General features: G+C 36.3%; 3 protein-coding genes across 11 annotated transcripts; 2 read left to right on the plus strand and 1 right to left on the minus strand.

Annotated features, from left to right (window-relative positions):
• Positions 1 to 13,304: 13,304 nt before the first annotated feature.
• Positions 13,305 to 22,052, plus strand: USP1 (ubiquitin specific peptidase 1; the record flags this gene model as incomplete). Its single annotated transcript, XM_079698726.1, has 8 exons — positions 13,305 to 13,474; positions 14,747 to 14,867; positions 15,426 to 15,530; positions 16,310 to 16,470; positions 17,717 to 18,396; positions 19,053 to 19,223; positions 20,134 to 20,335; positions 21,317 to 22,052. 8 exons carry the CDS (start codon positions 13,305 to 13,307, stop codon positions 22,050 to 22,052), a joined length of 2,346 nt encoding a protein of 781 aa, XP_079554852.1.
• A 3,206-nt stretch (positions 22,053 to 25,258) lies between these two features.
• On the minus strand, positions 25,259 to 224,692 carry DOCK7 (dedicator of cytokinesis 7; the record flags this gene model as incomplete). Of its 9 annotated transcripts, XM_079728568.1 has the most annotated exons (51): positions 25,259 to 25,710; positions 28,438 to 28,605; positions 35,062 to 35,168; positions 36,359 to 36,502; positions 36,858 to 37,094; positions 37,208 to 37,297; positions 38,856 to 38,981; positions 46,896 to 46,910; positions 48,461 to 48,592; positions 50,927 to 51,070; positions 52,452 to 52,644; positions 53,737 to 53,837; positions 54,494 to 54,652; positions 60,248 to 60,400; positions 61,649 to 61,783; positions 62,124 to 62,220; positions 64,740 to 64,836; positions 69,210 to 69,345; positions 69,455 to 69,637; positions 79,908 to 80,062; positions 81,053 to 81,222; positions 87,534 to 87,673; positions 89,668 to 89,838; positions 98,315 to 98,428; positions 98,514 to 98,654; positions 101,388 to 101,483; positions 102,067 to 102,102; positions 102,439 to 102,528; positions 103,717 to 103,809; positions 111,089 to 111,258; positions 113,919 to 114,083; positions 116,932 to 117,163; positions 121,350 to 121,436; positions 128,814 to 128,915; positions 129,853 to 129,991; positions 133,786 to 133,856; positions 137,093 to 137,210; positions 166,854 to 167,016; positions 167,697 to 167,790; positions 171,640 to 171,782; positions 176,082 to 176,247; positions 178,569 to 178,649; positions 184,213 to 184,362; positions 185,269 to 185,335; positions 185,909 to 185,994; positions 186,312 to 186,524; positions 186,616 to 186,745; positions 191,768 to 191,836; positions 192,026 to 192,201; positions 202,541 to 202,646; positions 224,655 to 224,692. In XM_079728568.1, 51 exons carry the CDS (start codon positions 224,690 to 224,692, stop codon positions 25,668 to 25,670), a joined length of 6,432 nt encoding a protein of 2,143 aa, XP_079584694.1. In that variant the 3' UTR covers positions 25,259 to 25,667. The 9 variants fall into 9 exon arrangements, with proteins under 9 accessions (XP_079584694.1, XP_079584696.1, XP_079584693.1 ...); XM_079728570.1 differs by lacking the exon at positions 102,067 to 102,102; XM_079728567.1 differs by lacking the exon at positions 102,067 to 102,102 and having other exon boundaries at positions 69,183 to 69,345.
• ANGPTL3 (angiopoietin like 3) lies at positions 148,014 to 155,860 on the plus strand (the record flags this gene model as incomplete). Its single annotated transcript, XM_079728575.1, has 7 exons — positions 148,014 to 148,508; positions 149,154 to 149,264; positions 151,683 to 151,797; positions 152,790 to 152,903; positions 153,332 to 153,427; positions 155,041 to 155,307; positions 155,676 to 155,860. 7 exons carry the CDS (start codon positions 148,014 to 148,016, stop codon positions 155,858 to 155,860), a joined length of 1,383 nt encoding a protein of 460 aa, XP_079584701.1.
• Positions 224,693 to 288,358: the final 63,666 nt, after the last annotated feature.

Genomic DNA, 288,358 nt, shown 5'->3' on the forward strand with positions numbered 1-288,358 from the left:
TCCAAAATATAAAAAGAAGTCTCATAGGAAGAAAAACAGCCATTAAAAAAAAAAGGGGCTTAATTCTACAATAGAAATGTCATTAAAGAAAATATACAAATGGAAAATTAGCACATGAAAAGATGCTCAGCGTAATTAATCATTAGGAAAATACAAATTAAAACCACAGTAAGTTACTCTTTTATATCTTTCAGTTTAGGGAAAATTAAAATAAAGAAATTTGACAATATCAAGTGTTGGTGAGGATGAAAGAACCAGGAATTCTTGTACATTGCTTGTGTGAGTGTAAACTAGTATAAACACTGTGGAAAACAGTTTGGCATTATCTGGTAAAGTTGACATATACCACAAAGAAATGCACGTCTATCAGTAGTCATATATGGATATATGTGATAATACGGAAAAAAACTGGAAATAATTCAAATGTTCATTGACAGGAGAATGGATAAATAAATCGTGGCATAGTAGCACAACAGAATACTGCACAACAGTGAAAAATAAATCAACTACTGCTACATGCAACAGCATAGCTGAACTCCTCAAACATAAAGCTAATATAAAAACCAAGTCAGAAAATGTTACTACTTATATAATCTTTAACATCAAACATAATGTATCCCAACACACACACACACACACATATATATATTTGACAGAATTATAAAGATAAGAGCAGAATGAAAAAAACTACTTAAAATAGTGATTACCTAGAGGAGGGAGGCAGGAGGATGGGAGACGGAAGGGGTCCAATGAGAGCCTTCAGTGCTATGATGCTCAGTTTTTAGGTTTGTTGGTGGTTCCGTGGGTACTCATTTTATTATTATGCTTCATAACTTACATTTATGCCTTGTGTATTTTTCCATATCTCTCAAATAGTTCTTAATGAATAAAAGACATTTGGAAAGTTGACTCAATGGGTAAGAAAGAAGTAGTCTAAGATGGTAACAAAAGTTACTAGAGTGGGTATAAATTTATTATGGGTAGTTTTTTGAAAATTCTCCAAAACTTTTCTTGCTCTACCACATATATTTTTTATTTGTGTGGAATCTTCCCCTCTCAAACAAACTCTAGCTAAATTTGTGTTAGCTAAACTTGTTCTAGGTCTGTTTTAGGTCTTTTAGGCTTGTACGAGGAACATGAGGGATTTCTAATAAATATAGCTGCTTGATGGCAATGCTTGTGATAGTTGTAAGCTTCAGATTATCTCATGCTTACTTAAAAGATTGAAATGGAGAAAAAAAGATTGAAATGGAGAAAAAAAACTGAAGTGGAAAAATGTCAAAACTATTTCTTTTATGTGACTTTTTCACTGTAAAAATGTGTCTGTCTTGCCTCTAGGAGTAAGAGACAATTTTGATTATGCAGATGTTCTCAGTCCTAATCGTTTCCATTCCTTCCCCAGCGATTATTGAAGTGCTGGCCAAATTAAATTACTGCCCAGCAGCAGATCTTAACAAACAGTGTGAAGCCTGGTATATTTCAATAATTTATGGTCCCTTGATTTGAGTTACTTTGTTTAATAGATGGATAGTTGGATGAATATTCAACACTGACACCAAAAGCCTCTGAAATCATTCTTGGGGTCTTTCCACTGAGAGCTGCCTGACAGCCTAACTCTAGTCTAGGATCATGCCTTTTGCCGACAGATCACAGACTCAATTTGAGCGTGCTGCTCCCCTGTGAGAATTGAGGAAATACCCTGGGTAAACCAAGACTGAGTTGTCCAAGGTTCTAAGCGAGAACTGAGAAAGAGGGCAATTCCAAGGACATGTCCATTAACATATTACATGTATACATAAATGTTCTTGATTCATGAATGTTGGAAACTGGCATACCATAGGAAATTTGTGACGAGATGTTGCTATCTTAGGGATGCACTTGAAACTCAAGGGAGCAGGACACTCCAAGAAAGCCCAATGGAATGGACTGGACTTTTTAATGTATGAGAAAACAACGAAGTACTTGTAGAAATCTCAGCTGGGGAGACTTAAAGAATAAAACGGCCAGGGTCAAAGTTCTTCAGCAAAACTGGGGAAGTCAGCCCAACCTACTTCTTATACCCCACTGACAAAAAGACAAGAGAGTGACAAAGAGATGGCAGAAATTATTACAGATTTTATAATTCAAAATGAGAAATTTTTAAAAAATTATACTTATAATTAACTTTTAATATAAGTTAATAAGTTGTTTGCTTTTAAGGAGGAGGCATGACCTAAAAGCCATGTAATTTGTGCAAATGTTCTGCAAACTAATTGAGTTTTTAAGAGGTTTTTAAAATGTCTCAAGATCTCAAAAATTATTGCTTAGGAAAGGTTCCTTACAAGCAGCCAAATAAAATCCTTAATTGAAAACATCTTCTATTGTTAAAAGATGTAAAAACACAGTATTTTAAAATGTCTATTTTCAAGAATGGACATGCATAAGCAAATTTTGTGTTTTGTGCACAAGTCTAAAGATACAACTTTTATTGGTATTGTGATTAAATTGTAATAAATCCATAATCCTAAGGTGGTATGAATTAAATTGTTTTAACTACTAATTTTGTGTTTCAGCATAACCCTACAGGAGAAAAAGAATGAACTTTTAAGCTCCAAAACAGTGGCAGCATCCATACAAAAAATTATATTATGGTGTAATAATTATAAAATGCCTGTATACCCACATGTGTACACACTTAGCTACACATCTGGTAACAAATTCCTCCATACTTCACTCTTAAGTGAGAAAAAAAGGTGTCACTTTGAATCTTGACTCCAAAGACCTTGGTTTCTGGGCTGATAATAAGGGAGTTTAGCTATTCCTTTATCTTTTTTTGGTAGAGAGGAAAACTCAGAGTTTTGAGGGTTTTGATTTTGATGTAAATTTTAATTCCAAATTTTAGAACTTTCATATTAAATGTTGAAGTTCAAAGGTAATAAAATATATGACATAATGAATCTAGGAACATTAACATTTCTTACTGTGGAAATTTCCTTACTTAATGTTAATAAGTAAAATTATAAAGAAAATCTATGGGTAAAAAAACGTTTTAATGAACTTTAATTTTTTTTTTTTTTTTTTTTTATAAATTTATTTATTTATTTTTGGCTGTGTTGGGTCTTTGTTGCTGTGCGAGGGCCTTCTCTAGTCGTGGCAAGCGGGGGCCACTCTTCATCGCGGTGCGCGGGCCTCTCACTGTCGCGGCCTCTCGTTGCGGAGCACGGCTCCAGACGCGCAGTCTCAGTAGTTGTGGCTCACGGGCCCAGTTGCTCCATGGCATGTGGGATCCTCCCAGACCAGGGCTCGAACCCGTGTCCCCTGCATTAGCAGGCGGATTCTCAACCACTGCGCCACCAGGGAAGCCCCCCTGAACTTTAATTTTTTAAAAGTGACCTTATGGTTCACACCTGAAGGGAAAGTATAAATCCTACAAAATATAAAATTAGGAATACAGACATGGTTTATTTTATTCCTTGCAAAGATTAGGATCTTTTCCTAAAGCTAAAGTAGCTAAAATATTTTATGGTGGTAAAAAGAGTAAAGGTAAACATATTACAGGTGAAATGTAATATAATCCATATACCCATTCTCTTATAAATTCATTCTTTTCTATTGAAGCATAATTGTCTTTCAATATTATGTTAGTTTCAAGTGTACAACACAGTGATTCAGTATTTTTATACATTATTAAAATGACCACCATGATAAGTTTAGTTACCATCTGTCCCCATAAAAAGTTATTACAATATTATTGACTATATTCCCTAAGCTGTATATTACATCTCTTTGACTTATTTATTTATAACTGGAAGTTTGTGCCTCTTAATTTCCCTCACCTATTTCACTCATCCCCCCATCCACTCCCTTCTGGCAATCACATCTTTGTTCTCTGTATCTATGAGTCTGTTTTTGTTTTATGTTTATTCGTTTGTTTTGGTTTTTACATTTCACACATAAGTGAAATCATATTGTATTTGTCTTTCTCTGTCTGATTTATTTCAATTAGCATAATACCCTCTAGGTCCATCCATGTTGTTGCAAATGACAAAGTTTCATTCTTTTTTATGGCTGTGTAATATTCCATCATATATTTATATGGTATAAAATGGATAGATATAGATATATCATCTATCAGTGGACACTTAGGTTGCTTTCATCTCTTGGCTATTGTAAATAATGCTGCAATGAGCATAGGGATGCATATATCTTTTCAAATTAGTGTTTTTGTTTTCTTTGGGAAAATACCCAGAATTGGAATTACTGGATTGTATGATAGTTCTATTTTTTTATTTTTTTGAGGAAACTCCATGCTGACTTCCATAGTGGCTGCACCTATTTACATTCCCATTAACAATGCAAGAGGGTTCTTTTTTCACATCCTCACCAATACTATTCGTTGTCCTTTAGATAATAGCCATTCTGACAGGTGTGAGGTGATATCTCATCATGGTTTTGATTTGCATTTCCCTGATGATTAGTGATGTTGAACATCTTTTCATGTTGACCATTTGTATGCCTTCTGTGGAAAAATGTCTATTCAGGTCCTCTGCCCATTTTTTTAATAAGGTTGTTTGTGTTCTTGGAGTTCAGTTGTATGAGTTCTTTGTATATTTTGGATAGTAACCTCTTTTCAGACTTATCACTTGCAATATCTTCTCCCATTCAGTAAGCTGCCTTTTTGTTTTGTTGATAGTTTCCTTCACTGTTCAAAAGCTTTTTAGTTTGATGTAGTTCCATTTGTTTATTTTTTCTTTTGTTTCCCTTGCCTGAGGGGACATATCAAAAAAAAAATTGTTAAGACCCATGTCAAAGAGCAAACTGCCTTTGTTTTCTTCTAGGATTTTTATGGTTTCAGGTCTTATATTTAGGTCTTTAGTCCATTTTGAGTTTATTTTTGTATATGGTATGGTAAAGTAGTCCAGTTTGATTCTTCATCATGTAGCTGTCCTGTTTCCCAAACACCATTTATTGAAGAGGCTGTCTTTTCCCTATTGTATATTCTTGCCTCCTTTGTCATAGGTTAGTTGACCATACAATTGTGGGTTAATTTCTGGGCTCTCTATTCTGTTCCATTGATCTATGTGTCTCTTTTTGTGCCAGTACCATACTGTTTTGATTACTGAATCTTTGTAGTATAGTTTGAAATGAAGGAGTGTGATACCTCTAGCTTTGTTCTTCTTTCTCAAGATCGTTTTGGTTATTCAGGTCTTTTGTGTTTCCACACAAATTTTAGAATTATTTGTTCTACTTTTGGGAAAAATTCCATTGGGCATTACCATAGGGATTGTATTGAATCTGTAGATTACCTTGGGTAGCATGGTCATTTTAACAATATTAAATTAGTTCTTATAAGTCCCAGATGAAAAATATAAAATACAACATTTCTTTAATCTTATTGGGTAGTTTTTTTTTTTGCATTACACGGGCCTCTCACTGTTGTGGCCTCTCCCGTTGCGGAGCACGGGCTCCGGACGCGCAGGCTCAGCGGCCATGGCTCACGGGCCCAGCCGCTCCGTGGCATGTGGGCTCTTCCCGGACTGGGGCACGAACCCATGTCCCCCGCATCGGCAGGCGGACTTGCAACCACTGCGCCACCAGGGAAGCCCTATTGGGTAGTTTTTAAACTGTGATATTTGTGATAATTTTTAATTACAATATTAATTTTATTGTATTTATTAAAATTAAATTACTTTTAAAATTCTTAATTGGCTTTTGGGGCTGTAGATGAAATACACACACACACACACACACACACACATCTATGTATAAAGACTTTTTAAAGGTAATGTTCAACAGTGAACTGCCTTAGATAAAAGATTTAAAATGACACTAGGGAATATATATTTGTATATAAAAACCACCTATAGTTAAGGGGATATTTAGACCAAATCTAATATAAAATTCTGTGTCAATATTAGGTCGTCTGTCTGATACATCCATGAGAAGTAGGATTTATATTTTAAGATAATATTCACAGAAGAGTGGAGTAGACTGTAACATTAATGACCCCAAAGATTCAGGCTCCCCACCCATATCCATGCCCTTGTGAAGATCTGCCCTACACTGACTTTGGGCTTGGTCTTGGGATTTGCTTTGGTCAAAGGGAATGTAATGCATTAATACAGGCAGAGGCTTGTTAACACGCTTGCACACTGGGTCCTGCCTTCTTGGAATGCCGCTGTAGATGCCTAATGGCGAAGCCCCATGCAGCCTCTTTGAGGAGAAGCGACCACAGGGAGTGGGTGGCCCACGGGGCCTGCTGGGCCCAGCCCCCAGTCGACTGATCAGCTGAGTGCAGCCACCAAGGGAACCCAGCAGGAGAGCCAGTGTCCAAGCCATAAAATGGTGAGAAATAAGAAGTTGTTATTTTAGGCCACCAAGTTTGGGGGTGGTGCCATACCAAGGGCTGTTTAAAATCTAATTCCAAATTAGCTGGTTTGAAAGAAGGGGAAACTACATCACAGTTATCATACATTCTCCACGTTAGAACCACTTGTATTCTTGTCTGATTGAAAAATACATGGACTCTTTGCAAAGCCCGAAATGAAATGGTAAAATAATGTATGGTGAATAGTTTAGGACATAAATAAGATTTTTTTTTAAAAAATTAAAGTTTATAAACCTTTAATAATATTATGGTAAAACAATGTATTACACTGTATACTCAAGTTAGTTAGAAAATATTTTTAAAGAGGGACCTGGAATTTTCCAGGAGGTAAGGATGCTTTTGGAAATGTTGAGAGGACCTGGAAGTCAGTTTAAAAAGAGTCCACACTGGTTAAAAATGTGAAAGGTTTTGCTTCAAAAAGGAAATAAAAATTATGCTTAATTTAATAAAAGACTGTAAAAAGCCATGAGTCCATAATGATACTCAAAAGAAAAGAATTAGAACTTATTTTCCCTTCAAATACTTAGTACTTTATTCAAGTAAATTTTATTCAGAGAAGGAAAAATATTGTGTTGAAGTTTACATGTAGGGCTCTTTACAGGATGGGTTAAACATACAAAAGATAAGAGAATCTTAGTGGCATGAGAAAGACAAGACTCTCTTCCCGTGAAATATAAATAGGCTCATAAATCTTCCTGCCACCTCCTCAGCACCCACCCACTTACCGGACATTCATCTACTAAATTACTACCAAACATTAAGGAAGTGGGGCAAGGCATTCCTTTCATAGGTATGGGAGGACCTCCCACCTGACCCTGGGGCTTTAGATTGTGGAAGAGGATTTAAAATTCTGAAGCCAAGTGGATTTTGCCTTTTAAATAGACTTTAACTTGTGGGAATATTTTAAATTTAAATTTAACTACTGGATGGAGGTTTTACCAGCTGTTTTGAGGTTGATTGCTTTTTGCGATTACTAAAGATGCTGGATAAAGGCCAAGGATTCACATACTGAGCCTTCCTTTACCTTGTACCTGGAAGGTGAGGGCTGCAAGAATTGTCAACCCAAACCCACATAATGCACTCCTGTTGAGCCTGTTTGCTCTGACCATTCCCAGGGGATGAAATCAGAAAGCAGTTCATTTACCACGCTTGTTTAAAAAATTTAAGTTTTTTGCTCTTTTCAAAGTTGTACATGATTTGAAGAGTTAACTAGTTTCAACAAGACTTCCCGTTCCCTCAAGGCAGCCACTTTCAATTTTTAGCTCATTCTTTGGTATTTACCTCCACCTGTCTAGATAACATGTTCATATTTCTACTTCTTGATATTTTGGTTAGCCATCATCTATTGAGTTCCCAATCGGAAGGTAAGGATTTAGCACACTCCTCTGCACTTCCACCGCACATGTACACTCTTAGTCCTTTAATCCTGAGCAAAATGACATATTTTGCTCAACCTGCCCAATCAGCAGGATGTCATTGATGTAATAGATTAATGTGAAGTTCTGAAGGATGTCCAGAAGGTCCAGATCTCTCCAGACTATTTTATGACAGAGGGCAGGAATGTTAACATAGCCTTGGGCTAAACTGTAAATGTACACTTCTGTTTCATGGGAATGCCAACTGTTTCTGATCTTTTCTTATGATTGGAACAGAAAAGAATGCATTCACTAAATCAATGATGTGTACCAAATACCTGGGGCTGTATTAGTCTACCCTAGCAAATATGCCACATCTGAGCATAGCAGCTGCCATCAGGGCTACCAATTGGTTGAGCTGGCAAGAAGGGTGCTTGTTAAGCAAGGATTGCTTAGGGGAGAACTTGAGACCATAAGGTAGCAGCTGGCAACTGCTAGAAGATATTATTTTGAAAACATGTGGTGTCCTTGAGTTTGCTACAGTTCAGAAAATTCAAGTTCTCTGTGATGCAGGAACATGTCTGAAACCACATCCACAATGGCCACCCGGCTCCATTTTGGTTGCTTGAATACTAGTTACTTCATTTTGCTTTTTAAATGATCTTAAATATGTCATCAGGAGCTTTATAAGTCTCTCTTAAAATGAGCATTTGGGATGGATATTGATTCTAAAATAGGTAGATTAAGGAGCAGTTTTCTGGGTTTAGAATTCCTGGCTTGGCAAGGGTAGAGGTCATCAATGCCCTGCAGATTTTTTAGGATAAATATCATTCTAGGTGATTGATAAATGGGTAGGTTAAGGAGCAGTTTTCTGGGTTTAGAATTCCTGGCTTCGCAAGGGTAGAGGTCATCAATGCCCTGCAGATTTTTTTAGGATAAATATCATTATAGGTGATTGCTTAAAGTCTTGTGTATTTAAATACCATTCGGTGACTCTCAAATTATATCTCCTGATCTCAATTCTCTACTGACCTCCAAACTTGAAATCTATTGGCTCAGTATCTCTATTTGCATGTGAAATATGCGTCTCAATCTTTCCGTCTCAGAACAATGGCCCCTCCCACCAAACCCATCATTACCTCAATGTTCTCCATTTTAACAAGGACAAACCACTATCCAACTGCTTTGGTTAAAAAAAAAAAATCCTTGTCTTTTTTTGTCTCTTTTTTCCCCATCAGCAGATCCTGTTGGCCTTACTTCAGAATATATCCTGAATCCTACCCGTTCTCAACATTTCCACTGCTACCACCTTATTCCAGGCCACCCTAATTTATTCCCTGGGCTGCTGGAATAGCCTCCTAGGGGATCTTACAGCTTGCACTTTTGAAGGTCAACAGTCTACCACCACAAGCAGCCGCTTTACAAATTACGCCACTCCCCAGCTCAAAACCATCAAATGACTCCCATCTCCTTACCCTGTTTAATCAGAGCCCCAACCATGTAACTAATCTCATTTCCCACAATCATCACACCTAGACTCACTGTGGTCTAAGTACCCTGGCTCCTTGCTTCCTCCCAGAACACCAAACACGTGAACCTTGAGGACTTTGGTAGCTTTTGCTCTTCTCCCTGTCTGGACCGTTCTTCCTGATTCCTGCAAGGCTGGCTGCACTTTCATTCAGCTCTCTACTCAAATATCAAGACTACGTACCTAAAAGAGCATACTCCTTATTTCCTCTCCCTGTCACTCATGTCAAGCCCCTATAGAGCAGGGAATGCCTGGCACACACTAGGCACCTCAAAACAAGCTTGGTTAAATGAATTTGGACTGAACTTATTGTGCTTCACTGCCACCCTTGCTTTGTGAGGTCACCTCACCGAGGTAGGCATACAACAGACGGAAGCAGAAACCAGGTGAGGCCTGCCTCGCCGTTTTTGAGCCCGTTAGTAAGGGCTCGTACAGGAACCCCTTGCAGCTCCCCCAGCCAGAGCTGGGCCCTAAGAATGCTCTTTCGTTTCCTTGTCCGGTGGGGAAGGGGAAGGGGTAAACGCGAGAAAATGAGGCGTGGAGGGGCTGAGGAGGGAGCCTCAGCTCCGCAGCATTCGGTTGAGAGCTGACTGTCATCTATGGCGGTGCTTCTTTTTACTGGATGGCCTGGGGGCTGAGGCTGCGATTCGGTACAGAAAGCTCAAGCGCAGAGAAGGAGGCAGGGCGGTCAGCCATTTTCCGAAACTAACTCCCGGGTAACCCCGCCTAGTGTGTACTCATGGAACGGGGGCGGGACCTATTGTGACGGCCTCGCTCCGGAAACCCCACCCCCGCTGACGTCCCACCTTCGAGGATTCACAAAACGCAGAGCAAGACTTAACAGTCGGCAGCGAAAGCGCGCACTCGAGCGCCAATGAGAGCGGAAGGAGGGGAAACGCGCCTGAGGAACACTCTGTATGCCCAACAATGATTGGCTGGAGCCTTCCTCTCTTCTTTTTGGTAGTGGCTGGACTGCCTTTCCCCCCAACCAGGTGGGTTTTTTTTGTCTAGGTACTTCTGACTGGCTCCTCCTGGGCTGCGGGGGGCAGGGTTGGGGATTGTTCATCACGGATTGGTGGATTTGAGCACCTGGCGGTAACTTCCCGAGCAAGAAGCCCGTCCCATCTCTCTGTCCCGTCTCCCGACCCGTACGCTATCCCCTCAACTGTCGCGCACGGGTGGTTAAAAAAAAAAAAAAAAAAAAAAAAGGATGTGAGGCTCGAGCCCGCCAGCCAGGCCTCTAGCTTCTAGCGCGCGCCCTCCGCGAGGACCCGCGCGAGCTGCCCGTGACGTTGCCTGCGCTGTTTGAAACTGCAGAACCCGTTACCAGCTTGGGGCAACTACCGTTCCGGCTGGTTCCGGAGCTCGTGCCTGCCAGGAGGGCTAGTGGCGGTCGCGGGGTGGCTCTAGCCTTTCGCGTCTCTGCAGCCTGGAGACTAGAACCGGCACTTTCGTAGGACGCCACCTCCAATCGCAGCGCTGGCGCGGGCGGAGGCTAAAACACAAGGGTCCTGAGACTGAGGAAAACGCGCCAAGTTCCCGTCGGCGGTGTAGTGGGGAAGACCCCAGCGGTTCGGGCGCCGGGCGAGCGGAGCCGCTTCTGGCGCTCCTTGCCGTCCCGGGGCGGGGACGGGGGCGGGCGTGTTCGGGCGCCTCTTTGGGGATGTAGTCGGTGCCGGCGCCAGGCAGGACCGAGCCGCAGCCCGGGTTCCCGCTCTTGAGAGCGAATGGTCACTCCCCTGCGGGGAGGGCGATCCGGCCAGCGTTTCCGTGGGTCGCGGGCCCCCGCAGGCTCGGGGCAGGGGCTCACCTGTCGCACCCGCCCTCAGCCCGGTTAGACTCGTCGGCGTCACCGCCGCGGACCTCGCTCTGGGCCATGACCAGGTAAGGAGGGCCCGTGGAGGAGGGGCCGGTGCCTGGACGCCGCGGCAAGTTCGGCAGGAGTCCGAGGGGGCCGCGGGGAGGACCCCGGCTCCCTCGGTGCTGCGCCCCCGCCCAGCTGCCAGCCAAGCCGTCCGCGCAGCGGGCGGCGCCCCCTCCCGCCGCCGCTGGGGACTCAAGGCAGGTGCGGGCTGGGAGTAAATAGGCCAACTCCGCGAGCTGTGGTTCTGCTTAAAGACGCCGCCCGCCGGGCCGGTGCCGCGTTTGACGGGCACGGACATCATCACCGTCCCGTCATCTTCTCACTTTCTTTTCCGTTCCTAGAGTTTGCGGGATAGGGAGAAGAAATGTTTGCCCTCACGTTGTTCTGTGTCGGTGATTGCTAAATTTTACCGAGCAGTTTAACTTACTTTTTCTACAAATATTTAGAACGGAACGTGTCTTAAACCTTTGTCGAGGATGTTATTCTTGTTTTACATTTTTCGTGAAAAGTTGGGATTGAGTCGTCCCATCTTACAGAGGAAAAAACTTGAAACTAATGAGACTTAGTGTTCACACTGTCATTTGTCAAGAACATTTAATGTTCTGTTGTTTTTTCTGCGAAACTTGATTTAGAGTTAGGGGAGAAACATTTTTGATGTAACAACCCCCAGTGATACGGACAGCCAGGAGCAAGAAATGGTATAGCAGAAGATACGGCACCTGGTAAAATGTTATATTCTAGGTAATGTTAATGTTTAATCATTGCTTTGAGGAGCCTGGAGGGGTGGTTTATTGATTAGGATTGATAATGTTATTTCAGGTGCTTGGTCATTGTTTTTTTTTAATATTTATTTAAGTCCGGTTACTCTGTTAGAGAATCCAGTTTCCATCATTTATTAGAATTGGCTCCCAAGAAAAAACGTTTTACAAAAATCGCTAGTGCTTAGAGATCCCTGACACTTCAGTGCAGGCTGGTTTATCATTCGTGATAGCATTTCATCAGTAGCATTAGTAGCCAGGAGAGTAAATTGAGTTGGAGGGGGGATGGGGAAATTGGTCGGCTTTCCAGTTATTCCTGAGTTGTCTCAAAAAGGTGGTTTTACTGCCGAGTTCAGTGTTGTGAATTCCCAGTTCAGAGGCAGCCGAGTTTTCGCTTATGCTTAAGGATGAAATTTAGTTCGTCCTGTTAGTCTCTACCTATATTATATTTTAAAGTCATTGCTGAGTTTTTGGACTCTTAGGTGATTTTCTGGTAATACTCGGGTCAGATAGTAGTGTCTTCCTAATGAAAAATAGGACTAAAATGTAAAATAACTACCACAAATAGAGCCATTTTTTTTTAGTCCAAAAGTTTTATTTTAAAACAGGGAATAAAGTTTGCACAAGGCAAACTTCTTTCCTACTTAAAGCAGTATCTTAAAAAATTCTGTAGTTAAAAGAAGTTTGGAAAGTCAGTATATTTTGGTTTCTAGTGCATAAGAATTTGATATACACAAAGTGCAGCAATTTTTTACACCATTATCCCAACTTTGCATATGGTTTATTACTTTTCACACAAGTTTTTAGGTGTAAACTTAACACTAGATCTAGGCCTTTCCTTGTATGCAGATTATACTTTAAATAGACTTTATTTTGTATAACTAGAAAAGACCTTGGAAGGAGAACTCAGCCACTTCTAGCACTCCTTTGATTTCCCATTCATCCCTCTGTTTCCCACCTTGTACTTCAGAATTAGAGATGATAGTTGCTCAGTGTTTCCTGAATGAACTAATAGATAATAAAGTTTTTACCCCTTGATGATACTACTTTACCATTACTACTACTACTACCAGTACAATGGGGTCTACTACTAAAGTGGGGTATTTTGTGATGTGACCCTTAATCTAATAGCAAGCTAGTAAAAGTTCAGTATCTTTTTTTTGTTGTTTGAGAAAGTTAAGGACAAATGGCAGCTCCTTCCTATAAGCAATAAAACACTGACTGCCTGTTACTGGCAGGCATTAGATTTTCAAATACAAAGTTCTAATTAATACCATTCCTTGGTAAATTTGTTTTCAGAAATGATGATTCTGTTGCCTACAGCCAATAACTGAAAACTAATAACCTTTTCTCTGATTAACAGATATGATTGGTGATTACAGGGTCCCTGTATAAATTAATTCTCGTCAACTCCTTGGGATTTGAAGAGAAAATGCCCAGTGACATACCTAGTGAAAGTAATGGGCTTTCAAGAGGTAGTCCATCAAAAAAACCCAGACTTTCCTTGAAGTTTTTTCAGAAAAAGGAAACCAAGAGAGCCTTGGATTTCACAGATTCTCAAGAAAATGAAGAAAAAACTTCTGAATATAGAGGATCTGAAATGTATGTTATTTTCAGTATATTTCTGTACTTTTTAAAATTCCACATCAGTGAAAAAGCAGTGAACTTAGATTGATATCTGCAGTCATTCTGACCTGATAGTCCATAGAGGGAGATAAAAAAGCACACATTAGTGAGACAAGTCTAGCAGTGTGTAATAGTAGAAACAGGATAAAACTGGTGGTTCCCCACAGGGATCACATCACAGTTCACATTATAACTCATTTAAATTGTGCTCAGCCGATTAGGCTAACTTCGAGAAATACTAATTGACTAAAATTATTTTTCAATTTAAATTTGATTTTAGTGCAACACACTTTATGTAAGGGTAAAGAAATTCATGGGGGACAGTAACCTGGCATAAACTTCGTCTTTGTAGTCATACCTAGTATATGAATTCTCAAACCTGTTGGTGTACAATTGCAAATTATATTTAAAATAAACTTAAAAATAAGAAATGCTTTTGATACAAATAAATCCTTCAGTGACTGAAAAGAAATCAGAACAAAATGGAATGCTTTACTCCACCAATAGTTGCTCTAGTTGGAGTCTACACTTGCTCCGTATTCAGCACATAGGCACTCTGCTATATGACTAATGTAGATTTGCTCCCCTGTATAATTTCCTAATATTTACCAATAATCAGTTTAGGAGATTGTGTGTGAACCTTTTGCTTACCAGCATTCGTGCCTATAAACACTTTGAGGTATTAGAGTTATAGCTAGCAGCTGTAAAATAAATAAAAATGCTGTGAGGACTGTTTGTTAAACTGAGGTAAAAGAGTTATAAACTTGAACAATTCATTTTTAAGTGAGGAACAGCTGTATAAGTATCTTCATAGACTCTGTTTCCTTTTAATCTTTTGTAAACAGAATCTGACTTAGATAGTGCAGCCTCTCCCAAATATTGTCATATTCAGGTTATTTCCAGGTTTCTATTCAGAGTTAAACTACTTGATTAAAATGTCCTGTTGGCTTAACAAATCATAGTACCAATTCTGCAATTTTCTGCTCTGTAGAATGGGATTAACAGTCGTTTAATGGAATTGTTTTGAAGCTTGTTGAGTGTAATATTTTTAAAGTGCTTGTAAAACTTTTATTCTGGGTGTGTAGCAATTTTTGCACCTGTACAGATTAATTGTCTTAAAATGCCATCTGAATAAAATCCATATACTTTTCGGGTCATACAACTTTTGGGAAAAGACTAAACCTAGGGAAGTAATATTTCCACTTTAATTCTACTTCCTTATCCCTTTCTCTTCTTTGTACTTAATAGTGATCAAGTTGTTCCTGCAGCACAGTCCTCACCTGTCAACTGTGAGAAGAGAGAAAACCTGTTACCGTTTGTGGGACTGAATAATCTCGGCAATACTTGTTATCTTAATAGTATACTTCAGGTAAGTTGACAATTTTGCTATATAATAAAACTTTAGCAGGCAAAGAATGATGTTAACACTTAATATTTTCTGAGAGTTCAGGTTATTGGAGGATTTCAGTTGTCCATAATACTGTCTTTGTCTTTGTAAGTAAACCAGAATGGGGTAAAATAATCATGATTCTAAATTGCACGTTACAAATTTCCGTTGAGGTAAGAGAAAATGATATATTAAATAAAATTGGGATAGCAAAATTGAGTAGATGTTGATTAAATTGAAGATAGCAAACTTAGTTTTTCTGTCCGATTCCTGATTCTATGGTGATATGTGTTGTAACCCTTGTAACTATATCTGTTTCGTGTTGTACTCTTGTATCTGGTCAGGCTCAGTGCTTTGTTGCACTGAGGGAAGACAGCAGGCTACTATGATGAAATAGAGAACAATTTTTGACACACATCTTAATCTCAGAATTTTAAGTAATGCACATATGAACATACTCTACAGAAAGCATGATAGTGTTTTAATGATTTTAGGTATATTGTTTGTTCAGTAAATACTCAAGACAATCTCACTTTATAGGTATTATATTTTTGTCCTGGTTTTAAATCTGGAGTGAAGCACTTATTTAATATTATTTCAAGGAAGAAAGAAGCCCTAAAAGATGAAGCCAGTCAAAAAGATAAGGTAAAAAATAAAATTAATGGAAATTCACTTGCTTAGAAATGAAAAAGTAATAAATACAGAGAGGATTTGGGAGGAGAAATGACAAAGATTATTTCTCTTAACAAATTACATCTGAGAATTAAATTTCTCATTGGCAATTATTTTTCATTCTTGTGGGGTAAGGTGCTAACTTGATTATTTCATCCTTGTGGGGTAAGTAGCTAACTTGATTACCCCCTTTTATAGTGTTTTCTCCAGTCCTCTAATTTACTGTTTACCAGTAAACATTGTCACACACACCACTGTCACAACATATCATATCTTTTTTTTTTTTGCGGTATGTGGGCCTCTCACTGTTGTGGCCTCTCCTGTTGTGGAGCACAGGCTCCGGACGCGCAGGCTCAACGGCCATGGCTCACAGGCCCAGCCGCTCCGCGGCATGTGGGATCTTCCCGGACCAGGGCACGAACCCATGTCCCCTGCATTGGCAGGCGGATTCTCAACCCATATCGTACCCTTTTACCCTGTTATTTATCTGCTGTTTTTAAGTTGACTCACTTTTACTACTTAAATAAATTTAAAGAAACCTTTGACTTACATAATTAGAAAACCATTATAACCCACATAATAGAAAGTAACCAAAAATATGCTTAAAATTTTTTTAACTTTATTTTGTATACCTCCAGAAAATTAGTGTTACGAAATTAGATTTAGAAAAGCTAGTGTTGTCTAGTGAGAAAAAGAAGGGGGAAGGTACTTAATTTGTTCAAAAATTAAAATGTTTGTGTGTTTCTTGACAGGGAAATTGCAAAGAAGATTCTTCAGTAAGTTATGAACTAATATGCAGCTTACATTCCTTGATCATTTCAGTCGAACAGCTTCAGGCTAGTTTTCTCTTACATCCAGAGAAATATACTGATGAACTTGCTACTCAGCCAAGGCGACTACTTAACACACTCAGGTATAGTGTATTATATAATTTTAGGATTCCAGTTTAGCTCATTCTCTCTTTGGAGGAGAGTGACATGTGAACAAATGGGGGGAATAAAGGGCAAGGAAAACAGACACTACAGATCTACAGTCCTTAATATCCCAGAGGCTCCAAAGACTGGAAATTTTTTCTTACAATTGGTACTAAATTCATTAAATGTGAATTTGTGTGAGGCTGTTTATAGTCTTTATTCATATTTTATAGTCTTTATTCATATTTATCTGTAATGTGAATATTCATACTCTTTTCTGTAGTAGTAGTAATGTGTGTAATTATGGGATACTGCCCCTATTATGTTGGTGATACATATTTTAACTATGTGCCAGATTCTTTTTTAATCTGAAAATTTCTGTATTACCAAACACATTTGGTCTAAGGATTTCAGATAGGGATTATAGGTCTATATTCAAAATACGTTATATAAAAGAACTGTAAATTCCAAGTTTTCTATTTTTGTTGTATGTACTTAGAAGAGAAATATTAGTTAACTGGATTAGATTTCTTTGTAGTATTATCTTTAAAAATGAAACTTTATCCTATATACAGAATAGCCGTATCCAAAATACTACAGGGTTTAAGTCTTTAAAAAATTATTTAATAGTTTAGGTTAGGAATAGACCTAGATGTAATACATTGCCATACATTTGTTAAAGAGGCAGTGTAGCGTGGTGTCCAGGAGCAGGTTTGAATCCTGACTTTTGCATCTCTGTGACCTTGAGCAAGTTATCTGTAAATAGTGGTGATATGGTACTTACCTCACAGGGTTATTGTGAAAATTATACAGATAATATAAAAAGCATTTTGAGGGAATTCCCTGGTAGTCCAGTGGTTAAGACTCTGTGCTTTCACTGCTGAGGGCTGGGCTTCAATCCCTGGTCCGAGAAGTAAGATCCCACATGCCATGTGGCAAGGCCAAAAAAAAAAAATTATATATATATGGCATTTTGAATAAAGTATGGTACACAGTAAATACTGTATACACATTAGCTATTAACAATATTTAGAAGATCAAAGTATTTGTGATAATGAAAATCAGGTTAAGTTTGTTTTTAGTTACACATTTAGGAGTTTCAAATTAGTAGCTGAATTAAATGTTTTTGGATTTTTAAATAATTTATGATATCCCCATAAATGAATTCATTTCTGTATGGAAAGGTGGTTTTTGGTATTATATCTTCAAAACTGGAATAGATGAAATGGAAATTTTTATTTATAGGGAACTCAACCCTATGTATGAAGGATATCTACAGCATGATGCACAGGAAGTATTACAGTGTATTTTGGGACACATTCAAGAAACATGCCAACTCCTAAAAAAAGAAGTAAAAAATGTGGCAGAGTTATCTACTAAGGTAGAAGAAAAACATCAGAAAGAGGAAATGAGTGGTAATAACAGCATGGAGATGGACAGTATGAGGCATTCTGAAGACTATAAAGAAAAACTGCCAAAAGTACATGGGAAAAGAAAAAGTGACACTGAATTTGGTAACATGAAGAAAAAAGTTAAAGTCTCTAAGGAACACCAGTCTTTGAAAGAAAACCAGAGACAAACCAGATCAAAAAGAAAAGCTACAGTTGATTCATCAGATATTCTTGCTAAAATAATCCCCAAGTACATTTCTGAAAATGAGAGTGCAAGACCCTCACAAAAGAAATCAAGAGTTAAAATAAACTGGTTAAAGTCTCCAGCTAAGCAACCCAGCATTATTTCTAAATTCTGTAGTCTGGGTAAAATAACAACAAACCAAGAATCCAAAGGACAGTCTAAAGAAAATGAATATGGTCTTGAAGAGGACATGGGGAAGTATGAGAATGATAATACAGCTAATCGTTGTGGACTTGAATCTCCAGGGAATAATGTTATGCCTGTTAATGAAGTTAAGCCCATAAACAAAGGTCAGTATAATTTATTCTTGGACATTGATAGGTAGGATTAACAGCTGCCGGAATTTTCTCTTCTTAGATCCATATACAGTATGATACCTGGCTAAAGTTTTAAGAGAAATTTAACACAATGTGAACTGGCATTTCAAGCACTACACTTAACATGTATTTTGTGTGTGTGTATAAATCTCACTAATTTTAAGGTAATAGTAATTTATGTTTATAAACTAGGAGAGTTCATCTTAATGGCAAGAGAATATTTTACCCCTTTATATATGCAGTATTTGACATAAACTCATGAAAGAAATTGCATTTGCTAAGTAGTTATACCATACTGGATTTCTGCTTAGGTTCACACAGATCTCAGGGAAAATTTGTAGAACTTACATGACTAAATTTCATCCTTTGGGGTATCTTTAGGAAGGGAGTTAAGAAGACACACATGTGTTGAAACTGTCTTTTTTTAGAGATAACAGTAATTAATTTCAAAATTATCTTTACAGGGAGTTTATATTTCATGAATAAGTCACCTCTTAATGCTAATAAGCAAGTTTGAGATATGAAAATCAGCCTTTTAGCCATGATATACTTTAAATGGAATAATGGTTATTTGGGCTGTACTGAAGAATTCATCTGTATAGATTTGTGTTTTCCTTTTTTTGTTTTAGGTGCAGAGCAAATTGGTTTTGAGCTAGTGGAGAAATTATTTCAAGGTCAGCTGGTATTAAGGACTCGTTGCTTAGAATGTGAAAGTTTAACAGAAAGAAGAGAAGATTTTCAAGACATCAGTGTACCAGTGCAAGAAGATGAGCTTTCCAAAGTAGAGGAGAGTTCTGAAAGTAAGCAAAATTGGAGGCTTGCATGGACTATGGAATAATTAGAGTTTTCCTCAACAAAACACTGTCTAATAAGTGGCTTATATAATTATTGAGAAAAAACTCTTTTAGTGTCTTTGGTATAATAACATCTTTCTGCCTATATAGCTACACTTGTCAATAGTTATTAGCATTTGGAAAATTCTGGCATCTTTTTTTTTTTTCTTTTTTTTTCGGTACGCGGGCCTCTCACTGTTGTGGCCTCTCCCTTCGTGGAGCACAGGCTCCGGACACGCAGGCTCAGCGGCCGTGGCTCACGGGCCCAGCTGCTCCACAGCATGTGGATCCTCCCGGACCGGGGCATGAACCCTTGTCCCCTGCATTGGCAGGCGGACTCTCAACCACTGTGCCACCAGGGAAGCCCTGGCATCTTTATTTTGATGTGTAGAGTATGTTATAATGGGAAAATGAAATGCTTTACTAAGTTAATTTTTGGGTACCTGAATCTCAGAGCTACTGAGGATATTTTTGTTAACACCGTATTTGAGCCAGTGTTTTTTTTTGTATAAACCACAAAAAGTAGTAATGCCATGGGAAATGATCATGAGACTGGTTTACTTGTTCAGATAATGTAAATTGACTATTAAATATAAAGTCTTTCTCCCATGGAGTCAGAGGGTAGGGCTTACATTGATTTTGCTGTCCCTGACCTCAGTATTTTTTGGCTGACCAGATATAAATATTTAGAGGTATGTGCACTGTCGAAGATGAACTTACAAGTTTGTGAAACTAAAAAAGAAATCTCTTTAGTTATTATTTGGGGAGGATTAGTCAATTAAAATTGTATGCTAATTCTGAACATAAAAATTTGTGGCTTAAGTTTTTAATTTCTGAGAGATTTTTCATTTGTGAGTGACAGGATTCTCTTGCGTAGTTTCTCCAGAGCCAAAAACAGAAATGAAGACCCTGAGATGGGCAATTTCACAGTTTGCTTCAGTGGAGAGGATTGTAGGAGAAGATAAATATTTCTGTGAAAATTGCCATCATTATACTGAAGCTGAACGAAGTCTTTTGTTTGACAAAATGCCTGAAGTTATAACTATTCATTTGAAGTGCTTTGCTGCTAGTGGCTTGGAGTGAGTATTCTAAAATTTTGTTCAAAATGCTATGATAGTAAGGAAACAGTACAATAGTGTAATAGAAACTACTGAAATGAAGTAATTTACAAATATTACCTTAGAAAAGTTTATTGTTTTATTAAGTTTCCCTGTAAAAACGCATCAGTTTAAATCCTTCTGTATGAATGCGTATGATTTGTTCAAACATTTTTCATTTTCATTCTTTATTTGATTATTTTAATTAATTGATTAAAGCAGGGAACAAATTTCGTACATACATCAACATTTTTTTGAGGGGAGCAAAAAAGCAAAATTATTTTACTTTTAAGTAAGCCAGGAAATAAAACTAGTCTGAACAATTTGAGAGATTCTTCTTTAGTTGAAAATTTAAATATCTGAAAGCAGTAATAAATATAAAAATGCCAGTTACATTTTAGATAGTCTGTCTTTTTCTGACATGTATACATGTCATTGTAGATTTTATTCCTTTCTATATTAATGAATTGTTTGAAATTACCATGAGAGCTTACCAGTAGCTCTCCACACATTTTCTCATGCCAGAAGATGACATGGTCCTTTCTTTCAGTGGCTTTTTCCTTTGCTACAGTACAATTTTATTTTTTGTCCCCAAATCTTGGTTGTAGAGACAGACTTCACATTAAAATGACTTACTAAGTATAAAGGAAAAGGATTTTGAAGATCAGTGTTTTCTTTTACTGCCATTTATTTTCTTATTGCACAAAATTAGGAAAATAAAGAAAATTAAGGGGGGAAGTGCCATATATCCTTCACAGAAGCACCTGAATATTAGTACTTATTTCAGTATTCTTTCTGTAAGTATTATACAAAATTGGGGTCTTGTTTTTTACTTTGTGTTTTATTCATATGAGCAGTAAATATTAAGGGTTCATTCAGACTTACTTGGTTTCACACTGGGTGTAAAACTGAATATATATGAAGTGGAATCCCAGAAAACCTTTTTTTTCCCCCCTTCCAAAGGTTTGATGGTTATGGTGGTGGACTTTCCAAGATCAACACTCCTTTACTGACACCTCTTAAACTGTCACTAGAAGAATGGAGTACAAAGCCAACCAACGACAGCTATGGATTATTTGCAGTTGTGATGCATAGTGGCATTACAATTAGTAGCGGGCATTATACTGCTTCTGTTAAAGTCACTGACCTTAACAGTTTAGAACTAGATAAGGAAAATTTTGTGATCAACCAAATGTGTGAAGTAGGTAAGCCAGAACCATTGAATGAGGAGGAAGCAAGGGGTGTGGTCGAAAACTGTGACGATGAAGAAGTGTCGATTGGAGTCAGTGGAAATACCCAGCCAAGTAAAGTTTTGAACAAAAAAAAAGTAGAAGCTATTGGACTTCTCGGAGGACAAAAGACTAAAGCAGATTATGAGTTATACAACAAAGCATCTAATCCTGATAAAGTTGCCAGTACAGCATTTGCTGAAAATAGAAATTCTGAGACTAACAATACTAATGGGACCCATGAATCTGATAGAAACAAGGAATCCAATGACCAAACAGGCATTAACATGAGTGATTTTGAAAACAAAATTTCATATGTAGTGCAAAGCTTAAAGGAGTATGAGGGGAAGTGGTTGCTTTTTGATGATTCTGAAGTGAAAGTTACTGAAGAGAAGGACTTTTTGAATTCTCTTTCCCCTTCTACATCTCCTACATCTACTCCTTACTTGCTATTTTATAAGAAATTATAGAGTGAGGGTATTTTCCTTGTGTGTATATTAAACAGACCTGGACAAACATTGGTAAATTGATTACATCAAAAAGTCTTTATCTTTTGAAGCTATTGGATATTATTGGTCTCTCTAGGTTTTTATATAAATAGTGAAATCTGAGTTATTGAAAACCATGTTAATTTTTAGAATTCATTTTCCTTAGTGGAGACTAGTGATTGATGCATTAGCTTCTGGGAACAAACTTGTATAGGTTCTTAACTGAATTACTCAAAATGGAAGCATTTAAACACTTTGAATTTACACCTATCTTTTGTGTTTGCTTTTTCAAATAAAGTGCTTGTATTTTTATCTCCATATTTTGGAGTAATTATCTACATGATGTTTATAGGTTCTGTGGTTTTTCAGCTAAGAAGCAGAATCTCATTTCAGTACATTTAGTTTTGTAAGTCATGAAGCCAGACCTTTGATGGGCTGTATTAGAGGCACGTGTATGTATTCACAATAGTGCACATTTTGTGCCTTCAGTCACTTTGAAAAGTGTCTCAGAAAACCTGAAGAGTCAGTCCTCTTCTATCTTCAAAAGAATTTTATATGTATTTATGAAAATGATCCTGTACCCTAGTAAATCTTTTTCAGTGTGGACTAATTTGTATCTCTTCATAGTCATACTCTGCACGATCTGTATATAATGCATCGAACTTAGAGGTGTGACCTTAAATTTAACTTTTTTAAAAAAACCAGGAGGTCAATAAAATTTAAACTGCTTAACAACTATGTATACAAATGCTTGAGGATTTTTTTACTTGCATATTTTTTACCATAAATATAGCTGGATTCTCTTAAAAAAACTTGTGTGTATATACACATACTATACACACATATATACACAGAAGAGAATAAACATGCATAATTACCTTTAATAGTACTTTCTGACATTTGGAGGCGAAGAAATTGAATTTCAAATAGGAGAAATTGTGCTTAGTCCATCTAAATTGTCATACCTAGTCATACCTTTAGACATATAACTATGGAATCCAAAACTGGAGAACTTAAGGTGAGGCTTTGGGTACACAAAACACTTGATCATATTTTCACTTTAAATATATTAAATTGGTAAATGATTGATTATGACTTATTAAATGGACATTCTTGGTATTAAGAATATGAAATATACTTCCAAAGAATACATAACTCTTGGAATAACGCTGTTATACACCACTTCAACAAATAAAGAGTACCTGTCAGCTAATAAACTACACAGTTAATGTCTTACACATTCTTTCACAAGATGGTGTGACATAAAAAGTCACAGTTCTTGCCACTTTCTATGTTCAGGATGACTAATGGAACTTTTAAAAAGGAACAGTCCTGAACACTACCCATAAGCAGCTGAGGGAGTAGGAGTCACTAACAGAACTTTTAAAATGAGCAGCCTTGAACACTACTCATAAGCTTCTGATGGAGTAGTTCTAGGATAGAACTTGGGCTTCTGTAACACTCAAGAGACAGCCTAGAACTATACTAGTTAAGAACTAGTGTAGATTCCTGATATGAGAAAGTTTGTTTTGAGAAAATTGAACACGGTAAGTTAGTTAGGAAGGAAGTGTTCAGTTACACCAGTGTTTTAAGAGAGGAATCCTCTTCTGATTTCACATCAGACAATTATTGTCTGATAATTAAATCGTAATTATATAAATCTTAAAGTTCTTGGTATTGTCCCTGAGATAGGTGACAATCCAAACTCTTACACAGGTGTAACCTTATGAGAAATGACCTAGGAATTACTTAATATTCTTCCCCCTACCCCCACCCTAAAGAGGGAGAGAGTATGTAAATAAGTTACCTTTTCTGTTTGCTTTAAAGAGTTTCCGTTCTTTTTTTTTTTTTTTTTTTTTGCGGTATGTGGGCCTCTCACTGTTGTGGCCTCTCCCGTTGTGGAGCACCGGCTCCGGACGCACAGGCCCAGCGGCCATGGCTCACGGGCCCAGCCGCTCCGCGGCATGTGGGATCTTCCCAGACCGGGGCACGAACCCACTTCCCCTGCATCGGCAGGCGGATTCTCAACCACTGCGCCACCAGGGAAGCCCGAGTTTCCGTTCTTGACTGCCTTTCCTTATTGACCATCTGGATCCTCTGTTCCCAAATATATATTTTTGAGGTTATGCTTTTCTGACTCCTAGTTCACCTGTTTTGGTCCACCTGTAGACTCACCTGAAAAACCTTTCTGTGATTCAGTCTTTGAATTGATGTAGATAAGAGGAATCTGAGATGATACTGCCTGTTGTAAAGGTAGGCTGGAGCGGGGAATATCAGCCATCACATCTACGCTGTCAGGAGAATGAACGTGCCATATTATATTTGATCAGTTCGTAAGTGATTCATGTAAGTGATCAGTAGATCAAAGGGATGGAACAAGTGATACCTTTCTATAAGTTACAATACTGTACAAAGAAAAAAATGTTCAAACACTTCCAGAAATGATTATTATGCACTTCCTTGGAAAAACTTGCCAAATAATTGAAATATATGTTGGAAAAAAACCTGCATTAGTCTTTCATATCATAAAGTTACAATTTTAAATTAATTAGCTCTTAATTAACAGCTAATTTTACCTTTTATACATACACTGTAAAATCTATACAAGTATCAAAAAATAACTATACCTTATTCAGCTGGTAAATTAAAATCAAACATCAGCTCTCTGTTATTTTTATGGTGATGCAAGGTAAGTTTAAAGCAGATTTCTAATTTACCAGTTTAGAACACTAAGAACTGATGAAGTGACTGTCTTGTTTAATTTAAAACAGAGGAATCATTCATTTTAGTTGCTACGGGTCAGCTTATACTACTATCATTACTATAATAAGGTTGAGAGTCAAACTACTGTCACTGGTATTAGCTATCCCAGTATGTAATCGTTATTTATAGACAGAAGTTATCAGGTAAAGTTTCTTCTGCAATTCTAAATCCCTTTTTTGTGTGCCTAAATGGAAAATACCTTAGAAACCAGTTTTAAGGCTTTACAAACCAGTTATCAATAATTTATTTCCACCCATTAATTTATTCATTTATTTAATTTGGGGGCTATTATCTGGGCCCATAAAGTGACTGTCAATTATGACTTTCATTTTGCTATTTTTGGAACTGTTTCTTGAATCAACTAACTTATTCTCTGCTTTTGTCAGTAAAAAAATTTTTTTAAGTCTCAGTAAAATTAGTGTAAACATTCACATATTTAATAGTACCTTTAAAATAAGCATTACTACATTTAAAATGGTTCCAAAACGAATCTATAAATGGTAATATAAATTAAAAAATACAAACTTAAAGTAAATAAATTTAACATTAGCTATGGTATAAATAATGGTAAATGTAAGTGTACCTTTGAGTCATTAAAATGTCTTAAAAAAGATAACAGCATATTACCAGAACATTAGAAACCACAGCCATGATTCTCAAACTTCAGCGATCGCCATTTGATATTGTTTGGCCACTGCATTCTTCCATGAGTAAATTAATGCTATAATTTCCAGAATTAAGTCCCAAGTCTTTTTCAAAAGTTCTTAAATTCTTTTCACACTCAATGTTGAATACATGGCTTTTTTCAAATGAATAAAAACAAGTGCATTTATATTAGAGATCCATTTTGCGCAGGCTCATTCGACTGAAGGAATCCCTGGAGAGAAAATGAAAGGATATAGTTATAAGTAAACAATTTTTATATAATCCTGTAAAATATGTCTACATGCTTTCTGCCAATTATCTCAAAGTTTTGCCACCAAAAGCTTACTGACTTTAAAACTTTTTTGCCACCAAAGCTCTTTTAACACTTCAAGTTACATGCTCATCCTACACACTCTGCCTTATATATTCTAACTTGTAGAGTTCTCTATAGATTAGAAGTATATTATAGTATAGTAACCACTCTATCCAAGTCCATTGATCATTTATTCATTTGTCCAATAAATATATTAAATATTGTGATTAAACAAGAACTAAGGGATAATGGGAGAGATTTCAGGAAAAGATTTACTTGGGGTTATTAAAAGGCAAAAGGCAAGTGTTTTACTTAAAATATTAAATTCTAAGCCTTAAATCTGGTTCTCAAATTTTGGGGATTTAGGTCCTTTATACACTCTTAAAAATTGAGGACCCCAAAGGAAGCTTTTGTTTATGGATTATATATTGATATTTACCATATTAGAAATTAAAACTAAGAACATTTTAAATTATTTTATAAAATAACCCATTACATGTTACTGTAAACAGCACTGTTTATTAAAAGTAATTTGCAACAGTTTTAGAAGAGTGGCATTCTTACATATTTAACATCTGGCTTAATAGAAAGCCTAGATTCTTAATATCTGCTTCTGCATTCAGTCTTTTACATGGCACATAGTCTCTGGGAAACTCCACTGTACTCTCATGAGAGAATGAGCGTGAAAAAAATAATATTTGGCATTAATATGAAAATTTGTTTTGACTCAGGAACCTCCTGAAAAGGTCTGAGGGACCCCTCGCATGGGTCCCAGATTATACCGTGAGAACCACCATCTTAAAACCTAAGCTTTCTGCAAAATAATATCCCAGATTTTGTAAATCAGCAAAATAAAAAGTTCAAGTTCTATGGGAATTTTATTTTCTAAGTGCTGAGAAATTAAGAGTGAAGAGGATAATTCTTCAATACTTCTTAATGTATTTTCCTTTTTCCTTAAGCTGGTTTGTTTTGCTTATCTTTCCTGCCGTTAACGTTAATAGTCTCTTAAGGTTTCCAATCTCCAGGAAAGGAGAGGACAGGTACAAAGAGATCATGTTCAGCTTTGAATCTTGAAGCTTGGTTTTTTCTTGGAAAATAGCAGTCTTAAAAGAGTGTTCATCAAGAAAAAGGATTTTCTAAATTCCAAAAAACTGCCTGCAAATATTAAGAACTAAAGCTTGGAGGAATAACCATCAGAGAGGAAGGCAAAACTCAGGGTAATGGTGTAATGGAAAGCTTCCTTCAGATAGGAACAATATTGTCCGTTGAAAGGAGTTGGAGAGATTTGATGGAAGTGAGACTACCATTAGGAGACTTCCTGACTACTTCAGGGACCCAGCACCCCATCCCAGGACCTCTGACCAATGACTGTAAGACTGGTGGAGGTGGGCAGAGCAGCAAGAAGTAAGAAATTCCAAAAAGACTGAAAGGGAAGCCCAAAGTGGAGGGAACTAGTGTTGCTTCCCATCAAGAATTTCAAGAGGAAACCACCCAGGGTGTCTTGCATCACCGTAAGAATGGTGGAAGCAAATTATAATATATTCTGCCAGAGAAAGGATCTAAAACAGGCCTCCTGGTCTCCTGTTCCTGTAGATGGTCTGTCTACATGCTCCCTGTAGGGGAAAAGACATACAGCGGGCACTTGGTATACATTTTCAGAGGCCTAGAAGTACACAAATATTAGATCACTGAAGAACAGGGAATATTCTCATTTGATCAAATAGCCAGTTAAACTTTCTTCTGTAGTATATTATACTTTGCATTTACATTCCATTTATATAAGCAACTTCAAAAACCTTCCAAATATTAATTGATCAGGTAAGTACAATTTAATAGCTTCACTGCCATAATTCAAAGAAAAGGGTAGTAAAATATTGGTGCCACAACAATTCAATAGATGTATGTACATTTGGATTTCAAAATGCAAAGAAGGCAGTTTACTTTTAGCAGTTAACATGCCCTGTCCGGGATTCAGGGGTTAAAAGGAAAAATGTTAATAAGCACTGTCCTTGGAACTTCACATGCCATTTAATTTCCACAACAACCTCTTCAAGGTATTATTTTACAGAGGAGAAATCTAAAATTAGATTAAATTATCTGCTCAAGTAGAATTATGGTCAGTTGTAGAAAATTCCAAGTTACTTCCACTTCTAATTTTATTTGTCACAATTAGAAAGTGAAGAAAAATAGTGAAGTTGTCTTGATACTCAGTGGGGTTCTCTGTTTTAATACAAATCTAGAAGAACATACTCTGTACTATTTACTGTCAGGGATAAGGGAAATGAATACCTGGCTTCAAGTATATTCTAGCAAATTCTCTCATAGAAATGAGAATTTCTCTCACAGAAAGTGTGACAGGACATTAAAAGGAACAGTTCTAGGAGGCCAGACTTATGTGTGGTGTCCTGGTTAGTATGAGTTCTTAAAACAGCTTTATTATTCTCTTTATTACAGAAAGAACTGACTTTTATCTTGTAGGCTGATTCAGGTACAGATGATGCAAGGCTTACATAAGTTGAACTTGTTAGGTTTCAGAAGACAATATTTGAAATTATTTAATAAAAGTTAAATAAATTCACTTTTAAATAGTTCAAGCAGATTTCATTTTTCTGAAGATATCCAAAGTAATAGAAAAAATAAGCATACCTGTGGCAGGTAACAGGTAATACTGCCTTGTATAACTGAGGGATCTTTCTGTTTATCAGAGGCTGTAAGGCCTCTTTAAGGCGATGATAGTTTCTCTCCAGTTCCCTTTGATACTCCTTTTGATCTGGCCCAATTAAGCTCTTATTTTTTCTTAAGGCATCCTCACACCTAGGAAAAACAGTGTGTTATCAAAAGAGTTCTTCTGGCAAACTTTTAGGGCATGCATATATATATGTATTCACCATGACAAGGACATTCAGTTTTTCGGTTGTACGTAAAACATCCTCTCTTGCAATTAGGTTTAAAGCAGGGAAGAGATGATCAACAGAGTTTCTTTAAAATCTAACATCCGCCTCCAGTTTTCAGAATTGAAAATTATATATACTTTAATATTAAATCTGACACCCTTTTTTCCCCCACATATCACCACTAGACTAAAAGTTCTTTAAGGGATGTAACCGTACTCATTTATGTAGCAACAATGGCATCTCGTACAGTGGTTTGCCTTTATCCAAATAAATGTTTCTTAACAACTGAATAGATCTGATAATATCTTTTATCCAACTTAGATATTTAAGAAAAAATATCTGGACTCCAAAAGGTAAATGGAAAAAGCGTGTTTAAAAAAAAGTATACATATCAATACTTGTAGAATGCATCTAGAGTGATACTTAGAGGAAAACATATAGCCTTAAATGCTTATATTAAGGAAAGAAGACTAAAACTGAAGAGCTAACAAGCAACTTAAAAAGAACAGAATAAACTCAAAGTATAAGGAAGGGAATAAAATTCTAAAGTATGATAGCTCTATATTAAAAAATGCAAAAGTTGGTTGTCAGAAAAATCTAAAAAAATAGACTAAGCTCTGGCAAGAATAAATGAGAAAAGGCCAAGTATCCTCTTCTAGAAATTAAAAATGGGACATAAAGTCAAATACAGCATAAGTTCATAAAGGCACAGAGGATACTACGTACAATTTAATGCAAATAAATATGAAATTCTACTTTTCTAGATCAATTACCAAAAATATTAAGCAAAAAATATGAATAAAATTTATTAAGCAAAAATATGAATAATCCTAAAACCATCAAGTCAGTCAAATCACGAATCTACCCACAAAGAAAACATAAACATGCAAATTCTACTAAACATTCTAAGGACAGATAATCCCTTTGTAACACAACTATTCCAGAGTATATAAAAAACTATTCCAGGGTATAGGGGGAAAAAAGAACTATTCCTGAGAAGAGTTTCAAACTCATTTTTCAAGGTTGGGACACCAAAACCTAATGGGGGCTATAAGAAAATACTTGTAATTCAATCTCACCCATGAAAACAGTTGCAAAACTCCCAAACAAAATACTATGAAACTGTTCTAACACCATATTACATCCCTACTCCCCACGTACAACCCACTTGATAAAATTTAAAAATCTGTCGTGATAAACTTTTAGCATAACTACAAACAGGTAGGAACTTCTTTCACCTAGTTAAAAATATCTACAAAAACATGAAGAAAACATTATACTCAATGCCGAAAAAATTTCTTTTAGATCAGAAACCAGAAAATGATGCCCTCTATCACTATCCCCATTCAACACAGTAATGGAGGTCCTAAACATTACTGTAAGAAAGAGATTCTACAGACAAATTATTAGAATTAACAAGTGAATTTGGCAGTATTCTCATGTAAAGCATATAAAATTCAACTGCATTTCTGTATGCCAGCAAACAGAAAATATAATTTTAAAAGATACCATTAACAAAAGTATAAAAATATTAAATACCAAAAAATAAGTCAAAAGATATGTAAGGCCTCTACAAAAAAAAAAAAAAAAAACAACAACATGCAGAAGATCTAAGTAAACGGAGAAGTATACCGTATTAATGGACTTCTTGGAAGAGTCAATTCTCTTCCAATTGATCTATAGATTCAGATTCAGGTTATTATTTGGGGTGGGGTAGAGGGAGAGATACATTGATTCTAAAATTTGAAATTTGTATCAAAAGGAAAAGGGCCAAAAGTAGTCCCTGAACAAAATGAGAGGAACTGCTCTATCATATATGAAAGTTTATTATAAAGCTGCAGTAATCAAAACACCATAATATTAGTTCAAGGAGAGATAAGTAAACAGTGGAAGAAAACAAAGATCCTAGAAACAGATGCACACAAAATGAGCACTTGATGTGTAATAGTGCAAAGCAGTGGAGAAAGGGTAATCTTTGAAATAAATGGTGCTGGGTCAACTGCACATCCATATGGGAACAGAAAACTGACTCCTATCTTACATCATATTCAGTTACCAGTATAGACAAAAATCAAACTGATCCCTACCTTGAACCATATACAGAAATCAAATTTAAGCAGATTTTTTTAAAAAGTAAAAAGGCCTTTTTTGCCTTCTTGCCCTTTTGTTTAGGCTATATTGAATTTTAGAGATACCATTATATTGACTTTTAGAAGTCAACATAGAATGTTACTCTGACCTCAGGTAAAAAATTTCTTAAGACACAAGAAGCAACAGTCATAACAGAAAAGACTGAATCATTTAACTATATTAAATTTAACAACTTCTGTTTATTAAAAAAAAAGGTGCTAAAGCCCCAAATTCAGAGAAGGTGTCTATGATATTTACAAATGATAAAGCATTACATATCCAAGAATATGTAAATACTCCTAGAAATCCGTAAGGAAAAGAATCCAATAGGAAATGGCAAAAAAAACCCCAAAAAACAAACAAAAAAATAACTTGAACATATAACTTTACAGAGAGGAATAAACTTGAACATATAACTTTACATCTTGCACATGACAAGATGTCCAACCTCACTGGTAATCAGGGAAACGCAAATTTAATCCATAATCACATAATCATTTCACACCCACCAGATTGGTTAAAAACTGTCAGACAATATCAAATATTGGTGAGGTTACATAGCAATAGGAACTCTCTCAAACACTACCGGTGAGAATGTAAATCTGGCTTCACACTTTGGAAAAAGATGTGACATTATCTGGTTGAAGTAGAACCTATGAACCAACAACACTACTCTTAGGTATATAAGCCCTAGGCTATCTCTTGTACATCCAGAAGTAGGTAAAGAAATATTTGAATAGTATTCTTTGTAACTAAAAACAACAAAAAACAAAAACCAGGAGACAGCCAAGATATCCATCAACAGAAGAATGAATAAATCATGGCACATCCATACAATGAAACATATAAAATAAATAAAGCAACATTTATTATAGCAATATCTCACAAACATTAAAAATAGCAAGTCACAGAAGAATATGTACACTCCATTTATATAAAGTTAAAAAAACATGCAAAACTAAATAGTGTAATAGGGATATATTCATTTATGATAAAACTATGAAAACAATAAGGAAAATGACAAATATGGAATTCATGTAGTGGTTACCTCTGAAGGAAGGGAGGGTGATAATATCAGAAAAGGGCATGTGAGGAGGGATCTCAAAGCAATGCTAATGCTCTATTTCTTAAAAGCTGGGTGGTAGGTACATAACTTTTTTCTCCCTACTCTTTAATAGCAAATGTTATAAATACTATTTTGAATCTACTCAAGATTTAATGAAAACAAGTTTCAAAAGATAAGCCCCAAAATATAAAGAGTAAATACAAGAAAAAGTGTTTATTGTTTTTAGGAATAAAAGAATGCAAACTGAAGTACCATTTAAACTGATTAACAAGAGACACCCTATTTAAATGGCATTACTTAAAGTAAGGTGTACTGTGACTAGTACACTTGCATTCTTGGCACTGTTAATATTTAGAAACTTTTTGGAATAGACTACATATTAGGGGCCAATAAAAATGTTCATGTACTTTGGCTCAGTCATCTCATGCTTAATATTTTAATTCAACAAAAGAAAAAAGATACATTTGTTAACTATACCACACTTAAATTCAACATAAATTCAGACATTTGATGAGATAATATAACTATTAGAATAACAGTTTTAACTTTAATTGAAAAATAAGAATTTAAGATAATATGTATATTATAACTGAGCTATGGTAAAATATATATGCATATTGGCATAAAAATATATACACACAAAAATTAAAAAGGCAGTATTGGCTATGACTTGTAAGGTTTATATCATGTAGTTTTGTTTTTTGCCTTTTTGTAATTTAAAAGGAGAAAACCTTCTCTGTGGTAACCCTTAAGAAGACCTGCAGACTACAGGACTTCATTACCCTATAGTAAATATACACAAAGAGGAGGACATTTGTGTTAGAATCGTAGTCACGGTAAAAATTCCAAAACAATAGCAAGAAAATAAGCATCTATTATTAAATGTCTATGACCTAAAGAAGTATGTATTGTTTCAAGATCATCTGGCTCACAAGCACAGCAGGGATATTTTGGTTCTTATTTGAAACCTCCCAAATAATAAAATTAATGCTAGAAATCAGTCCATTTAAAAAAAAATTTTTATTGGAGTATAGTTGATTTACAATGTTGTGTTAGTTTCAGGTGTACAGCAAAGGGAATCAGTTATTCATATACATATATTGACTCTTTTTTAGATTCTTTTCCCATATAGGCCATTACAGAGTATTAAGTAGAGTTCTTTGTGCTATACAGTAGGTCCTTATTAGTTATCTGTTTTATATACAGTAGTGTGTATATGTCAGTCCCAATAGAAGTCAGTCTATTCTACAAGTACAAAACAGCTTTCTTTCTTTTACTACGGCAGCTCATCTATACCATACATTAGGAGCTATGTTTCCTATAACCAAACCTATAAGATTGTCTAGCTCAATAATCAGATTATAAAATCCCAGACTTCCAATGAAGCTATCTGAAGTTTTTAAAAGACATTTACCATGTTCACGCAGGAGAAACTGACAGAAATTCATGACAGCTATTGCAGTGAGAATAAGGAACATACTGTCTCAAGAGACTTGAACAAGGTAGCATGCCTCATATTTTCCTGACGACAAAACTGATATAAAGTAAAATTATGTCTACCCCAATAAACCCTTTCAATGAATGATTTGATAAGGGAAACCACAGTTCATAATTTGATAAGAGAAACCATAATAGGGAGTCAAAGACTGGATTCTGACTATGGTTCTGATGCTGCTTTGTTAAGTGCCAAGTCATTTACTTAATGGTACACAAGGCCCTTACAATCTAATTCCAACCTACTTTCCCAGTGTTTGACTACTTGTTTTCATAGATTGCACAGTTCCAGCTTCACTAAACTATTCATCTTTCTCAGAACAGATTTTGAACTTTGCTCATGCTGGTTTGTTTGTTTGTTTGTTTTTAGCATACCCTACCCCCTCTTTTCTGTCTGAAAAACTAATATTCATCCTTCAAGGTCCATATATAATGTTAATTCCTGTGTGAAATCTTCCCTGACATCATCAAGTAAATTATCATTCCCTCTTTTGTGCTCATAGTGTTAGTAAAGCAGGAATCAGTATCAAGTTGATGACTATTTTCCCCTATTGTTTCAAAATTTAGTATTTACTGAATACCTATTTATTACGTGCCAAGTATTATTTGTGAAGAAAAGAGTTAACAGCAGGCCTGAGCCTGCTATCCTTAGGTCCTATTTGCAAGGCTGGCCCTTGGTTACTGTCTGGGAATTTGGATTTGGGAAGGGTTCCTATCATACCCAGAAGATAAGAGTGGCTCACTGTGCCTGAACCATTTATACAAACACTATAGTTTCTGCTAAATACCTGCTTTCCTTTTGGGAGTCTGGAATTTTGGTACCTGTCAGGGAAAAGGTGCCTACGTGACCAGCCTCCAATAAAAATCCTGGTTGGCATTTGAGTCTCTACTGACCTTCCCCGGTAAACAACATTTCACACATGCTGCCACAACTCTTTCCTGGAACAATTAGCACCTTCTATGTGGCTGCACTGGGAGAGGACCCTTTGAAGCCTATACCTGGTTTCCTCTAGACTTCACCCGCTGTGCCTTTTCCCTTTGCTGATTTTACTTTGCACTCTTTTACTGGAACAAATCATAACCAGGTCTACAACTACATGCTGAGTCCTGTGAGTCCTCCTAGCAAATCATCAAAACTGGGGGTGTTCTTGGGGACCCTGACACCCATGTATTATTTCACCTAATTTGCACAACCTCCCTGTGTGAGGTAAATATTATTATCCTTACTTCATACATTAGAAAACTGAGGATCATAATAAATAAGTGACCTGGAAAAGAGACATAAAATGATAAGGATAAGATCTGAACGTAAATTTTTTGCTTCCAAGTTTGCTGCTTGTATATTTTCTGAGGGAAGGGAAACAGAAACTCTCACATTGAATGTTCACAATAAATAACAGCTTTCAAGTTAACAAGTTAAATGTTAAACTAATAATAGTTTCAAGTTGAAAAAATTTCCCGAGTCTAGGCTTTTCTAATCTTTAAAATTTAAAACATGGCATTATATACAGTACTGGGGGACAGGGATATATATACATAAGGAATAGTAAGTTATACACAGACAACCTCTCATTGTGAACCATTTTCCTATAGTTTCTCTTTTCAATAGTCCCTGAAGACTCTCACATCAAACTGTGTATTGGACAGTCTCAATTTGAGTATCTTTATGTAGGAAACCTTGAATACCTTTTAGTAAAATCTTTGAAGCAGAGTCGCAATTTATTATGATGTCTGAAGAGCTTTGGGTCACTGGGTATTTCGGACAGGAAAACCTGGGCAACTTCCAAAGGCCCCTGTAAAAAAAGAAAATAAAAAGTGTGTTTTTGTTTTTTATATATTCACAGAGATAGAATTTGCCAAAACCATTTTTCTTAGCACTAAGCTTGATACATATATGTCTATGCCTATATTAAAACTTTTCAGAGATGGATTCTGATAATACATTTTTAGTTTTTCCTTATGTCAAATCTATATTCTTGCCCACAGCAGTGAACTTACTAGTTCATATTTCAAAGAAAAAGAGTAGGAGCTAAAGGACTGACTCTTGTATTCATTAATGTATTCTGCCTTATATTTTTTATATTCTTAAATTTATCCTAGATGTAAAAGTTGTCAGGCTACTGACAATCAGTTGTGAGTCCACTGATTATTAGACACTTGATTTTACTAAAACAGCTTCCCTCAGCATTCCAAATGTGTTCCTATACTGCGAATTAAAGGTGATCTTTTCTAAGTTATGTCATTTGGAAGTAAAACCTCCAAATCACGTATACTTTTAGGAGGTAAAGGTCTTAAAATCTTCATTTCAGTTTTGGTAGGGCGTTTTTTGGCTTCATTTCTTTAACCCCAAAAAAGGTAAGACATATTACATGAAATCTTACTTGAAGCTTTTTTGGATTTTCCCTTACCTTGGACTATTCACTAATCATCAGCAAAAGAAGCTGAATGAACCCATTACAAGGAGATAATGGGGATGGCTTCTAATCTGCATATGACAAAACAACAATATCTTGTGTATATACATTATTCAAATTTTCAAAATGATTTCACATTACTTATTTACTTTTCTCAGCTCACTGTGAAGGAGACCTGGAGAAGATAACATCAGGGAGTATCTAAGAGAGTAGATACACACACATGCATGTAACACGTAGCTCTGAAAATGAGCCCTTCTTTTTAGACCACATTCTTTCAGTACAAGCTTTTAAAGGAAAGGCCATTTTGAGTGAAATCTATCCCTTCTTAATAGAATGTTTCAGAACAGATAGTTAGAAAAACAGGCAGCATAAAAGGCAGGTGTGAAAATTTTTTAATAATTGAGATTATACTAAAAATTTTGTTTTTCAGTTTAACTTTTGCAGCTACTTCTAACATATTTTCACTTGCTTTGACACTTATTTGTGATCTCTGTAAAATATAATAATGAAATCATTCAAAATTCCATTTATAACTTAAATCGCACAGTATTAGCAAATGCTCCAACCTGATTCACTGTTGTGCCTACAGATCCCTGGAGTACCATCTGAAGCATTTTGGGGTCTGCTGGATCCTGATGTGTTGCAAATGCCAACTCCTGAGTTTTTTTCTGCATGTCTTCAATAGCAACTTCAATTGGTGTTAAGATGATCTGGGTCAAATAACATCTATTAGGTCAGTGTATTGATTGAAAAATATTTAGTGAGCTTTATATACAATCAATTAAAATAAGAAAAAAGTGGTGACCAATTGTAAACTATTATCTAATAATAAAATTCCAAAATTTGGATCACTAAATGAAAAATTTTAAAAATCAACCTTTTAAAGCATAAGCGAAGGGTGAATTAGGGACTTAGAAAAGAAGCTGAAAATTAATGACTTAAAAATGGGTAAAGTTCTAGTATCTTACCACGTGAGGAATGATACACAATGCTATATCCACATTGTTTTCACATGGCTCCAATGTATTTGCTCCACTAATTCTATTTTCCTATTTGGAGACTTACCTCCTCTTTGTGAGTGACATTGACCCTTGTCTTAATATAAGGAAAGGCATGAGAAGTAGTCAGAATGGTCTTCCGTTTGAATTGTTCATGAAGTTCCCCATGGGCACGGCCATCTAAAGTGAAGGGTGTACAGTACATGAAACGACGAAGATTATAATTTTTGTCAAAATATGTGATTCTGTCCTTCATCTCATATGTGTCAAAGTATGGCTCCACGTAGGTAATCTGAATATATGCCTGGGAAAGGAAAAAGTCCTTCATTTCCATTGTGAAATCATCATTCAGTCTTTCCCCAAAAAAATCAGTCTCAAAGATATACCTATGTGCCATTACAGTCTAATCAACCATACCTTGTTAGGATCTAATTTACACTTGTCTACAGGATTAGAATCCTTGATTACTTCAACCACATCCTCTCCGAATCTTTCTCCATAAAATCCCTAAAATAAGAAAAAGAAATCTTTCACATGAAGTTAACAGTAGCAGAAAATAGAGGAGGTCTCTGAGGGAGACTCCTGAGCAAAATCAGGCCATTTAGTAAGTTCTTGTACAACCATGTCAATAATTACAAAATAATAATTATTTGCAGTCACAAAAGTTAAATTTAGTCTATCAAATTAGCATGGCCTTAGTCCATACTTATTTGATATTACTGCCATTTACTCATTTTAAATAACACAAAATACAAAAAAAAAAAAATTTCACCACTGAAAATACAGCATTCCATAAGAGGTCCTCAAAAAAAACCAAAAAGGGAAGAGAAAGCAGAGACAAAAGAAATTCATGATACTTGATGTATAGGATATTAACTTTTATTGAGTTTGATGTAGCCTAATTTCTTGCAGTCAATGAGCAAACATTCATTTTTCTGAATGATTAATGTAATGTTCAAGAATTTTCAAATAAAAGCATTGAAAAGTTCAGATTTTGAAAAGGTAACCCTGGGTCAAGAACATACTGACTTTTCCATATGACACTGAGTAGCAGCATGGCCAAAGGATGGAGCTATTCAAAAGGAAAAATTAAATCTCAATCCTCAAAGGAGAACAGCCACTCCTCCCCCTAAGATAATTTTTATGACTTATTAAGTTTGGGAAATACTGTCTCAGTATTTCCCAAGGCTTACTTAATAGGCTCTTGAAAAACAAAAAGTCCAGCTTAAACAAATTTATGGAAGTTGAGCCCTGTGAAATCACCAATAAGAATACAACATTGAGAAATTAACATCAGCTGAGAATAAAAACTAGCCTAGAGCACTACTTCTCAAACTCCTATGTCTATATAAATAATCGGGGGATCTTGTTAAAATGCAGATTTTGATTCAGATGGTCTGGGGTAAGGTCTGAGATTCTGCATTTCAAACAATCTCCCAGGTGGTGTCAATAAAGATTCTGTCCATGGACCACACTTGGAGAACCAAGAATAGAGAAAAGTTGGAAAGGATAACTATAGCAGAAAAGATTGGTTAGTTTCATAAACATTAAAATTAATTATTTATTGTGAAAATTAAGTAGCTGCATAAAGGTTAAGGGATTCTAAGCAGTGTTTTTAAAGTATAATTTCAAGCTTTTAAGTTCTAAAGATTATCTCACTGGGAATCAGTTATGCCAAAAAGATAATGCACTTGGGTCAGAAATACCTTGGGGTTCTAATTCTAGTTCCATGCTTATTAATACCTTATACCTTTTTCAAAATGTGGATAATACTATACATTTCTCCACAAATCACAGTAATTCTGAAAGATATAGGATTTCTAAAATATGTGTGAAAATACACCCTCAAAAAAAATCAAGTTAATAATATTATTTTACTGTTGCCATAAAAGATTTGAAAAATTCAAAAGACTATACTGTACCTATCAAAAATCCTTATACTCTAAAGGAGTAGTTTATTTGGCAGGATCTGGCTTATTAAATGATTAGATCTGGATCTGAAAGTCTATTCACCACAGAAAATACAAATTAAAGATGACATTTTGTGAACCACCACAGCATTCACCTCCAATCTGTGAGATATCTCTGCAAGTTTGGTTATTGCAGGCTCCTTGTAAACAAATTCCTGTTCATCCAAATCCCCGAACTTGGTTCCATAAAAACCAACACGAAAATAGGTGCCAAACATCCGCTTACCATCCTAGGTGTAGGAAAATAAAGAAACTTTAATACAAAGTCTTTTTGTTTTACACATTTTGTTTAGATTGCTATGGTATAAAATTCTCAAAACATTGCAGAAGTTTTAATTCAAAACTACAGTATTTTATTATTTTTCAAATGAAAGTAAAAACAAAGTAATCTTTCTTTTTTTCATTATTTCTAATAAATAACATTGTGCAATTAGGGCTTTTACCGAATCATATATGGCATATGTTTTTCAGGGACTGTACCAAGTGATGTCCTCACATAGGTCTATGTTTTTTTTTTTTTTAATGTCATACAATTGAGATAAATTAACTCATTTTCCTTATTGCAAGAAAAGTTGCTTGGTATCAAACAAACTGTTCTAATTATCCTGAAATTAGAGCATACTAAAGTTAAATTTAAAAACAACACTAATGTTTTTAGTTACCATTAGCCTTTATATTATCTCTTTACATATATTAAATGAGATCGTAAAAGTTAGGAGCCAAGTATAGCACCTGGCACAGAGCAGACGGTCAGTAAATGTCAAGACCATCCAGAAGCACTGAAGCAAAATATTTACAATTAGTATCCCTCTGCTGATAAAAATATTGATATGTGGAAGAGTAATTAAAAATGGAATAGAAAGAAAAAAATGTATAAATGAAAGATAAAAAGAAAAAAAAATTTGAGAAGAGTTGGTTTTCTAAAGTCCCCAAACCACCCACTGCATACATTAACCACACATTCATCCCAAGTACAATGTACACTAAGGTCACCTGAACTCTTACACAGCACATTTGAAAACAGATTCCCTCAATAAAGATAAAATACTTGGAAGCTTTCTATGCAATTCTTACAATTTAGATACAAAGATGTTTCAGAAGGATTTTGGGGTAGCGCCCATATACACAGCCATACATGAGTGTTTATATACCTCTGAATTCTCTTTAAGCCTAGTAAGTTTGGTACTTATTTTTCCTATACTGACTTCTTACTGCAAAGGCAAAAGGGTACGTAAAATAAGTTACAAATGAAACAGATAATAAAGCAAAATGGGAAATTCTGATCCTCAATTTTCCAGCCTTATAATAATAATTAAAAAAATACAGTGACTAAAAATATCCCCCCCCTTTTTTTTTTGCGGTACGCGGGCCTCTCCTGCTGCGGAGCACAGGCTCTGGACGCGCAGGCTCAGCGGCCATGGCTCACAGGCCCAGCCGCTCCGAGGCATGTGGGATCTTCCCGGACCGGGGCACGAACCCGTTTCCCCTGCATTGGCAGGCGGACTCTCAACCACTGCGCCACCAGAGAAGCCCCCATATCGCCACATTTTTGTCCAGAAGAAATACAGTTTTAAAGAAAAATGTCTTTGAGCTAAAGAAACTTGAGGTTGCTAATAAAAAAATTTTTTTTCAGTCGCTTCAAAATTTAACATAAAAATTAACTGATTTCTATAGCAAATGAAATCTCTCTAGAGATTCAATGTATTCACTGAATTTGACTGAAATGTATTCAATCAAAATTTTGATTAAAACCATCAATAAGCCAATGGAACAATATAATAATAGCAAATTCTGATATAATCAAGAAATGAAGACCCCACTACCTGGAAAATAAAAAAGGCATTTGAGAAAATTAACAATTTGTGATTGTTTTTTTCCAAAAATGCCATAAATGTACATATTTATTTATTTTTTAAAACCACAAATATTAAAATTTGTTATTCTGGCTGTATTCCCCTCAGAGTGTCCCAATTTAAAACCCTATTCTAAATCTTCAATATTATGATCTTTTAAATATTTGAAGACTGCTGTCAGAACTCGTTTCCCTTAAACTTTCCAGTTCTCAATCATCTTCATATGATAGGAATTACTATGCTGTTTTCATTTTATTAGTTTTTCAATGCCACCTTTTAAAGTGTGGTATCCCAGAAATAAACACAATATTGTTGATGTGATCTGATCAGTGTAGAGATCAGTGGGCTCACTGCCTCCCTGGATGTCGACTTAAATTTTATTAATGCAGCTTAAAACTGAACTAGTTACTGAGCAGCCATTTTAAACTCTTATTTACTTTCTCATACTGACAGTCAGTTCAAGAAAAAAAATTATTGAGTGCTTATAATGTGTTAGCCACTGTTCATCCTCAGGAATAGGAAAATAAAAATAAATAAGACTTACCTCCCCAAGAGAGTAAAAAATGTATTCAAATAATTACAATACAAAGGGTTATATGCTATAATAAAAAGTGTATTGAGAAAGGAAAGATAAATCTTGTTAGAGCCAGGTCACAAAAGAGGTGACACACAGGCAGGATTCTACAAGTTAAAAGAATGGCTAAGTGGATATGGGAGGGAAGGAAAGGAAAAAAAGATAAGAAGTCATTAAACAGAATGTATGTGAGGGAAACCATTCATCTATTCACATATTTATTGAATGCCTACTATGTGTCAGCAAACTGTTCTAGACATTGGTGATAAATCAGTGAACAAAACAGAGTGGTCAGGGCAGGTGTCACAAAAAGGTGACATCTGAGCAAAGATGTGAAGGAGGTGTGAGAGTTAATCATGTGGATCTTCTGGGGCAAGTGCATTCCAGGCAGAGGAAAGAGCCAGTGCAAAGGTCCTAGGACAGGTGCCTACCTCATGTGTTTGAAGAATAGGAAGGTGGCCAGAGTGGCTGAAGCAGAGTGTGCAAGAGGGAGAAGATCAGCGGAGATAAGATCAGATAGGAGTTACTGGAATTGAAAATGAATGTGTGTGTAGTGGCGTGGGGGAGGGAACAGTGATTAAATTTATTTTCAACTTACAAAGAGTTCTCTAGTGTAAAACCATTGACTCTATCATGTTCATGAAAGACTAATCATATAGCTGTACCTTCAAGAAAAACATCACTTCATCTTATTTTCTCTTCAGAGTTTTGGACCACGGGATGATACTCATTTTTCCTTTGAATTAAAAAAAAGTATACTTTCCTACAATCTAGCCTATATTCTTCTAGCATTACCTTCCTTTAATGTCATGAATTCTTTCTGAACTTCCCATCATTCCCACACTCCAATTTATTCTTCCTTAGCAGTTCTACTTACTGGGTCCACCATCTTGTATTTGATGAAACTATGTCCCAGACAAGGAAATCCATCTACTCATCTATCCATGTCTCTAGTGGGTGAAATTGCTTATGACAATTATCTTAAGTCTTTTCTAGTTTTATCTTTATTTAGCAGGAAACATTCAGTTGGGCTAGTTGTATATTTCCACAATGACATCACTTCTAAAACTTCTTTCATCTTCACCCATAGCTCTCCATTATGCTTCTGACTCCATGTTGGATCTTTTACTTTAACCTTTGCTTTTTGTTGCTCTTGTTATTATAATCATACATAATGGCCTGCCTCAAGGAACCCTGACCCTCTGCATGAATGTTAAACTGAAGTGCCTCTGTTCAGTTCACAGGGAGACAATCTGACCCTGCCCACCTGTGAATGGCTGCAGAAAAGAAATTAACACATGCCCTCCCTGATGCTGGCCAAGCCAGGAGATATTTTGCAAAACTAATGGCCTTTTAACTTTACTTCATCACCTCCTCCCCCTCTCTGTTCTATAAAAGAAACTGGCATCCAGACCCTGATAAGATGGTTTTTGGGGACACAGGTCCACCATCTTCTCGGTCTGCCGGCTTTCCAAATAAAGTCGCTATTCCTTGCCTCAACACCTCGTCTCCCGATTTACTGGCTTGTTGTGTGGCAAGCAGAGTGAGCTTGGACTTGGTAACACCTCCTTCAAGTTAAGTGACTGCCAGATAGGCATACCAGTATTTCACACAGTGGTAATCTCCTTCTCTTCTATTAGATTTATTCCTCTTAAAGAACATATACTTTTATCAGTTTATTTAATCACAGATCTCGACCTGGGAACATAACACCTCTTAGATTTCACAGCTAAATTGTGTTAAGATTTCAAGTAACAGTAATGATAATAATGATGATGATGATATAACAACAACAATTAAAAAAATAATCTCCAACATTTTTAAAGTACTTACTATGTGCTAGACACTGGTTACCCACTTTACATGAGTTCTGTCAATTCTTAGCACGACTACGAGATACCATTTTTTTTACCCTCTTTTTATAGATGAGGAAAAGTAACTTGCCCTAGGTCACACTGCCAGTCAGCGGCAGAGCTGAGAGTTAAATCCCAATATATCTGACACCCGAGTCCAAGCTCTTAATTAAGCTATTTAATCCCCATATTCTATATACTGGTATACAAACACTAGAACATAAGTATGATCTCTGAGCCATCTTTCGCTTCTCTGATGCTTTCCTTGAGAACTTTTGAGGATTTCCTTGAGTAACTGTTTGAGAATTACTGGGTATCTCCCTCCCTATATTTTGTCTTCCTCTATATTACAACACTGTCCTCTACTGTAATTGTTACTGCATGTTTGCATCTCCTTCCTGTAAACTTCAGTATGAAAATTAGGTTGGTGGTTTACCTACCAGATATATTCTTCTGATATATCCTACTGCATTTCTTATCAGAAGTTCAATTTTAACCATTATATGTTCCAGTCCAGAAAAAAACAAATCATGTCCAGTATCATCTACAAAGTAAATGTTTGCTGTCTGTATCTTTTTCTCATCAAAAGTAACATAAAGGGCAAACCTGACCAGTGGTACAGCATTATCAGGTGCTCAGTCATGGGTCTATACCAATTATTAGGGAGTCACCAACTATCAGAAAGTACCTCCTCACAGAGAAGTTCTTCTCACTTTCCCTAATTTCCTTAACTTTCTTCATATCTAACTTCACATCTTCACCTTTCCTGAGGTAAACAGTCATGGATGTTTTATACCTACACTGGTCTAGTTTCTTCTTTAGAGTGTCACATTTTTCCACTCAACTACTTGTTGTAAAAGTGCTTGTTTTGACTATGCTCTTGGAATTATTTTCATGCCCTTCTTTCAGCCCCCCACTCCCCAATCACCTATTAAAATTTGCTGTTTCTCATTCTGCTCTTTTACTGGCTTGGATGAGTTAAGTTATCTCACGCAGCTTTAGCGTGGATTAAAGCTTATAAAAATTCAACAGAAGCCACTGCACCAGAACTACAGCTAGTATTTCTCAGCATATAAAAACCAAAATATTGGATGGACATGAATATGGACATACTCATGTCCATCCAATACAACAAGAGTTATGATACAGTTATTTTGCATGCTTCAATCTCATAAATTAGGGTACCCCACTTTTCTTTAGTGACTTAGTAGAGAGAATTCAGCTTAAAAAAGCTAAGCCCACCTTCTCAAGTCTTCCTGGAGACTATAATATACGCCTACTAGGGTGGTGATATTTCCCCTAGGATGGTGAAATATGTTGTAATCTTTTAAGGAAAAAAAATGGAGACAGTATTATGTGACTATGTTATCAATGGTTGGGGAATGACTGTTCTAAAAAATATAAACTTGCATTAATCTACTTCTGAATACAAATTGTTCACTATTCGATAAATGGATAAATGTATCTTTTAAAATAAAATATATAGACACAAAATATGAAATGGCTGTAAGTTTCCATATAGAAATTCAATATTTCTCTTTTTTCTAAAAATAATTTTAAAATGCAATCATAAGAGAGAAATTATTAAACACACTTTATTTCCTATTATTTTAAGAAAAATAAATGGGCTTGAGAAAAGAGAAAATAAAGGTAAATACTAAACAGTCATTAAGATACTGGAATTGGCAGATCACCATTATTTAAGAAGGGTTCATGATTTGTTATTTTGAATGGTAAATACTTTACCAAATTGCTAAATATCAAGTTTTAGAGTTATCTTTTACACACACACACACACAAACCCCCACACACAGTCCTAAAAAGCTTTGCCAACTCAAATAATTTGTACCAAATCAAGAAGCACAGTAAAAAATGAAATACAATGCTAATATATAAGCCCAGATAGCGTTCCTCTAAGTCAGGGAGGGAGTATCAATTCAAAGAGCCTTTCTACAGTGTATCAGTTATCCTTATTGGATCTCAATCCAGTGAGAGTTCTTTGAGAATACTAGGAAATTAGCTAGGAAACATAGCTTTTAGAAAAAATGAAATTACTGAAGTTTTCCCAGAGTCAAAAAGAAAAATATTCACAAGATAGGAACTTACCACAATAGACAATAGTAAAAGTAGGGAGTAGGGTCAGCAACCAGGGGCAAGAGAGAAGAGAAAACAGAAGCATTTTAATTAGGGAAATTTCAAAACAAATAAGCAGCAAATGGTAGCAAACATATTTTTAAAATGCAAGCATCCATTTAAGTTTTACAAGGGAAAAGCAAAAAACAAACGTGCAACAATTTTAGAAGCTACAAAGCTAAGGGTCCAGTGAAAGGTAGTGACAAGAATATAAACAAGAAAATAAAGTCTGTGCGACTTTTACCATGCAATAAACATGATGACAGAATATTAATATCATAACCAGTGAAAATTATACCTTTCAGGGGTCGATTTAGCATCAAGCAGACTAGTAATAAACTGCTCAGAGGTTTCAATGTATCTTCTTTTATCTACTTTTCACCTACTTCCATTTCATGTTGGGAAATCCATAAGGAACTTTATCACTCATAGATAACCATGTAAAGTCTCTTTATATAAGTCTTAATTGAGCCACAGAAATGAGAGGTACTATACTAGGTATTAATAAGGTCACACACATTTAATCTGGAGAACTAAGGTAGATGTAACTGTACTGGCTTCATCTGAAGAAAAATGAAAGGTGGCAACTAATTCAGAAATGGAAGAGAATGCAATAGTAACACTTATTCTGAAGGTTTCTAGTTGGATCTCAAAACAAGGATTGAAATGCAAAACCAAACAGAGAAAGCCTAAGCTGTTTAATCAACATAAACCTGACTACAAAGTGAGAGGCAAAGCAGAAAACTTTACAAATATACTTAGCTTTAAATAAACCTGGTTTATTAATACCTTGCTTTATACCTCATCAAAATAAATTATTTTGTAGAATTTTAAATTTTATAGAATTCTTTCCTTTACAGAAGGATTTAAAACAAAGGCAATCAATTCTTCCTGGCACTTTTCAGGTAAGATTTAACTTACATATAACTTCATGAGCCTAACGACTCCATAAAAGGAAGCACACATAGTCTTCATCGAACACTAATTATCAAACATTGTCAGAATATGAGGTCAAATTAAATTTCCAGTTGTCTCAATCTCTTTATCCCTCCCTCCAACAAAATTCAAATGACAAAAGTGAATTTCTTTCCTCAGTAGTGCTTATACTCAAGGTTAAGTGACTCAAGATCAAATTAACACATTCTTTCATCTATTCTAAGATGCACATTTCTGGCCCATATTTTAGTATCTCTGTAGTTGGCATTCATCTTTTGACTGATAGAATGTTGTAGTTTAATACACAGGGTATTTTTTTTTCTTTGTTTCTTAAAGGCATGGAAAATAATGGGATGTCTTACAATTGATGGCATCTTAGATCAGATGAAATATTTTTTATTTACACCTCTGAGCAATAACATATAAATCGACCTCTGTAAAATGAGGTGAAACAATATGGTTAAAAAAAGAAATTTGTGTGTAAATGTTGATGAAAGAAAATGCTTCAAAGGATAAAAACAAACTAAGTGATGACAAAGTGGCTCATTTACCAAAGAATCTCATTAGTGTAACATATGGATTTCCATGCACTGCCTACAACCTCTTAATAATAAATTTCTTAACATAACTTACAGTATTTTAACAAAATTTCTTTGGTTAATGAATTCAGTTGACAGCAGACAGCAACAGAATGCCCACAGCTAGCACATGTGGGCAAAGCATTGGCATAAGAAATCTGATCAAATCAATCTATTAGTGTCTTTAACTAACTAAAACATTACCTACCTCCCAGCCAGTACTCTGTATAATAAAAAGTAAAAAAAGGGCAAAGTCATAAAAAAAAAAAACTGTTTAAAAAGAACAAAAAAAAAGCCAAAGGAAGTTCAGTAGTGTAAGGCACCATATACCATAAATTCTTCTTCGTATAGAAAACACCAGGGTACTTTTAACACCATATTCCTTCACTTAAGACCTGTGATAATATTATAAATTCCTTGTTCAAAACCTAGAAGCTAAAATTTCACCTTTTAAAACTTTAATAAGTGAAAAGTACAAATTTGGGGGAAAGAAAGCCAACTACTTGTTTCATTTGTGTCTAAATTAGATCACTAACTAATGTGAGCTGCACTTCACTGAAGTACCGCAGGTAAATTGGAATAGACATTGAAATTTCACTCAAATGTCTTTGATACAAATGGATGAAAGTTTCTTGGAAGCTACTAGCTCTAGATGTTCCGGACCTGATGTGTAATTTGCAATTTATAGCTCTGGAAGCTGGGATGAGATTTCCTTAACAGTATATGTACAACTGATTATAAAAAGACCCAACTGTTGTGATCAAGAATCCTAATGATCTTTTGCAACTTCAACATTTTAGTAATGATAATAAAATTCTGGCTTAACAGTATAGTGGCCCCATTTAAGAGTTAAAAATTTTCAGATTATATCAATTCATCCAGAACAGCTTAGTCCATGGCAAGAAAGAGGAGGTCAAGTTGATAGACAATAAAGTAGGACTAATACCGAACGAAAAAGTGGAAAACCAGTACTCCACTTCCTTCTTCGATGATGGCAGTAGCAGACAACAGCATGGGTAGCACAGGGAAGGGAAGAGAAAAGTGGAGAAAGAGGAGCCTTGACAGGATACTTCAGAGTATTTCAATGGAGCCAGTGACTCAGCTTCAGGGAAATCAACTGCTGGTAGTCTACCTCATTTCTAAACCAAGTTTATTTTAATTTTAGTGATAATATGTGGATTCTATGAACTATAAACAAGTACTGAAGTCATACTATTATAACTGAATAAACATGACAACCATTTATTCATTATTTTTACTAAACATTATTTTCATATTAGAAATATGTCAAAGGATGATTGAATAAAAATATATGGGGAAAATAGTTAAAAGTTCAGTTGAAATCATTAAAAATGTTAGGACTTTATTAAACTTTCACATCATTTAATAAAAAGTTAAACATAAAAACTTTTTTGGCAGCAAATGAATAGAAATCAACTTAAAAATCAGATTCATAACTATAACCCACACTGTGAAACAGAAAATAACTCACAATTTAAAAAAATTTAGCAACTAGTAATAATTCAAAAAAAGTGAAGGAAAAAAAGAGAAGCTACGTGGAAAGATTATGATGATCATAATCTACTTTAGGTAAATTCAGTTTTGTTAATGAGTCTTGCTTTTGGCCATGAACCATCATTTTGACACTGTTCGTTTGTAACCTCATTAGAATGGTCATTTCATGAGATCTAGTTTGACATTAGTACAAAGCAACACTAATGCTTGTAGACAGTTTTCTCCATTTATACTGACGCTAGAAAGTACAATCATTACCTGATGAACAATTTTGCTGAATGCTTCTTGAAGTTTACCATGAATCGTGGACAGTTTCTTTGCATCCCGATTAGCTTCATGAATAGGAATAAGTACTTTGTAAACCTCGTTAACTGCTTCATACATGCCAGCCTATAAGAATAATAAGATATTGCTTTCTTTTACATCAATAAGAAAGTGAATTACAATTTATGAACTCACAATATTTCTACTAAGACAATACTACTGTTTTCCAACAGGACATAAAACAAACACTACTAATTTTTAATTTGATTAAGGCCTAAAAAAATAATTTTGCACAATGTAATATTATCTCTTCTAGATAGATGAATGGATATGTATGCATGTGTGTTTGTGTCTGTGCATTTAAAATACACACACATAATATATGCATATTTATATTTCTATATAATTTGAATTGGACATTTTGCTTTTATCTACCCAGTAATTACTTAACTAAAATAAATGTGTGTATGTGTGTGTCCTCATATACGCACATAAACTTTTGCAGAAACTAATTCTGAGCAGAGGAATAAAAGAAACCCAATTATTACATTGGTCACAGATACACAAATATCAGATAACCTGTGGCCTCCTAGGACACTGAAATTATTAACTTTTCCAAAATATTAAATTGGCACAGGAAATCTTATTGGAACTCTCCTATGAAAAAATCACTGATTTTTAACAAACCATAAGAAGGTTCTGAACCACCAGATTTTATTCAAATAGGGGATAGTTGGTCAGTAGGTGGCCAAGGGTTGCTCTGGTTATAATCAGAGTAAGGGACAAAATGTGTTTACACTGCTACCCACTCTCTTGCCTTTAGTAATGGATTGATGGCTGTAGTGAAGGAAAGGAGAGATATTTTCCAAGAGCCACTGAGTTCCCACTGCCTCATACATCAGCAAATATTATTTTCCCAAGGAAAACATATGGTTCTCATATTTTCTAGTCAGTTCACAGGAGTATATTTAAGCAACATATAGCTGTAATAGTAAAGTACATTTAGTGTAACTAAAATGCCCAGTAATTGTTTTACTTAATATTAAATAGATTAATTGAAAAAGAATGAAATTCACAATTATATGCTCTTGCAAAATATAGGCTTCTGTAATATAGGCCACTGTACCCCAATCTAAATTCACTGCTGTGAATTATTAAAATTAAACACATATACACAGAGAATGTATATTTATTAAAATATTCCATTAATACCAAAAAACTTTTTTTCCCTGCTAGTTCAGATCACTTAAACTGAAACTCAAGGAACAGAGATCCGGGGTAGGAATTGGGACAATCAAGGTCTTCAAAAACAAGAAATTTTAAAGTGGACCAATGCCTAACGTTCTTTGAATCTCAGAATCATTATTAAATGAATTGCTTCTAAGTGCCAGTAATGATGAGAGGATGATAATAGCAAACACATTAAAACTTACTTGGAGCCAGGCACTGTGATAAGCACTTTACATAGGTTAACTCATTTAACCCTGATAACATTCCTTGAAGTAGGTACTATTATTAGATGCATTTAATGGTTAAGAAAAGTGAGGCACTGGTAGGTTGAGTAACTTGTGCCTGAAGTGATTTAACTACTAAGGCAGCAGAGCCAGGATCTGAATTCTGACTGTATGCCTTCTAAATCTATACCCATAACCAATATATTTCTGGGGAGGGTTAAGGCCAGGAGAAGCAATAAACAATTCCTAATAATAGTACAATGGGGAAGGTGGGAAACACTATATATTACATCAAGCTTCCCTTTTACCTTAACATGAACCTCACTGTCTCCCAAACCTTGGTGCTGGGATACTAAACACTCAGCAGAAAACTCATAGAAAGTAAGTGACCATATCACCATGGTTCAAGAAAGTAAGCAGGGATTTGGCTGGCTGTTTTTTCCTTCTCCAACAAACATCCCATCTCAGATCCACATGACTGCTTTAATTCTTCATATACAGATGGGGAGGGACAAGGATTAGAGTTATAGCATGGTAGGGTAGATCAGACAAGGGATCTAGGATGCAGTTCATAAAGCTCCTGATAACACTTCAATATCTACCTAATAGAACTCACTATGCAACCAATGGGATGAGTGGCCATAATTTTCCTGAGTACCACAGGCTTTCTGTTTTGCTGGGTTTTTTTTTTTTAATTTTAAAGTTTTAGAAAATGTTTGGTGGTAAAGTTTTGTAAAGCAAAAAAAAAAAACAAATCTCTTATAGACTAAGTGTTGGTTCACAAACAAGCAGATGAAAAACACTGGAGGAAGCGACAGACTATTAAAATAAAAAGGAATAAGCAATGATGAATCTAGAAAGAAAATGTTACTACATGGTTCTTAAGGTACTTAGAGAAAACTATCATAAAGGAAAAGCAGGGTCGTAGGCAGAAAGCATAAATATACATGTCACTAATAATTAAGAAGTATGTAATTGTGGGAAGAAATGAATAAGAGTCATCTACCATAGAGAAAGAAGCAGCTGCTTGTTCCAGTAATCCCACAAGTCCTGACTCAGTAAAGTACTTTCCAGAGCAGATACCTTCTTCATCTGGAGATACCACATCATCTGAGACTGCAGATTCTTCTAAAACATTAGATGAAATATTCTAGGAGGAAAAAAATGTTTAAGGCTTGTGAAATGGAATTAATTTCTTAACATGAAAGATGTATATGAAGAAGTAATTGACGATGAAATATAGCTATCAGCTTAAGTTTTTTTAAAAAAAGGGTAGTCAATGCAAAGATAAAAGACAAATCTCCAAAAACTTTTTGTACTGTGAAGATGACAATAAAGTGTAACACCACTGCTAGATAACTTTTCCATTAATAAAAAGTTGCAAGAAAGAAAATTAAGAAAAATCATGGGCTAAGGAAAATCATAATATCACAAAGAACACCTACAGAGACTTAAACAATCTTTACTTTTAATTTAATTGATCTTGCTAAAACTCTTTCAGGGAAAATAAGGTACAAAAATGGTACCTTGGCTTGCCTAACATACATCAAGTTAATGAGAAAACTCAGGTATATTAAAAGCCCTCTTACCCAATGAGATTGGGATCAGCCATAATTTCTAAAAAAGAAATGATACCTACATACCTTAAATATTTGATTTGAACCTAAATATTCACAGTAGATATACACTCACTTGTCAATTTCCTGAAGTAGATCTAAGGCCTTTTCTTTGTGTATGGGTCTCGAGATCAGAGTTCCATGTAATCTCTCTTGACTAAATACCCACAATGCAACCCTTATTTAAGATTTCCAGTTTTGGTTTCTTTAGAGTAAAAACTTGAACTTAAAAGATTATCAAATTATCCTAGACTTCTTGGAGCTTTTCCCCCATTCTTTCTTTATTTGTCTGATCTCTTTGCAAAACATTCAACTTGGTTTTCCGAGAAACAATAACTCACTTTCTTTTTGCATTTAGATTTATCAGAGAACATAATATTTAATTAAATTTTGTAACTTCCCAAACCTGGCCTTAACAGGTTTTAAGAAAAGCAAAGCATAACTAACTCTTGGTAAGTAAAGAATTCAACTAGTGAGTAAGGGGGATGTAACCGTACTAGAGCATAAACTATCATCTCTGAGTCATATATTAGCATATTTATACAGGGAATGGAGAATGTTGGTTTACCTGGTATTTTAATTAAAAGCCAATTAAGAGTTTCCACTGAATTCTGATTCTCAATATTTTGAATGTATTTCATAGATGCTACAAAGTCCACAGCAGTATAGGCAAAGAGAATAAATATACACAGCACTGATAATGCAGAGGTAAGAAAATGTGGAAGAGAATTAACGAGAAATATACTTTAAAAATGTATTAATGAAAGTGATAGTGAAATGTTAATTCATCTACTGAAGTATCACCTTCAGTCTTTATGCTTTCCTTACAAGCTGAATGAATCTAAACACCAGTGAGAAAAGTTAAATCCAAAAAAGGACATACCTTGATTTAATGTAAACCTGGCAGATTCCTACCTGAAATGTTACACATCCCACAGGAAGATATTTCCGGTCCTCCAGCATGCTCAGATATTCAGCAACAAGTGCTGCTGAGTGAACGAGGCACTGGGCAGCTTCAGCATGATTGCTGCGTTCCGAGTGTTTGCCAGCCATGTTCTGCAACCAGGTCAGCCGCAGGTCTGGAGAGGTCTGGTACCCCTTGGCAATTCTAGTTAGAACAGAAATTCTTCTCAATTAGCATTTGCTTCCCAAGCTGGAAGGGAGTTCAAATTGCTTGTTCAGTGTTTAGGTTTCTGTTATTGAACACAACCTATTAAGACAAGTTTTTGGGTAGTATGAAAATGTCTTTGAGTATGCTTAGAGAAATAACTGTGGGCCAATGGAATGGTAATATCAGTTTTTTGCAGTGGGGGGCTAAAAAAAGAACATTTTATATGAAAATCTGGACACTAAGGAAACAATCAGTAAGGGAAAAACTGGGAATTTACATGTTTATTATGGGAATATAAACAAGTTTTGTATTCAAGGAAAAAAATTTATAAAAGATTGTTTCACTGTATCATCTTTGTGCCTTTAAGGAACTCCAAAACTGTAAAAAGAGAAGGTCATATGGCAAAGAAAAAGTCAAGTTTTACTTACATCTTTTAAGATGCAACAGGAATTACAAAATTCTCAAAATACCCTATAAATATTATCCTATAGGCAAAACCATATTTAAAATCAGCAAAATTAATACTGTAGTAAAATGTTAATACACTGTATTTTCTTCCTAAAGAACTGATGTTTACATTTAAAATATGGATCTTGGGCCTTCCTAGGAAATCTAGGGCCCAGGATGCCAAGGTGTTAAATGTGTCATTATTTTAAATAATCCTCTTGTTTTTGATAATCAATAAATATACCGAACAATTATTCATAGTTCTTAAAAGAAGAAGTGACACAGGGGATCTGATAAAGCACATTTTGACTTTTCAATTACCATTAGAAAATGACAAATAATTTTTTTTTTTTTTTTTGCGGTACGCGGGCCTCTCACTGTTGTGGCCTCTCCCGTTGCGGAGCACAGGCTCCGGACGCGCAGGCTCAACGGCCATGGCTCACGGGCCCAGCCTCTCCGCGGCATGTGGGATCTTCCCGGACCGGGGCACGAACCCGTGTTCCCTGCATCGGCAGGCAGACTCTCAACCACTGCGCCACCAGGGAAGCCCAATTTTTGTATTTTTTTAATCTCATGTTTTCTGTGTATTGGACTAATTTAAGCCCCATTATACAAGGTATAAGTGAATCAAACAAATGTTACCTGTACATTAGATCAATCAACATTTCAGGATCCTCCTGGTGTTCCTTCATTTTAACAGTATCAGAAAGGATCATATGGAGATTGAAAACCAAATCTTGGACCTGTAGCAGAGAATTGTATGAAAACATCCTTCAACTGTTATTCATTCATAATCATTAAATTAATTTGGAAGATATTTCAGATAAGCATCTAAAGATTTCAAAACAAATAATATGATTTTGATATAGTTCTAAAGAGTCTGGGTATGCTGGGGTAAGATGCGTGAAGGGTAGTAAACTTTATACAAATTGCTCAGCAGACTGTTTTTTCAGTTCTCTCACCCAGAAACAAGTAGAACTGTAAGTAGAAATAAAATACATACAGGGATATAGGGAATACAGGAAAAGAACACAAAAGGAAATTTTCTCCTATGTTTCAGATTTTCCCAAAAGGTAGTTTGTAGAAACTTTAGTTTTTGAGGCAAATTACATTAATCAGCGGGAATAGTTTCATCATAAAGCTTTTTGTTTGTCCATACTGCCTAAGTCTAATATTATTTTGGTACAAATTCACAGAATTAAACACCAAAGATATTAACCATGCTGAGAAGGGAGGGTGGTTTATTAACACAAAGAGATTCAGCCCTATCTATGACACACATGGATGAAAGAAAAATACAGGTTCCTCCAGTTAAAACCAAAGTTTGATCTAACAATTTGGAAAATGCCTATTTACAATTCCTTTTTCAATTAATGCTCTAAAAAGTAGCATTTCTGACCTGATCAGGAAATGTTGTCTCCCTCAATTCCAAGTCTTCTTCAGCATATGTCAGTATAGTCTTTAGAGAACGTCTTAAGAATTCTTCATTAAAATTCTGAGATGTGCCCACCAAGGAAGACAGTGACATGGTTACCTGCATTTTAACCCTGGCAAAGTTCTGTAACAGAGAAATTGCCAGGTAAACATTTAATACAGGAAAGCTTAAAGTGAAAAAGTATTTTTTTTTTTTTTTTACTTCCTAAAAGGAAAAGGTTAGTAAAAAAAAAAATACCATTCTATGCAAAATATTTTTGAAAAAGTAATGAAATGTTTATATTGAAATCTTATTTTTAAAAGGACATAAAGCTTAGAATCTTGCTGTAATAATAGCCTACAAAATGGGGTAAAAAATTAAAATGTGTGTTAGACTCGAATTAGAAGTTGTGCCTAGGGCCTCCCTGGTGGCGCAGTGGTTGAGAGTCCGCCTGCCGATGCAGGGGATACGGGTTCGTGCCCCGGTCTGGGAGGATCCCATATGCCGCGGAGCGGCTGGGCCCGTGAGCCATGGCTGCTGAGCCTGTGCATCCGGAGCCTGTGCTCCGCAACGGGAGAGGCCGCAGCAGTGAGAGGCCCGCGTACCACAAAAAAAAAAAAAAAAAAAAAAAGAAGTTGTGCCTAGACTTTACATTGATCTATTATGAGGTATATGTTATTAATAATAATACCATTTTTACAGATGGGTTAAAGAACTTGACCAGCATCACAAAATTCTTAAGTGTTAGATGCGGTCTTTGCATTCTAGCCCCTTTCATTAGGTCCACTGCTATGAAAAAATAACTCACATCCTGTATAAAGAAACTTAAAAGGTAGAATCTTTGGAGTGATGCCTATAAGAGCTTACATTCTTCCTTTTCTAGCGAAAATTCATTTCCGTTGCACCATTCCCCATTGTGAAACCACTCTTAAGAGGTTATCAGTGACAACCTAGTAATCGCCAAATCCAAGATACTTTTTTGTCAATATTCTACTTGACATCTCTGTATATTTAAATGTATTGATTACTTTTGCCTTGAAAATTGCCTGCCTTATCTTCACTGGTACCACTTTATCCTGATTTTTCTATTCTTTATCCACTCTTTTTCTGTCTCCTTTATTCCTCAGTTGCCCTTCTTAAATATCACTGTTCCCAAAGATTCTGTCAAGAAACCTTTTCACTTGTCATACTCTAAACAGCCTCATCCATTTCTCTGCCTTGGACCAGTACAGATACATGTCTATGTCTTCAGTTCATATTTCTCTCTTGAGCTCCAAGCTGTTATATTTTACTAGATGGTTCCTTATGAATGTCGCATGGGTACCTCAGTTTTAACACTTCTAAAATACCTTCTTGGAACTTCCCTGCTGGTGCAGTGGTTAAGAATCCACCTGCCAATGCAGGGGACACGGGTTCGATCCCTGATCCGGGAAGATCTCACATGCCGCGGAGCAACTAAGCCTGTGCGCCACAACTACTGAGCCCATGTGCCGCAACTGCTGAGACCACGTGCTGCAACTACTGTAGCCTGTGCGCCTAGAGCCCATGCTCCGCAACAAGAGAAGCCACTGCAGTGAGAAGCCCATGCATTGCAATGAAGAGTAGCCCCCGCTCGCCGCAACTAGAGAAAGCCTGTGTGCATCAACGAAGACCCAGTACAGCCAAAAAAAACAAAGAAACAAACAAACAAAAAACACCTTCTTTTCCTATTGATTAAATAAATGGTGCTACTATTCTTGTAATCAGTCACTCAGGCCAAAAATCTAGGAGTCATTCCATTGTCATTCTCCCCTCTCATTATTCATACCATAAATCCAATCCACACTATCCTCTAATCTGTTCCAATCTGTTCTTTCTCCATTCCCAATGCCATTTCTTTAGTTTATGCCCTTACCATTACTGTAATAACTTCTTAATCAATCTTTCGGCCTTTTTCTCACCCCTTTTTCTCTCTCCCTGATGCTATAAGTAGCATCAGGGAAATTTTTGTAAAATGTAAATCTGAACATGTCAGTCTTCTTCTTAAAATACTCCAATGGCTGTTCACAGCTTTGAGGATAAAATTCGAATATCTGACCAAGTAAATATGTCAAACTATATGGTGGGAACTGAGAGTATAGTGAGAAACAGTGTCTGCCCTATGACAGCTTAGTACAGACATGTCAATTACAATTTTATCTCTTATTATTCTCCCTTTGAGCCATAAAAATTAAGAAGTGCTAGGGCTTCCCTGGTGGCGCAGTGGTTGAGAGTCCGCCTGCCGATGCAGGGGACACGAGTTCGTGCCCTGGTCCGGGAAGATCCCACATGCCGCGGAGCAGCTGGGCCCGTGAGCCATGGCTGCTGAGCCTGCGCGTCCGGAGCCTGTGCTCCGCAACGGGAGAGGCCACAACATTGAGAGGCCCGCGTACAGCAAAAAAAAAAAAAAAAAAGAAGTGCTAAAAAAGTTTCCTTCTCTGCCTGTTTTCTACTCTCATCTCAATGCCTTTCTAATTATCTATGTGCCATTTTCTTTACCTACAAAGTTCTACCCACCTACTTACCCATCTGATTGGGCAATTCTTCATCCTTAGTTCAAGCATCTCCTCTTTCTGAAAACCCATCTTTGAGAGCATAAGCTCTTCTTTTTTTTTCCAACGTCATTTTTTTTTGAGAGCATAAGCTCTTTTTCTCTGTGCTTACACAGTCCCCTGTGCTTACCTCTCAGTATATTAATAGCAAACACTTATTGAGCATTTGCTCAGAGCCAGTTACTGACATAAGTGTTTTACTTAATTTATATAATCCTCACAAAACCATGTGAAGTAAGTACTTACTATTACAATTATTAGCTGAACATCAGCTGTTCATCTCCTACCCTAGTAGATGTTAAGCTATTTGAAAATAAGGACTGTCCTTTTATCTATGTTTGCCCAATGCCTACCACAGTACCTAGAACACAACTTAATACTTAGTTCTACTAGTATTTCTTGATTCTATAAACTATATAAAATCACTGCCAGTTAAAAAACTACCTATTCCTTTTTAGAGGCACTACCTCACACTAAGATGATAAATCACCTATTTTCATCCTATTACATAAAGCTTTCCTAAAATAACAGAAGACTGAATCAAGAAAACTCCAAGTGTAGTCAAATTTTAGGGACTTTATTTCAAAAACTAAACAAGATCCATAAAGTAACTAGATTCTTCTGTTCTGAATTAGGAAAGAGGACTTGGCTTCCAGTAAAAATAGGATAGTGTTAGACAGCAAGTTCCTACTTCTCCTGGATTTCATATAAAAATAAAAGATGGGGCTTCCCTGGTGGCGCAGTGGTTGAGAGTCCGCCTGCTGATGCAGGGGACATGGGTTCGTGCCCCGGTCCGGGAAGATCCCGCATGCCGCGGAGCAGCTAGGCCCGTGAGCCATGGCCGCTGAGCCTGTGCTCCGCAACGGGAGAGGCCACAACAGTGAGAGGCCTGCGTACCGCAAAAAAAAATAAAAATAAAAATAAAAGATGAACAGAAAAAAATCCATAAACTGTATTTCAGCAAAATGAGGAGACTGATACATAATCGATATATTAGAAAAATGCATAAGGGTTGCCAAGACAAGCTAAATAGGAAGCAGTTTCAATGGAAGGCAAGGAGGGGATAGTAAAAAGTGAGGAATCCTAGGGTGCAGATTTAAGAAATAATGGGAAAAATACTTCTTTTAAGTAAGAAACTCACTTTGAAGTGATTAAATACTATCTGTCTTGGAAACAAAATGACCTAAAAATCTGGAGGGACTGGTTAGAAACAGATTGACCAGAAACTTTAGGAAGTTAGGTAAGATGAGTATACAACAGCAAAATCCCATGACAGACACATTCCTGAAGGAATGTCCTATAAATACCTGGGCCAATATAAACTATCTCATTCTATGTAGAGTAACAAAAAGGTAAAGAAGATCAGTGGAACACCAGGTAAGAAACACTTAATAGGAAAATATGGTCATGAAACAGATGAAAATTCTAATAAAATATTTTACCTTAAATTATAAAAAATTTATGAAGCCATTCACTTTAGAAAGGAAAAAAAATGGCAGAAATAAAAGAACTCAAGGAAAGCCACTGTGATAGCTAAGATTTTCTTTCACCCCCCAAGAACCAATATTCACTAGCTTGGTGACAATACTGCCTCCACTGAGAATGCATGATTAAAGAAATAGAGGGCTGAAGGTATTATATAATTATAAAGGTAATCACTAGAACAATACAAAGTTTCTTAAATGTAATAAAGACTACACCAAAAAAATAAGGTGAACAGACCATAAGTGCAAGATGAAAACAACCAACAAATTTTTTTAAGGAGAGAGGTGGGGAAGCGTAACAAAATAATACAACACAACTCTAGGATGTATCTGACAGAATAACAAGTATGAAAAGGTTTAATTCAACTTAGAGACTGGATTACAAGGCAAAACCCAACTCTATGTTGTATATGAGAGGCATGTTTAAAATAAAGTGATTCAAAAAAGTGAAAACAAAAGAATAGGCAAAGGTAACCGAAGACACGTTCAAATTAGAAAGAAAGCAGAGGTATCTTAATACCATACAAGACAGAATTCAGGCCAAAAATATAAAAATTTTAAATGAAACCAATTCAGGGTCTTTTTCAATTTTAAAGGGAATAATTCATAGTAAGATATAATAACTATGAATAGTAGTTATAAATATACCAAATAGTTATGAATATCAATTTACCAAATAAGACCTAAAGGAGAAAGAGACAGTGTATAGGCTTTAAATCATCACCTTCAGTGCACCAAATGGACCAAAAATAAAGAAAAACAGAATAATGTAATTAAAAGGTATATCTGTTTAACTCAATACTCTGAAAATAAAGAGTACCCCTTCTTTTTAAATGCTTGCATAACATTCATAAAAAAATTACATGATTGGACACACAAACACACACATCCATACTACCAAAAAGGAGACACAGTATATTAATTGTATGATCATTTTGCAATAAAACTAAAAATTATCAGGAATTCCCTGGTGGTCCAGTGGTTATGACTCCACACTTTCACTGCTGAGGGCCCGGGTTCAATCCCTCGTTGGGGAACTAAGATCCTGCAAGCTGCAGCACGGCCAGAAAAAAAGAAACAACTAAAAATTATCATCAAAACTTTAAAACTTTGGGTTAAAAAGAAAATATAAACTGAAATTACAAATATCTACAAACCAAGAATACTGAGAATACTACATATCAGAACCATGAGATACCAAAAACAGTGCACAATGGAATATTCTAGACCTTAAATACTTACATGATTAAGAATAAATGAACTAAATATTTGACTCATAAAGTTAGGAAAAATACAACACAAATCTATTATCAAATAAAAAAACATAAATGAAAACATGGAATTCTTCAAAGACTGGCATATAATCATAAAATATCAAGCCAAGATATTTAACTTTTAATTTTCCTTATGACTTTCATTTCACTTAATGATAATAATTAAAATTTACAATAGCTCAACATTTATATTCTAAATCTGTACTACTACACATTGTTTTTAGTATAGGAAGTAAAACTGAAGATTTGGACTTTTATAAGATGCCCACAGAATGAGAAATAGAAAGACAAATATTAGACTCAAAACATACCAAAAAAATTCCATGCTCCCCCCGAACCCATTTAATAGTTATCTACAGAAGTTATATTTCCTAATGAATCAAAGATACAATCCTGAGATGAAACACTTACATTCCCAATCTCAAAGTTCTGTCTCATAAGTAGGTAAAGGGAGGCACTAGCATGTGACCGTATTGTACCGATGCTACTGCTACAGTGCCGGAGAAGCCGGAGGCATAAATCAGCACACTGCTCTGTCTCCTCTTCAAACAAGAGTTCAGGAAACTGTAAAGAAACAACACCAACACTGAATTTATGCAGTAAAAGTCCCAGAGATATGTCAATATAGCCTGATGTGGAGATTTGTTGGTGTAGCCCAGGAATTAAAAGAATGTTAAGGGACAATATTTACTAATGGTTAATAACATGGCCCACAGAGCCAGACAGACTGGGTTCGAGTATGGATTACACTAGTAATACGGCCTTGGACATGTTTTCTCATCCTTAAAATGGGCCTAATAATGTTATCTATGTGGGATTGTATGACTACCTTAGATTAGATAATGTGCATAAAACACTTACTACTATAGTAACTAACACATAATAATTCTGTGAAATGTTTTTATTATCACAAAATAGTATATAAGTTATTTTCACTGGCTCAGTTTCATCAACAGCTCTGCATTCCATCTTATAAGATGACTAAGATGAAATAGCTACCTTCAAGTATTAAGAATACACATTTCCAGAGGAAAACAAACATAGGAAATAAATATTTGAAGTAGTTGAACAAACAGCAAAAGCACCTTCCTTTCCATTTACCATAGGATAAGCTAATTTCAACAGACTGAACAACTTATACATTGAATTCTTGATAAATCAAGTCAATAAGGGACAGCCAAAATAAAATGAAGAGAAAACACAAAAAGCCCCGTATTTAAAATAAACTATTGGGCTTCTCTGGTGGTGCAGTGGTTGAGAATCCGCCTGCCAATGCAGGGGATACAGGTTCGAGCCCTGGTCCAGGAAGATCCCACATACTGCGGAGCAACTAAGCCCATGTGCCACAACTACTGAGTCCGCGTGCCACAACTACTGAGGCTGTGCGCCACAACTACTGAAGCCCACGCGCCTAGAGCCCGTGCTCCGCAACAAAGGAAGCCACCGCAATGAGAAGCCCACGCACCGCAATGAAGAGTAGCCCCCCCTGCCATAACTAGAGAAAGCCCGCATGCAACAACGAAGACCCAATGCAGCCAAAAATAAATAAATAAAATAAATTTATTTAAAAAAATAAATAAAATAAAATAAGCTAGTAATTTCAGGCCCTTTTCCACATCAGAACTACTCTTAGAAATTCCAAAAGGTAAGCAGTAGAGAAAAGGCAAAGAAGAGTCATGAGTCTTAGGTTATTACTAAAATTTTAACTATAAGTATATTTAAAATATGATCAATGTATGTGTCAAATGATCTTAGACAATGTTAATAAAGAAAGCAAAGTCTGACAAAACAGCAGGTTCAAAAATAACCCACCTTTGAAACCAGGGCTCTCTGGGTAGCAAAACAATGTTGTAGATAAACTGCACTTTGATTACAGGCCATGCTATGTAGTAGCACTTTCAGCACCCCACCAAGGATGCTCTCTTTGGATTCTGTTACAGAAACTGTCTGCAATTTTAAAATAGATAAATAAAATAGAGATGTTAACTGCAATCTGGTTAGAGAGAGAGAATATGTATAAGTAACAAATAAAAATTTTAATAGGAAAAAGATAATGTAGGATCTAGGAAGACCTCAAGGAAAAGAAGCTGAGATGGATTTGGATAAAAAAAAAAGAGGTGGAGGAGAATGAATAGGTTTTAAATGAGAAAAGAAGAGAAGCAAGGTCATAACTTCTAGGATCTACTGATATTTAAATGTAACTATATGGTTCAATAAATACTTTTCCCCCCCAACCCTAACTTATCAAATCTATACTACTTTAAATTCCTCTAACTTGTGTTCTTACCTGGACAACAATCTCTAATGTATCCAAAATGATTAGATTTGCTTCAGTAGCCAGATTTCCATCAATCAGTGCTTCATGTTCAATCTCTGCTCTTGACCTAATACAAAATATTATAAGAAATTATATTTATCTTTTAGAAAAGCCAATAGATCTGCAATTCAAAAAAGACTTAAAGATGCACAGAAATAAAAAACCTTGGAACCCTTTTGCTTTTTCAGGGGAACCATTTTTCAATATTTGCCTGAATGCAAAGTTACAAGAGAATAAGGAAAAAGACAGTATTTTGCATATTTTAAAATGTTTTGTTTTAACCTACATTTTTTCAACCATGCCAGTACAGACTTTCTCACCCCATTACAGTGCTACAGTGCCACTAAAGGCATAAATATTTAGTTTTCAGAGATGCAGCAAACACAGGAAAAAACTTTTATTCTGAATGGTATGTAGACACTAGGTGGTGCTATGTGGGCTTGTATTTAGGGCTGCTTTCATGTAAAGCAATATTCAAAATGTTTAGTATTCATATTACTATTTCAAGGATTTTCAACATATTTATTTAAGATAAAAGATCTTTTTAAAAATAAAGTTTTGTCTAATTTCCCTAAATTTTTGATACAAAAATTTTAATACAGAAAATGATTTAACTCTTCAGTGAGACTCTGGATGGAATCACTCATTAGAAATAAAACAACTTGATGTAATGAAGTGGTTTACTTGAATACTAATATTTACAAAAGTATTATTTAATGAAAATAAAAAACTTAATAACTATATATGATTTATGAGTAAAGATGACATTTGTTTTAGTTGCAATACATATACAGAATCTATATATTACATCCAAGTAGACAAAAAACCCATAAATCAAAGCAAAAATAAAAGGATATATTAAATGCTAACTTTTCAACGTTCTTAGATGTTAAAGTCTGAATCTTTATTACTGTCACTAAAGAGAACAGTTCATGAATTTACATTTTATAAATTAAAGGAGAAAATACAGTATAGTTAGAATTAAATTGGACAACAAAATACATAATATTCAAATTTAAAATTCCAGCAAGATTTTGTGAAGAAACATGACAAAACAAGATGGTTAAACAAAAAGAATCAGGAAAACACCAAAAAAAAAAGGGCTCCCTTAAAACGTAGTAAGGTAAGCAAAGAGAACACATTATACAAACGCAGAAATAAAGCAACATACTAATAGCATAGTATCTTGGTGCTTTTTGATTTCTAAAAAACACAACACTTGGAAAAATAATAAAAGAAACGAACATGGACAGAGAGGACAGAAATGCAGAAACTCAAACTTTAAGAATTTTTAACACAGTTATATTCAGTATCTGCATTCCCTAACAAATTCATACATTGAAAACCTAATGCCCAAGGTAATGGTGTTAGGAGGTGCAGTTTTTGGAAGGTGATTGGATAATCAGGGCACAGCCCTCGAGAATGGGATTAGTGCTTCTATAAAAGATGCCCCAGGGAGTTTGCTTGCCCTTAAACCATAAGGGGACACAGCAAGAAGTCTGTAACCCAGAAGGGGGCCTTCACCAGACACCAAATCTGCTGGTGCCATGATCTCGAACTTCCCAGCCTCCAGAACTGTGAGGAATAAATTTCTGTTGTTTAAAAGTGACACAGCATGTGGTATTTTGTCATAGCAGCCTGTAGAGACTAAGGCTGTTTCTGACAATGCCAAACTCATCTATATGGTACTGACCCTGCTACTGCTCTCTCTGCTGGCTCTCACAGGGACTTGTTTCCTGTGTTTCATGATTTTACTGTCTGAGAGCTAATATTTCTTGAAGTTCAACTGTGAGAATCCTCTAAAGCTTGGGCTGAAGATGGTTCTCAGGGTGGCCAACCATCCAGGTTCACTTTAGGACAGGACTGGGAGGTTCCCTGGGACGTGGGACATTCACTACTAAAATGAGGAGTACTAGGCAAACCCAAATGAGTTGGTCACCATATGCTCAAAGCTGTGGGGGCCAATCAAATTACTTGAGAGCTAACTTGTAATTACAAACTATCAGGAAAAAATGTTAGCCCCATGACACCTGTAATGCCAAGTGTCAAGCCGAGCAACTTTACCTGTGGTTACCTGGGCAGTCAGAAAGGTTTACTTCCAGTTCCCCTTAGGCTGAAGATGCAGTCCTTTAGGATTGTTTTTGGCGGTAGGGTGGTCAGTTAGTGTACCTAGTTTGCCTCCATGCTAGAAACAGAAGACTTGTAGAGTGTTTTGTCTTTCTTTATATTTTAAGCTTTAAGAGGGCAAAGATTAGTTTTCTAATTTTTTGTAATCCCTGAAATATTTAGTTCAGTGTGACACCCAAAATATATTTAAAAAGTAGTTGCCGAATGCATTTTCCAAAGGGGATTGTTGGAGGAAAATAGAGTAACATGTGAATACGTAACCTTTTGTTTTACTATACCATATGAAAAATTCTTCTCTCAAATCATTTTTAATCTAAAATTTAAAACTAAAATATAACTATTTTGTGTTCTAAGATTTGAATGCCTAATATATAAAAAATAACACTAAAAGTAATCATTTTCCTCTGTATTTGAAACTCAACAAACCCATCAGTAAGATAAAACAGAAGGTTAAATTACTTGTCAAGCTTCTCATTGTTTTGACGCCAGTGAGTCATATCCTTCCTCCACCTCAGATTTTCTTGACTCCCAAAGGCACTTCCAGATGGGCTTCTCTCTGTCAAACAAATTTCAAAACCTTTTTTTAATGTTATTTCAGTCAGACCACATACATGTATATTTGCAAACATATAAGAAATCCTACATAATGTTATTAATTTTATATACAGCCACCTTATCCTCAGTACAAGTGGAAAAACCAACCAGACAATGGTGCTTTTTATTAAAATTTTTCACAACAGTTGCAGAAGAAATATATTTGCTAAATGTAATATACAAAAAAAACCATGCTTTTAAATAAGCAAACTTTCTAATACTGACTTTCCCAAAATCCTAACCATGGTTTATAAGAACACGCATGATATGATCTTATTTCCTCCCACTCTTGTTTATACTACCATTATTGTGTGTGTGTGTAGTTTCACTATATATGCTACTGATTTAGGATGTGCGCAATGGTGGTTGTTCCTTTTACCTGATTGTTTTTCCCACAAATTTTCACTGGCCAATTATTCATCACCTCTGCAGAAAGGCCTTCCTCAACTCTCTACCACTTCCTTTCCTCTTAATTTACTTTCTTTCTCTCCATAGCACTTATGACCACAAGAATATAAGCTACTTAAGAACAGAGATTATGTTCATTTTGTTCACCCCTTTATGTCAGGTACTGACAAAGTGTCTGGGACATCCTGAGAACTCAATAACTTTTTGTTTAATAAATAAACAAATTAAGAAGGGATTGAGGGGCTTTCCTGGTGGCGCAGTGGTTAAGAATCCGCCTACCAATGCAGGGGACATGGGTTTGAGCCCTGGTCTGGGAAGATCCCACATGCCGCGAAACAACTAAGTCCGTGCGCCACAACTACTGAGCCTGTGCTCTAGAGCCCGCAAGTCACAACTACTGAAGCCCACGGACCTAGAACCCGTGCTCTGCAACAGGAGAAGCCCCCCAGTGAGAAGCCCGTGCACCACAACGAAGAGTAGCCCCCACTCGCTGCAACTAGAGTAGCCCCTGTTCACCACAACTAGGGAAAGCCCACGCGCAGCAACGAAGACCCAGCGCAGCCAAAAATAAATAAATAGAGATAGATAGATAAATAAATAATTTAAAAAAAAAAAGGATTCATAAAGTATTATTTCTTTTGGTCCACAGAAGGCAGGACAGGAGGCAGATAGGGGCTTTCTCCCAAGCGGTTTCTAGAATGGAAGGCAAAATGAATGGTACGGGCTCCTTAAGGGGCAGCAGCAATAGAACTGATTCATACCAATCCAGCAGAAGTGGAGAAGGCATTGAGAATTGTGGAGAAATATAAACAATAGAATCAAGTCATGACTTCAAGCTTTCAACTAGAAAACTAATGCTCCTTTTTGAAAACCATGAGGCTTTAAATTGGCTGGGAAAATGCAAAGAAAAATGAAAGTAAAAATTCAGAGTTCAAATAGAAATTTTAAAAATATTGAGAAACAAATATAATTTGACACACAATAAAGGACATGTCTGGATACTCCTTGTGCTTTCTCTCCCTTTCGTTCCCTTTCTTTCTCTCTTTACCTCTTTGATTTTGAAACCTCAGTCTTTAAGAAATTTTGTGAAAGAAAGCAAAAAGATATGTCTATATTAAGACAGTTAACAAAATAAGTAACTGTGATCTATTTTCATTTTTATCATTAACTTTTTTTCCATGAAATTGTCTCTCATCTCCTTAGTTAAGAATGTCTATCATTAGATGACCTAGCTTATTAAGTATCCAAATATATAAGATTGCAAAGGTTTAATTTTTCAAAGACAAGAATTTCAATTCTTTTTTTAAAATTGAGATACAATTGACATATAACATTATATTAGTTTCCGGTGTATAACATAATGATGCAATATATGCACATACTACAAAATGATCATCACAAGTCTAGTTAACAACCATCACCACACATAGCTTCAAATCTTTTTCTCTTATGATAAGAACTTTTGGGCTTCCCTGGTGGCGCAGTGGTTAAGAATCCACCTGCCAATGCAGGGGACACGGGTTTGATCCCTGGTCTGGGAAGATCCCACATGCTGCAGAGCAACTAAGCCTGTGTGCCACAACTACTGAGCCTGTGCTCTAGAGCCCACGAGCCTCAGCTACCGAGCCCACGTGCCACAACTACTGAAGCCCGCCCGCCTAGAGCCCATACTCCACAACAAGAGAAGCCACCGCAACCAAGAGTAGCCCCTGCTCGCCACAAATGGAGAAAGCCTGCGCACAGTAACGAAGACCCAATGCAGCCAAAGATAAATAAATAAATATATATATATATTTTTTTTCGGTATGCGGGCCTCTCACTGTTGTGGCCTCTCCCGTTGCGGAGCACAGGCTCTGGACACGCAGGCTCAGCGGCCATGGCTCACGGGCCCAGCCGCTCCGCGGCACGTGGGATCTTCCCGGACCAGGGCACGAACCCGTGTCCCCTGCATCGGCAGGCGGACTCTCAACCACTGCGCCACCAGGGAAGCCCCAAATATTTTTTTTTTAAAAAAAAAGAATTTTTAAGATGTACTCACTTTGCAACTTTCAAGTATACATTTGCTAACTAGAGTCATGGTGCTATAAGTTACATCCCCGGTACTTACATATTTTATTACGGTAAGTTTGTACCTTTTGATCCCCTACACCCATTTTGTCCACCCCTACCCCCCACCTCTAGTAAACACCTATCTGTTCTCCGTATCTATGAGTTTGTGGGGTGGGGGTGGGGGGTTAAGATTCCACATACAGAACTTCATTTCTTACATTTAAACAGTGGTAGCTGTCCAAAGGCCACAAGTTTAAAAATGTAACAAACATATCGGTAACAGCTCCACTCTTTCCAACAGTAAGCCTCAGAAAGAGCTACTGTATAATATAAAGAACACTAAACTGGCAGTCAAAAGATCTTGGTTCTATCAGTTTATAATCTTAGGCAAGTTATTTACCTCTGTGAGTTTTATTTTATCTTAAAGATGAGGATAATTATTCATTAGGCTTTGGTAATAATTAAATGACCTAGAAAGTTAATTTCCATACTTTATAGAGGGTTGTTGTACATACTAAAAGAGTTAAAAGAAAATCAATAGGTACATTGTAAACTGTATATAACTGAAGTGAACAAACAGTGCTCTATTAATTTCAAAGGCAAAGACTTTGTCTTATTCATTATTAAATTCCAAACACACATAGCATATAAAAGATATTTAAGTTTACTTAAGAAAACAATCACTAAGTTAAATGGCCTATCAAAAACAATAATTAAAAAATATTCATGTAAATGTACATTCACATTTTAAGTCAACAAATATATATCGAGCTGTTAGCGAATGTCATGTACACAGATGACTAAGTCACGTCCCTGACCTTAAGGAGCTCTCAGCAACAATATTACTTTAGAATTTGCGAAATGTTTACACACACATGGTCACTACAAAGATGATAAGATCAACACTACCTTTTTTTTTTTTTTTTTTTTTTTTTTTTTTTTTGCGGTACGCGGGCCTCTCACTGTTGTGGCCTCTCCCGTTGCGGAGCAACAGGCTCCAGACACGCAGGCTCAGCAGCCATGGCTCACGGGCCCAGCCGCTCCGCAGCACGTGGGATCCTCCCGGACCGGGGCACGAGCCCGTGTCCCCTGCATCAGCAGGCGGACTCTCAACCACTGCGCCACCAGGGAAGCCCAACACTACCTTTTAAAATCTCAAAACAATCACAAATGGATGAGGAAGGGGAAAGTGGGGAGATTAAGTGACTTGGCCAAAGTTATACGGCTATTGGGTAGCAGACCAGGGATTAGAAACAGGTTTCAAATGCTACAAAATTGTCTTCTCTTGCTGATATTTGAGTTTAATGGGCAATATCTTTGCCTTATATACAGGGTATATTAAATCACTGCAAAACTAGGAAACTTTTAAGAGTAAAAAGTGATGCTACATAGAATGGATGACCAAGAGAACCATAATGTAAACTATAGACTCTGTATGATAATGAGCATCAGTATAGGTTCATCAGTTGTAACAAGTGTACCACTCTGGTATGGGAGGTTGATAACGAGGGAGGCCATGCATGTGTGTGGGGACAGAGGATATATGGGAAATATCTGTATCTTCAGCTCAATTTTGCTATGAACCTAAAACTGCTCTTAAAAAATCTATTTTTAAAAATAAAGGATGCTATTAATCACACAAGGGCAAGAGAAACAAACTGAGATTATCCAGAGCAAATTGTAAGTATGCTCACCCTACTTAAATAGGAATTCTAACGTGCAAAGAAATGGCTATTCAAGTTAATTCACAGTTACATTTAAAACACTATTTTAAAAGTGTAGAATTGTCACTGAAGACTTGCAAAAATGGTCACTGTAATAGTGTTCAAGGAAACTGAAAAAAATTCTCACCAGAAGGAGAAGATACTGTGTACATACCAAGCTGTCCTCGGCTTCGGCGCACCATTTCTTGCCTGGCACCTATGCTTCCAAGAATAGCTTCCTCAAGCTTTGCTCTCATGTCCTTTGATTTCTTAAAGGTCAAACTATTCATTCTTTCAAACACTTTCTTTCCCTAAAATTTAAACATTAGAAAAGAAGACACATTGAAGAAATTTTCTTCTTCTTTTCCATATTATGTTTCCCCTCTTGTTCATCTTTGCAATGGCACAATGATCACTTACTTTGTACTCAAAGCAAGATACACAAAGATAAAGCAGATCTAATAGCCGGTTTAGCTGCAGGACTGAGAGATCTGTAAACCACTTTTGTAAAACTGTCTCATCTGCATTCTTGAGAACCCAAAGCAGACAGATCAAAAGACTCCGACTTGATTCTGCTGAAAAGGTAGTGTGTTGCCTGCCACTCTGAAAATAAAAAGCAGTAGAATGAGACACAAAATGATCAAAGACCATTTCTTTTTTTCAGTTGTCAGTTGTTTTCTTCTAAAAGCAATACAACAATTACTTTAAAATTAAATATTTCAAAAGAACAATCTGGGGCTTCCCTGGCGGCGCAGTGGTTGAGAGTCCGCCTGCCGATGCAGGGGACACAGGTTCGTGCACTGGTCTGGGAAGATCCCACATGCCGCGGAGCGGCTGGGCCCGTGAGCCATGGCCGTTGAGCCCGCGCGTCCGGAGCCTGTGCTCCGCAACGGGGAGAGGCCACAACAGTGAGAGGCCCGCGTACCGCAAAAAAAAAAAAAAAGAACAATCTGATTTAGACAATACTTGTGTAACTCATATAGAACCTTAAACTTAAGGTCCTGACATTTAATGAACCTTTCCTAGCAATAGAAGATTGCTTTAATCTATGACAGGGCTTCCAGCAGACTATAAACATTAACAGAAAACATAAAGGGAAAAACTAAAAGGTCCTATTATTAAAAACTAAGATATATACCAAAGACTATCAGACACGATATAAATAAAGGGAAAAAAAATTGACTCTATGTAAGACTATTTTAAGAGTATTATGTGATAACAAAATGTTTATCAGGTTTAGAGAATCACTATTTCCTATCAAGGGCCACTGACAAAAGGAAAAAGTCTTAGACCACATATAAGTAAAAAGTATTTTTACTTAGAGCATATAAATTTAAGGTAATATTCCCAACCTTCGATTTGTATTAGTATACAGTGTGTGAAATACAAACAAAAACTAAAACTAAGAACTTGTTTACAGTACCATTTATTGAATATTTACTCTCTTCCAGTCATCATACTGAGCTCTTTGCATATATTATTTCATTTAGTCCTCCAACAACATTACTAAGCAGGTTGTATCATCTCAATTTTACAGACAAGAATGCAGGATGACAATAATAATAATGATGATGGCAAATAATGATGATGGCAAAACATAACAAAATTTGAAATGTGCTAGACACTATGCTAATTGCTTTTTCTTATTTAACTCTCTTAACAGTTTTATGAGATGGTATTAACTATTGTTATTTCTAGTTTAAAGATAAGGAAACTAAAGGCTAGAGATTAAGTAATTTGCCCTAAATCACATTCTAAGAAAAAGTAAAGCCACAATTTTAGTCCAGGTTAACCAGACGCCTAAGCTTATACTCTTCACCATTATACTACATTCTAATATTTGGTTAATAAATATACTAAATTATAATAAGAAAGCAGTGGATAGGATGTTGAGAGGAATTACAAAGGAAAGCCATGACCTCAACTACTACCCTAATCTCCCCTCTATCATGCATGATGGTTTCCCTTGAAACCATCTAAACAGATAAATATTATTACTTACTCCATTCTACAGACAAGAAAACTGAGACAAGAAGTAGTTAAGTATCAATATTTTGTGAAAGTATTTTGCAATAAATGGTGGAACTGGTATTCAAATGCAGAACGTGTGGCTCCAGAAACCAAGCCCGTATCCACTATGTTTACTGCCTTTAATGGATGCACACACATGTAAATAAATTCACGTACATAAACTCACTTAACCACTATGCTATACTGCACCTGACCTGGACACAAATAGCTTTGACTCCCACCCCCAAATCCACAGTCTCTCTCATAAGGAAAATGTTTCTTTATTTTAAAAGTAAGCACTTTCTACAGCAGAACTTTCAGGTATGGATAAATATATTGACTAAATTCTCAGTGGCTGATTTTTTAAAACAAAATTTTAAAATTATACCGAATTCGACAAACAGGTACACACTAACATTTCCTATACCCCCACATAAACTGCAATAACACAGTGACACAGTCTGAAGAAAGTTGGACAAACATGAAAAAGACTCAGTAATGCAAAGATGTCAGGTTTCCCCCAAATTGTTTTACAGGATCAATGCAATTCCAATCAAAACACCAGCCAGGTTTTTCCTGGAAGTTGACAAACTAATTTTAAATTTAATGGGGAAAAGCAAAGGGCCAAAAATAGCCAAGGCACTCTTGAGGAAGAATCAGGTAGGATGGGGGACAAATTTGCTCTACCAGATAGCAACATTTACTAAATAGTTAGAATAATTAAGACAGCTTGATATTGGCATATGGATAGACAAATAGTCTAATGAAATAATAGGAAGCACACAAAAAAATCCTATGCATATATGAAATTGTGACATATAACAGAGCTGGCACTACGAATCAGTGGTGGAGGGATGAATTATTCAATAAATGGTGTGAGATAACCAACTTCCCTAGGGGAAAAAAAGTAGACTCCTACCTTGCACTATTGTACAAAAAATAAATTCTGGACAAAGAAAGAACTTAAATGTTAAAAGGAAATATAAAAGAACATATTTGTAATCTTGGGAGTAGGACAGAATTTCTTAAATAATACATAAAAAGCGTAAACCATAAACCACAAAAAGATGATCATATTTGCTTACACTGAAATTGAGAATGTGTGTTTGTTCATTCAATTAATAAATAAATAGATACATAGAAAAAGCACACCATAAATTAGTAGAAATTTGTTGCATATAAAACCAACATATATACACTACCAAATGTAAAACCGATAGCTAGTGGGAAGCTGCTGCATAGCACAGGGAGATCAGCTCAGCACTTTGTGACCACCTAGAGGGGTGGGATAGGGAGGGTGGGAGGGAGATGCAAGAGGGAGGAGATATGGGGATATATGTATATGTATAGCTGATTCACTTTGTTATAAAGCACAAGCTAACAGACCATTGTAAAGCAATTATACTCCAATAAAGATGTTAAAAAAATCACTATGTTAAAATGTAAAAAACAACAACAACAACAACCTGAGATTTGTATCCAGAACAGTCTTTCTCAATCAAGTTTCTATGAGAGAATTAAGCCCTACAAAAAACTGAGGGGCTGTTTTCTCCATTCTCTCAAAGCATTAAAAAAAAAAAAAGAACCTTCTGGTTTGGTATTACCCATCAATGAATCTTCTGTGAAGGAAGAAACCACAACCCCAGGACTCTTATTATACATACAAGTAATACTGCAAATACAAAGTCTAGTACAGAGTCATGAACTAGGCACACAAAGAAGCAATACATCATGAGTGAGAACTGACAAAACAGATAACAGAAAAAGGTACATTAAGACTTGAGGTATTGACATTATCAGAGACTATAAAATAACTACACTTTCTATCCACCCTTGCCCAAAAAATAAGATTAAAAATCTTGACTGGAAACTTGAAAATATAAAGAGAAATGTTTTATTGAAAAGAAACAGCAGAAACAACAGAATTTAGAAAACTGAAAAAAATTTACCCAATAACCAAATGAAGAACTCAGTGGGTTGGTGTAATGTAATATCAGGTATAGTAAGGAGAGAATCGGTAGACTGAAAGATAGATCAAAAGAAAAGTTCCAGCATGAAGCACAGGTTAACAAAAAGATGGAATACACAGAAAAGTAGAGACAAAGATTATTCAATAAAAAGGACTAACATAAGTTTAACTGGAATATGAAAGAGGAGAGACAGAATGGAGAAGAGGACATATTTGGACACATAACAGCTGAGAATTCCATAGAACTGAAGATGCTGAATCATAAATTTAAGAAGTCAAAAAAAGCTACCAAGCAGAATAAACATAAAGAAATTCAAAATTAGTCTCAACAACTGAAACCACAGAAAGCCAATTTTAAGGAGACTATCAAAGAAATGACAGAAAAAAAGACAAGTTATTTTCAAAGAAGTAACAGTTCACCACAGCTGGCTTCTCAAAAGTAGCAACAGAAATGAGAAGACAATGGGAACAACGTCCTCAGCAGACTGAAAGAAAACAGAGGAAACTCAGATGCTACTTCTTAAAAAAGGAATCCTAATGAAGGTCAAATAAAGACATTTTTCAAAGAAACACAGAGAGTTCATCACCACAGAATAGAAAATTCTAAAGGATGTATTTCACAAAGTAGAAAAACATCTCATAGAAGGCACAAATTTGAGAAAGAATCAAGAGCAAGTAAAGTGGTGAACACATGGGCAAATCTAAAATAATTGATTCTATATAGCCATAAAAAAAATGATGATGTCTTGTGAGGTTTAATGATACATAAAACTAAAGATAGCATTTAAGTAGAAAGAAAGGTAAATGAAGTCAACCTGTTTTAAGATCCTTCTATTAACCAATGTGAAAGTAAAGGTAATGATTAATATTAGATTGAAATTTAAGAAAGCATATTCTTATTTGTAACACAATCACAAAAAGAATAGAAACAGAATGTATGACTTCCAACCTAGTAGAGAGGAAAAAGTGGAATGAGGAAAAAATAGAATGAGAAAAAAGTGATCCAAAAGAAGATAATAAATGAGACAAAAAGAAATACATAATAGGGGTGAGAAAACATGAAGTAAAATTAAAATGTTAAGTACATTAATTTAATTATACTAAATGTAAATGGGTTTTAAAACTCTAGTGAAAGACAAAGATGAATAGACCAGATTTTACAAATATAAGACAAACTCTAAACATATGCTGTTTATAAAAGACACATTTAAAACATGAGAAAAAACAATGGAAGTAAAAGGATGGAAAAACTCATGCCACACACACACACATATACACACATACACGCTAAGCAAAAGAAACCTAGCATAGCTATACCAGTATTATACAAAATTGACTTGAAGGCAAATAAAAAATAAGCATTACAGTTCATGTTGACAAAAGGTACAATCCATCAAAAATATAACAATTTAAAATTAGATATTTCATAATAAGGCCTCAAAAGAAATAAAACAAAATCTGACAGAATGACAAGAAGAAATTACACCACCACAGTTGTAGTGGGATATTAGAAAAAGTGAACAGAATTCAGTAAAGAGAAAGAAGATTTAAACAATAGGATTAACAAATTTGATGTAATGCATGTAATGAATAAATATAGAACATATAACTAACAAATGAAGAATATGCATTCTTTTCAAATATGTGAGATATTTGCAAAAACTGACCACGTACTAGACCATAAAACCAACTCCCACAAATATAACAGATTATGTAGAGTAAGTTCTCTGATCATTCAATTAGGCCAAAATCAGAAGCAAAAGGATTACTAGAAATTTTCGTATGACTGGAAATTCTCAAACAAAAACAATTTAATAGCCCAAAAGTCTAAAAAGAAACCATAATGAACTTAAGATATATTTTGATGACTAATGAAAGTGTTACCTATACACTGTGGTATGTAACTAAAACAATAATTAAAGGAAAATGTTTATGATTAAAATATGTATCAGAGAAGAAAGGATGAAAATTAGTGAGTTAAGCATCCATCTCAAGAATTTAGAAAAAAGAACATCAATATAAACCAAAAGAAAGTAGAAGACAGTAAATAATAAAGATAAACATTCAAAAGTGAGGATCAACACTGACCCCAAATTGGTTCTTTACACAAACTAAAGAAATATACAAATTTCTGTTGAGACTGATTTAAGACAAAAGATATAAAAAGCCAGTCACAGAAATAAAAATGTTTATTTCTACTATAGATGTTATAGACATTAAAAAGATCATAGAAGATATTTGAAACAATTCTGTATGCCAAGAAATTTGAATAAATTTCTGCTAGAATAAAATTTATAAAAACCAGTGTAAAAAGAAATAGAAAACTTGAACAGCCTTACAATCATTAAAGAAATTATACAGGTAATTTGAAAAGTTTTAAAAAAGAAAACTGCAGGTATAGATGGCTTCACTCACAAGTTCTCCAAATATTCCAGGAAGAAATAATTTCAATTTTAAACAAGTAGTTTCAGGGAACAGAATAAAAGGGGAAATTCCCTAGCTCATTTTAATTGGCTAAACTACCCCTGATTCCAAAATCTGAATAGAACATCATGAGAAAGAAAAAAAATCTTACTAACATGGATACACAATCTTAAACAAAATACAGCAAACCAAATCTATTAATATACAATCATGAAAAAGTTGGGTTTAATTCAGGAATTCAAGGTAGGTTTAACACTAGAAAATCAACTGAAAGGGGTCACAGTAAAAGATTACAAAGCAGAATAAAATGACAGTCTCAATGGTGCAAAAAAGCATGATAAAATTCAACAACTATTCATAATTACAAAAATAAAACTCTTAGCAAACTAGGAACAGAAGGGGACTTCCATAATATAACAGAGGGTATCTTAAAAAAAACCAAACCCCCAAACCAAAACCTTTAGCACCTATGCGTAAGAATGAAATGTTGCAAGGTTCCCCTTTAATGATGCCAACTATCACTACTTCTATTTAACATTGTACTCAAGGTTCTAGCCAGTAAATAAGTTATGGAAAAAAAAGAGAAAGGAAGAAATGAAACTGCCAGATGATATGATTGTGTATGCAGAAAAAAAAATCTATACCTCTGTTATTAGTTTAGCAATTCTGCTGGAAATAAACATTATTGTTCAAAATCAATTCTATGCCCACATAAAAGCAATCAACAATTAGGAAGTTCCCTGGTAGTCTAATAGTTAGGATTTGGCACTTTCACTGCCGTGGCCCAGGTTCAATCCCTGGTCAGGGAACTGAGATCCCATAGCCACGTGGCACGGCCAAAAAAACAATAGCAATCAACAATTAGGAAACAATTTTTGAAAAAGATGACATTTATGAGACTATAAGAATATAATGTTATATATATATAATTTATGTGTATTATACATTATCATATTATATAATTTTATAATATTACTAAAATATTTTTAAAATATCAATGACCAACAATACACCTACAAAAGATGTTCTGGGCCTCTGGTGAAAGCTATAAAAGTTTATGTATGTGTAGACATTAAAGAAAGCCTAAATAGTGGGGAGATCTAACATATTCAAGGATTTGGGGATTCAAGCATGTAAAAATATTAATTTTCCCAAAAACTGATCCATAGATTCAATACAATCTTACTTTAAAATAAGACACTTATCACCAAATTCACAATTAAGTGTATGAAAAAGCAAGCCACAAAAAAAGAAAGAAATCTTTGAACCACTTATAATTGACAATGGGCTTGATCCAGCCATATAAACTACTATAAATTACAAGCAAAGGCAGACGATCCAATGGAAAATGGGCAAAAAAACTCTAGATACTTCAAAAGAAAAAATCGAAATAGCCATTTATATGAAAAAGTGCACACCCTCATAAGACATCAGGAAAATGAATGCTAAAATGAGATATAATGATATATTACCAAATTGACAAAAATTTAAATGTTTGAATATTCTAAGTGCAGATGAATGAACATATGAAAGAACAGAAACTCTCATACGGCAGGTGCAAATAAAAATTAAGACAAACCTTTTGGAAAACATCATGGCATATCTAGTATAGAAGAGGGTACACATATATGACCCAGCAAATTCCACTCCTAAGAAATACCCTAAATAAAAGTGTGTACATGCAGACAGGAAATATACAGAAGAATCTATAAGACTGTTATTTGTAACCAAAGATCAGAAACCATTTATGCATCTATCAATAGAATGGGTAAATAAATTGATCTATAGTCAGACAATGGAATATCATGCTAAAATGAAAAATCAGTGAATTACAGCTATTTTTTACAACATGGAGAAATATTAAAGACATAATGTAAAACTAAACTATAGTATTTAGGGATGCAAACTTAGATGGTGAAACTATTAACAAAATTATGCAATTACTTCGTTAGTTAGGATAGTGGGTGGCTTGGTGGATAGCTGTGGTGGAAAACAGCAGGCCAAGGATTTCTGGAAGGCGGTCAATGTTCTATATTTTGTCCTGAATTGTGGTTGCAAAGATATTCATTTTAAAATCTTTTGTAAACATTTACATTTATGTTTCATGTACTTTTTCATCTGTGGTATATTTCACATAAGCAAGGTTTTAAAAAATGAAAACCAAGGTCAACAAAACTGAGAATAGTGGTCATTTTGAGGGGAGAAAGGGATTGAACTGATGGCAAACTGGGAACTTCCAAGGAAATTGCAATGTTCTATTTCTGAAGCTGAGTGGTAGGTACACTGCTGTTTCTTCTATTATTACGTTTTAACTATACATGTACTTTATATATTATTTTGTATCTACAATAGCAAAAGCAAGTAAAAGAAAACACTGAAAAACTGGAATTCATCAAAATTAAATACTATTGCACTTCAAATGACACCATCAAGAAAGTGAAAAGAGGGACTTCCCTGGTGGTCCAGTGGTTAAGAATCTGCCTTCCAATGTAGGGGGATGCGGTTTTGATCCCTCGTCGGGGAACTAAGATCCCACATGCCGTGGGGCAACTAAGCCCGTGTGCCACAACTACAGACCCCACGTGCTCTGGAACCCATGAACCACAACTACAGAGCCCACGCGCTCTGGAAGCCCATGTGCCGCAATGAAAGATCCCATATGCTGCAACTAAGACCCGACACAGACAAATTAAATAAATAAATAAATAAATATTTAAGGAAATAAAAAGGGAAAAGATAATCCACAGGAGAAAATATCTGCAAATCACATATCTGATAAGGAATTTATATCCAGAATATATAAAAAACTCTTTCAACTCAATAACAAGAAGATGAATAACACAATTTTAAAACATTAAAGGATTTGAATGGACTTTTTCTCTAAATAAGATATACAAAAAGATGTGCCAATAAGCAAATGAAAAGATACTCTCAGTATCAGCAGACTTTAGGGAAATGCAAATCAAAACGACAATGAGATACCACTTCATACACACTAAGGTATGAAGTATATATAATAAAAAAGAGATAATAGTGTTGATGAGGATTTAGAGAAACAGGAACCTTTATTCATTGCTGGTGAGAATTTAAAATGGAGCAGCCACTTTGAAAAAGTTTACAAGTTTCTCAAAATGTTAAAGATAGAGATACAATATGACCCAGCAAATCCATTCCTAGGTATCTACCCAAAAGGAATGAAAGCATATGTGGACACAAAGACATGTACACAAATGTTCATAGCAGCATTATTCCTAACAGCCAAAAAGTGAAAATGATTCAACTGTTCATCAACTCATAAATGGATAAAAATCTGGTCTATCAATATTTAGGAATACTATTTGGCATTAAAAAAAGAAGTACTGATACATGTCACATGAATGAACCTCAAAAACATTATGCTTAGTGAAAGAAGCCAGACATAAAAGATCACAGTGTATAATTCCATTTATATGAAATGTCCAGAACAGGCAAACCTATACAGAAAGAAAGTAGGTTAGTTGCTGCCTAGGGTTGGTGCTGTGTGGAAATAGAGGGTGACTGCTAATAGGCTTCAGGGTTCTTTTGGGGGTGATGGAAATGTTCTAAAATTAGTTTGTGGTGATGGCTGCATAACTCTGTAAAGATACTAAAAACCATGAAATTGTACACTTAAAATGAGTGAATCTTTTGATATGTAAATTATCTCAATAAAACTTTTAAAAAAGTTGTCTAGTAAGCTAGCTTCCATAAATACGATTGCAATTTTCTGAAAGAAGTCATCTAAAACTTTTAGAAGTTGATCTTGTTTTATTAACTTTGTTTACTCCCTGCCTCCCTGTTCTTCCCTCTTTAAGAGGGGAAAATTACAGGGCTGAATGAATATCAATTTATTTAAATATGAAAAAGTATAAATCTTCACAGATTAAAAATAAATATTCTCAACTGCTAAATAACTGAGACTATTTCTTAGGGCTGACAAAGAATAAAATGGGATTTAAAAATGAAGAAAATAGGCTATAAGTAAGGCAACCTTCAAAATTCTAAATGACAGAATATAGAGCTTTATACCGAAAAGCTTGAGGTAATTAATAATTTTAAAAACAACTTAGGGGCTTCCCTGGTGGCGCAGCGGTTGAGAGTCCACCTGCCGATGCACGGGACGTGGGTTCGTGCCCCGGTCCGGGAGGATCCCACGTGCCGCGGAGCGGCTGGGCCCGTGAGCCATGGCCACTGAGCCTGCGCATCCGGAGCCTGTGCTCCGCAACAAGAGAGGCAACAACAGTGAGAGGCCCACATACCGCAAAAAACCAAAACAAAACAAAAAGAACTTAGTACAAGATAGGCAATATTCTCAAAACCTTAATGTTTCCACAAAATAAATAAAACTCAGAGTACTTCTGCATCAGCTAGTACAATAATCTCAGTTATTAAAGGGTATATCCTTGGAAATATCTGTCTTTCCAGATAAAACTTCTGTAGGGTTGTTTTTACCGTTGATGTGAGGAGGAAACTGCCGGGCCTTGTTAGCTGAGGAACTGATGTTCCTGCAATTGCCATGGCAACTGTCTGGCTTATCATGCTTCCGCTCTCACTCTCATAATCATCGGTGGCTATACAGATTGGTCTTCCTCGTTGATTGTGAGTTTCTGGAAAAAAATCACCCAAAAATAAATAAAGAAAACTTCTGTTTAGCTTAATTAACAGCTATTGAGCAAGCAATTCCCTTTCTTATTCTCCTTTACTCTTTAAAGAAAAACCTATTAACATATACTGCTTATCATTATATTTACTTCTTATAAAAAATAATTTAAATATTTTAAACGTTAACTCATTCCTGTAGTAATATTTATAATTTTGTAGAGAACTTTAACTTGCTAGTAAAAGAAGATATAATAATATAAATTTCTGCCTTCAGATAAGGAAACCCGCTTTAGTGATCAAAATACTGGGAAAACTATTCTACTATTAGTCTCTCAAAGGGAAAGAGTTGCTATCTTTGTATCACCAGCACCTACTGATAATACATATTAGATACCAGTAAAAATTTTTAAATTGAACTGGAAGTACTTTTATCAGGTTAACTGCTAGTTCAAATGCAACCTACAGTGTTTTCTCTAAGGCAAATGAAGGAATTTAAGTAAATTCTAAAAATGGAAAGCAAGAGGAATAAAACTTTGTGGGTTCCAGTTTTTAAAAAGTAACAAAACTTCAACTTATTAAACCAGTATTAGCAATAAACATCATTGTTGTTATTCAGGTGAATATTAATTTCAATTTTATGTATATGAATAAAATTGAGACTGAGGGTGGTGGACATCTGGCAAGTTTTCTCATATTGTTTTTTTCAGATGAACAGTATACACTCACACAAAAAAAACCCTATTTCCTAATAGGTAGGTATAGAAATGCTATAAAATCATTATTTAAAAATTTGTCATAAGAAATGCTTACAGAAACCTTGCAGTGAATTTTCTCACACAGTCAAAACTTTTTCAGAAATATGTATTTACAGTGTACCTATGTCAGTGTAAGTTTCCTTATATTTCTTTTCCTAAAATAAGGTCACCTTTGAGATATTTTCTAATACTTTTAAACACTGAGATTTGCCTTTAGTTTGTCTTAAATATACTAAGTACCTGTAAAATCATACAGCTGAGGAACAGTTTCCATGATAATGCCAATCAGAGGTAGATACAACATAGCCACCCGAGCCTTTATCTGGGGGTCAGAGTACCGTGGGTCTGAGTCGTGACTGGATAGTAAATTGTGTACCATATTGATGACTTTCTTATGCAATCCAAACAGTCTATTTAAAAAGAAGATGAAGAAGCAGCTGCAGTCAGGTCACAGAGATTAGTTAATATCTTTAGAGCAAACAGTAAGTCATGGTACTGAACCACTTTATTCAGCTTCTTAACTTTGCCACATATTTGCATGTATTCCTAAAAAACACTTCTCATTTTAAAATTAATCAATGTCCAAACAATAAATAAAATTAATATCTCGCTGTACAAAATAAGAACTGAGGGAAAAGGAAATACTATACAAATTCACTTAAGAGTAAATCTGAATATTTTTTCATTAACTCCTTAGGCCATTTTAATATTAAATAACTTAAAACCAGTTACAGTTATATTTTAAAGCAAAAAAAGTAGGGGCTTCCCTGGTGGCGCAGTGGTTGAGAGTCCGCCTGCCGATGCAGGGGACACAGGTTCGTGCCCCAGTCCGGGAAGATCCCACATGCCGCAGAGCGGCTGGGCCCGTGTGCCATGGCCGCTGAGCCTGCGTGTCTGGAGCCTGTGCTCCGCAACGGGAGAGGCCACAACAGTGAGAGGCCCGAGTACCGCAAAAAAAAAGAGTAAATTTTAAGTAGTTGTAAATTTTATTACATCAAATAAAATCTTTTCACATTTAACCAAACTAAACTTTTATTTCCTTTATCTAAAAGAAAAATCCTCTACCTAATGGGTTATGTAGTCCATGGCTAGGGTTGCCTTCGACATCTCTATTTAAACTGAACTTCCTTGCTCATTTGGGCCCTTACAACTTTCTAGACTCCCAATCCCAAGTTGCAACTGGCTAATACACTAGCAAGGATCACTCTCATCTTCACACTTTTTTGGCTTCTCTTCTTAGACTGAAGCTGCTTTGACTATGAAAACCATTCTAAAGAAAAATTCATCCAACTTCAACTGCCCTTAATGCTGTACCTGGCAGCTGTTTCAGATCTTATTCTCTCTCCTTAAGCCTCTCATCATCAATCTCAACAGAAGACCCTACCTCCAACTTTCTTTTAGGAAAGAAAAGCCGTTCTGAATTTGCTCTGGCCAGGTCTTTTAACACATCTCCATCTTTATAGCTACCAAATCATCTTTCCTTTCATCTCAGAAAAAATTCTTTCTTCAATAGCTTCAATGTCTCTCTTCACTAAATTCTTCCCTTCTTTCCTATCTTGAAAATACATGTTCACTTGAAACTAGTTTGCTCTGGCTTATTTATAGGATTTCTCTAGTAATAAACTTCCTGAATGTGCAGTATATATCAAGTGTTTTTTTCCATTTACTTCCTAATATCTACTCTCTTTCTCTGAAACTAAAAGTTTTTGAATGCTTACCACATGGTATTGTACCCCTTTCATCATTTAATAGCTAAATGATTTTTCAAAGATACTTAACCTCTGTTTCCCTATCTATGCATGAAGGTAATAACCTACCTCATAAGGTGGCTGTGAAAATTAAGTTACATAATTTATGTAACATGCTTATTAGCACAGTGCCTTGCACACTGCCTTTTCCAGTAAATATTAGCTTTTCTCTTTTAAGATCACACAGCATATTTAAAAGCTAGGACTGGAAACCAGGTATTCTTCCTCTGGGGCTCTTTAGCTTATCTACCATTTTATGTAGCTATATATGAAATCTACTTGGAGATTCTTCTTCCTTCCAGTTTTTATTCAGAAAGTATATTTTTAAATACTGTCAAGAACTCCATCTAATAGACATATCTCAGATTTCATTTTCTAGCTCTCTACTTGACACTTTGTCATCTTTTATGTTTTCTTCTCAGTATTTTCTCCAAAGAGTTCCCATTATTCCTCATATTCTCCAACATTCTTCCCAAGTCTCAGATTCTGATCATTTGCCTTTTATGTTCTCCCTTTCAACTTGTATCACCAGTGATGATTCCCAAACCTGGGTATATATTTAACATCTCTCAGCAGCTACCAGTGCCAGACTTCAACCTATCTAAACTCTACTCACTGGTCTTCATGAAGCCTTTTCATGTGTCTACATTACTCAATCACTTTCAGCCATTACACACACACACACACACACACACGCAGGACCTGTCATATCCTATGCTAGATGTTGGAGATAAGACATTGTCCCTGTTCTTAAAGAGCTTGCTTTAGCAAGAGAGAAACACAGACACAAAAATAATAATTCAGTTTTACAAATGCTATAATAAAGGTGCTAATCTTCTTCAAAACTAGGTCTGTACTACAAAATTTGCATTTAACCATAGTATCCTGTTTCAACGTTGTAACTTTCTAACTGCAATGAAAATTTCTAGAGAGCAAATCTTTGGTCATTATTAGAACATATGGGGCTTCCCTGGTGGCACAGTGGTTAAGAATCCACCTGCCAATGCAGGGGACACGGGTTTGAGCCCTGGTCCAGGAAGATCCCACGTGCCGTGGAGCAACTAAGCCCGTGCGCCATAACTACTGAGCCTGCACGCCACAACTACTGAAGCCCGTGCGCCTAGAGCCCGTCCTCTGCAACAAGAGAAACCACCGCAATGAGAAGCCCACGCACCACAATTAAGAGTAGCCCCCGCTCACTGCAACTAGAGAAAGCCTGCACGCAGCAACAAAGACCTAACACAGCCAAAATTAAATAAAATAAATAAAATTTTAAAACAATATTAGAACATATTATTGCTACTCAAGGAATTATTTTTGATCACTTAGCAAGCAGAAGGAATAAAAAGAAAAACAATCCTCTTAACGATCTATCTAACCAATGTATGTTGCATTTTATCTACGTAAATACAAGAAGAGGGCTTCCCTGGTGGCGCAGTGGTTGAGAATCTGCCTGCTAATGCAGGCGACACGGGTTCAAGCCCTGGTCTGGGAGGATCCCACATGCCGCGGAGCAACTGGGCCCATAAGCCATAACTGCTAAGCCTGCGCGTCTGGAGCCTGTGATCCGCAACAAGAGAGGCCACGACAGTGAGAGGCCCGCGCACCGCGATGAAGAGTGGCTCCTGCTGCCACAACTAGAGATAGCCCTCGCACAGAAGCGAAGACCCAACACAGCAAAGATAAATAGATGAATTGATAAACTCCTACCCCCAACATCTTCTTTAAAAAAATAAAATAAAATAAAAATATAAGAAGAATTTAAAACTTAGAGATGTGAGTCTCTCATAGTCAATCATTCGTTCACTGAATTAACATATACTTATCAAGTGTCCACTCTGTACCAGACACAATTCTAATGCAGTGGGAATACAGCAGTGAATAAGAAAGAAAGTGCCTGGTCTCATGAGCTCACATTCTAAGGGAAGGGGACAGATAATGAACAAACAAGCAAATTTCAGGTAAGTGCCTTGTAGAAAATAAAACAGGCTTATCTGGTTAAGAATAATTGTGGCAACGACAACACAGCTATAATTCAGATTGGGTGGCCAATGACAGTCTCATTGAGAAGATACTCTTTGAGTGGAGACCTGAAGAATCACAAGGAGGAAATGCCTATGTGGAGATCTTAGGGCAATTGCAGCATTGCTTCAGGCAGAGAAAAGTCCTAGTCCAAAGGCCCTAAGGTGGGACTGGGTTGGGCCCATTAGAGAAACAAAAAGAAGGCCAGGATGGCTAGATTTTAGTATGTGAGGAGGGAAGAGAGTGGCAGTGTAGACAACAGCTAGATATATAGGGCTTTGAGGTCCATTATTAAGTCTGAATTTTATTTTAAATGTTATTTTAAAAGCACACACTTTTAATTATTTTAAAAGTTAAGTGTGCTTTTAAACACATTAAAGAGTTTTAAGCAAGGAAGTGATGTAATTTAGTTTTCATTTCTAAAAGACCATGTAGGCTGCTGGGTAGAAAAGGGATTTTAGGGAGGGAAGAATGGAAGCATGATTAGGGGAGCAGCAGTAAAGACGAAGAGAAGTAGCTAAACTTGGGGTATATTTTGGAGATAGTATTAAGGCATTTGCTAATGGACTGGGTGCAGGAAAGAGTGAGAAAAGGAGGAAACAAGCAACAGTAAGAGCTTATAATCCTGTATATTACTATTTAAAGCTCTTCCAGTTATCTTTTTTAACTCAATAGACAAAGTAGTAGTGAACACAGTTATCACGGCTTTCAGACTTGATAGAAAATCTTTCCAAGTATCAAAGAACCAACTCTGAAGACCAGCTGGAAGAGACAAAAAAGAAGTAAAGAAGTCTTTCATAGGTCCTATATTGTTCCACAGAAATGTATCTATTTTAATAGAACTGATCCTTCATGTGAGAAAGAAACCTCATCACAAAAATAGTTGACTGTTAGAATTCTCTATTTTTTATCAGACACTGCTGAACACCTACACAGCATCTCCTCCCCCTGTCTTCCTTCCTAATAGAATGTAAAATTTTTCAGGTATACGTTCCTGCCCCTGTGACTCAGGGGAAGATGACTCCATTCCCCCAGTTTCTGAAGTAGATAGATCCAATCAGACTAGCCCTGCTACTTAAAGCAGACAGTTAGTAAAGCTGTTTCATTACCAGTGTGAGAAGAGATAAATGTTAATTAACTAATTGCTTCCTTAACTGAGAAGGTCTACAAAAAAATATATGATATGAACCAAACACTTTTTAGTGACAGCTGATTTACATTTAGGCATGAGGTCCTTACCTTCTGCTTTGTAACAAACCACCCATGAACCAAAACCAGTCTAAGCACCCCATTTGAGTAGAAGTGATCTAATCCATCTAGGAACCTGGCATTGCTCTGGTGACTGTAACAGTACAGGATAGGCAAGTGAGCCAAATCAGTCCAAAGAAAAGATGTGCATTGCATGCTTGAAAGAGGGTTTTTTCCCTCTGTCCTCTGCTGGACATGAACAAGTAATAATCTAAGCTCAACTGCCAGAGCAACTATCTTACAGTCATGAGAGGCACACTAGCCTCAGGATAAAGCTGAGGGGTTTCTAGTAGAAGTAAGAGATATAAAGGAACAGAATCCAGACAACATTATTGAGCTGCTGATTATAGTGTGCTAAAAACCTTACCTTTCTTCCAATTATGAAAAAATAAATATCCTTCCTTTAATAAAGCCAGCCAGTATGAAGAAAGGTTTTCTGTTTCTGGTAACCAAACTTATCCTGATGTATCAAGTAAAAATACTGGAAATATAGAGTCAAATGATTGAGATATAACAGTTATTAAAGAAAGGTGGTATGTTTAGAAGTTGTTTTCAGAGTGATTTTTTTAAAACAATGGATCCTTCCCCCCAATGACTTTCTATTCATTTATCAATCGCAAAATATAAGAGTGGTGGCAAGCAGGGGTGGGAGACCCAGGGTTTCACCCACTTAGTCTGTCCTCTCCATACTCCAGTGTCTACACCCCAACCCCATCCTACATGGAAGCACATTAAGGACCTTTTCAGAACCTTACAGTTCTGCAGAGCACAGTGTGAAAAACTGCTTCTTAAAACTATATTCCTAACGTGAGAAGTTGCTGTTATGAAAAAAACTCATGTCTTTCATTTGCAGAAGCTTTAGCCTTTGACAGTTTACTAAGCATTAACTATGTCCCTATCGCTAAGAACTTTACAAGCATCCTTTTTCATTCGTTCAACAAAAACATCATAGGATTCTTTAAAAACCTGCTCAAAAGTATCTCCTTTTGTTCTCTGGAGCGCTTACTTCAGGTTAAACTGCATTACAAACTCCTAATGATACTATCATGGAAAAAAAAAGCAATTATTACCCAAATGAGTTACAGTCATTCAGATTTTTGAAAATAGCCGTTAAGATAGAAATACCCTATAGGGATCTTAGATCACAACACATTTACAGAAATGCTATTTCTATAAATTCAAGTCATCAGACAATATACTCTTCTTACTATATCAATTTCCAGTAATTCTTTAAAAGTATACACAATTTTGGAAGTTTCTAAAACCTAAGTACATTTGTTTATAGAGCAAATTTTGAAGTACATGCTACAGAGTATGATGGCAAATTATAAATTTTCCTCACAAGGAATCAAACAGATTAGTCTACCTAACTGAAATATGCCTGCTGTATATCAGCAAATCTAAAAGTCCATTTACTAATATGCACAAATATTTTATGTACTACTAAGAAGGAAAAAAAGGCCACCAACCAAACCATGATACAATGTTGATTTCAAGACAAACATCAAATTCAGAGATGACAAAAAATGTCTTTCTTAAAACTGATGAAATATAGAAATAACATGAGTATGGAACTTAGTGAACACAGACGTAGAAGAGTGGTAAACAGTATTCTTTTGATTCCTAGGAAGTTAAGTGGATACTTCTGTCCCATTGTCCAAAATCAAATTGATACTCTACACGGCAAAAACTGGTCTACTCACCCTTCAGCATCAGGGTCTAAAATGACAGCCAGCTCTGTTAACACAAGTCCTGCCAAATAATGTTGCTGGCGGAAAGGCACAGACAATTCAAACATATTTGCAATCTTCTGGTCTTGCACAGTGGTGGAAAATCCAGAACTCTGTTTGTGAGTGAGGTAGAACAAAACTGTAACAGCTATGCAACAAAACATTCTATAGACAGAGCACTACAACAAATGAGATGTGAGCATTATCTGAAAGTGAGATAAACTTTTTAAGTTTACCTTTACATTACTATTATTAACATTGGAGAAAGTAACTGCTCTTACTTTTGGTATAGGAAACTATGATGAAACAACATTTTAAATTATTTTCAATTTCCTTTTTCTCATATTAAAATTTTTTCATCTGCTTTTTCCTTTATACTTTTAGCCACTTAATGTTTCAATATCATACTCTGAAGGGAAAAAAGTAACTAAATCCATATGATACATTATGTACTCACTGCTGAGTACAAGAGGAATATTCATAGTCAAGGCTATCTATCGGTTTCCAGAGAAATTTCAAATATTATGAAGTTGTTTTTCAGGGAAAACACTATCTCCAGAAAATTACTGCCTTTTTTTGTCCGCTCACTGAGTTTTTAAGAGTTTTTTAATACTGTAAAATAGCATCCCCCCCAGATACAGCTTAAGGCAAGAATGTCCTCAATCTCATCACCCTTCATCCATATTCAAGACCGCCCATGAGAGGTTTCTTAGAACAGACTTCAGATTTCTCTATGGAGAAGTCATCTTCCTAATAAGCATATAAAACTATCCTTGCCCCCACTTCCCAAAGAGTGATATCTCTGTCATCTATTAGAATCTGAAAATTCTGCAGTTAGATGAGAAAGTAGGGAACGAGATAATGCAAGAAATTCTGTTAATTTCTTGGCTGAATGAGATGTTCAACAGGGAGTCAGATGTAAACAAATGTGTTTCATTAAAGGTTTTAGGAACTGTACCTTTGATTAATTTGTACTTGACTGTGCAGCCACATCTTTGACAGAGGATGGGGGAAGGGAGCAAAAGACTAGCCTCATTTGTTATTGGAAGAAGTGTGTCCTAGCCAGGTAAAAGTATATGGAAACAGGCTAATCCTTAAGAATTTTTGCAAAGGTAAAACGAAAAGCTGGGGGTGTTCTCTGATGTTTTCTAATCTTTCTAAGTAAAGTTTAAAATTTTCTTTATCAAACATCTGAGATTGATCTAGTGTAGGGAATTACTTTCATGAATTAAATATCTCAAAAATAAACTTATAAAGAGTTCATATCAACTTTGACTTTAGACATTAAGAGCTTAAGGAAGTAGCTTGTTTGCCTTAGGAATTATATAGCAAAAAGATGTTTCACTAGGAGGGAACATCCAGGCTTCTCTGATACGAAAACCACAAAATCGCTTCATTTCAATCTGTTTGACAGGACACATAATAATTGCTACGATAACCCTTTGTCATATTTAGAGCAACTACTAGGCACCCTGTGAAAACCCATAAACACCCATCTAGTTTCCTTTGGGTTCTCTGGATTCAAGAGAGGCAGGTAGGGCTTTGCCAGACTGCACTGCAGTTTGACTTCTTTCTCTGCTAAATTATGCTTCATTCCCCTTCCTTTCACAGGTATTGATATCTAATAAATACCTTGTCCCCCAAACTCAGTGTGTGTCTGCCTCAAAAAAACCCAACTTGTGAAAACATCAAGTGAGTTTATGTAGCTGAATTCACTCCCTTGTGCCTGAATCGGTAAGAGGGGTACAACAAAGTGGTTAGAACTTGGGCCCTAGAATAAGCCAACACGTGCCATGGTTCAAAGCCTAGCTCTGCCAGTTTTTACTATGTGACCCTAGGTAAGTTACTGACCTTTCTGTGTTTCAATTTTTTTCACCTGTAAAATGGGGATAATAATAGAACTTACCTCCTAGAGTTCCTGTGAGGAGTAAATGATTAATACTTATAAAGCACTTAACCATTTAATACTTATAAAGCACTTAGCATGGAGCCTATCACACAGCTATTATTCAACAGTGTTACTTTTCATGTTTTCCATGAATGGAAATAGAATGCTTTTTCCACAAGTGTGGACTTAAAAAAATTTGTTTTCATACATTTTGCATACCTGAGATGTTGCAGAAGAAACAGAAGGTGATGGTGACGCAGGTGGAGTTAGCAGGCTGCAGGGTAAGTTTAAGGTAACATAGTGCTCATGGCTGCAGATGATGCGCAGAAAATCCAGCCTCAGGGACACCAAGACACTTGGAGTTGGTAATGAATAAAGCTTTGAAGATACCTTGTAAGCGATGCATAAATAAGAAAACACCAATTGAACATATCATTTCTCTACTACCAATACCAGAATGATGGATTAAAGAATTGAAGAGATTTCTAAATTAAAGGGAGATGGCTAAGAAGGAGGAAATAGCTTTTTCCTCTTAGTCTAAGTCATTGTTGAGTGTGAGAAACCGTTGTATTCGACAGAATAACTGCTTTGGGGAAAAACATTACTACCTTTAAAATAAGGCGCTGAGACAGAGGGGGAAGATGGCGGAAGAGTAAGACGCGGAGATCACCTTCCTCCCCGCAGATACATCAGAAATACATCTACATGTGGAACAACTCCTACCGCCACCAAGAAGCCTGTGTGTGAGCACAGGTCACTATCCACACCTCCCTGCTGGGGAGCCTGTGCAGCCCGCCACTGCCAGGGTCCCGGAATCCAGGGACAACTTCCCTAGGAGAATGCACGGCGCACCTCAGGCTGGTGCAACGTCACACCGGCCTCTGCCGCCGCAGGCTCGCCCCTGCATGGTTCCCCTCCCTCCCCCCGGCCCGACTGAGCCTGAGCTCCCGAATCAGCGGCTCCTTTAACCCCGTCCTGTCTGAGCAAAGAACAGAGGCCTTCCGGCGACCTACACGCAGAGGCGGGGCCAAATCCAAAGCTGAGCCCCGGGAGCTGTGCGAACAAAGAAGACAAAGGGAAATCTCTCCCAGCAGCCTCAGGAGCAGCGGATTAAAGCTCCACAATAAACTGGATGTGCCCTGCATCTGTGGAATACCTGAATAGACAATGAATCATCCCAAATTGAGGAGGTAGACTTTGAGAGCAAGATTTATTTTTTCACCTTTTCCTCTTTTTGTGAGTGTGTATGTGTATGCTTCTGTGTGAGATTTTGTCTGTATAGCTTTGCTTTCACCATGTGTCCTAGGGTTCTATCCATCCATTTTTTTTGTTTTTTTTTTACTTAAAGAATTTTTTTTCTTAATAATTATTTTTTATTTTAATTATTTTATTTTATCTTACTTTATTTTATTTTCTCTTATCCTCTTTCTTTCTTTTCTTCTTTCCGCCCTTCCTCCTTTCCTCCTTTCTTTCCTCCCTCCCTTCCTTCCTTTCTTTTTTTTCTTTCTTTCTTTTCTTCTTTTCTTTCTACTTTTTCTCCCTTTTATTCTGAGCTGTGTGGATGAAAGCCTCTTGGTGCGGCAGCCAGAAGTCAGTGCTGTGCCTCTGAGGTGGGAGAGCAAACTTCAGGACACTGGTCCACAAGAGACTTCCCAGCTCCACGTAATATCAAACGGCAAAAATCTCCCAGAGATCTCCATCTCAACACCAACACCCAGCTTCACTCAACGACCAGCAAGCTACAGTGCTAGACACCCTATGCCAAACAACTAGAAAGACAGGAACACAACCCCACCCATTAGCAGAGAGGCTACCTAAAAACATAATAAGGCCACAGACACCCCAAAACACACCACCAGACGTGGACCTGCTCACCAGAGAGACAAGATCCAGCCTCATCCACCAGAACACAGGCACCAGTCCCCTCCAACAGGAAGCCTACACAACCCCCTGAAACAACCTCAGCCACTGGGGACAAACACCAAAAACAACGGGAACTACGAACCTGCAGCCTGCAAAAAGGAGACCCCAAACACACTAAGATAAGCAAAATGAGAAGACAGAAAAATACACAGCAGATGAAGAAGCAAGATAAAAACCCACCAGACCTAACAAATGAAGAGGAAATAGGCAGTCTACCTGAAAAAGAATTCAGAATAATGATAGTAAAGATGATCCAAAATCTTGGAAATAGAATAGAGAAAACGCAAGAAACATTTAACAAGGACCTAGAAGAACTAAAGATGAAACAAGCAACGATGAACAACACAATAAATGAAATTAAAAATACTCTAGAAGGGATCAATAGCAGAATAACTGAGGCAGAAGAACGGGTAAGTGACCTGGAAGATAAAATAGTGGAAATAACTACTGCAGAGCAGAATAAAGAAAAAAGAATGAAAAGAACTGAGGACAGTCTCAGAGACCTCTGGGACAACATTAAATGCACCAACATTCAAATTATAGGGGTTCCAGAAGAAGAAGAGAAAAAGAAAGGGACTGAGAAAATATCTGAAGAAATTATAGTTGAAAACTTCCCTAATATGGGAAAGGAAATAGTTAATCAAGGCCAGGAAGCACAGAGAGTCCCATACAGGATAAATCCAAGGAGAAACATGCCAAGACACATATTAATCAAACTATCAAAAATTAAATACAAAGAAAACATATTAAAAGCAGCAAGGGAAAAACACCAAATAACACACAAGGGAATCCCCATCAGGTTAACAGCTGATCTTTCAGCAGAAACTCTGCAAGCCAGAAGGGACTGGCAGGACATATTTAAAGTGATGAAGGAGAAAAACCTACAACCAAGATTACTCTACCCAGCAAGGATCTCATTCAGATTTGATGGAGAAATTAAAAGCTTTACAGACAAGCAAAAGCTGAGAGAGTTCAGCACCACCAAACCAGCTTTACAACAAATGCTAAAGGATCTTCTCTAGGCAAGAAACACAACAGAAGGGAAAGACCTACAATAACAAACCCCAAACAATTAAGAAAATGGGAATAGGAACATAAATATCGAAATTACCTTAAATGTAAATGGATTAAATGCTCCCACCAAAAGACACAGACTGGCTAAATGGATACAAAAACAAGACTCATATATATGCTGTCTACAAGAGACCCACTTCAGACCTAGAGACATATATAGACTGAAAGTGAGGGGACGGAAAAAGATATTCCATGCAAATGGAAACAAAAAGAAAGCTGGAGTAGCAATTCTCATATCAGACAAAATAGACTTTAAAATAAAGACTATTACAAGAGACAAAAAAGGACACTACATAATGATCAAGGGTTCAGTCCAAGAAGAAGATATAACAATTGTAAATATTTATGCACCTAACATAGGAGCAACTCAATACATAAGGCAAATACTAACAGCCATACAAGGGGAATTCAACAGTAACACATTCATAGTAGGGGACTTTAACACCCCACTTTCACCAATGGACAGATCATCCAAAATGAAAATAAATAAGGAAACACAAGCTTTAAATGATACATTAAACAAGATGGACTTAATTGATATTTACAGGACATTCCATCCAAAAACAACAGAATACACACTTTTCTCAAGTGCTCATGGAACATTCTCCAGGATGGATCATATCTTGGGTCACAAATCAAGCCTTAGTAAATTTAAGAAAATTGAAATTGTATCAAGTATCTTTTCTGACCACAATGCTATGAGACTAGATATCAATTACAGGAAAAGATCTGTAAAAAATACAAACACATGGAGGCTAAACAATACACTACTTAATAATGAAGTGATCACTGAAGAAATCAAAGAGGAAATAAAAAAATACCTAGAAACAAATGACAGTGGAGACACGACAACCCAAAACCTATGGGATGCAGCAAAAGCAGTTCTAAGAGGGAAGCTTATAGCAATACAATCCTACCTTAAGAAACAGGAAACATCTCGAATAAACAACCTAATCTTGCACCTAAAGCAATTAGAGAAAGAAGAACAAAAAAACCCCAAAGTTAGCAGAAGGAAAGAAATCATAAAGATCAGATTAGAAATAAATGAAAAAGAAATGAAGGAAACGATAGCAAAGATCAATAAAACTAAAAGCTGGTTCTTTGAGAAGATAAACAAAATTGATAAACCATTAACCAGACTCATCAAGAAAAAAAGGGAGAAGACTCAAATGAATAGAATTAGAAATGAAAAAGGAGAAGTAACAACTGACACTGCAGAAATACAAAAGATCATGAGAGATTACTACAAGCAACTCTATGCCAATAAAATGGACAACCTGGAAGAAATGGACAAATTCTTAGAAATGCACAACCTGCCAAGACTGAATCAGGAATAGAAAATATGAACAGACCAATCACAAGCACTGAAATTGAAACTGTGATTAAAAATCTTCCAACAAACAAAAGCCCAGAACCAGATGGCTTCACAGGCGAATTCTATCAAACATTTAGAGAAGAGCTAACACCTATCCTTCACCTATCCTTCTCAAACTCTTCCAAAATATAGCAGAGGTAGGAGCACTCCCAAACTCATTCTACAAGGCCACCATCACCCTGATACCAAAACCAGACAAAGAAGTCACAAGGAAAGAAAACTACAGGTCAATATCACTGATGAACATAGATGCAAAAATCCTCAACAAAATACTAGCAAACAGAATCCAACAGCACATTAAGAGGATCATACTCCATGATCAAGTGGGGTTTATTCCAGGAATGCAAGGATTCTTCAATACACACAAATCAATCAATGTGATACACCATATTAACAAATTGAAGGAGAAAAACCATATGGCCATCTCAATAGATGCAGAGAAAGGTTTCGACAAAATTCAACACCCATTTATGATAAAAACCCTGCAGAAGGCAGGCATAGAGGGAACTTTCCTCAACATAATAAAGGCCGTATATGACAAACCCACAGCCAACATCATCCTCAATGGTGAAAAACTGAAACCATTTCCACTAAGATCAGGAACAAGACAAGGTTGCCCACTCTCACCACTCTTATTCAACATAGTTTTGGAAGTTTCAGCCACAGCAATCAGAGAAGAAAAGGAAATAAAAGCAATCCAAATTGGAAAAGAAGAAGTAAAGCTGTTACTGTTTGCAGATGACATGATACTATACATAGAGAATCCTAAAGATGCTACCAGAAAACTACAAGAACTAATCAATGAATTTGGTAAAGTAGCAGGATACAAAATTAATGCACAGAAATCTCTTGCATTCCTATACACTAATGATGAAAAATCTGAAAGTGAAATCAAGAAAACACTCCCATTTACCATTGCAACAAAAAGAATAAAATATCTAGGAATAAACCTACCTAAGGAGACAAAAGACCTGTATGCAGAAAATTATAAGACACTGATGAAAGAAATTAAAGATGATACAAATAGATGGAGAGATATACCATTTTCTTGGATCGGAAGAATCAACATTGTGAAAATGACTCTACTACACAAAGCAATCTACAGATTCAATGCAGTCCCTATCAAACTACCACTGGCATTTTTCACAGAACTAGAACAAAAAATTTCACAATTTGTATGGAAACACAAAAGACCCCAAATAGCCAAAGCAATCTTGAGAACGAAAATCGGAGCTGAAGGAATCAGGCTCCCTGACTTCAGACTATACTACAAAGCTAGAGTAATCAAGACAGTATGGTACTGGCACAAAAACAGAAAGATAGATCAATGGAACAGGATAGAAAGCCCAGGGATAAATCCACATACATATGGTCACCTTATCTTTGATAAAGGAAGCAGGAATGTACAGTGGAGAAAGGACAGCCTCTTCAATAAGTGGTGCTGGGAAAACTGGACAGGTACATGTAAAAGTATGAGATTAGAACACTCCCTAACACCATACACAAAAATAAGCTCAAAATGGATTAAAGACCTAAATGTAAGGCCAGACACCATCAAACTCTTAGAGGAAAACATAGGCAGAACACTCTATGACATAAATCACAGCAAGATCCTTTTTGACCCACTTCCTAGAGAAATGGAAATAAAACCAAAAATAAACAAATGGAACCTAATGAAACTTCAAAGCTTTTGCACAGCAAAGGAAACCATAAACAAGACCAAAAGACAACGCTCAGAATGGGAGAAAATATTTGCAATGAAGCAACTGACAAAGAATCTCCAAAATTTACAAGCAGCTCATGCAGCTCAATAACAAAAAACCAAACAACCCAATGCAAAAATGGGCAGAAGACTTAAATAGACATTTCTCCAAAGAAGATATACAGAGTGCCAACAAACACATGAAAGAATACTCAACATCATTAATCATTAGAGAAATGCAAATCAAAAGTACAATGAGAAATCATCTCACACCAGTCAGAATGGCCATCATCAAAAAATCTAGAAACAATAAATGCTGGAGAGGGTGTGGAGAAAAGGGAACACTCTTGCACTGCTGGTGGGAATGTGAATTGGCACAGCCAATATGGAGAACAGTATGGAGATTCCTTAAAAAACTACAAATAGGGGCTTCCCTGGTGGCACAGTGGTTGAGAGTCCGCCTGCCAATGCAGGGGACACGGGCTCGTGCCCCGGTCTGGGAAGATCCCACGTGCCGCGGAGCGGCTGGGCCCGTGAGCCATGGCCGCGGAGCCTGTGCTCCGCAATGGGAGACGCCACAGCAGTGAGAGGCCCACGTACCACAAGGGAGAAAGAGAAAAACAAAAACAAAAACAAAACTACAAATAGAACTACCATATGACCCAGCAATCCCACTACTGGGCATATACCCTGAGAAAACCATAATTCAAAAAGAGTCATGTACCAAAATATTCACTGCAGCTATATTTACAATAGCCAGGAGATGGAAGCAACCTAAGTGTCCATCATCGGATGAATGGATAAAGAAGATGTGGCACATATACACAATGGAATATTACTCAGCCATAAAAAGCAACGAAATTGAGTTATCTGTAGTGAGGTGGATGGGCCTAGAGTTTGTCATACCAAGTGAAGTAAGTCAGAAAGAGAAAGACAAATACCGTATGCTAACACATATATATGGAATCTAAGAAAAAAAAAATGTCATGAAGAACGTAGGGGTAAGACAGGAATAAAGACACAGACCTACTAGAGAATGGACTTGAGGATATGGGGAGGGGGAAAGGTAAGCTGTGACAAGGTGAGAGAGTGGCATGGACATATATACACTACCAAATGTAAAATAGATAGCTAGTGGGAAGCAGCCGCATAGCACAGGGAGATCAACTCGGTGCTCTGTGACCACCTAGAGGGGTGGGATAGGGAGGGTGGGAGGGAGGGAGACGCAAGAGGGAAGAGATATGGGAACATATGTATATGTATAACTGATTCATTTTGTTATAAAGCAGAAACTAACACACCATTGTAAAGCAATTATACTCCAATAAAGATGTAAAAAAAATTAAAATTAAAAAAAAAAATTCAACCAAAAAAAAAAGAATTAAAGAGCAGTACTCAGTGAGCAGTTTTGAATTTTGTGGTTTAAATAACAGTATTGGCTTTTTCCAAAGTTACTCCTAAAATAAAAAATTTGGAACTACAACATTTACTGTATAAATCCACTGACTAGGTGCATTCTTAAAGCCACATTCTTATATTTCCAATATAGCATTAATATTTCCACTTCTCAAAGATATACTTTATGAAGAAAAAGTATACCACCAAAACAACTTTCTACAATAAATTATCCATTCTTTTTACAGCACCTTGTGTTAACCTATATTTATAATTATCTATTTTCCCAACTACACCCATTAGCTACTTGAGGAGACATATATAGACTGCCTTATTTGAATAGTTTTAGCATCCCTAAAGTCTAGTTTAATGTTTGGCAAATGTAGGAGGCCAATGCTTGAAGAATAAAGACAGGACAGATTTGGGGAGCAATAATACATGAAATTTCAGGGAAAAAGTAAAAATAATACATAGTGTTGCAAATACTTGCAAATAGATCAGTGCCCACGCATAGTTTTAACTTCTCTATTAAAAGAAACATACAATATTGGCATCCAATAGAACAGAGCTTCAAAATTCTAAGTATTAGACTGCCAAATAGCATTTTTAACCAGTAGTTCCCCAAAACTAATCTGTGGACCAGCAGGGAGTACTTTATAAGCACTGTTTCCCACACTCCCAACCCCACCACCAGGGTTCAAACTCCTCAGAAATGCTGGGATGGGACACAGAGATCTGCACATTTTTAAAGCTCCCTTAAAAGGTAATTCTAGGATGATTATACAGCTCACTACCCAAATGTTCTATCAGGATGAATAACTAATGTTTTCTAAAAGCCAGGTTTCATTAATCATTTGATAAAAAATTTAAAACAAAACCAGCTGTTTGTAGAAAACTTCTAGGATACTTTTAGTTTAGAAAAAGCTAGATAATAATATCTGTGACTTGGGTAAACATCTACTCATGCTTCTAAACGCTACAATGTCTAGGGCTTCATCATGAGGAATACGCAGCAAAATGCAACTGCTTTAAAAATCACTTAAGACAGAAAAAGTTGGGTTAGCTGTTCATTCAGTAAAATTGCTACTCTTGCATGGCATCTTGGGGCTGCTTTACATTTAGACTCCTGACTTGATGGTATGCTTCTGAATGAGAATCTAAGAGTCATAAGTGGGCCAGAATAGCTCAATGAAAAGCCAGCTGTACTGACAGCAACTTGCCCCATTCCTGTGTCCTAATAACTGTAATTTATCTTTCCCTTACTAATAAAAATAAGCCACTTTTTAAAAACATCACTATATAAATGTGTTCTTGAAAAATCTCTTAGCTCCAGCCTTAAAAGAGCAAACGCAGCATTTAAATTATTTGATTACTAACTATTACTAATTATACATTACCTGTTTATAGCAGGTCTTTATAAGGCTAAAGACAAATCCTCTGTCCATAACAGACAACAGATCATTGAGAAAGAATGCAAGGCTTGTGTTGAGTCTCTCAACCATTTCTGTGTCCTGGGAAACAATTAAAAGAAAAACAAATATAGTTTAACGTATGCTTGAAACACAGATTTAGTTTAAAAAAATAAGTTACCGTTACCTTCTGAAATCGTGAAACTATATCACTAGCAATTGTGCTGACAAGAGCAGCAATGTCATCCATGAAACGTTCTGGAAAACGACTTTTCCTTGGTGCATCAAGTTTATCATTAAAGTATAAATGGTGCACCATGCTCTTTACCTGAAAAAAGAAATAAGCCATTCGTTTAATTTCTTATGGATGTAATGAACAGTTACAGAGATTCTAAACATTAGGGTTATTTTTGTCAACATACCATGTAATTTAACAGATAGACAAAATACTTTTAACTCATCAAATATTTTGAAAAAGTTCCCTACAATATTTTGTATGTGCTAGAGAAATATCAAACACAATACAACTCAATCTCTGTATCAGCTTCATGACATTATCCTGGCTATCAGTGGGGAAAAAAATTATGGGTATGTCAACAGAAAAAGTTTCATCCTTTAAAATTATTTTAAATTAAATCTTTCCAAGACTTAACAATTCTGCCATTCCATGTCCCCCCAACTGTTAGCTCTGAGAGGTTAGAAACTTTGACTGCATGTACAATCTTTAGCACCTAGCATCTCATGGCATATGGTGGGTGTACATTAAATACTGATGACTAGATATTAAGAATAAAATGTTAGGTAAAACTTAAAGTGGTTTCAATTTACCAAATACTTTTAGATATGGATACTTATCACAACAGTGTGTTAACGGTACTAAAAATTTTTAATTCAGGGAAATTAATGACAAGGTTTTACAGTTGGTAAATAACAGAGCCAAGTCAAACTATTTCATGTTTAAGAAATCTGAACATACATGTAAGACTATTTTAAAAAAGTCATTTGATCTTATATTAAAAGCTCATGAATTACAATTTGGTGTTTATTCTCTAGGGGGAAAAAATGAGTTGCCTACCACTTACATATGGTCCCTGATTTATTTTTTTTGTAGATTAGCAAATCTCTAGACGAAACGTCTTTTTTAAAATCTTTTACTGAAGTATAGTTGATTTACAATGTTGTGTTAGTTTCTGGTTACAGCAAAGTGATTCAGTTATATATATATATTCTTTTTCATATTCTTTTCCATTATGGTTTATTATAGGATATTGAATATAGTTCCCTGTGCTATACAGTGTGGCCTTGTTGTTTATTTTATATACAGTAGTTTGTATATGCTAATCCCAAAGTCCTAATTTATCCTTCTCCCACCCCCTTTCCCCTTTGGTAACCGTAAGTTTGTTTTCTATGTCTGAGTCTGTTTCTGTTTTGTAAACAAGTTCATTTGTATCATATTTTGGATTACACATATAAGTGATATCATATGGTATTTGACTTTTCTCTTTCTGACTTACTTCACGTAGTAGGATAATCTCTAGGTGCATCTATGTTGCTGCAAATGGCACTATTTCATTCTTTTTTATGGCTGAATAGTATTCCAATGTATATGTATTCCACATCTTCTTTATCCATTCATCTCTCAATCGATATTTAAGCTGCTTCCATGTCTCGTCTATTGTAAATAGTGCTGCTATAACACCAGGGTGCATGTAACTTTTTTTTTTTTTTGCTGTACGCGGGCCTCTCACTGTTGTGGCCTCTCCCATTGCGGAGCACAGGCTCCAGATGTGCAGGCTCAGCGGCCATGGCTCATGGGCCCAGCCGCTCTGTGGCATGTGGGATCTTCCCGGACCGGGGCACGAACCCATGTCCCCTGCATCGGCAGGCGGACTCTCAACCACTGCGCCACCAGGGAAGCCCCGTGTAACTTTCTGAATTAAGAGTTTTCTCTGGATATATGCCCTGGAGTGGGATTGATGGATCATATGGTAGCTCTATTTTTAGCTTTTTAAGGAACCTCCATACTATACTATACTCCAGAGTGGCTACACCAATTTACATTCCCACCAACAGTGTAGAAGGGTTTCCTTTTCTCCACATACTTTCCAGCAATTATTATTTGTAGGCTATTTAATGATGGCCATTCTGACTGGTGCGAGGCGATACCTCATTGTAGTTTTAACTTGCAGAAGAAATGTCTTCTAATCTTCAACATAAGTAACATTCAATGCTAAGAATGATTCTATGGCATACTCTGGAAACTTCCATTGTTTCTTTTCTCTTTCTTTTTTCTATCTCTTTTTTGTTGCTTTGCTTTCCTTTGTTTCTTATTTATTATTTTAAATAATTTTTTTGGAAGAAAAAGTTTCAGTGATTTCAGCTTTCTAGAAGCTAGAGAGGAAGGTCCCTAGTGCCAGAATGCCTAAGTGTGAATCACAGCTCTGCTGTATACAAGCTATGTATACTTAAACAAGTTACTTAATCTCTCTGTGCCTTGGTAATCCCTAACCCATAGGGCTGTGCTACCATACTGTACGTACTTAATAAATGTATATTGCTTTTGTGTATATATATGTTTATATTGTGTGTATCGATATTTATTAAAATATTAATTCATTTATTTGTTTTAATAGCATTTACTGAATTAAGTAGAAAGTGTTGTTGTTTTTCATTGGCTGTGACTGGCATTTCCCTAAGAGCTTTCTAACCATAAAAGCAGTAGGTATCTATAAAGCTCTTTTTATCTGGTATGAAATCAATACTGCTGCCATTATACACTAGCATGTTCAGACTAAGAAAGAATGTATCACAGGTTTCCTTTAAAAAGATAGTTAGCGTCTGCAACTATCCCTAAAAATATAGTTTAAATTAGCTTTATAACTCCATCTAAATTGTGCTGATTGTCCACAGTGTTTATTTAGAGATGTAGCAAAGGTAATTTTGTCTTGGAGGCACATGTAAAACCATAAGATGGGCAATAGGAAAAGATTCTAGGATAAAATCATGAGCTAACACAAAATTGTTTAACAAGAAAAACAAAGAATGTGTTTAGTTTGCTCACCATTAACTCAAAAAAGAACCAGGCTTGTTGCAAAGCTGATTCCCGAACGCTGCCACTGCAAACAACCCACTGCAAAGCCAGCTCCTCATGAAATAGCTATCCAGAAGTAAATCCAAAGTTATTATCAGTGTCAGGTCTGCTGGTAACACAAACCAAATAATGCAAGTACAAATGAAGATATAATGAGAATAAGCAAAATAAGGCATGTGAACCATTCAATGATGCGGTGAGGACACCCATTAACGAAACGGCTACTTATACACATAAGACAGTGGCATGTTGAATAGCTGAAAAAATTACATGTTATCTTGGAGTAAAATGTAATTTTAAAACGACAGGTGGGAAATAGCCTCCTAAATTGTACGTGCAAAAAGAAACTAGACCGAAAACTCACAGTTACAAATAAAATCTGGCTTGTGCCTTACATACATATTTCAGCATATGCAAATACATTCATGAACTTTGCTGGTACAATTTAGGAAATACCTTTAAAAATTTAAACTTTGATATCAGCCATTAATTTTCAAGTTTTCAGGTATTTAAAGTCTTTTTATTAAAATAGCAGAAATTTCCTGCCTTATAATGGATATGCATACAAAGCATTTGCACAATAGTGTATATTAATATGAAAAAGGACTAACAAAACTGTGCATAAGGGAAGCAAATCAACATATCTTACTAAGAGTGATAATTTTTCTAACTCATCTTCCTTTCCCTGGAGATTTAAAACACAAAACAGAAGCAGTTACAGAAACAGAATTAAGAGTTGATACAATCTTTTTGGTACTAAAATTTAATGATCAAATTTAATGCACTAAACTCTAAAAACAGTCATCTGCAAAGATATAAACATTATAATAATGTAAAAGAGCTTGCAGTGGAGAGGTATGCCCAAAAAGACATCAGACAAGCAATGCTTGCTCAAATGTATTTTTAAAAACAGTGCAATTATTGTAACATCTCAGAGTACTGGTTATGTAAAGAATCCTTACATCTACTTAATTGTTGGAATTATTTTCCCCCTACATGGACTATCTTCGTATGAATCTACCTTTTTAGTTGGTAAGCGTCCCGTTAATGTTTGTAAGAAACTTGACGTCTCTGTGTGCGAAGACATACGATTACAACTTCGATCCATAGCCTATGGAGTGAAGATGAATGAATGACGAGATACCATTAAAGTCTGCTGTGGATGACTATGCAGTTCAAGGATTATATACAATTTTTTACATAGAGCTTTACTGTCATTTTAACAGCCATCTGTTTTATTGCTCATCCCATTTTCACTATTTTAAGTTGCTTTAACGACAATGCATTAGAAGTATCAAAATGGCTTCTATTTATTTTATCTTTAAAAGATAAGTATTTTAATGATCATATAAATTCAGAGTGCTGCAAAGAATGAAACTTTTATCTGTGTGATCTATACACATGCATGTATCTAGTAAGAAAATGTAAAAAGTAAAAACATACTTCTCACTGGTCTTGGACCAAAAAGAGAAATCAAGAATTTTATATTTAATTAAAAAATTAAAAGTTTAGAATCATTTTTTTCATGTTTCAGTATCATCAAAAATTACGATTCAGGTTAGCCATACACTATATTAAATATAAATCATTTATAATAAATTTGCAATTAAAATTTTTCTTGAAGAACGAGAGCATTGTCCTCCAAAGCCAATACACAGATGAGAAGTATATTTTGAGGAATCATGCAGTATTAGCTGTCAAGCAATTAGACTTAAGTAAGCAAAACCTAGTACAAATAAGTTACAACAAATTTCATACTTTGCAACACAGTACAGTTTAAAACAGATTTTTGCTTCTGGTACTTAATCTTACAGCATGGGGATCATATACTGTTCATATTTAATTTCAGCTTATTACCAATATTTCTAGTCAGTGATTATGAAGAAAATGACAAGATAGTAAATGCTAAATGACAATGATACAATAGCTACACTTTAAACCAAAAGCGAATGGAAAACTGTCAGGTTTTTTCCACACAAAAAATTTTTAAATTCCTACTAAAGATGCGCTACCCCAAAAGTAGAAACTGTTATCAAAGCCATCAATTGCATAAGCAGCAGGCACTGAAACATCAATGGGGTGTACAGGAGGGAAGGAGACAGGAAATAGGAAAGGAGAGTATTACTGGTGCAATTGGTGGTATTCATGCATAGCAGTTGGAAAATGTGCTAAGTAAACAAAAATACACACTTTTTAATTATTAAAAAGCAAGCCACTGAAATCATAGTATATACTAAAAAGTAATGTTCTAAAGGGAAACATCAGCAGCCAATAAAGAAACCTCTAATATAAACACCACCTGTGTTGATTCTGTACTTGGACTGGGGTTGGATCCCCATGGGGCAGCTTTTGGACCACCAGTGTTAACCCAGGAATTGGAGCGGTCTAAACCCTAAGCATATAATAGAAAGCAGTTGGAAAGGAAAGAAATATTACATGTGGCATGCTATATTCTTAAAGAAATCCAGACTTTCCAATGCAAACATGTTTTTAATTAGTACTGTTAAAGCAACCAAAATTTTTAGGCATCTATAGAATATTAGTTCATCAAAATTATCTCATTACATAATTTTTTAAAAATCACAAAGAAAATTAAGTATAGCATTTATAGGTAATTTCTCTTTATATAATGGGATCACCTTTAAGTATCAACAACTAAAGATCCCACAGCACCATCCCCCCAAACTCTCTTCAGAGATGGTACAATTTAGCAACAGACAATTTCCTCTATATCTAACTAGGGTTTAAAAGAAAAAAAAAATGGAAGAAGAAAAACATTCCAATCTTATCTAAAAGACTAATTTTATTCCATCTGTCATCAACTGAAAATTTCTGTGTAGCAATACTCCATAATTCTATTTGAACTTGCCTCCTCTTTTAGGGACCAATAAGAAAAATTAAGTAAAAAATTAAGAAAAAAAAAGATGCCCGATATTTGCTCCTTCCTAAAAATGATGGTAGATTTGGAGTTGTGCTCAGTCTTATTGTGCTTGTTGAAATTAAACATAATGGGTAGATTTATTAACAAATAATAAATTTATGAATTTTATTATTTAAAAAAAAATAATGGGCTACTTTTTTATATAAAAATTGTAAGGAAAAACATTATGCCGGGGCTGTCTGTAGGAACTGTATCTTCATCATCACTATCATAAATTTGAAGTTAATTTAATATGCTATTAATGTGTATGACCAGAAGTGAATTATGTCTGTCTTCTATGAAAGAGGTTATTATGATCCCAGGTAAAGGGAACTGGGACTTTACTTCAATTTCTTAAAATTGATTATTAGAATCACCTGAATTATAAAATTCAGATTCTGGCCCTTACCCCCAGAAATCAAGATTCAGCAACATGGGCTGGGCCCTGGGAACCTACGAATAGAACTGAGCAAGGTATAAGAGATTTTTAGAGGACTGCTGAAGACAGCACAAGACAAGCCAACTAAAAATATTAGGACCTGAGTATGAACCCAAACCAGAAAGTGCCAAAGAAGGATAGGTAAAAGAAAAGAAAGAGTAAACAGTGGTAATCAACTCTATGTAGACATTAGTATCACCTGGGACAGTTAAGGACAGCCACCACCACAAATGTGCAGGGCCCTACCTCTAAACAGTTAAATAACAATCTCTGGGAGCGAGGCCCATGCGTGTATATTATGGGAAGGGAAGGAGGAGGTAGGGGGGAAGGAAAAGGGAGGGGAGGAGGAAAGGGGAGGGGGAAAGAGGGAAGACAAACTACTAGCTCTCAAGGGCTTAGCTTTTAGGGAGAATATTTCCCCTCCTTTTCTCCCTATTTTTTCCAAAAATACAAAGAAGTTGAAATGATGATACAATAACTACCCATTTCCCCTCATTTTTGACACTGAATGTGTAAGATGAGAGTTAAAATTCAAATCCAGGTTCTACTGCTTACTAACTGTAAAATCTAAGGTAAGTTATCTAATCTCTTTTTCAGTTTCTTAGCTACAAAATAGGAATAATGATAAGTGTCTCCCTAATACTGTAAAGATCAAAGTAAATAATGGAAGTAAATCACTGAATACAATGCCTCAAATATAGTAAACTCTTAAAAAATAGTTTTAACAAAAACTTGCCATACATGTTTTTTTAAATGCTTCCTAGCGAAGTATATTGGGCAATACTCAAATACTCATAAAATTATGTAATCAATAGATTTGTTTAAAATAAAATACCCCATTTTATAGGTATTAATAAAGACTTCTCAGAAGCCCATTATATTACTTCAAATAAAAGCAAATCAGCAAACAATATGTTTTTCAGGTAAGTTAAAACAAAAATTTTCAGTCTCCTAAATTATGTCACTACTCATGTTACAAAAATAACAAAATAAAAGCATCTAATTTCTGCAAAATTACAACTGTGCTCTCTCTACCATAAATTTCTACAAAAAGAAAAACAATTAACTTTGCCGTACTCATAAGTTCACTTTTTAACTTCTTGCTTAATAATTTCCTTTAAAACTAAGGCACATGCTAATGAGTAATGTGAGAATAAACAATAAATCTCTTTGTGCCATTAATTATACATTATATCCACAATACTGAGGCTCTGAACAGTTATAATCACATCAAGTCAAAGCCAACTGTTTAAAGAAAACTGGTGGCCAATTTATTTGTAAAGCAAATTATTTCCATAATTTAAATGTCATACAGCTAAGAATTATATCAAACAGCCCTTAGTTAAGCAAAGTCATCACTGATATTTACTAATATAATAACTATGTTTACATATCTCCAACAGAAGAGATTAATCAAATGTGTGTACATGTGCATGAAAGTGTTTTTATTCTGTTTTTGCCAAATCTCTGTAACATTATTATTTTGTTTTGTCCCTTAGGTATAGATAGGCTCCTTCCCTGAATAAGGCTCACAGAGTATCTGACTTGACATCAATACTCATGTTTCAGTACAATCCTCAGCATAGTGGATTTAGTAAGCTATGCACAGAGTAAGCTCTCAGTTTTTGAAAAACAAATGAAAAAATAGGAGATGATACATTAGAAAGAAACTAATTATCAATGTAAAATTGCACTGGCATTTGCTTAAAAAGCAATAAAATTCAAACCTGATGCAACCATACATTTACACAACTGAATGTTAAAAGAATATTGCTAGGAAAAAGAAAGATCAGTTTTGGCAAAATAATTATGAAAATAATCTCACAAATATGGTTTTATAGCCACTAGAGTAATAAAAGCCTGTTGATAGTATTTTAGAACTTTAGGAGTTCTGCATTTTGTATTAGGAAATAAAGTCTAACCAAAACTTTCATAAAACCAAATATCTTAAGATCTTTAAGTATTTAATCCTGATAGCAAGAGGGCAAACAAAAGCATAATTCAATTTTTAAAAAGTTGTTTATTCTTGCTAGAGATACTCAATGCTTACTAACATTCATTCTTTGGATACATATCTTTTGAGTACTTTTCATATGCTGGACATTATAGTTGCTTTGGATACATCAGTGAACAAATATCTCTGCCCTCATGGAGCTTATACCCTAATAAAGGGAGACAAACACTAAAAAATAAACATAACAGGTAACTAATTTATATGTTACATTAAAAGGTAGTAAATGTTATGAGTCAAAAAAACAGAGTAAGGGGATAAGAAGTCCCTGGGACAAGGCTAAGGAGAAAGACACACTTATACATTTAAATAAGTGGTCAGAGTAGACCCCATGGAGAAGGTAGTTCTCTGAGTACAGACTTAAAGGAGGTAAAGGAGTTAGTCATAGGATCTTGCTTAGAGAAAGGACATAATCCAACTTAAGTTTTGTTTATTTGTGACGTAAGTTTTTAAAGCAGCATTCTGGTTGCTATGTTGTGAAGTGAGTGTAGGTTGGAAGGAGGGAAACTATCTTTAAGGCTATTACATTAATTCAGGAAGAGACGATGGTAGTTCAGACCAAATGGCAGTACTAGAGGTGATGAGAAGTGGCTCTACCTTTAACATATATGCAAATCTGAACTAAAGGATTTACAAAAAGCAGCTGAGTTTAGCATTCCAGAGAGATCTGTACTTGAAATACAATTTTTGTGAGATATCAACATAAAGTGATACTTACAACAACAGGACTTCGTAAGATCACGAAGTGAGTGAGTGTAGAGAAAAGAGAAAACAAGACAAGAGAAGACAAGAAATAAGGACAGAGGCCTGGGGCACTTCCAAATTAAGAGATCAGAAAAAGAAGAATCTACAAAGGAGAATGAAAAGGTGTAATCAGTAAAGAGGAAAATCAAGAGAGGGTAGTGCCCTAGAAGCTAAGTAAATAGAATAAATTGGAGAATTAACTGTCAAAGGCTGCTGTAAGGTAAAGTCAGCCAAGTGTTGAGATTTAACCTTCGGATTTAAGAACATGGAGAGCACTGGGGGCATCAGAAGGGCAGTATGGGCGGAAGATCAAAGGAATATGTTTGAAGTAGGGTAATAGGAGTTAAAGAACGAGAGTAAAAGAATTGGAGACAGCAAGTATGGAAAACTCTTCTAAGGAATTCTACTACAAAAGGTAGCAGAGAAATGATGAAGAAGCTACCAGCAGAAATACTAGAGAGGAGATCTTTTTATGGGAGAAATAAAAAAAAATTTATTTTTTATCTCATTTTATGGGATGGGTTGATTTAGTAGATGGGGAGAAACTGATGATGTAGGAGAGTGATGAAAGAACTCCTGGAGTGAGGATCTTGAGTAGGTGAAAGGGGATGGGTGGTTGTATATAAACAGGGAATGGACTTAGGGAAATGGACAGTTCATCTATAGCAGAGTTTTAAGTAGTAGGTAGTAGTAGATGGTACTGGGTAGGTAGATGTGATGGTCAAAGGTGACAAAAGTTTTCTTCTGATGGCTTCAATTTTCTTAATGAAGTAGGAGATAAAGTGAGGAGGGGGATTGGTGGGGAGCTGTTAGAGGGTTTGAGGTACCAAAGAAGGCATTAAACCTTTTTCTGGGAGAATGGGAAAGTAAATGGAATAAAGAAATATAGTATAATTGCTTGACAGCATTAAGGGCTCTCTTGACATTCATGGCCTTTAATTTCAAACGAGACCAGTTATCATGGCATTTCTCAAATCATGTTTAACAGCACAGGCAGTCAACTGAATTCAGCTATGGTTTGAGGTTTGGCTAAGCAAGTAAAATGAAGTAAGGGAAAGATAAGGGAATTGACGTTTGTTTATAATGGTAATAATTATAATGACTGATCATGGAATTTAAGCTGGCTAAATTGGAAGAAAGAACATTAGGGACATGAGATACAGTAAAAAGGTCATACGATCAAGTGATTGGAGAAATTGTTGGAGTTGGGGTACTAGACAGAAAAATATGAGCTAATGGTTAGAGAACAAGATGCATGAAATCGAGATAATGAGGATTAAAATTATTCATCATGACAAGACTAAGGGTATGACCATGGCTAAGGCAGAGTGAAAGACAAAAATCATTAAAGAAGAGTTTCTCTAATTTCCAAGCCAATAAAATCAGAATAAATAAAGAGTAGCTATAAATAAACTTCAGATTCCTTATAATTTTTCAATGAGATAAAATTATACACCATTATTATTAGGGATTATGACTAAATGACAGTCCAAAATGAAGGTAGGTAGCTATCAAAAATAATGCAACCAGGGGGCTTCCCTGGTGGCACAGTGGTTGAGAGTCCGCCTGTCGATGCAGGGGACACGGGTTTGTGCCCCGGTCTGGGAAGATCCCACATGCCGTGGAGCGGCTGGGCCCGTGAGCCATGGCCGCTGGGCCTGCGCGTCCAGAGCCTGTGCTCTGCAACGGGAGAGGCCACAACAGTGAGAGGCCCGTGTACCACAAAAAAAAAAAAAAAAAAAAAGCAACCAAAAAAAAAAAAAAGAACACACACATAAACCATTTGAATAAAATTTGATTAGGACAAGACTGTATTGTCCTAAGACAAAGTCTCATCTTATGACGGCTTTCTCAAAAGTTTATGTATATCATAATACCAGAAGCAAGTTTACATCATTATTATGTCCCATTTTATGAACCACTTGAAAAAAGACAAATAATCATTCCAATACATGTACACTTTTGTTCTAAATCTTGATGTTATAATTTATCAAATACATCATATATGAAGGAAAACTCTAGAATTATGCTAAATGAAGCAAAATGCAAATCTTACAGAAATTAAGAGATGTTTCAAAAGTAGAACCTTGAGAAAAATGGCGTCTATAGCTCTTTAATAGGAAAATTTCTTATAATTCACAAATGAGATTCATTCCACTGAAGAACTGTATTTACAGTACGTAAATTATGTTAAATATTACCTCCATTACAATGAGAAAAGATCAAGAATGAAGACAAGGATAAAAAACCTTCTCTTCCTAGACATGGAAAGATATGGGGAGGGAGAAAAGCCGTCTCTTTTGTAATTCCTATATTACTCAGGTTACTCTGCAGTATCCATGTAAACACATCTGAACATCATTCTCTCAGAAAGTTCACAAAAAGTGAAAGTTTGTTTAATTAGAGTAACACCTATTTGGATCTTTAAGTTATTGAAATTCACGTTTATTTTTTAAATTATAAGGCTACAAAATATTTTTTTCATCTGTAAGAAATTACTTTAAAAAACGTATTTTTGATCTGTGAGAAATTACTTTCAAATTACGTAAAAGGTACTCTGAATGTAAAATTTCTGTAACTATATGAGTAGATTTAAGTAATTCTGATGTGTTTGATCCATATTCAAGTATTTCACACAAACAAGCTCAGATCATTAAAAAAAAAAAAAAAAGGTCTATTTAGTTCAGGCTAAGGGTTAAACACAGACCCCAAAACACGTTTACTAATTCTTCCTCATATCCTAATTGACAGACTAAAATGCCAAAGAAAAGTTGGCTATGATTCTGTAACAAAGTTATCTTCCTTCTTTCTAATAGTAAAAAATCAATTTAAAATGGTTTGGTCAAAACCCAACATAATGTGATTTCTTGGCCTCAGTCTTACTGTTCTTTTTTTCCACTTTGATTTTCAAACTGAGTTATTTTTGTACTTTAACTATAGAAACGTAATGACTACTTGTTCCTTAAGTATATTTTGGGGGGTAATAAAGATTGATGCTTACATAAAATATAGCTGGATCTTATACTGGCTGGCCTCTCCCTTATTGTCTGGGATAATCACTAACCATGATTAAATAAATCATATTTTTCTAATCCTGTTGCACCTTACATAGAGTTTTCCATGTGAAATGTAGCTCTATTAATTATTATTAATCATTGTTCTTGATATTTTTGGAGAAGGGAGGCTCATATTTTAAGTTGATAATATGTCCCAACTACAAAGCAGTCACAGGTCTCTTTTAATCCTCTAGAAAATCAATCTAACCATTTTTCACATGATAATCAGACAATGAGTCGTATGTGACTGGTCATCCTGTACAAATTTTTTAATTTGGCAGATATTCTTGAGCAGAGCACACAAACCAGTTTGTAATAGCAAAAACATTTAATAGAAACATCAAACATTTATGTGTTCACTGATAGAATAGAAATGTACAATTTCTTTCTTATTACTAACTCAAATACATTTTAAAATTAAGACTAAGGTAAAACAATTGGACATTTCTCATTTGTTCACAACCTGAAAACCAAATTTACAGACGCATATCTTCAGTTTACCTTACTGCCGATGATTGACCGTACTTCATCATCTGGTGACGTGGGAGTTCCAGATATATCTGGATTACTATTACTAAGGCTCCGAGAACGATTTAAATTAAGGCTTGCAGGTCTCACAGCAGATCTAGCCATTGTGGCATAATGCACTGATCCTCCCAAACCCCCAGGACCTAGAGTTGTACATAAAATAACATATAATTAAGCAAAAAATTAATCAGCAAAGGACCTGAAAAAATCTCTTCCACTTTACAAAATTCCACAAAGATCATAAATTGCTTTTATTTCTAAATGAAAATACTATAAATAAGAAAAACATGCCAGACCTAGTGACAGCTATACAAAGATAATTTATTTTATAGTAGCTGACAAAACCATGTGAATTATAAATACAATCATTATCTCTTCAATGTTTCTATGATTATGTATTACATATACAATAAAAAACAAAAGTAATAAGAAACATACACAAACGTTACCTTTCCTTATATATGAGGGTGTCTAAGACCCAAAATGCTCCAGCTAATATCTTTTCCTTTTTTCCCACCCCTCCTGCTCTGCCCCTTGAAACAGTCACTAAGAGGGAGAGCCAATTTCCTGTCAGTATCTCTTAAATGAAACTATGGCTTAGGTCTCTAACTTTATCAGTGACAATTTTAACTATAACAAAATGGCATCTTTATAATATACATACATAAATGTACACTAAAGATAATTCTCCTAAAAGCCCAGGTTATACAAAAAAAAGCAAAGAATCCCTTTTTTGTCTGAAATCAAGCCTGATGCCATTATTCAACCAGGATCTATGAACATAAAGTACCCAACAACTATATCTCCATTTTTCTTTTTCAAAGATATCTTTCTGAGTGTCATATTTGCAAATGACACACACCTGTCAACTAAGTAGTTTATAGTCTTCAGGTCAGCATGTAAAAAAGACATTTTGCAAAATCTGTGAAATTCTAATAGTGTACTGAATGGAACAGTAAATGGAGTAGCATTATATACAGTCCACAGTCACTTATATACTCAGAGACTCAAGTACTATAATTTTTGAAATCAAGATAGGAAATTATGAACAAGACTATAAGAGTCAATGAGCTCTCTTTTTCAATTAAGAAATAAAATGTGGGCCTCCCTGGTGGCGCAGTGGTTGAGAGTCCGCCTGCCGATGCAGGGGATACGGGTTCGTGCCCCGGTCCGGGAGGATCCCATATGCTGCAGAGCTGGGCCCGTGAGCCATGGCCGCTGAGCCTGCGCATCCGGAGCCTGTGCTCCGCAACGGGAGAGGCCACAACAGTGAGAGGCCCGCGTACCGCAAAAAAAAAAAAAAAAAAAGAAATAAAATGTGCTAAAACTGAGATTACTATTATGCCTAGTTTTCAGAGTGAATGTCGTCATTACTTGTCACCATTATTAATGCTAACACTGACAACAGCTGAAAAGGGCACTTACCATTATCACTAGTGATGAATGGATGACTCATACAGACAAATATGTAAACAGGTTGAAAGGTATGCACAACATAATCATTAACCTACTAACTGAACAACTGAAGAGTGATTCAAACTAAGACATCCCCCACCACCACCACTACCACCCCTGTCATATAAAACAAAAGTAAGTGGCTACTCTGGGCTCTAATATTCAAAAAGGCTGTATGATTTTATTGACCACGAAGAGATCAGAACTTTTCTAGAGGATAATCTTTTATAGTATTGTAGGTTTCACAGGGTTACCAGGAAACTACTGAGCCATCGTATTTCTTCTTTGATGTCCAATAGCACTCTGAATGACAAATATAACATTCTATTTACCTTATCTTTTTTTTTTTAACTGAGATACTGGGGAAATTTATGCACATATTTTTAACACGTAATCAAGAGAAAAAAACTGAACTGGGAACTGTAAGGAAAACAACTTTGCCATATGTACCCCAAAATGTAGTAAACAAACAATGAGCAGAGATATGTTTTTACTCTTTGAATACAACATCAGGTCCCTAGAGCTGAGCCACAAGTCAACAGCATGTATTATACTGAGAAAAAGAACTCACTTTATTAAGTATCAAGGACAAAATCCTCCACAAATGTCTTTTCTAATAGAAATCACCCTCACTGCTAATTTGGAATTTGGAGCAATAGCCTTTTATTAAACTGTTTACAAACATCAGTTCATACATTAGACTACATAATCATAAATCAAGCTGAGATGACTGCATTAGCCTCAAATAGACTCAAAGAACCTCAGAGGGGATTTTTAAATACTCTTCCTTCCAATTTTACCCAAAATGCCTTGTGATGCAACTTTTTTTTTTGAATTTTATTTTATTTTATTTTTTATACAGCAGTTTCTTATTAGTTATCTCTTTTATACATATTGGTGTATATATGTCAATCCCAATCTCCCAATTCATCCCACCACCACCACCTCCCCTCACCCCACTTTCCCCCCTTGGTGCCCACTGGTGTCTCTATTTCTACCTTGCAAACCAGTTCATCTGTACCATTTTTCTAGATTATTTATCTTAACTGGGAATGATAAAATGCCTCCAGAGACAGAAGTTATTTTCAAGGTTCATTTCCAAAAATTAATTCAACCAAGATCTCTCTAATTCAACTTAAAGGAAGCTGTATAAATAATGATGCTTTAAAATATAACCTATTTATCCTTTTAACTCCAGTACATAGCATAGTCCATGGCACTTAGCAGGCATTCAACAAATGTCTGCTATTGAATAAATGCATCACACCATGGACTACAAGATTATTTCAATCCTATTATGAACACATAATCTATGCAAGATAGTTTCTTAGTAAAAACAATAAAATACCTGGTGATGGTGAATTAGGGTAAGTATTCGGTAGGCGAAAAACATAATAGATATATGATGCAAGAAGGCTGTTTCTGCCATGCTGGTCATGATTTCCTTCCAAGTTTTTGTGAAGCCGATTTATAATTGATGCCATGGCTTCAAATGATGCTTGACCTAGATTTACTTTTAAGAAGGAAGAAAATATTTTTCCATTAACTTTTTTAGACTGTAAGTTCCAAAAAGATCAAGGTTTTGCCTTCACTATATGCATTAAGTATAGTGACTACACACAGTAAGCGTATAAAGATAATATGTGATATTAATTTTATGGTATCTATTTATGATACTGTATTAACTAAAGCAAAATACTTTTCTTAAAAAAAGAGAAAAAACTAATTTTACTAATTTAACATGAAAACTATGTGGCTTTGCTTAGTGAGAAAAAAAGAATCATCAAACAGTACCCACTACTTTGTAAAACAATACAAAGCACATGATAAGTAAAAAAATCTACCTTATATATAACCTGTGAGAAGTAACTTCTCATTTTAAAGATGACTGTGAGAAACTAAATACCATACATTGAGCACATGTTACTTTTGTTTATAAAATAAAAATTACCAATAAAAGTAGATTATTAAAAATATTAACTTAATAGAAAAGAGTTGATAAGCAACTTAATTGAAGTGAGTAGCTCTGTAAAAGGATTAGAAGGAAAAAAGGGTAGAAAACCAGGTTGAGGTAAGACTATAGCACATTAAATGCCAGGCTAAGTAATACCTACCCAGCCATTCAAGTCAGTATATAAAAAGAATTTTGCAAAAATTGGGAAATTCTTGTAGCTCAGTGAATAAATGGATAATCCAAACAGCCATTCTGAGCAATAGCGCCTCACATTTTATGATTTATTTAATCAAGACAGGAATTTATGAACAGATAATGAGGCCAATTAAGTTTTCCTAAGAGTGGAAATATAGATAGAGTGGTCATTTAGGAAGATTAATCTATATATACTGAACTAGAAGAGAGACTAGAAAGAGAGAAACCTAAGCAGGGTTTAGCAATCCTACCTGTGTTCCTGGTTGACTCCTTTTCCTTTTCCTCATAGTAACTATTCCAAACCACCAGAGTCCTTCACAAAACTAGGTCCACTTTACTCCCTTCTCCACAAATCCTGCTTTTTATCTCAGAGTAGAAATTTATAGAGCATCAAAGTCCTGAAGTTTTTACTATAAATTTATCAGAATCTGAAACAATTTTTAGTTCCTTTCCAAAGGAAGCAGTGCTCGTCTCCTATGTAAGAATGATCTATCCACCTTAATTTCTGTCCTACATGCTTGCTTCATTAATTAACCCTCCTGCAACTCTATACACATTCTCAATGCATATAAACATGCTCAACTCTCTCCACTCTTATGCCCTAATCAACCTTGCTTCCTCTTCTAACTAAACTTCTCAAAACAGTATAAGCTTTTTGCATTCCTTTCATCATCTGCTGTTTATTACTAAATTCTCTGTAATCTGGTTTCTACTTTCACTATTTGACCAAGACTATTCTCGTTAATTTCACCAGTGGACACTTCTTCAGTATAGTAGATAAGAGTGGGACTCTAGAGTCAGTTGCTTGGGTTTGAATCCTTAGGTAAATTTTTAAGCGTATGTTCATTTTATTCATGAAATCATGAAATTCATACCTATACCTAGAGTTGTAAAGATTTCATACATTAATATAAATAAAGTACATAGCACAATTCCTGGTACGCTGTAAGTGTTGTGGAAATGTATGTTACTATTGTGATTATTTTACTTATATAATCTACAAAAATGAACAATGTTAACTTTTTTTTCTTAAAACCTTCTATGACTTCTGTAACATTACTCTCTACAACATCTCTTCAGTATCTCTTAAACTACCCTCTCTTCTCTATCCCACCATCACTGTCTTTTATCAGGACCACAAAGTTTTTTGTATAAAATTCAAGATTTCAAATCTGTCTGCCTGCCTGCCTCCAGATTTTCTCACTTTCAATCTACCTCCGTGCAAAATCATCCTTATAAAAGCCAACCTAGTTACATTACTTTTCTAATTAAGACCAGACCCTTCAAAGGCTATTGATTCTTACAAAATAATAGTCCAATTTCCTAATGTGTCAAGGACCCTGCTTCATCTCCCCTACGACCAATATCATCTCTAATCACTAACCCTCCAATTCATAACTAATTACTTGTAATTCCCCCAAAATTTCCAGGTTAGTTTATCTGTTTGTGTACTACACACATACTGTTTCATTTCCCTGGGCTAGTTATTTACCTGTCAGACTCCTACTCATCTTTAAATGCTCAACCCAAGAATTACCTCTACTTACAAGTGTCCCTAAAAAAATCTCAAGGAGTTGAATACTACTCTCCTTTGTGCCACCACTTAATACAAAACTTCTATAACAAGTTAGCTGAAATTTCTCACAAACTCAACTACTTTGCAGATTGGATGGAAGCTGTTAGCAAAAGTAAAGGAATGAATCTTGGAAAAAAGGTAGGAAACCTGAATACCTCTCTTTCAAGAACAACTCACAAGAAAAAGAAGATAGAGATTTTGAGTCAACGAAGAAAATAATAGCTATATTAAATAGAGGATAGCAGATGAGTGAAAATGTAGATTATAAGTCATGTAAAACACAATATGATTTATCAGTTGCATGTTTTCTTAACTAGTCTATGAGATCCTTAAAATCAGAAACCATGCCTTGGTCAGTGCCTATCACTGTATGGTACATATTGAGCGCTTAATAAATATTTGGTGAGTGAATAAATAAATTTGTTTTCATAATTTGAGTAGAAGTCTATATGGCACATTTTATAGAAACAAAAGGAAGTTATCATTTTCCAGCATTAAAACAAGTAAGTAACAACGCCCCACAAAGTCAAACACAGTCCTTATAGAAATGGCAAAAAGGAATCATGGATCTATTTCTGTAAAAGTTAGAAATGTTGAATGATAAATTTCATGATTCCCCCAACATAGGTAAATTACCTATTTGGCCAGCAATGACAGGAGGTCTAACAACTAAAAGTATCAGTTTATCAAGCAGAAGATAAAGAAATCGGACCACTGGTTCCAACTGAGATGAATTCAATGCTGCAATACTGCTCTTCAATTCATTTTCTAAGTTATTTTCCATGATTCGCATGTCTCCAATTCGGACTGGGAACATGTGTTCATCCAGAGCATTCACCAGAGCAAAAAACTTATCAAGGTAAGGATCCTAAAACAAAGAATGAACAGAGGCACCAAACAATTATAACTTCATACATTCCCCAAACTATGGACCACTGATATCTCATATTAATTGATAATACAAAAAAGTACATATTAGTATATACAAACGTTGTTTCCAATTAAATACATCTATTCTCAGCTATTATTGTAAAGTAGCCACTTCAAATACTATTGATTACTCAAAAAAACTATTGATATTAGGATTTTTTTTTCCAGTGTGAGTCTGCCTTATTGTTTTAGAGCTCAATTATTATGGCAAGTGTGTTAGTAACCTACCTGAGCCCATTTTTAATTTATTACCTCTTAGCTCCATCCAAACCCACCATCTTTTCCACATTTTGTAATTCTGGAGCTAGACTCTTCAAACTACATTTGTCCTTTGTCAGCTGGCTTGTGATAGGCTCTGACAACAGAGGGTATGGGAAGCAGTCTGCTAGGCTTGAGGAGTTAGAAGGGAATCTTCTTCCTCCTGTTTGCTTTCCTAATGGCAGCGAGTACACATGCATGCTGTGGCTCAGAGGTGAGGGACATGGGCAGCAGTGGTGGCTCTCACAGTTCCACAGCAGGAGCTCTCTACCAAGCTTCCTCAATAATACAGCATAGCAGGCACTGTGTTCCTGTAGCAGCGGTGTCCTCTCCTCAGACGTCTGACTCACATCGTTCAAGATCTTGCTCTAGGTTTCTAGGTTCCTTCCTCCCTTACCACTTTCTGCAATTGCTATCTTTGTTACAATCAGAATTCTCTTTTAACCCATTTAGTAGTGAATCACCTTTAACTTGGTTAACAATTATTTATTTGCAGATTTTCTCCACTCAAATTACTGGCAGTTTCTATCTCCTGACTAAATCCTGACTGCTATTATTTAACCTCCTTCTACACTGACAGAACCACAATCTTATTTAAAGCAGTAACGTGCCTGCTCTTTGAGCCTCCTTTATACCTATAGATGACCGAGTTCTGACCAATGGATGTGAGAAAAAAGGCTACTGAAACTCTGGGAAGACTTTTACTTAGTTAACAATGAAAATAAACTTTAAGAAAAGGCAGTAATGCTAAACAACTTCACATTTATAATTTTAATACTGTTCTAATTTTATATGTTTTAAATGAATAAAAATAATTCTATTGAATTCTAACTATATATCCAGTAAATTTCAAAGTGCCTACAAGCAAAGTACAAAACATCATGAAAAACATTTATTGTCTTCAATTGATCCTTTAAAAAAGATTATAATACATGATAAAATTATATTACAGAGTTGTAAAATTTTATAAACTTTTGAGTTTCAGTCACAGGACTGTGAATGTCAGGGGGCTACACACTAGACACTTTTACTCTATTCTTCCTCTACAGTCTATAGATTCTAAATCATCTCTATGAAATATTTTGCCCCAAATCCTTCTTTGTTACATTAAGACAATACATGTATCTACCTGCCTCCATAAAAATAAAGTCTGGAGTAAAACATAAATATATTACCAACACTAGAAAAAGAGAACGCTAACAATGATTACAGGATTCAAAGAAACATGAAAAATAATGTATTTGTATACTTAAGAAGATATCATGTGATATTAAGAATAATTTTATTAAGGGAAGGAATATATTTAAACAGTATACTATAATGTCAGCCTTCTCATTATCAGAAGAATAAGGTCTATAGGAAACATAAGCATATCTAACAACAGAAAAGTAAAAACTCCACTGGAGCATTATTTTACTAGGATCTACCTGCATACTGCTAAATAAAATGTATATACTACCTTTTTGCTGTTTGTTTATTTTTTTCTTGGCTGCGTTGGGTCTCTGTTGCTGCACGTGGGCTTTCTCTAGTTGCGGTGAGTGGGGGCTACTCTTGGTTGCAGTGTGCGGGCTTCTCATTGCGGTGGCTTCTCCTGTTACGGAGCACGGGCTCTAGGCATGCAGGCTTCAGTATTTGCAGCACATGGGCTCAGTAGTTGCGGCACGCAGGCCCTAGAGCATGTGGGCTTCAGTAGTTGCGGCACGTTGGCTCAGTAGCTGTGGTGCACAGGCTCTAGGGCACATGGGTTTCAGCAGTTGCAACACACGGGCTCAGTAGTTGTGGCTCACGGGCTCTAGAGTGCAGGCTCAGTAGTTGTGGCGCACGGGCTTAGCTGCTCCGCGGCATGTGGGATCTTCCCGGACCAGGGATCAAACCCATGTTTCCTGCACTGGCAGGAGGATTCTTAACCACTGCGCCACCAGGGAAGTCCTTTGCTGTTGTTTTAAAACATGATATAGAGCACCCTGTCTTTTTACTTTCCCTACCTCACTGTGCAGAAAAGAGTTAACATAGCAAGCGTAAGACAGGCCTGCTTACAAGGTTGGCCCTTGGCTGGCATCTGGGAACTTGGATTTCAGGGGGGTTCCCACTGATAGGCGATTGCTCACTATACCTAAACTGTTTGTGCAAGCAATATGGTTTATGCTTAATACATGCTTTCCTTTTGCAAATCTAGGATTTTGGTATGTGTTAGGCAGAGGGTGCCTATGAGACAAGCCTATGGTAAAAACTCTGGGAACTGAGCTTCGCTGGTAGACAACATTTCACATATGCTATTTCAACTTATCCTCTATGACTCCAGTAGGAGAAAACTCTTGGAAGCCTGTGTCCTATTTCCTCTAGACTTGACCTCTTTCCCCTTACCTTATTTTGCTTTATATCTTTCACTAAAATTAATCACAGCTGTGAATATGACTATATGCTGAGTCCTGTGAGTTCTGCTAGAAAATAACAGAACTTAAAGGTGGCCTTGGAAACCCCTGCATACCACCCCTTGCCTTTTCAAGTTGGAGAACCCACATATTCCATTTTGAACACCCGCCTCTTCTCACTCTACATTTTCTCCCTGGAAAATCACATTCACTAGTACAGTTTCAGCTATCACATTTATTCTGTTACCCCCAATCCTAAACTCCTAATTAATTACAACTGCCTATAGGACATCTTCATCTGAAGTGCACAGGCACTTCAAACTCAAAAATAAACTCATTATAGCCCCATAATTTCTCTCCCTTAGTATGCTCCCAAATTTACTTCTCTCACACTTACTATTTACGTCAGAAATCACCACACACCCTAAATTCTGTGGCATTCAAGGTCCTTCATAATCTTTTACCAGCCTGGTCTTCTATGCTCATATACCATGATTTCCCACATACTTTAAGTTGCTGTCTCACCAGATTAATTACCCTTCCTTCAGCAGATTACTGCCTCTTTGCACTTGCTTTTTATCAATTGCATTGTCTACCCTCTCTCTGTATGGTAAATGCCTACTCACCAATGCGACAACTCAGTTCCCAACAAAACAAACAACTCTCTCTCTGTACTTGAAAGGATTTAGTTCATATATCTAACATAATACTAGTTTTATTATAATTATTTTTGCACTTCCCCCTATTACACTGTAAGGTACTTTAAGGGCAGGCTCTTTCCTTCACAGGTAACAGCGTCCCTGACCTCACAGAGTTTACAGTCTAATGGGGGAAAGAACCAATAAACAAAGGATATGAATGCATTTATATGTACACACACACACACACACACACACACACACACAGTGAGAGAAAGCAAAAGTGCAAGAGCATGCAAGCGAAAATAAGAAGCAGCAAGGAGTGCAGGGTAAGACAATACAGAGTGATGGAGCTGCTATGTTTAAAAGAGTCACCAGCAAAGGCTTCTCCTAGGTAAGGAGAAGCCTTAATGAAGAGAAGTCAAATGAATGTGAGAAGGAAAAGCATTCCAGCTAAAGAAAGAGTAAATACAAAGGCTTTGAGAAGAGCTTGGCACATATGGTGATCCCTAAGAACCCCTTCCATTTGAAATATCTAAGTCTATGAGAAGTAAAACTAGCTGGATGATGGTTTTTCAACTCTAATTATTCTGCTATGTTCTAGAAACTTAGAAAAAAAAATCACTTAATTTTCAAAATGAAGTCAATAACATTTTGAAAAGCAAAATATTTGCTTTTGTTCATATTAAATGATATTTTATTGATTCCTTTAAAAAGTAACTTCCAAACCTATACATTTTTAACTGATATATAGTCTCATAAATCTTATAGCAGACAAAACTGATTTAAGTTCTAGACAAAATGTTCAATTCATTTAGTGAAATCTGATCACAAAAATTATTAAAAACTCACTTACCTGTGTATGGATAGATGAAACAGCAACAACTTCAACATTAAAAACACCTTTGTGATTATCTACCCATTTCATGCCAGGTAGAGGAACCTATAAGATATTGAATACAATGACCACAGATGCTTAACTTGATTATGAATTCTGAAACAAATGTGAATTATGAAAAAAATTACAATATCTCAATGAGAAAAAATACTGTGGAAATATATTGTATGTACTACAAATAAATGTAGAACTTATATTTTGTTCTTATTACAAAAATCAGTATGTTTCCTACAAGAGAAGTAAAAGGCTCAAGGAGCAAAAGGCAGAAAATATACACTCAAAATTCTATCTTCTCAGAAACATATACCTTTATATCATTCCAGATCTTCCCTTATGCATGTGTATTTTTAAATACACCCTTACATAGGTGATATATCAAACATATTATATTGAAACCTGTTTTTCACCTATTACACTGTGAATCTCTTTTCATGCCAATAAATTCACATCTACAATATCTTAACGGCTTAACAGTATCCTATTTTCTTTATTTTAAACACTTCTATTATGTTTTAATTGGGCTTTAAAATATTCATAAGCAAAGGAAGTCTATTGTTTTAAGGATTAGAAAACATTTTTTTCTGATATAAATTGCTAGCAGTGTTAATTAAAATCATATCACAAAAATTATTTTTAAAAGGGAGTACATAAGTTCTCTCTATTCTTCCTGCTGAGTACAGCTAAAAACCCTGAACATGATACATAAAATAAACATAAAGACTGAAAGGGGAGAGAAGGATGCAGACGGGCTAGGGACCTCAGGATACAAGGAACTATAAGGCGGTGTTTCCTGGGTTTTAGTTTTGCCTCATGCATCCTGGGCTAGTTGCTAGAGCAGCTGGCAACCCAGAATTGCCAAAAGAAACAGACAAACAAACAAAAAAAAACTCCAGGAAAAGCCTGCTCCCTCTAGTGAAATGCAACAATTGCCCTAATCTGGCCAAACACAAGGAAACAAATCACAGCCCCATTCCACCTCCACAGGCTGAGTGAGGGGCCTAGGTGTCTACCCTCAGCTGGCTATAATGAAGTTCCTCAATCCCTACCCCACCCTCACAAATACTGTCTGGTATCAGAGAAGACAGAGATGGGAACTGGTCCCAGTCCAGTGATATAAAGTACCTCCACTAATTGTGGGGTCAGTGGAGGCCAACCAGGGAAAAGTAACAAGCTTCCCCCTCACCCTCACAGCCAGGGAGGTGTCAACTGAGGCCCCAAATCCTACCTCCACCCAATAATAAGCCACCCCCAACCCAACGCGGAGTGGGGAATGTGAATCTTTACCTCCACCAGGCAACAGGACCTCCCCCTACTGCTAAAACACAAGACTTATGTAAGATCTAGAGTCATAACATAATACGCAAAATGTTCAGGATATAACAAAAAATCACACATCATACCAAGAACCAGAAAAATTTCAACTTAAATGAGAAAAGACAATCAAGAGACATCAATATTTAGATACTGGACAGATCTGACAAGGAGTTTAAAACAGCCATCAGGGGAAAAAAATGTTCCACAAGCAATTACAAACATCCTTGAAACAAATGACAAAAATAGAAAGTCTCAGCAAAACAAAACAAAACAAACAAACAAAATATATATATACATATATAGGAAGATAGGATTTCTTTCCCATGATTTTATATTGTTATTATATGAAGAAAATAAAACCAAATAAAGTAAGTTTCCTATTACAAAATTCAATACTAAGTAGGTAAGAAATGCAATATCTTTACTGAGGCAAATAATACAGGTATTGAAACTTTAAAAAAGAAACAAACGCTGGTGGAGTAAATTGAAACTACTCAGCACAAGAAACAGTACTAGCTCTTTCAACCCAAAACACTCATTTTCAGCTTTAAAAAAAAAGGACATCCAAATAAAATGTGAACACATACTTCTTTAAAAACAGTCTGCAGCATCAATATCTTCTGGGCACTTGAAGAAATGTAAAAAATCAAGCCCCAGCCCAGACCTACCTCATCAGTAACTCTGGGAGTAAGGTTAAACAACTGGTGTTATTACAAACACTCCAGGTGATTTTGATGCATGCTAAAGTAAGAACTACTCTCTTAAAATATTCTAACAAATAGTGTGGCAATAGGAATGGCATAATAGTAGCAGACACTTCTTCAGCACTTTTCATGTGCCTGGTACCATTCTAAATGTTCTACATACGATTAATCATTCAGTCATCAACATAACTCAATTATTGTAGGCATTAATTATTCTCCTCAATTTACAGATAAGAAAATTCAGGCTGAGAGACTATCTTAATCAGCTTGGTTTGCCACAACAAAATGTCATATACTGGGTGGCTTAAATAACAGAAATTTATTTTCTCACGGTCTGAAAACTAGAAAAGTCCAATATCAAGGTGCCACCATGGTCAGTTTCTGGTGGGAACCCCTTCCTACCTTGCAGATGACCACCTTTCACTGTGTCCTCACACAACCAAGAGAGCAAGCTCTCTGGTGTCTCTTCTTACAGTGCACTAATCCCAGCATGAGGGCCCATCCTCATGACCTCATTTAACCTAATTACCCCCCAAAGGCCCCATCTCCAAATTCTATCACATTGGGGGTTAGAACAATTTAGTCCACAGCAGAATAAGAAACTCACCTGAGGTCAGTGGGAGCTGGGAGTGAAATCTTGGATATTATGTTATACTGCCTTTCAAAGGTATATGAGATTAGAAAAAAAAATCAACAACAAAAAAACTTTCATAATCCCACACCCTTGTGAGAGCTAACTTTGCTAAATTTGTTGTATATTTTCCAAACTATTTCCACCCAGTTGCTGATATATCTACATATTGAGTTTGGTTGTCACTACATTATTTGTTTGTTTTTATATTTTTATTACAAATGTCCCATTGGGATATTTAAATCTATATCACTCCTCTTAACTACTGTACCACTGTATGGCTATACAAAAATTTAATTAAACAAACCCTTGGTCGACATCCAGGTAATTTCCATTTTTTACTTTTTGCTAATACCAATAATCCTATAATTTTCTTCTTTAAATTCATACAACAAATATTTACTGAAGTCTCTATACAGTTTTCTAGGTACTAGGGTTTCATGATAAACATAACATCTGCTCTCAGGGAGCTTACTACCCATTTCTTGTAGAAAAAAAGAAAATAAGAATTTCAGATAGTGATAAGTATTTAGTAAATAAAAATGGATTAAAAATGATAGACTGTATTAGCAGTGTGGAGGAAGGAAGGGTTGAAAATTCATGGAGTGAGGGAAAGCCTCTCTGAGGAAGTGCTATTTGAAATATATGATGAAATAAATATAATGAAAAGACTCCAGCCATGAGGAGATCACGAAGAAGAAAGACAAAATTCAAAGACTGAGAGGCTGGAAAAAATTTGGAAGAAGCTGTAAGTACAGAACAAGGGGTGTGGTGGTAGTAGAAGATGATGCTGCAGAAGTGGAAGAGCCCAGGTCTTTCAGAGATTTCCTGTAGGTCTCAGGAAAAAAGATCTAGATTATATTCTAAGTACAATGAAATTCCGAAGGAACATTTTATTTTGATTATAAACACTAAATCTTAGTAATATAATGCTGAATGAAAAAAGCAAGTCTCAGAGGATTATTTATAGCATAATAACCTTTTCATTAAATTCATAAAATAAGCAAAGTAAACAATGTATTCTTTAGGCACATATATACCTCAATTAAAAAGTAGTTTTAGAGATTTCCCTGGTGGTGCAGTGGTTAAAAATCTGCCTGCCAATGCAGGGGACACGGGTTCAAGCCCTGGTCTGGGAAGATCCCACATGCCGTGGAGCAACTAAGCCGGTGCACCACAACTGCTGAGCCTGTGCTCTAGAGCCCGTGAGCCACAACTACTAAGCCCACGTGCCACAACTACAGAAGCCAGCGCGCCTAGAGCCCATGCTCCACAACAAGAGAAGCCACCACAATGAGAAGCCCGCGCACTGCAACGAAGGAGTAAGTAGCCCCCACTCTCCGCAACTAGAGAAAGCCTGCACGCAGCAACGAAGACACAGCACAGCCAAAAATAAGTAAATTTATTTTTGAAAAAAAAAAGTAGTTTTACCGGGGGAGGGGGGGTGATTGAGATTGGGAGATTGGGAAGGACATATATACATTAATATGTATAAAATAGATAACCAATAAGAACCTGCTGTATAAAAAAATTATAAAATTAAATTAAAAAAATAAAAGATTCTATGGGAAAAAAACCTTACAGAAAAATGGTCTGAGAGTATCTCAGTCAACAAAATAAATGGCCTCTCACCCACTTTATTTCTGGCCCACATAGGCTGAGATCACCATGGAATTCTTTGCCTTACCATACAGACCATTTATACTCAGTTTTATTTTACCCCAACTCTAGTACTTTTTTTAAATCATTTTTTTCTCCCTAATATTTTACTTCTTTGCTTGTTAACATCTCTCTTTGCAGTTCTACGTTTCTTATTCTCAAAATCTGATTCCTGGCTCACCCCCCTGCCCCCACCTTCCCAGAAATGATTGGAAATACAGGTGTATAACCAACTCAGAAGTTTTTTTTTTTTAAGTTCAGTACATGAAACCTCCAACCACATCTGGCCATTCACCATTCCAGACATTTTGGTAGGTGTTGATTTACCCCTAATATGTTGATGTTTGTAATACACTAAATTCTCCATTAATCAGAATGGAATATTCTGGTTAAATTTCTAAAGATAAACTTTTTAATAAACTTTGCTCTTGCTGGAAATAAAAAAAGTAGTTTTAAGAGGCTAGTTTTCAAAAGAATGTGAAAGTACTTAATACCACAGAACTGTACACTTAAAAATAGTTAAAATGGTAAATTTTATGTTATGTATATTTTACCACAATTTTTTTTAAAGGCTAGCTTTTTGTAGTTAGAAGGAAGAAGAGTGTGGAATAAGGGAGGAGCACATAAGTGATGTAAACTATTGTCAGTGTTCTAGCTCTTGGATTGGGTGGTGGATTCATGAGTGTGTATTATATTATTAAATAAAATAACAAAAAATTGAAAAGTGTAACTATCTTCAGGTGTAACCACTGTTAAGTTAAAAAATATCCTATATGCTGATCTTTGCATATCTATGCAAATAGAGATGATAAACTGCCATGCTAGTCTATATGTCAATCTTGTATGACTCTTATAAGCATGAATCTGCTTCCTGGAGCCCAATAAACACTAATCCTGAAAAGTTGATGACACTGAACTGAGATAAATTCACTAGAATACCATCACTCTGTTGAGGCATATTGGTGGCCAAGGTTTTCCCCTCACCATAAAGTTCCAACAGTATTCAACAAGAATGAGTCCAGTTTGGGACATTTTATGTCTGAGATATCTACAGAACATCCTGGCAAAGACATCACTAGGCTTTTTAATTTACCAGACAAATAACAGGCAAGAAATGAGTGAGCAGAGATGCAGATTTAAGATTCATCAACTAGCAGTAGGAGTCAGGAGCATCTTGGTCTTCTTGTAAGTTATATACTACACCACTCTGAGAGTACTGTTCACAGAACTGCAGTCAGTGATCCTGCCTGGGAAGAGTGCTTACAGATTCAGAGTGAAAAGAACATGAAAACTTAAGGGGGAAACACCAGAAAACCAAGAAAATGTGGTGAAACAAAGCCAACAAAGGTTCACCTTCCTTTTCACCCAGTTTTAAGAAGAAAATGATCCATTTATCACTGAAAATTACCACTGAGTGAAATATAATAAAGCAATAGTTCACTAGTTACAGAAATTAGTTTCTCAGTACCTAAGTGTGATTATATGGCAAGCTTCATATTCTAAGGTCCAAAGAACTGTTGAAGTTAACACATATCAGAAATTCTCTGACTTTCTGAATCAAAGAGAGCTCAACCTCAACCAGGAAAGTGAATACAAAATTGCATTAAGTAATGACCTATAAAAGTCATTTAAATATTTATCTCTCACTTGCTTTAAATTAAGTGCTAAAATTAATATATACTATTCTTTAAGTATAATAATGATGCTAAGTATACTCTTCTTTTAATCTAGTAATTAAAATACACAAAAGTTTAAGCACTTAATCAGGTGGTTTAATCTCACATATCAATCAGCCATACTATGTATCTATAGTCAAATCCAAATTATCACCATATTCTTTATATATGAACATACACATTGTAGCTAGAAGAAAACCATCAGCCTCCCCTTTAGAAAGCTGACCTTGCATCTGCAAGTCAATTAAGAACAAATCCATAACTTCCATAAAATTATATTTTCTTTTAAAATATTTCCTTTTGAAATACAATGCTACCCCTGATAGAAGACTAATTTATTTTACTGAAAAGATATGTTCCTGGAAAACTGAATGAAAGATTTGGGGGTTGGGGGGGTTCTGTCCTATTTCTTTCCTACTGTCTTTATTCATTCATTTAATAAATATTCATTAACTGTCTACTATGAGCCAAGCACTATTCTAAGCACTGGTAGATACAGCAATGCATAAGAAAGACAAAGTCCTTAACCTCACGGAGTTTATACTCTGTAGACAATAAACAGATAAACAAAGATATATGAACTATAAAGTCAGTGGTAAGTTTTTTTTTTTTTTTGGCTGCGCCCCACAGCATGTGGGATCTTAGTTCCTGACCAGGGATCGAACCCGAGCCCCTGCAGTGGAAGTGCAGAGTCTTAACCACTGGACTGCCAGGGAAGTCCCAGTGATTAAGTATTATGAGGATAAAGCAAAGGGATAAAAAGCGGTGAAGGCTGCTACTTAAAACAAAGTAATTATAGATGACTTCTCTGAAGAGGGGATATTTGAGTGGATATCTAAATTAAATAAGAAGCAGGTCTTGTGATAGATAGGTCTTGCCAGCAAAGGAAAGTACAAACGGCCTGAGATGGGAATGTGCTCTTCATGTATGAGGAACAACAAAGGCGCTGTGCTATATAGTCAGGGCAGAGTGACAGAGAATGGTGAGAAAGGAGGTCAGAGCGGTAGCCTTACATTGCCTTTTTTTTTTTTTTAATTAAAAACAATACAAATTTATTTGTGAAAACTTTTAAAGTTCTATAATGAAAAATAAATGCCGCCAGGAGAACATTCACAAGACACATTTCAGATTAATGGTTACAAACAGTTGTAGTCAAAGCATTAAGAGACACTGGTAATCATCATGTAATCGTTCTCAAAAGGCACTTTGGTTTTTGAACAGTGGCTACTGATTCTTGATTGAGATTTTCCCAATGTTTTTTTTCTTTCAAGTCACATATGTCATCATCAAAGCTGCTAATGTCCCTTGGAAAATAATATTATTACTTCACTATATACATACTTAGAGAGAAAAGAAACAGCAAGTTTGAGAAAACTATCTTTGTAATAAAAAGCCCATTTCATTCAAACTGGAGAATTTCAGTGTGAGAGAAACTGACCTCAGGAGACAGTACAGAATAAGCCTGTGGTGGTTTTTCCAGTGAGACCGGTAGGCAAAACTGCCCAGTCTTTAATCGTCCATTCTGAAGCATCGGTATCCACTTTTAAATAAAAAGGAAACAATATTAATTTAAATATGTTTGTTATAAAAGTAATTACTTGGAAAATCTGTTTTAAGAACTTGGTATGAGCCAAATTCGTTTCACATCACTAAACACCAAGGGGATTTAATTATGTAGGTAATAATAATAGGTTTTCATAATTCATCTAAAGAAGTTTCCCCAACAATATTTAAGGAGGATCCCCAAAACATTATTACCAACTAACTATGCAATACTTGAATCTATAGCAGGTCCCCATTATCCAAGGGGAAGTTGGTAATAGAAAAGGCCACAAAGTGAATCAATTTTAAACTGGGGTAATAGTGTCAATGTAAATAGGGAAAGAAAGATTTGATTAGATAAGAATGTTGAAAACAAAACTAAAAAGTATGACATAAACTTATTTTCTTACATTTAGCAAAAATTCATGTCATAAGCTGAAGACAAAAGATATGTATCAAACGTTAGTTTTTCTCTTTTAGGTGAAGGCATGCCTTTCTGACAAAATTGTGATAGCACACTATGATGTATTCATCTTAGGTTTACTTTTGTAATTCAATAGTAATGATTTTCAAAAAATACTCAGGCGTTTTAATTAAGGCAATTAAAAAGGGTTTTAATTGCCAAGCGTCTCTTTTAATCATTTTACATTCAAACCATTTTCTTCCGAAGAACCCTTAAAACTGTTACATTTACACAGTACTGTTGGGTAAATATACAATAATCAGGAATAACACCTAAGTGTTTACACATGTTACTTAGTTAATTAATGACACTGGTTAACTGTATTGAGCATTTTCTTGTTATGATGACCCTTCCTAACGAACATGGGGAATCAGATAAGGAATACTCAAATAATAATGAACACCAACTATCTTAAATATTGTTAACTATTTTTAAGATCAAAGGGCTAAATATTTAACAAAAATATACTTACTGTATATCCAACAGGAGTTTCAAGAGGAGTATTTTGTTTTTGTTGACAACTAACATGATAAAATGTAAAAAGCAAGTGATGATGATCAGTTAAAGTAGCAGGGAGTTTAACCTTGATTTCTTCATGAAAATCAGGAGACCTTCATACAAAAACAAAACAAAACATCAATAGTCAGTAATGTGTTCAAAATAAACAATTATTGCATTTGTATGTTTGAGTAATTTTTAAATTAATTTCAGGATTCATGCTCAATTTTTCTCCTAGTCCAAAATATTTTTATTTCCAAACTCAAGTAACTAACCCCTACTTCCAGATGAGGGAGCTGCCACTGTTTCTGAAATTTCTCATCCCATTTTTATTAATGGGTTGAGTAATCCTACTATTTGAAAATTCATTAATAATCGCCACCTTGATGCTGAAATCTTCATTAGATTGGAAACTGTATAAGAGAAGAGACTAGGGCAAGGCTTTCTATATTTATAAACCAATGTGGATACATATTACATAGAAAAAAATAATATGAGCTTTTATAAATGTATATCTTATAACCATACCATAGAAAAACATTTTTCTTTTATAGGAGTACAGCTTCATAGTAAGACTAAATTGTATTAACCTTTTGTTAAAAAAAAAAAGAAAGAAAGAAAAAAGGAATCGTTAGACAACTTGGTATCAAGATGGGCTCTCTATGGAATGTCTTATATCTATCATTCCATAAATGTTACCTAAACATGGACTAGTTGTGTACTGACTGACAGCTTTACAAAAAAAAACAAAAAAAAAGAGGAAAAGTTAAAGAGAAAAAAGAAAAGAAAAAATCAGGGAATCCCCACAAATTGCAATGCATCCCACCATTTAGAAGGGCTCCCAGCTACTAAGGAATACAACAAATTATCATATTTGATCAAACCAATGGCACTTGCATCTCAATATTCATTGAGAGTGGGCCTTAAGAGCATTTTTATAAGATAGCATGGCTGCTATTTATGATATAGACCTAAAAGGGATAGAACCTTAGCATCCCCATCTTCCATATTCAGTTAGTATCTCTCTGTTGTATTCAATGAAAATACATCCAAACCATATAGTTCCAACTACCTTTAAAGTGAAGCCCATCCCACCAGTTAGCGATTTTTCTCTGATGCTAAATACGTCAAATATTCTTCCATCTCAAATAAGCCTCAAAAATGCTAACAGGTGTAGATCTGATCACAGAAAAATTAAGTGGCATAAGGCTTTTAATACCTGTAAGAAAGGTAGCTAATGCTAGCCACCTGAGAATTTGATGACTTTGGTGAATAAAAGATGCTATAGATCTTATTACTGATCTCACTAGTCACCACTGAATTATGAGAAAGTTGAATTTACTAGTAATGTTAGACTGTATCATTTTAATTCTACTAATGCTAAGAGCAACAAAATAAAGACCTAGCCACAAACTGAGATACTTTTAGAAAATACAACCTTCTTTATAAATATCTTTCCTGGCTTCTAGTGCTTTAGTTCATTTCTTTCCTGAAATCATGTTATGTAAAGGCTCTTATGGAAAATTAAACATCTACGAGTTATTCATCAACAAGTATTTTTAATTACCCACCATTAGGCTAAGCACTGTGTTACTTTTGTGGTGGTTTTAAAGATGGACATAAGAAAAATAACCCTCAAAAATATATAATTCAGTAGAAATATAAGTAAGACACACATATATCAATAGCTATGCTATAAAGCAGGGGTTGGCAAACTATGGCCATAGGCCAAATCCAGTCCACTACTTCATTTGTATAGCCTACAAACTAAAAAATGATTTTTATATTTTTAAGTGCTTAAAAAAATTCCAAAGAATAATATTTCACTTGAGATATTAAATGAAATTCAAATTTCAGGGTCCATAAATAAAATTTTATTGGAAGACAGCCATGCCCATTTATTTGCAATTTACTGTACATGGCTACTTTTGCACTACAACAGCAAGGTTGAGTAGTTGTAAGAGACCAGATGGCACACAAGGCCTAAAATATATACTATTTGGCCCTTTTTAGAAAAGTCTGCTGACCCCTGGTATACAGCATATAAGGTTAAGTGCTTCAAGAACAGAGCTGAATTGATTACTTCAAGTTTTAGATCAGGGAACTGTCATTTAGGAAGAGATATATGATATGGGCCTTAAAGTATGAGTAGGAGTTAAATTAGAGGGAATCAGTATTACAACAGAAAAGAGATCCAAGAAAGGCCCAGAAACAGGACAGCACAAGATATGCTTGGTAATGAGGCAGAAATACAATCATCAAGATGTAAAAGATGACTGTATGTTAGACAAAATAAGAAGGAAGGCAAGAATGTCTTACATTTGAGTCAGAGCAACTGGAAAAATCGTAGTACGATTAATAAAAATAAAGAGTCAGACAGAGATTGGCTTAGGAAGAGAGTCAAGAACAAATACATGGAAATTGAGAAGGCAGCAGGCACTCGAATGAATATGCCTAAAAGGCCACTGAAAATACACATCTGTATCTCAGAAAGAAAGTTATGAGAGAAAATAAACAGCGAACAGTCCACATAAAGGTAAAAGTGGTAGTATTTTCATTGAATGTAACTCTGGAAATACATATAAGATTATTTAGGGAAAGAATATTATAGAAAAAGAAGGATAAAGGCAAAACTTTAGTGTTTTGTGTGGAAGGCCTATGTTTTAAAGAAAAAGAAAAATTAGAATAATTACTATTTTTAAAAAAAGTGTTCAAAGGGATAAAAGGAAACCAAGAGAGGGCCATAAAATAAAGGTGAGAAAGAAGAAAGTTTTAAGGAGGGTAAGGAAAAAACATGCTACACAACAGCACTGAAGAAAGACTTTTTTTTAAGTATAGGAAACAACTTTTGTGGCAATAAGAGATGGAGCCAATGAAACAGAAGATGATGCAAGAAAAGGAATAACTGATAGAGTCACATTCTGAAGAGCCTGGATAAGATCGTTTTGAGAGCAGAGATGAAAAGATCCACACGGAGGAAGGTGTGGGCCATTACCACCTTTGAAACAGAGGAAAGGCAGATCTGCATGGAGACAATTTGAGGTGAAGAGCACAGAAGCTGATAGATCTCAAGTTAGATGGTTTCAATCAACTTCATAAAGTAGGAACACTAAGAGTTAAAGCAAACAGAAAAGAAGTAGGAGCTAGAGAAAGGGGAAGAAAAGCTTAAAATAGCTACTGCCAAATGGGAGAGAAGGTAAAAAAGTGACGACAAAAAAATTTACCAAAGAACAGAGGGGCCAAAAGAAGATAAAATACGATAAAATAAATTACTGTAGCCCCATCATATGATAAAATAACATCAATTTGTGACAGCCCTGATTGGCACAATTTTGTGTTTTTTCTCCAGTAGCATTCGATAATCAAAGCAAAAGAAGGGGGAGAGAGAGGTGAAGGAGGGGGATGGGGAGGGAGGGCAGGAGGAAGAGGAGGAGGAGGGGGAGGAGGAGGGGAAAGAAAGTAGAAGTTAAAGTTTATCCAGAGTTAACAATCAATTCCCAAAGAAGTAAAAGGGAAAGTCACTGAGTCGAAGATTTATTGGATGTTGCACCAATTTAACTGACTAATGAGTGCAAGCTTAGTAAAGAGTTAAGTAAAACTACAAAGTGTCAGGTAAAAATAACAGGGAAAGACCAAAGGACCAGAGGCCATAATGATAATCAATAACAATATAATAAAAATGAAAGGATCAGAGAATTTGACAGAAAAGATGTTTTGTGCATAGTCTTATATTTGAGATGTCTACGGAGAGAATGTGCATCTACAGGTTGAAAATTATAACTTTGATGTCAGCTGTCTTGAATTTGCACATCCAGTGCAGCAAAGCATTTGGTAAACACACTAACGTGAGTGCTAACAATGCCACTGAGAAGTGAGAAACTTTGAAAGAAATATTTGAATTCAGTACCTGTTATGATATACTACGGCTGTATAGGCTTCCTTTGAAAATTCTGAACAGCTAGATTTACCAAAGATTACCTGTAACAAATAACAGCATGTTGAAACTTTGTTGTAATAAATGCTGGATGTTTCAAATCTATGTAAGAATTTGTCTGATTTAATAACTGAGAACAATGGGCAAAATAAGCCCAATGAAGAACAATGTGCCTATAAGGTCCATTGCTTAACTGTAAATTTCTTTTCAACTATAGACCCATCTGACATTCAAACATTCAAAAAGTTTCTATCCATTATATTTATATCTATTGGGTAATAAGGTACATTTCTTTCCTTTTTCTTAAAGAAGGTAAAGAATTCATTTTAAAATCTAGATGTAGCACATCATTTGGAATTTACATAAGAAATACGATCCTAGAATGGTGGCATATATCTACTATATAAATTGGTGGCTTCTTCACTAAAACAACAGTCATTCTGAATGTCAAATATAAATTATTTATAAATGATATTAAAATACCCTAATTTAGGTCAAGCTATGTACCCTTTAACTTCCAGTACTCCCTGCAAGCTACTAAATGGAAGAGGAGCTCCATTCTTATATTCTTACTTATGTGTTTGTTTTTTTCCAAATCCACCACATTAAAAAAAAAAATACAATACTACTACAATACTTTGGAGAAGGTTTAAAGGTAAAATAATTCAGTCTTGTATATCTGCCTCTAGAATTCTACCAAGCAATACTATGGTTAATAAGGGCAGCAGATTACATAAATGGCTTAATGATGTCAAGGTCATAGCTATGATTACTATGTGACAGGTTTACAATGTTATCTAGTCATAGATTAAACTTTTAAGTCTGGCCAGTCATCTCTACACATGCATGAATAGGCATGTGGACATGTCATCACACTTCTATCACACAACTGGTAAAACAACTCAAAGTTTATTCCTTATTCCTTATACAAACTTTATTCCTTATAGTTGCACCATCCTTAAATAAAAAGAACATAATAACAGATATCTGTGTTTCTTTTTGCAACATTTCAAGCAGGTCCTTTTATTTTAAGGGTATGCAAAAGTGTAATAATTATGACTCTCCTGTATATGTCTAATTTCATCAATTTCTAAGACTACATTACTATGTTTTTATAAAAATGCTGTTCCAGTGCCACAATTATGAAGTTTATGATTTTATCATATCAAGATTGTATGATCAAAATATTATCTTAAGATCCATTTGGACAGTCTTCATTTTTAAAAAAATAAGCAAATACAATGTATCTGTGTTTATACATTATTTCAAACTAGCCACTCTCATAACATAAAAGCATTATATTTTCATATCACTAATAATACACAAGAGAAAGGAATGCAGTACCTTTTTTTCCCTCTGAGAAGCTATTGTTTTTCAAAAAGTAACTTATTTTCATAACATGCAATGATGTAAAGTGAAAGTGTTCCTTTGACCATTTAACATGTATTTTTAATCATTCATCAACATAGACTGAGCATCAATTATCCCAAGCACTATGATAGGCAAGATACAGATATGAGTAAGACATGGTCCTTGCCCTCAAGGAGCTCACAGTCTAGTGGTCGAGATAAAGAAACAAGCATATAACCATAAAATGAAACAGCCCATAAAAGAAGTGAGAAGACACTAAGGTAGCACCAAAAGAAGGAGTGGTCTAACTGCCGATATGGCTGGACGCAGCTGGGGCTCTGTAGAGGAGGCTATATGTATGCTAAGACAAGGAAGAGTTTGTTAGGCAAAAAATAAAAACAAATTATTTTACATATACTACATTTGTCATAAGCTCAAATTCATATGGCCATTCACATATAGGATAACGAAGCCATCTATTTTCACAATCCAGCATCTTTTCATTGACTATGATTAGTACATTCATTCCTTTGGCAGAAATGAAGAGCTAGTAAAAAGCATGAAATGCTCATTCCAAACCTCAAAAATAAATTCTACATTTATTGAACAAATATTTATTCAGCATGTATTACATGCAAGGATCTGGAACAGCTGCCATAGAAGAATACAAAGATGAATAATTTGTGCTTGCTGCTATCAAGATCTATAAATGTTGATGAAACTGAGGCTACAGTGGAAAGGAAAATATATAGTTTTCTTAGTAAGTATTGTAGAAAATCAAAAGAACTTGATTCAAATGACTGCCATAGAAGGCTAAAATAAAACTCTGTAAACAGTGCACCTGTTCTTAGCACATTTTCATTCCACTAGGGTTCTTTCAGAGGCTGAACATCTACAGTGATAGATGTGCTCCTACTCCATAAATTGAAAATCTACTTTCATGGAACCTGAATTTACTAGTGTCCCACAAATCCTAAATGACAATGTGGGCAGTCAAGAACCTCCCCAATCTAGCCTCAATCTACTATTCCTGACTTATCTTGCATTGCTCTGGCTCACTGGCAACTCACCACTCTACCTCTGTTGAAGGACATTCTCCAACTTGAATTGCTCTCCTTTCCCCGCAGTCTAGACAGATCCACTGCTATGAACATTTTAACCACCTTTGAGGCATTCTCTCCTTCCTCTGAACACCTATACCTTTGAAACCCTATACTACCAATCTTCTAATAATTAGCACATACCTTGGTTATAAATATTGGCTGCAAAATGTAATCCTTTGGGGAGATTTAAAAATACTGATATCTGCCTGGTATCCCACCCCAGAGATTATAATGTAATTGGAATGAGATTGTCTGGGCATTGGTATTTTTAAAAGCTCCCAAGTGAGTGTAAAATGTAGCCAAAGTTAAGAACTACTGCCAGAGTTTCTCAACAAAGATGGGAAGAATCATACAAATTAGAATCACCTGGGGAGCATTTTCAAACTATACCACAACCCTATAACACTACCCACCACTTTCCACCTCCCTTACCTGGCCTTTCATTCTAAAGGCGGGGAATCAGGATCATAGATGGAAGAATAGAGAAGAGGTATCTGCTCTGTTAGAGTACCCTAGGTGATTCTGATCTGGCCCTCTTCTGAAGTTCATTATTTTAAAATTTTATGTATTCTTAATATCCTCTAGATTATGCCTTATTCATCTTTGTATCTCTGGGAGTGCCTAACATATACCAAGTCCTCAATAAATAAGACTTCAAATAAACTCATTACTACCTGTACAGGAAGTAATGAAGTCAGAAATTTTGTTTGCAAGATCACATTAATTTCCAGTTTAGAGCTGCCAACCAAGTGATTACCCTCCCCCTGCAAAAAAAGGTCTATTTGAACTGTATATGAAGAATAGGAAATGTAAAGAACATTTCTTACCGGCATGGCATTGCTAGGATCCTCCCCATACATAAACTGGACTTTAACGGTTATATTTCTGGCAGAACCTTGACGGTTGGCAAAATTGAGACTCTGAGGGTATATGTAGAGAAGGTTTCTGTGAAGGCAATAGTATACATGACAGTGAATACATATCTAAAAACACTATATATCACTACTACACACCACAAAAGAAATAGATGAACAAATATTGAATTATTAGCATTTGCTAGACACTATGCTATTTTCACATACAATGTTTGATTAGATCCTTAGAGTAGTCATTCAAACAGACAGCAATCAAATATACCCCCCTTTTGCAGATGAACTGAGGCCCAGAAAAGTTAAGAGATTTTCACATACTATCAAATAAGTGGCAAAGCCAAAATGAGAATACAGTTCAGTCAGACTTAAAAATGCACGTTCTTGGGGCTTCCCTGGTGGCGCACTGGTTGAGAGTCCGCCCACCGATTCAGGGGACACGGGTTCGTGCCCCGGTCCGGGAAGATCCCACATGCCACGGAGCGGCTAGGCCTGTGAGCCATGGCCGCTGGGCCTGCGCGTCCGGAGCCTGTGCTCCGCAGCGGGAGAGGCCACAACAGTGAGAGGCCCGCGTACCGCAAAAAGAAAAAAAAAAAAAAATGCACGTTCTTTCCTCTAGAAGAGGCTACTGGGAAATAAACATGTATGAACAGAAACATTATTAAGAAGTTAAAAGACAGTACTAATATTATCTTAGTTTCTCCAAGCAGATATAAATAGGATGACATTTAGAAATCAGGCTTTTTGTATAGATGTGATCAAGGTTTTAAGAGGTATAATATTCTACATTATTATTCAAAAACACATATGATAATACGGTAGGTATAACAGTATTAGGTAGTTACTATGAGAAAATCACATATTACTCTACTATTATTTGACTTCATGTCCAGTTGCATCTTACACAGCTTTAATAGTCCCTGCTGCCAACAGAGAGATGAGAAATAATTCAAGGAAAGGCACCAAAAGAGAGGGCTTAAAAAAAAAAAAAAGAAAAAGATTGAGAGTTACTTTACCTGAAAACTAGTGCTTGCTCAGAGCTGATGAACAAGACTTCAAGCATAATAAAACCCTCCTCATCAACTGCTAGGACAATGAAAATAGGTCTAAATTTTCTAGAAGGTGGTAGGGCAATATAGAAATTTTAAATGAACATACTCTTTGACCCAACAAACCCACCTCTAGTCTAAGGAGAGAACTGCACATATGTACAAATGGTTGTGTTCAAAGAAATTCATGACATTTTTTATATTAGGAAATAATTATAAAGAAACATGTTCATCAGTACTGGACTAATTAATTAAATTAAGATATACTAAAAGAAGAATACATTTCAGAGTCCCCAAAAATGACAATATGCAGCAGTATTTATTAATGCAGAAAGAAATACCCAGCATGTTGGATGAAAAAAAGGTTGCAGGGCAGGATGTATAGTGGCATTAACCTACTTACGGAAAACTGTGAAGAAATAATGGCTGAAAACTTCTCTAATCTGAGGAAGGAAACAGACATCCAGATCCAGGAAATTCAGAGAGTTCCAAATAAGATGAACTCAAAGAGACCCACACCAAGACACATTATTATTAAAATGTCAAAAGTTAAAAACAAGAAGATAAAAAGAGGTAAAATATATCACACATCTAATGGCACGGAAATACCTATAAACAAGACCATTTCAAAACAATGCTGTGTTGTGAGCGAAGTATGCAGAAGCTATGGGAGGAACAGACAGGTACTTAGTTGATCATGGAGAAGTCTTTTCATCTACTCCCTTTGCAATACATTTGTAGAAGAATTATTGATATTTTTGTGTAGATTTTTCCAGAGGCTGGATTTTACTGACTGCACACTGTAGTGACATTTAACATGTTCCTCTGTGTTTTCTATGAATTGAGAGTTGAATCTAGAGCCTTGGTCAAATTTTGGTGGCAAGATCACTTCATAAATGGTACTGTGTCCTTCTATCAGGAGGAAAATGTTTGGTTGTTGTTTCATTTTTTGTGCAATTAGTAGACAATGATGACCAATGCCTAAATCCATTAACTCATTAAGGATTGCCAAAAGGTGATATTCTATCATTGCTTCTTTATTTAACAGCTGGAATATCTCTATGAAGAGCACTTTTCCTTATCTACTATTTGCTTTGCCAGTGAGCCATTATATGAGAGGCAAGAATAAATGCTTGATCCTTTTCCATTAGCTGCCAGTTTTCAAAATAATCAGTTGGTACATTACATTCCTCTAAAAGGATCAACTGTGTCTTTTTTTAAAAGCATCACTTATAAACTCATGGACCAAACATATTAACAGGTTTCAATATTTTGCAGTTATCATCTTTATTGGTGTTCAAATTGTACCATCTTTGACAGGTGAAAAGGTCGATTCAAACTGGCTCATGATTCCTTTTGATTCAGTCATAATAGTCTTTGACGGCTTCTTACTATCTGTTACGAGAAGACCTTCCAGGCTCTTCTTGTACACTTTCTTCCCAAACCTGGAATCAGCCACTTCTCCAAGGAGTTGGTGTTTTTGAATGGGTAATGTTTTTCCAGGCCACTCATTGTGGGTTATTCATTGTTTCTAGGCCTTTTAAAGTTGAAAGAGTTAGGGGAAAATGCTTTTAACATGAAATGTATCCTGAGTTCATAGTGATAATCCAAATTCAAATTCAAGAATACAAGGTTTTTATTTATTCTTTTCTGTCTTGCACCTATATATCATTTTTCCTGTGCTGAGAACCATTCTCAAGGACATCAACTATAAGAGGACTAGAATATCACTTAATTACTCTCTTTGTGTATTATTCCAACAAAGGAGTCTTAAGGAACTTCAAGATTATGTGGTCATCCAGAAGAGGATGAGCCTACAAAGACTGATAAGGCACCCACAAAGAAACAGAGGGAAAACCATGAAAGTACAGTGGCAAGGAAGCCCAAGGAAGAAATAACAAGCAGAATTATAAGAGTTAAGTGTCAAATGCCATTCACAGACCAAATGAGGTAAGAAATGAAAAATGTCAACTGAATTTAGCAACTTCAAAGTCACTGGAAATCTCAGGCTGAAAACAGACAAAAGTAGGTTTAAAGAGTAAGTAGGAGGTAAGAAAATGAAATAAGTGAAATTCTGAAGAGTGTAGCTGAGAATGGGAGAAAGATAATGCAATAGTTGGAGACAGAACATAGGGATTTGGGAAGCTTTTTAAGATCGGAAAGGTTTAAGTTTGATTAAATCCTAATGAAAAGAATTTAGTTGAGACAGAGTTTGCATACACTAGAACAAGAATGTAAGATTCCTGAAATGGTGGGAGAGAACAGGATCCAAAGCACATGATAACAGATCAGCCTTTATTATGTTTATAATGCCTCATTGTGACATTTATTGAGTATGCAGTATACTAGATACTGAGAATATAGAGATAAAAGACAAAGTCCTTGACTTCATAGAACTCACAGTCTGGAGGGAGAATAAGACAGGCAAATACTTATAATGTAGTATGATAAATGCTATGAACACAGAATGTCACTGGGGCCACAAGAGGACTTGAAACTAAAGAATCTGCCCATAAATTTCAGTGAGAAATTTTCAAATAGGATAGACATGCAAAACACACAGAAAAGCAAAACACATCATGCCTTCCCCCACCCCTCAATGTCTGCATTTGGATTACTACTGTTTTAGCTTTGTGGATATGGACATAACTGGCCCCTTCCCATCTTTCTTAGAAAGCCTCACTTTACCTCCCCACATAACATCACTTTGTTATTCCATTCACAACTATTAAATAATCTGCTTAAGATAATCCTAAATTATCTTGTTTGTTTGTACATTATTTCTTGTTTATGTATCTCCTTAAATAAAGCCCAAATTCCATGAGGGCAAGTACCCTACGAATCTAGTTAACTGCTATATTTCCAATGCCTAGAATAGTTCCTCATATGAATAAATGACTGATTGAATGAATGAATGAATAGTACAGAACTCACATAATATTTAGTTACTTAACTCTTCTGGAGTTTGAATTTTCATATGAAATGCGAATTAATTGAACATTAAGCTATGCTTGATTTCTAATATAAGCAATACAATTTTAAATTCAACTTGTCTATGAAGGTGAAAGGCATGCGTTTAGCCTAGACTCTTTTTCATTTGACTGCTAACTCCACTAATAAATTTCCACATAAACCCAGTAAGTCTTTACCGTGCATTTATTTTTTTTTTTTTTTTTTTATTTTTTTTTTTTTTTTTTTTTTTTTGTGGTACGCGGGCCTCTCACTGCTGTGGCCTCTCCCATTGCGGAGCACAGGCTCCGGACGCGCAGGCTCAGCGGCCATGGCTCACGGGCCCAGCCGCTCCGCGGCATGTGGGATCCTCCCAGACCGGGGCACGAACCCGCTTCCCCTGCATCGGCAGGCGGACTCTCAACCACTGCGCCACCAGGGAAGCCCTACCGTGCATTTATAATACTCCTTCAGGGGAATTTTAAATCAGCAGAGAGAAGGTAGATCAATGAAAAGTGTTGAGTTGCTGAGATAGCTGACTGACCTTTTTTAAGGCTGAATTCATATTTCACCACCTCCTCAAAATAAATTCCAGATTAAATCAAAGTTTTAAATAATAAAAATAAAACCATAAAAGTATTAGAAAACCTTTAAAGAGAACATATTTTATATGTGAGGAAGGCATTTCTTTTTTTTTTTTTTTTTTTTTTGCGGTACTTGGGCCTCTCACTGTTGTGGTCTCTCCCGTTGCGGAGCACAGGCTCCGGACGCGCAGGCTCAGCGGCCATGGTTCACGGGCCCAGGTGCTCTGCGGCACGTGGGATGTTCCCGGACCAGGGCACGAACCCGTGTCCCCTGCATCGGCAGGCGGACTCTCAACCACTGCGCCACCAGGGAAGCCCGAGGAAGGCATTTCTGAGCATGATCCACAAAAAATCATAAAAGACAAATTTTAAAGCCTCTACAGAGCAAGGGATACCATAAATACAAGTGGAAGACAAAGGACAAATTGGAAGAACACTGCTTCTACACACATGACAAAGAGTTAGTATCCATCACATGTAAATAATTCCTAAAATTATTCAGAAAGAGACAAACAAAAAATGGGTGCGGAGTTTGATGGGGGGAGGGAGACTTAGATAATTCTCAGGTAATTCACAAAGAGAGCAAGACAGACAGCAAAATAAACTAGATTTATGTGCCTACTAGGTTTATCAATATTTTTTGTCTTTGTCAATTTAAAGCATTGGTAAAAATTCATGGGAAAAGAGGAACTCTCGTATACTCTTGGTAGGGATATAAATTGGCACAATCCTTTTAAAGGATAATCTGACAAGAGAAATCTACTTTGAAAGTTAACATCTATGAACTTATCATATGAAAATATCTATACACAAATATAAACACCTTTTCTATGCATATTGTTTGTAATCAGAAAATTGCAAGCAACTGAAATGATCATTGACAGGCAGATGATTAAATTAAGGTGCATCCATATAATAAAAGATTGTGCAGCCATTTAAAAGGATATGGTAAATCTATAGGCACTCATATGAAAATAAATTTTAAAATGTTATGGTCTTGAATCAATTTATATATATAACACAAGTTATACATAACACACTCCCATTTGTGTTAAAAAAAAATTACATTTAGGTAGTCATCCAAGGGAACTGGTATGATAGACCCCAAAATGTTAATAGGGAAGAGTCAGCATTTTTATTTTTTATAGGTTTTTCAAATATCTGAGTTTCCACAATAAATACTTTCAAAATAACAAATTAACATTTATTAATAGTGAACATGAGAAAAAAGCTAAGATAAATAAAATGATTCCTTCGAAGGTCACTCATCTTCTGGACCTCTGCTGTCCAATAATATGGTCTAGTGAGACTATAGAGTACTTGATGTGTACCTGTTCTAACTGAGATATCCTGAAAGTATAAAATACATACTAGATTTGGATTAAACAAAACATACTATTAAAATTAATTTCACTTGTTTCTTTTCAGTTTTTTACACATATAGCTCACACTATATTTCCATTGGACAGTGCTGTTCTGGACAAAGAGAGGAAAAGGGAGCTAATGTATTGATATTACTCTGGCATTATTGTTTAGTTACTATAAATATTTCTATTTATAAATATGCTTTTCTCAGTTACTTTTAGAATCTTTCTACCGAATATATTAATTCAAAAACAAATGACCACAGTTTAAAAGGAAGAAATTACTAGTGATACTATATTCAACAGACCCAAAATGCCTTGTGTTTTGTTTGGAACTCAAATCTCCATAAGATTGCACAACCTGGGGGAGGATAAGGGACTTTGCTTTACTTAGAATTCAAACAAAGCTCCCAAATGTCCTAAAATTCTATGCAGCTAAGAAATTTTGTATGTTAGTTCTTTGAAACTAGGAATTCTTAAATTAGGTCTTAATTTTGCTTAGTTTCTTATTTTCTTTGGCATAAAAATTTTAAGTTATTGTAACATTACTGGTTACATCTCATCAGGGTTCTATTTAAACAGGCACAAGTTCAAGCAAAGATTAGATTCTGCCTTTAACAATGTGTACTCAGACGGGGGCATTAAAAGCTAGATGTAAAAATCATTTACAAAATTACTACTTTCATTACATTTCCCATGTTGACACTCTTCCACAGCTTGTAATTAGGCAAATTATTTATTTTAATTATATTCAATAACATGTCAAACTATGGTAAGAAAAAAAATTATCCAGATATTTCTACCCAGAGACAATATACTATAAACCAAGAATATGCAACCGCTGCCTCTAATCTATCTTTTAGTGTTACATGTGAGGAAATACATAAATTGTGCAAAAAGTGTCAATACTCCAGCAGAGTAACCAAATAGAAGGAAATTCCTTCACACAGCCTTTCTTTGGTATTAATGTCTAGTTACTTTCATGCACTGGAAGGGAATACTTTTCAAATTCCTTTCTCTGAAAAGAACCTCCTATATCAAAAAGGCGTATCTATTATATGCAAATTTTGTGTTTGAAAAACTCCCATGTTAAGACTTTATCATTATCTTACTCATTCAATAAAAATGTACGGTTTCTCCAGCATGTTAGGCATTGTACTAAAGTGCTATACAGGATATAAATTTAAAACAGATATAGATCTTACCAATGAACAGCTTATAGTACAATAGAGACAAGAAGCTGGCCCATCTCCATTCCCCCTCAACTAGAAAATGGATGAAATATCAGGGTCAATAGTTTTAAGCCAGAAAAGTGGACAGCTTAGTTAGGAGAAGTTTCGAAATATGCCCTTCAGGACCAATGATCACAACACTAACATATCTCTTTTAAAAAGAGGGAGGAAATTCAAATTCCTTCACTAGTTCAACATACACTTCTATAATTCCATAACATGTACCAGTGGTAAAGGTAAGATGAAAATGAAGAATAAGGAAAACTATTTTGTTTTTCTTCTTCATTAGTGGAAGTATTTGTATATTTTTATCTACTTGCATTCTATATTTCTCTTACAAACAGAAATATTTATGTGGTTCTGTACTGGACACTTAGAAAAAGTATACACAGGCTAAACAAAAGACATAATTCCTTGTACTTATCAAGGTCCAAGAGACCAAACCTCAGAAAACCCAGACTCTAGCAAAACTTCCCAATTTATGTCATCTTAACCTAAGACTAGATAATATTTACCAATAAAATATTACAACAATATTACATAAGTGCATTGCCTTTTTAATTACAAAAGAATACTAATACATAATACTGTATAGTGTTTACTAAACACTAGGTAGTGCTCTAAGTGCTTTAAAATATTTTTAGTCTTTATATAACTCTATAAAGTAGATATTATCTTCACTTGATAGACAAGAAAACAGAGGTCAGAAAAGCTAAGTAATTTGACCAAGGTACAGAAAAGTTAAGTAATTTCACAGAGCTGAAGAACAGCACAGCCAGGATTCCAATTCATCCAGTCTCTCTCCAGAATCAAACTCTTAACCACTGTGGTTTACTACATCTACTGCAACTGTTCTATCCAAAAGCCCTTAAACCTAAATCATCAAAAGAAAGGGTCTCTGTTTTACTCCAGGAAGAAGCATTTCTAAGAACGGAAATTTGGAAATGAGAAATTTAGTAAAGTTTTGCTTGATAATTTACCATTTAAACTGAAATTCATTATGTTAAAACTTTTCCCTTTGCAAAAGAGCTATTGCATTTATGAAAAATTTCATTTAGATATGGCTAATCACACACACATACACACACACAAATTAAAAGGTCATTTCATGGATATAATAACTAACATTTTGAGTACTTCCTATTTGCCAGACACTGTTCTAAGTACTTTACACATATTACTTCTTTTGCTTCTCCTTAAGTAGGTACTAAAAAATACCCAGCTTACAGAAGAGGAGACTGAGGTGTGGGAATGTTAAGTAACTTATCTAAGGCAGGATAGCTAGATCTGGCTTCTGGACCAGACCATAATCTGATTCCAAAGACCACACTCTTAACAATTTTACTATATTAATTTGTCAAGATAAGGCATTTTAAAAGTATTTATTATTTTCTCAAAAAAAGTTCTTAATATGAACACTCAAGAAAAATAATCACTTATAATTTAACTAAAACATTTAGTATTTTTCCTTTTAACACTAAGTTAGAAGCACAGTGGAACATTATTTTTAATCATACTATTAATTTTTTGGTTTTGTTAAATTAGATCATGAATATTGTTACCAAGCACACAAACTTTAGAAAAACTTATAATGGGCAAATAGTTTCTGACACTGTAAGTATTGGGTTGGCCAAAAAGTGCCTTTGGTTTATAAAAAAAAATAAAAGACACATTCTTCATTTTCACCAAGAACTTTATTGAACAATGCATTCACTCTTTTGTTCCACTACCTTCTGCCATTTTAAGGTAACTTCATAATTCCATCTTCCCAAAACTTTTGAGCGAAGAACTGTTCCAGGTGCCCTTTACAGTCTTCCAGGGGATTGAAAATTTTTCCATTAAGAGAATTCTGTAAAGACTGAAATAAATGGAAATCCAAAGGTGCAATGTCTGGTGAATATGGTGGATGAATCAGAACCTCCCAGCCAAGCTTAACAGTTTTTGCCTGGTCATCAAAGAAACATACAGTCTCGCGTTATCCTTATGGAATATTATGCGTTTTCTGTTGACTAATTCTGGATGCTTTTTGTTGAGTGCTGCTTTCAGTTGGTCTAACTGGGAGCAGTACTTGCTGGAGTTAATTGTTTGGTTTTCCGGAGGGAGCTCATAATAGAGGACTCCCTTCCAATCCCACCATATACACAATATCACCTTCTTTGGATAAAGACCAGCCTTTGCTGTGTTTGGTAGTGGTTTATTTCGCTTGCCCCACGATCTCTTCCGTTCCACATTATTGTACAGTATCCACTTTTCATTGCCCATCACAATTTGTTTTAAATACAGAACATTTCCATTACGTTTCAGTAGAGAAGCACATGCAGAAATACAGTCAAGAAGGTTGTTTTTCACTTAACTTATGTGGAACCCAAACACCAAAGTGATGAACATAACCAAGCCAGTGCATATGATTTTCAATGCTTGATTTGGATGTTTTGTCTATGTTGGCTATCTCCCGTGTGGTATAAGGTTGATTGTTCTCAATTAATGTCTCGATTTGATCGCTACCAACTTCAACTGGTCTACCCGACCGTGCAGCATCGTCCAGTGAGAAATCTCCAGCACAAAACTTCGCAAACTACTTTTGACATGTTCGATCAGCCACAGCACCTTCTCCATACACTGCACAAATCTTTTTATGCATTTCAGCTGCATTTTTACCTTTCTTGAAACAATAAAGCATAATATGCCAAAAATGTTGCTTTTTCTTCCATCTTCAATATTAAAATGGCTACACAAAAGTTCACCAATTTTGTAAGTCTTTTTTTAAATGCACACTGATACGACAGCTATCACATACAATCTAACAAAATTGTTTTGAATGAAGTTAAAGACAACTAAGTGCTACTAGAGCCATCTTATGGAAAAAAACGAACAAACCTTTCTTTTGGTCAACCCAATATTTAATTCTGGTTGACCTTAGAAAACCACATAATCTATTGGTCTTACAGTGGGCACACGGAAAAGAGGAGGCTAGAATATAGAGACATAGACTATAACAGAGAAAAAGGATGAAATATCTTTTAATGTACGGGATTTTATGATAACATACAAATATGATTTAGATAGATTATCTGAAGCAAAAAGATATACTAACAAATAATTACAATGACAAATAATAAGGAATATATAATCATATGTTAGCTTATACAGAGTACCATGGGAATGCAGCATTTAACACCACCTGCAGATGTGGAGGAAGGCTTCACAGAGAAGGCATTTTTTTTTAATCGATCACTGTTTCCAAAAAAAACTAAAATACAATTTGGAAAATGTATACTTAATTCATTAATTTTTCCTCAACTTTAATGATGAATTTATCATTTATCAAAAATTTATCAAAAGAATTTGGTATTGTAAATCTCTTTAAAAATCATGATAAATTAAAATGAGCTTTTAAAAACAGGTAGATCTCATAACACTGAAAGTACAGTTTATAATACAGGAAAATTAAATACAATAACCATTTTAAATGACCTATTAAATTCTTTGTTCATTTCTTTGACTTCATTTAGCATTGATCTAACTCAATGTGGAAGGTTACATTCATACAAGTTTAAACAGCTTAATGATTAACTATATTCACCTGCCAACCTTACTGTTTATGTGGCAAATAGTGTTATATAGAGAGTTCAGAAGTCTAGGTATGCTCACAGGAAAAAAACGAATTCCAAATCGTTTTAAAGTGAATAATTAGGATAAAAATGTACACTATTAAGCTCTTTCTTTTTATTGCTCCTCTAGTTATTTCTTCCAGAATTGACCAAGATTATTCATCATTTGATTCTGTATCTCCAGAGCCAAAATCAAGATTTGCTATGTTAGATGATGTAAAAATTTTAGCCAATGGCCTACTTCAGTTAGGACATGGTCTTAAAGACTTTGTTCATAAGACTAAGGGCCAAATTAATGACATATTTCAAAAACTCAACATATTTGATCAGTCTTTTTATGACTTATCACTGCAAACCAATGAAATCAAAGAAGAAGAAAAGGAACTTAGAAGAACTACATCCAGACTGCAAGTCATAAATGAAGAAGTAAAGAACATGTCACTTGAACTCAACTCAAAACTTGAAAGTCTCCTTGAAGAAAAAATTCTACTTCAACAAAAAGTGAGATACCTGGAGGACCAATTAACCAATTTAATTAAAAATCAACCTGAAATTCAGGAACACCCGGAAATAATTTCACTCAAAGTAAGTATAAAACAAAAAGGGTTCATGATTATGTTTTCAATGTGGATCTTTAAAAAAATATATTTTAAAACATGCTACTTGAAATACTCTGTTGAACTGCTGAAACACTGTATTTTTCTCATGAAAAAAAGACTCCAGGAAATAAATTTTCCCATTATAATTTCAAGTTGGTTTTTGTTTCCCTAACATTATTTATGAAAATAACTAAACTTTGCATTTCAGATGAAAATTACATGACAGTTAAGCAATGAAATTTAGAACACTAAATTATTATACTATTGCAAATTACTGGAGGCAACTAAAAAGCTAAAGGAATATAACTTGTGTACTATTCTCCCATCCTTAAAATATATAAAAGTAATACAGTTAATGGAAAAGATATTAAAATACTGGGGGTTTTTTTCATTTAATGAAGTAGTTTAAAGTTCAGGAAATCAGATTTTAGAGATGGTACATTTTAAATAAAACACAAAAACTAAAGTATGTACTATGTGAAAGAATACAAGTGCAAAAGGTTTGCCAATATCATTTTTCTAATCCAGTATTAGTTTAAAAAATTAGATTGTGATAGTGTTATAGGAAATAAAAAAGTCTAATTTAACAAAAAAGAAAGAAACTTCTAACCAACCTATAATCTATGTCCAGACTTTTGTAGAACAGCAAGATAATAGCATCAAAGATCTTCTTCAGATCGTGGAAGAACAATACAGACAATTAAATCAACAGCATAGTCAAATAAAAGAAATAGAAAATCAGGTAAGTCAATATTTTAATAGTATGTCCAATCTTTTACATAAAATTTATGAAAACACTGGACCCTAAAATTATTTAAAATAATTATAGTTGGATAGTGAATAAAAGGATCACATCAGCATGATCATTAGGTTTGCAGGCTCTGAAGCTAATAACTACCTGGGGTTGAATTTTGGCTCTAAAACTTTTGTGTGACCTTGAATAAATTACTTAACCCCTTCTCCATTTCCTCATGTACTCTATGTAGATAGTAAAAGAACCTTACAGGACTGTTGTGAGAAAAAAAAGAATTAATTCATGCAAAGTATATTCTCAATATAGCAGCCAAAGAGATTCAATTAAAATTTAAATTAGACTATTTCTCTCTTTGTTCAACACTGCACCATGGCTTCCGGTCTCACTCGTAGTGGCCCATAAGACCCAGATGACTCTTAATCATCTCACTGACTTCATCTCCTGTACTCTAGTCATACTGGCCTTTTTACTGTTACACAAACACATCAAACAGGCTGCTATCTCAGGGTCTTTGCCCTTGTTGCTCTCTGTCTGGAATGCTCTTCACCCTGGTATCTGCATGGGCCCACTCTTACTCACTTTAGGTCTTTCTCAAATACAAAATTCTCAAAGAAGCCTTCCCAGATAACTTAATCAGAAATTATAATCCCCTACACTCATGCTTGAAACCTGCTACCTCCTTCATTACTCTCTTTTCTTCCTTAACACTTATTCCTATTTAACATAATACATATTTGAGTTATTCATCTTGTCTGTCCCTGCACTAGAATGTAAGCTCCATAAGTACAGAAAGTTTCTTCTATTTTTTTAAATTGCTATAGCTCCAAAATACAGAACTCTGTCTGAAACACAGTAGGCACTTAATAAATACATGTTAATAAAGGTAATGTCACATTTAGCACAAAGAAGTCAATAAAAACTTACTATGATTAATATTATTCAAAGCCATATGTCTAATAATTAAAGTTTAATACCCAATGATATAATTAATCTACAATGTAAATAACTGGCTAGGTGAGCAAGGTAGATACGTGTTTGGAATAAAGCTATGCCAAAATCTAAGATTTCCAATATACAGTACCAGAGTTCAAAAATATTAATTAGTAATAATACTACTAAACAGCTGTTCAGGAAAGTTTCAGAAATAATACAGACCTGAAGAAACTGGTATTAAAAAAATAGATGCCAAGAACTATAAAACAAATATTACCAATGTCCACCAAATAAACACATTATGTTTCAGTAATTTTATGACTCATAATTTTAGTAGGTTATTTTTGCTAATTGTCCAAAAAGGGGTTTTTGCCAGCTAGTTTTGATTTCCATAATTTCCTTCTTACTATATGTTAATTTTCTAATTCTTTTCCTGTATCTTTTATTATGAGTAAATGAACCTGCTCACAAAAGCAAAATGTCACTATTATAAAATAATATATATCCTGTCTAATAAAAAAGGTATGAAGAATTCAACAATGAATTCTAAGTTGGAAGAAGCCTTAAATCATCTGACCCAACTTATTTAAATTTAAATTAAGAAACCAAAACTGTAAAGTTCAGTTACTATAAGATCACAGTTACGGGCTTCCCTGGTGGCGCAGCGGTTGAGAGTCCGCCTGCCGATGCAGGGGACACAGGTTCGTGCCCCGGTCCGGGAAGATCCCACATGCCGCGGAGCGGCTGGGCCCGTAAACCATGGCCCCTGAGCCTGAGCGTCCAGAGCCTGTACTCCGCAACAGGAGAGGCCATAACAGTGAGAGGCCCGCGTACCGCAAGATCACAGTTACTTAGTAGAAAAGACTAACATCCAGTAAGTGAACTTTACAACGGATCTTTATGCATTATATCCTAGGAAATGCCACTTATGCTGACATCAAAAAACTAACACTAATAACACCTTACATACTCTGCTCTTCTCAACCCATCAATAAGAAAAGCTATCGGTCAATAAATTGCAAACCCAGCACAACAGACAATGAAATCTGTCAATTTATTACCTTTACAGATATGATTACATGTCAAAAACTATCAAGAAAGCAGCCTTGTTCAAAATATGTGCTAGGTCTTAAGACCTACAACTGAGAATTATGAAACTCTGCCTGTGTCACTGAACAGAATATATATTACATTCATATAAATAAATAGAACATATTAAAATATTCTAAGTAAAGTCTCTGCCTTTGATCTTACTGTTTTTTAATCAATTTCTGTTTTTTGCCTTGTCTTGCTCTATTTTTTTGAACTCTTTATGTGCCTGATTAAATATTTTGAGAACAGGAAGTCTGTATAATATGTATAGCATTGCTTATTCCTCTTAACATCGAAAACAATAACATATTATGAACTCACATTTCCCCTAATTGTATACTCAGTATCATTTTTAAAAGTAGATTTATATTCTTTTATCAGTTAAGAAGAACTGGTATTCAAGAATCCACAGAAAATTCTCTTTCTTCTAAACCAAGAGCACCAAGAACTACTCCGTCTCTTCACTTGAATGAAACAAAAAATGTAGAACATGATGGTAAGATAATTTGGTGGGTTTCCTTCTTGAAACTAATATCGTCAAATTTTTCTTCTTTGACATTTCCATCAAAAATCTCTATTCTCAGGGCCTGTTCTAGACTAACTAAAAGAGAATAAAGAGATAAATCCAACAAATATAATGTGTCAACCTAAATTGGATCCTGGTGATTTTTTTAAACCCTATAAAACATTCTTAAGACAATCAGGGAAATATAAATATAGACTTGATATTAGATAATATAAAATTATTATTAATTTTCTTAGATGTAATGATGGTATTATAGTTACGTAAGAGAATAATCTCATGTTTAAGAGATGCATGCCAAAATATCTAAGGGGTTAAGGGGCATGATGTTTGCAAATTCCTTTCAAATAGCACAGGAAAATACATATTTGTATGTATTTGTGTTTATAAAGCAAATATGGCAAAGTGTTAACAACTGTTGAATACAGATGAAAAGATTATGGCACTCTCTTCAATGTTTCTACTTTCCATAAGAAAAATAAAAAGATGGGGGAACAAAGTCTCCATTCCTACCCAAGCTTTAAAAAAAGATATAGTTTGAAAACACATTTATTTTTAATGTAATTCATAGAGGAAAAAAGTTCTCTGTTAGTTTCCTCTATGTACGTTCACTCCTTCCTCATATATCTGTTGACTACCTGCTATACACCAAGCACTATACTAACATCTCATATGTGGTATTTTATGTTTTTCCTAGATCTAAGGGGAAAAAGTGTTTAAAATTCTAATTTTGTCACTTTTCTTAAAAATAAATCAGTTTGGTAATAACTATTTTGATATTCTTTGCATAACATGCCATCTAATAAAAATGCTTTAGCATAAAGTACCTTTTCAATAACACATTACTGAAAAAGACTGAAGGCTACAGTCACCACAACTCCATAAAATGTCAAGTAAAATCTCAAGCTCTAAAGATATCATTCTTTATTACTGTATCTTATGTAATAACATTTTGTTGATTCTAGACATTCCTGCTGATTGTACCATCATTTATAATAGAGGTGAACATACAAGTGGCATCTATTCCATTAGACCCAGCAACTCTCAAGTTTTCAATGTCTACTGTGATGTTAAATCAGGTAAAACGAGCCTAAGAGAAACTAGATAGTAGCTAGCTCAGGTTACTCACTACCTATTAGTAAGGCTATTCCTGTTATTTTTGTTCTGAATACATATAAAATGAAATATATATCACACAAGTAGTTATACAGATCTAGTACTTATATTTGTCTTGTTTATGTATTTACTCAGGCATTTACTCAATATTCTCCATCTTTTTCTATAAAATAATCTAAAATGACCTTTGTCAATAAGTTTATTAAGACAAATTCATTAGTTGCTCTTCACTTAACTTCTTGGGTTCATAATAAATAATAAAATGTTATTACCATAACAACATTAATAACTACTTGTACAGCCACCAATTAAAACCAAACAAAAAAACGCATTTTGTTACAACTATCAGCATCAGTCTACTGAAAATAAACCATCTGTTCATTATATTCAGGTAGTTCATGGACATTAATTCAACACCGAATAGATGGATCACAAAACTTCAATGAAACTTGGGAAAACTACAAATATGGTTTTGGGAGGCTTGATGGTAAGCTGACTTCATTCAATGGTTAACTTAAAAATATTTATTAAGAGCTTATTACAGACTGGGCATTAGAAATACAACAACGAATGAGAAACACTCCCAGCCTTCATATAAATTATTAACAAATAACTACACATTTGTAAGTACTGAACTTATTACAAGTGTCTTTATTTGAATTATACTTTTCACAATTACATGTCTGTTCTATGTATACTTATCACAATTTAATTGGATGGCTTCTAATTGTCATAATTATAATTATCAAAGATAAATTTGATTAAGTGCTAAGTGCTTCAAATAAGTACTAAATGCTATGAATGGGCTACAAAGAAAACCATCCTTATCACTGGTCATTCTACTTTCTTATTAACATTTTAGATATGAACTATTTGGAAGTTGGAAGGCACAAGGAAGCTGTCAGATGTACAGTACAAAATGTTTAGATTTCAATTATTTAAATATAATAAATGTATACTATACAATGTGTGGTTTAAAATAAATTTAGTTTAATTCAATGAAAATTATTATATTTTGATCACAAAATAAGGTAAAAAATAAAATAAGCAAAATAAAAATAAATGACAGAGGTTTAAAATCCAAAAAGCACATTATAAAAATCCATGAGTGATGTACATGTACTCATAAATAAAGTGGATAACATCCATTATTATATCGAATTTTTAAACATTCAGTACTACTTGATCATTTAAACAATTCTGTATTCAAACTACCAATTAAATCCCTAACTAAAAGGTAGAATCAGTGATATGTTTTGTAGCTCCAAATCTTCTTCTGAGAATGAAAATCTAGAGTACTCACTTATTTCTACAAGAAAGTAAGCCATTTGTATTTTGCAATTCTTAAAAGGAAATCTACAAATTCAACAGCAGTAAGGAAATTTTGACTTTTTTTTCCTTAAATGCTTTAATAAAAGGGATAATTAAAGAGAGAGTAATTGTGATAATCAGAGAGATCTATTTGTATTTACAATATGTTATGTTTTTAATTCCAAATAAAATTTTTTAATTATAGAGAAAAGTTATTAAAAATTATGCTTTTTAAAATGTTTTTTAAAATTTATTTCCTTCTTTTTCTACAAAGAAAACATATATATCAAGCAAATATCAAAGGCCAAGATTATATTTGAGGAAAATTATATTATTATACAAGTCTCTGGAAATTCTTAACAAATCTCTTGATAGTATATTCATATTAATAAACAGCTGACAGTAAAACCAGTACATTTAAGGACCCAGAAGTTAGATAATATTTTACCAATGACTAGCCCTAAAAGTACTTATAATAGTCTAACACGTTTCACCTGTGAAATATGCCTGATAATATCCATTTTAGAAAGTATAATCAGACTTTAGGTAGGCCTATTACTATTTTAACACTTGTTGTATTTTAACACCTGTTACTATTTTAACATAACTATCTTCAATAAAATTGTTTTAAAAAGAAATATTTTACGAGACTCTAAAATAACCAAGGGATTCAAGACTAAAACATCTAATCTACTTATACCAAAAAAAAAAAAAAGAACACTCAAGAAAAATAGTCGCTGCTTAATCTGCAGTTAACAATCCACAGATTTTCACAACTTTTCTTTTCAGGAGAATTTTGGTTGGGTCTAGAGAAGATATACTCCCTAGTAAAGCAATCTAACCATATCTTACGAATTGAGCTAGAAGATTGGAAAGACAACAAGCATTATATTGAATATTCTTTTCACTTGGGAGATCATGAAACCAACTATACACTACATCTGGTTGAGATTGCTGGCAATGTCCCCAACGCACTCCCGGAGCACAAAGATTTGATGTTTTCTACTTGGGATCACAAAGCAAAAGGACACTTCAACTGTCCAGAAAGTAATTCAGGTAACCTGTTCCTAATATAAATACTTTATTTTCAAAGCTTCAAAATATCTTCCCAAAGTAATAGCTAATATCTTTCAATGTCAACTCTTCAAAATCTGAATCCAATATAAACATTTTCTCTATAGGTAAACGTCTCAACGTAAGTGTTAATTTGATTCTAGTTTGAGTATGTATTTTACCTCTAACCTTTCTCAGATATTTTATTTTTAGTCAGGTATATGAGACTTGTATAAATTCTTTTAAATTGGAATATATGTATACAACACTGTCATGTTTATAAGAAATGAAGATATACTCACTGGGGAACTATAATAACAGTAACTACGTATGAGTTTGTATCTATTAAAGTGCGTATCTATCCTTTTTAGGAGGTTGGTGGTGCCATGATGTATGTGGGGAAAACAACCTAAATGGTAAATATAACAAGCCAAAAGCAAAATCTAAGCCAGAGAGGAGAAGAGGAATATGCTGGAAGACTCAAAATGGAAGGTTATACTCTATCAAATCAACCAAAATGTTGATCCGCCCAACAGATTCAGAAAATTCTGAATGAACTGAGACAAATTAAAAAGTCAATAAATTAAACATTAAACTCACCCGAAGTTACTGTGGTTTAAAAATCTGATATTAAATCCCTAACAGAAGGCTTTAGAAATAAATTCTTTATATTAAAGCCACTACCAAGTTAATATTGAACATATCATCACGTCACCTCAAAGAACACCATTTACCTTTCTCAATCAAAATTCTTATGATCATTTATTCATATATTTTGTGATGTGTGAATCAATTTTAGATGGTCACAATCTGAATTGTAACCAATGGGTGAATTTTTAAATAACCTTTCTAAATAAAAAACTTACAAAGAGGTTTTTATTTTCAAAGTCATCATGTGAGCTAATTTTACAACTTCCTCAGTTTAAAAACTACTTTTCTTGCTAAAATTCTAAACTTGAATAACTATAAAGGACTAATAATTGCACATTTCTTAAATGATGTAATATTAATTTCAAAACTAAAATTCAGTCAGTTCAGAGTACATGTGAAAATCGATAATATGAATCTTAAAACTGATACTTCATTTTGCTACAAAATAATTTGGAGTAAATGTTTGGTATGTTTTATTTATGAAGCCAAATGAAGCAGGATGAAATACTGTACTGAAATAGATTCACAATCTTATATACAGTAAATCATAACTGCTAAGTCATCATATTGACTTTAAATATCAAGTATTGCTGTAGCTTAACTTGTCTGTTATCTGTACTGTATACATATTTTAACACTTAATATTGTGAAAACAAATAATTTTAAAGGGATCTTGTCAGAATACAATAAGAATGAATGTATTGGTGGCATCAAGTTAAAGCTTTATCATTTATTCCCCTTGGACACAGTGTGAGTCTAATACTTATGTGTAGGTTTTCAAACAGAATTAAGAATCATAGCAAGTAACTAAATGTTTAAATAGTCTGAGAGATGTTCATGTATGTTTCCAAATTCAATAAAGACTCAGTCCCCTAAATTATAGAAATTTAAATTCTTGTAGCTTTTTTTTTTTTGGCTGTGCCACAGCATGAGGAATCTTAGTTCCCCGACCAGGCATCAAACCCATGCCCTCTGCAGTGGAGGCGTGGAGTCTTAACCAATGGACTGCCAGGGAAGTCCAATTCTTGTAGTTTTTTACTGACATCCAATAGAAGTATGATTATGTTATTTCTAATTTAAATAATTTAAATTCTAAATCCTCAAGGATTATTAGAGGATATTTTGACCATAGTATCACTTGTCAATATTTATTTTTAAATAAGTTTTTAAAGAAACTACCAAGGAGAAATAAAGTCTTGAATTAAATCCAATTTTTAAAGGTTAGTGCCCAAGCTATATAGTGACTCACATTAGTCAATAAATATTCAGCATTCTGTATGTTAAATTATCCAATATATGTCATATATATTTTTACTATATGACACATGCAAATATGGATCATCTATGTGGATCCTACATAAATATTTTGTTCCAAAAAATACAAAAGGATAAAGGCAAGAGTAGGTTTTCTTTTTTTCAGAACCACATTCAAGCTGTCCAAATTGACTTTTTAGAGCGAGAATGCCAAAATGGCTTAAAATAGGAAGCTTTCAAATGCAAAATAATGCATTATTTAATATACCAATTTTTGTCTCTGTTTTCCAATTTTTTATAATTCTCACACAATATGTTTCATTTTGTTCCATTTAGGAACACTAAGTGAGTTTTTTTCTGTATATAAAGCTCAGATTGAGAGAGAATTCTGGTAGAGAAAGAAAAAGGATTTTTTTTCTTTATGGTTCACAAAATTGTGTCCTTCTGTCCTCACTAGTTTGCCAACAGTGTTCTAATTGTACCACTAACACAACTGTCAAATCTAGTGACCTCTTAGACCACATTCCCTTTGCTTTCTCTACTACTTACTAATAACAATATTCTTTTCTCAAACTTGACCTTCAGTTTGCTTCCAAAATACTACTATACTCTCCAAGGATTATCTCCAACTTGAACCCATCTTTAAAGCCCTAATCCATCCTAGTCTTTAGCATTGTGGGCCAATGTACAATATTCAGTCATATCTTCTACTCTGACCCTCAGAAATTCTATCTACTCTCATGGACTCATCTTTTTCCATGAATAAAGTTCCCAAATCTACGTATTACTCCCAGATCTCTCTCCAGTTCCCCTTCTTCCATTGCCTACCTGCCATTTCTCCTTTTGATATCCTATAGCCTCTTCAAACTCAATTTATCAAATAACAAATTCATTAATACCTTACAGCCTCTGCTGGTTCTCCCTTTTACCTTTTCACACTCTCCTCCTTATTTCTTTTTTTTTTTTTTTTTTTTTTTGCAGTACGCGGGCCTCTCACCGCTGCGGCCCCTCCCATTGCGGAGCACAGGCTCCGGACGCGCAGGCCCAGTGGCCATGGCTCACGGGCCCAGTCGCTCCGCGGCATGTGGGATCCTCCCAGACCAGGGCACGAACCCATGTCCCCCGCATCGGCAGGCGGACTCCCAACCACTGCGCCACCAGGGAAGCCCCTTATTTCTTTATATACATTAATGGCACTACCATGCTTCCAGTCATAAAAGCTTAGAACCCAGGAGGTATCTTTGGTTTTGCAATTAACTTTGTGTACCACCTCTCCTCTACCATGACTTGCATATCTCATTTAGCTGTGCCCTCACAAGAATGTGTACCCCAATTAGAAGAGCATAAGCCTACAAAGCAAAATCCAAATCTCTTCCAGGTGTTCAAGGATTTCTATAATCTGACCCCAAAATACTTCTTTAGCCATTTCCTGCATAACACAAACCCTCAGATCAATTAAAATTATTCACTTTGAAACATCCCCTGTATACTTTCCTAATGCCATTCCATTTTCCTAGAATGCCTCTCCACACCTTTCTGCTTGGCTAGATGCTATTTATACTTCAAGGTAGCACAGATGATCTCACTTATTCCACAAATATCCTAGTAAATGGAGGTCCTTCCTCTGAAACCTTGCAGCATTACTGTCTGGACCCCTTCAACTGGCACTTTACAAGTAAAGACAAGACAGAAAAATAAATCTGGCAAATCATAACACTAAAAATAGTGAAAATAGTAATAAAAACCCCAAGAGCACCAAAGATAGTCCATCTACTTGATTTTAGTGAATTCCTACAGAATTTCTATACCAAGAGTTTACTCTTGAACTAGTGTGATTTTTACTGAGAGCAAGTATATACATTTCTCATGTAGGAGTTACCTACTGTAGTATAATCTATTTAAATGCTGTCATCCTAGAATCAGCATGTTTTCATGCTTGTATCTTTTCTTCCTAATAACTCATGAAAATCAATTAACTCATTCATTAATCAAAAATGTATTCATTAATCAGTATTTGAGTATCTACTATTTACCTCCTTATAAAACCTATTCCAAATATGTATTGTTACATATTCCACATTCTGTTATAGAATAATCAAATGTCCTTTTTGTTTTTCTCCCATAACTAACAACCACAAACATTGCACTTAAGCATGTACTACAAAGTGGTCAAATGCTGGCCCTTTTATCAAAGTACAAAGTGTTCTCACGGCAAATCAAATAGGGCAAAATTACTCAATTGGTGTGAAATGAGCAGTTCAAGGTCATGAAAATAGGATTAACAATCTCCCTAAAAAGCCTTTATAAAATGAGGTTTCAATGACATTTTAGAAAATATAAAATCAGAGATTCCATCTCAAACATAAAAACTGTTTTTCTAAATTCATATGTTTAATCCCAAGAACAATCATACATCTAACAAAATTACATTTATCTGACAAAGCAATAACCTGTATCTTTAAAGATGTAAGGCTCTGTTTATCTTCAAATAAGCAACTAAGCCTCAGTTTCCATATCCCATATATATAGGAATAATAATAACCTTGTCAAATCTACTTCATAGACCTGTAATTATCAAGTAAGATACTGTATTTGAACGGCTGTATGAACTACAAAGTTCTAAACAAACGTATATACTTGCAAAAACTGGATCTTGGGTATCACTATTCACATCTCTTTAAGTAAATACTCTGTACAAATGCTTCCTAACAGAAAATACTCTAACTCTCAGGACAGGGGAATATAAGCGCTCTCCTCACATTCTGCTGCTGTTCCTGGAATTTTACTCCTTCCCTTGGAGTCTGAGATAACACTCCACCATGTTCAAGCCACTAGTTAAAAACTCCTGGGTGGCTATGTTAAAATGTTAGAGAACAGACCTCTCAAATCAAGAATTTTTGTAGTTAAAATAAACTAGGACCAATTAAATAGTATAAAAGCCAGAGTGTTATATCTAGGGCAAAACCAAAACAGTGGAGTATGGCAATAGTTTGTGACATCTATGAAAACTAAAAATAAAAACAAAGACCAATACTCTCTAAAGCAGAGAACCGAAAACTTGAATGGAAAAAAAAATATTCCTTAATTTTCACTGAAATTTACACTTCCTTAAATTTTGAATGCAGGAAACTAACCATACCAGTATTAGCAATACATGAGACTTTGTCATTAACAGAAATCACACATAACTTTATATCACAACTATTGCAGACATCTTAAAACACTGTTCATGCTTATTATTACCTAGAGAATATGGTAGTTTTTATACCTGCAGCTAGATCTTGTTATTTAATTCATTAATAAAGAAACATATCACAACTTAAAATCTTGATAATTGTTATTTAATATAATTGATTTCCTTTGTTATCCTATGTGTTTCATTTTATACATTCAGAAAGATTATTCCCAAACAAGAATCAAAGGATTCACAAGACTGCTGAATGGTATTAAGAACCCGAACTTTAAAGGGAGACCTACCATCATATGATAACCTAGTTTAAGAAACATGAATTACATGGCTCTCATGTCATAATATAAGTAGTATAGTCTTCCCTTGGTATCCAAGGGGAGTGGTTTCAGGACCACTGAGGATACCAAAATCCGTGGATGCTCAAGTACCTTATATAAAATGGTTAAGTGTTTGCATATAACCTATGCACATCCTTCTGCATATTTTAAATCATCTCTAGATTACTTTTAATACTTAATACAATGTAAACACTACGTGAATAGTTGCCAGTGCACAGCAAATTCAAGTTTTACTTTTTAGATCTTTCTGGAATTTATTTTTCCAAATATTTTCAATCTTCAGTTGTTTGAATCTGCAGATGTGGAACCCGCTAATATGAAGGGCCAACTGTATACATTTACTTTGATTGACCAAGCTATTCCTAGAAACAGAATTTTAGGGAAAAAATTCAATCACTCTACAATAAATTTATTAAACTACCCAGGAGAAAACTGATACAGGGTAAAATTATAAAGCAATAATAAAACATTTCAAATGTTATTGTGGCTAATTTTTTTAAGTCCTTATCTGCTAGAAATACATAACTGAAGGACTGACTGGTGAAATGATATGACTAGGCTTCATTTTAAAGTATTACAGAAAAAAAGCAACAGGTAATAGATGAAATAAGAATGACAGTGGAGGTTAACTGTACTGTTCTATATACTTTTGTGTATGTTTGTAATTTTCCACTATAAAAAGTTTAAAACTATAATCAGGTTAATGTCACAGATAATATAGGTTTACTAAGGATTACTGAGAGATGAATGGGGGTGTATGACTAACTGCTAACTAAGGTCCAGATCAAAATGAACCACATCCTTTCATTTTGTTTCTCAGTGTCACCAAGTCTGAACCACTGTATTCATTCTTATATTCTTGGTAACAGCATATTTGCTGGATATGGTCTTTCTAAGAAATGGAAGAAGAACAAAGATATGAAAGTTCAATAGGTGATTACAACTAAGGCTATTTGGGGGAAAGAAACTCTTAATAGTCTCACCAAGAATATCATGCGCTCTATGACATATCTCTTAAAAACTGGATGTCAATAAAACACACGGGCATTTGCTCAATTAGATGTACCATGATCTTTTAACTCAAGTGCAACAGTGGTCATTAAGTACAAATTTGGAACATACAATCTACTACCTAACTTTCAAGTGATTTCAGATATTCAACAAAAAGTTTTTTTTCCATGAGTAAGAGTTTTTTATTTGATTATCTTAATGTAACAACTGCACTAGCATTTCTTCTATGATAGTGATAACATAAGTATTTTCTTGATAAAGCAAGCAATTGATATAAATTATCTCCACTTGTTTTGTACAATAAGAAATATGTTATTCAGTTCCTAATTGCTAAAAACTACAATGTATCTGTGCATCCTCATTTACCCCTATAGAGGATTTGAACAGACCAAGTCCCTTCTGTGTTAACGCTTTAAAAGAATAAGTGAACAACCACATGTGGTGGGGAAAAAAAAGACAGACTTTATTTGAATGTGAAAATCTCTAACTTTACATATAGCTTAGTAAAGATTTTTTTTAAAAAACCTCTTTGAGAAAGAGGGAAGAGATATGGGGATATATGTATATGTATAGCTGATTCACTTTGTTATAAAGCAGAAACCAACACACCATTGTAAAGCAATTATACTCCAATAAAGATGTTAAAAAAAAAATCATGTGTAGAGGAAAAGTAAATGGTTTTTCTGAAATAAAATATTACAACGTTAAAAAAAGAGAAATCTCAATAATATCTTTAAAAGCATATTTTAATGTAAAACATAAAAAAATAAACTAAAAATATATATTTTTATATACATATCCTTTTAGATAGCTTTTTCTAAATTATTTGATAACTATAAAAATTGGAAGCAATAGGTGTTAAGTAATAGGAGATCTGCCACTTTCAGAATACAGTTCTCCCTACGATTTCTCACTTGTCAAATGTTTGCGTCAATCACGTCCATTCATTCTCCCTCTACTCAGACAATAATTTTTTTAATCTTTTTTATCCCTTGAAACCCTTTAAAGTACACTCAAGTTTCCTACTAAAAATAAATACAATGTGCAAATACTTTCTTAAAACTCACACTAAAAATGCTTAAATTTCTGTTTTTTCAGATACAAATTTGAACCCTACGGTATGTCACCTCTGTCATCTATAAAACAGGGATAATTGTATTGGCTCTGTGCAAGCTGCTGTGCAGAGTTAATGAGATAATGGCTATATATAAACTAAAAGGAGTCTTATAGGGCTTCCCTGGCGGTCCAGTGGTTAAGACTCCATGCTTCCACTGCAGGGGGTGCAAGTTCAATCCCTGGTTAGGGCAATGAGATCCTGCACGCCAAGTAGCCAAAAAAAAAAAAAAAAAAAAAACTCACACTAAAATTGCTTAAATTTCTGTTTCATTCAGATATAATTTTGAACCCTATGGAATGTCAGCTTTGTCATCTAAAAAACAGGGATAATCGTATTGGCTCTGTGCAGGCTGCTGTACAGAGTTAAAGAGATAATGGCTGTATATAAACTAAAAGGAGTCCTTGTGTCAACTTTACTTTCTTTTTTAAACATTATTCACTGGGAAAATGTACACATATAGATTGCATAATGCCTACTAACATGTATTACCAGAAATCACTGCTTACCTTGAAACATACCTTGAAACATGCCTCAGAAGGTAGAAAGAATTCAAACTGAGCTAGAAGAGTATTATTGTGATCCAATACAACAATTCAGTCAACAAATATTTACAGAAATTTATGTAAAATTTTATGATATCTGTGTGTCAGCTGATATCTGCTGAGTATATCTCCTTCTGTCATTCTAAAATTATTTCTACCTATGCTAGATTTTCTAGATAAGTGAAAGGTTTTTTTAAAAATTATAAATTCCTAAAAAATATTAGCTGCCTGAGACTAAAATTTTTAACAGTACTAAGTAGAATAAGCAACCTATACGATTTGGTATTCAGGTCTCACTGGGCATTGAAGGCCCAAGTAATAATACAAAAAAGGCCACTAGTGACTTTGATAACCTTCCTTTTTAAAATCATTCTCTTAGCCAATTATACCCCAAAAGCCCAGTATCCTTAAGCTATCAAACCACTCTCTCTCAAGTTGTGTAACGACTGGGTAAATGTAATCTAATAAAGCCAATGATAATAATAATGACTAACTTCTACCAAGCATATAACATGTGCAGGTACTTTCCTACACCCTAATCTAGGAAGATACTAAAAGCTCTCAGTATAATGAGTAAACCAAGAAAGAAAAAAATATATAGGAGATAAGAACTCCATTGCAAAAGAAATGCAAACAGAATTTCTAGGAAAATGGTGAATAGGCTCTAAGATGACAACTGTACAGTAAGCCTAGTGAGCCTAGAAAACTTTCCCTGCCATACTAACTTATAATTTAGTTGCAAAGGGACCAAGGAAGGTGCAAGAGAGGAAATAATTGATAATATGATATATTTTACTATAGTGCAAGAAGCTTTACGGAGCTGACAAGTATATTTTTTTTCTGGATTTATGCAAGTACATGTATTTTTTTAAGGAGGAGATATCAGAGTTAAATCTTGAAAAAGAATCAAGAAATAGCAGCATGAACATGCTATTTAGAAACAAAGAGTAAAATACCAAAAGAAGGATCAAAAAGAGTTACTAGTGAGTGACAATAAAGATTAGACATTGGCGTAGGGAAAAGTTGGTAGGAATAAGATGAAGGACCTCTGTTTTTAATTTTAAGCCTTATGGAACTCTGTGAACTTTATGTATATTCATATAATTTGTTTAAAAAATATAAATATGTAAATAAATAACAAAGGTAAGTAGGAAAATGAAAGACACCTCATAGTCCCCAATTCCATTTTCCCTGTCTCTGAAATAATCCAAGCAGAGGCAAGACAGATAAACACAAGTTAGGAATGTTCTAGATGAGATTCCTGTACTAGATAAGAGAGAGAGTTGATAACCTCTAAATTGTTCAATACAAACCTTGGATCACTTCTTTATTCCATGTCCTTTTAAATAGTTATATATATAATTTATAGGAGAATACTTATATTACCTGTTTCTTTTGAAAAAGCAGTATATATTTTCTTCAGCCTATCTTCCAGGAATTTTACTCACACTATGTGCCAATCACGTGTAATGCTTTGCGCTCTGTACCCTCACAAGAGAAGACAGGTATTATCATCTCACATTTTATTAATAAAACTGAGTGCCAATAAATTCGTAACTTAAAACAAGTTACTTAAACAATAAACAGTGGAGTCAGAAGTCACACCCGTATCTGCATGACTCTGAATTCCATTCATACCACCGTACAATGTCTTATTTCTTAACTCACTGAGTAAGTATTTACTGTGTGCTCTCCATGTGCTTGTACACTATTCTATATGCTGGAGATAAAGTGGTAAACAAAACAGACAAGTCCCTGCCCTTTATAGTAATTACATTCTAATGAGAAAGAGAAAAAATGACCATATAACTACATATTACAGTGCCAAATAATGATAAATACAAGGAAGGGTAAAAAGCTAGAGTAGGGAAGCAGCAGATCTTTTTAGTTAGGGTGACGAGAATATCCTGTAAGCAGATATATGTCTGAATAAGGAATCAAGTCATGTGACTATCTGGGGAAAAACATAATAGGCAAAGAGAAGAAAAAAAATCAAAAAATCTTAGGCAGAATTTTGTTTGTTCAAGGATGAACAAAAGGGCCACTGAGGCTAAAATGAGCAAGACAGAGATTAGTAAGATATGACGTTAGAGAAAGGCAGGAGCCAGATCATATAGTCTTATAGACTACTATAAAAAAATTCATTCTTGTTCTGCTTATAATAGAAGCCACTGGAGGGCTTTAGGCAGAGGAATAAATGATCTGATTTATATCTTTTAAAAATCTCTCTGACTACAACGCTGAGAATTGACTGAGGCAGGGGTAGAAATAAGATCAAATTTTAAAAGGTACACAAAATTCAAGATCAGCGGCTGTACAATATTCTAGCCTCTAGTCCCATCTGACTATTGACCATTTGAAATGTGGCTCATCTGAACTGAGATGCGCTTTAAGTGTAAAATACGCACCAGACTTTGAAGATTTTTACTAGGAGGGGAAGAAAAGTAAAAGAATTTTTTACATTTATTACATGTTAAAATACTATTTTAGATATATTGGGTTAAATAACATATGATTAATTTCACTTGTTTCTATTTTTTTTAATGTAGCAACTATAAAATTTTACATTACAAATGTGGTTCCCATTATATTTCTATTTGACAGTGCTGATCTGGATGGTAACTTGACTAGAATTTTAAAGGTGGAGGAGGTACAAAGTATTGGATTTGGGAGTCATTTTGAAGCAGAGCCTACAAAACTTCATGGAGGAGTAAATGTGAGGAATAACAAAAGGAGAGAAATCATTTTGATTCCAAAACTTTTGGCCTCAGGAACTGGGTAAACGGTGGTGAAATACATTAAGATGGGGAAGTCTAGGTAGAAACTTATGTCTGAGCGGCCCTGATGGGTATCCCAATAGACATGTCAAGTCATGGTCTCAGCATTCACAAATAAAGGGAGCCTCATTCATAAAGAGTATATCTAAATGGTACCCCTGGAGTTATGCAGGTTCAGCCTAAAAGCCTATCCAATAACCTTGTGTCAAGTATTCTCTGAGTAATGTAGAATCACCAAATATTGTTGATTGTTAGAACATAGTGCAGGCACATACATGATTCATGTGTAATGCTAGACTCTGCTAATAAGAACACATGAGAAAATACAGTAACTAGGAGTTCAAATGTTTTAACCTAACAACCCACAATTCAAACACTAGCTCCAACACAGTAAAGTATAACCTCTTTATCCCTCAGTTTACTCACTTCTAAAATGAAGGTAATACCTACCTCAAGCTATGAGCATTAAATAAGATAATGTACGTAAGGTAACTAACATTATACCTCTTGCACAGCAATAGCTTAATACATTACAGCTATTAATAAAATCATGAAGTAAGAAATGGAATAAGTAACAAAGCTACAAAAGATTTTTGAAGAGTTTCATTCTCTATTAATATTAGAATATATAGTATCTTATTTCAGAATTCTCCAAAATTAAAATGCTACCTGTAAGTAGTGTTTGGAACATAGACATCCCTTGCAGGAAACTCCAAAATTTCTCTGGTAGGTCTAACTCTACTGTCAGGGTAAAGCTTCACTTGAAGCAGCTCTGGTGTTAGGCAATAATGGGGATTTTCAGGTGCAGGAGAAATGTCTATCTTCAGCTGAGCTGCATATAAAAATACATTATAAAAACAATGTAAACATAATAAATAACAACTTCACACTAAAAGTATTTTTGGAAGGATTTAGATCCTATTTTTGCAAGAAGCCTGGGAAGAAACCAAAATTGCTATCATCTCAGACCTCTAAATTATTTCATCTTATCAAGTCTCAAACTTACAAATTACTAATACAGACATAAAGACATAAAATAATAAATGCTTACTGAATGAATGAATGGAAAGGAAGAAGAAGGCAAAAAAGAAGAAAAAAACCAGAGGGATCTAGTATAGAAACAAGCCAACATTTTGAAGATTACATGATTTACTTTAAATTTGGTAGATTTCAAAATAGTTTTACTCTGGAATGGTTTGCTCTGATCATAATATGAATCTATTTCTGAATATCTACCATTACATGTATTTTTTCCCTCTAGAAAATAATTTTAAGCCACAATATTATTCATCATTCTCATTTCCGTACTCAAATTATCTAAGGTACTGAATCCTGCATCCAAACTGTTAGACTACATGAGAGCAGAATAATGAAATGAACAAGGCTGACAGGTACTGAGCACAGAAACACATATGGGCTAGACAACTAAAAAAAGGAATAGATAATTATAAAAAATACAATTATAAATGATGATAATAGTTGTCATCACGTTTACACAAAATTTTAAAATACCTGTAATAGGTCTTAGTCGCCGTAAAACAGAAGATGGCCTTCTCATATCAGCAAGGAATTTGTACAGATCTTCATCACTTAAGCGATCTCCTTCCTGATTTTAAAAATAGAGGAAAAAGTATTAGATTTAAAAAATATAGTACATTGAAAATAAGCTTATATTGCCTGTTAATAATCCTGCCCTTCTTCCTTCAATTCAGTCTGAATGAAAAGTAAAATTAAATTAATATAATTATGATTAAAAATAAATATGCTAACCTATTTTCTTCCTTCTTGCTTTCAAGTTGTATTAAGAGCTATAATACTGCTATCTATTTTTAAATTTTATAGATTTATTTACAGCCCATTATCTATGTTTATAAGGGGTTACAGGGCACTCTAAAATATAGAAAAAATGATGCAAGTTAGAGGGAGATAAAGAGAAGAAAACAAGAATATAGACAGAAAACAGACATATATATGTATGTGTGTGTATACATATATATATATATATATATATATATATACATACGACACTCATAAATTTGTTACACTTGAGTTTTCATTTGTCTTTTCAACTTTATATCACCAAATTTCTTAAATGCAAAATATAGAGCATTGGCTACATTTGAAAAAGAAAAGAAAGAAGTAACAACAAAAAACTACTCTTAAAAAAAACAAGACAACTATCCTGATAATAAGACCAGAAAGAAAACTCTAAGAAGACCTCAATCAATGGGGGAAAAGAGACAAAAAACTGAACCATGTCCAATTAACAAAGAATTCTCAATTTAACGTAATATTTTTTCTTACAGTTAAAATAGGTAGAGAGTGATTTTATTCTTTTATTCAAAAGTCTTTACATTTTATTAATCCAAACCTCCTGCATTTGACATCTTATTATTTTTAATGCATAATTCATACACTGTCTGTTTATCCTATTTGGTAATAAACATATTTAAGCCTCCTTTATTACTGTGAACTCACCTTGAGCCAGATCTCATTTGTTCACAATTGTATTCTAAACAGGATACAGAACTGATCTTCTTTTATGCCATTATTTTAAAAAGTGATTTTTATTTTCTAAGTGGTTGGAGATTTTTGTCAATACTTTTATAAATGGTTTTTAGTTTTACTGAGTTATAGTTAGAGAATCTGACTTCTAGAAGATTTTTTCAGTGACCTAATATACAATTAATTATTGTAAATGTTCCAACAGTTGCTAAAAGAGCATATTCTCTCCTTTTGAGTACAGAAATGAATACAGATCTTCAAATGGTCCTTATTTAGAATACATTCAGATTATCTCAAGAATCAATTATTTCTGTCTACTTCACTTGTTAAATTGATTATATTAATGGCCTCCATTCTTTACTCCCTGTCTGTTTCCATGCCTTTTGTTGGGTGGGACACAATTCTTTCCCCTAGGCTTGACCACAAGACTTGGTCTAATCAGTAAGCAAACATGATACAGAGACTTGAAAAGCATTTGCATAAATAAGCTTGCCCCCTCTCTGGAACTTCTGTCACTGCTATAACAACATGACCAAGCTGGCCTGCTAGAGGATAAGAGTGGAAGCTGAGAGACATGGAAAAGGTCTGAATCATTTCAGTTTTCCCAGAAGTCAGCCTAGATCAGTTGACCCCAGTCAATCTCCAAACATGTGAATAAGCCTAGCTGTCATTCACCCCTCCACACTGCATGTACTGCTATGTACTCCTGAAGCAACAGATAACTTCTATACATGTCAACAAATAGAACAAATGTCCTTAAAACTAATGTATGGATTTAATTTTTGTTTTTAAATCTCTATGTATTTCCAATAATTTTGGCCTGACACATTTCAAATCTGTACATAAACACTCCTGATTACTATATCCCAGTCGTGGACAGTAATCTCTCATTAAAAAAAAAAAAAAAAAAACCTGGGGACTTCCCTGGTGGTCCAGTGGTTAAGAATCCACCTTCCAATGCAGGGGACAAGGGTTCGATCCCTAGTTGGGGAACTAGGATCCCACATGCCATGGGGCAACTAGGTCCGTATGCTGCAACTACTGAGCCTACACATTCTAGAGCTCGTGCGCCACAACTAGAGAGAAGTTCGCACCGCAACAAAGAGCCTGTGCATCACAACAAAAGATTCCGCATGCTGGAACGAAGATCCCGCATGCCGCAACTAAGACCCGGAACAGCCAAACAAACAAACAAATAAATAAGTAAATAAATAACCTGCCTTCTGTATCTCATTTAGGAGAAATTGCACCTTGAATTCTACTTTATTAAAATTGTAATCTCTGCTTTTTACTTAATATGCACTTGCCTGATGCATAATATCCTAGCTATTTAAAAATACTTATAAAAATCGTTAAATTATAGAACTGTACAAAAGTCAAGTGTAAATGCTTTCCATTGCTCCATATTTCCAGCAATCATCCTTTTTAAGTTTTCACAATCACTCTGTTCCAGTTTCCAGTTACCAGTCTCCAACAGTGTTCAGTACATGATGAATGCTCAAAAAATATTTGTTGAATAAACAGGTGGGTGGGTAGATGGATGACTTACTGATTTAAGTTTATAATACTAGTTCAATAATAAAACATGCTGAAGAAAAAAAAAAGCTGTGGAAATAGTGGCAGTAGTGATATACCAGCTGAAGACGGAGAGAGAGAAATGTTACAGCTACAAGGTTGTGTCACTGTAACAAGTAAATCTACTGCCCTGTTTCCATAGCTAAATGTGGCCTGTCACCTCATCCAAGTAACACCGTGGCCTTTTCTAGATTCCTTCTTGCACTATTATCCATAATACAAAGACCCTTACCACTTCAGACCCTTCTCACCTGCTTTATTTTCCATTTGAGTCTCTCAGAGCAGCTGCCTGTAAATGCTACTGATATATAACTGTAGCATTATACTAGACAACTAGCTGTCAAATCATAACACATCCTGCCCTAAACACCTTGCCCTCTCAAGTTATAAGGTGTCACTAGGCCAGGATTTTCTCCTCTTATTTAGAGTAAAACCACAGAAGGAGGAATTCTGAGGCAATACTTAGCATTTTCCTTTAATCTGCTCCAAAATACATGCATAGTACCCTTCTCCAGTTTATCACATTAATACAAATTTTCTTCCATCCTTAAAATGTTCTGGTCCTCTGGTTACTTTAGACAGACTTTCAAAATTTTCTGATCCTGATTCAGAGTGTAAAATTCATTTTACATCAAAATCCAGTAGCACATACACCATGTATGCACATATAGACAGGTATGCACGCACACAAAAATTCGAGGGAAAAAAGCCTACTGAAGCAATATTTAACTTCACTAAGTGCAATGAACTATTATTTTTCTATTCTACTGGTTTGTTTGTTTTTTTTAAGCTGGGTGTTATCTACTAAATTTCCATTACTATTATTGGATCATGACCAGCACTTGAAAACTACTGATTTGACTCAAGTACAGGAAATATACTTGCAAAGAACAAAGTATCTTTGATCAAGAACTTTTTGGACCTATAAACTCACCTATAAAAGTAATTTTAGCACAAAAATGCACTATTAGAGCCTGAAATTTCTATTCTATATACCATGAATGTGGTATGTTAGGTCAAAAACAACTTGAGTGGGGAAGACATGTAACCACACACCTACTCTAAGAAAATCCATAAAATATCAATGCTTAAGAAAAGTTAAAATATTAAAATTAAGAAACAGTATACAGATGTGGATGATTGATTTGGAAGCATTACTAATCAATGCCAACATTTAAATAAATATAATGATGAAAAAACAGCTATAATATTTTTTCTTATATTTTTTATTTTTATTCTTAATTTTTTTAACTTGTTAAAATCACAATCAATTACTACATGTACATGTACTGCATGGAAAATTATGATTTTTCTGAAATCACAAGAAATTTAAGTACGAATAGCCCCCTAGAATTCCTCCATGACAGAATAATACCTGCTTAAAAAAATTTGTCACTGTGAGAGTAGCAGGTCGAAAGCTGGTCAAGTTACAAGAATCATCTCCACTTGTTGTCCTTTCAAGTGATCTTCTGCCAACCAGACTAGAATTCCTCCTCTCTGACCAAGAGCCCTTTCGTTCTACCAAGGAAAAAAAGTAAGATATTCATTTCCATAATATTTAAAACGTGTTTTAAAGCAGTCTTCTGAACACAGGAAAATATCCACTAAAGTTGAAAATTATCCCCTCAGCAATAATGATTACACTAGAAGAATTTCACTTCTGGGGAGATCTGTAGGGAAGCATTAAACCTAAATCTTCGGGTTCTCTTTAAAAACTTCTCCAGTGTAAAATAAGTCTCTACCACACAAAGATTATGCATATAACCTAATATGAGCTATGAAGAACAGCTATAGAGGAACTATGTATTTACTAGGAAATATGCACACAATGTAAATTTTGGTCACCATATAATGGCCCCTCAGTCTTAGCACTTGAGTTTGAAAAAGAATTTAAGATAACTTGCATTCAAAGTCTTTGCAAGATAACCCTATAATTCAAAACCAATAGAGCAACTATATTGTAGAAAACAAACAAAACTATAAACAAGCTAGACCTAACAGGCATCTATAGAATACGCCACTAAGCAAAAGCAGAATACACATTCTTCTCAAGCACACACAGGAAATTCTCCAAGACAAACTATATAACAAGCTATAGAACAAAATACAATAAATTCAAAGGGATTCAAATCATATAAAATATGTTTTCCAAGAACAATGGAATTAAGCTATAAATCAATAACAGAAGAAAATTTGAGAAATTCATAAGCATGTGGAAGTTAAACAGCACACTGCTGAATAACCAATGGATCAAAGAGGAAATAACAAGGGAAATTTAAAAACATTTAAGATATAGGAAAATGAAAATGCAAAATCCCCAAACATATGATATATCACTAAAGAAGTTCTCAGAGGGAAATTTATAGCTGTGAATGTTCATATTACAAAAAAAGAAAGATATCAAATCAGTAACTTAAGCTTACATCTTAAGAAACCAGAAAAAGAAGAGAAAACTAAACCCAAAGCAAGCATTAGAAAGGATTCCAAGGGAATGTAAATTGATACAGTCACTATGGAGAACAGTATGGAGGTTCCTTGAAAAACTAAAAATAGAATTACCATATGACCCAGCAATCCCACTACTGGGCATATACCCTGAGAAAACCATAATTCAAAAAGAGTCATGTACCACAATGTTCACTGCAGCTCTATTTACAATAGCCAGAACATGGAAGCAACCTAAGTGTCCATCGACAGATGAATGGATAAAGAAAATGTGGCACATATATATAACGGAATATTACTCAGCCATAAAAAGAAATGAAATTGAGTTACTTGTAGTGAGGTGGATGGACCTAGAGACTGTCATACAGAGTGAAGTAAGTCAGAAAGAGAAAAATAAATACTGTATGCTAACATACATATGGAATCTAAAAAGAAAAAAGAAAAAAAACTGGTTCTGAAGAACCTAGGGGCAAGACAGGAATAAAGACACAGACTTAGAGAATGGACTTGAGGACACAGAGAGGGGGAAGGGTAAGCTGGGACAAAGTGAGAGAGCGGCATGGACATATATACACTACCAAATGTAAAACAGATAGCTAGTGGGAAGCAGCTGCATAGCACAGGGAGATTAGCTCGGTGCTTTGTGTCCACCTAGAGGGGTGGGATAGGGAGGGTGGGAGGGAGATGCAAGAGGGAGGAGATATGGGGATATACAGCTGATTCATTTTGTTATACAGCAGAAACTAACACACCACTGTAAAGCAATACTCCAGTAAAGATGTTAAAAAAAAAAAAAAGGAAAGGATACCAAAAAAGACAACAGCTAAGTGGAAATAAATGAAATAGAAACTAGGAAAACAACAGAAAAAAAATCAATGAAACCAAAAACTGATTCTTCAAAAAGATAAAATTTTTAAAACTTTAGTTAAACTAATGAAGAAAAAAATACATAGACAGGGGACTTCCTTGGTGGCGCAGTGGTTAAGAATCCACCTGCCAATACAGGGGATACGGGTTCAAGCCCTCATCCAGGAAGATCCCATATGGCGCAGAGCAACTAAGCCTGTGCACCACAACTACTGAGCCTGCGTGCCACAACTACTGAAGCCTGCGTGCCTAGAGCCTGTGCTCCACAACAAAAGAAGCCACCACAATGAGAAGCCCGCGCACCACAACGAAGAGTAGCCCCTGCTTGCCACAACTAGAGAAAGCCCATGTACAGCAACGAAGACCCCATGCAGCCAAAAATAAATAAATTTATTTTTAAAAAATACATAGACAGGACTCAAATTACTAAAATCATCACTACAGACCTTAGAGAGAAAAAGGATTATACTACAATACTATGAATAACTGTAGGTCAACAGTTAGATAACAATTAGATAATTTAGATGAAATGAACACATTTCTAGAAAGATACACAGTACTGAAACTGACTCAAGACGAGAGAGAAAATATGAATAGATCTATAACAAGAGATATAATTAGTAGTGAAAATACTTACCACAAAGAAAAGACCAAGTCAAGGTGGCTTCACTAGTGAATTCTTCCAAACTTTCAATGAAAAATTAACACCAATGATTTACAAATTCTTCCAAAAACCAGAAGGAAAAAAACACAACTCATTTTCAATGAGGCCAGTATTACCCTGATACCAATACCAGACAGAGATATTACAAGGAAGAAAAACTACAGACCAATATCCCTTAGGAATATAGAAGCAAAAATACTAAACAAAATACTAGGAAACAGACTAACAACACATATAAAAAAATTATATACCATGACCAAGTGAGACTTCTCCCAGAAATGTAAGATTAGTTTAACATCCAAAACCAATCAATTAATGCAATACAGCATACTAAAAGACTACAGGGCAAAAAACCATACAAATCATCTCAATAAACTCAAAGAATGCATTTTACAAAATCCAATATCCTTCCATGACAAAAACACTCAAAAAGTTTAGAACACTCAAAAGGAATAGAAGGGAACTTCCTCAAACTACTACATTACATCTATGAAAAACCTATAGCAAACATCATACTTGATAGTGAAAGACTGAATGCCTTCCCCCTAAGGTCAGGAACAAGATGAGGATATCCACTTTTGCCATTTTTTTTTTAATACTGTACAGGAGGTTCTAGTCAAGATAATTAGAAAAGAAAAATAAATAAAGACATCCAGCTGGGGAAAAAAAAAAGTAAACCTATTTTCATTTGCAGATGACATGATCTTATACATGGAAAATCCTAAAGAATCCAGAAAAGAAAAAAAATTAGAATTGATAAACACATTCAAAAAGGTTTCAAAGTACAAGATCAATATTCAAAAGCCAAGTGTATTTCTATCACTAAAAATGAACATTATGAAAATGAAATTAAGAAAACAATCCATTTAAAATAGCATCAAAAACCGAAAACTACAAAACGTTGTTTAAATAAATTTTTAAGATCTAAATAAATGGAAAAACATTCCACGGATTGGAAGACTTAATATTGTTATGAGGGCAACAATCCACAAATTGATCTACCAAATCAATGTAATTCCTATCAAAATTCCAGCTGCCTTTGTGCAGAAATTATCAGCTGACCCTAAACCTCTTATGAAAATGCAAGAGCTCAAAATAATCTTGAAAAAAAATTGGAAGACCCACTATCCCCAATTTGAAAACTTACTGCAAAGCTAAAATAATAAAGATAGTATAGTACTGGCATAAGCATATACATCAATGGAACAGAACTGAGAGTCCAGAAATAAAACCATATATCGACGGTCAACTGATTTTCAACAAGAGTGCCAAGACCATTCAATAGGGAAAGAATAGCCTTTTCAACAAATGGTGTTGGGACAACTAGATATCTACACAAAAAGATTGAAGTTGGACCCTTACCTCTTACCATGTACAAAAGTTAACTCAAAATGGACTATACCCAGATGTAACAACATGCGTGAACCTTTCAAACATTATGCTAAGTGAAAGAAGCTACTCACAAAAGACTACACATTGTATCATTCTATTAATATGAAATGTCTGGCATAGACAAATCCATACAGACTAAATAAATTACAGTTTGGTTAGGTTTGGGGACTTGAGGAGAAGAGTGACCACTAAGGAGTATGAAAGTGTTCTAAAATTAGATTGTGGTGACAGTTGCTGAACCTTAAGAATATAACAAAAAACACTGAATTATACATCTTAAATGGGCAAACTGTACGTATGTGAATTACATCTCAATAAACCTGTTAAAGGAAAAAAAGAAAACCCTTTTAATGTCTCACTACATTGCAAAGCTTACAAATAAAACAAGACTATATAAGAAAAAGAAAAGAATTATACATGTAGAAATATTTTATATAAAACATTCTCACCTCCAGTGCTTATTTCTACTTCTGTAGAATCTCTTTCCAAACTCCCAGCACTGCTAACAATATTCATTAAATGGATTGCAGTCCAAGCAAAAGGCATGCGATACTTCCCAAGTCTTTGGCAAAACTGATCAGCTTGACTTTTCAGCTTCTCCAATTTTTCCTTATTCTGCAAAACAAAACTTTATACATTATATGATTACGTTCAAAGAAATGAATTAAAGGCTATGTCATAATATATAAAGGAAAATATAAAGGTTAAGAATTCTCAATTCTCAGCAAAGATGCAAAAACAATCTGTACCTTTCAGAGATCAAGTAATAGCATATTATCTTTACTAAGCAACCTCAACCAGTTCTACAAATGTATGTGAAAGTCTTTAAAATTTCTGTTTGTGATGATCTTATGTTGGGAGAAAAGAAAGGACAGCAAGAGTCAAACATGTTTATGTACTAAAAGTACTATTTTATGAAAGGAAACATAACCTAGACAACAGGTTCTAGACAGCAACTGCCAACCACAAAATATTCTAGGTTATGACTTATTAAATTTTATTTTTCTAAAAAAGATGGAAGTAGTTGGGCCATTCTGACATAATCACTAACTTACAACAACTATGAGGTGGGACTGGGGGTCACAAATAAACCAACAATAAATAAGCTCAGAGTTGTAATAAAAGAAGCAAACAAAAAAAGTATGACAAGAGGACTAAACCCTGGAAAAAGACCAATGATCCAAATAGCACGTGCTTATCTGGAAGACATCCTGAGGCTGGCTCAACTTTTAGGCTATCCTTGAAACAAACACTAAGGTGGCCTGCAATAGCCAAGCAATGGTCCAAGGGTGAAAACCTACACTAAAATCTCTCACATACTATTTCCATATAGGATATTGGTAAGGTATACTCAAATGGCAGTGTCCTACCTTAGGACTCAGGACTGAGAAAAGATGAAGAAATAGCTAAATGGTAGGACTGTTTACTGTTATATTTATTATACCTTCAAAATAGGTTCTTGCTTTAAGAGTACTAAAGAGAAATAAGGATGCTTATCAAGCATGTGAATATGTAAGAGAAGAGTGAAATAAGCTGCAATTATACACCTATGAACTTCATATAACAGAGCAATTTAATTTGTAAAATGACAACCTGGAGAAAGCCAGAATACTTTAACCCTAATTTCAACCAGATATCCAGGAATCAGAGAATATCATGTGCTCAGATGTACCCATATTAGCAGAAAACGCTCAATTCTTGTTCCAAATCTCAGAAAAATAAAAAGCAAAACATTTTCTAGATTGTGGTGATTTGTCCAATACTCCTCAAACATACCTCTCTTGGCTGTTTGACGTATTAAATCATGTGTTCAAAGATCCAAAAATCACCTGTTACTCGTTTTTTTGGTGGGGGGGCTGCACTGGGTCTTTGTTGCTGCTCGCGGGCTTTCTCTAGTTGCGGCGAGCGGGGACTACTCTTCGCTGCGGTGCAGTGGCTTCTCTTGTTGCAGAGCACGGGCTCTAGGCGCGCAGGCTTCAGTAGTTGCAGCACACAGGCTCAGTAGTTGAGGCTCACGGGCTCTAGAGCACAGGCTCAGTAGTTGTGGCACATGGGCTTAGCTGCTCCACGGCATGTAGGATCTTCCAAGACCAGGGCTCAAACCCGTGTCCCCAATCCACATTGGCAGGTGGATTCTTTTTTTTTTTTTCCGATACGCGGGCCTCTCACTGCTGTGGCCTCTCCCATTGCGGAGCACAGGCTCCGGACGCACAGGCTCAGCAGCCATGGCTCACGGGCCCAGCCGTTCCACAGCATGTGGGATCCTCCCGGACCGGGGCATGAACCCGTGTCCCCTGCATCGGCAGGCGGACTCTCAACCACTGTGCCACCAGGGAAGTCCCAAGCAGGCGGATTCTTAACCACTGTGCCACCAGGGAAGTGCTCACCTGTTATTCTTATAACTAACTCAGGGTATGTGGAATTTGGTACCAATTGTTCAATTATTTTTGCTTTATAAGTTTATCCAAATTCTAGAAATTAGTTATCTGATGGCAAAATGGAGATTGTATTTTCTATTTTTACCATATTCCCTAATTATCTGCAGCTAGACAGAGGCCCAGAATACTTCTGCTTTGCTAGAAAAAGTTCCATCAAAATCACTATTTTGCAAACACAGGAAATTTTTCATTATTTAGGAATTAAACTCAAGTAATTTGATTCTTTAGGAATCCATTAGCCTGAGGTGAGGGAGATTTTAAAGAACAGCATAGCACATGACTCAAGCTAGGTAATGAAGGAAATAAAGAAAATGGGTAGGCCAAGAGAAACAAATGAATTAGTAGTAAAATTCTTTAATATGCTCTGTATAGTATTCTCCCAAATTATAATTTCAGAGATTAGAGGTTGTTTAGGGTTGGGTTTGGGGACCTGAGGAGAACGGAGAGTGACTGCTAATGACTATGAAAGTGGCGGAAATAAGAGACATGGCATTCTACCTTGGTGGCATCTGCTTCTTTGAAAATCATATATGGTTCTGCACACTCTCCAATGTCTCCTTGCTGTAGCACTTTTTCTAGCTGTCAAAGACAAAAAGAGTAAAGATTAATTAAGCTTAAAAATAAAAGTAATCAGCCTGGAATGTAAGGATGGTTCAAAATACAAAAATCAATCAACCTAATACAGCACATTAACAAAATAACAGAAAAAAACCACATGACCATCTTAACTGATGCAGGAAAAAGAACTGGACTATTCAACACCCTTTCATGATAGAAAAACTCAACGAACTTAGAAAAGAAGAAAGCTACCTCAATATAATAAAAGACCATATATGAAAAGTCCACATTTAATATCATATTCAATGCTGAAAAACCAAAAGCTTTTCCTCTAGAATGAGGAACAGGATAAGGATGTTCACTTTTGCCAATTCTATTCAACAAAGTACTGGAAGTCTGAGCCAGAGCAATTTGACAAGACAAAGAAACAAAAACATCCAAATTGAAAAGGAAGAAGTTAAATTATCTCTATTCATGGACAACATGATCTCTTATATAGAAAACTCTAATATTACACACACACACACACACACACAAACTTGTTAGAATAAATAAATTCAGCAAAGTTGCAGGATACAAAATCAACGCACAAAAAAATCAGTTGCATTTCTATACCCTAGCAATGAGCAATTCAAAAAGGAAATTTAGAAAAAAAATCCATTTACAATAATATAAAAAGAATAAAATACTGAGGAATTAACCAAAAAGGTGAAAGAACTGTAATCTGAAAACTATAAGTAGTTAGATTTTCTTCAAGGGTGCCAAGACTATTCAATGGGGAAAGAACAGTTTTTTCAACAAATGATATTAAAAGAAACCTGAATATCCAAATGCAAAAGAATAAAGTTGAACCCTTACATTATATTATATACAAAAATTAACTCAAAATGGATCAAACACCTAAACATAAAACTAAAACTATTAAACTCTTAGAAGAAAAAATAAAGGAAAAGCTTCCTGTGATTGGATTTGGTAATGTATTCTTGGATTTGACACAAAAAAAAAGCAAAGGCAACAAAAGTAAAAATAGTTAAATTGGATTACATCAAAATTTAAAACTTTTGTATATGACAGAACATAATCAACAGGGTGAAAGGCAACCCACAGAATGAGAGAAAATATTTGCAAATCATATAATTGATAAGGAGTTCATATCCAAAACACATAAAGAAATCCTACAACTCAAAAACAGAACAAATAATCTGACTTTTAAATGGGCAAAGGACTTGAATAGACATTTCTCCAAAGAAGCCATACAAACGTCTAAGCAGCATATAAAAAGCCGCTCAACATCACTAATCATTAGGGAAATGCAAATCAAAACCACAATGAGATATCACCTTACACCCATCAGGATGGCCACAATTAAATTAGCAAACAAACAAATAACAAGTATTGGCAAGGATATGGAAAACTGGAACCCCTGTGTGCTTTTTATGGTGTAAAATCGTAATCTGCTATAGAAGACAGTACAGAGGTTCCTCAAAAAGTTAAAAATAGAATTATCATGTAATTCAGAAAACCTATTTCTGGGTATATATTCAATAGAATTGAAAGCAGGGACTCAAACAGATATTTGCACACCCATGTTCATAGCAGCATTATTCACAATAGCCAAAAGGTAGAAGCAATTCAAGTGTCCATCAAAAAATGAGTAAACAAAACATAGTATGTATAAACATACACATGGAATATTATTCAGCCTTAAAAGGAAGAAAATTCTGAAACATGCTACGACCTGGATGAACCTTGAAGACATTACGCCAAGGGAAATAAGCCTGTCACAAAAAGACAAATACTGTATTATTCCATTCAAATGAGGTATCTAGAAGAGACAAATTCATAGAAACAAAGAGCAAAATGCTGGTTGGCAGGGGCTGGGGAGAAGGGGAAATGAAGAGCTGCTACTTAATGTGTATAGAGGGTTAAGGTTTTGTTTGCAAGATAAAAATTTCCAAAGATTGCTTACACGATAATCTGAATATACTTAATTCTGAACTGTACACATAAAAACGATTAAGATGGTAAATTTTATGTTATGTGTATTTTACCTCAATTAAAACTATTAATAAAAGCAATCAGTCTTAAAAGTCATCTCCATTTAATATAACATCAAAGTACAAAATTACAATTTAAAAAGACAACTCACAAAATATTAAGTGGCCAATATAATAATCTCTACTTATCATTTTTCTCCAAAATGTCTCACTTTACCCCATAAAATTTTTAATGTTTTAGGAAAAGAAATATAAATAAAATAGGATAAAAGTCCAGAAACCAAATGAAGTGTATGGAAGAATTTAGCACAGGGCCTTCCTGGTGGCACAGTGGTTGACAGTCCGCCTGCCAATGCAGGGGACACGAGTTCGTGCCCCGGTCTGGGAAGATCCCACATGCTGTGGAGCGGCTGGGCCTGTGAGCCATGGCCGCTGAGACTGCGCGTCCAGATCCTGTGCTCCGCAACAGGAGAGGCCACAACAGTGAGAGGCCCACATACCGCAAAAAAAAAAAACAATAAAACAAAAAAACAAAAAAAACCCAGTATGGTACTAGTGCCAATTAAAGACAAACAGGCCAGTTGAACCAAAAAATATTCTAGGAAAAGAATCTCATACATATGAACACTTGATTTATGACATGGGATACTTTGTAAAAGCAGGAGGAGAAAAAAGCAGCCTTTTCAATAAATAGTGCTGGGTCATTTGGTTATCCATATGTGGGGGGGATTAATCTTCATCTCAACTTCACTCCAAACTATATGTGTAAGGTGAAACAATTACTCTTACCAGGGATCACTTAAGAGAATATATTTTTGAATTTGAGGGAGGCAAAAATTTCATACACAAAACACAGAATACCACAGCCATAAAGAAAAAGGTTGATAAATTAGACAACATGTAAGCTAGAAACTTTGATTTATCAAAGGATAACATTCTGTGAGAAAGCAAGCACAGAGTGGCAAACACATGTATACTCATGTACCAAAAGACTTGTTAAAGAATGTACATAGAAGCTTTATTCATAATAACCAACTGAAAACCAGATATACAATAGGGGAAAAAAAAAAAAACCCTATGGTCTACCAAGGTCTATCTATTCATCTAAGCAGGATAAATAAACTGTGTTATAATCAGATAATGAAGTAAAACATGATGACAAAAATAAAAGAACAAACTACTGCTGTACATAATATAGAGGATTCTCACAGAAATTATATTGAGTTGAAACAAGCCAGGCACAAAAGACTGCATATTGTATGACTGTGCTCAGATGAAATTCAAGAAGAGGAAAAGCTAAATAATGGTGATTTAAGTTGGAATACTAGTCATCTGGTGGAACAGAGGGGACAGTCACTAGAAAGACAAACAAAAGAACTCTCCAGGGTGATGGGGTGATGGAAATACTGTATGGCTTGAGTTTAGTCATGATTACACAGAAAAATACATAGTAAGAATTCATCACTCTGTTTACCCCACATTTGTAAACTATACAGGTCTTATTATATGTATTTCATATGTCAGTTTTTTAAAAAACTGGTAAGTGTGACTAACTGAAACTCTTAATCACCCCTGGTGGGGAATACAACTATCACAGATACTTTGGAAACCAATATGGCAGCATCTACCAAAGTTGACATATAAATATCCTGTGACTCTTCATCCTTCCTTTACCCCCTCATTGCTATATGACACTGCAATTCCTCCAAATAACGAGGTCAGGTATATATCACAACTCCTAGAGTTTGTGTTATCATGTGACCTGTTTTGGTCAATAAAATGTTAGCTGGTGTGATGTGACCAAATGCTAGAAAAGTGTCTGTGCAACTGGGTCTGCTCTCTGGCACTTATGCAATCACCATGAGAATATGCCAGTCTAGCCTGCCAGAAAAGAGACATACAAAGAATAGCTCTAACTAAATCAAGTGATGCCCAGCCAACCTACAGACACTTGGAAGGAGCACAACTATCTAACAGAGTTCAACCTGTATTGGCTGACCACACAGACAACTCAGATGCATAAACTAAAAAATGCTTATTGTTGTATGCCACTGGGATTTTGTCTTTTTGTTCTTGTAGAGAAATAACTAACTAATACACAGATCAAGGGGATTTTTCTCTCAAAAAACAAAAACATCCTGCTGGATGGACTATGATTTAAGAAAACCTCCTAAATACATTTTCTTTAAAGTCTGTAAAACACTTTAAAACTTGTACATATTTTTGAAATTACATAAAAGTCTTTTTCTATGTATATACAAACATTTATGTGTGTATAGGTGTGTGTGTATATATTTTACACAATTGGGACCATATGGTATGAATAGTCTCATTTTTAAGCAGCCAGTATTCCAATCATCATCTTTATCTTTCCAGTTCATTCCCTCAAATATGTTCTATTTTATTAAAACTTACTATTTTCCCATGTAAAATAACTGTGTATACACATTTATCAATTGTATTAATATCTAGAACTTTACTCTTAAGTGAGTTTCTGAAGACCACTGCTGCTAAATCTTTGCTTGTAAGATTGTTCATGTAACTAAGATTTATTTTAACCTGAATTCATAGGAATCTGTCCACAAATTAGGACATTATTCCTGTGGGTAAATAAAATTCATTTCATGACAATCCACTTTATAACCTTATTATAAAATTCATTACCGTTTTATGATAATTTTATATAAATACAGATAAAATGATTAAAGAATATATTTTAGGCTATTCTCAAGTCAAGGTCAAGTTAAGGTAAATTATTCTTAAGTTACCCTAAGCTAAGTAGCTTAGTAATATTCAGATTTTAGAATCTGTAATCCTTATTCTTAATTGGCTGACAGTCAAATCATAATGTTCCGTGATCTCAATGGTTTAGATTTTAGTATTTATATATTTAGGAGCTGGGTGATAAAATCATAGTATAGCTCCTATGATGCTTAATTTTATATGCCAACATGGCTAGGTTATCAAACACCAATCTAGATGTTGCTATGAAGGTATTTTTTAGAGGTGATTAACTTTTAAATCAGTAGACTTTGAGTAGAGCAGATTACCCTCCATAATGTGGGTGGGCCTCATCTAGTTAGTTGAAGACTTGAAGAACAAAGACTAAGGTTTCTCAAAGAAGGATTCTCAAGACTGCAACACAGCAATCCTTCCTGCGTTTCTGGTCTGCTGCCCTGTGGAATTCAGACTTAAGACTACAACATCACCCCTTACCTGGATTTCCAGCCTGCGCTACACATTTCAAACCTGTCAGCCCCCACAATCACACGAACCACTTCCCTAAAATAAGTCTCTCTCTGTCTGTGTGTGTGTGTATCTGTGCATGTGTGTGTGTGTGTGTGTGTGTGTGTGTGTGTATCTCCCTCCTACTGATCTATTTCTCTGGAGAACCCTAATAAAGCTCCCCACTCAAGAAAAATTTAGGTAGCACCTATAGTATACGTCTAATATTGTGTTAAGAAATATTAAGATGAAAAAATAGGTTAAAGATAAAATCTTTACCCTTAAAAAGCTTGCAATATTGATAGGGACACAAGTATACAGACACAACACAAATAAACAAATATATTTAACATTATTCTCACCTTTATTACAAGAAAAACATCTTGGGAAGGATAAGTGATAGAAAAAATAGCTGATCGTGCCAGGGTGGTAATGGCAGCAGGTGGTACATGTGGACGTAATAATCCTTTCATCTGCTCAGAATTAAGGTCAAAATAAAAGTTTTCTGAAATCTAAAAAACATATTCATATATTAAATTTAAAACCTGTGTATTTTATAAAAACTCACAAAAATCATACACAGTCTTAAAATATTACAGATATTAGACGATTATACTAACATACAGTTTACCATATATTTCACTGACTGATCTTTACATGTCTAAATCAAAGCAAAAAAAAATAATGCAAAAAACATATTCTAAAGAACCATATCCCACGCTCTTTTAATTAGAAATTTAACTTCTAATAAAGTATACAAGGAAATTATTATTGAGATGAATTACCCCAAACTGAGTCTTTAAAACAATTACATGAATAACATCTCAGAAGATTTGATTTAGCAAATATAAGTTGCTGGAATACAGTTCCACTATAGAAATCCATAATATGTTGACAGCAGAAGTCACTAAAGGCATTTTAAGTTTCTACTACACATTAGGCTTAGAATACTGAAATGCTGTATGAGACAGCCCTCTGAAAAACTCCTACGTGTAATAAAGATATAATGGCAAAACTAAGAGCACTACTTTAGACAAGAATATTTGAAATATATATAAATGATCTTTTAGCTAGTGAGAATCTGAAAATTACATCAACAAAAATTCACTGTCACCATCATTGTAATCCTTTATACATCAGTTGCCTAAAATGGTTTTCTTGTATTTTTTCTATTTATTAAACTAAAAGAAAGTCTGTTACTTGCTTTTGGAACTCTTTCAATGAAATAAAAACTAGGTCAACTGAACTATTTTATAGTAAGAAAATACTTTATGTCTTAAATTTCTACTTTCTTCTTAAAAAATCCATGTTTAATAATATTCTCAAAAAGTCATTATTTATCTTATAAAACAACTTAAAAACAGGTTTCTGAACCTATGATTGTGACAAAAGACTAGGTTCAAATTATATAACCTTACCTTTTTCTTTTCCTTTACATCATATAAAGCCAAACTTGCAAAAATGGGTTCAATTTCAATCTCAAACCTTTAAGAAGGAAAAGGATGAAGCAGTTTAAAAATAAAGTACATAGTTCAAGAGAAATTCTCATTCCAAAAATAAATTCTCTCAATACCTTGTACTTCTCTACATCTGTGCTACACCATCTATACTGCCCCTCTTCCTGAAACACACTTCTCCATGTATATCTTTCACAGTCTAAATCAACCATTACTACATACTTCAAAATCTTAAGAAAAAACAAAGTCTGCCAGGTAACAAATATAAAATCATCTCTAAGGAAAAAGATACTTTGTCTTTATATTCCTCAAGCCAAGAACAGTGTCTGATAAATACTACAGATTTCAGTGAATGTTTTTTCAAGTTTTAAGACTAGTTATATAACTGAGGCAGAGTCATCTTCACCTAGCCAAAAATGCTCTAAAGCTCAGCTTCATAGGCAACATTAAATGTTTAGTAGAATTTAAACTTATGTTCAGAACAATACTTTTCAAAAGGACACAAACACAAGTATAAAATCTACCAGGATTCTGTTATACTGGTATTCAAAATATTATTCCAGAAAATAAAAGTTACATAGTAAACAAAATAAATACTCACTTGAGTGATAAACATTTTACAAGAAGTCTTTGACCAAAATGTTCTTTGGGCACCTCAGGAACACTAAGTCGTTCTATTGGTTCTTCCTACAAAATTGACAAGCAACACCAAAATGAACATGCTTACCATATGTCAACCCTTTACAATTTATTTTTTAAGAACTTATTTTATTAATCTACTACTTTTAGTCTTCACAAGTGAACACAGAAAATAATGGCCTATTTATCCTCAAACATGAGTCATTAGATCGTAAGTGTGCTCAACTATATTTCATTTACAAAAAGCATAGCTACGTTTCAATTAAGTTTTATTCCCTACATTATCACAATGCTACATACAATTCATACTCCCAAAACATCTATCTTAATAATCATTTGCTTCTTTATATTCAAATTATCTATACCTCATCTGGTGATGGATGCAAAGCAAAGAGTTCCTTATGACGGTTTGCTTTCCTTTGGTCATCATTCTGACGGTCTATTTCTTCATTTGGAGTTCGATCAAGTAAATTGGGAAGCAAAGCATCAGGAAGTGAATTTTTCAAGTCAAAAATACTGCAGGCCCAGCTACCCCTTGGAGTATCATCTATTGACATTGAACGTCTTTTAAGATCATCCTGTCATGCAAAACATTAAATATATTAATCAATGAATGAAAAAACTATTTTAAAATAATTTCTTATAGTCATTTAAAAATAAAAGTATTACTTGCTCATCCTGGTAGTTGTTGCCATCTGGAGCTTCATCGGATTCAAAGACCTGTTTTGGCAAACCTTTTTGCCTTTCTTTCTGTTTATCTAATGTATTAGGATTAAATCCTGTTCCCAGTTTATGATATCTATTCAAAATAAAATAATTAAGTAAATATCAATTTTTGAAAAATTTTCACTTTTTCATCATCATTATGTAATAAGCCAATTGTTCTCTGCATTATTTCTTTACATAATAAGAACATATTCTGGCAGTTTTGAGTGTATTAAACATTTAACCAGAGGTTTAAGGAAACTTCCATCCAGAGTTCCTTTAATCCAACTAGAGAGCATTTCTGAGTTTCCAAAGGTAAATCATATTGTCCTTCCTTTTCATGACAATCATGTGGATATAATTTAAGTTGTACTTTGAATTCAGAGAATTGGTCAGTAAAAGGAAAGGATGGGAAGCCAGGTTAAAGAATAAAATGAGAGAGCAGAAAATATATCCTGCATTCATAACAATGTAAATTTTTAAAAGGCAAAATACATATAAAGCACTGAAACTTAAAGTTCCAAATAGCCAAAAAAAATTTGCTATATCTCATTATGTATAAAAAATCTTAAACAACCTAAAGCTTCAGGCGTCTAAAATGAAAAAATAGGGACTTCCCTGGTGGCGCAGTGGTTAGGAATCCACCTGCTAATGCAGGGGACATGGGTTCGATCCCTGGTCCAGGAAGATCCCACATGCCACGGAGCAACTAAGACCATGCGCCTAGAGCCAGTGCTCCGCAACGAGAGAAGCCACGGCAATGAGAAGCCCACGCACCACAACAAAGAGGAGACCCCACTCGCCACAACTAGAGAAACCCCGCGTGCAGCAATGAAGACAGAACACAGCCAAAAATAAAAAAAAAAGAGCCTGTAAAATGAAAGAATAGCAGGTTCTACACCACTGTATACATATATTCTTAATTAACATATATTGTTGTATAATATATATATTAGGCTAAGAACAACTCTTAAACTAATGTATACTTCTTTCCTAACAACCCAATGTCCAAGAATATTAGAAACACTATGATCAAAGAGCAACTACTGTGTCACACCTCATATTGTCAAAATGGGGGAAAGTTTAACTGGAGCATAAACAATTATAATTACCAGAGGATGATATGGTTCTATCAGTCAACTTATGACATAGTAAAGAGTCACACTTAATATGAATTATTCACATGTCTTGCTGCGAAAGGTACTGAAATAGCAGCTACATGATGCTCACATCATAGCATAATCACAAAATAAAAGAAAGCATTTTTCTCTGGAATAACTAAAATAAAGATATGCAATATAGTAACATGAAAGATATTACTCAGAAGCAGATATTTTAATCTTTCATGAAATGTTTAAAGTGCCTTAATTTGTGTAAAAATGCCTGTAAAGTGACAAAGTTTGAATTCAAACACAGGTCTGTTTAACTCTTTATACAATGTTGACTAAAGACAAACAGACAAAACTTTGCAGCCAAAAACCATTACCAGATATTTTTGAAAGATACTAAACTGTTTTCTAGTCTTTGCACCTTTTTTCCTCAAGGGAAACATTTGTATTTTCCTTAAAGGACAGAATACACTGTTGCTTTTCTATATGAAAAAGGGTTTTTTTTAAATAACATTTTATTATTACAGAACCAATCCATGCTCATTGTTGAAAATTTTAAAATACAGACTTGTAAAAATAAAATCATTATATTTCTACTACTCAGAGTATCAGTGTTGAACTCCTAGTATTTAACTAACGGGATCTTTTCCTGGGTGTATGTATAATCATAAGTATATACATATACGTAAGTATATACATACTTATAGTTTTTGTATTTTTTAATAAAAATGAGATAATGTGAAAAAAGTGCCTTAACTGAGAAACTAGATATCTAAGCTACTCTAATAAACCAGAATACTGTTTCATTCTTCCTCCTTTATGTCCTAAAAAACTGATAGTATGAAATTCAAGAGAGCTGAGAAGAATGACATGATTCATGATCAATACTCTTTTCTATATTATCATTCTGTTCCTGTAGTCAGTTGCTATGATAAGGCTCTACAAGATTACCCATCCAACACCACCATTTCTACGACTCTGTATCTTGGCATTCTCTCCCTCACTTATTCTGTTCCAGCCACACTGACCTCTCTGCTATTCCTTGAACATTCCCATCATGCTTCCAATATGGAGCCTTTGCGTGTACTGCTCTTGCCTCTGCCTAATACACTCTTCCCCCAGATATCCAGAGGGCTTACTCCTTAACTTCCTTCGTGTCTTCGCTCAAATTCATCTTATCAGAAAGGCCTCTTCCGATTAGTTATTCAAAGTGGAATCACCTCTTCTTGGCTCTCCCTATCCCCCATCCTACATTTTTTCTCTACAAGACTTCCCTCTATTCTCCCCAACTATTATATATTTATCTGTGTTTGTTTAATGTCTATTGCCCTCAACCCCAAGTAGAACATAAGCTCCATGAGGGCACGGAGTTAGTTTTATTGACTGCTGTATCATCACTGCTTAGTATAGTGCCTGGCACATACTAGCCTCTCAGTAAGTATGTCTTGAATGAATAAAGTACTTTCTATCCTTTTACCCTTCTGTGCTGAATTATGGAAAAATTTTTTGGTTTCATCTTATAACTTACTATTCCACTTTTCAGTCACATCGGCTCTGCCATTAAACCCATCTGCTGAGTGTAAAAATTTTTTTTCACTGAACAAAATTTTCACTTCCAAAGATAACCAGTTGATTTTTTATATGGTTACCATAACTTTTTCACATCTCTTCGAGAATATTAGTTACACGTATGGGTCTTGATGTGTGTTCTATTAACTATTTCCTAAATTGCAAGTTCTTTTATTTGTAGTTTGATAATTCTCTTTCAAGTGCACTGGTTTTAATCAAATGGTTGGCAATTCTAGGTTCTAATGCTCATTTTTTAATTTGTAAGCCCATATCTGTCTGAAAATACTGTATCTGCTTAGCCAAGCACATATCCAGTGGCTGTGGAGAAGAGGCACCTCATGTTTTCAGGCAGAGTCTGCCAGTCTTCTGGGTATGAGGGCTCCTTCTTCTTCCAAGGTATGCCCACCCCAGGCACAACTGTATGAGCTTAAGCCCCTATATTTAGTGCTCTTAAAATAGGCAGATACCGGACTTCCCTGGTGGCGCAGTGGTTAAGAATCTGCCTACCAATGCAGGGGACACAAGTTCGAGCCCTGGTCCGGGAAGATCCCACGTGCCGCGGAGCAACTAAGCCCGTGCACCACAACTACTGAGCCTGCTCTCTAGAGCCCACGACCCACAACTACTGAGCCCGTGTGCTACAACTACTGAAGCCCATGTGCCTAGAGACTGTGCTCCGCAACAAGAGAAGCCACCGCAATGAGAAGCCCGCACACCACAACGAAGAGTAGCCCCTGCTCACCGCAACTGGAGAGAGCCCAGGCGCAGCAACCAAGACCCAACACAGCCAGCCAATCAATCAATCAATAAATAAATAAATAGGCAGATACCTCTGCTCCCACTTCTATGCATAAGGAAGGGTATAAGAGGTTTCAAAGTAACCAAATGTCCAACATTTACCCCAGGTCCCCCTTCCACTGCCTGTATTCACTGAGCCTAAAGCTCTACTGAACCTTTTGCATGTATCTTAGATTATTCTGTGCTATGGTTTTCTGTTGTGTTCCAGTCATACCTTTTATATTTCAGGGATACTTTAAAACTTCTAGTCTACCAAAAGTACCCCTTTGTCTTCCATTTACTACTGAAGGTAATAAATAATATCTAGTATAACAGAAAAAAATACAAGCATTAGAATCTGATGCCCCTAGGTTCTAATCCTAGCTGTCCCACTTTTTGGCTATGGGACCTCAAAGAAGTTACTTAAGAACTCTGAGCCTGAGCTACCTTGTCTGTTGGAACCTTAAATGAGATGAGTGTAAAGTATCCAATAAAATGCCCAGCATATAGCAAATAACCATAAATGTTAACTACTGTACCCTCTTGGCTTAAATCAAGGTCAGCAATCCCCTGATTAGAATTAAGTAGCAAGACGACTCCATGATTCTAAGGTTAATATATTTTACAACTAATCTATTTCTATTAAGATTTCTGATTACAGGTTTCCAACATACATGCATAAAGGTAAAGACTTTTGAGTTATCTGACAGAGGAACAGTCTTCTTCAGTAATCTCTAAAATCTGGCTATTGAAATACTTATCAAAATTGTAAGTTCATAAAAACAGCTCTTCTTCATAAAGGGTAGCAGACTGTATTTTTATTAGGTCACACTAAAACTAAAAAGCATGTCAGCAGTAACCCCAAGAGTGAAACACAGTGAAATAAGACAGTTGCCCATAACAGCAACAAAATAAGCAATGGATACATCACTGTTACTAGTACAATTTAGCACAGATAACTTCATTTCTCAAAACTGCAATGTCATAACAGAATTTTCCACTACTTCAGTAATTATACTTCCTTTAGAAAATAAAATAAGGCTAAGAAGATTCAGTATGAAGACCCTTCTTCATTATGCAAATTAGCAAAGGAAGAGTAATTTTATTTTATTTCTTAATCTGACTTGATATTTCAAACACCATCCGTCAGAAACATAAATTTTGTGGTAAAACAAAACATTATTTTTACAACTACTTACTTGCTTGGATGTACAAGTCAAGGATCTGTAAATATTCAGTTAGTTAATAAAAGGCAGAGACCTTTCAAACAGCTTGATCTAGAAAACTAGCTATTAAATTTAACTTAACCAATTCAATAAATTGGATTCTTTTTGAGAAATACAAATTATTCATCAATATTTACCCACAATTTCCCAAAAGGATTAGACGACAAATCATTATTATATATTATTATTAGTTACTAATGATCTATGCTAATATAGAAATACTATCCCCACAAACATATTATTTTATAAGGAAAGTAAGAGAAAGTAATTGTGGAACTCCTAAGAAAAAAATATCTATATGCAAAGGTTCTTCTTTTACTTTCTCAGCTATTTTTTAAATGAATTTTAAGGTCTCATAATTAGTATTAATCTACCTTAATCCATTTGCAGATCCTACTCAGTATTTTTAAATGTCATAATGAATATATAACTTACTTTCTGATCACAATTGCCCAGTCTTCTGTATAACTTCTTATACAATCTCTAACATGTGGATCCATTTCACTATTTTAAAAAAGAAAATATATTTATAATTTAGACAGGAAAGCATTGATGTTTGTGAATTCTGCTGCTGCGCTCTTGTTCATATAATGGGAAACAACACTACCACAAGAAATAGAATCTAAATAAAATAATGGAAGGTAGCTTTTTTATAGTTACACTAAAACCAGAAATAGGTAAATGTCTCCTTACCTTTCTTCAGGTACAGCTGAAACAAGGGTTCTACAGTCCCTAGGACTATAAACCACTTCGATATCATCTGGAGGGAATTCAATCAAATCCCTTAAAAGCCCAGAATCCACAGCTAAGGGATGAGTAATGAGGTAATCTTCCAAATCCACTGGATCCACTGCTTCAGTAAGGGGCACCTTTATAAACAGGGATGGATGTGAGAGGTGGGTATAAAGGAAGAGGTGTACACAAGAATTTTAAAACTTAAATAGATTTATTATTTAAAAAAACGTAATTTTCCCCTTGCTATTTCTAAAATGTCAACAGATATTCAGCCAGATGAACTAAAGAAACCACAAAGTGTTGGGTCATACTCTCTCTGATCTTCTTGCTTTGATTTTGCCCATAACTCCCACATAAAAACAGTAAGATAATTAACAGTTTTATAATACTATACAGTGACAAAATACTCACTGGAGGGATTCTTTTTTATAATTTGGAATTTTCATTGCTAAGTTTCTTAGTGGTGCTTTTACTATTTGTTGTTACTGTTATCCTAATTAAAAGGTACAACCATACTGCAGTAGGGGGAAAAATGGCCCTCCAAAAGATTGCCAAATCCCAATCTATGGACCTTATATGTCAAAATAAATAAATAAAATATAAAATAAGAGTGTTTGAAGATATCATTAAGGATCTTAAAAGAGGGACATTACCCTGGATTATCTGAGTGGGTCCTAAATGCAATCATATATATCCTTATATGAAGATAAACAGAGATTTGGGCCACACCAAGAGGAAAGCCATATGAAGACACAGAAAAGAGAGATTTGAAGATTCTGGCCTTAAAGGTAGAAATGATGTGCCACAAGCAGCCACCAGAATCTGGAAGAGGCAAGAAAGTGATACTGAAGGGAGCCTCTGAAGAAAGTGCAACCTTGCTAAAACCTTGATTTCTGCCCATTGATACTGATTCCAGACTTCTGGACTCCAGCACTGTGAAAGAATACATTTCTGTTGTTTTAAGCCACCCAGTTTGTGGTAATTTGTTACAGCACCCAAGGAAACTAATACACAGACCCTATTAAAAGTATTATTAGCAATAATAGGATATTTGTGGCATTCCTTAGCCAAGCTGAAATTATAGTTTTTGATAAGATACTCTATTTCTTATCTAATTCAAAAAAGAAAATTATTCAGGCAAAACTATAAATGATTATACAACAAATGTGCAGTTGTGGACCAACGAAAATAAGAATATGTTATTTTTCAAGATGTTCAACTGGGTAAAAACACTGAGACCTGCCTACTGTGCAAGTTTGCATTACTACAAAGAAGGTGCTTTAACCTATACTTCTTTGGACTGAACAACTAGGTAGAGCAACAACATTTTAAAGTTACTAAGTAAAATAATGAATGACTATCACATCATAAACACTCAAAAGATAGTAGCTATTATTATCATTATCATTATGTTTTCTCATTTAAACCTCCCCCAAACCCTATAAGTTAGAGATAATTACTATTTCAATTCTACAAATAAAGGCAATTGTGCTCAAAGAAGTTAACTTCTGAAAATAAAATAGCCACAAAATGAAGAGCAAAATTTCAAACTGGGTCTTTAAGATCTAAATTCATGGTTTTCTCTCATAAGCATTCTATCTTACCTATTCTACCAAATACATAATACACTATCATGATATGCTTAATAGAAGCATAGAAGCAATTCATCAGGGAAAGGGAAATCTTTTTCAATTACTGTTGCTGGAAAAATTGGATATCTATATGGGGGGAAAAATGAACTTCAATCCTTACATCACAACATACACAAAAACTAAACTGAGATGGACCATAGATATAAACATAAATGCTAAAACTATAAAGCTGCTAGAAGGAAATATAGGAGAATATCTTCAAAATTTGGAGTAGGCAAAGGTTTCTCAGACATGACAGAGAAAGAGATAATCGTAAAAGAAAAATTGATACATCAAAAGATGGTTAAGAAAATGAACAGGTAAGCCACACTAGGAGAAAATATTTACAAAATACATTTAATAAGGGACTGGCATCTAGAATATATAAAGAAGTTCCACATCTCATAAAAACAAACCACTCCCTCAAATAAATGGCACGGGGCGGGGGGCAGCTGGTAAGACATTCAGAAAGGAAGATATAAAAATGGCCAGTTAGGGACTTCCCTGGTGGCGCAGTGGTTAAGAATCCATCTCCCAATGCAGGGGACGCAGGATGGATCCCTGGTCAGGGAACTGGATCCTACGTGCATGCTGTAACTAAGAGTTTGCATGCCACAACTAAGGAGCCCTCGAGCCCAGCTAACGAGCACACGTGCCGCAACTAAGACCTGGCACAACCAAAATAAATAAATAAATTAAATTAAATTTTTAAAATAAAAAATCCAACGGAGTCCATAAAATAAAATTTGTTAAAAAAAAAAAAGGCCAGTTAGCACATGAAAAAGTGCTCAACATCAAAAGTCACAAGTAGGTACTTCCACTTCCAGGAAGATGGAGTAGACATACTTTTCTCTATTCTTCCCACTAGCTAAAACTACAAACCCTGAAGATTATATATAAAATAAACATAAGACGGCTCTGAAAGGTGGATAGACAAAGGCAGACCAACAGGGACCTCGGGACCCAAGGAATAGCACAACAGTGAGTTACCTAAAATTTCTTTTTACCTTGTATACTCCAGACCTGATGCTAGAGAAGCCTACAACCCAGAAACACCAAGGAGCACAGAAAAACAAAAAACACAACCAATGCCTGTTCTCCCCAGCCAAAGGACCAAGACAGCAGCAGCCTAGCAAAATAGAAAATGGTTAGATAATAACCACTCTACTCCAGCCAAACATCACATGAAAAACTGTAGTCCCACCCATATCCACACCAGCAAAGGCCAAATGGGGAGCTAGACTTCACCCTCACCAAGCTGTAACAAGCCATCCCAACACTACCCATTCAGCACAATGTCAGAGAAGTCAGAGTGGGGAGCTGAGATTTTCATATCTACTGGAAGGTAATGAATCCTCCACTCCCACAGTGTCAGTGGAGTCCACACAGGGAATCTGGACACCTATTCCTATACAGCAGTAACAAGAACTCCTTCCCCTTACTGCTGAGGCAATGTCAGGTGAGGTCTATATAATTTAATACCTATAGGGTGAAGAGACATAAAGGTACATAAGATTTCCACACTTCATTCAAACTGGTAAAATGTCAACACCAGAAGTGTGATTAGTTATGTATATACAATACCTTAGGCAACCACTAAAAAGACTATACAAAGATATGCACTCAACGACATTACAGATAAATCAAAATGGAATTCTAAAAAATGTTCAGATAACCCACAGGAAGACAGAAAAAGGAAACTAGAGAAACAAAAAGCAGAGAGAACAAACAAAAAATAAAATGGCAGATTAAAGCCCTAGCAGAATGATAATAACATTAAATGTAAATGGCCTACATACACCAATAAAAAGATAAGAGACTAGCAGAATGGATTTAAAAACATGACGTACCAGTATGGTATACCAAAAGCTCACTTCAAAAAAGACAATATAAGTAGGCTGAAAACAGAAGGATGGAAAAAGATATACCATATATACATTAATCAAAAGAAAGCAGAAGTGGCTATATTAACATAAGATAAAGTACTTCGACTTCAGTGCAAAGAAAAGTACTGAATAAAGAGGGACATTACCTGATGATAACAGCTATGACCCATAGCAATCTTAAATGTGCATGTACTAAACAACAGAGCTATAAATTATGGGAAACAAAAACTGACAGAATTAAAAGAAGAAATAAGATATATCTACAGTTATAGCTGGAGACTTCAAGACATCTCTCTCAACAACTGAAAAAAAACCAAACAGAAAAATCAACAAGGATATGGTAAAATTCAACAGCACCATCAACCAATAGGATCTAATTGACATTGTTTTATAGAACAATCCACCCAACGACAACAGACCAAATACTTTTCTCAATGGCCCAAAAAGTAAACACCAGGATAGACCGTATCCTGAACCCTAAAACAAACCTCAACAAATTTTAAAAAATTGAAATCATACAGAGTGTGTTCTCTGACCATAATGTAATCAAACTAGAAATTAGCAACAGAAAGACAACAGGAAAACCTCCAAACACTTGAAAACTAAAAACACAGTTCCAAATAATCCATGAGTCACAAAAGTCTGAAAAATGAAATTTAAAAATTACGTTGAACTAAATGAAAATAAAACATAACAAAATTAGTGGGATGAGGAAAGTGCAAATCAAAAACACAAGATACTACTTCACACCCATTATGGTGGCTATTACCAGAAAATGTAAAATAACAAGTGTAGGAGAGGATATTGAGAAATTGGAAGTCTTGTGCACTGCTGGTGGAACTGTAAAATGGTACAGCTGCTGTGGAAAACAATTTGGTGGTTCTGGAAAAAAAAAATACCAAAACACACAGAATTATCATATGACCCACCAATTCCACTTCTAGCTATATACTCAGAAAAACTGAAAATAGAGACTCAAACAGATACTTGTACACTAATGTTCATAGGAGCATCATTACCGATAGCCAAAAGGTGAGAACAATCCAATGTCCATCAACAGATGAATGGATAAACAAAATGTGATACACACATACAATGGCATATTTTTCAACCTTAAAAAAAAATGAAATTCTAACACATGCTGTAACAAGCATGAACCTTGAAGACATTATGCTGAGTGAAATAAGCCAGACACAAAAAGACAAATATTGTATGATTCCACTTACATGAGGTATGTACATATAATAGACAAATTCATAGAGACAGGAAATAGAATGGAGGTTACTGGGGATTGGGAGGAGCAGAGGAATGAAATTTTTTTTTTAATGGGTACAGGGTTTCAGTTTGCGTTAATTAAAAAGTTTTGGAGGGCTTCCTTGGTGGCGCAGTGGTTGAGAGTCCGCCTGCCGATGCAGGGGACACGGGTTTGTGCCCCGGTCCAGGAAGATCCCACATGCTGCGGAGAAGCTAGGCCTGTGAGCCATGGCCGCTGAGCCTGTGCGTCTGGAGCCTGTGCTCCCCAACGGGAGAGGCCACAACAGTGAAAGGCCCGCATTCCGCAAAAAAAAAAGAAAAAAAAAGTTTTGGAAATGGATAGTGGTAATGGTTGCACAAAATTGTGAGTGTACTTGATGCCATTTAATTGTACACTTAGAAATGGTTAAACTGATAAATTTTGTTGTGTATATTTTACCACAATATAAACACATACATACATAAATTTAAGCAAACATTTTTTTAAACTTTATAAATCAATGTTTCTCCACCTAAGAATTATTTCTGAGGCAGTATACTTTTCAGGATTCAAAGTGTCACAAATGATACTCCATGAAAATAATGACAAAAGCTGGGAGTCCTTACATATGTCTAATTCAAAACTAACCTTTCCTCAAAGATTGACCAATCATATCAAGAGTAAGGGTTAGGGTTGGTAAGAAAGCTATGACACTCTCTTAACAACACTAAATCACAGAGATGATAAATGATCTTGTTTCCCAAACTCACATAGAAAGTCACTGGTTTTCTAGGTGTAATACTAACTAGACTTGGAGCAAGGAAATAAATTTGTTTCTGCTACAACTGTCTCCACTCTCTCTGACTCCCATCAGAGACCACTGCCTGGGCTAGTTTTCAGATGTAGTGATAAGCTGCTTACAACTATAAATTATTTTGCAAGACTCCAAAGAAAGATCCTGTATTTACAGACTCAAGGGAGCAGATTGCAACATTATTTTATAACAGAGAATGACTGGGCAGTAGGCAGGATTAAAGGATGCATTAAGAAGCAATAGTGAAGCACTACAGAATCCCTTACAGGCAATGTGAGACACTATCTTACTTCAACAATCACTGCACTGGAATTCTGACTAACATGTTTAGTGTTCAGGTCTCTTTCAGTCTTTTCTGGTGTGCTGTCAAAATTCTGGTATTTGATTAGTGGTTGTTTTGGGATGGGGGAAGGGAGATAAAAGGGTGAGAGCTAAACAGTTTCTTTTTGAGGTAATGAAAATGTTCTAAATTGACTGTTGTGATGGTTGCACATATCTGTGAACATATTAAATCCACTGAATTGTAAATTAAATGGATGAATTGTATGGTTATGTGAAAAAAATCTCAGTAAAGCCATTAAAACAAAAAAAAGTTGAACCAGAATCTAATCGTATACAGGAAATACAGAAGATAGAGAAACAACTCTATGAGGAAGAAATTTCAAAAACGTTGAACCAGAATCTAACCAGTTACAGGAAATACAGGAGATAGAGAAACAAGTCTACAAGGAAATAAACATAAAATCCAAAAGGCAGGAAATTCTATAAGACAACTAATCCAATTTCCACAACAAGTCAACAGCATAAAAACAAACAAACTTAAAAGTTGGGGGAGGGAGTAGTATTCCACTGTATATATACACCACATCTTCTTTATCCATTCATCTGTTGATGGACATTTAGGTTGCTTCCATATCTTGGCTATTGTAAATAATGTTGCTATGAACATTGGGGTGTGTGTATCTTCTCTAATTAGTGTTTTCATTTTCTTCAGATAAATACCCAGAAGTGGAACTGCTGGATCATATTGTAGTTCTATTTTTAGTTTGAGGAACCTCCATACTGTTTTCCAGTATGGAGGAAAACATACGGCTGTACCACTTTACATTCCCACCAACAGTGCACAAAGGTTCCCTTTTCTCCACATCCTTGCCAGCACTTGTTATCACTTGTCTTCTTGATGATAACCATTCTAACAGGTGTGGGGATATCTCATCGTGGTTTTAATTTCCACTTCCCTAAGTACTTTTTCATGTACCTGTGGCCATTTGGATAACTTCTTTGGAAAAATGTCTATTTAGTTCTTCTGCCTATTTTTAATCAGATTGTTTGTCTTTTTGTTATTCAGTTGTATGAGTTCTTTATATATTTTGGATATTAACCCCTTATCTGATATATGATTTGTAAAAATTTTTCTCCCATAGGATGCCTTTTCATTTTGTTAATTGTTTCTTTTGCTGTGCAAAAGCTTTTAAGCTTGATGTAGCCCCAATTTGTTGATTTTTGCTTTTGGTGTTTGTGCTTTTGGTGTCATATCCAAAAACATCATTTCTAAGAACAACATCAAGGAGCTTCTTCTCTACATTTTCTTCTAGGAGTTTTATAGTATCAGGTGTTATGTTTAAGACTTTGATCCATTTCAAGTTAACTTTTGTGAGTGGTGTAAGATAGGGAACCAATTTCACTGCTCTGCATGTGTCTTTCTAGCTTTCCCAGCACCATTTGTTGGCCTTTCCCCACTGGATGCTCTTGGCACCCTTGTAGACTATTAGACGACCATATGAGCAACAACGTGGATGGATCTGGATGATATGCTTAGTGAAATCAGACAGAGAAAAACAAATTTTACGTTATCACTTACATGTGCAATCTATAAAATAAAACAAACTAGAGAATATAACAAAAAAAAGAAACAGACTCACAAATATAGAGAACTAGTGGTTACCAGTGGTGGGGACAGGGGGCAGGATAGGGGTAGGAAATTAAGAGGTACAAATTACTATTATAAAATAAAGAAGCTACAGTAATATATTGTACAGCAAAGGGAACATAGTCAGTATTTTATAATAACTCTAAATGGAGTATAACCTTTAAATATAATGAAACACAGTGCTGTACACCTGAAACTTATTTAATATTGTAAGTCAGCCATACCTCAATTTAAAAAAATAAAAGTTAGAGGAGGGAGAAACTTCCCTTTTTTTTTTTCAAATGCAAGTGATCTAAGACCAAATTCCATCTGTGGATTTTGTTTTATCCTGATTTGAATAAACCAACTATAAAAAGATATGTATGAAATAATCAAGAAAATTTAACATGCACTGGATATTATATGATACCAAAGAATTATGGACTGTTAATTTTGTTAAGTGTGATAACAGCACTGTGGTTAAATTTAAAGATGTTAATGTTTATACTAGTCTGCTTCTATGTATGTTTGAAGATTCCCATAACTTAAAAAGAACTTTTTCAGAGAGAATACAAGAAGAGAAATTGAAATCAGCAAGCTCTGACAACCCTTCAAAGGAATTTTGTTGCAAAAAAGAGCACAGAAATATTGGAGGTTGGAGACTGATGGAAAAGTGGGGCAAAAAAAATGCAGATTTTTTTTAAATGGGAGAAATAACGGCATGTTTGTATGTTTATATACTGGTGGGAATGATCCAATAAATAGAAAAAGTGATGATATAAAAGAGAAGGGAGGGGCCTCCCTGGTGGCGCAGTGGTTGAGAGTCCGCCTGCCGATGCAGGGGATACGGGTTCAGTGCCCCGGTCTGGGAGGATCCCATATGCCGCGGAGCGGCTGGGCCCGTGAGCCATGGCTGCTGAGCCTGCGCATCCGGAGCCTGTGCTCCGCAACGGGAGAGGCCACAACAGTGAGAGGCCCGCGTACCACAAAAAAAAAAAAAAAAAAAAAAGAGAAGGGAGGACTTCCCTGGTGGCACAGTGGTTAAGAATCTGCCTGCCAATGCAGGGGACACAGGTTCAAGCCCTGGTCCGGGAGGATCCCACATGCTGCGGAGCAACTAAGCCCATGCGCCACAACTACTGAGCCTGTGCTCTAGAGCCCACGTGCCACAACTACTGAAGCCTGCGCACCTACAGCCAGTGCTCCACAACAAGAGAAGCCACTGCAATGAGAAGCACGCACACCACAATGAAGAGTAGCCCCTGCTCACCACAACTAGAGAAAGCCCACACGCGGCAACGAAGACCCAACACAGCCAAAAATAAATAAATAATTTTTTTAAAAAAAAGAGAGTAGGGAGAATTCCTAACGTACTGTATTTGAGCGAGAGAACTTGGGATCTAGTTCACTAGTGGTTCATTTAAAATAACTGGTGAATAGACAGACAATACGGGTACAGATGATAAAAGGTAAACACACATGGTGGTAGGAGTATGTGGAAGTTCTTTCTGACTGCTTCAATATTCTCAGTGAAACAGGGAGCCAAGTCATCCTAAGAGTGAAAATGGGGAAGAGCAATTAGGGTTTTAAGGAAAGAGTAGGAGATGAAATGGGTCAACTAAAACAGTGGGAAAATGAATGGACTAGGAAAATAAAATGTTTGCCTAGCAATGTTAAAGCCTTCATGAGTTAGTGGTCATAAATTTAAAGTGAGACCAGTCAATGGGATCTGTGTGTTTTCCTCCAGCCACACTCAGCTGCACAAGTGCAAGTATGAAGTAAGCAGAAGGTTGGATTTAAACAGCATTGAAGTAGTGCAAAGGACATGAGAAGAAGTTAAGGAAGCCAAGAGTATATACAAAAGAGCAATTATAATGATCAACAAATAATTTAAGTTTGGTAAGGAGAGAAAAGAGGACATCAAGGGGTGAGAGACACAAAAAAGTTAGTATGATCACAAATTCTAGGTCCCAGTGGTGTTGAAGGACAGTTGAAGTCAGAGCACCAGAACAAGAGAGCAAGAAAGATAAGAAGTGGTATTAAGAGAATAGGAAACATAAAACTGAGATTACAGGAGGCTTATGGTTATTCATAATGACTAAATCCAGGGATGACTATGGAAGTGAATAGTTAAGGTGTAACACAGAATGCAGGAAATCAGTTGAAAAGAAGAGTTCAAGACAGTAAGAGGGTATTAGAAGGATCATCTCCATGTACATTGAAACCATCCAGAAATCTATATATTCTAAAATTTCTCCAATCAGTATGTTACTGTTGTTAAAAGTAAACTCCATGTTTTAAAATTTTAATAACACAAACATTATAAACATGTCGCTATAAGTCAATCAAACTATTATGCTCTGGCATATGATGTTTGTTCAATAATTGGTGCCATTTCATAACTAATCAGAAAGTGTTAATACAACTTCACCCAAGTCACTTTTAATTACTTTTTCAGTTTTTGACAAATGGTTTTTAATTCATATTCCTACTATAACTAATAAGTACCAGTTTTTTATCAAAATTGATTATCCTCATGCCAGCCTCTTGAATAAAAAACATATATTTATATCTCTGACATAGCACCTGGCTTAAAGCAATAATTCAATAACTATATTCCTATCTATTAAAGGAGATAGATAATACTATGAATCTACATAATTATTTAACATTGACTTCAGTACCTATTATTTCTAGAATAGATTCCTGAATTTTCATGTATGAATCACCTTGGGTCTGGGAAGTTCTAATTGTAAAATTCCAGAGTTGATTAAATCCTGAATGTAAAGTTTCAGAGTTGACTAGGAAATCAACACTGCTATAACACCTCCCAACACTCCTCTGACTCAAATTTCAGAAAAGAGTGAGATAGCAACAAATAAGGTTGTTAGTGAGAGTAGTGATGGAACCCAATCTACTGACTCTTATCTTTCCATTATTTTTTTATGGCCCAGTCAGAATTACACAGTAACATATCATATTTTAAATATGCTACTTACTGTGGTATGATGGGATATACTGCCAACAATGTTGAGGTTTTTGAGCAGTTGGGGAGAACCACTGTACTGTCCAGAAATCTGCTTCCTAACTTCAGCAGCCACAGTTCTACAACAAAAAAAAGCAAATACATTGTTTTTAAAAAGAAAACAAACTAACTTAAAATGGGAGAAAGCTAAGTATTTTTAAAAGTCATCTAAAAAACAACAAAATCTCAGCACATCAATAAGGCTATAAATTTATAAGATATTTTGGTAAATACTGCTTATAATTACAGTAGAACATCTTTATAATGCTGATATAGGGTACAATACTTACAGCCAACTTACATAAGGATTTTTTTGTATATGGCATTTCAGGGAACATATTGATACTTCGGTTTATGATAGAGCTGGAAGCTACAATAAGATGTATATATTAATGTGTATATATTTTAAGGATATAAAATTAATTCAAAGTACTTTATAAACAATATTCATGCCCCAGAAAACTATTCCCTATTTTTACTTAACTAATAAAAATTGTCTTTATACTCTGGCATTAATGGCTTTCCATAATCTGACCCTAATCACCTTTTCAGCCTTACATATCCCTTCCCAAATTCTTCTCAATGAACATAAACTGCTTCCTAGAATGCTGTTTCTCTCCTGTATCCACAAATTCAACTCTTAACTAGTTTTAGGGGTAAAATTCAAATGGCAAGACTTCCATAAAAGCTTCTTGACTCACCACAGCTAAAATACCATCCTTCTTAAAAACTCTTAGAGCATTTATCATAACCTAACTTGCATTTTCCTCCTTCCTAGTTATTTTCTCCACGTTCATGTATGCCCTATATAAACAGAGGCAGTGGTTTCATTCATTGCTATTTCCCCTAAAATATTTAGCATGTGGCACTTAAAACAGAGAAATGTATATTTAGTCCTATGAAATATATAGTATTACTGACAAATGAAGTAAACCACAAAGGCATTACCATAACATAACTTGACCAGTAAGTCCTTATTTGAAACAGGATTAAAGTTTAGAAGTTCCACGATTTCAAGCTGCTTGTTGACCCTTGGAAGCATACTAGTATTTCAAATTTACTAAATGACATTTCTAGGGACTTCCCTGGTGGTTCAGTGGTTAAAACTCCGTGCTCCCAATGCAGAGGGCCCGGGTTCCATCCCTGGTCAGGGAACTAGATCCCACATGCCGCAACTAAAAGATCCCACACGTGGCAACGAAGATCCCTCATGCCACAACTAAGACCCAGTGCAGCCAAATAAATAAATATTTCTAAAACAAAAATATTTTAGACATTTGAATGACTTTGTAGCTCATTAAGCTCTATATTCTTTAGACTTCACAAAATTATAAACCAAAATATTCAGTGAGTCTTAAATCCAGTAATTAAATAACTTCCTCACATTAGTTACATTTTTACTAAGTAAAAAATGTAACTAAAGAACACAAAATAAAGACAACTATTAATAGATTTTGTATAATTATTTTCCTGATGTCAATATCTAACCTCCACCCTATGATCATCAACTGGTCACTATTTTATAAACCTTGTCTTTTGTTCTTTTACTCTTTTCCAAAAAATAAACCCTACCTTCTTCCTATCATTCCACTGAACGTAAAGTGAAACAGGCCTACTGCCTTCAATTCTGGGCCAGATTGATGATACTTTTGTTCTGGAGTGTTCTCAAATTAATGGTTGAATTCAGAGCCCTGAACATCTTAGTGCCCATTCAAATTTCCAGCTGAATTTCTAGACAATTTCATTTTCCAAAAATTATCCAAATTTATGATATAATCTTTAGCCTCCTTCTTCTCTTCCATACCCCCTTAATTTTTTTCATATTCAATCACTCCACACACATCTCTTGAGCACTGTTAGGAGCTGACCACTCGGTTAGAAATTTTTGATAGAAAGGTAAAAGAGTTATCATTTTTAAGGCTCAAGATACTGAATTAGCTCAACTTTTTCTTTACAGGTGATCTGAAGTACTTTAGATCATATTTGTGTTTTATAAAAGGCTAATCTGTTATTCATAATTGTCAAAACTTGGAAGCTTATCCTTCAATAGGTAAATGGATAAACAAACTATGGTACATTCATACAATGGAATATTATTCAGCAGTAAAAAGAAATGCACTATCAAGCCAAAAAAGACATGGAAGAACCTTAAAAGAATATTGCTAAGTGAAAGAAGCCCATCTGACAAGGATACAATACTGTATGATTCCACCTATATGACATTCTGGAAAAGGCAAACTATGGAGGGGTGAAAAACACTGGTTGCCGGGGGTTGGAAGAAGGAGGAAAAGGAAGAGATGAGTAAGTAATGCACAGGGATTTTTAGGGCAGTGAAACTATTCTCTATGATACTATCATGATGGATACATATCATTATACATTTGTCAAAACCTATAGAATATACAACACAAACAGTAAACCTAATGTAATCTATGGACTTTAGTTAATAATAATGTATCAATATTAGCTTATCTATTTAACAAATCTATTATAACAAATGTATCATACTAATCCAACATGTTAATAAAAGGGAAAACTTGGTTGGGAAGTAAACATGGGAACTCTCTGTACTTTCCACTTTTCTGTAAATCTAAAACTGCTCTCCCAAAAAGGTCTACTGAATTTTAAAAAATAAGTAAATAAATAAAAAAGACGAACTCAGAACAGACAAGGGAGGAAGAGAAGAGCATGAAGAAACGATTAGAGGTTAGAGATGAAAGCTAAAGGAGGAATGTAACCTTTGAAGGAGGATACAGATTGAGGAGGGGGCAAAGGGCAAATTCTGTAAAGCGACTGGATGTGAGAAGACAGGAACATTCACTGCAGTTTATGACTCCCCTTAGGTTTTTAATGAAGCCTATACACTGTGAATGTTCATTATTATGTTTGGTTTAAAGGCCTTACAATCTCCTGATCCTGTTGTCAAGACTGAGATGAAAATATGAAAAAGCTTTTAAAAAGAGAGAGAGAGACAGAGAACAAGTATTGTGGCTATCTTCCTCAGTGCTACTCAACTCAGTCTACCAACCTCAGCACTACCTCAGTGCTTCTGTTTCTCAGTGTTTCTGGGGCTAAACCACAAGTAATCTGAATTCTAAACTGCTATATGGGATCAAGTTCAAGATCTCAGTAACTGTTAAGACTTGCTATTACTTCAGGTACGGCTAAGAAAGAAAAACCTCGCTAATTAAGCAATACACTATCAATTAATTGAAAGACATATCCTGATTTCAGAAAATGTTAAAAAGTGAAACAAAATTTAAAATATGATTACTTCAAAAAGAGACAATCTTTCATTTAATAACAATCTTTCATTTAATAACAGAGACAAACAAAGGATAATCCCCACATTACAAATATTTATCTTATTTATACATGACATAATTTCCCCCAAAGAGAAAATCAGCAATAATTTGAAATAAAAACCATTTCCAGACTGAGCTGTAATGGCAATAAAACCATCTGCAACCCAGACAAAGGATGTATTTATACTGAGACCCTCTGCATGAAAAGATTTCCTCAATGGTAAGTGAGGAAATTTTCCCAAATTAAAAAAACAGTATCTGGCTTCCCTGGTGGCGCAGTGGTTGAGAGTCCGCCTGCCGATGCAGGGGACACGGGTTCGTGCCCCGGTCCGGGAAAATCCCACATGCCGCGGAGCGGCTGGGCCTGTGAGCCATGGCCACTGAGTCTGCGCGTCCGGAGCCTGTGCTCCGCAATGGAACAGGCCACAACAGTGAGAGGCCCGCGTACCGCAAAAACAAACAAACAAACAAAAAAACAGTATCTCTTAACCATACTATGGTCCAAAGTATGCAACACAAGAAATGTAATGAATAAACTGTTATCAGGAATAACAGTACCTGTTATCAATTAAAATCCTTTATCACAGATTACTTTTTTAATAACAATTTTTCCTACTCCTAATGAAGCTCATATAGTAAAGCAATACAAGGAAGTCTTTTTTACTTCTAATAAGCTATTAGTATTAACTGCAAAGTGGAAAGAAGAGTAGGTCAAAAATTCCATAGTTACTTACACTCTTAAATTATAATAGCAGAATATCTTCTTCCCCTTCCAAAAGCACATGATCCAATATTTAACTCCTTACCAACTCTCTCCATTTCCGTAAGCTCCCTTACTATGTCAACATGAATTACAGTTTTTACAAAAGCAAGCACTCGCTAAGGCCGTTCACCATGGGATATTAGAAATAACCAACAAAGGATCCGCATCCTGAGGGAAAATTATGTTGCATTTATTTAACCTTTCCTCTAACCTCGTCCCACTTTCAGATGCCCGATCAACCATGATTTCCAGAACGTCCCAAGGCCAATCTGGGCCTCTCTCATCTCTAGTCATTCTTCATGGAACCAGAGGAAACACCTGAGTAAAGATGAGTAAGGAGAGTTTAGACTAAAATAAAAGAGGTTAGTTGAGCTACTCCTATAAAGTCACAAAAAAATATCTGCAATGTAATATGCAAATAAGAGAATAAGATCTCTTGGAACTGGCACTGTTTATATTAAACACAGAACTCAGGGGAAAAGTGTAAGGGAATATACCATGGAATATACCAGGTAAGGGCACATATCAGAGACAAGGCAAGAAAGGGCTAGCTAAAAATCCCCAAAAGAAAAAGGACAAGAACAGATGATACTCCAATGCTGTGACTATCCAAGTCCATGATGGATGACTGATGGATTGAATCACAGTTTACCATAGCATATAGTTCGTATTAAAGACCAAAAGAGGCAAAATAAAGAAAACAATAGATTAAAGAAATGCAACACTGTATCACCTTTCCAGTATTTGTGCCTCAAATGTTTAACCTGAACTGAATCAAACCTGTATATCTAACATCCAGATTACAAGAAATACAGAGAACAGTGTTAACAATACAAAAAAAAAGCAATCAGACAAAAACCAGAAGAAAGCTCATTCTAAAATGTCAAGTCTCTTCAACAAGTCAATGTGATGAACAAATAAAGGCAGTGGGCTAAGTTTTAGCATAAAAAAGACTTAAGACTAAAAATTAAAGTCTACTCAAAAAGGGAAAAAAAGACTTAAGAGATATAACCAAATGCAATGAATGGTCCTTAACTGGATCTTGATTTGAACAAACCAGCTATAGAAGACATTTCTGGGGATAATGAGAAATTTGAACATGGACAAGGTATTACATAATTAAGAATCAGTGTTTTTTTAATGTGGGAAGACAGTATTAAAACAATGGAGGGAAATGTCCTTATGTTTTAGAGATGCAAATTACGTCTATAATTTAGTTTAAAACACTTCAGTTATTGTTACTCTGCCTTAACAGAGAAAACCAGCAAACTAAATATGGAATACAGATGTGCCAAATACTCTTCAAGAAGTATATCATATCCTCCATATATCCCTGCCTGATTATTTCTGCCCTGTTTTCCTCAGGTTAGACACTCGTCCTCTGTGCTTTCAAAGCATTTTGTGTTTATACGCATTCATTTAAGGAAATGGAGTTTCCAGGAGGCTAGTTCAGACAGGCAGCAGACTAGCTAGACTGCTTTCTATGGTGGAATAAGAACCTGGCCTTGCTGACAGTTTGATTTCTGCAGTGAGAAAGCCTAATGTTTATAAACATTCTCTTCGATAGAAGCACATAAACTGCAAAGTAGATTTTTCTAGAATAGTAGTAATGCGACCCACAGATGTAAAAGTATGGTGGACAAAAAAAAGGTGTGGTAAAGTATCAGGAATATGGCTTCTCAGGCCTGGCACACTCTCCCTCTTCAGCGGTACCTTTGCAACCTCCTTGAGGAATGAAGGAGAACAAGGAAACTTTACTTCTGATAGGAGTACGCTATGTCTCTTTTTTTGTATAAATGTCTCAAAGCAGGCTAATTTCTGCCATCAAAGAAAACAAACATTTTTTAACTCTGTCTGGTGCCATTTTCCTATCAAGAACTACCTCACTGTGATAACCGAGCAGTACCTTAGTCATAGCACCTATCAAATTGTTCTGAAATCTAACTATCTCCTTGCAAGGAACTAAGCGCTTAGCTTTACTTATCTTTGCACCCTCCAGCAGAGTGCCTAGCATACTCTGGGTGCTTTAAAAATGTTTAAAAAGCTGAAGTGAAAAAAATGAGACTATAGCGAAATTCATAATTCCTCCCCCCAAAAAAGTAGTTCAATAAGAATGCTAGAATGGAACAATTGATAGGAACTTCTTGAGTGCAGGAACTACATTTTATTAATCTTTACATCCTCAATGTCTAAGACAACTAAGACAATGGGGGGGGGGGAGAAAGGAATGGAGAGACAGGTGTAGTGGAGAGAGAGAAAAGGAGGTAAGGGAAAAGGAAGAATTTAGAGACTACCTAGTATATGGACTTTCCAAATGCCTTTCAGAGGAAATTAATCTATAAGTATTGTTGCTTTCTAATTGATTGGAAAGAGACAAGAAGTATGCCTTTTTATCTATTACTGTCAAGTAGTCAGGTAAGTGTTTGCTGGGGGGAAAAAATCTGAATCAACAGAAGAGTTCTACATGTGTAAAACCTTTTCTTTAAGAGCCTAGCTGACATCATTACTATCCCACTTGTTAACTGGTAAAGTTTAAAAACTACTACTGAAGAAAAAAAAAAACTCCTAATGAAACACAATGCTCTCCTATTCTACGTGAAACTTTTCTCTTTTAGCAATGTTTTAACAAGATAACATGTTTATTTATCTCAAAGTAGTCTCTAATACGTCATTAGCATATCTGCAAAGGGCTGGTTCTAGAACTACATTCAAGCTCTACAATTATGTAAATAAACTTACTATGAGAAGCAGAGAAAATAAGATTTCTCTAGTATGGAGTGAATAAGATTTCCCAGTATGGAGAAAAGACAAAACAACTTGATAAAGGAAGACATCTTTAAAAAAAATGATTAAAAAAGTAAATAAAAGGAAAATGTACATGGTATTAAAAACTCAAACTTCACAAAGAAGTAAAAACAAAAGGTATAACTCTCTACCTTTTCCAATCCCCAACCCTATTCCCCACATGTGACCACTGAATATTTTCTTAGGTGTCCTTCAAGAAAAAGATGTGTGTACATCAGTGCGTATATAAGAAATCCTTATTTTTTAATATGACGTATGACATCATACATAACCTTTTCTCAATATCTTACATTATACACTTAATATATCTTAGGAATCTTTCCATATCAGCACATAAAATTAATAATAATATTCTAGCAATATTTATCAAGCATTTACAATGTGCCAGATACACATAAAAGTGTTAAATTTGATATACCTCATTTAATCTTCAGAAGAACTCATGAAGTAGGCACTATACCAGCATACTGAAGTTTTAAGACGTTCAGGTCATACAACCAATAAGGAACAGCATTAAGGTCTCAACTTAGAGCCCCCACTCTTAACCACTGTTCTCCTTTTTATCTGATATAGAGTCCATAAAATGAATAAACTGCAACACATTTAACCAGTCTCTACTGTAGACATTTAAGCTATTTCTAGTCTTCGCAAAGATCATCGCTTGAACGTAAGCTCCACTGAGAGATTTTTGTCTAAATCAAGAATTATGGGTGATTTTTATTTTATCTTTTGGGCCTTTTGTATTTCCACATTTTCTGCAGTACCATATATTATTTTATAGTAAGAAAAAAATAGATATTTTTAGATAAACTTGAAAAATAGAGTAACTTATTAAAGGCAGAGGCAGGGTTTGAATTCAGATCCATTAAACTCCCAAGGCATCTTTCCATGGAACCAAGTTTCCAAAGGTAAATAATTCTAGTTATAGTTTATATTAATTATTTCTCTATTCTCCAGAACCTAACCAGGAGGTCAGTTAAAGATGCCCAGTAAAAATTTCTGTAGTATATACCAGCATATTAATAGGAACACTATAATAACTACCACCATTGCTATGATCTGTTTCCTATCTTTCATGGATGGCTAAATAAAACTCCCATCTGAGGCACTGTCATTTGTAAGTTATCCTGTGTTAAATTCTTTAGGAATTAAGGTCCAGAGTGGACCAGTAACCACTAAAACCCCAAGAAAACAAAAACACATACAGGTTGATTTGTGAAACCAAAGAAGAGGAATAATCCTTCTCTATAATACACTTAACATTTAAGACATAGTTCCTTTTGGGGGAGGATGAAGGAAAAAAAGATGTCAGATGACTCATGTATCCCATCTGATGCTATTTTGGGATGACATTTAAGTTAAAGATTTAGAAAGCACTGTATTAAGGAGACTTGGAAGTCTCCATCATTCTGATCTACAGCATTTCACTATATCTCAATCTCCTCAACTAAAACATGGTGATAATAATGTTCCCTACTTGATGGAACATATTAAGTTATAACTACAGAAAAAAGATTTTTAAATTTAGCATTTGAAAAAATTAACACTGATCTGAAATTGGCAATTAAAAAGAAAACTGAAGGGAAAAAAACCTCTACTGTAAAAAGTCAATCCTCCCAAAAGGAAATAAATATATCCTTAACTCCACTCTACTTCATAAAAAAAAAGCCAGAATCTCCTTACCCACAAACATACAAATTATATCCTGGTGTAAACTGTATACAATTAGTTGCTAAACTCTGTTCATCCTAAGTCTTAAATACTTCTCAAATTTTCGTCCCCTCCTTCCCTTTCCTACAGCATCTGCCTACAGATAACATCATACTTAATGGTGAAATGCTTTCTTCCTTAGATGGGAAAGAAAGCAAGGATGTGTACTCTCACCACTTCTATTCAACACTGCGCTGCAGGATCCAGCCAGTGGAATATGGGAAGGAAGGAAGGAAAAATGGAAAGAAGGAAGAGAGGGGGGAAAGAAAGGGAGGGAAGGAGGAAGAAAGGAAAGGGAGGAAAGGAGGGAGGGAAGGAGGGAAGGAAAGGGAATAAATTAAAGGCATTAAGATTGGAAAGGAAGAAATAAAACTATCTTTACTCACAGACAATATATCCTGTAGGCAGAAAATCTTAAGGAATCCACCAAAAATTATTAGAACTAATAAATGAGTTCAGGAAGGTCAGAAGATACAAATTCAATATTCAAAAATCAATTGTATTTCTATAAACTAGCAACAAACAAACCAAAAATAATTCTTTAATTCCATTCATGATAACATCAAAAACAATAAAATACTTAGAAATAGATTTAACAAAAGTATAAGACTTGCACACTGACAACTTTAAAACTTTACTAAGAGAAATCAAAAAAGCTCGAAATAAATGAAGAGACAGTGTGTTCATGGATTTTTTTTAATTTTATTTATTTAATTAATTTATTTTTTTTGGCTGCGTTGGGTCTTCATTGCCACGCACGGGCTTTTCTCCAGTTGCGGTGAGCGGTGGCTTCTCTTGTTGCGGAGCATGGGCTCTAGGCGCACGAGCTTCAGTAGTTGTGGCACGCAGGCTCAGTAGTTGTGGCTCACAGGCTCTAGAGTGCAGGCTCAGTAGTTCTGGCGCATGGACTTAGCTGCTCCGCGGCACGTGGGATCTTCCCGGACCAGGGATCGAACTCATGTCCCCTGCACTGACAGGCGGATTCTTAACCACTGCGCCACCAGGGAAGCCCTGTGTTCATGGATTTGAAGACTTAATATTGTCGATGGCAATTCTCCCCAAACTAATCTACAGATTGAATGTAATCCCTGCCAAAACCCCAAAAAAATATTTGCAGAAATTGGTAAAATTCATGTTGATATTGATCCTAAAATGTTTACAGAAAAGGAAAAAATCCAGAATAGGCAAAACAATTTTGAAAAAGAAGAAAAAAGTTGAAGGACTTACACTTCCAGCTATCAAATTTTACTGTAAAATGAGAGTAATCAGAACAGTTTGATACTGTAAGGACAAACATACAGATCAATGATTTTTTTTCTTTTTTTTTTTTTTGCGGTGCACAGGCCTCTCACTGTTGTGGCCTCTCCCGTTGCGGAGCACAGGCTCCGGACGCACAGGCTCAGCGGCCATGGCTCACGGGCCCAGCTGCTCCGCGGCATGTGGGATCTTCCCAGACCGGGTCACGAACCCGTGTCCCCTGCATCGGCAGGCGGACTCTCAACCACTGCACCATCAGGGAAGCCCTCAGATCAATGATTTTTAACAAGGTATCAAGGTAATTCAATGAGAAGAAGACAGTCTTTTCAACAAAGAGTGTTACATCAACTGAACATTCATATACAAAAGATGAATTTAGACCCCTTCTCACACCATGCACAAAAATTAATGCAAAATGGATCATAAACCAAAAGAGCTAAAACTATAAAAACTTCTAGAAGAAAACAGAGAAGGAAATCTTGAGTATGAATTAAGCAGAGTCTTAGATAACAACACCAAAATCATGATCCATAGAAAGAAAAAAAAAATTAATAAATTGGACTTCATCAAAATGTAAATCTTTGTGCTTCAAAATTCACCATTAAGTGCTCGCTTCGGCAGCACATATACTAAAATTGGAACGATACAGAGAAATTAGCATGGCCCCTGCGCAAGGATGACACGCAAATTCGTGAAGCGTTCCATATTTTTTCACTTTGTTATAAAGCAGAAACTAACACACCATTGTAAAGCACTTATACTCCAATAAAGATGTAAAAAAAAAAAAAAAATTCATTAAGAAAATAAAAAAGCAAACCAGACAGGGAGAAAATATTTGCAAATCATATATCTAATAAAGGACCTGTATCTAAAACATATAAAGAACTCTTACAACTCAAAAACAAGATAAATAATCTAATTTTAAAATGAGCAAAAGATTTTAATAGATAGTTCACCAATATAGCTAGATATGTAAATAGATATGTAAATGGTTAATAAGCACAAGAAAAACATCACTAATCATTAGGGAAATGCAAATCAAAACCATAATGAAATGCCACTTCACAAGTACTGATACATGCTACTACTTGACAAACCTTGAAATGTTATGCTAAGTGAAGGAAGCCAGACACAAAAGGCCACATATTGTATGATTCCTTTTATATGCTATGTTCAGAAAAGGCAAATCTAGAGAAAGAGAGACAGACATAAAGTATATTAGTGGTTGCCTGGGGCTTGGGGTGGAACTAGGGAGTGACTACAAACTGGCACAAGGGGTTCTGGGGGGGGACGAAAATGCTCTAAAACAGGATTGTAGATGATGGTTTCACAACTTTATAAATTTCCTAAAAATCACTGAATGGTACACTTAAAATGAATTAACTGTACGGTATGTAAAGTATACCTCTATAAAGTTGTCTTTTTAAAAAACAAAAAGAGCTTGGATATGGTTGGAACTACTCTGTGAAGATAAGGGTAAGAAATTGCTTATAGTCAGAGAAAGAATGATGGTGACAGGAAAAAGAGGAGAGTTGGAGTGGAGTCACTAAGAAAGTTTTGGACTCTGAGGCTCCTTACCACCATCCCTGTATCTTTAGCAAAGTTTATGAAAATCGTTAAAAGGCTGATATGAGTGAAGGAGTTCAGTTTTCTGGTGTCACAGGACAAACATGGAACACCTCATGATGATGCAGGAGTGCAGGTGCAGAAAGAAGCATGGGAAAGCCAAAAAACAAGAACCAAGTAGACCTCTTTGGGAGGCTCTGAGTTGGCATTAAGGTGAGAGCTAAACTTAACAAAGTTAAGAGACGGGATCCACAGCTGGCATCAGGTTACCCTGGTTTTGTTTGTTTTTTGTATTTCACCAGTTACATTTAAATTTTAGCAGGTAGTAGAGCTGACTATACAGCTATATATTTAAATGATTATAGGGATGCTACACAACTTCAAATGACTAATTTTAAAGAATATCAGTTGTTTTGGGGACCAGCACTCTGACCCTCCTTCTTTTGGTTAGAAACTCCTTTTTGATAAGCAACTCATTCCTTGAGATTGGGTGTTGCTGACACCATCACATCTCTCCCCCAAACCATAGAGGACATATGACCCAGGACTGGCCAGAATCCCCTATATCCCTAAACACAGTAATTGGTTCAAGGAAGGACATGTGATCCAAGCCAGACCAATAACTGAGTTCCTGGATCTTTTCTGCCACAACTAAACTTGTAGGATTCCAGCCTGGGGCTGTCAATTCTCATTGTAACCATTTTGTTACAATTTTGTGGAAAATCTAGCCAAGACATGAAGATAAGAGGCCTACTAACATCACCTGTATCCCTGGACCCAATGTACTCAGTTACATGAGTCAGCACTTTTGATATGTGCAAATTAATCTGATTTGAGTTTCTGTCACTTGCAACCAAAAAGTCTCTTCTGTAAAAAGCCACTGAAAAAGAAGAGACATCTCAAGCGGTTGCCAAAGGGGACCAAAAGATGCATCCCAGAAACTAAAGGGAACTAACTCTCTGTGGAGACTGAATTGACTAATGGAAAACAGGATGCAGGAGAAAAGCAGGTAGATAAACTTCCTCTTCTTCCACAGTCCCATCTACACATCTAAGGAACTGTTCCTCTGTCTAAAGATATCCTGTGTGGCCAAGCATGCACACCTGGCAAACGATCTCTCTTTAGCTCTTTGTGAAGCAGTGGCCAACGAGATAAGGTATCACCTTACATTGTTTCCCATCCTTCTCTTCACTTCCCTCTTCTCTTTAATGCCCTGGGATTATGCCTCCCAGAAAAAAACTCAACTTTTTTTCTTTGGCTGCGTTGGGTCTTCGTTGCTGTTCACGGGCTTTCTCTAGTTGCGGCGAGCGGGGACCACTCTTCGTTGCAGTGCATGGGCTTCTCATTGTGGTGGTTTCTCTTGTTGTGAAGCATGGGCTCTAGGCGCTCAGGCTTCAGTAGTTGCAGCATGCGCGCTCAGTAGTTGCAGCACACGGGCTTCAGTAGTTGTGACTCATGGGCTCTAGAGCACAGGCTGAGTAGTTGTGGCACATTGGCTTAGTTGCTCCGCGGCCTGTGGGATCTTCCCAGACCAGGGTTCGAACCTGTGTCCCCTGCATTAGCAGGTGGATTCCTAACCACTGCGCTACCAGGGAAGTCCAAGCCTCAACTCTTAATCTTTGTTTCAGTCTCTATTTTCCAGGGAACCCAGCCTAAAAGAGTACCTACAAAAAACCTACAGTAATCACCAGGCTTAATGTTAAGTGAAACACAGAAAGCTTTCCCTTTGAGATTATAAACAAAATGAGGATGCTCAATATTAACACAATGTTGAGTAGAAATGGTAGTAAAAATCTGTACAATAATGCAAGGTAATAGCCTGCAGACCAACACAAAAAAATTAATCAGTTACAAGGTTTGGAAAAGATAAAACAAAAATTCTTGATTTTCAGATGATACGGCTGTCTACATGGAAAATATAAAGGCCACAGGAGAGTAAGTAGGTTGACTGCAGCCTGATCTTCCCCCTCAGCTTTGTTCAGTCTGTCCTGTACCAGGAGTTTCTCAAGTATGGAGCTGGAATATAAGGTCTCCTGAAAAAGACTGACCCCGTGTTTTCCTGAGAAAGCATAACAGTTCTGGTTGAAATCAGTCCCACAAAGCTATTGTGTAACCTGAGGACTGTCCAGAGTTGAAAAGCCTGAGCCCATTTTGAAGAATCAAGGACTATTATTAAACTTTGGTAAAAATTTTTTTAAAAAGAAAAAGAAAATACAAAGGAATCCACAGATACATTCTTAGATTTAACAAGAGTTTAACAAGGTATATAGCTGATACTAAATTGTTATATACCTAGGGATAAATCTAACAAAAGATATGCAAGAACCTTACGGAGAAAACTACAAAATTTCATTGTGTGATACAAAGACCTAAATAAATGGAGAGATACACCACAACCATGAATCAGGATTATAAGAATGTCATTTCTCCCCCAAATTGATGTACAGATTCAATGCAATCCCAATCAAATTCTAATAGGATTTGGGAGTTTTTTGTTTGTTTGCTTTTGGTAGATTCTAAAATATACACGGAAATTCAAAAAGCTAAGAGCAGCTAAGACACTTTTTTTTAAGGTGGGAGGAGATAGTCTATCAAATTCCAAAACTTATTATAATGAAAATTGTTTATAATTAGTGAAAAGATGTATAACCAGACCACTGGGACAAAATAGAGAGCCCATAAAAAAACCCACAAATAAGGACACACACATCTATTATAGACATGGCAGGACAGATCAATGGGGAAAGGAGAATCCATTCTGAAAAAATTAAAATTTCACACCATACACATATCAAGTCCAGGTGGAATATAAACCTAAACACAAAGGAGGTAATTACAAAGTTTATTATAAATCAGATGAATATCTTAATGACCTCAGAGAATAAAATATTTCTTAAACAAGACCCCCAAAATACTAAATGTTAAAAAAAAAAAACAAAAACCTGATATACTGCATTAAAACTTAGTTTTCAAAAGACTCCATTTTGGACTTCCCTGGCTGTCCAGTGGTTAAGACTCCATGTTTCCATTGCAGGAGGCCCAGGTTCAATCCCTGGTCAGGGAACTAAGATCCCACATGCCACAACGTGCAGCCCAAAAAAAAAAAAGTAAAAGACTCTATAAAAAGGATTAAAAAACAAACCACAGTGTAGGAAAAGATATTTGCAAAACATATAATCAATAAATGATTAATCTACTGAATACATATAAAGTACTCACACAAATCAATATGAAAAAGACAATCCAAAGGGAAAAAACAAGGAAGGAAAATGGCAAACTAATTAGGTAATTTACAAAAGAGTAAATTCAAATAGTCAATAAACATACAAAACAGGGCTCAATCTCATTAGTTATCAAGTAAATATGTACTAAAACTTTTACAATAAGGTAGCATCAGGCATCCATCAGATTGGCAAAATGAAAAAGTTGGCAATACCAAGTGATGGTAACCATGTAAAGCAACGTTGTGGGAGTGTAAATTTCCACAACTATCTTAGAAAACAGTTTGGCATAGCCTAATAAGCTTGATGATAAATAAAACTGTTAGGACAAGCAATAAAAACCCAGCAATTCCACACCTGAGCATACCATAGAAAAACTCATGAACATATGTACCAGAATATATGTATAGGAATGCTCATAGCAACACTGTTTCTAATAGTCAAAAACTGGAAACAACCCAAATGTCCATCTACTGTAGAATGGAAAATTGTGGTATATTTATACAATGAAATAATATAAAGCAATGAAAACGAATGAACTTCAACTGCTTGTAACATCATGGCTGAATCTGACAGATATAATTTTGAGCAAAAGAAGTAAGACAGAAAAGCATGCAAACATACAGTATGATTCTATTTAAATGAACTCAAAAATAAAAAATTATATTGCTTAGGGATGCATTCATAGGTAGTAAAAATAAAGAAAAGCAAGGAAATGGTTATCCCAAATGTCAGGACAGCAGCTTGGAGTACTCTGAAGCAAAGGGTAAGATTTAGAAAAGGAGAGGCAGGATATATAAAAAAGAAAAAAAACCAACAGAACAGTTATAGAGATGGAAATGAGCAGAGCATTTGTGGGGGTAAAGTGAAAACACCAGACTGACTAGTCCAAAATGTAAGCTAGAGAATAAGCAACAAGAGAAGGACCAGATTATAGATGACTTGAAAGTGCAAGCAGGAGTTTGGATTTAACCCCATAAGAAGCCACTATATTTATATTTTTGAACATAAGAATGCCATGATAAAAGCTGTGTTTTAGGGAGACTTCATTTGTAACACGTTTGAATTAGAGGAGGAAGGGACTAGATCAGCCATGACCTTGTTGTGAGGCAATGAAAGATGCTCCAAGGTGGCAGGGTGGCGTTCATTCCTACACTTCTTATGCATCCAGTTTACACAAGTTTCTGTGCTAAGCACTGGAGATAAAAAGACCTAGACCAGCCCTCAAAGAGCTCTGAAAAGCAGTATAAAATAGGGGGAAAGGGGAAAGGAGGGCAAGCATGAGCAAGTTTAAAAAGAAAAAGAAAAAAAAAACTGTACCTCATGAAATCAGTGATGAACAAAAGAAAAAAGTCAAATGTTCCTAATTCTCAAGAGTTCTATAATCCAAGTACACATAAGGTAGCATGGTAAGCACTGCCATATGGCCCCAGGATTGATGAGAAAGAGAACAGGCAGGAAGTACTGGTGACTATACCACATACATGTGAGAAAGCTGACTATAAAAGAAAAAGAAATGATTGGTTGGCAGCCAGAAATGCCAGAAGACTCGATGGTTCTTTGTTTTATGATGAGAAAGGCAGGATAAGTCTTATGGCTTAAGGGAAACATCCATAAAAAAAGAATAGATTGAAGATGCTAGAAAGGAAAGGGAAAATTGTGAGATCAAGGTTGGGAGGAGGTGGCAAGGTATGGGATTCAAAGTACAATAAAACAGGTAAGTTTTAGGTACAAGACACCCTTCAGGCTCAAGAGAAAGATGGTTGAACGATATATTGGGACAGTCATATGCTGAGGTTAAAATGAAGGACTCATGTGGTATGGTCCCAAACTTTTCGGTAAAAGATGGGGTAGGGAAACAAAGATGATAAATAAGAGAAATTATTTGGAATAAACCTCATTTCAAATGATAAGACATTAATTAATAAAAGATCAACTCTGGGGACTTCCCTGGTGGCACAGTGGATGAGACTCTGCACTCCCAATGCAGGGGGCCTGGGTTCCAACCCTGGTCAGGGAACTAGATCCCACATGCATGCCACAACTAAGAGTTTGCATACCACAACTGAGGAGCCCATGTGCCGCAACTATGGAGCCCGCCTGCTGCAACTGAAGAGCCCGCCTGCCGCAACTAAGACCCGACACAACCAAATAAATAAAAAAATAATTTTTTTTTTAAAAGATCAACTCTGGACTATTCTAGTCTCCCTCCAACATGACTCTGCAGCTCAGGAGCAAGAAATAGGTTAGACATTCAGCATTAACAGTTAGTGAGATGAGTAAAACAGAAGGTCAGGGAAGTGGTATATGTGTCCAAAGTGATGAAACAGGCAGCACTGAAATAGCTGATACTATGTGGAAAGGACTTACTTTGATCAGGAGTGAGATTATGAATTGAACAAAGTAGATTAAAAGATTGAGTTTATTCTGCCAGTTATGAACAGATTCAAGACTCAAAATAATTGAGGTTATAAATAAGCCCATACCCAGGAAATCCTACTCATGTAAGATTTTCCTCAGAAATAAAGATCTGATGAAAGCCTTTCATTAAATTCTGCTTCTTAGTCAGCAAAATGATACAAAATTAACAAAGATTAAGAAAACAAGGGTAACTTTTGGTATACTAATAGCAGCACTGTTAGAAAATCTAGAACTACCACAGAAGAAAATATTTTGCAGAAAGAAAATACAGTCGAATAATAATAATTTAAGATCTGAAATCAGAGGACTAGGGTTTGAGCCTCAATTAAGGCAAATAATCTCATTCTCAGTAGGCCTCAGTTCTGCATCTGGATTATGGGAATAATAAATAACAGTAAGTAACCATAATTCAAAAAGACACATGCACTCCAATCTTCATTGCAGCACTATTTACAATAGCCAGGACATGGAAGCAACCTAAATGTTCATCAACAGAGGAATGGATAAAGAAGATATGGTACATATATACAATGGAATATTACTCAGCCACAAAAAGGAACGAAACTGGGTCATTTGCAGAGACGTGGATGGACCTAGAGACTGTCATACAGGGTGAAGTAAGTCAGAAAGAGAAAAACAAATATCGTATATTAACACATATATGTGGAACCTAGAAAAATGGTACAGATGAACCGGTCTGCAAGGCAGAAATAGAGACACAGATGTAGAGAACAAACGTATGGACACCAAGGGGGGAAAGTGGGTGGGGTGGGGTGGGATGAATTGGGAGATTAGGATTGACATATATACACTAATATGTATAAAATAGATAACTAATAAGAACCTGCTGTATAGCACAGGGAACTCCACTTCACTGTACAGTAGAAAGTAACACAATGTTTTAAAACAACTATACCCCAATAAAAATAAACAAATAACAGTAAATAATATAGGAATAATAGCAGCAGCTAACATTTTTTGAATGCTTATTATGTTTCAGGCACAGTTCTAAGTGTTTTACATGTATTATCTCATTTAATCCTCAAGTTAACCCTACAGAGGTTTTTAGCTCCACTTTACTGATGAGCAAACCAAGACAAAGAGGTTAGATCAACTGCCCAGAATTACACAGCTATTATTTGGTATAGGTAGAATTTCAACCTGGGTGATGTGACCTAGAGCCTACCTTCTTTACTATGTTCTTCTGCCCTCTGGGTTATGAAGATGAGAATGTGGTAAAAAGTGTTTTAAGTATACACAAATGTTCTTCATTACAGCTGAATATCAAGTGATAGGACAAAATAATCCAAACAAAATCCTAGATCATTTATCTACAATCAACATTCCATAAATTGTACCTATTATACACTAGGGAGTGATTACAAAGGTTAACAAGGCATATGCCTTGTCCTCAAAAAGTAGGGAGAACAGGGACTTCCCTGGTAGCTCAGTAGTTAAGAATCCACCTGCCAATGCAGGGAACATGAGTTCGATCCCTGGTCCGGGAAGATCCCACATGTCACGGAGCAACTACGTCCATGTGCCACAACTACTAAGCCTGTGCTCTAAAGCCCGTGAGCCACAACTACTGAAGCCCGTGCACCTAGAGCCTGTGCTCTACACCAAGAGAAGCCACCGCAATGAAAAGCCTGCGCACCGCAACAAAGAACACCCCCTTCTCACCACAAGTAGAGAAAGCCCACACAGAGCAGCAAAGATCCAATGCAGCCATACATACATACATAAATGTAGGGAGAACAGACAAGAGGCAATACTTGACATGAAGTCTGCTTTTCTATGATGAGCCAAGGTTAGTAGCACAATCAGTGATGCAGAATAAAGAGCTTTGAAAAAATCACCAAATCACAGCCTCAAAAAATAACAGCACTAAATGCAAAGGGCTAGGAAACAACTGAACCAGAAAAGAGATCAGTATAATTCTTTTCAAAGTAAAGGTTTCTGAAAAATCATAAAGCTTTAAAAAAGAAGAATAAGTTTTCCAGTAGCAACAGGTTTTTCACAGAGCAACAAAGTTCATACAGGTATATCATAAAAAGGATTATTACTTCCAAATAATAGTCTTAGGCCATATTATAAATCCTGTAATAATAAAAAAATAGTGATACTTACTGTGTACTTATTATCTAAAAAGCACTGTCATAAGCATTTTATACGTATGGATTTATTTAACCCTTACAACAATCCTATAAGGTGAGTTGTACTATTAACCCCATTTTATAGACAGGGAAAATGAGGCAAAAGTGAGAGGAAGTAACTCACTCAAGTTTACACAATGGGGGGCAGTGCTAGGGTGTCAAACCAGGCAGTCTGTCTCCAGAGTTGTGCTATACTTCCCCCAGTAGGAAACTAAGAAGCAGAACAAGAATTTATTCAGGGTTTCCCTGGTGGCGCAGTGGTTGAGAGTCCTCCTGCTGATGCAGGGGACGCGGGTTCCTGCCCCGGTCCGGGAAGATCCCACAAGCCGCGGAGCGGCTGGGCCCGTGAGCCACGGCAACTGAGCCTGCGCGTCCGGAGCCTGTGCTCCGCAACGGGAGAGGCCACAACAGTGAGGGGCCCGCGTACCGCAAAAAAAAAGAATTTATTCAGAGGTATTATTCTGCCATATTTGGTATCTTGGAGGAAAGTACCTTTCATTCACAATAAGCAGATAATAATTCATCATCTATAGCAGTTCTGTCCTTGGTCTTCCCTCCAGATTAAGCCTGTGCATTCCTCCTCAACTATCTCATCTACTCCTCTGGCTTTAATTACAATCTACTTGCTGATGACTCCCAAATCTAGATCTCCAACCCAATCTCTCTTCTGCACCTTAAACCTGTACCAACAGCCTCATAGACACTTCTCTTTGAATGCTCCATGAGCACCTCAAAATCAACATGTCCAAAACTGAATCATCATCTCCATCCCACCTCATTTCCCACCCTCTCACCCATTCTTCCTCCTGTCCTCCCTTATCTCAACAACTGCCTCCATCGTGGTTGCCCAAGTCAGAAACTTGGATGTTCTCCCAGACTCTTCAATCTTCCTCACCTTCCTTATCCAAGCAATCATCAATCACTGCCATGCCTACCTCCTAAGTATCTCTCCAGTCAATGCATGTCTCTTCATTTCCATTGCCTTACTTACTTTTATAACTTTACACGGCTATACTAATTTGAATTTTTTTGTTGTTTTGCAAAACTGGTTATCTTTTTTTCTTGTGTTTTGTCATGCCCTATCTGAGAACAAATTCCATGAATGGAGAACAGACATTGTATGTATTTCACACCTAACTCCCTTATGTGCACTTTCTTGATCAGCACAATGTTCTCAGAGATAAGCTTTTGGTTCTATTTAAAAGAAATTAATACTAAGCATGCATGTCAAGTAATACATCTACTTTTAAATGGCACTGCCTACAGAAACAAAACCAAGTTATATTACAAAAAAATTTTTTAAAAGAACAAAAGTAATAATTTCTTATTAAGTCTATCACAGCTCCCTAGGTTATACTAATTATTGTTAAGTGGTCCATGATAGCTAGTAAAGGCCATACACTGTACTAAACCCTTTACACAAATTATTCCGTTTAATATTCACAACAACTCTATGAGCTGGGTACCGGGTTTTTTTACCCATTTTCCAAACAAGTAAAGCTTAAGAGAACTTAAACAATTTGGCCAAGGTGCCAACTTAGAAAATAATAGTCAGGATTTAAGCCCGTGGTCACAGTCTGAGCTTTTGCTCTTTTGTCTCTTAAGGAGAAAATAAAATATGTGTTTTAAAGCTCGAAAGAAAAAAAAAAGCACAAAGCTTAAATGAAACAGATGTTAGTTTTAAATGAAAAAGTGTCAAAATTGAGTAACACTATGGAAGTTCAAGCAGTTAAGAAACGACTTGTTTGGTAGGTCCAAAAATCTTTAATAAATATCAGCAAACTAAAAAGATCCAGAGTCACAGAAATACAACTGTCGAAAAAGTAATACATTCGAATGTTTCTTCTCTTGGGACTTCAGATTAACAGAAATATGGTCTTATTAAACAAAACATGTCTAGTGTCATACACACTGATATATTCCACAATGAAAGTCTACAAATATTAGAATCCTCCACCGTAATTCAATTTTTAGTTTTAGCGGGGAGAAAGGTGGCAACCTCCCCACTACAAGTGGGTGAAAAGCTCAGAAACCTCAACTGTGATCGCTTGCTCACTGCTAGACTCCTAAAACACGAGTCAAAGGGCCGGTGTATAAAGAACACTGCCTATCATCCATCTTTCTCTGGAGCTATGAGAAACACAGGCGCAGTTTACATTCACACGCTACTAGGATCAAGCTCCAGCCTACAATTCGTCAGATCGGGCAGCTGGACACCGAAGGTGCAGACCACAAGCTCTCAACTTTTCATTTAGGCCGTACGTTTTCGATTCTGGGTGCACGAGCCCACTCTGAATTGGACCCCTGGGTGCAAAGAGGATTCCTGTCAGATTTCTGGGAAGGGTGAGAGGCTTGAAGGAGGGGCGGCCTCGCACCGGCCGGGAGCCCGCCGCGCGCCGAATCTTTTGTTGGGGTGGAGACGAGGGCGGACCCCCGCACCCTCCTGAGGGGCAACGGGGGTGGGCGGGGAGAGGGAAAGGGCCCCGGCCAACCCGGGGGTGGGGACACAAAGAATTTGGGAAGCGCCGAGCGGCCGGCAGACAAGCTTCCCCCGCCCGCCCTTCAGTAAGCCGCCTTGAACTCCAGGCCCGGAGGCCCGAGGAGCCGGCGGAGGCGGGCGCACGGGCGTGCGGGGCTCTCAGCACCCCCGGACGAGGCACGGGCTAACGGCCGGGTTCGGAGGGCGGCACCAGGCCTCGGCAGCCAACGCGTCCGCCGCGAGCCGCCCCCGCGGCCCCCGCGAGCCCCCTCCGCCCAGCCGCCGACCAGGCCGCGGGATCCCGGCGTCCGCGTCGCCACACCCACCCGCCTCCTAGGCCCGGGCCGGGAGGACTCTCCGACTCTTCCCCCGGCTGCGGCGGCGCGCCCCACGCCCCAGATTTACCTGCTGATCTTCTGGGCAAAGGCGCGGCGCTCGGCCATGGCTGCTAAGGCGGCTGCGGCGGTCTGGGCGCGGACGGGCGGGCGCGTGCCTCCTCACTCGCGCTCCCTCCCTCGCCGCCTCCGCCAGTCCCCGCTCCGGACCCGGGAGGCTGGGGCTGGCGGCCGGAGCCGGGAACGAGCCCGGCCGTAATGCTCCTGAGAGGCGCGCAGCAAGAAACCGCTCCTCCCCCCCAGCGCGTCAATCCCCTCGGGAACCCTGGCTTCGGAACGCAGCTGCGGCCCGCGGAAGCGAAGAGGAAGACTGGGGCGTGGAGGGAGCGAGCCACAGGCTCTGGCTTCCCGGCTGCTGCGGGGCCCGCATGACCGAGAGGACGCAAAGAGAAGCCAGAGAGGGGCCAGCGACCTGGCGAAGCAAGAGAATAAGATAACCGAGCGCGTGGGGGGGGGGGGGGGGGAGCCTGGCTCTCCCGAAAAGGAACGGAAGGAAATGGAAGATGGGCTTTGCCAAGGCGGCTGTGCTCTGCCGCCCGGGATGGCTGGGTCCAAGTTCCTGCAGCACCCATCTCCGTGTAGTTGAAAGCACTTTCTGTTCTGCTGTGACCTTGTGAATGGGGTCTGACTGGAGAAGGAATGTTTTTTCTTACAGAAAAAGAGCCAGAAAAGAGCTTTCTCCTGCAGAGGTAACGATAATAATAGTCGACTTGTGGTGCTAAGCCAGGCACTGGATTAAAGTTTTACAGGCATGCATAATTTTACTTAATCTTCACAACAGCTCTTGGAAGTAAATCATTATCTTCATTTTAGAGGAAAGGAATTTGGTTCGGAGAAACTAAGCGACTGGCCCCGGGTCACACAGATGGTAATCTCTTCAACCGAAGTTCAGACCCTGAGCCCAGGCTTTTTCTTTGAAGACACGTGTTTCCCCGTTAGTAACACTCTTCCTGAGACTATTACATATCCCTTTTGAATCTCATTTTTCATATACATATGTTGAACCAGATGAGCGCTAATGTACTTTACCATTTTGATATTCTGTTAAGTAATCTGTATATTTACCAATCAAACTGATCTTGCCCATCAAATCCTATAAAACAGGGACTAGCAGAAATCATGTTTCATTATTCTGTTGTAATCCCATAGTGTCTAATGTGTTTGGCTCCTAATGCATATTTGCTGATTACCGATGTTACGGTGAAACTAAGAAAAATACCTTGGCTTCTTTAGTACCTTTCTCTTAAGTGTTGCAAGAATTTAATATGTGTATTTATTTGTTTGTTTGTTTGTTTGTTTATGGTCTTGCTGTGTCCTTGTGAAGTATGTTGGATACTTCTTTTCCTCTTTTTTACAGTTGGAAAGTCAGAAGCATGGAGCTGTTGGTTCATTTGCCCAGAGTCACACATTGAGTCAGAGGTGAAAGCCTCAATTAGTCAGATCCATAACTTCCTGTCAGATCCACAGTGCTCTAACCACTTTGGAAGACTTCATTTATTTTGTTTAACAATGCTCACTCCAGTAAAGGTGGTCTATTCAAAGAGGTACATATGTAGCTTCTCCCCAAGTGTAGTACAAAGTGCTGTTCTCAGGAAGTTTGAGTCCATTGGGAAACATGAAACAGCTACTCAAAGAACTACAAGTCAAGGCTAACACTGTATGCTGGCCTTTAAGACCCTCCATGATAGAAACCCAATCATATGCTGCCACCTCCTTACTGTGTGACCTGGAGCAAGTTACTTAACCTCAACTCTAAAACAGGGTAATAATTGTACCTACTTGAAAGAGTATTATGAGGATTCATTGAGTTAATTCACACACAGTTCTTAGAACAGGGCCTGGCATATGGTTAAGTACTATACATATTAGCTGCTGTTATTATTATCACTGTTATTATCATTATTCATCCTACCCTTAAGCTTGTCCTGGGTGCTTGATAGTCGCTGAATCGTTTGTCTGCTCTCATTCTCCCAGCCAGATGTTATATGCCTTTATCTCTGCTCTCCAAACATCTTTTCACTACTCTCTCAGAGAAATGACCACATTTTGCTTTGAATGGTTCTTTGTGTACATGACTCACTAGTTGCCAAAGTGTCTGAAAGGACATTGCATGCACTGTGCAGCTTGGTGGGAACATTTAGAGCAAGAAGAGGACAAGCTGTAAGCAGGCTAGACAGAGTCTGGGGAACCCTTCAAGCAAGAATGGTGGTCCCCACCTCTGGGGAACAGCTGACGTCACAGACAAGTCCAGTGTGGGCAGGTATCCATGTCCCACAGGAGTCTAGTCTCAGGGATATGTGTGGAGCTCAACGGAGGGACTGAGAGGGGAATTGTTTTGGCTGACCAGCATCCATGCTCCCCACACTACCCCCTGTGTGTGTGTGCACACCCGCACATACAGCACACACACACACACACAAACACACAGGTCTCAATCCACCAGTCTCAATCACCACACTTCCATGGAGCAAATTCCCGCAGCCCAGTTTCAAGGATGAGCATGTGGCCTAGGCCTGGCCAAGCCGAGGAGCACATTCCCCTGGCTACTGTGACTGGTTTAGGGGTAGGCACATGAGTCAAGCCAAGACTGTTGGGCCCAATCAAAAGTAAAAATTGCATTTGCTGTGCTAGTGGCCTCCATTTGAAGAAGGCCTGCCTGTGAGTGAAGCCAAACACAGCAGAGAGGAGAGCAAAAGGTGGAAAAAGACTCCTTATAACATTACTTGAGCCTTGGACTTTGCAGTTACATGAATTGATTATGTGCTAGGGGGAGGGGTGCCTTGTTTTGTTTTGTTTTTGTTTTTGCTTAAGCTAATTTGAGTTGGGTTTTCCTGTCATTAGCAAACAGGAAAAAATAGTGCTAAAACAGGAAAAATTCAAAAGCTACGTATAAGTTCTAGATAGTATCAGTTCTCAGCATCAGGTGAAGACAAGATGTTCATTTCATATGAGGTGGAGAAAACTGGATGGAGTTTAACTCCATGTTTAACCCAGTTAAAACTTTGTGGAAAGGCTCATTGGAACTCTGGGAGCACCAATGGCCCAGCCGTTGACTGGGATTCAGAACCCAAGTTCCCCACTGATAGAAAGATACTGGCAAAGGAATTACTAAGGGCCAGGACCAACTTGGCTGAATAGCCTCAAAATAGTTAGTTTTAGGTGAGAAAGCCTCAGGACACTTTTCTCACTAGATGTACACAGTGTTCTAAAGTCCTTCAAGATGCATGAGGGAAGGGATGTGGGAACAGATGTATATGTATGACTGATTCACTTTGTTATAAAGCAGAAACTAATAAAAAAAGAAAAAAGAAAGTCCTTCAAGCAGAAGACTTAGGGATACAGCAGGAAAAAAGAAGAAAGGGAGGAAAGTCACATTCGTTTCACATTTTAAGTTTTATTGGGCTCAAGTTTCCACCTTTAATATAGCACTAAGGAGGGTAATGGTCGTGGCAAGGTCAAGGTTCTAAGGCCACAGTACAAACGGGCAGTTTTTGTGTCGTAAGAATAAAATTCTGGCTTTGCGGGCAGAATGTATTCTCTTTGGGGATTTTTGGAGTGGGGGGGTGGTTAGGGAGTGCTTCCTTTTTTCAGGCTTGAGCTTTTATGAAGCACCACTGGATTCATGCAGTAAGAGCAACATGGGGCTCCCTCCAATGAAGGCTCTAGGAGGGCCAAAGTAGTGGCCTGGACGAAGGGAGGACTTGACCATGCCACTTAGGCTTACCTCAGTCCCAAACTGAAGCCTGGGAGTTGGGCACAAAGTCCAAGCTAGGGATGCTTTGGATGCCTTGTCCTCTGTCATTCACTCTCCCCTACTACCTAGCAAATGGGATTTTTGCAAGGGACAATTCAGGGATCCTAAACCTGGCCACGCTTCACAACTAATAGCACCCATGTTTATCCTGTTATAATGCTTGATACATTATTCAATTATTGCCCATTTATCCATGTACGCCATCACACTTGATCTCATGTTCACCATCATACTTTCAGTATCTAATACACTGCCCGATCCATTATAATCACTCAGTAAATATTTCTGAGTGAATTAATGCCATGGACTAAAGTATTTTGAGATCCTGCCCTAATTTACATTTCCCCCAAAGCAGAGCTTGAGACACAACTTGGAAGCAGGCAGTTTATTAGGGAAGAGATCCTAGAAGCTGGAGAGAGGGAGTACAGAGAGTGGACTAGAGGAGAGACAGCTGGTAAAGGGGGCATTATTGAGTGTTAGCACAGTGGGCAACAAAGCTTAATCCTGCCTGCCACCCTCTGGAGAACTGTTTAGTATGCACTCAGAATTGGCCCTGTGAGGTTGAGTATTTAGCTACCCTTGGTTGAAGGCTGATCCTCGGGACATTAACTACTCCCACACTCCATGCTGCAAAAAGCTGAGCGATATGGTAGGTGCTTCAGGTAGGAAGCCATCCGTGTGCATAACTGTCCACCACAGCTGCAGCTAAAATCAGAGATGAGCTGTGGGGAAGAAGTATGAAGTGCCAATAGTTTCTATTACCGACCCCCTGCAAGTGACACAGAGACTACAGTAACAATCCTCCTAAAACAGAATGTATGCCCCTCATAGTTCTTTAGTTGGGAAGGGCCCAAAGGCCAGGCTACCCTAATCAAAATGGCCTGAAATGTAGGCTCAGTGCCCACTTGAAAAACAAGCCCAAGTTATGCCTTTTCTGAATGAGCTGTATTCCAAGGTAGTCATATTTGATGAGGGAAATTTATTTTAGAAGAATTTGAGCTAACAAATGCAGAGGTAGTGTAGCCTCTGGTGAAATACTGAATCTAGACCTGTACTAACCATCAACCACTTGTCACATGTAACCATTTACATTTAAGTTAATTAAAATTTGAGTCATTTTTCAGTTATATTAGGCATATTTCAAGTACTCAATAGCCACATGTGATTAGAGGCTACCATATTGGACAGTGTACAGATAGAACATTTCCATCACCATAGAAAGTTCTATTGGACAGCACTGACCCAAACATTATAGCTGATAAACCATTAAATAAGAGCCTGTTGGAGAATTTTAAATGGTTGGGTTAGGCCAATAAGAACAGAACCCACTGATTAATCTTAACATCACAAAAAATTCAATCAGTCACTGTATTCCTCCTCATGTGAGGTAAAGAGGAGTTTAGGATGTATACAGTACCACCTATGAAATATTTCTGTCAGAAGTTTAAACCCAAATCTGATCAAGCCTCTGAATCTAATTATGAGCCTATAGAAAATATAGGGGTTGGGGGAACATGTTAAGTAATACCCTAGGGTTGCAATTAGCAAAATTGAGAATATGGTAAATTATACAGGACGTAATGACCTGGTTCCTTCAAGAAATAAGTAGCAAGGAATTTTTAAAAGATTAAAAATAGAATAAAAGCACAAGCAACAGAAGGTGAATTGGACATCATCAAAATTAACAATTTTTGTGCTTCAAAAGACACCACCATCAAGGAAATGAAAAAACAAACCAAAGAATGGGAGAACATATTTGCAAATCATTTGTCTCATAAGAGACTTCTGTCTAGAATATATAAACGACTCATATATCAATAATAAAAAGACAAATATCCTAATTTTAAAATGAGGAAATGATTTGAATAGTCGTTTCTCCAAAGAAGATATGCAGATGGCCAATACACATATGAATAAAGTGTTCAACATCATTAGCCATCAGGGAAATGCAATCAAAACTACAGAGAAATATCACTTCACACCCATTAGGATGACTAGCATCAAAAAGACAGATATTAATAAGTGTTGATGAGGATGTGGAGAAATTGGAACCCCCTTAGACTGCTGATGGGAATGTAAAATGGTGCAGCTGCTCTGGAAAACGGTCTAGCGGGTCCTCAACATGTTTAAATACAGAGTCGCCATGTGACCCAGAAATTCCATTCTTAGGTATATACCCAGGAGAAATGAAGACATATGTCCACACAAAAACTTGCACATGAAATGTTTATAGCAGCATTGTTCACAATAGCCAAAAAGTGGAAACAACCCAAATGCCAATCAACTGACGAATGGATAAAATATGGTATATCCATACAATGGAATATTATTTGACAATAAAATTAAATAAAGTACTGATACATGCTACGATATGGATGGATCTTGAAAACATTATGCTAAGTGAGAGAAGCCAGACACAGAAGATCACAAGTTATATGAAACGTGTGGAATAGACAAAGCCATAGAGACAGAAAGTAGATTAGTTCCTCCCGGGGGGTTGAGAGAAAGGGAGAATAGAGAATGACTGCTAATGGCTTTAATGTTTCTTTTGGGGGTGATTAAAATGTTCTATAATTAATTGTGATGGTTGTACAACTCTGTAAATATACTAAAATCTATGTAAATTTTACACTTTAAATGGGTGCATTGTATGGAATGTGAATTACATCTTGAGCTGATTTTATTCACAACACTGACACCAAATATGTGGAGTTTTTTTTCCCCACACCAACCAATTCTCCAACTCTCCAAACACCAACTGGGTGTCTATAGTTCATTTCAGTTCTGACACAACCTACCTGGGTTTTGCATAGACCCCACAAGTTAAGAGCTCAATCCTGCAAGATTACCCCCACCTAAGATGACAGCTGCAAGTCATAGGTTACCACTTGTGCTTCTGACCAACCGGCTATAAATTCAGTGGGCTCCCACAATCCCCTTCCCAGTTTCAATAATTTACCAGATGGGCTTCCCTGGTGGCGCAGTGGTTGGGAGTCCGCCTGCCGATGCAGGGGACACGGGTTCGTGCCCCGGTCTGGGAGGATCCCACATGCCGCGGAGCGGCTGGGCCCGTGAGCCATGGCTGCTGAGCCTGCGCGTCCGGAGCCTGTGCTCCGCAATGGGAGAGGCCACAACAGTGAGAGGCCCATGTACCGCAAAAAAAAAAAAAAAAAAAAAAAAAATAATTTACCAGAATGGTTCACATAAATATATTAAGTGATATTAAGAATTATTATTTTCTGGGTATCTTCCCTTTGTTCCTCCAGAGCCACTCTCCACCCTACTCTCTGCTCCAGAAGGCTGGACTCTATGGATTATACCACTAGGGCTCCCATGCCCTTTAGCCATTAGATGGACAAGGCCAGTGAAAACTACTAGCAAAAGAAGAGAGAGAGGGAGGAGAGTAATGTCAGGGTATCATTCCCCTGTCTCCCTCCCTGCAAGATCACCCTACTGTGTCTCTTGACCTAAGGTCATTGCTTTTCTCAGTGTAGCCCACTTTATAGATTCTTTCTTTTTCCAGGTTCTGGTAACCACTCCCTCCCCATATCCTTATGGGTCTGGAGGTGGTACCAACTCAGTCACTTACCCTAGGTTACTGTACTATACCTTGTGGTTCCCCTATACCCACAACCTTTAAATAAACCCTCTTAAAGTTATCTTATTTGAGTGTATCCTCTGTTTCCTGTTGAAACCTTGATTTAAGTGCGATAAGGGTTTTGCGGTTGTACAAAAAGAAGTGGGGTGGGGGGATCTTTTATTCCTTTAAGATACATTCTGAAATGTTTATTAAAGAACTGATATAAGGTCTGGAATTTGCTTTAAAAATAATCCAACATGATTGATGTTTAGTAGGTAGAGTTTCGGAATTAAAAGATGAAAGAGTTTCAGAGATCTGTTGTACAACAATGTGAATATACTATTGAACTTTATACTTAAAAATGATTAAGGTGGTAAATTTAATGTTATGTACTTTTTACCACACACACAAAAATGATAATCCAATGTGGGCTTACGTTGGTCATTGTTGAAGCTGGGTGATGGGAGCGTGGGGATTCATTACCTCATTCTTTTTAAGCTGAAAGAAAGAAAAGAAAAAAGTCCCAAATTAGTATGATATCGAAGAGAGAAGACAACCCGCTGATTAGAGAAGATAGAAAGAGAGTTGAAAGCTCAGAGAATGAATCTATCATGTAGCCAGACTAAAAGGCCTAAGAAGCTAGGGGTTAAAGAAATAAAGCAAGTAGAGGAAACATTGGGGCAAGGACCAGCTTGAAACCAATATCAGTGGTACCCTGTTGTGCCATTCTTATTTCATGTCTCTGGGCTAGGATCTGAAACCTGATGGGGATTATTGATCTGGATCTGGGCCCAGATGAGGCCAATGTTCTTTAGGAACAGTAGGGTAGATCTGGAACAAGCAGGTCTGACACAGAAAGGAAGGAGAAGCACCAAAGTTCAAGAGTTGGAGTCATGGAAAGGTTCTGTCAGATCCTATGTGTTATAGGCTGTGGGGAATGACTAAGAGGAGAGAGAACAATTGAAATTCTGAAAGAGACACTTGATAACCTTGAGATAAAGAGGTACCTTTCGTTTGCTACCTGGGGAGGGAAGAAAAGGATGGAAGATCACGCAGCACTGTAGAGGTAGAAATAAGGGAAATTGAGGGAGCTACCTTCAGATACCATTCCATTTTCTCACTAAATATAACCATGTAATGCTGGTATATTCATTTTCAATCACTGTATAACCAAAGGTGACCATTGTCATACATTCATCACATAATATAACCTATCAAATGAGTGCCTATCTCGTATCCACAAGTCCTGCCCACATGCTTGGGGAAGGCTTATACAAAACATATATACCAGGGGCAGGAATCTGGGGGGCCATCTTAGAATTCTGCCTACCACAACCAGGAAAAGATGGGAATCATGGATGTATGGGGTCATTGCTAGAACTGGTTCAGTTCTAGATAATTGTTAAGGTAGTAAATTTTCTGTTATCAGTATCACGTGGCACTGGGACAAGTATGAAAAAGAGTTGTGGAATATGCTTTTTCCAAATGTTTCAAAGAATTGCATAACTTCCTCTGTTTGGGGACTACTAGGTGTAGCCTCGCTTAAAGATAGACGATTACCTCTTAAGAATGCTGCCTAACCCCATAATTATGTGATTCTGAAATAGAATGTCATCTAGCACCTTAGTTTTGGTATTTGCTATTTTAATCTATGTGTAACTTAGTTTAAAGTTCACTGCTTTCGGGACTTCCCAGGTGGCACAGTGGTTAAGAATCCGACTGCCAATGCAGGGGACACGGGTCCTATCCCTGGTCCAGGAAGATCCCACATGCCACGGAGCAATTAAGCCCATGCGCCACAACTATTGAGCCTGTGCCCTAGAGCCCGTGAGCCACAACTACTGAGCCCGTGAGCCGCAAATTCTGAAGCCCTCACACCTACAGCCCATGCTCTGCAACAAGAGAGACCACCGCAGTGAGAAGCCTGCACATCACAACGAAGAGTAGCCCCCACTCGCCACAACTAGAGAAAGCCCGCGCACAGAAACAAAGACCCAACACAGCCAAAAATAAATAAATAAATAGATAGATAGATAGATAGATAGATAGATAATAAAAAGAAAATTTTTTTCACTGCTTTCTTTACTGGTTTAGCTCTATAATATCACACAGTTTTTTACAATAGGTGGGATATTCTATCAAGACAATTTTGAATCAGATTCTGCTTCTGTCTCTGCTGCTAGCTCAAATATGTTACCTAATATCACGGAATTTCACATTCTCTGCTTCTCAAACAGATTACAATAGATATTTCTGAAAGATTTTGTGAAAATAATTTGTTCTACAAAAATAGTTTGAAAGCTGTAAGTAGAAAGAACTTAAATACTGCTATAAAAGCTCACTTTTATTTGGCATATTTTTTCAAGGTACATTTTTTCGAACAAGAATTACCTAGCCAGCCCCTTAAGGTTGTCAGCTCTAAAAGTTTGTATATTTTTACTTTTCCCTGTATAATGTATTTGTAAATCATAAACCTGGAAGAAACCTGAGAGCTTATCTAGCTCAAGTGAAGTGGAGTGAAATGATTTCAACTAAAACCATCTAGGTAGTGGCAGAACCAGGTACAAAACTCAGGTCTCTATATTCCATTTAAATGCTATTTTCATGACTCCATGGTATCCATTCATTCACTGCCTTTTATTCACTAACTAAATAAATATCTTTTGAGTGCTACTGTGTGCCAGGGTTTGTCCTAGGGCATAATGATACACTATTAATGAGAAAATCATCCTTGCTCTCCAGGATATTGGTAGGGGAGGGGTGTGGAGATAATAGACAAACAGGCAGTTCTTTGATAAAAGTATGCACAGAATACTTTGGGAATACATATCAGGGGGCTATAACCAATTCTTGTGTGGGCAAGAAAAACTTCCAAGAGGAGAAGACATGAATTCTAAAGGACAAATAGAAACTAGCCAGGCAGAGAAACTAGTGAGGATGGGGAATGGGCATTCCAGGCAGAGTAAACAGCATGTACAGGTGCACTGGGTATGAGAGCTTGACTTATTCTGTGAAGCTGCAAATGGGTCTATGTGATTTGAGCTTGGCACACAAAGCAGGGAATGATAAGAGGTAAGACTGGAGAGATAAAGCAGAGGCCAGATTATGTAGAGTTTGGTGTGCCAGGCTAAGGAATATAATAAAGTACACACTGAAAGAGATGGCATAGGAAGTAGAAAATGGCAGGAAAAAATCTGACCAAATTTAAATTCTATTACAATGATTACTCCAACTTTAGTGAAGAAAACAGATTAAAGAGAAGTTAAAAGTGGAGACAGGTAAACAAGTCAAAACATTGTTGTACTCATCCAAGGGTATCACTCTATAGATCTGGTTACTCTAACAGAAACCCAAATTACAGGGGTTTGCACAAGATAAAAGTTTTTTCCTCACTTAGGGCATAAGCAACCCAGGGCTGGTAGAACAGTTCCAGGACATGGACTGTCAGGTGTTGTCCTCATTTGCATATTCCAAGATGGTTTACCACTACCACATACACCTTACAGCCTGAGATATAGTAAAATGGAGAAGAGGATACATTTCCCTTTAAGTTTATGACCTGGAAGTTCCACATCACTTCAGCTCATATCCCATTAGCCAGAATTTAAACACATGACCATTGCCTATCTGCAAGGATAGCTAGGAAATATAGTTTTTATTCTGTGAGGCCATGTGCACAGTTAAAAAACAAGGGTTTATTATCATAAACAAAGGGGAGAATGAATTTCCTGGGGGACAATTAGCAGCTTTCTATCATACAATGTAAGAAAAAAAAGGACCTGATCCCCAAAGCCCTCTATAGACTCAATACAACCCCCATCAAAATACCAACGGCATTCTTCACAGGAATAGAAAAAACAATCCTAAAATTTGTATGGAACCATAAAAGACCCCAAATAACCAAAGCAATCATTAGGGGAAAAAAAAAAAGCTAGAACAGTCACACTTCCTGATTCAAACTGTACTACAAAGCTACAGTAATAAAACTGTATGGCACTGATACAAAAATAGACATCTAGACCAATGGAAAAGAATCGAGACCCCAGAATTCAACTTTAGTTATATGGTCAACTAATACTCTACAAAGAACTAAGAGCACCCAATGAGAAAAGAATAGTCAGAATAGTTCAATAAATTGTTTTGGGAAAACTGGATAAACACATGCAAAGCAAAGAAATTGGACCCCTATCCTACACCACTCACAAAAATTAACTTGAAATGGATCAAAGTCTTAAACATAAGACCTGATACTGTAAAGCTCCTAGAAGAAAGCATAGAGAAGTTCCTTGATATTGATCTTGGAAATTATTCTTTTGCATATGATACCAAAAGCACAAACAACAAAAGCAAAAATCAACAAATTGGGAGTACATCCAACTTAAAAGCTTTTGGGCTTCCCTGGTGGCACAGTGGTTAAGAATCTGCCTGCCAATGCAGGCGAGACAGGTTCAAGCCCTGGTCTGGGAAGATCCCACATGCCGTGGAGCAACTAAGCCCGTGCGCCACAACTACTGAGCCTGTGCGCCTAGAGAATGTGCTCCACAAGAAGAGAAACCACTGCAATAAGAAGCCTGTGCACCGCAATGAAAGAGTAGCCCCCACTCACCACAACTAGAGAAAGCCCACGCCCAGCAACGAAGACCCAACGCAGCCATAAATAAATAAATAAATAAATAAATAAAAACTTTAAAGCTTTTGCATAGCAAAAGAAACAATTAACAAGATTAAAAGGCAATCTACAGAATGGGAGAAAAAACTTACAAACCATATATCAGATAGGAAGTTAATGTCCAAAATATATAAAGAACTCATACAACTCAATAACAAAAAGACAATCTGATTAAAAAATGGGTGGAAAAACTAACTAGATATTTTTTCCAAAGAAGTCATCCAATGGCCAACAGATACATGAAAAGTTGCTCAACATCACTAATCATCAGGGAGGTGCACATTAAAACCACAGTTAGGGCTTCCCTGGTGGCGCAGTGGTTGAGAGTCCGCCTGCCGATGCAGGGGACATGGGTTCGTGCCCCGGTCCGGGAGGATCCCACATGCCGCGGAGTGGCTGGGCCCGTGAGCCATGCGTCCAGAGCCTGTGCTCCGCAACGGGAGAGGCCACAACAGTGAGAGGCCCAAGTACCGCAAAAAAAAAAAAAAAAAAACAAGAAAACAAGAAAACCACAGTTAGATATTACCTCACACCAATTTGAATGGTTATCAAAAAGACAAGAGATAACAAGTGCTGGCAAGGATGTGGAAAAAAGGGAAATTTTGTGCATGGTTGGTGGGAACGTAAAGTGGTGCAGCCACTGTGGGAAAAATTGTGGAGGTTCTTCAAAAAATTAAAAATAGAACTACCATATGATTCAGTAATTCCACTTTTGGGTATTTATCTGAAGAAAACCAAAACACCAACTCGAAAAGATATACATACTCTCATGTTCATTGCAGCATTATTTACCATAGTCAAGATATTGAAACAACCTAAATGTCCATTGGTAGATGAATGGATAAATAAAATGCCATACATACTTACAATGGCATATTATTCAACCATGAGAAAGGAGAACATCCTGCGATTTCCAACGATATGAATGAAACTTGAGCACATTCTGCTAAGTGAGATAAATCAGAGAAAGACAAGTACTCTACGATATCACTTATATGTGGAATTATAAAAAGCCAAACTTGTAGAAAATGGTGGCTACCAGGGGTTAGAGAGTAGGGAGACAGGACAGATGTTGTTTAAGGGTACCTACTTACAATGAGTAGTACATAAGTCCTAGAGTTATAACGCCAGTGCAATGAATCTAGACAGCAATATTATAATCATCAAACTTGCTAAGATACTAGAACTTAATTTCTTCAACTACTAAAAAGAAAGGATAATTATGTAATGTGATAGAGGTGCTAATTATCACTACAATGGCAATCATATTACAATATGTAAGTGTATCAAATTAACTTGTTGTACACCTTAAATTCACACAGTGTGATATGTTGAATATATTTCAGCTAAAAAAGAAAAAGAAAAAAAATAAGAAAAGAACCTGAACCTAAGGTAGTGGCAGTGAAAATGAAGGGAAGTGGGCCAGTTTGAAAGGTGATTAGGAGAAGAGTTGACTCAGATGTAGATTGACTATGGAAGGTGAGGGACAGGATGGTGCCAGAGATGATACCCACAGGTTTCTGACTTGCAAACCTGGGTGGATGATGGTGAATAGCAGTTACTGAGTAAGAGCATATAAGAAAAAGAAATTTAGGGAGGAAGTATAGAAATCAGTTTTGCACAAATGGAGTTTGAAGTGTTTACAGGACATTTAGGCAAAAATATCCAGTGACCAGTTTTGGAATCCAAAGCATCTATGTGGAAATTTGGTGTATGAAAGCAGATGTTATTTGAGATATGAGAGCAGGGAAAATACATCAACCAAGGGAAAGAAGAAAAGGCTGAGGGCAGGAACCAAATTTTTTAAAGAGAAAAGTAAAGAAGGGATACTAAAGAGCAGATAGGAAGAAAGGGCAATGGAAATAAGAGGAGAATGAAGAGATGTGGTGTCTTAAAAGCCAAAGAAGGGAAGCTTTTCAAGAAGGAACAATAAAAATTATTCATACTCAACCATAAAAAAGAATGAAAATTTGCCATTTGCAACAACATGGATGGACCAACCAAGAGGATATTATGCTTGGTGAAATAAGTTAAAGACTGTATTTTTCACTTACATGTGAGATCTAAAAATAAGACAAATGGATAAATATAACAAAACAGAAAAAGACTCACAGATATATAGAACAAACTAGTGGGTATCAGTGGGGAGAGGGAAGTGGGGAGGGACAAGATAGGGGCAAGTGATTAAGAGGTACAAACAACTATGTATAAAATAAGGGGCTTCCCTGGTGGCGCAGTGGTTGAGAGTCCGCCTGCCGATGCAGGGGATGCGGGTTCGTGCCCCGGTCCGGGAAGATCCCACATGCCGCGGAGCGGCTAGGCCCGTGAGCCATGGCCGCTGAGCCTGCATGTCTGGAGCCTGTGCTCCACAACGGGAGAGGCCACAACAGTGAGAGGCCCGCATACAGCAAAAATAAATAAATAAATAGCTACATGGATGTAATGTACAATTAATATAATATTGTAAGTCAACTATACTTCAATAAAAAAGTAATAAAATTTAAAAATAAAAATTATTCAGGAGCATTATGGGAGAATTCCCAAGGAAAATGATGAGCAAATCTCCAGCTTTCCAATAAGAAGATTGGAGATTTCCAATAAGATGGTTGAGCCATTACTTACTTGAGTCAGGGAATCTAAATGAAAGCAATAATGGCACCAATTTTATAGATTTGGGGGAGGATAAAATTAAATAATTCAGGGGCTTGGCACATAGTAAGTGCTCAATAAATATTAGCTATCTTTGCTGTTGTTTTTATAATTATTAGGAGTATTATTTTGAAACCCATTTAATAGCTATGGGGTCTCTACCTCCTATTCCCTATCCCTTCATCCTCCTACCCCCTCTTCATTTCTCACCTGTCCTTACCACAAGGAGTAATGCCTAGTGTGTTAAGAGCACTGTGGAAATCCTAAACTCTATTCCCAACCCTTTTGGTATGTCAAGTCAGTGGAGCTGGCTATCAAACAAATTCACACATAATAAAATCAACTACTACATATAAAGATTGAGCAGATTCCAGCCATTTTAAAAGCTTTTCTTTGCTGTATCCTGGTTTTTTCTGCAGTTTGACATAGCCTTGTGGTGTGTCTCCTTACATATTTTAAAAGACATCACATTTACTAGAGGACTTTATAGCACAGTAGTTAAGAACATGGGTAATCACTGAGACATTCTTATGCTATCATTTTGGATATTTTTTAAAATTTCACTATAGTTCAGTTTCTTTATTTGTAGAATTGGAATTATAATAACACAAGAGGTAGTAACATCATAGCGTTTTATGAGTGCATTCCTGTGCTTTTCCATTTTGGAATTCACTGTTCCATTTGAGATGTTTCAAACCTCTGAAGAAAAAAAAAGTCCCAAATTCTCTTGAGGTAGGACAAATATAAAGAATAACAATTCTTGGGACTTCCCTGGTGGTCCAGTTGTTAAGAATCCGCCTTCCAATGCAGGGGACGTGGGTTCCATCCCTAGTCGGGGAACAAGATCCCACATGCCGCGGGTCAACTAAGCCTGCGTGCTGCAACTACTGAACCCGTACACTCTAGAGCCAGCACTCCACAAGTAGAGATCCTGCGTGCTGCAACTACTGAGCACACTCACTCTGGAGCCCTCGTGCCACAACTAGAGAGAAGCCCGTGCGCCACGATGAAGAGTCCGTGCACCGCAACTAAAGATCCCACATGCCTCAATGAAGATCCCGCATGCCGCAACTAAGACTCGACACAGCTAAATACATAAATAAATAAATATTTTTAAAAAATTCTCCCTCCCGGGTTTCCCTGGTGGCACAGTGGTTGAGAGTCCGCCTGCCGATGCAGGGGACACGGGTTCGTGCCCCAGTCCAGGAAGATCCCACATGCCGCGGAGCGGCTGGGCCCGTGAGCCATGGCCGCTGAGCCTGTGCGTCCGGAGCCTGTGCTCCGCAACGGGAGAGGCCACAACAGTGAGAGGCCCGCGTACCGCAAAAAAAAAAAAAAAAAAAATTCTCCCTTCCCAAATGTAGACATAGCTCTAGTATTCCATAAATAATGCTATCTTTTATTGTGCAGATGATGCAACTAACCTTCTGTGTCTTTCCTATACCTGGAAGACGATGGATAGGAGCCAGGGTGGGGGGGTTTGTGAAATCTTACCTTCGAAGGGATCAGTACCTGAGTTTTTCCCTTATTAAAAATAATGAATTTGTACTGGTACAATCTCTCCCTTAGAACTTTTATGATAAAGAACAGACATTCAAATGCCCACTACATGCCAGTATGTCTCTAGCAAATGGGCCGAGTAAGAGAGAAGGTCACCATAGTAAATGGGCCAAGTAAGAGAGAAGGTCACCATAGGTAGGGATGGGTAAAACTGAAAACTGAAAATAAATAAGAGTTAGCCAGATGAGGCTGGATGCTGAGGCCAACAGAGAGGAAAGCAGAGTGAGCAGGAGCTAGAGATATCGTCCTGATGCATTGTTTTGACCTGCATTGTCCAGTTTTTGTAGCCACCAGCCCCATATGGCTATTGAGCATGTGAAATACAGCTAGTCTAAATTGAGATGTGCTATAAATGTAAAATCACACTGCATTTCAAAGATTTAGTATGAATAAAAGAATTTAAAATTTCTCATTAATAATTTTTATATTGATTACTTGTTAGAATGATATGTTGGATATTTTGGACTAAATAAAATATATTAGGAAAATTAATTTCAGCTGTTTCTTTTTCCTTGTTTATGTAGTTAGTAGAATATTTAAAATTGCATAAGTGGTTCACATTTGTGGCTTTCACTGTATTTATACTGAACAGCACTGGTTTGAGCACTTGGGTCCAGCCATTCCTAAAGTTACATTAACTCTGGATTAACATAAGCCAGTAAATTCATATTTTTGCTTAAGCCATTTTGAGTTGAGTTTCTGACACTTGCCACTAAAATATTTCTAATTAGTATATTAGCTAAAAAGAATTAGTTCAGCAAATGCATTGTTTCCCATACTAGGAAACTGGAGAAGATGCTAGAGACATAGCAGTCTAAAAACTTGATTCCCTGGGAACCAATAATAGAGCGTTTTGTTCAGGCAATATTGCTTAAGAGTAGGGAAAAAAAATCCCTTAATTTTATTATGCCAGTGTCAGAAATCAGTCTAGTTATTAAAGTATCACTGGTTGTCTGCGTTGACCAGATAAAGCTTTTTAGTCATTTATTTGATGCATTTGATGTATTCTTATTTTTTTTTTAATAAATTTATTTATTTTTGGTTTCATTGGGTATTCGTTGCCGCACACGGGCTTTCATACACGGCGAACTCGCCAGGGAAGCCCTTAGCTTTCATTCTTTGATTCTAGTTTTATTTGTGTTGTTGCTGATGGGTAGATTTTGTTTCAGAATGATAAAAACTATGAAAGCACTAACAGACAAAATGAAGAGTTTTACCTGCTTTACACGTAAAAAGTCTGTTTGTAGAGAAAATATTCTAGATATAAACTTCTAGGATAGGGGACTTCCCTGGTGGTGCAGTGGTTAAGAACCCGCCTGCCAATGCAGGGGACACGGGTTCGAACCCTGTCTGGGAAGATCCCACATGCTATGGAGCAACTAAGACTGTGTGCCTAGAGCCAGTGCTCTGCAACAAGAGAAGCCACCGCAATGAGAAGCCCGCGCTCCACAACGAAGAGTAGCCCCCACTAGCCGCAACTAGAGAAAGCCCACATGCAGCAATGAAGACCCAATGCAGCCAAAAATAAATAAATTTCTTTTTTTAAAAAGTAGTAAAAAAGAAGTAATCTCTGAGAATGTACTTTAAAAAGAAACTTCTAGGATAGCAAAGAAAATGTAAAAAGAGTATCCTCTTAACAAACAGCATAATCTAAATTAAATCAATTTACATTATTTTCCAGTAGAGTTATAGGTCACAAATTCATATAGATGTTTTTCATTTATTTGAGCTAAACATGAAAATCTCTAAACCCAATGAACCTTGGAAGGCGTGCATCAGAAATATAATAGAAACATACCTGGGTTCTTTTCATAAATCTGTCATCCAGCCACAAAACACCCCACACCTTTGTCAATGATGAATTGAAGTCAGCAGAGATGGGCTAGGATGACAAAACTGTGTTCAGGAAGATGCCTATGAGGGGAAAAAAACTAGATATGTTGGCTCACAGACAATTCCATATATGGAACATTAACTTTAAGAATGAGGCAAGGGACTTCACTCGTGGCGCAGTGGTTAAGAATCTGCCTGCCCACGCAGGGGACACGGATTTGATCCCTGGTCCAGGAAGATCCCACATGCCATGGAGCAACTAAGCCCGTGCACCACAACTACTGAGCCTGTGCTCTAGAGCCCCTGAGCCACAACTACTGAGCCTGAGAGCCACAACTACTGAACCCACATGCCACAACTACTGAAGCCCACGTGCCTAGATCCCATGACCCACAACAAGAGAAGCCACCTCAATGAGAAGCCCGCACACCACAACTAGAGGAAACCTGCACGCAGCAATGAAGACCCAACACAGCCAAAAAATAAATTAAAAATAAAAGAAATTTAAAAAAAAAAGAAGGAGGGGACATAAAGAGTCTACAAAAGTAAGATGCCTGATTTGTTCTTTCCCAGCACACTTCCCATCATGCCTGACTTCAAAGAAGACCTTAGGACTAGCAAAGTTTTTCTCTATGATAATCAAAGGAAATTAATAAACTGAAAATAAACACTTTCACTCCAATTGTGCTCATTATCGCCCCTGAATTCTTTTTTTTTAAGGTTATACCAATTTTTTTTATCTTTATTGGAGTATAATTGTTTTACAATAGTGTGTTAGTTTCTGCTTTATAACAAAGTGAATCAGTTATATATATACCTATATCCCCATATCTCTTCCCTCTTGCGTCTCCTTCCCTCCCACCCACCCTATCCCACCCCTCTAGGTGGTCACAAAGCACCAGCTGATCTCCCTGTGCTATGCTCACCTCTGAATTCTAAGGAATTTATTGAGTGACCAAATCATTTTAAAACATGCAGTGTTTTACATGAGAAATGTATTTTAATTATGTATTCAAATGCATATTAATGTATTCAAAAGTATTTTGGCTAAGTGATAAAAATTTTTCAATTAAAAGTTAAAACTTAAAAAAATTAAGTTTAGTATTATCTCTTTAAAGAGACTTGTTTTCATGAAAGCAGAAATGCTTTTTTTAACTCTCCCAATGCTGGGTACCCCACATCACTACTACTGCTGCTGCTGCTGCTGCTGTTACCAGTTACCATTTATTAAATGCCAGACATTGTGCTTGGTACTTTACATAAGCTATCTTTTTTTCCTGTTTTGGCCGTGCCACGAGGCTTGCAGGATCTCAGTTTCCCAACCAGAGATTGAACCCGGGCCAAGGCAGTGAAAGCCCAGAATCCTAACCACTAGACTACCAGGGAATTCCCTTCATAAGTTAACTTTCATCTTTGCAACAATACTAGACATATTATCCCCAGGGCACCAAAGAAGAAATGAGATTCTCTGAGGCTAGGTGGCTTAACCAAGACCCCACAGCCAGTACTCAAAACCCAGGTCTGATGTCAGACCTCGGGCTCATTCCACTAAGTTTTGTCTTTCTTTACTTAGTCGTTGGGACAACCTTTATTTAATTTGAAGGGCCAGTAACTATCCCTTTTTCCTCACCTAATTTCTGAATCAATGGGAAAGCAAGTCATGAGTATTTCAAGTGGGAGCCAAAAGAAATCACCGTTGTACGGATAAAGTTTAGGTTAGAGGGCTGATGTCTGAGCAAGTGGGCTTCCTAATACTGAGTCCAGAATTATTCAAACATACGTCCCCAGTTGCAGGCAGTGCTGGAGCTGAGCAGACCCCTCGGCTACCCCCAGCATGGGCGACACCTGTACACAGAGGGGCAGAGAGATAAACACATGCTCTCTCTCTTTAACTGTATCCCAAGAGGAAGAAGCTAAGCTGTTCATGCCCAACTTCTCTTTTCAAATATCACCCCCCAGGGTGGAGTGAGTGCCAGGCTGGCAGAAGATCACAAGCTGTACTAATTTACACACTAATGGGCTCCTGTCAAATGGAAAAACATCAGAAGCAGGGAAATGTATCTTCAGTAACACTAATAGCATACTCACAGGTTAAACACATCTATTTGTCTATCTAGAAGAGCCCAATTGATTGATTTATAGCTCTTTCTAATATCCTTGATAAAAATTTATTTTTGCCATTGCCCTGCCTATACTCAGAGCTTTAATAGTATCATCACTTTATCATTACAAAGCGATTATCCTAAGCACCTACCTGTATGTAACCTTGGGATAGATCCTTTAATCTGCCATTTTACCACTGCGATGATTTCAACAGAGGACATTTATTATAATAGATTATGAAACATGAGAGTATAGATGAGCTCAATGCTAATAAAAGCTCCCAAAGGCCTTTATCTATCTTATTCAGCACTGCTCCCAAGTTTAGTGCCTGGCACGTAAAGGGTCTCAATAAATATTCGTTGGATATATATGAACACATTTTCCAAAAATCCCACGTTTATTTAGATGGTCCATATATAAGTTAGCATTTATAAGGAGAGCCTTAATATTGGCAAAGAAATATGTTCTGGAAGACTTTTCAAATGGGAAAATTCTCAGTACTGTATGAATGTCTTAGAGAGAGAGGAAAGCCAAGAAGAGGCAGTTAAAAGAAACAATATGATGCTCCTGTTTCAAATGGATATTTGCACATACAGTATTCTTCTCTCCCCAGCATTTTCTCCTCTCCACACAGTGTTTCCCCACTACCTCCTTCTTTCGTTTCTTTGTACTCTTCTTCTATTGCTGCTTCTCCTCCCTCCTATCCTTCTCTCCCTCCTCTACTTCACAGAAAGAGGGAGAGGTTTTATGCAGGAAAGACCTATATCAATTTAGAGAGCCCGATCTGCATTAGGGGAGTCAGGGGGTTCTCGGGACTGGGAAGCTTGAGCAAATTGGAGAAGACTAAAGTCTGCAGCTTTCTAAACCAATCACGATATCAGTATTTCTCAGCACACACCTTGCTCACTATAGCTAAGGAATCATTTTTAGGTCTGTAATGGCTCTGACCAGGACCACAAGCAAAATTAACAAAGTAGGCAAAGTTTGCTGATTCTCATTTACCTTCATACCTGCTTCTTTATTTCTGCTCCACTGAGGATCCATGGTCTTTATGTTGCTGTTCTCCTGTCCAAAGTCCCCCATCCTTCTTCTAGCTTGTCTTCCCCAAAGCACCACATTAAGTACTCCCCTCTTCCTCCCTTCATCTATTAGTCCATGGTATAAGATAGAAAGTCTAGGAATACATTCTAGCTAGTTTCAGCAGAAAAGGAACTCTTTAAAGGACATTAAGGAGTTCACAGAATCTTCTGAGAGGTGGGAGAACCAGGCCTGGAGGATCAGTGCACAACTCACATACCAGAGAAACATCACAGCCTCTACCACTGACTCTAATGTAGGGCAAAGACCCTTCCGATAGAACTTTTGCTACTGTTCCCTGGGAATTTGAACACACCTGCCTCACTTGCTAGACTGGGTACTGCCTACTTCTTTATCTCTCTAGCTTCCCTTTCTTTCTTTCTTTTTTTTTTTTTTTTTTTGGCTGCGTTGGGTCTTAGTTGCCACACACAGGGTCTTTGTTGAGGCATGCGGGATCTTTCACTTCCGCATGAGGGCTTCTCTCTAGTTGTGGTGTATGGGCTCCAGAGCGCTTGGGCTCTGTAGTTTGCAGCACGCAGGCTCTCTATTTGAGGAGTGCGAGCTTAGTAGCTGTGGAACGCAGGCTTAGTTGCTCCGCAGCATGTGGGATCTTAGTTCCCCGACCAGGGAAGGTAGATTCTTTACCTTTGGACCACCAGGGAAGTCCCAGCTTCCCTTTCAAAGTCTGGCACAAATGTATCCAGTTGGAGGAGCCTAACTGCAAGAAAGGCTGAGGAAGTGAGGGTTGGCTTCTATTTAATTGGGTAGAGAAATCACCAAATACAAGAGTGTTCAGAGGTGCTGGGCAGCCAATAAGAATAATAAAAGTGGGGCTTCCCTGGTGGCACAGGGTTAAGAATCCGCCTGCCAATGCAGGGGACACGGTTCAAGCCCTGGTCCGGGAAGATCCCACATACCGCGGAGCAACTAAGCCCGTGTGCCACAACTACTGAGCCTGTGTTCTAGAGCCCACGAGCCACAACTACTGAGCTCCCGCCCCACAACTGCCGAAGCCCTCACGCCTGGAGCCCGTGCTGCGCAACAAGAGGGGCCACCGCAATGAGAAGCCCGCACACTGCAGTGAAAAGTAGCCCCCACTCGCTGCAGCTAGAGAAAGCCTGCGTGCAGCAACAAAGACCCAGCGCAGCCAAAAATAATAAACAAATAACATAAATAAAATAAATTTAAAAAAAAAGAATAATAAAAGTGTACTACTCTGCTCCAGTTAATCTCTCAAGTCCTACTAATCTGAGCCAGGCATTCAGCAGCTTGAAGTAATTCACACAGAACTGTGGTTTCCATCTTTGAGAGTTGGCAATTTAAAAGAGTACCTTATTAACTCAAATGAACCTTCAGTTGCTGAGTTATCTGTATGGAGAAAAATACTTTTTAAAAAAGGGAACTTCTAGAGTTCCTTTTATTTCTTCGTTCAATACACATTTTATTGAGCTTACAGTGTGCCATATAGTAAGCTATATTGAGGAGACCTGGTCTATGCCCATAGAATTTGATAATCTCATTGGGAATCGAGAAAATTTAATACATATAAAACAATGCAGTAAAGGCAGAAATGGTGATGTATATAACTATTTTATTATGTACATATGCATATATAAAGCATTCTTAAAATGTATATTCCCTATAGGTGTGTGTATACGTACATGTGTGCCTATATATACACATATAGTATTCCTATATTGTGTATATGTATGTGTGTGTGCGTATATATATGCACATAGTGTGTAGTATTCCTATATATTTTAAGGCAGTTAGGGAAAGTTCCTTGGAGGGCAACTTGAGCAAAGTCATAAAAAGAAATAATTTGGTAGTGAAGATGGGCAGAGGATGTATATTTAGGGGAACCTCATGCAATTTGATTTTACTAGAGGGAAAACTAGCAGGGAATAAAAGGGTGAAAGATAAAATGGCAGAGACATAAGCAGGAGAAAGATCAAGAATCACCTTCGTATTCTATGTTAATGAGCTTAGCCTCTACCCTGTAATTGATGGGAAAACTTTAAGTGTTAAAGGTGGCGGGGTGCAAAATGGGTAAAAGTGGTCAAAAAGTATAAACATTTAGTTATTAAATGAATAAGTACTGGGAATGTAATGTACAGCATGATGACTATAGTTAACAATACTGTATTGTATATTTGAAAGTTGCTAAGAGAGTAGATCTTTTTGGGGGGAGGGTTGTTTGTTTTTTTGCCACACCCTGCGGCATGCAGAGCTTCCCCAACCAGGGATTGAACCCATGCCCCCTGCAGTGGAAGTGCAGAGTCTTAACCACTGGACCACCAGGAAAGTGCAAGAGAGTGGATCTTAAAATTTCTTATCACAAGAAAAGAAAATTTGTAACTATGTGTGGTGATGGATGTTAGCTAAACTTATTGCAGTAATTATTTTGCAGTATATAAATATGTCAAATCATTATGTTGAACACCTTAAATTAATACAATGTTATATGTTAATTACATCTCAATTTTTTTTAAATGAAACAAAGAATTCAAGTAAGAGATAAGATGATCAAATTTGGGTCTTAAATAAATTGCTCTGGCTGTGGGGGGAAGACGGATTTGAAAGGGTTCAACACTGGAGACATGGAGAATGTAGATTGTTAGCAGCCATCCAGCCAAGAAGTTTTGAGGGCCTGAGCTAGTGATTTTAGGAATGGAAAGGAGGGAAATTGGCTAATAAATAACGTAAGCTTGGTCTTGAAGAATGAGTAGGCATCAACCAGGCAGAGAAGTGAAAGAACATTCCTAGGCAGGTGTAAAGGCAGGGAGGTGTGAAAAAGCAAGAAATGTTCTGAGAAGTGGAAAATAATTCAGTCTGACTGGAGCACAGGATCCCTACAGGGGATTGTCAAAGAAAAAACAGTGCTGGATGGTAGTTAAAGTGGTAAAATTGTTGTCGAGTCCAGGTTCATGTGCCTGACAGATGCACAGTGAGGCCAAACAAACCAAAATGTCAGAGTCTGGAATAGAGAAAGGCTTATTGCAGACCGCCAAGCAAGGAGAACGGGCAGCTCATGCTCAAAAGACCTGAATTCCCCAATAGTTTGGGGGGAAGAGTTTTTAAAGGCAGCATTTGGGGTAAAGGCTGTAGGGTGTGTGACTTTCTTCTGATTGGTTGGTGGTGAGGTAACAGGCTGATATTCCAGGAATCTCAACCTTCTGGTTCCAGCCAGTCTGGGGTCTATGTGCTTGTGGTCAGCATGCCATCACCATCCTCCACCTGAGTGCGGAGACCTTAGTTTCTGTAGAACAACTCAAAGATACGTATGAGATTGTTTTCTGTATCCCTTCAGGAAACTAGGAGTCCCGTGACCCTATTGTCCTATTTTGGAACTTGGGAAAGGCCTAAGAGACTAAGGTCTTTTTTCTTCTACAAATAAGAAACAGGGGACAAAGAGGGGCTTTTGTACCTGGGAGGGCCCCGCAGGGTCCTGCTCTGTTTCAAAAGCAGATTTTATTCAGGAACTATTACAATAGGGGAAAAGGGACCTCAGGATAGAACTGGGCTCAATTTGGAATATAAGGGAAAGTGGGGATTTAGAGCCAAGAAGTGGGGTGGGGGCATGAGGGTGAGGGTGTCAGTCAGTGGATGGAAAATTACTAAGGGGGTAGGATAATTCTTGCTGAACTGTCCTAATAGGATTCTTGCAGAAAGTAGGACAGAGTGATCGGATATCACCTGGGAGATAGTGGAGGATGACGAATTTGACCAGATTTTGAGGGTGATCAAGGGTGGGGGATTCTGTCTAAACTGATGTAGCAGAATTCTTTTTTTTTTTTTTTTTTTTTTTTTGGCCATGCCCCGTGGCTTACAGGATCTTAGTTCCCCAAACAGGTATTGAACCCAGGCCCCAGCAGTGAAAGCGCTGAGTCCTAACTACTGGACTGCCAGGGAATTCCCAGATGTAGAAGAATTCGTGCTAAAAATAAGTGGTGTGGGTTCAACAAAATTGGATGCTGAAGCCCAAGGTCAAGGCCTAGTTGAGAGGAGGGCTTACAGGAGCCTGATTAAGTTTGGTCAAGGAGAGGGTCTTTGTCAGGCTGAGGCAGAAGAAAGCTGTTTGGGTAGTTAAAATCCAATTCTATGCTATGCTTAGGAGTTTGGTCTCCTTGGTAGCTTATGCTTGTATATTATGCACACCCACCTTTTCCTTCTTTGTAAGGCAGAGGCTCTGAACTGCATAGGGTGCAATAAAATCAAGGAGTCATTGATAGGAAGGCCACAACCCTTCCAGAAATACTCAGAACCATAATCAAGAACCCTCACACTGGGAGGACCTGTAGTTCTTTTGTGAACTGCCTTTCAATCCTGCAAAACTCATCGCCTAAATTACCACTGAGTGTTATCTGAATACAGACTGTCCCTGAAGCCCCTAATTTCATTGCACTGACTGAGGCTTTAGTGAGTCTATTGTTGGAAAAGGAAGCATTTGTGCCTCAAGTACAGGAAATCACCAAACAATTAACTTCCATGGACTCGTGCAGCCTGGGTCAAATGCCTCAGTATGATTGTCTTTGTTTCATGTCAGGCTATTGAGGAAACATTTTACAGGCCAGAATCTTGGCCTCAATGTGTTGTTTTGTGTCAATGGAGTCAGCTGTGAGATCTCAAACACTGATAACTATCTATAGTAAAACGTGAATAAAGCAGTCAGTGGTCTGTCACAGGGAAGGGAAGTTTTCACAGGGGCAGAGAGTTTTCTCAAAATACATTGTAATTTGGATATTCAGAGGTGGGAAGGGCCACTTATACAGACCAGAAGAGAAACTAGTGTGGGAAGCAAGGGAAAGGAAAATAGTTATTATATTTTGTGGTCAGCAAAGACTAATCTCTTGGAGGCAGAGAAATTGGTATGTGTTGCACGCAAGGCCAGAATTATGGGCAGGCACAGGCAATAGAGGGGCACTAGAAAGACTTCTCTGACCCAGCATATGCCTCAGAGAGAAGTGTCAGAGAAGGCCCCCAGAGCAAAAACAGAGTAAGATGACAGTAAGGATGAACTTCCACAAAATTTTCCAAGAAATCATTTTGGATGGATCATTTTGCCAGGTGAAGAAAACTGTATTCATACTCTGGGACAATATTATACATATATTAAGAAAATGACAACTGATTACTATTATTCTTTTAATGAAAAAGGCAATAGGAGCTAAGGGCACAAGCTTGAGATCAGTGATTCTAGGTACAAAGCCTGGCTCTATTACATACTTTGTCACTGCAGATAAGTTACTTAATTTCTGTGTTATCATTTTCCTCATTCATTCTAAAATATTTGCTGAGCAGTGTAGGGGAGGAAAAAAATATTTTCCCCTCTACCCATCTTAGGTTCATTAGTGGGGCTCTATAAATTAGGGTGACAAAAGAGAGATTAACAAAGACAAAAGACAGAAGAACAAGCAGAAGTTTATTAACATGGCATGGGAGCATTTAGAGATGGGTAACTTAAAGGAATGGCTAGAACTTGGGTTTATGTATCATCCTAAGAAAAGAAAAATAAATAAATTATTAGACAAGTGACAAGACAAAAGAAAAAGTCTTTGAATTTCTAGGGAAGGCAAGCATATGGGGGAACTAATGCAAGATAAAGGCTAATTAGTAAAGTTTGTTATGTAGATTCCTCTGGTGCCATCTCTGGGCTATTAAGGATCTAGAGTTATCTCCAGTGATTAACTTTTGTCCTTCCCAATAGAGATGGGAGGGGAAATATCTATACAGATTTGCAACCTGCTTTTAGGCAAAGAGGAGGAGGGCAGAGAGTTTTTCTTGTATCTATTCCTTTTCAATTTCCTTCAGCCAAAATAGTTCTTATGCCAAAGTGACTTATTTTGAAGTGGCATATTTTGCTACCCTTCAGCAGCTACTATGTGAACAGACAAATAAGATTCCTACTTTTGAGAAACTTACATACTAGTTTTAAGTGTAGAGGAAGAGAAAAACAATAAATAAGTAAATAAAAAAAAGATGATTTTAGAATGTGATAGATACTGTGGGGGAAATACAGTTTTAAGTGTGTAGACTCTGGAATTTAGTCTACCTGGGTTCCAATATTGGCTCTGCTCTTTACTAGCTATGTGACCTGCATGAGGTATTCAATCTCTGTGCTTCCATTTCCTCGTCTGTAATTGGTGATCGTAATATAGTCTCATGGGGTTATTATGGAGATTAAATGAAGAATCCATGTAAAGTGCTTAGAGCTGTGCATGCCACATGTAAGTCCCTAATAAAAGCTACCTACTAACACTATGAATAAAATAACTGGGATGATATAACAATAAATTGGGAGGGTGTAGCTTAAAATAGGGTAGTCAGTGAAGGACTCTCTGATGCTCTTACAATTAAGCTGTCACCCAAGGGATGAAAAGAAGCCAGTCATGATTAAGTATTTCAGGAAGAGGGAAATCTAAATGCAAAGATCCTAAGGCAGGAAGAAGCTTAGCACATCTGAAGAAGAGAAATTTGACCTGTGTGATATAAAACACAGTGAACAAGAAAGTTGCATCGTATTGATTTTCTATTGCTGTGGAGCAAATTACAACAAACTTAAAACAATGCGCTTTGCCATATAACAAAATATAATCACAGGAATAACACCCGGGGTGAAGATCATTGGGGCTAGAATTCTGCCTACCACATGCATGAAGTAAATTGGAGCCACATCATGTAAAGCTTTATAGGACTGATAGGGAATGTTGATATTATTCTAAAAGCTAAAAGAAACCCTTATGGTTTCAAGCTAAGTGTCATGATCTGATTTATATTTCCAAAAGTTCATTCTGGTTGCATGTGGAGAATGGATTGTAGAGATGGTAAGTAGCGGCAGAGAGGATGGCTGTCCAGATGTGACATGAAAGTAACTAGGACTAAGGGAGTGACAGTGGAGACAGAAAGAGAGGATGCATTTTGGCTTTCTTTAGATAAGGCCATAGAAGTTACTGATCAGAGTCCATGTAGGAGATACGGAAAAGGAAATAACTTAGAGGATGGTAATGCCATTACTGAGATGGGAAAGAAAGAGGAATGGTGAATTAGGGGCAGGGGATGGGCTTGGCAATCAACAGTTCTATTTGAGATGCATAATAGGAACCCAAGTCTTTTCACTGGTTTTCCTGCTTCCGTTCTTGCCCAATTCCTCCCCCTCCTCAACTACTCTTAGCAACTACAGTGATTCTTTTAAAACTTAAGACCTTTTATATCACTTTCCTGCTCTCAACCTCCAAATGGCCTTGGTTCACAAAATAAAAGTGTTTTTACCGTAGTTTACAGAGTTGTACACAATCTGACCTCTGGCTACATCTCCAGCTTCACTTCCCGTCATTTTTCTCCTTGCTTACTGTCCTTCAGCCACTCTGGCTTTCTCCACGCTCCTCAAACTTGGCAAACCTCTTTCCATGTCTGAGCTTTCAAAATTGCCTTTTTCTGTACATCCTAGAAAGCCCACTCCCTCATTTCATTCAGGTTTCTGCACAAATGTCTCCTCCCCAGATAGACCATATTGACTAATCTATAGTAAATAACAACATCATCACTTTATTTTATTTTTTTGACTGTGGCGCTGCATAGCTTGGGGGATCTTAGTTCCCTGACCAGGGATCAAACCCGGGCCCCTGGTGGTGAGTACACCGAGTCCTAACCACTGGATTGCCAGGGAATTCCCGTGACATTGTCAATTTAACTCTTTGTCCTACTTTACTTTTCTTCAAAGCACCTGTCAGTATGTAACATTGTAATTTCAGTTTGTTTCTTACCTGTTTCTCCCAGAAGTTTCACCAACAGAACTTTCAAACTTTTACCGATCTGATCTATAAAAAGTTGTATATATCAGTGAGTTTTAATATGCCTTTCTCTTACTATGAATGAAGTTGAAATGTTTTTCATATCTGTTTTATGCAAATTTGTTTTTTCCTCACTTTAGTAAATATTACATGTTATATACTTTAGGACCTATCTTCCCCTACCGACCCCCCTTTTTTAAAACATTTCCAGCCTATTTATTTATTTATTATTGAAGTATAGTTGATTTACAATGTTTCAGGTGTATAGCAAAGTGATTCAGTTATACACATATATATATATATATATTCTTTTTCAGATTCCTTTCCATTATATATTATTATAAGATACTGAATATAGTTCCCTGTGCTATACAGTAGGTCCTTGTTGGTTATCTATTTTATATGTAGTAGTGTGTATATATTAATCTCAAACTCCTAATTTATCCCTGCCCTCCCCCGTTTTCCTTTGGTAACCATAAGTTTGTTTTCTATGTCTGAGAATCTGTTTCTCTTTCATAAATAAGTTCATTTGTATCATTTTTTTTAGATTCCACATATAAGTGATATCATATGATATTTGTCTTTGTCTGACTTACTTCTCCTTTTAATAAAATGTTTACTTTTATATTGTGTGTCTTAGTCCATTTGGGCTGATATAACAAAAATACCATGGAACGGGTAGCTTAAACAACATTTATTTCTCATAGTTCTGGAAGTTGGGAAGTCCAAGAGCAAGGCACTGGCAGATTCGGTGTCTGGTGAGAGCTGTTTCCTGGTTTATAGACAGCCTTCTTCTCTCTGTCTTCACATGGCAGAACAGGTTAGACAGCTTTCCTTAGTCTCTTTTATGAGGTCACTAATCGCATTCATGAAGGCTCCACCCTGATGACTTAATCACCTCCCAGAGGCCCCACCTCCAAACACCATCCCATTGGGGATTAGGTTTCAACATATGAATTTTGGTGGTACACAAACATTTAGACCTTAACAGTATGTTAAGTGTATTTATATACACTCCTTTCCACAAAATATTTGAAAAAGTTTTTGGAGGCACATATAATAAAGTAGTAAATTATAAATAAAAGAAGAAAATGAAAACTAAGAAAAAGAAGAATGTTAGCATGACTACCCATTGGGAGTTAACGTAAATTACTATGTTTAAATTACAATTTTTTCCATGAACTTCTTAGTGTTACCATGTATAAAATTGTTCTAAAATTTGTATTATAGACACAAAGATGGCCCCAAATTATCCTCATTTCCTGGTATTCATGCCAATTTTACCTTGTGTAAAACTCTCTTGTTGGTGTGGGCAGGGCCTGTGATTTGCTTCTAACCAACAGAATATGGCAAAGGTAATGGGATGGCACCTCTGTGATTGCATTACGCAAAACTGTAACTTTGATCTTGCTAACAGACTCTCTTTATTGGCTCTCTGACTTGATGGCTTTGATGAAGTAAGTTGCCATGTGGAAAGGTCCATGTGGCAAGGATCTGAGGTCTGTCTCCACTCAACATTGGAGGAACTGAGGCTTCCAGTCCAGTCATGTGCAAGGAACTGAATGCTGCCAACAATGATATGAACTTGGAAGAAGAACCTTCCCCAGATGAACCTCACATGAAACCTCTGCCCTGGCTGACACTGACTGCAGTCTTGTCAGGGACTCTGAAACAGAGGACTGAGCTAAGCCATATCCAGGTTCATGACCCAGAGAAACTATGAGCTAATGCATGAATGTTTTAAGCTCTTAATAAATGAGTGATATTTTATATCACTCAGTTTGTGGTAATATTGCTACACAGCAATAGTTAACTAATAAAACTAAGGTATAGGAAATATCACATTTCATTGTTTTTCTAAATTAAATTAAATCCTTTGGACTCTCCCCTATCAGGGTTGATAATTCAATCAAAGTTATTTTTAGAGGGCCCCGTCTCATTCTTGATAAAAGAACCCTAAGGCTTACTTGATTCAGGGAAACTGAGGAGAAGAGGTTCTCTCAAAGAGAGTTCTCAATCCATCAACTTGTTGCTGAAATACACATTGTCTAAATCTATGTATCTATGTATCTATGTATCTATCTATCTACCTATCTACCTATCATCTATTCTAAGGTGGCTACCTCTGCTGAAAACAGCATCTACTCCCTCTGTGCCAGATTTGGCAACTGGAAACTTCACTACAGAGGGATGTTTACAACTTAGTATTCAGTCCCCAGGTACACACAAAGCCATTCCGTCAAAATTCCTGCAACTTCTAGGCCACTGTGAGGAAGTGGAGTGCAAAGCCCCACAGCTAGAGGACAAAGCACTATGCATCTGCCTACTGTAGATAACTTACCTCTGCACCAGCCCTTCCTCTCTTAACACCGGAAGCTCTTTCTCTTTAGGCCAATCCAGCAGCAAGCCTCCAAAAACCTAGATTTCAAAAACAAACAATGTTCTCTTAACTAGGTAAAGGAAGCCTAGATCTTACCAAATAGAACACAAAGTCCTGGCTACTTCCCCTCTCCCACCCCCATGCTCCTCCCAGACAGAGAGGGAAAATGGTGTGTCATTCTTTTGTGATGGTTCTACAGCATTTGGAAGTCCTTTAACTTGTCACTTAGGTTGCTAGCCACACAGTCTATCTATGATGAGAACAAATACTCAATCGTGAAGTTCTCAATATTGTGAAAGATTCTATTTCCTCAAGAAAAACAGTACTTTTTCTAGCTCCAGATTCTACAGGGGACTTTTCTTTTAAGAAATAAGATGGTAGCAGTACTAAGATTTGCAAATTCTAGTCAACTTAAAGTATGGATGTTGGTGAAACCCACATGCAGTGACCCCAGGCCCGGGCTCAGTTAGGGTATAGGGTATAGAGCCCAAATAGTTTGAGGTAAGAGAGGATTGAATGTGTGGTATTAACCATATTGTGGAGGGACATATAGGCACCATAAAGGAGATAGATTAAAACTGAACCAAATATACACATGTATATTTCACTAGCTTTAAAAAAGATCTATATTATTTACCACCATAGTCTTGACTGTTACATGGTTTCTGATGCTCTTTTTATTTTTTTCCTTTGAAATGCATTAGACAACATTCCAAACTATTTATATAACCAAATCTGTGTTCTTCCACAGAGTTATGAATTTAGTTTTTCAGCAGTTCAAAAACATTTTTTTCTCTTTTTTCTTTTGCCATTATATCCGATAATGCTGTGTTATTCCTCCTACTCAAAAGCCAAGAAAGACAATCCAACTACTTCCTCCTCCAACGTGCTTACAGGAAAGAATAGAAACAATTTTATCAACTCCAGCTTGGGCAGCACAAATGCCAGGAAGATTTTCTTAGATATTTTTAATCCTTCGTGACTCTCACTGTAGGTGCTTTCCAACACTTTGGTTTTCTTTTTCTTGAATTCTGTTCTTGCTACAGAAACCTTCAGTTGTCTAACACTGATGGCATTTAGTAATCTTTGCCAAGTTTAATTCCAATTCTGTCACTTGGAAGGTTTCAGTGACCCTGGAAGAAGGTTTTTTTTGTGCAATAGGAATTTGCTCAGGAAGTGTGAGTCAGGCCCCCTCCCTCTCCTCCCAGTAAAATAGATTGGATGATTTCCTTTTTTTTTTCAGGATAGAAACGGAAGACAAACCAAAAAATATGGCCATCACCCTTGCTCCTACCTCAGTACAAGTTAAATCTGCTGCATTGCAAGAAGCAGTGTTTACCTCAGGGAAGTATATGTATCTCTAATAGCACCCAAGGTCATTTTAGGTAGTAAGCAGGCAAAATTTTTAGTTTAATAATTATGTATTCATGTTCGTATATATTAGAAAAGTATAACAACATATTAACCCATCATTTCATGGACGTTATTATTTCAGATTAGTTTAACAAATAACAAAAGAAGGTCCAAGGAAAATATGAAGTAAATGATAATATGATTGGCATGCATATCCTGAAAGTGGTACATGAACAATGGTGTATGAACAACTGATGTTTAAGAACACTGTCCAATTAAACTATAGTGGAATTTGTCTTAAGACAAAACTGTTTTGAATCCCAGCATTGCTACTTTGCAGCTGTGAGCTTTAGGTAAATTTACAAACCTCTTTGAACCTCAGTGTCTTCATTTGTAATGTAAGGATAATTTCTACCTTGTAGAGTTGTTGAGAGAAACCAAGCTACTGGATTTAAGTGTAGTTTTAAAATGAGCATAGTATGTGCTCATTAAATGGTAGACATCATATCTGATTCCTCCCGGCTCTGTTTATTGTCATTTATCTTAAGTAAAAATCTTGTAGCCACAAGCAAGTAACCAGCTCTCCTATTCAACATTAGTGTCAGAAAATACTGGTGCCCTTGAGAAATAGGGAATCTAATGAATAGGGCACTGTTTCGGGAATCAGAGATCTGGCTTTCACCTTGGACTTAGTGCAGCAAGTGACTTAACTTGCAAAGCGACCATGAAAACAAGACTTGTGCCTGAAAAAATAAACCATCTTAACTCTTTTCCTTGATGCATTTGATTGTCATGGGATGTTTTTCAGGATTAGGAGACTATGACTCAATTTCAGTTCAGGTCAGCAAACATTCTTTCTTTTCAGCACTTAATCTGTGTCAGGCACTGTTCTACTTCTCGGATATAAAAATGAATAAGGCAAACTTCCTGAGCTTTCGTTCACTCATTCAGTAAATGCTTAGGGAGTACCTACTAGGTAATAAAAACCTTGCAAGACCTGGGGAATCAAACAGAAATAGTTACTGCCCTCATGGAAATTATAGTATAGGGAAAGTTATAGAGAGTGATGTATTAATAATTGTTTAAGAACTAGTTCTCCAAAAAATAAATTAGAAAGTATGTGTATGTGTGTGTTAAATTTTATTAAGACAAAGGATGTGTAGCACACAATTTATAAATAATAATATATACCTTATTGTAAAATCATTATAGCAAATTGATTCTCACAGAATGATTTTGTGGATTGTGAAACTCTTGTAAGCATGGCCAAACTATGGTCACAACTGACAAATGAGTGTGGGTCCACCTGAATGTTGGTTGATATTTTCATTTCAGTTAAAGATTAAGATGAAAGTGAAACAAGAAAGAGGAATGTCAGAACTTCATTTGTTTGTCAATGACTGATTTCTTTGCTGAATGAGATAATAGTTTTCAAATACCAGAAGACTATATCCTTAATTTTTTTGTGCTATTCACAATCTAACCGTTACAGACACAGCACACTCTTAAGTTTAATTTGTATTATTAATATTTTCTCCATCACATTCTAGACAATTTCATTTCATTCTAGACAATGAAAAGAACAATATCAATTCCTTATTTGTAGCATTTTATATAAATGCTCCCACTATAGCCACTTTTAAGCTACTAATATGACTTCACTGAATATGGAGTTGGGAAGAGATATATAGCACATCATTACAATAGACGTAAATAACCTGAAGAACATAGATGATAGTAAAATTCACTAAACTAATGAAGAAGTGATAAATTTTGAGTATTTATTACCTATGTTTTTAATATAGTTTATTTCACTGTAAGTTGTAAAGTATAATAAACATTGTAAGTTTAATTAATTATTAATAATGATTACCAACTGGCTCACAAATTCCTGAAAGTAAAACCATGTATTCTTGTGAGCCAGTATGAGCTAGCTCCAGTACTGTTGGAAATGTTGTAATATCTTGAAATATTAACATTCGTGTTTTCTCTTTTTTCTGCTTTCTTGTACTTGATCTTTTCCCTGTAACTCAGAGGTAGCCATGTTGCCTTGAAAAGAAGCATAACAGTTATAGTGGGAAAGTAACAAAGGTTCTGACTATATATGGTGGATTGAACTCATGTATTCACCACAGGTTTCTCCTGAAATCACAATAAAGGCATAAGCCAATAAGGACCAAGAGAATGGGAGAGGAGACAACATAACAAAATTTGAAGCATGGAAGCAGGTGAATAAGTGAGAACTAATATTCTAGTCTAGAGAAAGTTCAAATCTAAACTTTCAGAGGGGAAGGTAACAACAATCTGATTCATGCTGTGAAATCTCAAAAAGCTCAAGAATTAGAAGAAAAAATTGGAGGAAATACCTGAGAAAGTAGAACCAAAAAATAAAAATGAAAATGAAAAAGAGATGGAAAATAGAAAATATAAGAAAATGAAAGACAGTTCAGCATCTACATAATAAAAATGTCATGCAAAAAAGAATAGAGAAAACAGGGGAGGAGATTATCAAAGTAGTAATTTAAAAAGTTTTCCACAACTGAAAGACATGACTTTCCAGAGCTAAAGAGCCCACTACATGCTGAGCACAATAGATTTAAGAAGACCCACACCAAGGCATCTCATGGGAAGTTTTATTTACTAGGGACAAAAAGAAGCTCCTAAACATTTCCAGAGGAAAAAAACAGGCCACAAAGAGCTAGAATAAGGAAGGAATTGACCCTTTCAGCAATGGTTCATGAAAGAAGGTAGTGGAGCAATGTCTCCAGAATTCCAAGGAAAATGGTTTCAACCTAGAATTCTATATTCAGCCAAACTGTCAAGTGTGAGGATAAAGACATTTTCAGATGTTTGTTTTCTTAAAGATTGTGCTTAATATGTACCTTTTGTCAGGAATTACTGGAGAATGTACTCCACAAAGCAAGGGAGCAAAACCAGGAAGAAAGAAGTGAGATACAGAAAATAGGGGATCCAGCACAAAGAGGAGACGGGAATCCTCAGGATGAGCATGAAGGAGATCCCAGAGCAATAACTGCACAGCATTTCTAGAGAACAGTCTGTTCATTTTGGGGACAGGAAAGCAGAGGTATCCACCAGGGAGGTTGCCATGAAAAGAATAAAATAAAAGCAACCTGATGTATTTGAACATCATGAAAGGAAATGTATAATTCTGGAGGAATGTTTGAGGATGAATTAGTTATAGGAACATAGAAAACTAAGCTAACAATAAAGACAATTGTTTTTTATTCCAGGAGAAACAAAAAACTGTACAAGAAAGGAAGTATAATTGTTTTATACTGCATGGTCATGTTGAGTTAACCAAAAGTTATGGATCGTGTAATCATATAGGTAGACATGAAGGCGGAAAAGAATGTATGTGAATGTGTGAGATAGGGCGTGAGGTGGGCAGTGTCATAAGAGAGCTTAATCTTCACCCTCCGTAGTAGGAAGCTAAAAGATATGAAACTGAGCAATCTCAAAATAGCAGCAATACAAGGATGCTATTGAGGAAGATGGAAGCAAGTACCAGAAGACTATTCAGCTAATATAATGGAAAGAATGTTGTGTTTGAGAAGTGGGAATCAAGGGTAGAGAAGGAGGAACAACAGTGCACCACTTTTTTTTTCATTTTGAGTCTTATAGTATTATTTGATTTTTAAAACTCTGTGCAAAGATAAACTTGTCTTAAATAAAAGAGCAAGAAATAACTAACATTTTTCCCAAATAATCTTTTGAACATAAAGGGAATGAAGTGAGGAAAGTAATAGTGATGTGTAAGGGAAAGCTTCAGCCCTGATGGTTATATAGTACTGGACAGTGGTAATTACCATCCCTATTACAAAAATAATCACATCCATAATTTCTTTTTCAAGATTTCATTTTATTATATTTTTTTATTTTTTGGCCACACCCTGTGACATGTGGTATCTTAGTTCCCCGACCAGCGATCAAACCTGTGCCCCTGCAGTGGAAGCGCAGAGCCCTGGACCACCAGGGAATCCCCACACCCACAACTTTTACAAAGAAAAACCATAGGGAATTGGGGATACTTGTAGCAGGGGAACTCAATCCCTTCTGGAGTGTGTGGAGGGTTTCCATATAGAAGCTTACAGTTCAGCCAAAGACACAGATTATGAATAGATAATTTCAATACAAGACAGAAGTAGAAACAGTAGAAGTATACATAGAGGGGCTTAGAGCACATAGGAGGGCATTTAGCCCAGCCTGGATGGGTCAGTAAAGACTTCCTAGAGTAAAGAATGACTAAAGATGTGCAGGAGGGTAATGAAGGCTGTAAAACAATAGTCAAGTGTTTCAGAAAGGTTTTGAACCTTTGCATGGATAGGTTGGAATTTTCTAGATAAATGGTTTTTTTTTTGTTTTTTTTTTGCGGTAGGCGGGCCTCTCACTGTTGTGGCCTCTCCCCTTGCGGAGCACAGGCTCCGGAGCACAGGCTCAGTGGCCATGGCTCACGGGCCCAGCCGCTCCGCGGCATGTGGGATCTTCCCAGACCGGGGCACGAACCCGTGTCCCCTGCATCGGCAGGCGGACTCTCAACCACTGCGCCACCAGGGAAGCCCTAGATAAATGTTTTGACTCAACAATCAGAATCATATCTGGTTTTGATATTTTAATATCTCTTTATGGATTTGGTAAAGAGAGGGAAAATAGACCACATAATGGTAATGTTTTTAAACAGCTGTTATAGAAAAACTTTATTTATTTGGGCATATTTATTTATTTATTTGGGCATATTTCTTTCAAGTTATATTCCTTGTCTTGTTCTGGGGGTATAAGAAAGCAGGAGAAAGCAGGGGGTGTTGGGAAATATTCACCCTAATCCTTACTCTTTTTTTTTTTTAACTGTAAAGCACTTATTTCGGGACTTCCCTGGTGGCGCAGTGGTTAAGACTCCATGCTCCCTATGCAGGGGGCCCAGGTTTGATCCCATGTCAGGGAACTAGATTCCACATGCATGCTGCAACTAAGAGTTCACATGCCACAACTAAGGAGCTGGCGAGCCATAAGGATCCCGTGAGCTGCAGCTAAGAAGCCTACCTGTCACAACTAAGACCCAGTGCAACCAAATAAATAAATAAACATTTAAAAAATAAAGCACTAATGACTCTACTACCCAAAGCAATCTACAGATTCAATGCAATCCCTATGAAACTACCATTGGCATTTTTCACAGAACTAGAACAAAAAATTTCACAATTTGTGTGGAAACACAAAAGACCCCGAATAGCCAAAGCAGTCTTGAGGGAAAAAAACAGAGCTGGAGGAATCAGACTCCCTGACTTCAGACTATACTGTAAAGCTACAGTAATCAAGACAGTATGGTACTGGCACAAAAACAGAAATATAGATCAATGGATCAGGATAGAAAGCCCAGAGATAAACCCACGCATATATGGTCACCTTATCTTTGATAAAGGAGGCAAGAGTATACAGTAGAAAAAAGACAGCCTCTTCAATAAGTGGTGCTGGGAAAACTGGACAGCTACATGTAAAAGAATGACATTAGAACACTCCTTAACACCATACACAAAAATAAACTCAAAATGGATTAAAGATCTAAATGTAAGGCCAGACACTACAAAACTCTTAGAGGAAAACAGGCAGAACACTCTGTGACATAAATCACAGCAATACCCTTTTTGACCCACCTTGTAGACAAATGGAAATAAAAACAAAAATAAACAAATGGGACCTAATGAAACTTAAAGGCTTTTGCACAGCAAAGGACACCATAAACAAGACGAAAAGACAACCGTCAGAATGGGAGAAAATATTTGCAAATGAAGTAACTGACAAAGGATTAATCTCCAAAATTTACAAGCAGCTCATGCAGCTCAATATCAAAAAAACAAACAACCCAATCCAAAAATGGGCAGAAGACCTAAATAGACATTTTTCCAAAGAAGATATACAGTTTGCCAACAAACACATGAAAGGATGCTCAACATCATTAATCATCAGAGAAATGCAAATTGAAACTACAATGAGGTAATACCTCACACCAGTCAGAATGGCCATCATCAAAAAATCCACAAACAATAAATGCTGGAGAGGGTGTGGAGAAAAGGGAACCCTCTTGCACTGTTGGTGGGAATGTAAATTGATACAGCCACTATGAAGAACAGTATGGAAGTTCCTTAAAAAACTAAAAATAGAACTATCATATGACCCAGCAATCCCACTACTGGGCATATACCCCGAGAAAAAAGAGTCATGTCCAAAATGTTCATTGCAGCTCTATTTACAATAGCCAGGACATGGAAGCAACCTAAGTGTCCATCAACAGACGAATGGATAAAGAAGATGTGGCACATATATACAATGGAATATTACTCAACCATAAAAAGAAACGAAATTGAGTTATTTGTAGGGAGGTGGATGGACCTAGAGTGTGTCATACAGAGTGAAGTAAGTCAGAAAGAGAAAAACAAATACCGTATGCTAGCACATATATATGGAATCTAAAAAAAAAAAAAAAAAAAGGTCATGAAGAACCTAGGGGCAAGACAGGAATAAAGACGCAGACCTACTAGAGAATGGACTTGAGGATACGGGGAGGGGGAAGGGTAAGCTGGGACAAAGTGAGAGAGTGGCATGGAGATATATACACTACCAAACGTAAAATAAATAGATAGTGGGAAGCAGCCACAAAGCACAGGGAGATCAGATCAGTGCTTTGTGACCACCTAGAGGGGTGGGATAGGGTGGGTGGGAGGGAAGGAGACGCAAGAGGGAAGAGATATGGGGATATATGTATATATATAACTGATTCACTTTGTTATAAAGCAGAAACTAACACACCTTTGTAAAGCAATTATGTTCCAATAAAGATGTTAAAAAATTAAAAAAAAAATAAAGCACTTATTTCAACTTCACTCACTTATTATATTTCTTGGATTGGAAATACATACATTATTTACCAATAAATACTTAATGCTTTACAATTACATTTGCAGAAACTTGATAACAATTCCAATTAAATGAAAAAAGGTACAAAAATTATCTTTATTTTGCTTTTATAATTCAAAGTATATTCAAAATAACATTTTATAGCAGCTAAAACTTTAACCAAAAATTCAGAACTGCCGTTTTGTAAACTCAACAAAACTTTAAGTTAAATTATTTTGATGACGCTGACTCTCTTTACTAGTCTGATTAATCCAAGAATTTACAGCTGCTGTTCCGTAAAAAACGAGCTAAAGAGGAATTCCCTGGCGGTCCAGTGGTTAGGACTCCGCGCTCCCCCTGCCGGGAGCATGGGTTCGATCAGGGGGAAAGAAAAAAAAGCTAAAGGAACTCCAGTCTGTTTCTAGCTGTTATCCAGGACTTCTATGTTTCTATGTTTGCTTCAGTCTGGCTCCAATCAGATTCATCATCCAGCAGGTTCTGGACTTTGTCTCCTCATTCTGGCCATGTGTTTCATTGCCTCCAGGATTTGATGATGAAATCTGCCTTCCTCACTTTGACTATTGGCCCAAAACCTCACTTATCCCAGCTCCATGGAACAATGGGAAAGAGATTTCATTCTGATCAACCAGTCACCTGATCAAGTTTGTTTGAAGATATTCTTTGGGGTCTGGAAAAACGTAGTTCCACAAACAGTTCTCTATGTGGTAGAATTATTACTGATTTTTGTTTTTTCTTCTTGTTCCAATTTTTCTCTGATAAACATAAGAAGAAGCAAGAGTAACATTACCAAATTTGTATGACGGGCTCTGCCCTTCATAACCTCTTCAACCAGAGCAGCTCAGTCTTTTTGTGTTGTATTTTTTAACTTCCATAGTAAAATTTTAACAAAGGACTCCTAGCAAATACAAACAGTGCTTTATAACTCACTTGTACATTCACTATTACATTTCATCCTCAAACAACCCAGCATGGCTGATAGATCATTTTTCAAAATTCTACTAGAGAGATAAATAGATGAAAGCAACTGACTGATTGAACATCTTTTATACAGCTAGTTAGCTTTAGATCTGAGATGAGAATTCAAGGTCAGAAGTAATTAAGGTGCAAATTGGGAATTCAAGGTGGTAGTTTCTTGTAGTTACCAAGTGTGAGCCCCAAATTAGATTTTTAATATCCACAACATTCATATATCTCCCTGATCCTGTTTGGGTCACCAGTACCACATTACCCTATTGGAGGATTACTTGTTCCAATCCTGATGCTTTGTTGGCTCATCTTTCTAAATTAAAAATGGGGTTTGTAATCTAGAAAAAGATATTTTACACAAATGCATGAATTTATTTACAGGAAAACTCTTTGAGAGATATAAAAGTTAAAATCCAATAAAGGAATGACCTTTGCCATGGAAAAACAAAAGTAGGAAATAAACCAGGTCTTCTCAGGAAAATCTGGGACATGGAATCATGAGGCGTAATGTGCTTCCCCCTAGGGACATAGGTCACTTTCAATATTTGCCAAAGCATTAGATCAGCCAGGCACTAGGAAACATTTCTAAGCTTAATAACTGAGCTGCTTTGATGTGTTTTGGTAAAAGTTTAAAACCTCTCCAGCCCCATTTTATCAAACAGATACCTTTGGTATACAGCATCTCTCCCTTAGGATATTACTGAGAGAATAACCATCTATCTAACAATTTTTATTGTGCCTCTAGTAAGTGTACTGTGTATACGGTTGTTAAGTTGTAAAAGTGCAAAGATTAGAGCTCTGTAAGAGGGTTTGGGGAAATAGGAGTAATTTGTAATCTGAATAGGAAGGGACTTAATTATTCAACTGACTAAAATTATGTCAACCTTCTCTGCTTTGCAAATAAACTGAAAATTGGGGTAAACTTTACATCAAAAACAAAACCTCAGAGGTCAACTAAGACAGGCAGTAAAAAAAAGAGTTGAAACAAATTTGTTGTAGGATGGGTAATCCAAAAACACAGATACTTTTCTTTTTAAGGATAAAAACTACCTGAAATTCCACCAGCCAGTGAAAAGGATTATTAAAGTTTTAAGAAACATTCTTCCACACTTTATATATCCATATGCACAATAAAAACTATATATTCTGTTTTATAACTTGGAATGGAAATTTTTAATTTTTAAAAAAACGAATCAATATATCATAAGCATATTTCTATGTCAAGTGAGAAACTAAAATGTCCTGTTAGTTATTACATAGTATTTTATTGGATTAATTTACCAATTTGCATAGAAAAATCTTTGGGAATATCAGAAAATCTGAGTTTTGACATTTATAAACATTAAAATGATAGACATTCTTATAACCAAAGTCTTTGGAATTCTTAGTTTCTGAAGATAACTTCAGAAGTGGAATTTTAAGGTGTATTGGCTAAGATTCTTTGGTTGCAAGCAACAGAAACCCAACTAGAACTAGCTTAAGGAAAAAGGGAGAATGGACTGATTCACATTCATTCAAGAATTTTTTTAAATTACTAGAACCTTTGTTCATTGGAAACTATAAGGATATATTTATTTTCCAAGTTGGAACACAGATCTGCTCAAAGAAAATTATAGGAAACTTTTTTTTTTTTACAGTTCCCACTTCAGATTGTTCCTCATATATATCCTCTGATCAATAGTAAGCTAAACAATAAAGAAGAACTCTGCAGATCTTCAGAGCACTCTCTCTGTGCAGCAATCTCCTCTCTGGTATGCTGCCCTGAGAACTCTAGCTGCCTTGTCTTCCCACGACCCCAGCTCCATCTTCTCAACTCAGAGAGAATGTGAGACTCCACCAGCGTCCCCTCTCTTTGCAATGCAGTATGAAAACTCTCCAGACAATAAAAAGGGGGTACTTATAGGGCTCACTTTGTTTCTTCTCTCTCAGAAATCACACTGTTCTGTACTGTCTGATGTCCAATGTCTAAAAATCATTTTTTGGGACTTCTCTGGTGCTCCAGTGGTTAGGGCTCCATGCTTCCACTGCAGGGGGTGCAGGTTCCATCCCTGGTCGGGGAACTAGGATCCTTCATGCCACGACCAAAAACACAAAAATACAAAAATAAATAAAAACCATTTTTTTCATGTATTTTCTCTGTCTTTTAAATTGTTTCAGAAAGGAGTGTAAATGTGGTTCTTATCATTCCATCTTGGTCCAAAGTGAAGTCTCTATCTCAACAATTATTCTTGGAGTGGCTGTCATGTGTCAGGCTCTTGGGATCCTTGCTTTTCTAGAGCACATGATCGAACTACAGGAAGGTCAGAAGTTGAGATAGCTCCCAGGCCAGCGAGACCCAAGGATATAGATGCTACCAGATTTCAAAATCTCTGTCTCTCTGTCTCTGTCTCTCTTTCCATACCTTGTGTCTCTGTATCTTTTGGCACAGTGGTGTCAATCTTTCCTTCTACAGATGAACTGCATTCATGAAGAGTACACAGACAAAGCAACCTGTAATTGCCTTCTTTCAAGCTTGTTTTTTTTAGAAGAAAGTGAATCTCTTTTTCTCAGCGTCAGTTTGAAAAATCTCTAGGAAGGAATGATGAGCCCATCCGTTGGATGAATCACTGTGGCTGGGGAATGAGGAATTTACACAGACTCAGTCTGGATCATATGCCTACCTTTGTGCCCAGTGATCTGGAATTTCTTAGTAGATAGAAAGACAGGGGAATTATCAGATGAGCAGCCATCCCAATCTGTGTCTACAATTTTGGGTATACTATTTTTTGTTACTTGAAGAACTACTTTGAAGTAATTTCAAACTTCATGACATTCACCACTGGTTAATATTAAGGGTCAAATACTTGCCTAATATAGTGTATAAAGAAGCTAAGGTAGAAGTAGCCTTAACATTTAATTAATGACTATGGTTCAGACAAGCAGTACGTTATAAAAAGAAGCATATCAGGATCCAGAAGAACAAGAGAGAACTTTAAAGGGCAAAGGAGACATTTATAAGCTTCGTTTATAAAACACCAAAAAGGAGCTTTATGATAAGCTCGGGAAATCTTTTCTCATTCATGGACCCATAGCCAGGAAATTCTTAGGACATCTAGGCTAACTATGTCACAGCCTGAGGAGGAAAAAAATTTAATCTTGGAGTCATCTTTGATTAGTTTCCCCACTCTTTACCTTTTTATCCAATTAGTTATCAAGTCCTGTCCATTCTCTCAACCTTCACTGGCATCTCCTTATCCAAGTCACTTTCATCTCTCACTTGAATACTGGAAAGGTCTTCTAGCAGCCTCTGTGAATCAAGACTTCCTCCCTATAAAGGGGTGCTTGTGCTTGCCGCTCAGCACAAATTTCTGCTTTTTCTTTGTAGCTGTACCCAAAAATCTCCTTTGGGAAAAAATCCCTCCCCCATTCTCAGTCATGTAATTTGGGTGGGATTAACCTCACCTTCAGCTCCAGTAGGGGATTCTGGTTAGTTTAGCTACTCAGTGAATTCCTATTGAGTGAATTCATCTATTCCTTGGACTATACGGATTATTTCAGGCTTAATGAGACACAATAACATGTTTGTTGGGGGCTTCTGGGAGCTAATTTCTACTCTTCCTTCAGTTCTCTATAGAAATGTCACTTTCTCAGGGACGATATCCCTAATCTCAATTTAGGTTGTGCTATACACTCCCATAATTACCTTTGTGGTACATGTTGCATTTGTAATTTCTTGTTTAAAATCTGTCTTCTTTTTAAAGAATATACACTCTCTGGGGACAGGGATTTCTGTCATACTCATTGCTATATTCCCAGAGTCCAGCACAGGGCCTGGGACCAAATACACAGTGAACAAATCACTAGACCAAGAATGAACATGGAGCTCAGAACCATAGAAAAGGCAAAAAGTGTATTTTAAGAATAAATGAGGGCCTCCCTGGTGGCGCAGTGGTTGAGAGTCCGCCTGCCGATGCAGGGGATACGGGTTCGTGCCCCGGTCTGGGAGGATCCCATATGCCGCGGAGCGGCTGGGCCCGTGAGCCATGGCTGCTGAGCCTGCGCATCCGGAGCCTGTGCTCCGCAACGGGAGAGGCCACAACAGTGAGAGGCCCGCATACCACAAAAAAAAAAAAAAAAAAAAAAAAGAATAAATGAGCATTCCACCAAACTTAGCTTAAATGTCAACCAAAGGCTACGTAATATTGATGAATCTGAGTATCTTGGGTGAAATTCCAACTTAGATTGGGCTAAGAGAAGGAAAGTGAAATGTGATAGGCCAAATATGCCTTTCAAGTCAACATTTGACTATCCTTTCCTTACTTAATGTGCTCTGTGAACTCATCCACGTCTATTCCTGTGCATTGTCTATCGTTTTGGTGTTTTCTTTCTTTCTTTTATTTTACTTTTTGGCTGCTTTGGGTCTTCGTTGCTGTGTGTGGGCTTTCTTTAGTTGAGACGAGCAGGGGCTACTCTTCGTTGCGGTGCGTGGGCTGCTCACTGCGGTGGCCGTTCTTTGCGGAGCATGGGCTCTAGGCGTGTGGGCTTCAGTAGCCGTGGCACACGGGCTCAGTAGTTGTGGCTCATGGGCTTAGTTGTTCTGTGGCATGTGGGATATTCCTGGACCAGGGCTTGAACCCGTGTCCCCTGCATTGGCATGTGGATTCTTAACCACTGCACCACCAGGGAAGCCCCGTTTTGTCATTTTCTTATTCATTAATTCAACGAATATTTGTTCATTATCTCCTTTACTTACCACTGCCATAAATGCTACAGATAGGATGAATAAAATATGATCCTATAAGAAATTTACTGTCTAATTAGAGAGATAGATGTGTAAACAAATAAATTATGACATTGTAATTGCTGAAAGAATAGAATAGTGATTATTGCTTTCTTCAAACATGAGGTGTTATTGATCAGAGATCTTTCAGTTGCAAGTGACAGAAACCCAATTTCAAATAGCCTAAGCAGAAAATGGAATGTATTAGCTCATGTAACTAGGAATTCCAGGGATGAAGCTGAGCTGAGGAACCCAAATAATATTATTGGGTCTCTCCATTTCTTTCTGGATTTATTTCTTGCTTTTGGGGACTTATCTTCTTCTTCTAAAGATGGACTCTGAAGTAGATTCTGTGGTACACCACCCAGACGCCACTTTTAGGATGGAAGCACTGGTTTCCCCCAGCTTTGGGAAGTGTTGGCTGCTGACGGCTTGAAGCTGAGTCTCCCTCTCCGGGAATTGCCCTTAGACAAAGAGGGGAGCCTCAATCAGAGAGGGGGTTATGACACCTCCCTGGGGGCAGCTTGCATCCAAAAACTGATCAATGAGGGATACAAAGGCCTGGCCTCTTTCCTTGACTGAAGACATATCTGAAGAGCCATCCCAGCTTTAGGGCTACCCATGGGATCAGCTGAGAAGTCTGTGGAACTTGAGGTCTGACTTTTGGCAGATCTGTTCCATAAAGAAGAGGGTTGAGTTTATTTTTAGAATTCTGGATATATAGGGAAGAAATGGAGAGACATGATGAGGAGGAGATACGAAGTGAATCAAAAGAATATTCCAAAAAGCCCCTTGCCCTATGACCCCTCTCTAGGATTCTGCAGATCTTTACCAAGTGCTTGAGTGCAAGTATTTTTTTCTTTTGTTTTGTTTTGTGTGTGTGTGTGTGTGTGTGTGTGTGTGTGTGTGTGTGTAAGCAGTGGAGAGACTGGGCATCCCCCACCAGAATGGCCTAGGAAGGGATGGAACTGTAGAACACAGGTGTATTCAGGAGTTTAGAGATATAATCTGAGAAAATAAGTTCTATAATTTTGCAGAAACAGTGGGTAGGTTTATGAACACTATAGGTTATAAGGTTTAACTACTGAATATCTGGATATACCTGTCATAGCAACAAATATTTTGGTGACTAGAGTATAGCTTTGTTAATGGCCAGAGTTCTTGGCCTTCCCCAATCAATAGAAATTGACTAGAGGCCAGACCAGAAATTCAGGCAAGGCTTTATTGAGGCCCCTGCTGCAGCAGCAGGGAGCAAGAGCAAACAACAGGTTCCCTTGCTTGCTCACTTGCTGGGCTGGGGAGTGGGGGAGCGAGCAGGTTTCTTCTATGGGGTGAGGGTAGGGGTGTGTCCAGGCTTCTGGCCAGAGGGGTAGCTTAGGTGGTTTGCCCACCCCTTAGGCGGTGTTATGTGCAGGGGGCATGCTCAGTATCGTGCTTTTGCTCCCGACACCCTGTTTTTGCTCCAGGCAGAAGTGACAGTTGGGATTTTTGGTCTCTTTGTATCTTTTGGGTCCAGAATTTACCCCAGCTGCACATGCACGCAGTTATTTTTAGTCCCATATAGTTTATTTGCATTTTGTTGCTTGAGGAGAGGTGTGTCCTGGTACAAGCATTGCAGCATTTTAGCAAAGGGTCACAGGTCCCAGCAAAGGGTCCCAAGTCCCAGCCAGTCTCAGCTTTATTCTCCAAACATTTGATGAACTAATAGTAAAACTAGTAAAAGCCAATAAATCACAATATAATGAAATAAAGGTAAAATGCTATGGGAGGGACTTCCCTGGTGCCGCAGTGGTTGAGAATCTGCCTGCCAGTGCAGGGGACACTGGTTCGATCCCTGGTCCCGGAAGATCCCACATGCCACGGAGCAACTAAGCCCGTGAGCCACAACTACTGAAGGCCGAGCGCCTAGAGCCCGTGCTCCACAACAAGAGATGCCACCACAGTGAGCAGCCTGAGCACCGCAACGAAGAGTACCCCTGCTCGCCAAAGCCTGCACAAAGCAATGAAGACCCAACGCAGCCAAAAATAAATAAATTAAAAAAAAATGCTACGGGAATAGAAAGGTCCTGCACAACTAACTGATATAGTAAAGTTAGAGTTTTATAAGTCATTACTTAGCTTTATAATACGAAGGAAAACTAAGGGAAGAATTAGCCATGTCTAAAGTTATTATAAAAAAATGAGATATCAAGAAAATTGGAAGTCCATTTTCCATGAAAAATTTAAGGTATAAATTATGTTCATCCATCTATCATGACGGATAAAAATAGGCTCCAATGAAAACATTTCTAAAATGGTTTTCATGTTTTCTTACAAACAAACAAAAAACCCCACAACTATCCACTGAAGAAGTACATCTGCAAATGAATTTACATTTCCAAAAGGGCTTTCTTATGTTTTCTTAATTAAAAACCAACCAAACAAACAAAAACCCTACAACTATCCACTGAAGTACCTCTGCAAATGAATTTACAACTGCGGATTGTAAATCCTACCAGAAGATAGACAAATAAATTAGATAATTCCTGGAGAGCCATTTCTACCCTCTTATTAGGGTTTTTGAAAGTGTGACTCCATGCACAAAAGCACAAATCTGAACTGAAAATAAAATAGCATATTAAGAGAGCCATCTACTGGCAGCTCATTGAAATCTGTTTAATTCAGTAGGTTTCTATGCCAAATATATTTCCATATGTAATACTGTGATCAACTTTCTGGAAAAATTTAATCTGACCAACTTTCATGCTATACTTTGTATGAAGGAGGGTATCTTTAGTATCACAGTTATAATTTGAAACACAGATACCCATGTTAAGGAGTTATTCTTTGAAATTAGCCAACTTGGCTATTACAGTAAGAATGATAACAACAGGGTGTATGATGTTTAGTAAAGTGAACATAATAAGAGCAGAAAATATATGTCCAGCACTGTTCCATGCATGTACTTTACTTACATGAATTCTTGTAATCGTCACAAGAACCTTATAAGGTTTGTGCTATTATTGTTTTCTCTTCTTTATTTCCCATTCATTCTTCTTTTTTTAAAAATTATTTATTTATTTTTATTGAAGTATAGTTGATTTATGATGTGTTAATTACTGCTGTACAGCAAAGTGATTCAGCTATATATGTATATATATATAAATACACATTCTTTTCCATTATGGTTTATTATAGGATACTGAATATAGTTCTCTGTGCTATACAGTAGGTCCCTGTTGTTTATCCATTCTATTATAAAAGCTTACATCAGCTAACCCCAACCTCCCATTCCATTCCTTCCCTAAACCGCTCCCCCTTGGCAACAACCAGTTTGTTCTATATGTCCATGATTCAGTTTCTGTTTCATAGATATGTTAATTTGTGTCATATTTTAGGTTCCACATATAAGTGATATCATACGGCATTTATCTTTCTCTTTCTGACTTACTTCACTTAGTATGATAATCTCTAGCTGCATAGTAGGTGCTGCTATTATTCTCATTTTACAGGTGAAGAAACTGAACACAGAGAAGTTAGATATCTTGGCCAAAGATCAAGCAGCTACGAAGTGTCAGAGCTTGGATTAGGATTCAAGTAATTTGGCTGCAGAGTGGATACTCTTTAACCATAGCCATATACAAACACCTATTGAGTTCATATTATTTAATCAGCATTGTTATGGCTTACAAAGATAGTAAGTCAAATTTGAGAAGATTACAGTTAGGATGAAAAATGCAAATGTAGATAAAGTTTAACACAGATGATGTGGTAAGTTAATTAAAACATGTAAAGTGTGCTCTGAGACCACAACGAAGAGGCACTTAGCTCAACCTTATGAAGAAAGAATGGGATACTATCTTAACTTGTTCTCCTAATCACAGCACCAACCACACTAAAATATAACTACTTGTTTACTTTTCTAAACTGCAAGCTCCCTGAAGTCAGGGGCTATCTATGTCTGCTTTGCTCACTCATTTATTCCTTGTATTGAGCACTAAATATTTGTTTAATGAATGAATATAATTCAGTTTGTTGAGAAAAATATCTGAGACACAGAGTGATGAAAGATGAGGCTGAGAAGAGTGCAAAGGCCATTCCTAGAGGGCTTGATGTGCTGTATTAAGGAGAGATTTGGTTGAACTGCTCTGCTGTCCATACATGATCTCACATTTTTTGTGGTTTCAAAACTCACCTGACTTTTGGACTGTCTCCAGAATTGTAGTGAAGTAATTCCAAATGCCTGCTTGGGGTATGGGTATCTACCACGATATTCTGGAGGTATCTAAGACTTAACACGTTAATATCTTCAAACAGAGCACATTTCTCCTCCATTACCAAATCTGTTCCATTACCTACATCCTTTTGTTGCTGTTGTTGAGATATAATTCACTTATTATTAAATTCACCCTTTTCAAGTGTACAATGCAGCATTTTTTAGTATATTCACAAAATTGTGCAACCATCACCACTAATTCTAGAATATTTCATCACCCAAGAGAAATCCTATATCCATCAATAGTCATTTACCATCCTCTCCTTCCCCCCAGAATCTGGCAACCACTAATTCAGTTCTGTCTATATGGATTTGCCTGTTCTGGACATTTCGTAGAAATGAAACAATACCATATGTAGCCTTTTGTGTCTGGTTTCTTAACATAACATAATGTTTTCAAGGTTCATCTGTGTTGTAGCATATGTCAGTACTTCATTCTTTTTTGTGACTGAATACCATTCTATTGTAAGGATTTCTTTATGTATTAAACAATTGATGGACATTTGAACTGTTTTCACTCTTTGCTGGTATGAATAATGTTGGTACAGATATTTGTATACAAGTTTTTGTGTAGATATATGTTCCCTTTCTCTTGGATATGTACCTCAGAGTGGCATTGCTGGGTTTTATGGTAATTCTATGCTCGACTTTTAGAGGAACTTCTTATTTTCCAAAACAGCTGCACCCTTTTATATCCCCACCAGTAATACATGAGAGTTCTGATTTTCCACATGCTTGTCAACATTTGCTATTATTTCAATGCTTTTTTTAATGGATGAGTAATATTCTACTGCATATATATATATATATATATATATATATATATATATATATACCACATCTTCTTTATCCATTCATCTATCAATGGACATTTAGGTTGATTCCATGTCTTGGCTCTTGTAAATAGTGCTGTTATGAACATTGGGGTGCATTATCTTTTTGAATTATAGTTTTCTCCAGATATATGCCCAGGAGTGGGATTGCTGGATCATACGGTAACTCTATTTTTAGTTTTTTGAGGAATCTCCATATTGTTCTCCATAGTGGTTGTACCAATTTACATTCCCATCAACAGTGTAGGAGAGGGTTCTCTTTTCTCCACACCCTCTCCAGCATTTATTATTTGTAGACTTTTTTTTTTTTTTTTGCGATACGAGGGCCTCTCACTGTTGTGGCCTCTCCCGTTGCAGAGCATAGGATCCGGGCGCGCAGGCTCAGCGGCCATGGCTCACGGGCCCAGCCACTCTGCGGCACGTGGTATCTTCCCAGACCGGGGCACGAACCCGTGTCCCCTGCATCGGCAGGCGGACTCTCAACCACTGCGCCACCAGGGAAGCCCTATTTGTAGACGTTTTGGTGATGGCCATTCTGATCGATGTGAGGTGATACCTCATGGTAGTTTTGATTTGCATTTCTCTAAGAATTAGTGATGTTGAGCATCTTTTCATGTACCTCTTGGCCATCTGTATGTCATTTTTGGAGAAATGTCTGTTTAGGTTTTCTGTCCTTTTTTTTTTTTTGGCCGCAAGGTGTGGCATGTGGGATCTTAGTTCCCTGACCAGGGATCAAACCGTGCCCTCTGCACTGGAAGCACGGAGTCTTAAACACTGGACTGGCAGGGAAGTCCCCTTCTGCCAACTTTTTGATTGGGTTGTTACTGTTTTTTTGTTGTTGTTGTTGTTACTGTTGTTTTTGATATTAAGGTGTATGAGCTGTTTGTAAACACTTGCTATTGTCTGTGTTTTAGATTATAACCAAAACTAGTGGGTGTAAAATGGCATCTTTGTGGTTTTGGTTTGCATTTCTTTGATGCTAATGATGTAGAACATCCTTCTCCTTTGGAGAAATGTCTATTCAAATCCTTTGCCCATTTTAAAATTGGTTTGTCTTTTTATGGTTGAGTTGTAGTGTTCTTTATATACTCTGGAGACAAGTCTTTTATCAGCAACATGTTATGCTTATGTTTTCACTTTCTTAATGAAAATGAAAACCTTTTGAAGCAAAATACATTTAATTTTGATAAAGTTAAATTAGTAATGTTTTTGTTTAATCATTTATGCTTCTGGTACTGTATCTAAGAAATCTTTGCCTAACCTACAATCATGAAGATTTACTCCTATGTTTTCTTCTAATAAATTTATTGTTTTAGTTCTTACATTTAGGTCTATGATATATTTTGGGTTGATATTTGTGTAAGGCATGAGGTACAGGTCTAAATTGATTTGCTTTGCATTTGGTAATACAATTTTCCCAGTACCATTGAAAAGACTATCCTTTCCCTATTGAATTGCCTTAGCACCTTTGTTGAAAATCAATTGATCATAGATGTAAGCACTTATTTCTAGATTTTCAATTCCGTTCCATTGACATATAGGTCTACCTTTATGCCAATACCATGTAGTCTTGATTACTGTAGTAAATTTTGAAATTGAGAAGACAAATCCTCTAAAATTTGATATTGGGAAGGATAATCCTCTAACTTAGTTCTGTTTTCAAGATTGTTTTGGCTATGTTGGTTTCCTTGCATTTCTATATCAATGTTAGAACAGTTTGTCATATGCCCATGCTTGAATTGATTGACTTAAGGGATGAAGAATTATGGGCCAGCCTAGGTCTATGGTCATAGAGGGGTGGGGTCTGAAGAAGAAGGGAAGGTGTGCCTAGTGAAAAAAGCTAAGACTAGAATAGAGTTGCTGTGTCTTTCTTTAATCTTTATTCCTGGAGAGAACAAAAGGTTGTGTAATGGAGGAGGGCAGTAAAGAGGAAATTTGAACTTCCTTGCTAAAGATCAACAGGTGTGGATAAGAAATGCCTGATTTAGGATTTTTTGAGGTAGAACCAGTGGAAACTGGAGGTTGAATAGATATTGGAGGCAAAGAAGAGGGGCAAGTAGATTTCTCCAAGGATTCTTGTTTATTCAATTATATAAGATCAGTAATACAGGTAAACGTAATCAGTATATATGTATATCATATTCATAGAATGAATGACAAAAGCAACATGATCATCAATCATACATTTGAAAAAAATCTAATGCCCTTTCATGATAAAAAAAAAAACACTCAACAAACTAGGAATACAAGAGAACTCCCTCAAACTGATAACAGACATCTATGGAAAACCCATAATGAACATCATACTCATTGGTGAAAGACTATGGTCACTAGTTGCCTGATACCTGGCCCTGGGATCATTTAGAGCAGGGGAAATATTGGCTTAGTGTGTGAGAGTTAGATAAGGAGATGATTGAGTGTATAGACTCAGTATTGGTTGGTTTACGTATTAAACCCATGCTCAATTGGCAAATTGTTATTATCTTTAGGAATTAGCCAGCCCTTGGAGGGATATTCTCTCTCTGCATCTGTAAGGCCCCCAAATGCCAGAGCATCAAGAATACAGAAAATAGGCATTTCCCTGGTGGTGCAGTGGTTAAGAATCTGCCTGCCAATGCAGGGGACACAGGTTCAAGCCCTGGTCCAGGAAGATCCCACATGCTGTAGAACAACTAAGCCCATATGCCACAACTACTGAGCCTGCATGCCACAACTACTGAAGCCCATGTGCCTAGAACCCATGCTCTGCAACAAGAAAAGCCACAGCAATGCAAAGCCTGTGCACCGCAACGAACAGTAGCCCCTGCTCGCCGCAACTAGAGAAAGCCGGTGTGCAACAACGAAGACCCAATGAAACCAAAAATAAATAAATAAATAAATAAATAAAGAATACAGCTAATAAGAAAATATAAGTAATATAATATTTGCCCTGTGATGAATGGATTCCAAATAGACAAACAGAATCTAAGAAAATACAGTTAGAACAACTTCACACCTACTAGGATGCTATAATCAAAAAGTGAAAAATAGGGACTTCCCTGCTGGCGCAGTGGATAAAACTCCGTGCTCCCAGTGCAGGGGGCCCGGGTTCAATCCCTGGTGAGGGAACTAGGTTCCACATGCATGCCACAACTAAGAGTTTGCATGCCACAACTATGGAGCCAGGGTGCCACAACTAAGGAGCCTGTCTGCTGCAACTAAGACCCAGCACAACCAAATAAATAAATAAATAAATAATTTTTTAAAAAGTGAAAAAATGATGTGTCATAATAAGTGTTGGAAAAGATGTAAAGAAGTGGGAACCTTCACACATTTGCTGATGGGAATATAAAATGGTACAGTTGCTGTGAAAAAGAGTTTGGCAGTTCATCAAAAAGTGAAACATAGAGTTACCATATGATCTGGAGTGGAGTTACCAATTCCACTCCCACATATACACCCAACATAATTGAAAACAGGGATGTAAACAGACACTTGTATGTCAATGTTCCCTGCAGCATTATTCACGTATCCAAAAAGTGTAAATAATCCACATGCCCATCAAGAGATGAATGAATAAGCAAAATGTGGTATATCCATACAACAGAATATTTTTCAGCCATAAAAAGGGATGAAGTACTGATATATGCTACATCATGAATGAACCTTTCAAACTATATGCTAAGTGAAAGAAGCCAGACACAGAAGACCACGTGCTGTATGATTCCATTTATATGAAATAACCAGAGTAAGCAAATCCATAGAAACAGAAAGTATACTAGTAGTTTCCAGGGGTCAGGGGAAGGGACAAATAGAGAATGACTGCTTAATCAGTATGAAGTTTCTTTTTAGGGTGATGAGAACATTCTGGAACTAGATAGTAGTGATGGCTCTACAACCTTGTGAATTTACTAAATGGAACTGAACTATATATTTTGAAATGGTTGAAATGGTGAATTTCATGCTATCTGTATTTTACTACAACAACAAAAAAAACAGCACCAAAAAAAGTCCATCTTCTGCTGGATACTTTAGGTCTGAATGTGTTAACTACAAATTTAAGAGTTACTAAAAGGACAGAATGAGATAATATATGTAAAAGCTTCAGTCACAATAACAGGCACCCAATACATAGTAACAATTATTATTCTGAAATAAATGAATATTAATATGTAGATATTTGGGTTTATGACACAATAGAATAACTGTCTCTCTTACTAGTAGCCATTGTATTACCCACTATCATGAACTTGAAGTAAAAATGCCACTTTAATTTATAATTGTCATTGATGAAGCAGTAAAAATGACTAATTTCATTGAATCTTAACTCTTTTCTAAAAATTAATTAATTAATTAATTTTTGGCTGCGTTGGGTCTTCGTTGTTGCGCCACAGGCTTTCTCTAGTTGCGGTGAGCAGGGGCTACTCTTCGTTTTGGTGCGCGGGTTCCTCATTGTGGTGGTTTCTCTTGTTGCAGAGCACAGACTCTAGGCACACGGGCTTCAGTAGTTGTGGCGCTGGGGCTTAGTTGCTCCGCAACATGTGCGATCTTCCTGGACCAGGGCTCAAACCCGTGTCGCCTGAATTGGCAGGCGGATTCTTAACCCCTGTGCCACCAGAGAAGTCCCTGAATCTTAACTCTTAAGTGCAAACCTCTTGGGTGATAAAATAGGCAGTATGACTAAAGCACTTCTGCTGCATACCAAAGTGGGATGGTTCTCTTGAGGAGAAGTATATGTGTGATTATTTGAGTTGCCAGCTAAACTAGACAATTTTTCTTGGAATGCCATTTTTTTCATGAAAGAGTAACTGACAAACCACATTTATTTAGATTTGGCATTTGACAGAAATTTTTTTAAAAAATGAGTGAAACGAACCTGTTACTTCAAGGAAAACCACACTAATTTTAAGTGAAAATTAGAATGTTGGAAAACTAGTATCAGCCACAGCAAGCTTGTCAGCTTCCAGATAATTAAAAGCTCTTTTCTGACTAGAAAAGTGCACAGGTAAGGCACATGCCCACGTTAGGAATTTTGTACTGCCTGCCCCCTCTACCTGAATGCTTTTCCCTCATATCTGCTTGCCTCATTCCCTTATCTCCTTTAAATTTTCATTCACATGTCACCTTCTAAATGAGATTTACCCTGACCACCATTTTAAAATTGTAATCCATCCTTCAGGACTCTTGGTCCTTCTTTTTATCCTCTATTATTTCTTCCTCTCTCCACCTCCCTATAGGACTTATCACCTTCTAGCATTCTACATAATTTACTTGTTTTATTTTTTGTTTATTCTCTGTCTCAATCCACTAAAATGTAAACTCCTTGAACAGAAATCCCTGTTTTTGTTCAGCTCTAACCCCAACATCTAAAACAATGCCTAGCTCATTGTATACAGTCCAGACATACTCATTAACATTAACAAATGTTTGTAATAATAATATTTCATGTTAGCATAGTTATAAAAAGTTAAGATTATACATCAAGTTATTATGGGTCATTATTTTGGTTGTGTTATATATTATTTAATGTTTGAATTTTTATCAAACACCTGGGTTATTTTAAAAATCAGAATATATATATTCTGAAGTATACACATACTTCTATGCCACAATAAGACTTTGTATCTTTATTAAGTCCTGTTCACATTCTGCCTTGATTTATAATTTAGTATGTACATACTTGTCTTCCTCAGTAGATCTCTAACTCCTCAAGGGTAAGATAATATTATGTTCTCCTAGGCACCTGACCAACTGAGTGTGTGACTGGCCATGCCTCAAAGTCTAACCATTTTCAAAACTAGAGTAGATTCATTAAAAAACCGGCTTTTGGCATTTAGAGGTACAAACTTTATGAATTATTAAGTAAATAATATCCTTTAACTAAGTACTGAGACTTAATAAACAAGATCCTTGCCAGCTTTCGTGTTTCTGTAGAGAAGTCAAAAAGAATTACAAGAGGTCGTTTCTGGCTGTCTTTTTACTTAAAATATATAAATTGAAGCTTTTTATAATTTTATTTAAAAACTAACGTTTTGTGATATCAATATTTAATATTAAGTTAGTAGTTCCTTTCTGAACATTCTCCCAATTCAGAGTTTGAGTTCTGGTTTTTGGTTCAAGTGACAAACTGCCGGTATTAGACTTTTTCATCTTCCTCCAAGCTCACTGAATTCCTTAGTTTCCAAACACGCAAAATAGTTTTCTATCAAAAGAAAGAGAGAGAGAGAGAGAGAGAGAGAGAGAGAGAGAGATTATTTTAGATTCAGAAGAATCTGAAATTGGGTCAGGCTGAAATTTAGACTTAATAGAAGTAATGTTTATGAGCAGTATTTAACTTGCTGTTTTTCCCTGGAAAGCAGTGTAAGGTGGGAAAAAGAGCACAGGTTTAAAAAAATAATGTTTAAAAATAGTTTGTAATAACATGGAAAAGTGCTTTATGTTTTAATGGTAAGCGAAAAGAGCTGAATAAAAAATTGTTTGTAAAGTAATCACAACTCTGTCAAACAAACACATGAAAAACTACATTTAGAAGAAAAGATACTAAGAAATACAGATCAAAATGTCAACAATGGTCACCTTTAGATAACAAAAATAATTTATTTATTTATTTTTACAGTAGGTCCTTTTGGGTTATCTATTTTAAATAAAGCAGTGTGTACATGTCAGTCCCAAACTCCCAATCTATCCTTCCCCCCATCCATCCCACCTGGTAACCATAAGTTCATTCTCTTAAGTCTGTGAGTCTGTTTCTGTTTTGTAAATAAGGTCATTTGTAACTTTGTTTTTTTTAGATTCCACATATAAGTGATATCATATGATATTTGTCTGATTTACTTTACTTAGTATGATAATTTCCAGGTCCATCCATGTTGCTGAAAATGACATTATTTCATACTTTTTAATGGCTGAGTAATATTCCACTGTATATCTATCTATCTATCTATCTATCACATCTTCTTTATCCATTCATCTGTTGATGGACATTTAAGTTGCTTCCATGTCTTGGCTATTGTAAACAGGGCTTCAATGAACATTGGGGTGTACGTATCCTTTTGAACCATGTCTTTCTATGGATATATGCCCAGGAGTGGGATTGCTGGATCATATGGTAGCTCTATTTTTAGTTTTTTTGTGGAACCTCCATACTGTTCTCCATAGAGGCTGTACCAATTTACATTCCCACCAACAGTGTAGGAGGGTTCCCTTTTCTCCACACCCTCTCCAGCATTTACTGTTTGTAGATTTTTTGATGATGGTCATTCTGTGTGGTGTGACGTGATATCTCATGTAGTTTTGATTTGCATTTCTCTAATAATTAGTAATGTTGAACATCTTTTCTTGTGCCTTTTGGCCACCTGTATGTCTTCTTTGGAGGAAACATCTATTTAGGTCTTCTGCCCATTTTTTAATTGGGTTGTTTGTTTTTATGGTATTGAGCTGAATGAGCTGTTCATAAATTTTGGAGACTAATCCCTTGTTGGTCTCATCATTTGCAAATATTTTCTCCCACTTTGTGGGTTGTCTTTTCATTTTGTTTGTGGTTTCCTTTGCTGTGCAAAAGCTTTTGAGTTTAATTAGTCCCATAAATAACGAAATTTTGAGTGATTCTTTTTTCTTACTGCTTTTTGGCAGTTTACAATGATTTACATCTATATATATTTTATTTTATAATTGGAAAAAATAGTAACTTTCAAAAGAATGGAAGGAATAAAAAGAAGCAAAGAGAGAAAAATGTGAATTTTGAATTCATGCTTATCTGAGCTCAAATCATCTGAAAATTGAGACATGTTAGATAAGCCAAAGAGTATTACCCACTGGGTTTCAGGTGCCTTAAATACATCAGTTCTGCCACTAGCCCCAAGCAAGAGGAACCATGCCTTAGAGCAGCAGTCCCCAACTTTTTGGCACAAGGGACTGGTTTAATGGAAGACAATTTTTCCACAGACAGGGGTGGAGGATGGAGGAGTGGGGTGGGGAATTGTTCCGGCAGTAATGCGAGTGATGGGGAGCGGCAGATGAAGCTTCGATTGCTCGCCCACTGCTCGCCTCCTGCTGTGTGGCCCAGTTCCTAACAAGCCACAGACCTGTGCTGGTCTGCAGCCCAGGGGTTGGGGACCCCTGCCTTAGAGGGCTCTACGTGTAATATGATCACAAAAATCATACTGAAAACACAGGAGTATCTTTCTCATTCTCTAACTCGCTCTCAGCACTAACCTGGTGCCACCCTTCACCTTAAACAGCTGTTCCTGTCACTAACATTGTTCAGGTCCCAGGAAAATGCTTCTCCACATCTTTTGCCCTACAAAAGGCAGCTATATGCAAATGCTGTAAAGTTCTGGGATTTGCTGGTAGCAACATCAAATATAAATACTGCTTCAGAGTATGGAGAGGATTCGAGTGGCAAAATACTTAGGTAAGAAAAAAGACAACTTGTCAAATCTTATGTTTCAAAAAGCATGAATGCCATAGATTCCTGTATAGCAGAGACTCATTCCACGATAGAGCCAGGCATTCATTTTCTTGCTTCTGTTCCTATTCCAATGTGTGGTTCCAAGTTAATTATGAATTAGCCTGGTATTTGCAACAGTTGTGTATGGTGACTGTGGTGAATATTTCTCAAATGGCCTACTGTGATCCCCACCTCCTTGTATGTATGTCTTTGTGTAATAATCTCCCCTTGCGTGTGGGCTCAGCCTAGCAGATTGTTTCTAATAAGTAGAACACAGCAAAAGTGATGGGGTGTCACTTCTATGATTGGCTTTTAAAAGAGTGTGACTTCCATCTTTCTAGCAAACTCTCTCTATTGCTTCTTGAGTCACATGCTTTGATGAAACAGGCTGCTTTTTCGAGAGGCTCATGTGACAAAGAACTGAGAGAGGAGATGGCCAATAGCCAGTGAGAAACGAAGCCCCTCAGTCCAACAACCTGCAAAGAACTGAATCTTGTCAACAACCACTGAATGAACTTGGAAGCACATTTTTTCCCAGTCATATTTTCAGATGGGATCACAGACCTTGGCTGACCTTGACTGCAGCCTTGGCAGAGACCAGAAAGCAGAGGACCCAGCTAAGTCATGACCAGATTCCTAACCCACAAAAATTGTGATAATAAATATTGTTTTGTAAAACTACTAAGACATAGGTAATTTGTTATACAAAATACATGATTAATACAGTGGCTGAGAAACATTTTGCAATTTCAAGCATTATATATTACTCTTTAAATGTATGTATATGCATATTTAAACATAAAATACATGTTTTCATAAAAATATGATTAGCAATGTTGAACACCTTTTCATGTGCTTTTTGGCCATCTGTGCATATCCTTTGGAGAATGACTATTCAAGTCTTTTGCTCATCTTTTAATTGGATTATTGTCTTTTTGTTGTCTATCTTTAAGTTCTTTATATATTCTGGATACTAGACCCTTACCAGATATATGATTTGCAAATATTTTTTTTCCCATTCTGTGGATTGTCTTTTCATTTCTTCGTAGTGTCCATTGATGCATGAACGTTTTTAATTTTGATGAAGTATGATTTCTCTATTTTTTCTTTCTTGCTTGTGCTTTTGGTGTCATCTAAGAAGCTGTTGTCAAATCCCAGTCATGAAGATATACCTATATGTTTTATCCTCGGGATTTTATCATTTAAACTTTTATATTTAGATCTTTGATCCATTTTGAGTTAATTTTTGAACATGGTATGAAGTAAGGATCCAACTTTATTCTTTTGCATGTGGAAACCCAGTTGTTCCACCACTATTTATTTGTTGAAGAGACTATCCTTTGGCCATTGAATGGTCTTGGCATTCACTGCTTTTTTTCTCTTCAATTATTTTTATTGTGGTAAAATACACATAACATAAAATTAACTATTTTAACCATTTTAAGTGTACAGTTCAGTAACACTAAGTACATACACATTGTTGTGTAACCATCACCATATCTCTAACAGCATTCATTCACAGAGTCGAAGTCCTGGTCCACAAACCCTTCCCTGTAAGAGGTTCAATGCTTGCAAAAGAATTTGTAATAAACCAGGCCTCCCAGGATGGCTAGCTCCAGAAAAAAAAAAAAAAAAAAGAATCCATTTTATTTTACAGAATCCATTTTACCTTACAAAACTGAAACTCTATATCCATTAAGTAATGACTCCATTACTCCATTCCTCCCTCCCCCTAGCCCCTGGTAATCACCATTCTACTTTCTATCTCTATGAATGTGACTACTCTAGGTACCTCAGGTAAGTAAAATCCTACAGTACAGTTGACCCCCTAAACAACATGGGTTTAAACTGAATGGGTCCACTTATACTCAGATTTTTTTCAATAGTAAATACTACAGTGCTACAGAATCCATGGCTGACTGACTCTGTGGATGCAGAACTGTGGTTATGTAGGGCTGACTATGAGTTACACGTGCAGATTTTCAAAAGCGCGGGGATGGGTGCCCTAACTCCCTCATTGTTCTAGGGTCAACTGTATTTGTCTTTTTGTGATTGACTTATTTCACTCAGTATAATGTCCTCAAGTTTCATCCATATAGTAGCATGTGTCAGAATTTCCTACTTTTTTAAGGAGTAATAGTTCATTATGTCCATACACCACATTTTGATTATCCGTTTATCTGTTGATGGACACTTGGGCTGCATCCACCTTTTAGTGGTTGTGCATAATGCTGCTATGATGTGGGTACACAGCATGTGCTGCTTTTTGTTAGAGAGAAAAACTTTTCCCAGAAGCCCCCCATAGCAGATTTTCCCTCACTTCTCATTGCCAAGAATTATCTCACATGTTCATGCTTAAACTAAGAGAAATGGGCCACAGTGTTTGATTTAGGGTTCCATTGTAAAAGAAAGATGTGAGTATAAGTCAGTAAGTTACACTCTCTGCTGTCAAGACTAGTGAAGTCTACCTGCACAAGTTAGGGTGAACCTCAGATTTATATAAGGTTTCTGTTTTGAGACCTTGAGGCTAGTGAATACTTCCTCATATTCCTGGCATCCTTGGTCATCATCTTTCTTGTGTGTTCTCACATGTACTTCCTTTCTTATGATGCAATCTCCTGCTACTTTTCTCCATTCAAAATCTTTCCATTGCTTCTCTGATGCTCTAATCCGCTACCTCTGGATTCTCCTTACAGAATTTTTGCCTCATCTTCTGGTCTTAACATATGCTGACACTTCTCTGAAGATTCTGTCCCCTGCAACTTTCTTGAAAGTATGTCCTTTTGTCTCTTTGGTCTCATTTATTCATGAACACTGGGTCCAGAGGTGAGCTCAGCTCTCTCCTTATTCTTCAATGTTACATCTAAACCAGTAACCCTCTGTTTTTATGTAAAAATCCTGTTCCTTGAAAAATTTCATGGAAATAAGCCAATCACAAAAATTTTCTGGAGGGGGAGTGAGGGAAGGCCATTTTCTACAGATCTGCAATCCACAGACTGTTCTGAGCTCTTGGGTTTGAAAACTGGAATATTGACTAAGGCTTTGACTTAGAGGTTGATTGCTCAAGTGTGCTTTCTTGCCAAACATCTACTCTCAGAGGGGCCTGCTGAGCCCTCAGAACCAGCACTAAGGTGGACAGTAGTTGAGGAGGCAAGCCTCTAGTGTGCCCAGGTGCTTCTTATGAAAGAACAAAATGTGCTCTGAGCCAGACTGGCAAACCCTGGTGCTTCATCTCCCATGAACTCAGGGGTTTTCCAGCTGCAGCAAACACTGCTGCATCGCACAGACCTTGAGTTTGTAAGAAGATGACTGCTGGTTGACATCAGGCCTAATCCATGAAGGCTGGGAAGAGGCGGCAGGCGTTTGCTGAAGGCAGTTGTTCCAGGCTCTTCCGTGTTTTTGCTGGCCAAGAAGTAAACTATTTTGAGCACTACAATGGAAGAAATCCAGTCAGCCAACTGCAGAGCTCAGACTTCACTAAGGGCTTGTTTTTCTTCAGCTTTTACTTGAAGGTTAATGTAGGATGGACTCCGAGATGGAGAACTCTTGGCTGTCCTACCATCAGCTCTGCCTTGCTCTGTGACAATCAACTTTCTCCAGATCAAGAGTAGGCAGGTACCAGTAGTGGGCCCACAACGTTTGACCTCAACTGGTTTTTCTAAGTTATTTTGTACATTTTTCAGCAGCGAAACCAAACTGGGTCCATATATTGTTCTCCACTCTCCCTCATTTCTGTCACCTTTTGGCTTCCTGGTTACTAGCCCAGATGCCCATCCACCTGGCTCGTAATCTTATCCATGCCCATGGTTTCAACTCTCACCTAAAGCTAGTGAGTCCCAAAGCTATATATTCAACTTAAATCTTCCTTTTAAGTTCCATATCTAATTGCCTCCTGGGCATAGCCCTCTGATGGTGCTTAAGCATTCCTAACTCAACATGTGGAAAAGTGAAAAAACAGAAACCTGGGAGTCTCCTTTGATTTCTTCCCTCCTTTGCCCTTCCTCTTGGTTCTATTGTCCTAATATCTCTGATCAGTTTTTTGCTCTTCCCTTATTACTATTTATTTCAGGTCTCCCATTTTTTTTCAGGTCTCCCATTTTTTAAAACCTGAATTATGAAAACAATCTCCTAACTGTTCTTTCCAGCCCAAGCCATTCTCCGTAATCCTGCAAGCAGCAGCCTAAAATGCAATTTAATTATGTCATTCCCTAAATGGTTTCCTTTATAACCCGATTAAAGTTCAACACTCTTATCATAGTGTACAAGTATCACTCCCCAACTCTCATGTTCCAGCTATAATAAATTTCTGGGTTATCCTAAACTGGTCGAATCTTCCTCTTCTGAAGCTAGTTAATTATTTTTGTCATTTAAGTTATCTTAGGACTTCCTCCTTCAGGATCCCTCAATTTGAGAATAACTGACACTCCTTGTTCTCTTAATACCCTGTTCATCCCTCTATCATAATGTTTATCACACTGTGAGCCGTAAGTTACTTCTCTGAATTCTTTTCATATTTCCATGACTTAGCACAGTGCTGGATGTTCAGTAAATATTAGCTGTGAATAGATTTTGTGCTGCATTTCAAGGATAAGGTTTACTTTGTAGCACTTGCTGAAGTGTGGTTATGAAAGGAAAAGGAAGATGGAATAATATTGCATCTAGAGGGGAAACTGAGTCCGCTGAAGTTGCTTTCAGAATTGTGGGGATTCAGTACATGTTTGTAGGCTGAGGCAAAGGGGGCAGTGGAAAGAGTGAGCTTGAGGATGTAGGAGAGGGGATAGAAATAAGGTCACTT

This window comes from Hyperoodon ampullatus, assembly GCF_949752795.1.
Source record: "Hyperoodon ampullatus genome assembly, chromosome: 2".
NCBI lineage: Eukaryota > Metazoa > Chordata > Mammalia > Artiodactyla > Ziphiidae > Hyperoodon > Hyperoodon ampullatus.